Source organism: Melospiza georgiana, chromosome 2 (genome assembly GCF_028018845.1).
Source record: "Melospiza georgiana isolate bMelGeo1 chromosome 2, bMelGeo1.pri, whole genome shotgun sequence".
NCBI lineage: Eukaryota > Metazoa > Chordata > Aves > Passeriformes > Passerellidae > Melospiza > Melospiza georgiana.
In genome coordinates, this window is record NC_080431.1 from 120,553,765 (window position 1) to 120,826,459 (window position 272,695).

General features: G+C 58.2%; 17 protein-coding genes, 2 long non-coding RNA genes and 2 other non-coding genes across 31 annotated transcripts; 8 read left to right on the plus strand and 13 right to left on the minus strand.

The window, feature by feature from the left end:
* The first annotated feature begins 18,133 nt into the window (after positions 1-18,133).
* Positions 18,134-22,457, plus strand: LOC131096967 (folate receptor alpha-like). The gene is made up of 5 exons (XM_058045600.1): positions 18,134-18,277; positions 18,994-19,182; positions 19,601-19,736; positions 21,918-22,207; positions 22,311-22,457. The coding sequence occupies exons 1-5, from the start codon at positions 18,134-18,136 to the stop codon at positions 22,455-22,457; spliced, it is 906 nt and encodes a 301-aa protein (XP_057901583.1).
* A 24,179-nt stretch (positions 22,458-46,636) lies between these two features.
* Positions 46,637-47,617, minus strand: LOC131096968 (olfactory receptor 52B2-like). The gene has a single exon (XM_058045601.1). It carries the CDS (start codon positions 47,612-47,614, stop codon positions 46,637-46,639), a length of 978 nt encoding a protein of 325 aa, XP_057901584.1. The 5' UTR covers positions 47,615-47,617.
* A 10,570-nt stretch (positions 47,618-58,187) lies between these two features.
* On the minus strand, positions 58,188-60,348 carry RPS11 (ribosomal protein S11). The gene is made up of 5 exons (XM_058045317.1): positions 60,265-60,348; positions 59,382-59,513; positions 59,133-59,208; positions 58,592-58,721; positions 58,188-58,346 (listed from the first exon to the last, which is right to left on the minus strand). Exons 1-5 carry the CDS (start codon positions 60,277-60,279, stop codon positions 58,223-58,225), a joined length of 477 nt encoding a protein of 158 aa, XP_057901300.1. The 5' UTR covers positions 60,280-60,348; the 3' UTR covers positions 58,188-58,222.
* LOC131080764 (small nucleolar RNA SNORD35) lies at positions 58,433-58,522 on the minus strand. The gene has a single exon (XR_009114198.1). It is a non-coding gene; the product is annotated as a small nucleolar RNA SNORD35 (small nucleolar RNA).
* Positions 58,966-59,049, minus strand: LOC131080765 (small nucleolar RNA SNORD35). The gene has a single exon (XR_009114199.1). It is a non-coding gene; the product is annotated as a small nucleolar RNA SNORD35 (small nucleolar RNA).
* A 1,885-nt stretch (positions 60,349-62,233) lies between the features above and the next one.
* FHIP1B (FHF complex subunit HOOK interacting protein 1B) lies at positions 62,234-70,976 on the minus strand. Its single transcript, XM_058018617.1, has 14 exons — positions 70,933-70,976; positions 70,520-70,561; positions 68,492-68,753; positions 68,165-68,413; positions 67,402-67,788; positions 66,623-66,781; positions 66,458-66,544; positions 66,175-66,342; positions 65,926-66,005; positions 65,567-65,739; positions 63,981-64,925; positions 63,734-63,912; positions 63,296-63,458; positions 62,234-62,584 (listed from the first exon to the last, which is right to left on the minus strand). Exons 3-14 carry the CDS (start codon positions 68,627-68,629, stop codon positions 62,313-62,315), a joined length of 3,000 nt encoding a protein of 999 aa, XP_057874600.1. The 5' UTR covers positions 68,630-68,753; positions 70,520-70,561; positions 70,933-70,976; the 3' UTR covers positions 62,234-62,312.
* A 4,888-nt stretch (positions 70,977-75,864) lies between these two features.
* CCKBR (cholecystokinin B receptor) lies at positions 75,865-79,701 on the plus strand. Of its 2 annotated transcripts, none has more exons than XM_058018619.1 (5): positions 75,865-76,116; positions 76,900-77,208; positions 77,808-78,063; positions 78,130-78,257; positions 78,725-79,701. In XM_058018619.1, the coding sequence occupies exons 1-5, from the start codon at positions 75,960-75,962 to the stop codon at positions 79,240-79,242; spliced, it is 1,368 nt and encodes a 455-aa protein (XP_057874602.1). In that variant the 5' UTR covers positions 75,865-75,959; the 3' UTR covers positions 79,243-79,701. The 2 variants fall into 2 exon arrangements, with proteins under 2 accessions (XP_057874602.1, XP_057874603.1); XM_058018620.1 differs by having other exon boundaries at positions 76,957-77,208.
* Positions 79,702-80,207: 506 nt separating this feature from the next.
* SMPD1 (sphingomyelin phosphodiesterase 1) lies at positions 80,208-87,057 on the plus strand. Its single transcript, XM_058045602.1, has 6 exons — positions 80,208-80,483; positions 81,878-82,650; positions 84,037-84,208; positions 84,288-84,364; positions 84,854-84,999; positions 86,171-87,057. Exons 1-6 carry the CDS (start codon positions 80,208-80,210, stop codon positions 86,584-86,586), a joined length of 1,860 nt encoding a protein of 619 aa, XP_057901585.1. The 3' UTR covers positions 86,587-87,057.
* Positions 87,058-87,435: 378 nt separating this feature from the next.
* APBB1 (amyloid beta precursor protein binding family B member 1) lies at positions 87,436-94,274 on the minus strand. Its single transcript, XM_058018800.1, is given in 14 exon segments — positions 87,436-87,826; positions 87,919-88,095; positions 88,514-88,635; positions 88,751-88,834; positions 89,266-89,350; positions 89,937-90,051; positions 90,703-90,827; positions 91,399-91,536; positions 91,792-91,828; positions 92,188-92,288; positions 92,364-92,420; positions 92,839-93,017; positions 93,422-93,991; positions 93,994-94,274. Coding segments are annotated over 14 exon segments (2,223 nt in total). The 5' UTR covers positions 94,259-94,274; the 3' UTR covers positions 87,436-87,658.
* A 2,815-nt stretch (positions 94,275-97,089) lies between these two features.
* Positions 97,090-106,726, minus strand: TRIM3 (tripartite motif containing 3). 2 transcript variants are annotated; one of them, XM_058018521.1, is made up of 12 exons: positions 106,638-106,726; positions 105,542-105,683; positions 103,726-103,960; positions 103,241-103,401; positions 102,816-102,996; positions 101,687-102,410; positions 101,448-101,551; positions 100,852-101,019; positions 100,606-100,774; positions 99,850-99,920; positions 99,596-99,736; positions 97,090-97,742 (listed from the first exon to the last, which is right to left on the minus strand). In XM_058018521.1, the coding sequence occupies exons 2-12, from the start codon at positions 105,667-105,669 to the stop codon at positions 97,590-97,592; spliced, it is 2,235 nt and encodes a 744-aa protein (XP_057874504.1). In that variant the 5' UTR covers positions 105,670-105,683; positions 106,638-106,726; the 3' UTR covers positions 97,090-97,589. The 2 variants fall into 2 exon arrangements, with proteins under 2 accessions (XP_057874504.1, XP_057874505.1); XM_058018522.1 differs by lacking the exon at positions 106,638-106,726 and adding an exon at positions 106,396-106,416.
* Positions 106,727-110,236: 3,510 nt separating this feature from the next.
* Positions 110,237-115,290, minus strand: ARFIP2 (ADP ribosylation factor interacting protein 2). The gene is made up of 8 exons (XM_058018303.1): positions 115,216-115,290; positions 114,298-114,405; positions 114,116-114,224; positions 112,591-112,706; positions 112,184-112,405; positions 111,738-111,895; positions 111,489-111,663; positions 110,237-111,181 (listed from the first exon to the last, which is right to left on the minus strand). Exons 2-8 carry the CDS (start codon positions 114,394-114,396, stop codon positions 111,026-111,028), a joined length of 1,035 nt encoding a protein of 344 aa, XP_057874286.1. The 5' UTR covers positions 114,397-114,405; positions 115,216-115,290; the 3' UTR covers positions 110,237-111,025.
* Positions 115,291-115,320: 30 nt separating this feature from the next.
* On the plus strand, positions 115,321-116,049 carry TIMM10B (translocase of inner mitochondrial membrane 10B). Its single transcript, XM_058018304.1, has 3 exons — positions 115,321-115,434; positions 115,678-115,773; positions 115,843-116,049. Exons 1-3 carry the CDS (start codon positions 115,396-115,398, stop codon positions 116,047-116,049), a joined length of 342 nt encoding a protein of 113 aa, XP_057874287.1. The 5' UTR covers positions 115,321-115,395.
* A 612-nt stretch (positions 116,050-116,661) lies between these two features.
* Positions 116,662-123,408, minus strand: LOC131096970 (F-box/WD repeat-containing protein 7-like). The gene is made up of 14 exons (XM_058045604.1): positions 123,390-123,408; positions 123,135-123,337; positions 121,878-122,057; positions 121,255-121,554; positions 120,889-120,971; positions 120,430-120,568; positions 120,028-120,162; positions 119,827-119,950; positions 119,612-119,748; positions 118,901-119,014; positions 118,489-118,670; positions 118,160-118,385; positions 117,279-117,489; positions 116,662-117,096 (listed from the first exon to the last, which is right to left on the minus strand). The coding sequence occupies exons 1-14, from the start codon at positions 123,406-123,408 to the stop codon at positions 116,828-116,830; spliced, it is 2,322 nt and encodes a 773-aa protein (XP_057901587.1). The 3' UTR covers positions 116,662-116,827.
* Positions 123,409-123,424: 16 nt separating this feature from the next.
* On the minus strand, positions 123,425-125,550 carry RRP8 (ribosomal RNA processing 8). The gene is made up of 5 exons (XM_058045605.1): positions 125,135-125,550; positions 124,762-124,891; positions 124,391-124,497; positions 124,192-124,288; positions 123,425-123,553 (listed from the first exon to the last, which is right to left on the minus strand). Exons 1-5 carry the CDS (start codon positions 125,548-125,550, stop codon positions 123,443-123,445), a joined length of 861 nt encoding a protein of 286 aa, XP_057901588.1. The 3' UTR covers positions 123,425-123,442.
* Positions 125,551-125,778: 228 nt separating this feature from the next.
* On the plus strand, positions 125,779-132,361 carry ILK (integrin linked kinase). Of its 4 annotated transcripts, none has more exons than XM_058045689.1 (13): positions 125,779-125,795; positions 128,123-128,216; positions 129,206-129,371; positions 129,631-129,726; positions 129,805-129,901; positions 129,995-130,078; positions 130,183-130,268; positions 130,477-130,586; positions 130,831-130,958; positions 131,054-131,175; positions 131,257-131,356; positions 131,429-131,559; positions 131,789-132,361. In XM_058045689.1, the coding sequence occupies exons 2-13, from the start codon at positions 128,128-128,130 to the stop codon at positions 131,936-131,938; spliced, it is 1,359 nt and encodes a 452-aa protein (XP_057901672.1). In that variant the 5' UTR covers positions 125,779-125,795; positions 128,123-128,127; the 3' UTR covers positions 131,939-132,361. The 4 variants fall into 4 exon arrangements, with proteins under 4 accessions (XP_057901672.1, XP_057901670.1, XP_057901671.1 ...); XM_058045687.1 differs by lacking the exon at positions 125,779-125,795 and adding an exon at positions 126,218-126,263; XM_058045688.1 differs by lacking the exon at positions 125,779-125,795 and adding an exon at positions 126,276-126,299.
* Positions 132,362-132,816: 455 nt separating this feature from the next.
* On the minus strand, positions 132,817-134,386 carry TAF10 (TATA-box binding protein associated factor 10). Its single transcript, XM_058018988.1, has 5 exons — positions 134,206-134,386; positions 133,796-133,947; positions 133,593-133,657; positions 133,370-133,484; positions 132,817-132,969 (listed from the first exon to the last, which is right to left on the minus strand). Exons 1-5 carry the CDS (start codon positions 134,384-134,386, stop codon positions 132,880-132,882), a joined length of 603 nt encoding a protein of 200 aa, XP_057874971.1. The 3' UTR covers positions 132,817-132,879.
* A 215-nt stretch (positions 134,387-134,601) lies between these two features.
* Positions 134,602-141,116, minus strand: TPP1 (tripeptidyl peptidase 1). Of its 2 annotated transcripts, none has more exons than XM_058018987.1 (13): positions 141,075-141,116; positions 139,923-140,018; positions 139,716-139,855; positions 139,494-139,644; positions 139,145-139,266; positions 138,671-138,861; positions 138,238-138,436; positions 136,791-136,979; positions 136,633-136,705; positions 135,982-136,102; positions 135,705-135,863; positions 135,416-135,553; positions 134,602-134,845 (listed from the first exon to the last, which is right to left on the minus strand). In XM_058018987.1, the coding sequence occupies exons 1-13, from the start codon at positions 141,083-141,085 to the stop codon at positions 134,705-134,707; spliced, it is 1,731 nt and encodes a 576-aa protein (XP_057874970.1). In that variant the 5' UTR covers positions 141,086-141,116; the 3' UTR covers positions 134,602-134,704. The 2 variants fall into 2 exon arrangements, with proteins under 2 accessions (XP_057874970.1, XP_057874969.1); XM_058018986.1 differs by lacking the exon at positions 141,075-141,116 and adding an exon at positions 141,003-141,019.
* A 3,165-nt stretch (positions 141,117-144,281) lies between these two features.
* Positions 144,282-189,282, minus strand: DCHS1 (dachsous cadherin-related 1). The gene is made up of 21 exons (XM_058043320.1): positions 189,239-189,282; positions 183,434-185,244; positions 168,744-168,932; positions 168,417-168,648; positions 167,173-167,409; positions 165,880-166,899; positions 165,312-165,499; positions 159,833-159,929; positions 159,530-159,687; positions 157,191-158,025; positions 156,577-156,816; positions 156,055-156,180; positions 155,596-155,805; positions 154,213-155,076; positions 153,638-153,751; positions 152,324-152,535; positions 152,028-152,182; positions 150,755-150,885; positions 150,034-150,320; positions 149,319-149,457; positions 144,282-149,096 (listed from the first exon to the last, which is right to left on the minus strand). Exons 2-21 carry the CDS (start codon positions 185,183-185,185, stop codon positions 146,482-146,484), a joined length of 9,801 nt encoding a protein of 3,266 aa, XP_057899303.1. The 5' UTR covers positions 185,186-185,244; positions 189,239-189,282; the 3' UTR covers positions 144,282-146,481.
* A 17,859-nt stretch (positions 189,283-207,141) lies between these two features.
* On the plus strand, positions 207,142-226,305 carry LCMT2 (leucine carboxyl methyltransferase 2). 5 transcript variants are annotated; one of them, XM_058043331.1, is made up of 14 exons: positions 207,142-207,214; positions 207,537-207,661; positions 209,305-209,386; positions 209,688-209,868; positions 212,143-212,299; positions 212,715-212,904; positions 214,013-214,120; positions 216,132-216,222; positions 218,595-218,852; positions 220,391-220,621; positions 221,619-221,716; positions 223,403-223,590; positions 223,785-223,920; positions 225,776-226,305. In XM_058043331.1, the coding sequence occupies exons 1-14, from the start codon at positions 207,173-207,175 to the stop codon at positions 225,941-225,943; spliced, it is 2,055 nt and encodes a 684-aa protein (XP_057899314.1). In that variant the 5' UTR covers positions 207,142-207,172; the 3' UTR covers positions 225,944-226,305. The 5 variants fall into 5 exon arrangements, with proteins under 5 accessions (XP_057899314.1, XP_057899330.1, XP_057899323.1 ...); XM_058043347.1 differs by having other exon boundaries at positions 216,180-216,222; XM_058043340.1 differs by having other exon boundaries at positions 207,165-207,196.
* Positions 226,306-243,803: 17,498 nt separating this feature from the next.
* On the plus strand, positions 243,804-245,015 carry LOC131096594 (uncharacterized). The gene is made up of 3 exons (XR_009115993.1): positions 243,804-244,735; positions 244,812-244,853; positions 244,949-245,015. It is a non-coding gene; the product is annotated as an uncharacterized LOC131096594 (long non-coding RNA).
* Positions 245,016-260,608: 15,593 nt separating this feature from the next.
* LOC131096593 (uncharacterized) lies at positions 260,609-262,841 on the plus strand. Its single transcript, XR_009115992.1, has 3 exons — positions 260,609-260,667; positions 261,826-262,017; positions 262,755-262,841. It is a non-coding gene; the product is annotated as an uncharacterized LOC131096593 (long non-coding RNA).
* Positions 262,842-272,695: the final 9,854 nt, after the last annotated feature.

Sequence of the window (272,695 nt, forward strand, 5' to 3'; positions counted from 1 at the left end):
GTGGGACACTGAGGGGATACTGAGGGGGCACTGAGTGGGACACTGAGGGAGCACTGAGGGGACACTGAGGGGACATTGAGGGGGACACTGAGGGGAGATTGAGGGAACCACCATGGAGCTGTCCTGGCCCCGGGGCTCAGGCTGCTGGTCCATCCCGGCCCATCCCGGCCCATCAGCCGGGACCCCCGCCCTGGCCGGCCCCCGGGGCTCCCCTCTATCGGCCCGGGCAGCCCAGAGCCCCTCCCCGGGGCCAGCCCCGATAGCCCCGGGTTGCAGCCCCAGATAAGCCCGGCCCAGGCAGCTCCGGCTGTTTGGGGCCGGCAGGGTCAGCACGGGGGCTGGACAGACGGATGGACAGATTTCCATCCACACAGGATGCAGTTCTGATGTGGAATCATGCAGTGCTTGGGGCTGGAGGGACCCCAAATCCCACTCAGTGCCACCCCTGCCATGGCAGGGACACCTCCCACTGTCCCCAGTGCCCAGCCTGGCCTTGGGCACTGCCAGGGATGCAGGGGCAGCCCCAGCTGCTCTGGGCACCCTGTGCCAGGGCCTGCCCACCCTGCCAGGGAACAATTCCTCATTGCCAGGATCCCACCCAGCCCTGCCCTCTGGCACTGGCAGCCATTCCCTGGGTGCTGTCCCTGCAGGCCTTGTCCCCAGTCCCTCTGCAGCTCTGCTGGAGCCCCTGCAGGCCCTGCTGGGGGCTCTGAGCTCTCCCTGCAGCTTCTCCTCTCCTGTCCATGGGGTACATTGAGTTTTCCTATCGTGTTTCCTCTCCGGGCAGCTGAGAGCTGTTCCAGGACAGGAGTTCAGGGTCCCCTCCATCCCTGCCCGGTGCCCCAGTCAGGATTCACACGGACCAGGAGGATGGGACAGGACTCTCCTCAGGGCCCTTCCCTCTGCTCCTGCAGCCATGGGGCTGCTCTCCCCTCACAGTGCTCCTGTCCCCCTGGCCCCTGGGGGAGCCCAGGGCTCCATGGACAGCCTGAGCCGAGCCCTGCTGCAGGAAAAGCGCCTGAGCCATGCCTGGTTGTGCTGTGCTGTGCTGGCAGCAGGAGGGGCAGAGCAGGTACCCTCAGCCAGGTACCCCCAGACCCCTCAGAGTGAGGGCCTTGCTCTGCCTCAGCAGCTCCAGCACCCTTGGTGCCAGGCCAGGTGAGCTCTGAGGGGGCTCACAGTGCTCCCAGCACTGCACCTGCCACGGGCCCAGCTGGCTCTGTCCCTCACTGGTTTGCAGAAGCTTCCCTCCATCACACACCCCCACAAAAAATCCCAGCGTTGTCTGGGAACCACGAGAGCTGTCCTAGACTTCCCAATGCTGAGGAACGTGCTAACAAAAGGTTTTCTGTGTGTGAGGATGGCTCCAGGTCAGGCAAGGCCTTTTCTCCTCCTGCTCACGGCATGGCACCAGCTGGGTCAGGACATGTTTTATAGGTCTTGTTGTGCCTTTACTGCCTTAAAGCTGGCAATGGATAAAGCTGTTCCCATGTTGTAGCTGGTTTGGGGAGGGCAGACCTGCCCTGGCTCCACATCTGACCCCAACCTGACACAGGGCTCTTATTCAAGTAGCAAAAGGGGCTCTGAAAATGGGGTGGAACCAGGGCAAATCCGCCTGCAGAGGCTGAGGGGTTGTTGGGGGGCTGGAGGGAAGCTCCCCCTGCCCTAGGTGAGGCACTGGACCTGGTCCCTGGGGCAGCCCCTGGCAGAGCCTCTCCCACTGCCCCCACAGAGACCATGGGGCTCGTCCCAGCCCCTCAGGGGAGTCAGGGCTGGCCCGAGCTCCATCACACACTCACTCACTGCTCAGCTCTGCCCTGCACCAGCACTGGGCAGAACCAGGGAGCCCCAAACTGCAGCTGAGCTGGGGTGGGCACAGAGCACAGACCCCACAGACCCCACTATACCCAGCCCAGGGCGTGCTGCTCTCTGGGGCTCCTCTTCACACACCCAGGCAGAAAGGGAGCTCTGAGACCCGGGCCAGGATGGGGACCAGGGGCAGGATCTGGACCTAGGGTCAGGACCAGGACCAGGGCCAGGATGAGGACCAGGGTCAGGATCCAACCCAGGGTCAGGATCAGTGCCAGGGCCAGGATGGGGACCAGGGTTAGGATCAGTTCCAGGCCCAGGATCTGGACCAGGGTCAGGATCAGGACCAGGATCAGGACCAGGGTCAGTACTAGGACCAGCGTCAGGACCAGTGTCAGATTTGGGGTCAAGGTGAGAGGTCTCACCCCCATGCCCAGGACTGGAGCCCGTTCTCTGCAGTTTATGGGATGTTTATGGGCTCTGCCATCACAGACTGGTGGGATGAGTTTGCAGAGGGAGGCTCAGGGTGCTGAGTCACGGTGCTGGCCCCAGCCTGGCCGTGCTCGGGGGTGATAACTGGGGTGGCACAAACACGAGCCTTGTGGGCAGTGATAAGGCAGCCCCGGGCCCCTGGGCAGTGTCCCCTTTCTGCTGAGTCAGACTCTGACACAGCAGAAAACATTTCTGCTGAGCCAGAGGGGCAGCCAGGGAAAACAGACAGCTTTTTAAATGGATTCTTTATTTCGCTTAGCAGAACCAGGAGGGCAGCTCTGGACAGCAGAACCAGGAGGGCAGCACGGGCTGCTAGGGCTCAGGACCCTGCTCTGTCTGTGGGGCAGAGCCCTGGCAGGCTTAGGAGCTCTGCATTCCCAAAGGGATGGTGGGACACGTCCTGAGACCCAGCCCCTCCTCTCCATTCCCCTTCTGCTGCCCTGCTGCAAGTCTCGGGGCAGGGGGAGTGGAAGGTGCCACTTCCCTGTTTCCCTAAGAGAGGGAATTGTCCTTGTCCTCCTTCTCCTCCCCTGCTCCCCCTGTGCTGGCCACAGGCAGGGCTCCCTTGGGCAAACTGAGGCACAGAGCAGAGTGGCTGCTCTCCAGAAATGCCATGAAATGCTCATGGCAGGGGCAGATCCCCTTCAGGACACGGACATGTTTGCTGTCCCATGTCCTGCTCCTAGCCAGGGACACAGCAAGATAAAGCGTTCCTCAGAATGAAAAGAATTCCTTAAAATCTTTAGAATTCTTTAATTATAATCATGGCATCATGGCATCCCAGACTGGTTTGGGTTGGAAGGGACCTTAAAGCCCATTCATTTCTAACAGGACAGGGACACTTCCACTGTCTCAGGCTGCTCCAAGCCCTGTCCAGCCTGGACGTTCTGACGGGACAGTGATGCCCAGCCAGTCTGGGGTGGGAGCGTAGTGTCCCCCTGACCAACGCAGCCCCAGGCCAGGGAGGTGGGTGCTGAGCCTGGTGTGCTCCAGCCAAGCTCCTGCTGTGCTCCCAGCCCAGCCTCTTCCTCTGGGGCTGGGGAGCTCTTGGGTCTGCGTGGTTCAGGGTGACCTGCAGGACTGTTTTGGGAAGCATGAATTCAAAGGCACAACGTTCACCCAGCATCTCCTGTGACCCCAGGAGCATGGGTTTTTCACAAGTCCCTTCCAAACAGGCCCTGAGAGGGGGTCTGGAGGCTCCAGCACTGCCCGAGGAAGTGCCTTTTCCTTTCTGCTTGGAATGGGGCAGCCTCTGCTGGTTCATGCGCAGGGGACCACAGACCTTTGGGGGATGCAAAAGGACCCACGGACCCTCGGGATGAGGCAAAAGGACCAGCCAATTTTTTGTTACCCAAACAGCAGCAAATCCGCTTTTCCAGGCAGGGAAACTGAGGCAGGGAGGGAAGACCAGCAGGAGTGACTGGGGCAGACCCAGTTTGTTCTCTTGGGACCCCCACCTGCCCTGAGACCCTGCTGCTCCCATCAGTGCCTGGATTTCCTGCAGTGGTGCTGGGGTTTGGCTGCTCCAAGCCCATCCCTAATCATGGCTGTGGGTTTTGCACCAGGCAGGGTTTGGTGCTGAGCTCTGCTGATTTGGGGTTTCTCCACCCTCAGAGGCAAAAGCTGGGTGGGGTGCTGGTGTGGTGAGAGGCAGAGGGAGCAGAGCAGAGCTGGGGGTGAGCTGCCCCTACCCTACAGGGCTCACCTTACCCCACTCAGTTCCAGAGGTGCCCCAGGCACGAGGCTGGAGCCACGGGGCAGCTGCTTCCAGGTGTGGGAAGCACCTGCAGCCCTGTGCCCAAAACCCCTGCCCAAATCTCCTTGTTCTGCACCCTCCCAGCCCCGGTACCCCAGGGACCTCCTCCGTGCCCAGTTTGTCCATCCCTGAGGCTGCACCCGCCGGCCCCAGGGCTGGTGTGTGGCACAAAAGGGCCGAGATAAGGCCCTTCCCCAGCCCCCTGCAGCATCCAGCACGGCTGTGCAGAGCTGGGGCCAGGGAACACGGCATGGGGCACAGCACAGGTTCGGGGCACTCCGGGCTGGCCTCTGGCACCTCCTGTCTCTCGGGGTGCACACTGCACTGCTGCTGCTGCCTGAAGGTGACTTTCTCCTCCTCCTTCCATTCTGTGTGATGTGGGGATGGTTGTTGGAGAACCTTCCCCACCTTACAGCCAGCAGCTCTGTGCAGGGAAGCAGGGATGGCTGGGAGAGGAGCTGTCCCTTTGTTCTTTTTAAGCTTTTCTAAGCCTTCTGATGTTTAAATTCTTGTAACGAAATTTCCCACACACTTTATGTAAATAACTTATTGTTTTGCATTCTTTTATAGAGGAAAAGAAGTTCAATGGACTGTTGGTTTGGCCAGGGTCATTGGAGAGGTGGCACTGTCACCTTCCAATCCACTGTCACTTTTGAAAATCTATAAAGGTTGGAGTCAGAAATTAAACACCCTCTTTTTTGCCTTAGAGAGCTGCATGTCTCCATTGTTTTCTTTTAAAAATAATACAGGGACAGGGAGCAGAGCCTGCAAAGCCCCAGCTCTGGAGCTGGAGAGGGGACAGTGGGGCCCAGGGCCTGTCCCTGTCCCTGCTCAGGCTGCTGCTCTGCTCTGGGCTGCAGAGTGCCCACAGTGATGGAACCAGGCGGGCGAGGGTCGTGTCCTGCCCGGGCCATGCCTGAGGAGGAGCAGGGCCAGGTGCTGCTGGCCATGCCCACGTGGCACTGCTGCTCTGGTGGCCCTGGGGACAGGCACGGCTCTCGGGGACCACCGGGCCCAGGCAGCCCATGGTCCCCAGCCATCCAGGCTTGGCCCCGTGCGTGTGAGGGGCTGGATGGGGGTCACAGGAGGGGAGGGGTCCGGGCCTGGCGGGGCCACCCTGCACACCTGGGCTGGGGTCCCAAACAGGAGCTGACGCTGGAGCAACTCCTGGGTTTGTCAAGGGACCTTCACGGAACTGTGGCTTTTGGGCTCAGCTGCTGTTTGAGCCAGAAACCAGGTGGTTTCTCCTTAAAATTGCACCAGTTCTGTCCTCCCTGCTTTGTCTCTGCTTCACCTGGAGCGTTTTGCCTGGCTCGGTCTGCACGGCTGGAAACAGCAGCCATTCCACAATTAGCAGGCGCTAATGAGGCTGCTGGAGCTTCCAGGGGATGCTGCGGCTCTGCCTCCTCAGCTGGCCCGTTTAGAGTGGGAATCACGGAATCACAGACAGCTTTGGCTTGGAAAGGACCCTAAAGGCCATCTCATTCCACCCCCCTGCACTGCCATGCTGTGTCCCCAGGTGCCACTTCTGAGACAATCCCTGCCCAGAGATCCTGGCAGAGCAGAGCCTTGTCCACAGCTGAGATCCCCTGTCCTCCCCCTCAGGGCTGCCCTCAGACCCTGTCCCGTGGGAAGGAGCTCTGGGACACACCGTGGGTGGCAGAGGCTTCCCCAGCCTCAAAAAGGGTGAGACAAACCCACGGGAGAGCCCCTGGGTGCCCAGACAGCCTCTGGGTCTGGCACTGTGGGTTTGGCACTGCCCAAACCTTGGGGTTTGAGCCCTTGGGTCCCCAGACAGACCCTGAGTTTGGCATGGAGGAGACACTGTGGGTTTTCCTTGTGCCCAAACCCCTCCATGGGCACCTGCCCGTGGCCAGGCTGGGACAGGCAGTGCCAGCCCGAGCTCCTGGGGCAGCATCTCCAGTCTGGTGCTCAGGAGGGTAACTGGGAGCCTGGAGGGTGACTGGGGAGCCTGGAGGGTGACTGGGGAGCCCCGAGGGTAACTGGGGAGCCGGGAGGGTGACTGGGGAGCCTGGAGGGTGACTGGGGAGCCCCGAGGGTAACTGGGGAGCCTGGAGGGTGACTGGGGAGCCCCGAGGGTAACTGGGGAGCCCCGAGGGTAACTGGAGAGCCTGGAGGGTGACTGGGGAGCCCCGAGGGTAACTGGGAGCCCCCAGGGTAACTGGGGTCTCGGGAACAGCCGCGGGGCCCGAGCTGGGTGCCGTGTGCCCCCGAGAGGGAAGGAGCGGGCCGGGGTCCCCTGGGCAGCCCCCCTGCCCCGTGCCGGGCCCGGCCCCGCGGGGCGAGCGGCGGAGCGCGGCTCGATGCCTCCCTCTGCCGGGGCTGCGGGGCCAGCGGGGCGGCGGGGCCCGAGCGGCCCGGGGAGCGCGGGGTGGCGATGGGCATCGGGGATGGGGGATGCGGGATCTGAGACGTGGGATGCGGGATGTGGGATATGGGATGTGAAATGTGAGATGCAGGATATGGGATATGATGCGGGATGTGAAATGTGGAATGTGGGATGTGGGATGTGGGATGTGAAATGGGAGATGCAGGATACGGGATGCGATGTGGGATGCGGGATGTGGGATGCGGGATGTGGGATAAGGGATGTGGGATGCGGGATGTGAAATGTGGGATGTGGGATGTGGGATATGGGATGTGAAATGTGAGATGCAGGATATGGGATGCAATGCAGAATGCGGGATGCGGGATGTGAAAAGTGAGATGCAGGATATGGGATATGATGCGGGATGTGAAATGTGGAATGTGGGATGTGAAATGGGAGATGCAGGATACGGGATGCGATGTGGGATGCGGGATGTGGGATGTGGGATCCGGGAAGTGGGATAAGGGATGTGGGATGCGGGATGTGAAATGTGGAATGTGGGATGTGGAATATGGGATGTGAAATGTGAGATGCAGGATACGGGATGCGATGCAGGATGCAGGATGCGGTATGCGGGATGCCAGATGTGGTATGTGGGATGTGGATGCAGGGTGAGGGAGGCAGATGTAGAGGCAGGAGATGGGATGAGATGCAGAATCCAGGGTCAGGAGGCAGCTGCAGGATGCAAGAGGCAGGTGGGGGATGTGGAAAATGCAAATGCAGGAGGTGGGTGTGGATGCAGGAGGAGGGAGGTGGGATGTGGATGTGAATGGGGATGCAGGAGGAAGGAGGTGGGATGCAGATGTGGATGGGGATGAGGGAGGTGGGATGCAGATGTGAATGGGGATGCAGGATGAGGGAGGTGGGATGCAGATGTGGATGCAGGAGGAGGGAGGTGGGATGCAGATGGGGATGGGGATGTGAATGGGGATGCAGGATGAAGGAGGTGGGATGCAGATGCAGATGGGGATGAGGGATGTGGATGCAGGATGAGGGAGGTGGGATGCAGATGTGGATGTGGATGCAGGATGAGGGAGGTGGGATGCAGATGGGGATGTGGATGCAGGATGAGGGAGGTGGGATGCAGATGTGGATGCAGGATGAAGGAGGTGGGATGCAGATGTGGATGCAGGATGAGGGAGGTGGGATGCAGATGCAGATGGGGATGCAGGATGAGGGAGGTGGGATGCAGATGTGGATGTGGATGCAGGATGAGGGAGGTGGGATGCAGATGGGGATGGGGATGCGGGATGAGGGAGGTGGGATGCAGATGTGGATGTAGGATGAAGGAGGTGGGATGCAGATGTGGATGCGGGATGAGGGAGGTGGGATGCAGATGTGGATGTGGATGCAGGATGAGGGAGGTGGGATGCAGATGTGGATGAGGGATGCTGCAGTCCCTGCTGCCCCCATCAAGCTGTGCCCTCAGGCTGCACTGGGGGCTCCCCAGGTCCCCAAGGAGAGGAAGCATCTCCACAGAGTCACACAGGCTGCCCCATGCCAGATGCACCCAGAGGCTCTCGGTGCCATGTCAGACCTTCATGAAAAGGTTTTTTCTTCCATTCTTCTTCCTTTTGTCACATTCCTCCTTTTCCTGGAGCAGGAGGACAGCCCAGAAATCGAGTCCCCGTGAGAGGCTGCTCTCCTGCACGGCCTCTGCAGAGGAACCTCAGCAAAGCTCAGTCAGAGCCAGGACCCACTGCCTTGGGGAGGTCTGGGGGATCCCTGCCACCACCTCCCTGCCCCAGGGATCACGGAATCATTAAAGTGGCAGAGAAACCATTTACAGGAGCTGGAGGGAATGGCTGCCAGTGCCAGAGGGCAGGGCTGGGTGGGACATTGGCAATGAGGAATTGCTCCCTGGCAGGGTGGGCAGGCCCTGGCACAGGTGCCCAGAGCAGCTGGGGCTGCCCCTGCATCCCTGGCAGTGCCCGAGGCCAGGCTGGACACTGGGGACAGTGGGAGGTGTCCCTGCCATGGCAGGGGTGGAAGGAGATGATCCTTCAGGTCCCTGCCACCCAAACCAGTTCCTGATTCCATGATTCTCTGCTGGGCCTTTCCCTTTGTGCCTGGGAGCCCCAGGCAGGCCTGTGGCAAACCCCCCGGGTGGTGGGCTCACAGCTTGCCCAGCCTGTCTGGGATGGTGCATCAGGCAGGAATCCACCTCGAGGTGGGGCCTCCCTCCCTTGTCAGCTCCTCTGCAGCCCCTCAGAGCTGCTCCTTAAAGCTGCCAGTCTCTGGGAGCTTCATCTGCTTTTGTGGTTAATCTTTAACTCCCCTTTGTGCCCACAAGAATAACTGTTCTCGCTGATAACCCCTGGCTGATCCCTGTGATCCCTGTGGGCTCTGCTCCCTAATTAACTGATGGAAATTGCTGATATCCCTGGCACAATAGCGTGGATATCCAGCACTCTGCCATAGAATATTTTAGACTTTATTGAGGTATTTATTCATTCTTTTTTTAGCAAAGAAAGCAGCCTCATTTTCCATTAGACCTTTTTGTGGGAGGGAAATCAATAGAGGAAATTATGTTTGGTTCAAATATTTATGCTGTGACATCACTCAGGGTATGGGCATTTCTCCAAATTAACCACATACAGTGTGCAAAGCACAAGGCCACATCTGACCATAAAAAAGGCATACACAGAGTCATGGAATCATGGAATGGTGTGGATTGGAAGGGACCTTAAAGACCACAGAATCAGAGAATCATAGAGCAGAATCATGGAGTGCCAGCTGTGCCCACCTTGTGCCCAGCCCAGAGCACTCAGTGCCACCTCCAGGGCACACCTGCAGGGATGGGCACTGCAAAGCTCCCTGGGCAGCCCCTGCCAAGGCCTGAGCTCCCTTTCCATGGGCAAACTCCTGCTGCTGTCCCAGCTGAGCCCAGCCTGAGGCTCTATCATTGAGAGAATTCACAGCTCTCAGGTAGAACTTTATCATCCAGGTCTGTGCAGTAATTCCAGTTGGCACCAGCTTGCCCTTCAATTTTAACACAATTTCTGCTGTCTTTCTGGGCTGTGTGACCCCACTACCCCTGTGAGCCTCCAGCACAGACCCCCAGCTCCAGCCCAGCTCACATCATGACCGTGGGGTCACCTTTGGCTTCTTGCAGCTTTCTGGTGCTGCAGGACTGCCCGATTTTTGCTCTGTACACAACTGGAGTCATGGCAATGGGACCGGCGGCAGATGATGGCCATGAGAATGTCAGCACTGGGAGAAGAATTTTTCACCAATTTGTGAATCTTGGGCAGGCTGATCACTGCGATGCTGGGGATTAGCACAGCACAGGTGTGGGAGGTGCAGGTGTTCAAAGCCCTGCTCTCAGTGGTGGAGAAAGCGTGCATGGAATCATCTTGTCACGGGTAAAGCAGGGAATACATGGAAGTGTGTGTGACCGTGTTCACAGGGGTCCGAGGATGAGGGAAGCGATGAGGATCTGACTCCATGTTTCAGAAGGCTGATTTATTATTTTATTATATATATTACATTAAAACTATACTAAAAGAATAGAAGAAAAGGTTTCATCAGAAGGCTAGCTAACAACAGAGAGCAAAGAATGAAAACACAGGTTTGTGGCTCGGCTCTCTGTCTGAGCCAGCTGACTGTGATTGGCCATTAATTAGAAACAACCACATGAGACCAATCCCAGATGCACCTATTGCATTCCACAGCAGCAGATAATCAATGTTTGCATTTTGTTCCTGAGGCCTCTCAGCTTCTCAGGAGAAAAAATCCTAAGGAAAGGATTTTTCATAAAAGTTGTCTGTGACAAGTGTGCATGGAATACATCTTGTCAAGGCTAAAACACAGAATGCATGGAAGTGTGCATGGAATATATCCTGTCAAGGCTGAAGCAGGGGGATTGGCATTAAACTCCCCCGGCCTGTGCAGCACCTGCAGCCCATCGCTGCCTGCTGACTGGGACACCCAGCCCCAGTGCTGGCCAGGACTGGGCAGTGTGGGGCTGCTGGGAGGCCAGTGCTGCCCTCCTGGGACTCTGCTGCTCACAGTGACCCCGAGATGTGTCACAAAGTCTCTGTTCCCAGCCCGGCAGTCAAAGGAAGCAGGGCTCTTCAATTCTCATTCTCAAGGTTGTTTATTTATCTTATCTATAAAATTCTTTCTCCTGACCTGCCAAGGTCGCTCAGCAGGACAGTCCAGGCACTCTGCCTGCCCCCAGGGCGATGTTATCTTTTATACAAAAAACTATGTGTACAGTGTTTACAATAACTTCCCGACACCTATCACCTATGTTAGACAGTGAGCTTCCACTCTAAACCAATCTAAAACTGCCACCATCACAGCAGAAGATGGAGAACATGAAGAAGAACGAGAAAGGCTGGACATGCCCAGATTCTTCCTCCATCTTGCCCCCTGAACCTCCTTTCCAAAAACCCCAAAAATCTATTTTTCACCCTGTGATAAGTTCACTAACATTCTATTTAAACTGTCACGGCTTGCAGAGCTTCATCTAAGGTTGGTAACTTGCTCCTTGGGTCACAATCAAAACCACAGGGGCATTCTGGGCTCTGTGCCAGGGTCTCTGAGCCCCTGGCAGGGGTCTGGCAGTCCAGGACAGCCAGAGGGGTGTCCTGAATTCTGACACTGCCCAGCCTGAGAGCCTCACTCAGGCTGAGATCAGCCCTGTATGCTGGTCTGGGACAGCCAGACCCAGTGCTGGGCAGGACTGAGAGCCCCACTCAGGCTGGGATCAGCCCTGTGTGCTGGTCTGGGACAGCCAGACCCAGTGCTGGGCAGGACTGAGAGCCCCACTCAGGCGGAGATCAGCCCTGTATGCTGGTCTGGGACAGCCAGACCCAGTTCTGGACAGGGCTGGGCACTGTGGGGCAGTGAGAGCCCAGCGCTGCCCAGCCCCACTGCCCCAGAGATCAGCCCCAGCCACCTCCCTGCAAGGTCTCCTGGTGACCTCGGGCTCACTGGCACCCACCAGGACCCCAGGCCCTTCTCCAGCTCTCCCTTCTAGTGAGATCATAATAAAAGCCCCGATTATAATGAAATTTAACCCAAAGTCTGTGGCACAGGTCTGCTCAGGCCCAAAGGCAGAGCACAGTCTGTCCTCAGGCTCTGGTTTATTGCTGCTACAATTGGTTACTGATGGCAAGGAGCTGCTGTGACTCACTGGGTGTTTGCATTCTGTGGGGTTGACTTCCCAAGCACCTTCCCACCTGGAGCTCAGGAGCTGTTTCCATGGCAGGGAGGTGATCAGTGCCCAGCTGTGCCAGGCTGCAGTGCCACCCTCAGCCCCCTCTGGCAGCCCTGAGCCGCCTCAGCCTCCCACGGGAGCTGCCATCAGCACAATCCTCGGGGAACAGCCTCCCCTGACACTGAAGAGATTCCTTTCTTCTCTGGAACTTCATTGTCTTCTACTGGAAGGTGTGCCTGCCTGTGCCAGGGTAGGACTGGATGGGTTTTAAGGTCCCTCCCAGCCCAAACCCTTCTGTTGGAATACATGAAATAAAAGCCTCCCTGAGTCCTTCAGAGACAGGAAGGAATGCAGGGATGGAACTGGAACCTTTAGAGAACCAGAAATATATTAATCCTCACAGACATGAAGTAGGAGTGTAAGTTTTGGTTTAAAGTAAGTAGAAATACATCTTAAGAGACTGTGCTAGCAGTAAAAGGCCCTAAAGCCTAGTTTAAAGTTCAGTAGTGATACCTTGCACAATATTAACTGGGCTCCAGACATCATGAAAACATAGCAGAACACTGCTTGCATTTCTGGATAGAACAGATAGAGCCATTTGTGTGAGCAGACAGAACTGTGTGTGTAGGTTTTGGGTAAGGACTGACTCTGCTTTCACACATTAGAATTAAGCCAGGAGAGGTGTAGGAAGAATGTTTTAGGATCGTGTTTTTAGCTGATTATGTGATTTATTAATAAAACCCCCCTGTATTGGGGTAAAAGAGGTAGCAGTGGCTGCTGCTGCTGCTTCTAAACATTGAGACTCTGTGCCAGAAAGCTTTTAGCTTTTTTTAGCATCACTTGAATACTCTGAACTCTTCACCTTCGAGGCTGATGCATTCATGAAATAAACAACTTTACACCAACCAACAGCTCCTCCTGTCTCTTTGAAGGCCCAAGACGCACTCCTAACACCCTTCCATCTTTCCATGATTTCCATGATCCTGTGCCCAGCCTGGCTGAGAGCTGTTGTACACGTCCTGCACCCACACAGCATGGCCACTGCTGCCAACCTCATAGCTACAAAGAGCTCTGGAACACTCACTGAAGGAAATACAAACTCAGAGAGGGACAAAAGTGGTTTGGAGGGACAAAGAGAGCACAGAATGAGCATCTGATGTGGGAAAATGCAGAATATTTAGGTAAGGGGGGTGTACAGGGATACGGGCAGGACAACAGGGAGATGGTGCAGTGCTCTGCATCATCCCATGCAAAGGACAAGGTCTGGGCATTCACATGGGACAACCTGGAAAAATTTTGGAGAGATGGGGGGATCTGCACACCCATGACCACGGTGTCTGTGCAGGGAAAGCTCACAGGAAGGGTAACTCAGGGCTGAACCACAGGTAAATGGACAAACCCCATCCCTGGCAGTGTTCAGACCAGGCTGGACAGGGCTGGGAGCAGCCTGGGGCAGTGGGAGCTGTCCATGCCCATGCAGGGGCTGGAGCTGGAGGAGCTTTAATGTCTCTCCCAGCCAAACACTCCTTTGATTCTATGATTTCTGCTTTTCAACAAGAAGTGTTGTCTGGGTAAACATCAAGCCAACCGAGGGTGTGATGGCACCAAATGGCTCCAGGACCAGCTGCAAAAATCTGCAGCAGTCCCTGGTGCAGAGGCCTGGGCAGGCAGGAGTGAAAGCATTGCTGTGCCTCAGATTCCTGATGCCCACTGGAGCAGGAAAGCCGAAGCAGGATCAGAGCAGGATGTGCCCGGGAAGGGGCAGTGCCCTCCTGGGGCAGCACCGCTTTGGGGCCAGCTTCCCTGTTCTGGTGTGTGGGGGCCAAACAACACAAAGGCAGCTCCAGGGCAGCCCTGGGGGCAGGAGAGGGCATGAACAGCAGACTGAGAGCAGATCCAGCAGAGAGGGGTCCACCAGGAGACCCCCAGAGCCCCTGGAGCCGTTTGCTGAAAGGCCCAGAAGGAGTGTAAGTTTTAGTTTTAAGTAGAAATGGATCTGTGTTAGCCATGAAAGGCCCTAAAGCCTAGTTTAAAGTTCAGTAGTGATACCTTGCACAACATTAACTGGGCTCCAGACATCATGAAAACATAGCAGAACATTGCTTGCATTTCTGGATAGAACAGGCAGAACCATTTGTGTGAGCAGATAGAACTGTGTGTGTAGCTTTTGGGTAAGGACTGACACTGATTTTGCACATTAGAATTAAGCCAGGAGAGGTGTAGGAAGAATGTTTTAGGATCGTGTTTTCAGCTGATTATATGACTTATGAATAAAATCCCCCTGTATTGGGGTAAATGAGGTAGCAGTGGCTGCTGCTGCTTCTGCTATTGTTGTGACTGCATGTGCTCACACCAAGAGCAGGATGCTGGATGCCAGGTGGGGAATGTTTCCTACAAAAAGTGTCCCCAGACTGGGGCAGTGCCCCAGGACCACCTGCTTGGATCAATGCTGGAGCCAGGATGAATGCTGGTGATCTCCTTTCCTACCCAAGCTCTCTTTCACACTCTCCTGCCTCCCTCTTTCACTTCACTCTTTTATTTCTCTCACTATTACAACGTAGGTGCAAAACATGTGCTCATTTTCACACCGGGTGTGGAGCTGGCCAATAAAACCTGGTGAGCTGTGTTTTTGGGACCCTTCTGGCTGTTGCCATTCCTTTTTGACCCTTCCTTTGGGCACCTGTGACTCCTGGATGCTCCCTGCTACACAGGAGTGGGCCGTGACACCTGGCACGAGTGAGTCACCGAACAATGGAACAACAGATTCCAGAGAAAAGCAGCTGAGATGAGCACACAGTGATGCACTGGGGGGAACACGTCAGATGGAAGATGACAGGCTGGTGGCTGACAATTATCTCTCAGGAACAAGCTGTCACTGCTCTGACAATGTTACAACACAGTTCAGTGATCAGCAGTTCCAAAAACAAACCAGATATTAGAAATTCCCTGGCAAGGAGCAGGAAACGTGGCCAGGACAGTGCAGGGCATCTGAAATGCCACAGTTCTGAGCCTCCAGGGGCAAAGCTCTGCTGGTGGAGGGAGCAGGGGTGGAAAAGGGTCTGGGGTGGGTGGGGGAGATCTGCTCAGGGACATCTCAGTGTGAGGGGTTGGGCTGTTTGCTCCCTGCCAGGAGGGCACAGCCGGGGAACAGGGACAGGAGCAGAGGGAGCGGCCTCAGGCTGGGCCAGGGCAGGCTCAGCTGGGACAGCAGCAGCAATTTGCCCATGGAAAGGGAGCTCAGGCCTTGGCAGGGGCTGCCCAGGGAGCTTTGCAGTGCCCATCCCTGCAGGTTGTGAAAGATGGTCTGGAGTTCCCCAGACCGTGCCCAGGACAGACATCAGGGCCCTGATGGGAATTCCGGCCTGCTGGTGGTGGATGAACGCCAAAAACCCTGAGGGCCCTGATGGGAATTGTGGCCTGCCAAGGGATTGTTCACAGCTGTGTCCACAGCTTCTGGCAGGGCCTGCCAAGGGGTGGCACACCCTGGATGCTGGCACCTGTTTCACAACAATAGACCAGGAATTTCCCCACCTCTTGGCCTGGCTGGGCTTTTCCGGGGTAACCTGTGGTAGTCTCCCCTCACAGAAGAGCCATCATCTCTTTATGACCATCGTGATGGATGGGCTGAGATGGGAGAAGCCTCTCCCTCAAGGACTGAGACTGAAAACCCTGTGTGGGACTGGGACTGAAACCCCTGTAGGACTGAGCCATGAGAACCCTATGTGGAGAAGTTCCCCCCTCCTTCCAAGGACTGAGCATGAAGACCCTATGTGGAGAAGCCCCCTCTCCCTCAAGGACTGGGACTGAAAGCCCTGACCCAGGGGAGGGGGAGCCGACCTGACCAAAGCCAGATTTTGCCAAGCACTACCTGATGGCTGCACCAAGACAATGGCTCTCACAGCTTACTGCTGAGAACATGGACTACCTCTTACATCTGCTGTTCTTTCCCCTCACAATTTTCAATAGAGTCATCATAATAAAAACCTCTGAGTTAACCAGAGATTTTGAGATCTCCCCAATGTAACAGGCAGGTCCTCAGCCAGACTGGACCAAAGGAATTCATCTCTATGTTTGGAAGCTATATATCCCCCCTCTCTCTTTGTTTTTCTCTCTTTCTCTGTCTTTTCTCTCCCTTAATCCCTCTATCTCATTTGCTGTGGTCATTCAATAAAGGTGCATTTGGTTTGATTATCACTGCAATCCCCATTCCATGTTGGTTTTTTGCACTCTGATATCAATTAACAAACCATCACCACCCCTGTTCCTACGAGCAGATTGTGACACAGGTGTCCCCTGAGGTGGCACTCAGTGCTCTGGGCTGGGGACAAGGTGGGGAGGTCTCTTCCAGCCTCAGGGATTCTGTGATCACCAAAACAGGGTCTCCCAGAGCCCAAAGTGCTCATACATGAAATTCAGAAGGGTCTGCTCCTCAGGCAGGTGGTTCATCCCTGAAACAGCAGTGGTGTGAGTGAAGAAGAGATGTGAGTGAGGAAAAGATGTGAGTGAGGAAAAGAGCAAATCAGCCCCCAGGCTGCTCCAGGAGGAAGGATCTGTCCCCATGCTCAGGGCAGGGGCTCAGGTGAGGCTTTCAGCCCCAGTGATGTGCTCAGGGGTTCCAAGGAGCTGCACTGCTCGCCCTCAGCCCTGCATTTCTGGTTTGTGGTGGGAGTTGTATTCTCCCTCTGAGGAGCAGCCTGTGTGACATTTGCCGCCTTTTGCAGTTTTTCCATGGCCTGTTCCATCCCCAGAGTGCTGGGTCAGTCCCTCCTGGGCTCTCCTGCCCTGTGCAATGGGCAGATCCCAGCGAGGGATCCGAGGAGCAGCCTGTGTGACATCTGCTGCCTTTTGCATCTTTTCCATGACCTGTTCCATCCCCAGAGCCCTGGGTCGGTCCCTCTGGGCTCTCCTGCCCATGCAATGGGCAGATCCCTGAGAGGGGAGCACAGAGGGTTTGTGGTGAGGGCCAGGGCTGGGCACACACCTGCTCTGGGAAGGGAACTCTGGATTTCTCCAGGCTGGAGCAGCCAGCTGCCACCCAAACACTGTTCCTGTGCTGGCACCAGCTCCTCAGAGAGAGGGGGAAGTTCCTGCCCAGGGCAGCACCTGTGCCAGCAGCTCTGCTGTTAAAGCTGCCCCAGAAGCTGCTGGGCTGCCTGGGAGCGCTGGAGAGAGGGTGAGGCTTTTCAGGCTGGTAAGGCTGACTGATTTGGGGGCATAAATGCAGTTCTAATGCAAGTGAGCTACTTCCCAGCTCTCAGGTTTCTGTGTCTGTCTCCTCAGGATTGTAGCTGCTTTTTCTGGGGCGTTTTGTGCTATTTTAATGCTGTAAATGCTTTGTCTTGCTTCTGTGTTTTGCAAAATTCTTCTTAAAACGTGTCTGGTTCAGGCCCTTGTGCTGTGTCAACGAGGAATGGGAGGGAATTTTCTTGGTAAAGTCTTGATGTTGGTTGATTGGTGTGGGGTTGTTTTTTGGGTGTTTTAGAAAATGACTATAAAATTGGTGCCAGCCTCTGGCAGGCAGAGGAGGCCGAGGCACAGTGTGTGAAATGTCTTTTATTGCTCAGATCAGAGCAGGCTGGAGCACCCTGGGGTGCTGGGAGGTGACCCTGCCCACAGCAGAGGTGGAATGAGATGGGCTTTGAGATTCCTCCCGGCCTTCTGTGATTCTCTGGTGATTCAGCTCTCCACTGAAGGCTTTAGGAGAGGGTGTCCAAGTCTCAGATACAGACAGAGAAAATGCTTTCCTGTCTTAGCACAGTCCTGAAGTTAACACAGGGCTCCTGCAGCTCCTGGCCCACACAAGGTGCCGTGTTTGGTGCATTCCCTGAGCTCAGGAGAGACATCCCTGAGCATCCCTGAGCATCCCTGACATCCCTGCACTCCCCGAGCCCAGGACAGACATCCCTGCCCTCCCCTGCCTTGGAGCACAGGGTCTGGGGCTGGGAGCTGCTCTCTGGAGCCCTGGGGAGGCAGAAGGGCCCCGAAGGCAGCGGGTGTCCCCAGGCTCAGGGCTGATGGAGAGCCCGGTCCCGGCTCTCCCGGGGCTGTTTGTCCCCACGGTGCTGCTGTCCTGGTGATACCGGTGCTGACCTTGCCGCCTGCCGGGGGGGCTGCTCCGTGTCCTTGGTGCCATCAAGATGTGCGGTGCTGTCCCTGGAGGAGCTGCCAGCTCCCGGGGAGTGCCCGGCTGCACAGCACCTCCCTCGCTGCTGCCCGCGACAAACACGCTCCTGCGCTGTCCCTCTGTTCCCTCTGCCCAGCCCTGTCCCCTCTCCTGGCCCTGTCCCCTCTCTCCCAGCGCTGTCCCCTCTCCCATAGCTCTCTCCCCTCTGTCCCCTCTCTGTCCCCTCTCTCCCATCGCTGTCCCCTCTTTGTCCCCTCACTCCCCTCTGTCCCCTCTCTGTCCCTGTCCCCCAGCTCTGTCCCCTCTCTCCCAGCCCTGTCCCCTCTCTGTCCCCTCACTCCCCTCTCTGTCCCCTCTCTCCCAGCGCTGTCCCCTCTGTCGCAGCCCGTTCCCGGGATGGCAGTGGCGCTGGCGGTGGCGCTGGCGGTGGCCCTGGTGCCGCTGGCAGCCGAGGCGGGCAAGGACCCTCTGCTGAACGTGTGCATGGATGCCAAGCACCACAAGAGCCAGCCGGGCCCCGAGGGCAAGCTCTACCAGCAGGTACGAGGGGGGCTGGGCTGGGCCGGCACACCTGGCTGGGTACCCACACACCTGGATGGCACACCTGGCTGGGCACTGGCACACCTGGCTGGGTACCCACACATCTGGATGGCACACCTGGCTGGGCACTGGCACACCTGGCTGGGTACCCCAGAGCACAGCGGGGGGAGGAGGAAGGGAAGGGAAGGGAAGGGAAGGGAAGGGAAGGGAAGGGAAGGGAAGGGAAGGGAAGGGAAGGGAAGGGAAGGGAAGGGAAGGGAAGGGAAGGGAAGGGAAGGGAAGGGAAGGGAAGGGAAGGGAAGGGAAGGGAAGGGAAGGGAAGGGAAGGGAAGGGAAGGGAAGGGAAGGGAAGGGAAGGGAAGGGAAGGGAAGGGAAGGGAAGGGAAGGGAAGGGAAGGGAAGGGAAGGGAAGGGAAGGGAAGGGAAGGGAAGGGAAGGGAAGGGAAGGGAAGGGAAGGGAAGGCTCTCCTGTGCTCCCTCAGTGTGGGACACCCTCCTTGCTCTGCCCCAGCCCCTTGGCAAAGGAAAGGGGTTTGTTTCTGTTCCTGGGCTGGCACAATTCCTGCTGAGGAGCCGACCTGCTGCTCCAGCCCTGCCTCGCTGCAGTGCCCAGCTCCTGAGGCCACAGTGGCCCAGAGCTTGCTGCAGAGGACAAAGTGCCGTGGTTGCTGAGGGCTGTGCCCCTGGAGCTGCTGCCTGTCCCCTCTGTGCTGCAGTGCTCCCCCTGGAAGGACAACGCCTGCTGCACGGCCAACACCAGCCTGGAGGCGCACAAGGACCAGTCCTACCTCTACAACTTCAACTGGAACCACTGCGGGGTGATGCCCCCCCAGTGCAAGCGCCACTTCATCCAGGACACGTGCCTGTACGAGTGCTCCCCCAACCTGGGGCCCTGGATCCAGCAGGTGGGCTCAGACCCGGCAATCCTGGGACTCTGCGGCTGGGAGGGACCCCAAATCCCACCCAGTGCCACCCCTGCCATGGCAGGGACACCTCCCACTGTCCCCAGTGCCCAGCCTGGCCTCGGGCACTGCCAGGGGTGCAGGGGCAGCCCCAGCTGCTCTGGGAATTCCATCCCAGCCCTGCCCACCTGCCAGGGAAGGATTTCTCTGCCATATCTAGGCTGCCTCAGCTTCTCCCACAGGACAGAAAGCCTCCAAGGGCTTCTCTGGCCTGTGACTGATGGAGGAATTCCTTGTGTCAGGGCCCACCTGTGCTGGGCTGAGGCTCCTCTGGGCCCAGCTGTGCTCCCCCAGGAGGGGCTGGGGGGTCTGGGTGTGGCAGAGCCCCCAGGTGGCACCTGCCTGGCCCTGTGCCCTGCAGGCTGACAGCAGCTGGAGGAAGGAGAGGATCCTGCACGTGCCCCTGTGCAGGGAGGACTGCGAGGAGTGGTGGCAGGACTGCAGGGACGCCCTCACCTGCAAGGAGAACTGGCACAAGGGCTGGAACTGGGCCACAGGTTGGTGCAATTGGGAGCCTGTCCTCACCCCTGGTGGGTCACTGGCAGTGCCCCTGCTGCTCTTGTCAGAGCCCAGGACATCCCTCTGGCTGCCCTGGATGGCTCCAGACCCTGGCAGGGGGCTCAGAGACCTTGGCACGGGGTCACAGACACCTGTGCCTTTGATTTTAGCCCATGGAAACAATTCCCAGCTTTGTGTGAGGAGTTACAGGCCACAAGGGTTTGAGTAGAATGACAGTGAATTTGTCACAGGGTGAAAAAGTAGAATTTTGGGGATTTAGAATGGGGGTTCAAGAGGCAAGATGGAGGAATCTGGGCGTGTCCTGTCTTTCTCCTTCTCCTTCTCCTTCTCCTTCTCCTTCTCCTTCTCCTTCTCCTTCTCCTTCTCCTCTTCTTCTTGGCCTCCATCTTCTGCTGGGATGGTGGCACTTCTGGATTGGTTTAGAGTAGAGACAGACTGTCTAACATAGGTGATAGGTATTAGGAAGTTATTGTAAATAAAGTACAGGTAGTTCTTAGTATAAAAAGCCAACACCACCCCAAGGGCAGGGACTGTGCCACAACCCAACCTGCAGGACAGATCTCAGCAGGTTAGAGAAATAATGGAATAGATAAGAGAAAATAAATAACATTGAGAACCAGAGCCGAGGAGTCTCAGTTTCTCCAGTGGCAGGGCTGGGAGAAAAGGGACTTTCTAACACCTCAGGGATCATCACAGGCACAGGAACGAGACCCTGTCACCTCTCTGGGGTGTCAGGAGGGTGGCCGAGCCCCAGTGCTCAGGTGTGGCCATGGGCAGGTGGGCTGCTCTGCCAGGGGAAGGACAGAGAGGAGCGGCCGTGCTCCCCCTGGGGTTTGTGACAGTGCCACGCTGCTGTGCCCAGCTCAGGTGTGGCTGTGGGCTGTGGCAGGGACAGGATGGCCGTGCCCTCAGTGCCACGCTGCTGTGCCCAGCTCAGGTGTGGCTGTGGGCTGTGGCAGGGACAGGATGGCCGTGCCCTCAGTGCCACGCTGCTGTGCCCAGCTCAGGTGTGGCTGTGGGCTGTGGCAGGGACAGGATGGCCGTGCCCTCAGTGCCACGCTGCTGTGCCCAGCTCAGCTGTGGCTGTGGGCTGTGGGAGGGACAGGATGGCCGTGCCCTCAGTGCCACGCTGCTGTGCCCAGCTCAGGTGTGGCTGTGGGCTGTGGCAGGGACAGGATGGCCGTGCCCTCAGTGCCACGCTGCTGTGCCCAGCTCAGCTGTGGCTGTGGGCTGTGGCAAGGACAGGATGGCCATGCCCTCAGTGCCACGCTGCTGTGCCCAGCTCAGGTGTGGCTGTGGGCTGTGGGAGGGATAGGATGGCCGTGCCCTCAGTGCCACGCTGCTGTGCCCAGCTCAGGTGCGGCTGTGGCAAGGACAGGATGGCCATGCCCTCAGTGCCACGCTGCTGTGCCCAGCTCAGGTGTGGCTGTGGCAGGGACAGGATGGCCGTGCTCTCAGTGCCACGCTGCTGTGCCCAGCTCAGGTGCGGCTGCGGGCTGTGGCAGGGACAGGATGGCCGTGCCCTCAGTGCCACGCTGCTGTGCCCAGCTCAGGTGTGGCTGTGGCAGGGACAGGATGGCCGTGCCCTCAGTGCCACGCTGCTGTGCCCAGCTCAGGTGTGGCTGCGGGCTGTGGGAGGGACAGGATGGCCGTGCCCTCAGTGCCACGCCGCTGTGCCCAGCTCAGGTGCGGCTGTGGGAGGGACAGGATGGCCGTGCCCTCAGTGCCACGCTGCTGTGCCCAGCTCAGCTGTGGCTGTGGGCTGTGGCAAGGACAGGATGGCCGTGCCCTCAGTGCCACGCTGCTGTGCCCAGCTCAGGTGCGGCTGTGGGAGGGACAGGATGGCCGTGCTCTCAGTGCCACGCTGCTGTGCCCAGCTCAGCTGTGGCTGCGGGCTGTGGCAGGGACAGGATGGCCGTGCCCTCAGTGCCACGCTGCTGTGCCCAGCTCAGGTGTGGCTGTGGGCTGTGGCAGGGACAGGATGGCCGTGCCCTCAGTGCCACGCTGCTGTGCCCAGCTCAGCTGTGGCTGTGGGCTGTGGGAGGGACAGGGTGGCCGTGCCCTCAGTGCCACGCTGCTGTGCCCAGCTCAGGGGTGGCTGTGGGCTGTGGCAAGGACAGGATGGCCGTGCCCTCAGTGCCACGCCGCTGTGCCCGCAGGAACCAACCGCTGTCCCTGGGGCTCCGAGTGCCGGCCCTTCCACCAGGTGTTCCCGCGGCCCCAGGACCTGTGTGAGAAGATCTGGTCCGGCTCCTTCAGGCTCAGCCCCGAGCGCCGGGGCAGCGGCCGCTGCATCCAGATGTGGTTCGACCCGGCCCGGGGCAACCCCAACGCGGCCGTGGCCCGCTACTACGCCGGGATGAGGGGGTCCTCCCCCGAGCAGGAGGGCAGGAGAGCCTGGCCGGGCCGGGAGGGCACCCTGCCGCCCCAGAGCCGCGGCACGGAGCGGGCCCTGCCCTGCCCCGGGCTGCTGCTGCTGCCCCTGCTGCCCCTGCTGCTGCCCCCGGGGCCGGGGGGCTCCCCGCGATGGCGCTCCCCGTGACCCCCGGCAGGAGCTGGCACCAGCAGCTCTGTCCGTCCGCCTGTCCCCGTGCTCAGCACAGTGTGCGCTGTTGGACCGTGGTGCCGCCTCTGTGCTGAGCAGAGCAGGGATCTCCGTGCCTCTGCTGTCCTCTCTGCTCTGCCGCGGGGGCTGCTGACACCTGTCCCTCCCCAGGCTGAGCTCTGGTGTGGGTGTTCGGGCTGCTGCGACTCCCTGAAGGTGCCTTTGGTAATAAACTCTGCCTCTGTTTCAGCCCTGCTGTGCTGATGTGAAATGTTCCTGAGGAGGGCAGAGTCCTGGGGGTGCTGCTGGGTGTGGGGTCTGTAAATGGGGGAGTTGGACTGGGGGCAGGAAAGATCATAAAATCACAAATGGTTGGCATTGGAAGAGATGTCAAATCTCATTTCTTTCCACTCTCCTGCCATGGCAGGGACAACTCCCACTGTCCCAGTGTCCAGCCTGGCCTCGGGCACTGCCAGGGATGCAGGGGCAGCCCCAGCTGCTCTGGGCACCCTGTGCCAGGGCCTGCCCACCCTGCCAGGGAACAATTCCTCATGGCCAGGATCCCACCCAGCCCTGCCCTCTGGCACTGGCAGCCATTCCCTGGGTGCTGTCCCTGCAGGCCTTGTCCCCAGTCCCTCTGCAGCTCTGCTGGAGCCCCTGCAGGCCCTGCCAGGGGCTCTGAGCTCTCCCTGCAGCTTCTTCTGTCCAGGTGAGCACCCCCAGCTCTCCCAGCCTGGCTGCAGCTGCTCCTGCTGTTGGTGTCCCGGGGCTGGAGGCTCTGCAGGTGGGGCAGAGGGGCAGAGCTGTCCCTGCTGTGCCCTGGCCAGGCTGCAGCCCAGGTGAGCTGGCTCAGCCCTGCCACACCTGCCTGGGGCCCAGGGTGAAGGTTCCCAGGCTGCAGGACCTGGGCAGGACTTGCTGCTTTGCTGCTCTGGAGTTTTCCTTCCTCTGAGGCAGAAACTTCAACAGAACTTTGTGACCGTGTTCACAGGGGTCCCAGGATGAGGGAAGAGACGAGGATCTGACTCCATGTTTCAGAAGGCTGATTTATTATTTTATGATATATTTTACATTAAAACTATACTAAAAGAATGGAAGAAAGGATTTCATCAGAAGGCTAGGCTAAGAATAGAATAGAAAAGAATGATAACAAAGGCTTGTGGCTCGGCTCTCTGTCCAAGCCAGCTGACTGTGATTGGCCATTAATCAGAAACACCCACATGAGACCAATCCCAGATGCACCTGTTGCATCCCACAGCAGCAGATAACCATTGTTTGCATTTTGTTCCTCTCAGGCCTCCCAGCTTCTCAGGAGGAAAACTCCCAAGGAAAGGATTTTTCATAAAACATGCCTGTGACAATCCCTGGCAAGAGAAAAAAACAGAAGTGACGGTTTACAGAGAGAAATGGCACAAGAATGGACAGCAAAGAGGAGGATGGGAAAGGCAAGAAGAGATTTGCATTCAACAAGAGGCAGATGAAAGCACAGGCTGCTCTGTTCTCCAAACGGTGGGGAAGCACAGGCAGTGATGGATGGGGTGACCAGGTTTGGCACTTACTGTGCTCTTTGTTATAAATTGTTGCTCCTGAAGCAGTCTAACATCAGCAGCATAGTAAGAAATCAGGGAGAATAGGGGAGGAAATTAAAGGCTAATCGAACAGATGGTTTTAAATTATCAGGGCAGGGTAAGAGCAGGGTGACCATTCCTCTGGTAGCACTCACGGAGGGGTAGGGGCAGCCCAAGGGCTGCTGGCAGAGATCTTGGAGCACGAGCAGACAATAAATGGGAATGAAAACCAGCGTGGAGTGAGGCAACAGAGAGGTGGAAAAGAGCAGAGAACCCATGGGATCAACATCTGTAGGTGTGACGGGGGTCACGCACGGTAGGGACGGACGGAGACGAGATCTCTTTGAAGCCAAGTCGTGTAACTTGCAGTTTATTGCAAAGGGCGTGGGTGCAGGGCCCGGCTGCGAGCTGCAGCCCCAGCTCGGAGCAGGCCCGAGAGAAGAGAGGCCTAAAGTGTAAGAGAGTCAATGCAGAGGTTTAAGAGCGGAGAGCATGCAGAAAGGAGGGGGTGAAGGAGTGCAGAGGGAAGACAAAGAGACAAAGAAAGAAAAGGGCGCAAAGGAGCAAAGAGATAAGGGAGAAGAGAGATAAGAAAGCACCAAAAGAGAGCAAAAAGAGAGCGGAGCTCCCGTTACAACACAATAAACCATCTTCAGTGTTGAATATGCAGATTCTCATTAACCAATCTACTACAGCATGCATGTCTTGTAACATTTTTACACAACTTATAAGAATCACTACATTACCATACTATGTTTACGTGTTAAACTCTAAATCTTATTCTTTGGGCCCCATCTGCCAAGCTGCAAGGCCTGCTCTGACTCTTAGGCTTGCCTGCTTGCAGAGGGAATTGTTTCCTCCAGGGGGATTACATTCAACTGGTCACAACTAAGGTATCTCAAAGGTTGCTTTCATTTCAATCTCACTTATAGTTTCTATATTCTCAAAATCTTTGCCAGGCAGTCATATTTAAAAGGCTTTCTTGTTTCATCCTCCCCAACAAACATCCAGTTCCTGAAAAGCTGTGCAGCAGAGAAGGCCAGTCCTTAGGAGCACAGAGAGCAGTGACTGAGGAATACCAGGAAAAGATTGTGACAGAATACTGCAATTTCTGCTGCAGGGGGGCAGCACCTGGGGCTGGCAGGGCACAGACAGGGCATGGGGCTGGGACACACCTGGGACGGGACATCCATGGAACAGGGATGGGACGCACCTGGGACAGGGCTGAGACACACCCGGGACACACCTGGGACAGCACATCCATGGAACAGGGCTGGGACACACCTGGGCACACCTGGAACAGGGCTGGGACAGGGCCGGGACACAGCTGTGTGAAAAACACCAATCACTTGTTTTTAAAATTTTAAAAGTTTAATGGTAATAAAATGGTTATAAAAATAGCAATATAATTACAGTAATAGTAATTTGAACAATTTGGATTAGGACAACATGAGACAATAAAAACAAAGCATTACATACAGTCCAGGTACCTTTTCCGGGCAAAATAAGCCCAAAAAAGGACTCACATTAACAGAAGATTAACCCTTAAAAACAATAACCTGTTGCATATTCATACAGCTCATCCATGATGCATAAATTCCATTCAAACACAGGATTCTGTCTGGGCAGTGTCAGCTCCTTCCTCTGAATCCTTTTTCTCTGTAAGAGCTTTGTTATTTTCCCTTTAATTAAACTTCTTTTGTTTCCCACACCGCCTCAGAAGCCATCTGGCTGATTTTATGCCATTGAGGTGGCTGGGCTATCTTGTGTGTGATGGGTTCTCTGAGAGCTCCTAAGCCCTGGCTCGAGGAGAAACCATCAGGCTTGAGGAGAGACCATCAGGCTCGAGGAGATTTGGGGAATTTCTGGGATTTTTGGCTGCACGTGGATTTTCCCTTAAAAGCTCACCTTTCCCCTCCTGACTCCCCTGTGGCACCCCAAGGATCCCTAAAAGCATTACTGATCAAAGAGAGAGCCAAGTGTGACCAGAGGCTGTTTTTTCATCAGCACATTTTATAGAGAAAAGGTTCTTCTGTTTTCTATAAAGATTTATCTCCCAGCTCCAGCCTTTGGGCTAATGAAGGAAATTATCTCTCCTGAAAAACAAAAACACAAAAGGCAGGGTCAGGCACCTGATAAAATCCCAGTTTTCAGAAAAATGCGTCGTTAATTGTGGTTGTTTGCTGGAGGGAAAAGTGGCCCAGCATGAAAATGATTCTCTTTTCCAACATTTATCCAGAGCCGTTTTCTTGCCCTGAATCCACCGCTCCCCCAGCAAAACCCCGTCCCTCTGAAGAGTGAGGATGGAATAATTCCTGCCTGCTGCCAGGGTGAGTCACCCTGATCTGAGGGCTCTGCTGCCCTGCACAGGTCAGCCATGGATGTCACCCCAAGGCTCCAATTCCCAGAATCTGTGCTACTGGGAGGAATAATAAAAATAATATGTATAATAAAATAATAACTATAATGGATAATAAAAACAACCCCCGTAACAATGACCACTGGGCGCAGATCATCCCTCACCTGGCTGTTTTGCAGCTGAAAGGAGGAGCAGAAAGGAGCAGCAGAAGTGCCCAGAAGCAGGGTTTTATACCCAAGGAGGGCTTCAGAGACCTCCCCTGCTCTTGGCCAAGACCTTCACTAATTGTTGCAGTGTTGTGAGGGTCTCCAGGATGAGATGAGAGATGAAAATTGACTCTAAGTATTCTCAGAAGGTTGAAATATAATATAATATAATATAATATAATATAATATAATATAATATAATATAATATAATATAATATAATATAATATAATATAATATAATATAATATAATATAATATAATATAATATAATATAATATAATATATATTTCATATATATATGCATAAATTCCATTCAAACACAGGATTCTGTCTGCTCACTGTCAACTTCTTCCTCTTAATCATTACAGTGTCTTCATGGCTGAGCAAGGCAGGAAGAAGTTCATTTCTCCTGAAAATGGGGCAATAAATTCTCTTTCTCTGAAAGATTCAGGTGTCCTGTGGCTGCTATCTGGTGAGAGTACCTCTTTCCTTTCTTTAAAAAATGTCCCACATGTATAGCTCCTATTTAACTACAAAAGTAACATTTTAACTATCAAACTACATATACCATACTATTAAAAAGTGAGTACAGCACTACTAATCAACACAACAAAACACATACAGTAAATATCTGCACAGAGCCATAGAATGGGCACTTTTCACAGCTGTTGTACCATTTAACTACCAGGGCTGTGGTGCAGCCCTCACAGTAACTTCCCTTTCCTTGAAGCCACCAAAGTCTCCATCTGAAAGCTCCATGGACCAGATGCTCTCCCCTTCCCCTTGTCCTCCTGGGGAGCAGGAGGGATTTGGGAGCAGGCACAAACACGACCAAGAGTGTGAAATATTCCCATAGAGGAAGGTGTGTGTGAACCCAGGGTCTGCAGCCTGAAGGGAACACCTGGAGGGTGGAAAGGGCTCTGTGGGGTCCTGGGGGCTCCCTCAGCTCCGATTGCCTGCTCTTCCTCAGTGCAAGGACTGAGCTGCATCACATAAAATAGCAGGTGGCTGTCAGAGACATCTTTTCATGAAAAATCCTTCCCTTAGCATCTTTTCTCCTGAGAAGCCGGGAGGCCTCAGGAACAAAATGTAAACAATGATTATCTGCTGCTGTGGAATGCAACAGGTGCATCTGGGATTGGTCTCATGTGGGTGTTTGTAATTAATGGCCAATCACAGTCAGCTGGCTTGGACTCTGTCTGAGACACAAGCTTTGTTATTCATTCCTTCCTCTTCTATTCTTACCCAGCCTTCTGATGGAATCCTTTCTTCTATTCTTTTCATATAGTTTTAATATAATATATATCATAAAATAATAAATCAGCCTTCTGAACCATGGAGTCAGGTCCTCGTCTCTTCCCTCATCCAAGCACCCCTGCAAACACCGTCACAGGTGGCAAATTTAAAACCAGGTACAGGAGGCATCTTTCCCTCAGCAGGATTAATCTTTGGAACATTCTGTCAGAGCAAACGTCAAACAAAACCAAAATCTGCAGAGGCTTCGCCAAGTGGTGGGAGAAATCTGCAGGAAAAACAAATCCATCAAAGAATATCCTCACAAACAGATCTCCTGGCTCAGGAAGCACCAGGGGCTCAGGTGGATGGAGGCTGGCAGGGCAGGGATCCCCCTGTGCTCCACAGGGGCTGGGATGGAGCTCCTGGGGAATGAAACCCCAAACTGTGCTGGGATGGATCTAATGGGGAATCAAACCCCAAATTGTGCTGGGATGGATGCAGCTCCTAAGGAATCAAACCCCAAACTGTGCTGGGATGGATCTAATGGGGAATCAAACCCCAAACTGTGCTGGGATGGATGCAGCTCCTCAGGAATCAAACCCCAAACTGTGCTGGGATGGATGCAGCTCTGGGAATCAAACCCCAAACTGTGCTGGGATGGATGCAGCTCCTCAGGAATCAAACCCCAAACTGTGCTGGGATGGATCTAATGGGGAATCAAACCCCAAACTGTGCTGGGATGGATGCAGCTCCTCAGGAATCAAACCCCAAACTGTGCTGGGACGGATGCAGCTCTGGGGAATGAAACCCCAAACTGTGCTGGGACGGATGCAGCTCCTCAGGAATGAAACCCCAAACTCTGCTGGGATGGATGCAGCTCCTCAGGAATCAAACCCCAAACTGTGCTGGGACGGATGCAGCTCTGGGGAATGAAACCCCAAACTGTGCTGGGACGGATGCAGCTCCTCAGGAATGAAACCCCAAACTCTGCTGGGATGGATGCAGCTCCTCAGGAATCAAACCCCAAACTGTGCTGGGACGGATGCAGCTCTGGGGAATGAAACCCCAAACTGTGCTGGGATGGATGCAGCTCCTCAGGAATCAAACCCCAAACTGTGCTGGGATGGATGCAGCTCCTCAGGAATGAAACCCCAAACTGTGCTGAGATGGATGCAGCTCCTCAGGAATCAAACCCCAGACTGTGCTGGGATGGATGCAGCTCCTCTGGAATCAAACCCCAGACTGTGCTGGGATGGATGCAGCTCCTCAGGAATGAAACCCCAAACTGTGCTGGGATGGATGCAGCTCTGGGAATCAAACCCCAGACTGTGCTGGGATGGATGCAGCTCCTCTGGAATGAAACCCCAGACTGTGCTGGGATGGATGCAGCTCCTCAGGAATCAAACCCCAGACTGTGCTGGGATGGATGCAGCTCCTCTGGAATGAAACCCCAGACTGTGCTGGGATGGATGCAGCTCCTCTGGAATGAAACCCCAGACTGTGCTGGGATGGATGCAGCTCCTCAGGAATCAAACCCCAAACTGTGCTGGGATGGATGCAGCTCCTCAGGAATCAAACCCCAAACTGTGCTGGGATGGATGCAGCTCCTCAGGAATCAAACCCCAAACTGTGCTGGGATGGATGCAGCTCCTCAGGAATGAAACCCCAGACTGTGCTGGGATGGAAGCAGCTCTGGGGAATCAAACCCCAAACTGTGCTGGGATGGATGCAGCTCCTCAGGAATCAAACCCCAAACTGTGCTGGGATGGATGCAGCTCTGGGGGTCCTTAAGGCTGGGAATGATTTCTGCAGGTTTTGAGTCCAACTCTCGACCCAGCTGTGCCACCACAGTCACCACTGTGTGTCCCCAGGTGCCACATCCATGTGGCTTTTAGTCACTTGCAGGGATCTGACTCCAGCACTGTGCTGGGCAGCTGTGCCAGGGCTGGACAATCCTTTTCATTAAGGAATCCCAGCCTTGCAGCTGATCACAGCAGTTCTACACACACACCTCAGCTGGCCACGGCACATTAATGGGGTCTAAATGCCCTGAAACACCCAGAACAGGGACAGTGACATGGACAGGGACAGTGACAGTGACAGTGACAGTGATGGCCAGAGGTGACAGTGACAGGGCCAGGGACAGCCAGGGCTCACAGGCACAGCCCTGCCCGCCCCAGCTCAGCCCCCAGCTCGCAGCACTGGGCGCATCCCCAGCTGCAGCCGCACAGAGCAGAGCCAGCCCCCAGCACCCCGAGCACTGCCTTCACTGCCTGCCCATGCTCACGCACTCAGCCTGGGCCTCCCTCCCACAGCCCACCCCGCCCCAGCCCTGCAGACCTGGGGCGTTCCAGAACAGCAGGGCAGAGACCGTGGAGGCGCCATCTGGGGCGTTTCCAGGGCAGAGACCATGGAGATCCCATCTGGGGCATTTCCAGAACAGCAGGGCAGAGACCACAGAGATCCCATATGGGGCATTTCCAGGGCAGCAGGGCAGAAACCATGGAGGTGCCATCTGGGGCATTTCCAGAACAGCAGGGCAGAGACCACAGAGATCCCATATGGGGCATTTCCAGGGCAGCAGGGCAGAAACCATGGAGATCCCATATGGGCCTTTTTCAAAACACCAGGGCAGAGACTGTGGAGATCCCATCTGGGTCATTTTCAGAACAGCAGGACAGAGACCACACAGGTACCATCTGGGACGTTTCCAGGGCAGAAACCACAGAGATCCCATCTGGGGCATTTCCAGAAGAGCAGGGCAGAGACCATGGAGATCCCATCTGGGACATTTCCAGAGCACCAGAGAAGAGACCATGGAGGTCCCATCTGGGACATTTCCAAAACTCCAAAGAGGAAACCATGGAGATCCCATTTCCGACATTTCCAAAACTCCAGGGCAGAGACCACACAGGTCCCACCTGGGACATTTCCAGGGCAGCTCCAGGAGATCCCATGTGGGACATTTCCAAAACACCAAAGAGACCGTGGAGATCCCATGTGGGACATTTCCAGGGCAGTGCCAGGAGGTTTTGTCACTCGGGGGCACTGGCAGAGCCCGATGTCACTCCTGGGAGGTTTCGCTGATGGCACTCAAGGGCAAAGCTTGGAAAGAGTGTTTAGTCCCTGCTCTCTGCTGTAATTAGTGTGTCAATTCATGAGGGGTTTGTTCCTGGGCACAGGAGAGTTGCAGGATATCAGATCTGCAGGGGATCACTGTGATCTGTTCTGACACCCTGTGCTGCATTTCCAGGGGAATTTCATGACCCATTTGCCCCCCAAACTCTGCAATGGGCTTCGGGCAAGGCACAAGAACTTCTGTGCTCAGCTTCAGGCTCACAAAACACAAAGGATTTGCCATCTGTCTTTTCTTATTTTCAGATTTGCAGAGCAGCAGTGCCTCATTCATCCCATTTCTGTGTAACTGTGCAATGTTAGGCCTGGGGCAGGTGCTGGGGAGCCATCACAGCCACCACACAACATGGGGACAAGGTTGGGATCAATTCAGCTTTTCTTCTAACTCTCACATTGTCTGAACTAAGTCAGACCTCTCCCTGGACCTTCTTTCTCTCTGCTGATATCTTAGGTGAAATTTGCATTCTTCTTGTTACATATTCTTCTTTCATTTTTATTATATTTTCAATTTTTTCAATTTTATCTCAAGACCTTATTCACTCCTTATCTATCAGATGAACAGTTATAAGTTCTTTGGATCAGAACATTCACATTTACTGTGAAAAAACACCCCAAACATTCTCAGTACAGTCATTCTGAGTCATCTACCTGCCCAAGACAAAATCTGGATCAGAGGAACTGGGAAAGTCAAACTCACTGCTGGATGGGCACATGGGCTTTAATCATGGCTCTAAAATAGCTGTACTTTGAAAAAAGACCAACATTGCTGAGGGGAGATTCTAAATATTGAGGCAGCTGATAAATTGACAAATTCCTTGGAGTTTTTGCCTAAATTTGTCTCTCCTTCATGGATACTTCATCCCTGGGACACCAGTGAAAATGGTAAAATAATCAGTGGAGTGTTTGTTATCCACTGCTGTGGACTTGGGCGATTTATGAAATAAAATATGACGGTTATAATAAAATGTAGAGGTGTGTGTACATCTGTGCTTTGGGGGCAGCACAGGGATTTTCTGAGCAGGCTGTGGGGCAGGTCCCAGTCAGGAGTGCCACCCCACAGGGAAGGCAGGTCACTGCCAGAGGGGCTGGGGCATCCCTTGGGGCATCCCCAGCCAGAGCAGGGCTGAGGGTTTGATTTCCTCAGTGCTGGCCCCTCCATCCAGCCCTGGCCACGCTGAGGGCACTGCTGGGTTTGCACTGGTGGCCCAATGCAGCAGCGCTGGTGGCACTGGATGGCTGCAGCCCTGGGGACACCTGGGGACCCTCCAGGCCATGCCCAGCTCTCTGGGGAGGCTGCTTGGCAGGGACAGAGCAGGGGCTGAATTTCAAGGGTTCGTTGGTGGGCAAGGTGCTGCTCGCTGGATTCCCCACGGCCCCAGGAAATCCCTCCTTTCCTCTTCCCTGGAGGAATAACGCCCATCACAGGGCACACGTGCCCAGGACAAACCCAGAGCAGAGCATCAGCCGGGCCTGACACACACACAGACACACACACAGACAATCACACCCGGATTCATTGCACTGGATGGCAGGGATCACAGCTCAGTGTAAATCAAACCCAGTGGAGGGTTTACAGAATCAGAGTGGGTGGGGTTGGAGGGGCTGTACGCATCCCCTCTGACCCAGCGCTGCTCAAACACTGGAAACCAAAGCAACCCTCGGGTTTGTTCCTTTCCTCACAACTCTGCAGAATCGGTGATTCCTGGCAGAAAGAAATGCCCTGTGTTGCAGGGAAGTGGTGGAACGCTGTCAGTGTGCAGGGTTTCAGCGTTGCAGCACCACTCTCCCTCTCCCCGGCAGCTTCTCTGGCTGTGCTGGAGCCTTAGCACAGGAATCCTTCAAGGTCGAGAGCCAATTGAAGCTTGACAGGTTTTGGACCTGAGATAGCTGGGTTTGTTTTTAAATCTGGAATATGTAGCAAGACCAGGAATCCCTCTCTGCTGTCTTGCTTTGCACTCCAGCACCTTTCTCATTTTAAGGCACCGTTTTGGTCACAGTGGTCCACACATGGAGACGACTGCCCCAGCAATTCCCCTGCCTTTAACCCTTTTATTTTGGGGTGAAATGAGGCACATCATGAGCAGTGATCCCTGCACTGAGCAGAGGGGTGAACCTGCTGAGGTCTCAGGCTGCAGCTGAGGCTCTAGAAAATGAGAAAAAAAGAAAATTAGAAAAAGAAAATTAATCAATTTAGCTCCTAAAATGAGGCTTGATATACCTTAGGCAAATCACTGAACTCATTTTTGCTGCTCAGAATGAGAGTAGATACCACTCAAAATGGGAATAAATACTGCCTCTGTCCCTGTGCCTTCCCAAACCGGCAGGTCGGGGCCCTCTGCTGGGTGTCCTGGTGGGTGAATTCTGACGGGAACACTGAGCTGCTGCCACTGAACGGGTGATAAATTGATAACACATTAAACGCCCGTGTCTGCAGGGAAAACAGGGGGCTGCACCTGGGGCTGCCCCTGGCTCTGGCCCTGGCTGAGGGCCCTGAGGGCAGGCTCAGCCCTGGGCCCTCACAAGCCTGGCCACCCTTCCACCCCTGGCTTCCTCACAGAATGACAGTGCCATGGGTACCCTCCAAGCAGCCAGAAATGGAGCCAAGCTGCTGAGAGAAAATCCTCGTGTTCCATCTCAGAATGGCATTAGATTTTTTATTTTTTTTTTCTATTTTTAGAGAGCAACGTGCTCTGTCACATGGCTGAGTGCACCAGAGCTCAGCCCTGCTCTGGGGGACGTGGCTCTGCTGTCTCCAGCTGCTGCTCCAAACTGATGCCCAGGAGAATTTCAAGCTCCAGGAAAGCAGCTGCTCTGCAGCAGGAGCATTTTCAGGATTTGATAACAACAATTTCCTTCAATGCCATTCTGTGATTCCTCTGAGAATGATTTTTCACTGGCATGTTTACTGGAAGTAAGGTCAAGTGATGCAGTTAAGGAATAAGGACACCCCATGAGTGCTGAAGAGCAGCACTTGGTTTTATTTCTATACTACACCTTTCAGAGAGCTTTCAACACTATGAATTTTAATGAATTTTAATGAAGAAATTCATCTCTAGGATGAATTTCATTACACATGTGCCATTCAGAAGAACACACTCATTGCATGTCTTTCCACCTGAGTGCAGATTTATTGTCACACCACGGTGGAATTCCACGGGAACTTCCAGCTGAATATGAGGGAAATCCTTTGGCTGCGTGGGTGATGGAGCAGCTGCCCAGGAGGCTGTGGGGTCTCCTCCTCTGGAGATGGCCAAGCCCCCCTGGCTGTGATCCTGTGTACCCTGCTCTGGGTGAACCTGAGCTGAGCTGATCCCTGCAGGTCCCTTCCCACCTCAGCTCCTCTGTGAGTCTGGGATCAGCAGAGGTGACGTGCCTGGGCAGGGTCTCATTCCTGTCATCTCTCTCCTTCCATAGCCAATCTGCCATCCTGATTTTTGCCTTTTTCTTGCATTTTGCACAAACCTGGGGACAGGGATGTGAGGGTGTCTGGTGTTCTGTATATTATAATATATTATAATATAATATATATATGAAATATATAAAATATATATTATAATATATTATATTTTAAAATGTAATATATTATAATATATTTTAATATATATATCATATGTTTTATTATATATATTATATTAAAACTATAATAAAAGAATAGAAGAAAGGATTTCATCAGAAGGCTAGCTAAGAATAGAAAAGGAAAGAATGATAACAAAGGTTTGTGACTGACCGAGACAGTCCGGACAGCCGGACTGTGATTGCCCATTAATCAGAAACAACCACATGAGACCAATCATACATGCACCTGTTGCATTCCACAGCAGCAGATAACCATTGTTTACATTTTGTTCCTCTCAGGCCTCCCAGCTTCTCGGGAGGAAAAGTCCTAAGGAAAGCATTTTTCATAAATGTGTCTGTGACAGAGGACCACAACCAATGGGGTATAAGTGGGGAGGGTCGGGGGGAAGGGCTGACCAGGGAAGAGACCCCCAGGGATAACATTTGCAGGGGAAAAGGGGGAAGACCGTGAGGTGGTAGGATACAAGTCATGTGAACAGTGCAAATTACCAAAACACCCAGTGCAAACAGCTGAATAACTGTTTGGTGCAATACAACAGGCACAGGCCGGGCTGATGTGCTCCCGGTGGTTGTGCACGGTGATGGTGTGCCTGCAGAGCTGCCCACAGACCTGCCCACAGAACTGCCCACAGAACCACCACAGAACTGCCCACAGACCTGCCCACAGAACTGCCCACAGAACCACCACAGAACTGCCCACAGACCTGCCCACAGAACCACCACAGAACTGCCCACAGAACTGCCCACAGAACCACCACAGAACCACCACAGAACTGCCCACAGAACTGCCCACAGGGCTGCCCACAGAACCACCACAGCAGGACAATATGGGAACCCAGGACATCCCTCTGGCTGCCCTGGAGGGCTCCAGCCCCTGCCCAGGGGGCTCAGAGACCCTGGCACAGAGCCCAAGACCCCTGTGCCCTTGATTGAGCCCTTGGAAAAAACAATTACCAATCTTATATGAAGGATTACAAGCCATGACAGTTTAAGTAGAATGTTAGTGAATTTATCACAGGGTGAAAAATAGATATTTTGAGGTTTTAGGAATGGGGGTTCAGAGAGCTGGTGGAGGGATCTGGGCGTGTCCAACCTTTCTCCTTCTCCTTCTCCTTCTCCTTCTCCTTCTCCTTCTCCTTCTCCTTCTCCTTCTCCTTCTCCTTCTCCTTCTCCTTCTCCTTCTCCTTCTCCTTCTTGTTCTCCATTTCCTGCAGTGATGTTGGCACTTTGGGATTGGTTTGAGTAGAAGCTCTCTGTGTAACATGGGTGATAGGTATTGGGAATTAAGTGTAAATATGTTCTATGTAGTTTGTAGTACAAAAGGACAACATCACCCCAGGGGTGGTCAGAGTGCCTGTGGCTACCCTGCTGAGCAGTCTCAGCTGGGCAGAAGGAAAATTTCATAGATAAGAATTAATAAACAACCTCAAGACGAAAAAGAAGAGTCCAGACTCCTTCCTCAGTTGCACGGGCTGAAACAGAGACACCCTGCACATCTCGGGGCTGCAATTATCAACAGCAACCCAAGAATGCAGAGGCCCTTCAGCAGAGCTGCCAGCCCCATCCTGGCCACGGCAGATGGCCATGAAGCTGATGGCCATGAAGATGATGGCCATGAAGATGATGGCCATGAAGATGATGGCCATGAAGCAGATGGCCACAAAGTGGTCGAAGGCCACGGCCAGCGGGATCTTGGGCTCTGCCAGGCTGGTGAAGTGCAGGGAGAACATCGGGGTCAGGCAGGTGCTGGGGGAAATCTCCCTGGCTCGGAACCAGAGCAGAGCCAGCAGTTTAAACCTGCTGGTTTTAACTTATCCTTGGATGTGGAACCAGTCCTGGGCACTGCTGTGGTGGAGAGCGTGAGGTCGGTGTGAAAAATGTCAATCACTTGATTTTAAAATGTTAAAGATTTTAATGATAATAAAATGGTTATAAAAATATCAATATAATTAGAGTAATAATAATTTGGACAGTTTGGATTAGGAAAATATGAGACAATAAAAACAATGAGTTATGGATGCCCGGGTAACTTTTCTGGGCAAAATAAGCCCAAAAAAGGACCCACGTTAACAGAGGATTAACCCTTAAAAACAATAACCTGTTGCATATTCATACAGCTCATCCATGATGCATAAATTCCATTCAAACACAGGATTCTGTCTGGGCAGTGTCAGCTCCTTCCTCTGGATCCTGACGGTGTCTCCAGGGCTGAGTGAGGCAGGAAGAAGTTCATTTCTTCTGATAATGGAGCAATAAATTCTCTTTCTGTGAAAGATTCAGGTGTCCTGTGGCTGCTCTCTGGTGTGAGTACCTCATTCCTCTCTTTAAAAACCCAGGATGGAGCCTGAGACAGGGGTACAAACCCAGAATGGAGCCCCAAACAGGGGCACAAACCCAGCCTGGAGCCCCAAACAGGGGCACAAACCCAGCCTGGAGCCCCAAACAGGGGCACAAACCCAGAATGGAGCCCCAGGCAGAGGTACAAACCCAGCCTGGAGCCCCAAACAGGGGCACAAACCCAGAATGGAGCCCCAGACAGGGGCACAAACCCAGAATGGAGCCCAAAACAGGGGCACAAACCCATGATGGAGCCCCAGACAGTGGTACAAACCCAGATTGGAGCCCCAGACAGGGGCACAAACCCAGAATGGAGCCCCAAACATGGGCACAAACCCAGGATGGAGCCCAAAACAGGGGCACATATCCAAATTACGGCCCCAAACAGGGGTACAAAGCCAGGCTGCAAACCTCAACCTCATGTCCTCACACCCTGCTTGTGAGAGTCAGGGTCCTGATCTCCTCCCCACTTGATTCTAACACAACACTCACACATTTTTCTCCCAAGTGCTTCCACTCCAAGCAGAGTGGCTGCAGACAGAGCCAGCTCCTCTTGTATGAGTACTGGGATATTTCTGTGCTCTCTGAATCCACAGCAGGAGTGGCTGCAGACAGACCCAGCCCCTGATGCATGAATACTGGGATATTTCTGCGCTCCCCGAGTCCAGAGCAGGAGGAAGAGGTCAGGCGAGGAGAGAGGAATGCTCAAGGGTTTGCAGGGGGGAGCAAGATGTTCTCAGGCACCCGGAGTGGGGAGTTCTGGGGCCCCTGGGCTCAGATAGGATAGAGAACAAAATTAACTCCAGGTTTGGAGTTGGCTGCCCCTGTTCCTTATCTCCAAACCCCTCTTTCCCTCCCATTTTAGCTCTGAGACCCAGTCCAATTTGCCTCGCAGCATTTTTCAGAGGAAATCTAGCAGAACTAAAATTTAACCAGGCAGTTGGAAAGACCTTTGTGTCATGGGAAGGAAACCTGTGGGAGATGGAATCCTCCCTCCAGCCAGAGGAGGGGAGGTGCTGCTGCCCTGGAGAGCCCTGATGAGCCCCAGGGGCTCAATCAGACCCAGCCACACAAATTGAGGTGGGATCTGACTGTTTTCAGCAACTCGGGTGTAAAATCTCAAAGCTCAAAGCATAAGGGATTATCCATAAGGCAGGAGGAAGTGGGACAAGTGCTGAAAAACTGTCGTGTTGTTGCACACCAAAATATTGACTCTGTGTATGAAAAACCACCTGTATCTTCAACAGCAGATTGGATTCCCTGCTCACACTCAGTTTCATGTCTAAAATACCCTGAACCAAGAAAGTGTCCAGGGAAACACAGTATGACAGTGGATCAGCTTTGAAAATCAAATTAATAAAAATCATACCTGATTCAATAATAATAATAATAAGAAGAAGAAGAAGAAGAAGAATAAGAAGAAGAAGAAGAAGAAGAAGAAGAAGAAGAAGAAGAAGAAGAAGAAGAAAAAGTATTATATAACAAAACCTACTATTCTCTAATAACAACAAATTTTGTAATTTTCTAAAAAGCAGTTCAGTATAAATGCTGCATCAAACAAAACCAGATGTGAGGTGTTAACAGAATAGATATTACCAGTGCTGGGAGCTGGCAGCTGTGCTGCCATGCCAACAGCTCAGCCTCTGTGACAAAATGCAAATATTGAACTGCAAATAAACAGGGATTCAGGGGGACTCTCAGAGCACCCAGGAGCTCTGCACCAAAGGAGTCCCTCAGCTTTAGACCCCTTCTCCCAAACCTATCAGAGCCTGTTCTCCACGATGTTCTGGGTCCTTTCCCATGACCCATCCTCACTATAAAACTCTGTAATTACACTTTTCTATGCGACTCTAAGGGTGCAGGGCTCTGCCCGAGTGGCTCCTTGGATTCCTCTCCCCTAAAACCTTTCCCTTTTACATTGAACTAAAACGGGAGCTCCCTGTGCCCCGGGAAGGGCTGAGCGCTCTGGGGTCGCTGTGGGAGGGTTGGGCACCGACAGGGGCTGGAGCCCCCCGAGCCCGGCCTTGGGGAGAGGTCAGGGACGGGGGTCCCCACAGAACCCGGCGGTTCCGCTGTCATAAACGATCAGTCAAAAGCCAAGTCATCAAAAATGCAAAAATATTTATTTATCTTTTTCTGCCACCAAAATGCCGTCCCCAAAACCACCACAGCCAAGGAGACAGCGTCGAGCCCAGGATCGGTGCTGGGTGAACCTGGATCCGACCTCTATCACATCGGACCCTCCACCGTTCATGTTTTATACAGTTTATTGTGCCCGAGGCCAAGGAGCCCAAGCTTTTTTTGTGACTCTGCATGTTCACAGTTGGTTCTTTCGCTGTGCAGAGCTGGACAATCGCCGTTCCCTGGCTGACAGCGTTGATCGAATCCCAGAAGCCGTCAGAAAGATACTCACATGTATCCCTCTGACGGCTTCTGCTATCTTGACCGATGCTATCAACAGGGCCGTGATCCCTTTTAGGCATCCTCCAATCACCCGGGATAGCAGCGAGCGTCTGTGCATGAGTTAACCGAGTACTGTTCTCCTGTGGCCTCCAGGAACCTCGGAATTCAAGCAGATGTCTGTCTTGTGGTCAGAGACTCGTTTGGATTTCACAGCTTGACAAAACACATTCTCTCCATAGCATGAATTATTTCATAGCATATATTACACCGTGGGTCCTGGGGGCTCCCGCAGATCCCGCACGCCGCTCTGACACGGGATGCGTTCTGCGAGCTGCAGCACTCTCTATAAATAGCAACCCCTGATCTGAACAATTATTGTTATGCAGATCGCCCTTGGTGATTAATTGGGCGAAGGGAATTTGGAAAAGGGTTTCCCCGTGGGAATGAATGCGGGAGGAGGTCGGAGGGCTCGGCTGCTCCAGGGATGGGAGCAGGGTTCGGGCTGGGGATCCCTCATGGGGCTGAGCAGGATGGCATCCGTGCCCGTTTGGGATGGTGGAGCAGTTCAGGCTCAGAGGGGCATCCGTGCCCATGTGGGACGGTGGAACAGTTCAGGCTCAGAGGGGCATCCGTGCCCATTTGGGGTGATGAAACACCCTTTAGGGCTCCTCCCAACCCCAGCCCACCCTGTGATGCAATCCTGCCCATGCCCGGAGCCCGTGCCCACCACGGTCAGGGGTGCCCACCACCAACAGATAAGTATCGGACAGTGCTAAACAACTATCAATACAACCATCTAATAATAAACATCTAACAACAGATAAATATCTAAATAGTAAATAAACATCTAATACTGGATGAATTTCTAGTAACAGTAAATATCTAACAGTAAATGTCTAATCAGAGCCTGTTTTCCTCTTCTCCCCAGCTCAATTTGCCTCCCTCCATCCCCACACCGTTTCAAAATGTAAGCATTGACTGAAGAAATAGAAAATCCACACTTTGTTCCCACTGCAGCTGGTAATTTACAGTGTCCAGAGAGAGCTGGCATTGCAGGCAGGTGTTCCAGCTCCTGCTTTGCTCTGGTGCCAGAGAGCTCTGCAGATGCTGGTGACAACACAGAGATGTCCCTGACCCAAACAGGGCTTTGCTCTCCTTGCCTCACCAGACACAGGGGAGGGCTGGGGGCAGGAGGGAATTTAACCCCACCAATGCTGAAATAGGTCTGAGGCAAAGCTGCCCACCTCCCATCCCAGCCCGGGGCCAGGGCAGCACCCAGGGCTCCCCTGAAGGCACCTGGTGCCTCCCATCCCCTCAGCAGATGCTCCAGGAGCCTGTCCTGGGACCAAAGCCTCACTTTTCCCAAGGAAGGACTGCAGGGATCTCCCCGCGGTGTCCCCTGCAACCCCTGCAAGGGCTTTGCTCTGAGAGGGGCTGGGAGCAGCCAGGCTGGCACAGGGGACACGTCCCAGGGCACAGGGCACTGCTGGCACTGCTGGCACTGCTGGGCAGGAGCAGGAGCAGGAGCAGGAGCAGGAGCAGGAGCAGGATCTGTCCCGGGGGCAGCACAGCCCCAGCCCTGCTGGTGCCACCCACACACACACCTGTCACACCTGGGGGAGTGCTGGGGACACAGGTGAGGGACAGGACGCTGGACCTGTGCTGCCGCCGTGACACCCCCTGGCTGCAGGGACAGACAGACTGACACCCTCCCTGCTGCAGGGACAGACACACTGACACCCTGTGACCCTCCCTGCTGCAGGGACAGACACACTGACACCCTCCCTGCTGCAGGGACAGACAGACTGACACCCTGTGACCCTCCCTGGCTGAGGGACACAGAGACCTGTGACCTGTGACCATCCTGGGCCACCCAGGTGCCCCCACCAAGGCCTTCCTTCCCCCAGACCCCCGAGCTGCCCAGCCTGGGGCCAGGCCCCTCCTGCTCTCCCCCCCATTAAATTAGTAAATTAGCAAATGAGTGCCTCTGCATCAGCCAGAAACCTCATTAGCAACGATTTTAGGCTTGTGTTTGCACAACTGATCCCAATCACAGGACATCAGAGCCAGCATCAGGCCAGTCCCTGCAGGCCCTCTCCAGGAGCACACAGAAATGAGACCTGCATTGGGGAGAGCACACAGAAATGAGACCTGCATTGGGGAGAGCACACAGAAATGAGACCTGTACCGGAGAGAGGATCTGCACTTTGCAAAGCCCGCCAGCAGCTGCTTTGCCTATCATTTATTCATTTGTTTGTGCGCACAACGAGCCCTGTGTCACAATGTGTGAATATAAACGCACTCAGGGTGCACCAAGCCCCGGGGTCAGTTTTTCAGGCTGGGGTAACTTTATCACCCATTGGATGCAGCAGAAGATGAAATCCCACGTCTCCACGGAAGCTGGATGCCCAAACGAGCCCTGATTGCCGTTAATTACATTCCTGCCCTTTTACACTCTATTGATCAAGTCTCAGATTCACTTTAGCATTATTATATTTGAATCTAAAGGCAAATGAAGCTGTTTCAGATTTCTCTGATAATCCCATTTCTCTGTTCAATTTAAGCACATGAACTTACGGTTTTCCTGCCTTAAGTCAGAAACTTGTTTCTTTTTTTTCTTATTTTTTTTTTCCTTTCCCATAGCTAGGCTGAGCCAGAGGTACCTGAGGAAGGTTTGCTTGGCATCTGCACCAGGCACAGGGTGGAAGAGAAGAGCGTGGGCAGAAAGCAGAGGACACCAAGGGTTTGGGAGAGCAGGGTGCAGGGCTGGGGCTGCCCTCCCTCCCTCTCTCTCGGGTTTTTGGTTGATAATTGCAGCCCCAGATGTGCAGGGTGTCTCTGTTTCAGCTCACACAACTGAAGAACCAGTCGGGACTCTTCACTTTTGGTCTTGAGGTTGTTTATCAATTCTTATCTATAAAATTTTCTTTCTGCCCAGCTGAGATCTGCTCAGCAGGGCAGCCACAGGCACTCTGTGCTGTCCTTTTACACTACAAACTACGTATAACATATTTACACTTAATTCCCAATACCCATCACCCGAGTTAGACAGTGCACTTCTACTCTAACCCAATCCCAAAGTGCCAACATCACTGCAGAAAATGGAGAACAAGAAGGAGAAAGGCTGGACACGCCCAGATTCCTCCATCTTGTCCCCATAACCCCCACACCAAAAATCCTAAAACCTACATTTCCACCCGTGATCATTTTGTTATTACACCGTTCAAACCTGTGTGGCTTTCAGGTCCTCATACAAAGCTGGTAACTTGCTCCAGGGGTCACAATCAAATCCCCAGCCCTGGTGCCAGCAGAGCAGCTCGTTAGCACAGCAATCCGCTCCCGGGTGAAAAACAGCCAGCACTTGTACCAAGGTGAGATGGAGAAATGGAAACTGCCTCTCTCAAACTGCTGCGCCTGCAGGCACTCACGGGGTTTGAGGCCAATCAATACAGAATAACAACTTGTTATCAGCCAATAAAGGTAATTGGCAAGGAAGCTCATGAACAACTGGGGTCACACAGGAGGTGTCAAAAAATGATAAAAATACGAGTTATGTGAATAAAGAAAATGCTTTTTTTGGCAAAAAATTATATTAAACTGAGCTACATGAATAAAGAAGAGGATTTTTCCACCGTGAAGAAAATGGAGTCCATGTGATGTATTCAAATAGGACTTTATTAAACTAACACTGCACAGAGTGATGGAATCATCCTGGTTCTGCCCCTGCCACTGGAGCAGGCTGCTCTAAACGCCATCCAGCCTGGCCTGGAGCACTCCCAGGGATCCAGGGGCATCCTGGCCCAGGAGCTCCCAGTGCGCTGTCACCCATCCAGGTGGGCTCTCACCCATCCAGGTGGGCTCTCACCCATCCAGGTGGGTTCCTCACCCATCCAGGTGAGCTCTCACCCATCCAGGTGTGCTCTCACCCATCCCAGGTGAGCTCTCACCCATCCCAGGTGGGCTCTCACCCATCCAGGTGGGCTCTCACCCATCCCAATGTGCTCTCACCCATCCCAGGTGTGCTCTCACCCATCCCAGGTGTGCTCTCACCCATCCCAGGTGGGCTCTCACCCATCCAGGTGGGCTCTCACCCATCCCAGGTGGGCTCTCACCCATCCAGGTGGGCTCTCACTCATCCAGGTGTGCTCTCACCCATCCAGGTGGGCTCTCACCCATCCAGGTGAGCTCTCACCCATCCAGGTGTGCTCTCACCCATCCCAGGTGCGCTCTCACCCATCCAGGTGGGCTCTCACCCATCCAGGTGGGTTCCTCACCCATCCAGGTGAGCTCTCACCCATCCCAGGTGAGCTCTCACTCATCCAGGTGAGCTCTCACCCATCCCAGGTGGGCTCTCACTCATCCAGGTGAGCTCTCACCCATCCAGGTGGGCTCTCACCCATCCAGGTGGGCTCTCACCCATCCAGGTGGGTTCCTCACCCATCCAGGTGAGCTCTCACCCATCCAGGTGGGCTCTCACCCATCCCAGTGTGCTCTCACCCATCCAGGTGTGCTCTCACCCATCCAGGTGAGCTCTCACCCATCCAGGTGTGCTCTCACCCATCCCAGGTGAGCTCTCACCCATCCCAGGTGGGCTCTCACCCATCCAGGTGGGCTCTCACCCATCCCAATGTGCTCTCACCCATCCAGGTGTGCTCTCACCCATCCCAGGTGGGCTCTCACCCATCCAAGTGGGCTCTCACCCATCCCACCCCAGCCCAGGGCTCCGTCCCTGCTCCAGGTGCAGGCTCAGCTCCTTCTCCAGCACACAAACATCCACTGAGGGCACACGAGCGTTTCTCACTGACTTCCACTTATTGCCCAAAGATTCCTGACATTCCATTTACTTCTTCCATGTGGGAAAAGCACCCGTAGAAACGACAGAATAATGGAATTCTATGAAACGACGGAATAATGGAATTCTGTGAAATGATGGAATAATGGAATGGTGGAATGGTTCTGGTGGGGATGGACCCTAAAGCTCATCTCATTCTAACTCAGTGCCACAGGCAGGGAGCCTTCCTCCCTCCCTTCCTCCCTCCCTCCCAGGCAAAGATCCCTGCAATCCAAGCACACTCACAAAAGCCATGAACTGAGCTGAAAACACAATGGGTGTCTCCAGATTTGGAAAAAAAAATGGAAGGAGCCATGGTTTCCCAGCCGGTGTGAGTTATTAAGCTGACATTTTAACCACCTTGGAATATAAATCTCCCTGCTTGGCTGGCTAATGCCCCATTAGGCACGGGCCCCTGGCCAGGAATGGCCCAGCTGGTGATTCATTGACCTGGGGACATTTCCTGGGCAGTTTGTCCTGACCCGGCCCCACCTCCAGCCAAGGAGCAGAGCAGGGGCTCACAGTCAAATCTGCGTCCTCCAAACTCAGCTCTGCCTCCTCCAAACTCAGCTCTGCCTCCTCCAAACTCAGCTCTGCCTTCTCCAAACTCAGCTCTGCCTCCTCCAAATTCAGCTCTGCCTTCTCCAAACTCAGCTCTGCCTCCTCCAAATTCAGCTCTGCCTCCTCCAAACTCACCTCTGCCCCCTCCATGGTGTAACTCCATCCTGGGGAACCCCAGGGACAGACAGATCCATGGAGCCAGGGGGGCACGGGGCAGTTTGGGCTGGAAAGGACCCTAAATGCCATCTCATCCCATCTGTGCCATGGCAGGGACAGCTCCCCCTGTGCCAGGCTGCTCCAGCCCCATTTATTGACAAATCCAGGGGGCAGCTGGATTTGTGTGCTGCCCACAGCAACATGCTCTCCTGACAGATTTCCCTTCTCACAGCCCCATCTCCTATCAAAAATCACACGGCAGCTCTGTGCAAACGCTCTTTTTTTCCCTTTTTCTAAGAAAGCCAAGGCAAACACGAACATTCTGGGGACATTAAAAGCCCAGTGACAGCAGCAGCTTTTGTACCAGCTCCGTTATCTCTGCTGCTAGACAAACAGCCCTTAATGAACAGACTTTCATTTCCCCTGTTCCCGTCACAGGGTGCCACCTTTGATCAAATCAGAGGGAAATAAAACAAAGAGAGGAAAAAACGCGTTGCCAAAGTGAAAAACTTTTGGGGGGGTTTGCTCTGAAACCATGAACCCAGCCAGGTGTGCAGCAGAGCTTTCCTCACCTGGGCAGGTCCCACAGGGCTCCACAGCCCAGCCAGGTGTGCCAGCTGTGCCTTCCCTGCCTGGATGGGGCAGAGCTGTGCTGCCAAGACAGAAAGCATCCCTGTCACCCTGATTTTTAAAGTTTTTCTAAGCCTTCTCATGTTCATATTTTTGTAACAAACTTTCTCACACTTTATGTAAATAACTTATGGTTTTATATTCTTTTATGGAAGAAGAGAAGTTTAACAGACTTGTTTGTCCAGTGTCATTGGAGAGGTGGCACCGTCACCCTCCAATCCACTGTCACTTTCAGAAATCCATAAATGTTAAGAGTCAAAAATTAAAAGTTCTCTTTTTACCATCAAAACCTGCATGTCCGTGTCGTGTTATTTCGTGTCCTGTAGCGACACATCCCTGTGGGATGTGGTGGGTGAAGGAAACCTCTGTCCCTTTACACACACTCTGAAGGCCTGGATTGCATTTGGGAGTCATTAAGGGAAATGTTTCCCTCAAACACGGGCAACAAAGCCTTTCCCAAGCTCTCAGGGCACTTCAGCAGGGAGCACCTTCAGCAGCAGCAATGTCAGCAGTGAGGGCAGGAGGACGATCCCCTCTGTGCCATGGTGGGCTCTGTGGGGCCCGTCCAGCCGTGCTTGGTGTGCCACGCTCCATCTGGCGACCAGCACGGTGTCCGTGGTGTGTCTCTGTTGTTGGAAAGGTGGAGGAACAGGCAGGAATGAGGCTGTAGGGCAGCAAGCACACCCAGCTGCAGCAGGTGACAGCAAGTCAGCAGGCCTGAGTGCCTGGATGCTTCCCAGCTGAGCCTGCCCAGGCTGTGCCAGTGAAGGAAACCCAGGGGAGGCAGCACCAGCAGAAACCAGCAGCAGCGGAGGCACTGACGAGCCAAGCCCACGTTTCCAGAAACCCCAACACCTCCAGCTTCCCTGGGAGCCCTTGGGCAAGGCTGGCTCCTCCAGGCCCGGCCGTGCTGCTGCCTTGGTGCTGCTCTCCATCCCAGAGCCATCCCTCACCCCAGAGCCATGGCACACCCAGAGCCATCCCACACCCATCCCTGCTGCCACATCTAGCACAAGAGTTCTATTGTCATTATTGTCATTACGTTGCAAGGGCTCCATATCGCTAGAGTTTTGTACCTCCTTGGTGTTCCTTGTAGGCAGCTCCTCTAGCTCTGACTCTTCCTTGTCCTCACAGCAGCTAACTGACTCCAGCTCCCCTCAACCAACCAATCCACTCTTTTATAACATTCTTATTTGCTACAGGTGTGGCCTGTTAACATCAGGCCTGCTCCTAACCCTCAGTGATTGGCTCAGCTGCAGCCCTTTAGGGGGTAAGATCACATCCTGTACTGCCCGTATTTACTCGTGTTCCGTCCCGCTGCAGGTCCCTGCGGGTCAGCAGCCGTGCCCCCGGGCAGGGCAGGCACAGCCCGTCCCCGCGGGGCACAGCAGGCGGGCCACGCGCTCGCGGATCTGCCGCGTCCTCGCGCCGTAGACGATGGGGTTGAGCATGGGCGGCACCACCACGTAGAGGTTGGCCAGCAGGATGTGCACCTGCCCGGGCACGTGGCGGCCGAAGCGGTGCGTGAGGAAGGAGAAGAAGGCGGGCACGTAGAACATGAGGATGACGCAGAGGTGGGAGCCGCAGGTGCCGAGGGCTTTGCGGCGCGCCTCGCGGGTGGGCAGGCGGAACACGGCGCGGAGGATGAGCGCGTAGGAGGCGGCGATGAGCACCACGTCCAGGCCCGAGGAGAGCAGCGCCGTGGTGAGCCCGTACCAGACGTTGGCGCGGATGTCGGCGCAGGCCAGGCGCGCGACGCCCATGTGCTCGCAGTAGGTGTGGGGCATGACGTTGTGCCCGCAGTAGGGCAGGCGCTTCAGCAGGAAGATGGGCGGGCACATGATGCACAGCCCGCGGGCCACGGCGGCCGCCGCCACCTTGGCGATGGCCGAGGGCGTCAGCAGGGCCCCGTAGCGCAGCGGGGCGCACACGGCCACGTAGCGGTCGAAGGCCATGGCCAGCAGCACCGAGGACTCCACGATGAAGCTGAAGTGCGTGAAGAACATCTGCGCCATGCAGGCGTCGAAGGAGATCTCCCGGGCGCCGAACCAGAAGATGGCCAGCATCTTGGGCACGGTGGCGGTGGACAGCAGCAGGTCCGAGAGGGCCAGCATGGCCAGGAACAGGTACATGGGCTCGTGCAGGCTGCGGTCCGTGGCGATGAGGAAGAGGAGCAGCAGGTTGCTGAGCACGGCGGTGAGGTACATCAGGCAGAAGGGCACGGAGATCCAGATGTGGGACTCCTCCATGCCCGGGATGCCCGTCAGCACGAAGGTGATGGGGTCGAAGCTGCTCTCGTTGAGCTCGTACATGGCGCTCCCAGGCTCAGCCCCGGCCTGACCCGGCTCTCTGCAGGAAGGAGAAGGGACAAACCACCCCGTGAGCCTGGCCTTGCCCGTGGCTCCTGAGAGATGCTGCAAATGAGGAAGGACAAACCACCCTGTGAGCCTGGCCTTGCCCGTGGCACCTGAGAGGTGCTGAAAAGGAGAAGGGACAAACCACCCTGTGAGCCTGGCCTTGCCCGTGGCACCTGAGAGGTGCTGAAAAGGAGAAGGGACAAACCACCCTGTGAGCCTGGCCTTGCCTGTGACCCCGTGACACCTGAGAGGTGCTGAAAAGGAGAAGGGACAAACCACCCTGTGAGCCTGGCCTTGCCCGTGGCACCTGAGAGATGCTGAAAAGGAGAAGGGACAAACCACCCTGTGAGCCTGGCCTTGCCCGTGGCACCTGAGAGGTGCTGCAAAGCAGGACACAGGTGACAAGGCTCCTGCCTTCTGCCCCAAGGGCTGCCCTCCCTCGCTGTGCTCTCTACAAAGGACCCTGCTTGTCTTGCCATGTAGCCATGATATTTTCTGAAAAACCCTTTCCTTAGGATTTTTCCTCTTGAGAAGCTGGGAGACCTCAGGAACAAAATGTAAACAATGGTTATCTGCTGCTGTGGAATGCAACAGGTGCATCTGGGATTGGTCTCGTGTGGTTGTTTCTAATTAATGGCCAATCACAGTCAGCTGTCTTGGACTCTCTGTCCCAGCCACAAGCCTTTGTTATTCATTCTTTCCTTTTCTATTCTTGGCTAGCCTTCTGATGAAATCCTTTCTTCTACACTTTTAGTATAGTTTTAATGTAATATATATCATAAAATAATAAATCAGCCTTCTGAAACACGGAGTCAGATCCCCGTCTCCTCCCTCATCCTCAGACCCCCGTGAATGCTGTCACACTGCCAGCCCTGCCAGGTGTGGCTGGAAGGAAAACATCCCTGCTCTGCCACTGCTAAACAGGCCAGGCCTTTCCCCAGCTCTGCTTTATCCACTGCCACAAAACCCTTGTGAAAGTCACAGAAACAGCCATAAAGTCAGCCTGCCCAGCCAGCGGCTCCACCTGTGAGCACACACAGAGCTGTGCCTGTGGTGGCACTCCAGGCTCCTCCAGCGAGGTGGAATGACGCATTCCTCACCCTGCTCACACCAAAGTTCCCTGTAAAACCCAAACACAGGAATAAATCCTTGCCCAGTGCCGATGCTGGGCAGTGTCTGGGGTGTGACTGACACCCAGCTGCGCCTCTGAGGGCTGTGCCACCCATTACATTCTCCCTGGGATCCCCTTGAGGCTCTGCAAGGGGCCCCAGGGTCACCTTGGACAGCCTGAACAGCCCCAGCCCTCCCAGCCTGGCGTGGAGCAGAGGGAGCCCTTTCTTTTCCTCCTTTGGCTTCATTCCTTTTCCACTCCTTCACTAAGAGGGGCAGAGACGTGGTGGACTGCACAGGGTGACCCCCGGACAAAGGAGTTCTGGCCCGGAGCAGAAACAGCCCAGGGTGACACCCCAAACGCAGAGCTCTGCACGGACGCTGGACCTGCAGCCCCTCCAGGCTCTCAGCTCGGTTTTCCTGGCCCTGCAGCCCCTCCAGGCTCTCAGCTCGGTTTTCCCGGCCCTGCAGCCCCTCCAGGCCCTCAGCTCGGTTTTCCTGGCCCTGCAGCCCCTCCAGGCTCTCAGCTCGGTTTTCCTGGCCCTGCAGCCCCTCCAGGCTCTCAGCTCAGTTTTCCTGGCCCTGCAGCCCCTCCAGGCTCTCAGCTCGGTTTTCCCGGCTCCTGAAGCGCTGGGAGCCCCCCTGTCCCCACCTGCAAGCACTGTCCCATGACTGATGGCCTGAGGGCATCTCTGGAGATGTGAATAACGCAGACCAGCCAAGCTGCAAATCCTCCTGCCATGGGAAGGGCTGCGAGGAGAGGAGATCCCACCACAGCACCGCTGGGTCTGTGAGCTTCCCCCATCTCACCCCTGTGTAAACCCCATCGCACATCAGGAAAGCTCCAGGCCAGGGCTGGGATGGAGGAAAACCGCTTGGATTCGGACCAAAGGTAAACCTCTCCCTGCCTGCAGCCAGATTTGCTTTCCTCGCAGCAGCAGGTACCCGAGCCGGACGTGTTTGCATTTCTAAGTGCTTCCATTAAGGACTCTCAGCTCCCTGAACCAAAAGCCCGCAGAGAACACGGCTCGGGCCAGAAAGGACCTTCAGCTCACGGCAATATTTGCGCAGTGGCCTGTCCCACCCGCAGACCCGAGTCACCCGGGAGGGAGGATGGAGCAGCGCGGGGCAGAGCAGGGACTCGATCGGCCCGGGCGCGTCCCCAGGGCTGCAGAGCGGCTCAGCGAGGCTTGCCAGCAAATGGGCATCTGCTCCGCTGGCACATTCAGCATCCTCAGCAGAACCGCTGCCCCGAGCCCGGGGTGCGGCGCAGAAGCACTGACTCACCGGGGCGGGTCCGGACGGGGACAGGAGCCCCCGGCTGGGGACAGGAGCCGCGGCCCGGCCGGGGCTGGGTACCGCTCCCGGTACCGATCCTCGCCCCGCACACCTCCCTCGGCAGCAGCACCAGCCCCTGCCCGGGCAGGCTTAAATCGCCGCCGCATTAACCATTAACTGCGGTTAACGCTGCCGCCGAGGCATTTCCTGCTCTCCCGCATTTGCATTGCCAGGGATTTTCCTCTCTCCTGGGGCACCGGGCCGGGCTGTGGGAGCGGAGCGGGCGATGGGCACAGCTGGCATCCAGGGCACAACGGATGTGTGGGAGTTCACCCGCAGCAGGTGGAAATGGTCTGTCTCCACTGCTGGAACCTCCCTGAGCATCCCCTCAAGCTGCCGGGCCCCTCTGCCACCAGCCCTGCCCATGGGCACTGATGGGCCACCTGATTATAATTATCAATTATCAACTATCAATTATCAATTATCAATTATCAATTATCAATTATCAATTATCAATTATCAATTATCAATTATCAATTATCAATTTTAATTATCGGGAGGATCGTTGATCAAATCAACAATCCACAAAATCATTAACCCTAACCCTAGCCCATGGGCACTGATGGACCATCCTGATTGTAATCATCAATTATAATTATCAATGAGGATCATTGATCACATCAAGGATCCACGAAATCATCATTAATTCACTAAATCATTAACCCTAACCCTAACCCCAGCCCATGGGCACTGATGGGACAGTCCCAGCTCCAATTTCACACCCAAAATCCCCCATTTCCCATCCCAAATTCACACCCAAAATCCCCCATTTCCCATCCCAACTTCGCACCCAAAATCCCCCATTTCCCATCCCAGTTTCACACCCAAAATCCCCCAATTCCCATCCCAAATTCACACCCAAAATCCCCCAATTCCCATCCCAAATTCACACCCAAAATCCCCCAATTCCCATCCTTCCAGGAGCAGAGCTGTCTCAGCCCCAGGGCATACCCAGCTCTGAATTTCACACCCCAAAATCCCCCATTTCCCTTCCCAATTTCACACCCCAAATTCCCCATTTCCCATCCCAGTTTCACACCCAAAATCTCCCACTTCGCATCCCAATTTAACTCCCCCGAAATCCACCAATTGCCATCCCAGTTTCACACCCCAAAGTCCCCCAATTCCCATCGCAATTTCACACCCAAAATCCCCCAATTCCCATCCCAGTTTCACACCCCAAATCCCCCATTTCCCATCCCAATTTCACACCCCCAAATCCCCCACTTCCCATCCCAAATTCACACCCCAAAACCTCCAAATTTGCACCCAAAATCCCCCATTTCCCATCCCAGTTTCACACCCCAAATTTCCCCATTTCCCATCCCAGTTTCACACCCCAAATTCCCCCATTTCCCATCCCAAATTCACACCCAAAATCCCCCATTTCCCATCGCAATTTCACACCCAAAATCTCCCATTTCCCCATCCCAAATTCACACCCCAAAACCTCCAAATTTGCACCCAAAATCCCCCATTTCCCATCCCAGTTTCACACCCCAAATTTCCCGCATGTCCCATCCCAGTTTCACACCCAAAATCCCCCATTTCCCATCCCAGTTTCACACCAAAATCCCCCATTTCCCATCCCAGTTTCACACCCCAAATTCCCCCATTTCCCATCCCAAATTCACACCCAAAATCCCCCATTTCCCATCGTTCCAGGGCAGAGCTGGCTCAGCCCAGGGCATTCCCAGCCCAGGAGGAGGAGGAGGCTCAGGGCAGGTGACACAAAGGGGTACTCAGGGCTCAGACTCCACAAACCTGCAGGAATTTCCCTATTGCTGCCCTGGTTATTTCTGTGGTGGCTCCTGGCACTGCTGGGCTGACAGAGATTGGGCTGGTAAAATAATGATTTTACTGAAAAAAATAAATCATTACAATACTAACTAATTAAAGAATGAATTTCCAGAATAACTAAATTATTGAAGTCATTGGTAATTAACTAATGAATTTATGGAATAACTAAATAAACAACTAAACAAGCCAATAGCTAAATAAATAAATAACTAGACAATTAAGGGCCTCATGAAGAAGCAGCAGGCAATTAATTATCTAGCTAATTAATTGTTTCAATTAACTGCCCTCTCTGCCTGTGAAAAACACCAATCACTTCTTTATAAAACTTTAAAGAGTTTAATGATAATAAAATGGTTATAAAAATAGCAATATAATTAGGGTAATAATAATTTGGACAATTTGGATTAGGGCAATATGAGACAATAAAAACAATGAGTTATGGATGCCTGGGTACCTTTTCTGGGCAGCACAAGCCCCAAAAAGGACCCACGTTAACAGAAGATTAACCCTTAAAAACAATAACCTGTTGCATATTCATACAGCTCATCCATGATGCATAAATTCCATTCAAACACAGGATTCTGTCTGGGCAGTGTCAGATCCTTCCTCTGGATCCCGACAGTGTCTCCAGGGCTGAGTGAGGCAGGAAGAAGTTCATTTCTCCTGATTAATCCTCTGTTAACGTGGGGCCTTTTTCAGGCTTATTTTGCCCAGAAAAGGTACCCAGACTGTCCGTAACTCTTTGTTTCCATTGTCTCATATTGTCCTAATCCGAATTGTCCAAATTATTATTACCCTAATTATATTGCTACTTTTATAACCATTTTATTACTACTAAACTTTTACAATTTTATAAAACCGAGTGACTGGCGTTTTTCACCCCCTCTGGGGCACTGAGCCCAGCTGTGCCCTGGCCCTGCCAGGGCCACCAGGACCCTGTCCCAGGGTCACTCACACAAAGGGGGTGGCAGCGAGGTGAGGGGGATGTGGGGTCTCAGGCCACAGCCAGGTCAGGAATCCCCATGGGAGGGTCCCTGGCTGGGGAAAGGCTGGCTCAGCACGGCGGAGCCCACCCCAGCACACACTGTCACCAAAACGGCAAAGAATGGCCTGGAATTACACATAATTACAGATGATGGCGTGTAATTACCCTGCTGACTGGTGCTGTGTGACAGCTGTCCTGGCACAGGCTGGGCAGCCACAGGAACAGCAATCCTGTGCTGGTGCTCACAGGGTTTATGGATGAGGGAAGAGATGAGGATCTGACTCCGTGTTTCACAAGGCTGATTTATTATTTTATCATATATATTACATTAAAACTATACTAAAAGAATGGAAGAAAGGATTTCATCAGAAGGCTAGGCTAAGCTAGGAATAGAAAGGAAGGAATGATAACAAAGGTTTGTGGCTCGGCTCTCTGTCCCAGCCAGCTGACTGTGATTGGCCATTAATCAGAAACAACCCCATGAGGCCAATCCCAGATGCACCTGTTGCATCCCACAGCAGCAGATAACCATTGTTTGCATTTTGTTCCTGAGGCCTCCCGGCTTCTCAGGAGGAAAACTCCCAAGGAAAGGATTTTCATAAATGTGCCTGTGACACAATTCCAGCGGGACACCCCTGGCACAGGCCGGGCAGCAGCAGGGAGGGGGCTCCTGCCTGGCCAGGTGGGGTGAGGAGCTCAGCACTGGGCTGACAGCGGGGCCAGGTCTGCTGTGCCCATCTCAGGAACCCCGGGGGCTGGGGGCCAGGAGGGGCTCACACAGGGACAGGGACCGGCCCAGGGAGCTGACCCAGGGAGCTGACAGGGACACCGAGCTGTGCTCGGCCCGGGCAGGGCTGGCACACCCTGAGAAGCTCAATGGAGCCCTCAGGGCCCCCGTTGGTTTTACCTGTTCCCTCAGGCGAGGGAATGGTCCAAGCACACCCCCCTTTGGATGGGGGCAGCTCCTCGCCTGCCCTGCTCCCCGCAGGGGCACAGCAGCCCTGGCAGCACCCCCAGCCCTGCTGGGCACCGTGCCCACCGGGGGACACCACAGCTGCCACGCGGGGTGGCTGGCATGTCTCTGGCTAAGCCAGGATCTCCTCAGGACACTGGCACCTCCTCGGGGCACTGACCGGCTCCTCAGGACACTGACACCTCCTCAGGACACTGGCACCTCCTCAGGACACTGGCACCTCCTCAGGGCACTGGCCAGCTCCTCAGGACACTGACCACCCCTTGAGGACATTTGCCATCTCCTAGGACACCTGTCCATCTCCCAGCACATTTGGCAGCAGCTCCTCTTCACGGGTTTAGATCTGGTGTCTCGTGTCCCCGGTGCCAGCCCTGCTCTGTGCCTGTCCCTGGGGGTGCCAGGTCCCCTCCCTGCCCCGTTCAGGTCCCAAAGGCTGATGTCCTGATGTCCCTCGCAGGATCCATCACTCTGTGTCTGACCCCACACGGACCCTGCGCTGCTCCCGGCCCTCCTGGCGCTGGAACATCCCACAGGGCAGGAGAGGGAGCAGGACAAACAGCCTGGGGACATTCTGGGGACATTCTGGGGGTTTCTGGGTGTGAGGGAGCCTGGCTGGCCATGGGCCGTGGCGTGGAGTGTGACAGGGTGGGACAGCCACAGCCCAGGTGGAGACAGGGATCTGCAGCTCCAGGAGGAGCCCAGCACATTGCCATTGCCATTGCCACTGCCCCAGGCTGGGATTGAGGGCCAGGAGCTGGGCTGGGCACCGGGGCTGTCCCCATCATGTTCTCTGAAAAATCCTCTTTGCCCAGGATTGCTCTCCTGGAAAGCTGAGAGAGAACAAAGAAAACAATAATTATCTAATCTGCTTCTCCTGTGTTTTGCTGCTTTGGAATGTGGTTGGACATTGTTCATCCAACGGGTGAATTGTTTTTACTCATTGGCCAATTACAGCCAAGCTGTGTCGGACTCTGGAGAGTCATGAGGTTTTCTTTAGTATCTTTTACCCTTCTGTCTGTATCCTTTCTCTATTCTAGAGTATATTTTAGTATAATGTAATAAAAATAATATAATACCATAAAAATAAAGAATATAATATATATAATATAATATATAAAACGTAATGTAATGTAATATAATAATATGCCTTCTAAGAACATGGAGTCAGATTCATCATTTCCTTCCTGCCACAGGGTCCCTGAAAACACCACACAGGTGTCTGTGGGACCCTGCAGCTGGGGCTGCCCCTGCATCCCTGGCAGTGCCCAGGGCCAGGCTGGACACTGGGGACAGTGGGAGGTGTCCCTGCCATGGCAGGGGTGGCACTGGGTGCATTTTAAGGTCCTTCCCAGCTTGGACAAATTGGAATTGGGGAGCTCCACCTTGGAATCAGGAGCCCCTTAGATGCACAGATGTCTCTGTTTTTAGGAACTTTGGACTGAAAGCAGAGGTGCCACAGTCAGCCCAAGGGGGGCAAATTCCCACTTTGTGACAGGGAATGATCAGGTCAGGGGCCCCTTTGGCAGCTGGAGCAAAGGCAAAGACAGTAACTGGGCTGCCTGGCAGGGGAATTCATTCCCAAATTGCCAGCCTGGAGAGAGCGGGGTGGAGATGAGGCTGGCGATGTGAGCCCTCAGGGGATGGAATGGGGGCTCTGCTCCAGCCTGGCAGGGCCATGGCCGGGGCAAAGGAACAGCCAGCAGCTCCTGGGGCACGGATCAGCCAGGCTGGGGCTCTGCTGGGCCAGGCTGGAGCTCCTGGGGCCATGGATCTGCCAGGCTGGAGCTCCTTGGGGCCATGGATCAGCCAGGCTGGCTCTGCTGTGCCAGGCTGGAGCTCCTCGGGGCCATGGATCAGCCAGGCTGGAGCTCCCTGGGGCCATGGATCAGCCAGGCTGGCTCTGCTGTGCCAGGCTGTGCCAGGCTGGAGCTCCCTGGGGCCATGGATCAGCCAGGCTGGCTGTGCTGTGCCAGGCTGTGCCAGGCTGGAGCTCCTCGGGGCCATGGATCAGCCAGGCTGGAGCTCCCTGGGGCCATGGATCAGCCAGGCTGGCTCTGCTGTGCCAGGCTGTGCCAGGCTGGAGCTCCTTGGGGCCATGGATCAGCCAGGCTGGCTCTGCTGTGCCAGGCTGGAGCTCCCTGGGGCATGGATCAGCCAGGCTGGGGCTCTGCTGTGCCAGGCTGGAGCTCCCTGGGGCCATGGATCAGCCAGGCTGGCTCTGCTGTGCCAGGCTGTGCCAGGCTGGGGCTCCCTGGGGCCATGGATCAGCCAGGCTGGGGCTCTGCTGTGCCAGGCTGTGCCAGGCTGGAGCTCCCTGGGACACGGATCAGCCAGGCTGGCTCTGCTGTGCCAGAGCACCCTCCGGTCCCCACAGCCCCAAAGGCAGCAGTTCCCGCTCTGCAGCAAAGCAGGAAAGGACAAAGTGCCCCACTCCTGCCACAGGAAGGGGTTGGTCCCTTGTTTGTGAGAAATGGGGGTCCCCAAGGGACACAAACCACTCCCCTCACCACTGCTGGGAGCTGCCTCCCTGAAAAACCCAAATGCGGCAGCTCTGAGCGTGTCCTGAGGGTTTAGGAGGGATTAGGAGGGATTAAGAGGGAAAGCTTTTAGCATGAGCTGTCCCTGTGCCATTCTGGGGGGCAGCAGGGCCCCACAGCTCCCAGCAGGGCTGACACAGCCCGCCCCCAGCTCAGAGCCCCGCTGAAATCACAGTTTGGGGTTAAAACCAGCCTGCTGGGGCAATTCACAGGGGAGGCGCATCAGCCAGGCAAATCTGCTTAAGGGAGTGCAGGAGGAGGACTAATCACTCCGGGATGAAGGCTTGGGATAATCTCCCAAAGAGCAAATAATGGGGGATTGAGGTGTGGGGGATGCAGGCTCCAAGCAGCCTGTGCTGTGTCCTGGCCCTGGGGGAACTGTGGGGGCAAACAGCACAAAAACAGCACAAACAGCACAAACCCTCGGTGCTGCAGGGCTCAGAGAAAAACCCCAGTGGCTTTTGGCCCTGGGAAGGGTCAGCCCAGGGCAGCTGAGGGCACAGAGCTGCCACAGGAATCATCACAGATGAGGTTTGCACAAGGCCGGTGCTCCCAAACCCCCCAGTGCTGACAGACTGCAGCTGGACAGCGAGGGGGCCCTGCAGCAGGACCCCACCCCATTCTGGGAGCCCCCAGGAGAGCAGGCTCAGGAAACCCAGGACCCCTGGCACACCTGGGGATGAGCCCTGGGGTACCCCTGGCACACCTGGGGATGAGCCCCGGGGCACCCCTGGCACCTCCTGGCACTGGACACCAGCAGGAAACCCCCAGCCAGCTGGAAACCCTCGTTTGTCCCTGGACCAGGTCCCTGGTGCTGCACTGCTCTCTGATTTCCAGTGCACAGTCCCGTGGTTCTGGCAGGACCAGGAACACAGCCACGGATGCCACCAAGCCCCAAAAATCTGAATTTGCTGGGAATTGTGTGAACGTACCTCAAACACAGAGCTTTCCTTCAGGAGTCTGAGCAGGAAGAGTGGCTCCAGCTCCACCCTGGAGCTGCAGCTCCAGCCCACAGCCAAAGGTGTGGGGCTCACCTGGAGCAGGTGAGGCAGCCAGAGGTCCTGGAATCAGTTTGGGCTGAGGGACCTTGAAAGCTCACCCGGTTCCATCCCCCTGCAGGGACAGGATGCTTCAGGTCCTGTCCAACCTGGCCTTGGACACTTCAATGTGAAGGTGACACTGCCAGAGCTCGCCCCAGGTGCTGCCACCAGTGCTGAACCCCTCATTCCTGCTGAACCCCTCATTCCTCAGGGCCCGTCCCTGTCACCACCAGGTCACTCCACACTCTGAGTTATTACCAAACCCACACCCAGCACCTGCTGCAGCGGCACTGGGAAGGCAGACACAGCCCAGAACAAACCACACTGACCTGGGGCACAGCAGGGGACAAGAGCAGCTGCAGTGTCCCCTTGTGCTGTGACCTGTGCCCAGCAGCACACCTGAGCCCTCTGCTGTGACCTGCGCCCAGCAGCACACCTCAGCTGTGACCTTGTGCTGTGACCTGTGCCCAGCAGCACACACCTGAGCCCTCTGCTGTGACCTGTGCCCAGCAGCACACACCTGAGCTGTGACCTGTGCCCAGCAGCACACACCTGAGCTGTGACCTTGTGCTGTGACCTGTGCCCAGCAGCACACACCTGAGCCCTCTGCTGTGACCTGCGCCCAGCAGCACACCTGAGCTGTCCCCTTGCGCTGTGACCTGCGTCCAGCAGCACACAGCCGAGCCCACACGTCACCGGTCCCAGGCTGCACCACACACAAGTCATTGAGCTCACACACAGGGGGTTCCACCTTCCCAACATTTATTGCTCCCACAGGTGTCAGAACTTCTGGAACTGTTTCTTGGTGCCGGCAGCCTTGGTCACCTTGAGCACGTTGAAGCGCACGGTCTTGCTGAGGGGGCGGCACTCGCCCACCGTCACGATGTCCCCGATCTGCACGTCCCTGCAATGACACCTGGGGGTCAGGGAGCTCCTGGGGCTCACCTGGCCCCCAGAGCCTCCTCCTGGCACAGCCAGAGCCTGGAACCTGCCCCCGGTTCAGTGGATGCCAGAGGCATTGTCAGCAGCCCCTCAGCTGGGGCACTCTGCAGACCATCGTGAGTTTGAACATCATGACCTGTGGGCAGGCTCCAGGAGGACGGGCTATGTCCCTGCCAGGCGTGGGGACAGCCCAGGGCCAGCACGCACCTGAAGCAGGGAGACAGGTGCACAGACATGTTCTTGTGGCGCTTCTCGAAGCGGTTGTACTTGCGGATGTAGTGCAGGTAGTCGCGGCGGATGACGATGGTGCGCTGCATCTTCATCTTGGTCACCACACCTGCAGCAGGGGACACGCGCCCAAGGGGCTGCAAGGGCTCTGCCAGGATCCCCGTGCCCCCTGGCAGCGACGGGCACCAGCTCCAGGAGCCTCCCCTTGTTCACGGCCCTCGGTGCCAGCCCACAGCCTCCCCGTTTCTGTGACAAACCCCACCCGGGCTCTTCTCCAAACCCTTCTGACACACCTGCTAACGCTGCCCACAGCGCCACGCCACACCCCACGTGCCCCCAGCACACCTGGTCCTGTCACAGCATCAGTACAGCCTTGTGGCAGTGTCGTCATGCCCACGCGGGCTCGGCAGACCATCGTGAGATTGCCATCATTTGCGGCTCCAGGACCCTCGGGGCTGGCTCGCCTCGGCTACCTGCCCCACAGCTGCCCCGGCACTCCTCCGGGGAGGCTCCAGCTCACCTGAGAGAATGCGGCCCCGGATGGAGACGTTGCCCGTGAAGGGACACTTTTTGTCGATGTAGGTGCCCTCGATGGCCTGCAGAGACAGGTGAGTGTCAAGTGGGCACACACACACAGCCCACGTGCCACCAGAGCCCAGAGAGCACTCACACACAGGTGGGGAAAGCCAGCAGAGGCCTCGAGTCTAAGCAGCACCACCAAGGCCACCACCGAGCCATCCCAGCACAGCCCCCAGCCCAGCCCCCTCACCTCCTTGGGGGTCTTGAAGCCCAGCCCCACATTGCGGTAGTAGCGGGGCAACTTCTCCTTGCCTCCCTCACCCAGAAGCACCCGCTTCTTGTTCTGGAAGATCGTCGGCTGCTTCTGGTAGGCGCGTTCCGTCTGCGGGGAGAGGCAACGGGGGATCAGCACCGGGGGCAGCCGGGCACCGGGACCCCCGGCAAGAGGAACCCAGCACCGAGTGAGCCCGGCCCCGGGGCACCGAGACCCCACAAAACCCCAGAGCCCCCGCATCCTTCCCCCCAGCCCCGGGACACCGGATCCTCTGCCCTCCCCCAAACTCGGGGCACCGAGGCCCGTCCCGAGCTCCAGGCACGGAACGCTCTGCTCCCCTAGCCCGCACCCGTAGGGCACCGGGATTCCGCCCGCCCCTCCGCCCCCTGCCCCGAAACATGCCCCCCACCCTGGGTAAAGCCCAGGGCACGGAGGTTTCCGCTGCCCCGGAACCCCGGAGCGCGGCACCCTCTGTGCTCCCCCGCCATCCCGGAGCACCGAGAGCCGCCCCCTCCCCAAACCCCGGCCCATCGAGACATCCCCGGCCTCGCCGGCTCCGGGATTCCGGGATTCCGGCTCCCCTTCGCTCCACCGACCCCGGGGAACGGGTCTGCACACTGAGATCCCCCACGCCGCCCCCTCAGTACCTCCTCACGTCCCTAAGGCACTAAGCGCCCCTCCCGCCGCCCCTCCCCAGTCCGGGCCGCCTCCCCCGCGCCCCCCACCACCGCTGGGCCGGTATCACCCGCTGAGGGCCCCCCCGGGGCTGTCCCGGGCCTGTGCCGGGCTGTCCCGGGCCTGTGCCGGGCTATCCCGGGGCTATCCCGGGCCTGTCCCGCGGGCCCCGCGCAGCGCCCACCTGCGTGTCCGCCATCTTGGCGAGCGCGGCCGGAAAGAGGCCGCGGAGCGCGCGGGGCGCGGGTTAACCCGGGGCGGGGCCAGGGGCAGGAAGTGATGTCACGAGGCCGGGGTGCCGCGGCGGGGCCGGAAAGGCGGGAACGGCCCCGGAATTCCTGAGGGGAGCGGGCACGGAGCGGGCCCGAGAGCCCTGGCTGTGCCCTCCGTGTGCCGGCTGCAGGGCACACCTGCAGGGATGGGCACTGCAAACCCCCCCAGGCAGCCCCTGCCAAGGCCTGAGCTCCCTTTCCATGGGCAAATTGCTGCTGCTGTCCCAGCTGAGCCTGCCCTGGCCCAGCCTGAGGCCGCTCCCTCTGCTCCTGTCCCTGTTCCCTGGCAGCAGAGCCCGACCCCCCCGGCTGTGCCCTCCTGGCAGGGACTTGTGCAGAGCCACGAGGGCCCCTGAGCCTCCTTTGCTCCAGCCTCAGCCCCTTCCAGCTCCTCAGGGATTCTGCAGCCCCTTCCAGCTCCTCAGGGATTCTGCAGCCCCTTCCAGCTCCTCAGGGATTCTGCAGCCCCTTCCAGCTCCCTCAGGGATTCTGCAGCCCCTTCCAGCTCCTCAGGGATTCTGCAGCCCCTTCCAGCTCCTCAGGGATTCTGCAGCCCCTTCCCAGCTCCCTCAGGGATTCTGCAGCCCCTTCCAGCTCCTCAGGGATTCTGCAGCCCCTTCCAGCTCCCTCAGGGATTCTGCAGCCCCTTCCAGCTCCTCAGGGATTCTGCAGCCCCTTCCAGCCCCTCAGGGATTCTGCAGCCCCTTCCCAGCTCCCTCAGGAAATCTCCACCCCTGCCCTGGACAGGCTCCAGCCCCTCCCTGTCCTTCCTGAACTGATGGATCCAGCCCTCCAGGTGTGGCCTCAGCAGAGCCGGCACAGGGCGCTTCCCTGCCTTGCTGGCCGCACTGTCTGTGCTACAGACAGGACCTCACGTGGGGCAAAACCCCCAAGAGATGAGTGGGACTTGGTCACAGATGGATTGGCAGTTGTGAAAAGGCTCGGCTGCAGGGCTGGAAGTGCAGCTAACGCAGGCAGCACCTCCAGGTTCTGGCCCGGGCTGGCTCCGTGTCCCTTTGCTGGCTGGCTGACATTGCACACTGCTAGGGCAAGGCTGGATACAGCTCACCCCACTCTGCCCGGAGCACCCGTGCAGCTGGAGAAAAGCTGGAGAAACTCACAGGAATAAAGACATGAAGTACTGAAATCCAGAGATTGTGCAGTCCCTGTTCCCACAGGTCACACAGCCAGGGGGTGTTTGGGACACAGAATGGAGCCATGGCCCAGAGGGCTCAGTACCCCTAGAACCCCCCAGGAGATACCACCACTGGCTATCCCCACCAATGGGGCTCCATCCCCTTCAGCCTCATTCCATCCCACCCCCATCTTCATCCCCATCTCATCCCAAGTATCTGCATCTCCACCCTCACCCCAGGAAGAGTGGGAAACCTCTGCGTGAGGGCCATGAGGGGGTCCTGGCGGTGTCCCCAGGGGTTGGTGCTGGATGGGAACTGCGGTGGCACCCGGGGGCCAGCGCTGGCACCTGCTCCATGAGCTGCCTGCTGTCCCTGACAGCCACAGCCTCAGCCAGGGCCTGTGCTGCCCCCAGACCCCCAGAGCCGAGGGGGGAGCAGCCAGGGCTGTCCCAGGCCAGCAGCAGGACAGTCACCGCACCGTGCAGGGGGGCCCTGGCGGACCCCCAGGCCGAGCGCCGCACAGAGCCCCGGGAGGCGCTGCCCTCAATCAGACCCTTTATTGCCAAGGGTTTACACAGCACAGACACACAGCCCTCCCCATGCACAGCCCGCCCAGCCCAGCCCCGGGGCTTGCATAGAGAGCGGCCGGCCGGCGGGGCCGAGGGGGCAGAGCCAGCCCGCCCCGCGCCCCCCGCCCTGCGAGCCCCGGGGCTCCCCAGGGTCCTGCCCTGCTCCCCCGGCGGCGGCGGGGCCGGCCACGGTGCGGCCCGGCCCGGCCCCGCGCCGCCCCAATAAATTAAAAAGGTCCGGGTTAAAAAGGGGGCTCACTCCTCGGGGGGCTCGGTGAGGAACGGCGAGGTGACGGCGTGCGCCTGGGCGATGGCGGCCAGCTCCTTGAGGAACTCGCTGAAGATGACGGCGCAGTAGACGGCGTTGCGCACTCGCAGGGCCTCGCCGTGCCGCGCCGGGGGTCCCAGGGGGTGCAGCCCCCCGTCCCGCAGCCCCTGCAGCGCCAGCTGCGCCGCCTGCCGCGCCCGCGTCGGGCTGTTGGCGTGCCGCAGCAGCAGCTCCCCCAGGGACGGCTTCCGGCTGCGGGCTGGGGGCACGGGGGTCAGGGACAGGGGCTGGGGGACCGGGACACACAGCACAGCCCCCAGCCCGGGCACACAGTGCAGCCCCCAGCCCAGACCCCAGGGACAGCTGCCGGCTGGGGGCACGGGGGGTCAGGGACAGGGGCTGGGGCACAGGGACACACAGCACAGCCCCCAGCGCAGCCCCCAGCGCAGCCCCCAGCCCAGGCACCCAGGCACACGGCCCCCAGCGCAGCCCCCAGCCCAGACCCCAGCCCGGAGCCCAGGGACAGCTCGTGGCTGTGCACACACACAGAGGGGACGGCACCCAGCCCCCAGTGCAGCCCTCAGCTCCCCCACACCATCTCCAACCCTCCTTATCACACAACACACAACCCCCAGGCCCCCTCCCCAGTCCCTGCACAGACCCCTCACCCCACCCACACACCAGACTCCCAAAGCAACCCCCAGCCCACCCCACCAGCCACCAACCAGCCCCTTGCACAGTGCAGCCTGTTGTGCAGACCCCAGCCCTGCCATGCAGCCCTCACCCCCTGCACTACACACTGTGCAGACCCCAGACCCCGGGCAACACACAGGGCAGCCCCCAGCTCCTTGTTTAACACAATGTACAGCCCCCAGCCCCACATGCCTGTCCCAGCTGCCTGCAGAACTCGCAGCCCCCCAGGCAGCCCCCAGCCCCCCAGGCAGACCCCAGCCCCCAGCCATGTCCTCACCCAGAGTGTCGGTGCGCCGCAGGGCCGGGACAGCCCCGGGCCCCTCGGCCCAGTCCAGCCGCCCCCGGGCAATCAGGTACTTCTTGGCCTTGAAGAGCAGCGCTGGGAAATCCTCTTGAGTGGCAGCGAAGCTCTCGATCTTGTTCTTCACCGAGCCCAGCACCTGCAGGACCACAGCACGGGGGTCCCCACAGGAACAGGGGTCCCCATCAGACGGGGTGTTCCCTTCAGCACAGGGTACCCCAACAGGAATGGGGGGAGGGGGGGTCTCTGCAGTAACAGGGGATCCAGAGGGGGTTCCAGCCATGGGGGACGTGGGGCAGGGGTGGGCTGGGCAGCACAGGGCAAACTCAGCAATCCTGGGGTTAAAAAGGGTTAAAAGCCTTTCCACCACCCTCCCGTGACTCCACGAGGGCAGGGGCTCCCCAGGGGCCATACCTGGAGCAGGGATTTGACGCTGGGCTGGAAGACCATGTTGGTGTTGAGCAGGAAGGAGCGCAGCAGGGGCTGGGGGTAGCAGGCCAGCTGGGCCACCAGCCCGGTCAGCAGGAAGTTGACGTAGAGCGAGTTGTGGGGCATGTTCTCCAGCTTCCCGAAGAGCACCGACACGAAGGGGCCTGGGGACACGGCGGGGTCAGGCAGGGCCCGCCGGGAGCCGGGGCCCTGGCCGTGCCCCCGTGCCCACCTGTGAAGGGCTGGCTGGGGGGCGGCCCCACCGCCCGCGGCGGGCTGGCCACCACCTGCGCCAGGGGGTCCGGGGGCCGCGGCGGCGCCCGCCCGGGGCCCGCGTCCCCCTCGGGCAGCGCGGCGAAGCTGGCGAAGGCCTCCTCCTCCTCGTGGGACAGGGGCGGCTCGGGGGGCTCCGTGGGGGCGGCCGGGGCGCCCCCCGCGCCCCCGTTCTGCATCTCGGCCTCGATCTCCCGCAGCTCCTCGGTGAAGGTCTCGATGGAGACGCCGGCGCCCGGGGGCTCGGCGGGCACGCGGGCCAGCAGCTCCTCCAGCAGCGAGTCCACCGAGGGCAGGGGCTCCCAGCCGGGCGGCCGCGCCCCAGCGGCCCCGTTCGGAGCGCCCCCGCCGCCCTCCCCCTCGCCCTGCGGGCTGCGGCGCACCTTCTTGACGGCCACGTCCCCCTCGGGCCGCCCCGGCTCGGCCGCGCCGTGCGCCCCGTTCAGCAGCGTCCCCCCCTCGCGGGGCTCGGGGCCGGGCCCCCCCGCCCGCGGCTCGTCGCCCCCCAGGGCCCCCCCCGGCGCCTCCCGCGCCCCCTCCTCGGGCAGCCCCCGCTTCTTAGTCCGTGGCGTGGGGGGCCCGGGGGGCCGGCCCGGGGGGCTCTCGGGCTCGGGGGCGCGCGGCTCCTCGCCGTCGTAGGGCGCCGACCACACGCGGCAGGCCCAGGCGCAGCGGTCGATGCTGTGCCGCGCGTCCCGCAGGTACTCCAGGTAGTTCCTGTCCAGCTCGGCCACCTCGTCCCGGGGCCCGGGCCGGGCCGGGCTGCCCGCGGGGGGCCCGGGCGAGCGGGGGGCCGCGGCCTCGGCGGGCGCCGCGCCGCTGGCCTGGCGCATGAAGAACGACAGGCGCGACGGCGTCGAGGGCTTCGGGGCCGGGGGCGCGTCTGCGCCGGGGCTGCCGTGGCCTGCGGGGACACGGGGCGGCACCGCGGTCAGCACGGGGGTCAGCACCGCGAGTCAACACCAGGCTGGGGCTGGGGGAATTCCAGGTGCCACAGCGGTGGTGGCACAAGGCTCAGCTGGCAGAGGAACGAGGTCCTAGCGGCTGCAGAGGTGGCACAGGAGAGCCCAGTGCCAGGACAGGCTCGGGTATGTGGGGGGATGGCATGGCACGGCATGGCACGTCACGGGGGACTGTGGCAGGATGGGGTGGGATGGGGCTCAAGCTGCCACAGGAATGGCACCAGGGGCTCAGCGCTCAGCTGGGACAGAGTCCAAGGGGACAGCAAGGCAGAGCTCAGCAATGGGATAGGATGGGCCACGGTTTGAGGGGGCCATAGGGATGGCACAGCTGGGACTATCAACAAGTTGGAGCAGGGGCGGGTTACAAGTGGCCATGGAGACCCCAGGAGAGGGCCCCACATCAAGCCAGGAGGGGGTTGGGGTCTAAGGGCCACAGGGACAGCATGGGACAGCTCAGTGCCAAGCCAGGGTAGGAAAGGAGTCTGAGGGGCTGCAGGGACCCTGGGAGAGGGCTCAGTGCTGGTACAGGATCCAAGGGGCCACGGGGAGGCCGTGGGGGTCTCTGAGGGCCGCAGTGGCGTACCCCTGGCCCGGGCAGGGGGCTCCTCGTCCCGGTCGCGGGGCGGCGGGGGGCTCTCGGGCCGGCAGCAGCGCGGGATCAGGGACAGGAACTTGGCCGCTGTCTTCCCGTAGATGTCCAGGTCCCGCACCGCCCGCTTCTGGCTCAGCATCACGTGGCTGCAGGGCAGCAGGTACCTGCGGGCAGGTGGCACAGGGCAGCTGCAGGGGACACACCGGGACCCTGCACAGGACCCCAGCCCCTTCACAGTGGGGCAGATGATGTGGCTGCCTCACATCTGCATGCCCACCTGGGACAACACCCCAGGCCCATCCCAGAGGAGCCCCAGAGAGGGCCAGCAGCAGATGATCTCACTCCCTCACCTGAGCACCAGCTGCAGCATCACATCCTCGCAGTTGAGGCTGAGCAGCGTCCGGAAGAGGCTCAGGGACACCATGCACAGCTGGGGACAGTGCAAGGTGTCAGAGGGGCAGCAGAGCGGGCAGGGGGCAGTGCACCCACCCCCTGGCAGGACAGGGGAAGGGGATGGGAATGGCACAGGGATGGGGACACTGGGGATGGGATAAGGATGATGACAGGGTGCTGGGGGGCCGAGGGGGCACGGGGCTCACCCGGGAGTTGCTGTTGATGCGGCCCACCAGCGTGTCCAGGATGGTGGTGTTGTCGTGCCGGTGCAGCAGCACGAAGCGCAGGAAGGTTTTCAGCAGCGCCGTCTCGCTGACGCTGCGCAGGAACAGGTCCAGGTACGCCGTGCTCGCAATCATCTCCTCCACCGAGGTCTGCACGAGGGGCACGGGCAGCTGGGGACGGGCACCACGGGGCCCTGCCCACCCGCAGGGGCAGTGGCATGGGCAGGAGACCCCCATCCCACCCCTGCTGCCGGGGGCCCCTCACCTTGTGCAGCGCCGGCCCCATGACGGGCACAAGGAACCCGTTGTGGACGTAATCCACCAACTGCTTCTGCACCAGCGGGTGGGCGACCTGAGGGGCCGCAGGGGCGTCAGGCAGCCCCTGTGGGGCTGGGAGCCCCTCTCGGCCCCTCGCAGCCCTCAGCCCCACCTGGATGACGGCGTTGCAGAACTCGAGCGAGTTCATGAAGAGCACGAGGGAGGAGACGCCGATCCAGTCCTCGCGCCGCAGGAAGTGCCAGTCGTCCCCTCGCACCTCGATCTTGCGGGGCAGGGAGGAGTACAGGGCGCTCAGGCCCGTGGCCAGCACCTGGAACACATGTGCTCTGCTGCCCCGCAGCCCCTCCGGCCGCTGCACCCCGCCAGCCCTCCCCAGAGCCCAGGAGCCTGCCCCACAGACCTGCCCCACTGCAGCGCTCCAGGCAGGGCAGCTGGGCTGGGCCCTGCATCCACCGCTGCACTGGGCCCTCCACCATCCCCAAGCCTCCCATCACCACCAAGTCCCCCCATCATCTCCAAGCACCCTGCTCCCAGGCCCCTCATCCCCAAGCCCTCCATGGTCTCCAGGCTACTCCGTCACCTCCAAGCCCCCCATCACTTGCAGACCTTCCATCACCCCCAGACCCCCCACCATCTCCAAGCCCTCTATCATTTGCAAGCTCTCCGTCACTCAGCTTCCATCATTCCCAAGTCCCTCCTAATCCCCAGCCCTGCCCCCCACCATCCCCAGGCCAGGGCAGGACTTTTCCCTCTAGGCCTGTCCATGGCTCTTGCCCAACCCTGTGCCAGCAGTGCAGGATCCCAGCACAGTCCTGGGGAGGGGAACGCTGCCCCAGGAGGGGAATGCTGCCCCACAGGGAGGGGAATGCTGCCCCAGGAGGAGGGGAACGCTGCCCCAGGAGGGGAACGCTGCCCCAGGAGGATCCATACCGGGCAGAAGTAGGAGTTGTCGGTGATGGACTGGGCCACGGCGCGGTTGCTGGCCGACATGGCCATGATGAGCAGCAGCGCGTCCCGTGCCTGCTGGCCCCGCGCGCCCTCGTGGTGGATGAAGGGGATGAGGAGCGAGAAGATGATGAGGTTGGCGGGGCCCTGGTCCGTGTGGCTGTGGAAGAAGAGCTCCAGGATGGCGGGCTCGCGCGCCACGGAGACACAGAGCTGGTTGAGCAGCAGCACCAGGCTGTTCTCCAGCGGGGCCGAGGCGGGCTCGGCGCACACGCTCAGCAGGCGCAGCAGCGGCGTCAGCACCGGCTTGTGCCGCAGCAGGGGCTGCCGGGCCTGGCTGATCAGCATCTCGTACAGCTTCAGCTGCTCCACCTGCACACGGGCACAGCAAAGGTACAGAGACCACCCGGGCCTGCTGCTCATGCAGCACGACCCAGCCCGCTCAGCCTCGGCCCCAGGTGCCACATCCACATGGCTGTGAAAGCCCCCAGGGCTGGGGATACCAGCACTGCCCTGCGCCATCTGGGACAGGGCTGCAGGGAATTCCTTCCATGAGGAACTTCCTCCAGCACCACAGAGTTTTCAGGACGGCTCGGGCAGTCTCAACCCCAACCCAACCTGAACTTGCCATGGGACAGTGCCCTACCCTTGGCCTGGCTGACCCCCAACCCAGCGCCTTCACCCTTGGGATCCAGCCTGTCCCAAGGTCCCCAGAAACCCCCCAGCAGTGCAGAGCCCCCACTCAGACCTTCCTCTCCTCTGTGAAGTCGCCCTGCAGATGCCAGCACAGGAGCCGCTCCAGCAGGTTCTCAGCAGCCACAAACTCCAGGATGGGCCCGCAGGCCATGTCCCCGTCCCCCTGTGCCTTGTCCTTGTCCCCGTCCCCCCAGGGCCGGTCCTCAGCCAGCAGGTTCAGCATCTGGTAGGTGTTGTTGCGGACGGCGCTGAGGTCGTCGGGGGCCGGTTTGCTCCCGCGCCGCTCCAGGATCCGCAGCACCTGCGGGAGGGAGAGGGGCAGCAGTGGGCGCCGGGGGCCGCAGGGTCGGGGATCCTCGCCGCCCCCAGCCCCGCTCACCTGCGCCCAGTGGTTCTTGAAGACCATGAGGCAGGTCTCGGGGTCGGCGGTGACGGGGGGCTGCAGGCTGGCGCTGCGGGGGGCTCGCTGCCCGCCCGCCCGTGGGGTCAGCTTGCTCAGCCAGCTCATCCTCTCCATGGGCACGGGGTCACGCGCGGCACCGGGGCGCCCCAGCCGGGCTGCACGCGGCCTGGCACCACCGCAGGGGCACGGGGCAGCGGGCGGGGGGCCAGGGGCCTGTCTCCATGCTGCTGCCAGCGGGCTGCAGGGACAGGGCCATCAGAGAGCCCGGCCCAACACGGCCAGCCCGACCACGGCCAGCCCAACCATGGCCAGCCCAATCTCACCCAGCCCAACCTCACCCAGCCCGACCACGGCCAGCCCAACATGGCCAGCCCAACCACGGCCAGCCCAACCATGGCCAGCCCAACTTCACCCAGCCCAAGCATGGCCAGCCCGACCACGGCCAACCATGGCCAGCCCGACCTCACCTGGCCCAACCTCACCCAGCCCAACCACGGCCTGCCCAACCACGGCCAGCCCAACCTCACCCGGCCCAACCTCACCCAACCCAACCTCACCCAGCCCGACCACGGCCAGCAGCAGGGAGGGAAGCAGAAAGGGGAAGAGGAGGGAAACCAGGAAGGAAGAAAGTCAGGAGGAAAGGAAGGCAATCGAGAGGAAAGGCAGGCAGGAGGGACAGCAGTGGGAACTGGGCCGGGCAAGCGTGCCGGAGCAGCGGTGGCTGCAGGACTCTGGATCCCAGCCCTGCTCACACCCAGGACTGGACTTTAAACTAGGAACTGGCCCAGCACGGGTGTGGGGCGTGCCCAGCAGCCACGGGGACACCAGGACAGCTGGGACAGCTGCCCACCCCCATGCTCAGCAGCACCCACGGCAGCGCTGCCAGGATATTTATAGTGCCCCGTGCCCCAGCACCAGCACTGCCACCGCAGGCACCAGCACTGAGCCCCAGAGCCACAGCCCCGGTGTGCCAGGGGCACAGAGACACCACAGAGACACCAGAGGGGCCCCCCAGGTCCCCATCAGCTCGTGGGGAGGGCAGCGGCTTTGAGAGGCAGTGCCACAGCCCTTACACGGCGCTTGGGGAAGTGAAAGAGCCATTAAAGACGCCCCAAACCACAGAGGCAGGAAGGGAAAGTGGCTGAAGCTGGGGCAGTGGGACACAGCACAGGCAGGGCCTGTCTATTTATACCCCGCTCAGCCCGTCCCACCCACAGCCAGCGCTCGTGTGGCTGCTAAAGTTAGAGCCACTGAATGCCAGGGCAGTGCCAGCCCTGCCACCAGCACTGCGGCCCTGCAGGAACAGAGGCAAAGGCCACAGCGTGGTGTCCCTGCACAGGGAGCTGTGTGACACACGGCCAGAGCCGTGCTGCTGGGACAGGGGCGCCCGCTGCCACCACTCCTGTCCTGTACCAGGGCCCCTCACCCCAAGCTGGCTGTGCCTGTCACATGCCAAAGCACCCAGCCACTGGGGCACAGCACAGGGCCGTGGCTGCACCCCAGTGTCACCCCAGTGTCACCCCAGTGCCACCAGGACGGGCTGAGGTGGGAGAGCACCTGCCCAGGCAGCAAGTACCCAGAGCACTGGGGGTGATCAGGGGCCACCAGGGCAGGGACAGGGCCATGCAGGCAGGACACCGAGGGCACAGGGACACCAGGTGCCACCAGGGCAGGGACAGGGCCACCGGGGCACGGCCACCACGGGCAGAGGATGGCTCCCAGTGCCAGGAGGTTGTGGGCGATGAGCGCCGGCCTGTCCGGCGCACCCGGGAACCGAAGCACCGTGCGGGGGTCACCGAAGGGCCGCCAGGGCGGTGCGGGTGAGGCGAGGGGCTGTCACAGCCGCGGGCCGCGGTTCCCCAGCCCGCGGAAGGCGCTGCTCACTCGGGCATCCTCAGTCCCGGAGCCGCGGAGCACCGGCACCACGGCAGGAACCGGGACGCCCTCGGGCTCCGGGGTCACCCGTAGCGGGGCCCCTGCATGCCGCGGGGCCGGACCGCCTACCTGGGTCAAGGTCGCGGCGGTCCCGTCCCGTCAGCGCCGCACCTGGGGAGGGCACAGGAGGCGTCGGACGCGGGGCCGGGACCCCGGGACCCCCCGGACCCCCGGGACCCCGCGGGCCTCCGCAGGACGGGGCCCCTCGCCCCTGGGCACTGCGGCCCGCCCGGACCCGTCCCCGCCGCGGCCCCTCGCCCTCGACACCGCCCGGGCCGGGCCGGTCCCTCCGGCCCCGCGCGGCCAAGGGCGGGCGGCGGCCCGGGCACCCCGGCACCGCGGCGCAAGGGCGGCTGGACCTGCCCCGCGGCCCGCCCCGCTCCCCGCGCCCCCCCCTCCCGCCGTCCCCGCTCGCCGCGTCCCCATGGCCGGTGCTCCGGCGCCCCCCGGCCGCTCCCGGTCCGCCCGGCGCCGCCGCTCACCGCCCGCCCCCGCCACGGGCCCCGCGCTCCCGACGCCATCTTCCCGCCGCGCCCGACGCACCGCGCGCGCGGCCACGCCCACCGCGGCACGGGGACACGCCCACACCCCTCGGTGGGCGTGGTCTCAGCGGGAAAGCCCGAGCGCTCATTGGCTAGGCCGTGAGCGGGGCGGGGCCGAGGCGCGTGGGAACCGGGACCCGGGATCCGGGACGGGCGGTACCGAGACACCCCGGCACCGGGTACCCTGCACGAGCACCCCCGGAGCGGGGCATCCCCAGGAACCGGGAAGCCCTCCAAGCCGGGCAGCGGTAACCGGGTACCGAGCTGCCGGGACTCCCGGCACCGAGAGCCCCCAGCACGGGCACCACTCGGAACCGGGCACCCCGCTGCCCAGACACCCCTGTACTGGGACCCCCGTAACTGGGCACCCCGGTACCGGGCAACTCTGCACCGGATAACCGGATACCTCAGTAACCCTGCACCGGATAACCCCTGCACGCTGCACTCCCCGGAACTGAGCGCCTCGGAACCGGGCACCCCTGTACCGGGACCCTCAGAACCCCTCTGCCGGGCACCCCAAAACGGGCCCTCCCTGGCCCTGGGCACCTTGTGCCAGATAACCTTGTACCGGGCACCTCTGTGCCAGGCAGCCCGTGCCAGGTGCCGGGAGCCGCCGCCGCCTCTGCCCCGGGCGCTGCCTGGCACCGGCTGTTGTTCCCGGAGCTCACCTGGGCCCCGCACACCTGGCCACGGCTCCGTGCCCCGGCGTGCCCGGCGGAGCTGGCACGGTGGCTGCTCCGCCCAGGTGTCCCCGAGGCCAGCGGTGCCCTGGGGAGCCCTCGTTGCTGGGACACGCCCGGTGTCGCAGGAGCCGCGGGTACCCTGGAGGAGCCGCGCCCGGCACCGGGGCCGGCAGCAGCGCCCGGCAGGTGCTCAGGTGTGCAGGACCCCCGGTTACCGGGACACACGGGATCCCCGCTGAGAAGGACTCCACCGGGACCCTCGGCTCCGTCCTGTCCCGCCGCTGGGCCGGGCTCCATCCCGGCAGCACCGCTGAGCCATGGCCGCAGCCCGGGCTGGCACCGGCACCGGCACCGGACACGGCACGGGGTGAGCGGGGCGCGGCCGCCTCCTGCGAGCGTGGGGCAGGGGCGCCGCAGGGACCCCCTGAGTCCCACCGGTGCTGGGGGGCGGCTGAGCCTCGGAGCCACCGGCAGCCGGGCAGAGCGGGGACAGAGGGACCCCAAATGGGGACAGAGGGACCCCCGATCCCCCTGTGCCCCCAGCCACACTGCCACCCCCCGGAACTGGACCCCAAATGGGGACAGAGGGACCCCCGATCCCCCTGTGCCCCCAGCCACACTGCCACCCCCCGGAACTGGACCCCAAATGGGGACAGAGTGACCCCCGGTCCCTCTGTGCCCCCAGCCACACTGCCACCCCCCGGAACTGGACCCTGGACCCCAAATGGGGACAGAGTGACCCCCGGTCCCTCTGTGCCCCCAGCCACACTGCCACCCCCCGGAACTGGACCCTGGACCCCGCCGGGGACTGGCACTACCGATGGATCAGCCTCATGGTGCTGCCCATCCTTTACAACTGGGTCGTCCTCATCCTCAGGTGCCAGGCAGGGGGGTTGGGGTTGGGGTTGGGGTTGGGGTTGGGGTTGGGGTAGGGGTGGGGGTGTCCCCGCCCCGTCCCAGCGATGCCCCACTCGTGCCCCAGGTGCTGCTTCCCCGAGGTGCAGGAGGCCCACGCGGGGCTGTGGCAGGCCCTGGACGGGCTCAGCGATGTGCTGTACCTGCTGGACATCGCCGTGCACCTCCACACAGGTACGGACACGCAGACAGACACACGGACACACGGGTACACACAGACACACACACAGGTACAGGTGTGTGCACAGACACACGGGCACACACAGACACAGACACACAGGTACGTACACACTCAGACACGGGCGTGTAACCTCACAGACACACAGGTGTGTACACTCACACACAGACGCACAGGTACAGGTGTGTACACACACACACACACACACGTGTAGGTGTGTACATGTATGTACACACACGTGTGCACTCCCACCTGGTACAGCCACCAGCCAGCCCCACACAGAGGGTGTCTGGGTGGGTGGTCTCGAGTCTCACACCCACCCTCACTCCCCAGCCCCATGGCAGCCCAGGGAGCTGCCAGCGACCTCCCGAGGGTGCCCACCCAGGGTTCCTGTGCCTCCCTGTGCCCCGGGCCGGGCACTGCATGGTCCCCTCTGCCATCACGGGGAGCAGCCCCTGCAGGGCTGGGCGCCCGGGGTGCCACGGCTGCCCTGGCTGCCCCCCAGGTTTCCTGGAGGACGGGATCCTGGTGCGGGACGCCAGGCGGACGCGGCGGCGCTATCTGGGCTCCTGGAGCTTCCCCTGGGACGTGGTGGCCGTGCTGCCCACCGAGCTGCTGTGCCTGCTGCCGGGGGTGCCGAGGGTGCCGGGGGTGCCGGCGGCCCGTGCCAACCGCTGTCTGCGGGTGCCGCGGCTCTTCGAGGCCTTCGACCGGTGCGAGACGCGCACGGGCTGGCCCAACGCCTTCCGCATGGCCAAGCTGATGCTGTACCTGCTGCTGGGCATCCACTGGCACGCCTGCCTCTACTTCGCGCTGTCGGCGCGCCTGGGGCTGGGCGCCGACCCCTGGGTGTGCCCCAGCTCCCCGCGGCTGCTGCGCCGCTACCTGCACAGCTTCTACATCTCCACGCTGGTGCTGGCCATGGTGGGCGACACGCCGCCGGCGCAGCGCGAGGAGGAGCTCCTCTTCCTCACCGCCGGCTTCCTCCTGGCCGTGCTGGGCTTCGCCACCATCACCGGCAGCATCAGCACCGTCATCGTCAACCTGAGCTCGGCGGGCAGCGCGCTGTACCCCGCGGCGGGCCCGGTGCGGCGGTACCTGCGGGCGCGGGGCGCGGGCGGGCGGCTGGCGGCGCGGGTGGCGCGCTGGCACCAGCACCTGCGGGCGCAGCGCAAGCCGCCGGCCGAGTGGCGGGCGCTGCGGCACCTGCCGCGGGGGCTGCGCGCCGAGGTGGCGGCCAGCGTGCACCTGGCGGCCCTGCGGCGAGTGGGGCTGTTCCGCGGCTGGGAGCGCGGCGTGCTGCGGCAGCTGGTGCTGCGCCTGCGGCCGCAGGTCTTCGGGCCCGGCGAGTTCGTGTGCCGGCGCGGCGACGTGGGCCGAGAGATGTACTTCATCCGCGAGGGCCGCCTGGCCGTGCTGGCCGCCGACGGCGTCACGCAGCTGGCCGTGCTGGGCGCGGGGCTCTACTTCGGCGAGATCAGCCTCATCAACATCAAGGGTGAGCCCCGCGCCGCGCCCCGGCGCCCCGCCCGGTGCGCTGCCCTCGGCTCACGGCCCCCGCCCCGCAGGCAACGTGGCCGGGAACCGGCGCACGGCCAACATCCTGAGCATCGGCTACTCGGACCTCTTCTGCCTGGGCAAGGAGGACCTGGCGGAGGTGCTGGCCGAGTTCCCCAGCGCCCGCGCCGCCATGGAGGCCAAGGGCCGGGAGCTGCTGCTCCGCATGGGCCAGCTGGACACCGCGGCCGAGGCGGCGGCGCTGGCGGCCGAGGCCGAGGCGGAGCGGCGGCTGCGGGCGTTGGAGGCGGCCCTGGAGGGGCTCCAGACGCGGGCGGCGCGGCTGCTGGCACAGCTGGAGGCCAGTGCCCTGCGCACGGCCCTGCGCGTCCGGCGCCTCGAGGGACGGCTGCGGCTGCGGGACGGAGCGGGGCGGGAGAGAGCGGGGAGGGAGAGAGCGGGGCGGGAGAGAGCGGGGAGGGAGAGAGAGGGGAGGGAGAGAGCGGGGAGGGAGAGAGCCGTGCGGGATGGAGCCGTGCGGGATGGAGCCGTGCGGGCAGTCGGGACAGCAGGAACGGCCTCACCGCAGCAGCCTGCCGGCCCACAGGGTCCTGCCGGGGGACAGGCTCCCCCCAGAGTGCAGGATTCAACCGGGGCATGGGATGTCCTCAGGGCACACGGTCCCCCCAGGGCACCGGGTCCCTCCGAGGTGCAGGGTGCCCCCAGGGCACAGGAGCCAGGCTCCGCAGGAGGACAGGGTCGTACTGGGATGCAGGGCCCCTCCAAGGCACAGGGTCCCCATAGGGCACAGGGTCCCAGTGACGTGCCAGGTGCTCCCAAAGCACATGGCACCCCCACGGTGCAGGGGCCCCTCAGGGCACGGGGTCGCATTGGGGCACGAGGTCCCCGTGGCGTGTATGGCCCTGGGGGGGCACAGGCTCCCCTCAGGGCGCAGGGCACCCCCATGGCACAGGCTCCCCTCAGGGCACAGGGCACCCCCATGGCACAGGCTCCCCTCAGGGCACAGGCTCTGCGCAGGGCCCGGGGTCCCTCCGGGGCACAGAGATCCACAGGGGCACAGGAGGTCCCCGGGGCTCAGGGGGTCCCACGAGGGGCGGGGGTGCCGCGGGACTGAGGGGTGACCGGAGGGGGACACAGCAGCGACCGCTGGTGTGGGTGACACCGGCAGCTGCTCTTGCAGGACCGGGAGAGGAAGGAGCCGGGACGGGGCCGGGGCCGGGTCAGGGTCACGGAGTCTCGGGATCCCCGGCCCCGCCGCCCGTCCCGGGGCAGCAGGGGGAAGCGGTGACCGACCCGCGGGTGGCGGCCGCCGCCCGGTGCCTCAGGAGCGCTCCCTGCGAGCCGCCCGAGCCCCCCGAGCCGCCCGGGACTGGGCTGCAGCCCGGTACCCCCCGAGCCCCGCTCCCGGCGCTCTCCACGGCCCCGCCCGTCCCCCCCGCCCCGGGCTCGCCCCGATCCCGCCTCCCCCGCGCCCCCCGGCACCCCCCGGGCTCCCCCCGCCGCCGCCGCCGCCCCCCGCCCCCGGCCCGCCCCGCGCCGGGCGCCGCCCCCGCTTATCCAGCGGCGGCTCGGAGCGGATCGGAGCCTCGTCCCCGCCGGAGCCTCCCGGTGCCCGCTCCTTCCCGGTGCCTCCTGCCGGAGGAGGGGCGGGGGCAGGCGGGGGGGGCCCCGCCATGGACCCCCGGCCCCTCAACGAGTCGCTGCAGGAGATGCTCTGCCGCGCCGGGAACGGCACCGGGAACGGACCCGGCACCGGCACCGGCAACGGGACCAACGGCTCGGTCTGCGACCTCCTCCGCAGGGGCCTCCGCGGGCCCCCGGCGCCCAGAGGTGAGAGCGGGGCGGGGGGAAGGAGCGGGATGGACCCGGGAAGGGACCCCCACCCCCGTTCGTGCCCGGCCCTGCGCCCCCCGCCCGCCGGTACCATCCCGCTCCGTCCCGCCGCGCCGCCCCGGTGCTCACCGCCCTGTGCTCCGGTTCCCCCGCTGCCCCAGCGGAGCCGCCCCGTGCCCGCCGTGCCCCTCCTCAGCCGGCACCATCGTCCCGACCCCCGCGGGCTCGGCGGCCCCGGCGCTGCCCGCGGTTCCGATGCGGATCCCGGCGCTGCCGGGGGAGCGCGCCGGGCTGTGCCGGCGGCAGCGGGAGGGCGGAGGGGACTCGGACGGGGACGCCGCGGACACGGCAGCGCCCGCCCCGCGCCCCTGCCCCGCTGCCGGGCCAGGACTCCAGCGGACCCTCGGCCGGGACCACCGAGCCCACCCCTGCCCGGTGCCGCTCCGCGCTCCGGGCGGGACGTGCCCGGTCCCCGCGCCCGACACCGAGGCGGAGGGTGGGCAGGATAGGGCACCCACCTGCATGGGGGTCCCTCGCCCTCGGGGAACTGAGCCGAGGGGCGGGGGGCTCACCCCGAATCCCGGCGGCCGCCACACGCGGGGAAACGATGCTCTCATCTGATGGGTGTGCGCCGAGCCCGCGCCGGAGCCCCGGGGTCCCGGGGCCCGGGCCTGCGCTGGGGCCCCTTTGGGGTGCCCTCACAGCGTGTCTGGGCTGCCCTCGGGGTGCCATGGGGGTGTCTCGGTGGTGGCCTCGGGAGTGCTTTCACAGTGCCTCTAGGTGCCACCTGGGTGCCCTCGCGGTGCCCCGGGTGCCAGCGCAGCGCCGTGCCCGCAGATCTGGACGTGGCGGTGCGCGTGGTGCTCTACGTGCTGATCTTCGTGCTGAGCGTCGGGGGCAACGCGCTGGTGGTGGCCGTGCTGGCGCTGAACCGGCGGCTGCGCACGGTCACCAACTGCTTCCTGCTGTCCCTGGCCCTGAGCGACCTGCTGCTGGCGCTGTGCTGCATGCCCTTCACCCTGCTGCCCGGCCTCATGGGCGCCTTCATCTTCGGCGACGTCGTCTGCAAGCTCGTGGCCTACCTCATGGGTAGGGGGCGACACGGGGGGCTTGTCCCCTCCCATGGGTGGGGCACAGTGGGGGTTTGTCCCCTCCCGTGGGTAGGGTGGGACACGGGGGGCTTGTCCCCTTTCATGGGCGGGGCACAGTGGGGGTTGTTCCCCCCTGTTGTTTGGGCATACGGGGCTTGTCCCCTCTTCTGGGTGGGACGCGGGGGTTTGTCCCCTCCCATGGGTGGGGCACACGGAGGCTTGTCCCCTCTGCTGGGTGGGACACAGTGGGGCTTGTCACCTCCCATGGGTGGGACATGCAGGGTTTGTCCCCTCTCATGGGTGGGACACACCGGGGCTTGTCCCCTGTCATGGGTGGGGTGGGACACGGGGGTTTGTCCCCTCTCCTGGATGGAGCACACGGGGTTTGTCCCCTCTCCTGGGCGGGGTGGGGCACACAGGGGGGCCTCATCCCCGCCCTGCCGGTACCGGGGGCGCAGGGAGGGGGCTCGTCCCTCTCCGCGGGTCCCTGCGGGTTATGCCCAGCCCTGGGCGCACGGAGCCCAGCTCAGGGGGCTCAGGGGAGCCGGGGGCCCGCAGGGTCACGCCGCGCCCGCCGACACGCCCCGCTGCCCGCAGGGGTCTCGGTGGCCGTGTCCACCTTCAGCCTGGTGGCCATCGCCATCGAGCGCTACAGTGCCATCTGCAACCCGCTGCAGTCCCGCGCCTGGCAGACGCGGTCCCACGCGTGCCGCGTCATCGCGGGCACCTGGGCGCTGGCGGCGCTGCTGATGCTGCCCTACGCCGTGTACAGCAGCACCCGGCCCGCCGCGCCGCGCCCGCCGCCCGCGCAGTGCACGCACCACTGGCCCAGCGAGCGCGTCCGGCAGCTCTGGTGAGTCCGGGCACCGGGGGGGACGGGCCCGGGGGGACGCCCGCTGACCGGGGCCGCCCGTCCCAGGTACGTGCTGCTGCTCCTCGTGCTCTTCTTCATCCCGGGCGTGGTGATGACGGTGGCGTACGGGCTCATCTCCCGCGAGCTCTACCGGGGCATCCGCTTCGAGCTGGACGTCAAGAGGGACGTGGCAGGTGAGGGGTGGGGCGGGGGTGACGCTGCGGGTGACATTTGGCGTGGCTCCCGTGTGGGCAGAGTGCCCACGCCAGCAGCAAAGGCGGGGCTGAGCCCTCAGCCCTGCTCCCACAGCGGTGTGCTCCTCTGGGACATCCCCTTTCCCGGGCACCTCCTGGTGGCCTCGGGGTGCAGCGTGTCCCCGTGTCCCCACGGTGCCATTTCCGTGTCCCCTGCACCCATCCCCTGCTCCTGGAGGACGCTCCCACGGTGCTGGGGTGCAGCGTGTCCCCATGGTGCCACGGTGCCATTTCCGTGTCCCCTGCACCCATCCCGTGCCCTTGGAGGACGCTCCCACGGTGCTGGGGTGCAGCGTGTCCCCACGGCCATTTCCATGTCCCCTGCTCCCGGAGGACGCCCCCGCGGTGTCGGGCTGCAGCGTGTCCCTGCAGTGCCGTGGCCATGACCAAGCCTCCTCGCTCCACAGCCCAGCGCGGCTCCGGGGCGGACCCTGCGCCCAGCTGCGACGAGGGTGACGGCTGCTACCTGCAGCTGTCCCGGCCGGGCGCGGCTCTGGAGCTGCGGGCGCTGGGAGCGGCCGCGCAGCAGGACCGGGCCCGCATCAACAGCTCGGGGGCGCAGCTGGCGGCCAAGCGGCGGGTGATCCGCATGCTGGTGGTCATCGTGGCCATGTTCTTCCTCTGCTGGCTGCCCATCTTCGCCGCCAACACCTGGCGCGCCTTCTCCCCGCGGGCGGCGCAGCGGGCGCTCTCGGGCACGCCCATCGCCTTCATCCACCTGCTCTCCTACACCTCGGCCTGCGCCAACCCGCTCATCTACTGCTTCATGAACCGCCGCTTCCGAAAGGCCTTCGGGGCCACCTGCGCGGGCTGGGGCTGCCGCCGCGCCTGCCCCCGCCGCCCGCCCGAGGACGAGCCGCCCATGGCCAGCGCCTCGCTCTCCAAGTTCAGCTACACCACCGTCAGCAGCCTGGGGCCGCCCTGAGCCGCCCCCCGAGCTGGAACCCCCGAGCCCCCCAGCGCCGGTGCCTGGGCCCCTGTGAGCGGGACCCCAACGAGCCCCACGGCCAACTCCTCTCTCGCCAAGCTCAGCTACCCATCCTCAGCAGCCTGGGACCCCCGAGCTAGCCCCCTTAGGCCCCCAACGCCAGTGCCTGCCCCCCCCAGCTGGACACCCCCAGCAGGACCCCCCGAGCATGAACACTGCCCTGCCGACACCCCGTGCCCCCCGGTGCACCGCCAGCCGCCCGCCCGCCCTCCCGGGACACGCTTGCCCGGCACCCCCGGCTCCATCCCAGCGGCCCCGAGCCCCGGCGGGGTGGGAGCGAAGGGCGGCGGGAGGAGCCCCGGGGCCGGGCAGGGGGAGGCTCAGGGAGGGCACCCAGCCCAGCCCAGCCCGGGGTCTCCCCGCGCTGCTCCCCGGCTACAGCCGCAATAAACTGACCCCGAGCCCAGCTGCGCCGCTGCTCCCAGCGCTCCTGCCCGCCGGCACGGAGCCTCCGCGGGGCAGAACCGGGCGGGACGGGGGGGTCGGCACCACGCGAGGCTCGGGGGCTGCGGGCTGGGACCCTCCGCTGCGGGAACTGCTGAGCCCGGCGGCAGCGGGGGATGGGACCCCCGGGCCCGGTGCACCCAGTGTCGCCCCGGGGCGGGGGGGGGTGACCGTACACAGGGGAGGGGACCCCGGGGGAGGGGACCCCGGGAAGCGCCACCAGCCCCAGGACTCCATCTCCCACCGTGCCCCGCGCGCCTGGAGTAGCCCGGCTGCCTCATTTGCATACGGTCCCCGCCCCGAGTGGCTACGCCCCCTGGAGGCCACGCCCCCGCCATTTTCGGCCATGGCGCCGGGGGCGGGCCCTGCCCCGACCTATGCGTCCTTGCCACGCCCCCTCATGCATAAATGGCGTTGCTCGGCCCCGCCCCTCAGCCGGCCCCGCCCCTCCCTCGGCCATGGCGGCCGGGGCTCGGGCCCCGCTGGCCCCGCGGCCAAGGCTGACCCCGCGCCCGCCGTGCCCACCGGGGCCCCCGCGGCCGCAGCTGGCACCGCGCCCAGCGCTGCCACCGCTGGCCCTGGCACTGGCCCTGCTGGCGCTGCTGCCGGTGTCGGCGGGGTCGCCGCCCGGCCCCGGGGAGCAGCTGGCGGCGGCGGCGCCGCGCTGGGGCTGGCGGAACGTGTCGTGCCCGGCCTGCCGGGTGCTCTTCGGGGCGCTGGACCTGGCGCTGCAGGTGGGCACGGGGCGTCGGGGAGTGCCGGGACACGGGGGCAGCGGGGAGCACCGCGGGGACACCGGGCTAGGCACGGGATAGGCGGGCACCGGGACACCAGGACGGGAAGAGCGGGGGCGACAGGAACGGGGGCAGAGGGGACAGGACAGCGGGGACAGGGCGGGACGGGACAGGGACAGAACAGGGACAGGGACAGGGACAGGCCGGGCCAGTCCCTCGTGACGGGCCGGGGCCGGGACAGGCCAGGACAGGTCGGGGCTTGTGACAGACACGGGACCGGCTGGGAATGGGGACAGGGACGGGCGGGGACGGGCGAGTGACGGGCTGGGACGGCTGCAAGAGCAGCGGGGACGGGCGGGGTCATGCCGGCGGCTCCGCTCGGGGGAACGGGGACGGGCTGGGGCAGGAGCAGGAACCGAGACAGGAACCTGAACCGGGACAGGAACAGGAACAGGAACCGGGCCAGGAACCTGAACCGGGACAGGAACAGGCTGGGGCGGGGACGGGAACGGAGGCAGCAGGGCACCGGGCTGGGGACCAGAGGGGCTGGGGGACCCTGTGGGTCCCTTCTGGCCTCGGGATATCCAGCTGGGTGGACCGGGGTGGCCGGGGGGTGTGGGACAGTGACAGAACCAGGGGTCATCCCGCGGAGCTGCTGGGGGCTGCACGGTGATGGCAGCTGGGGTGCCGTGCCCCTCCCGGGGGTGCCGTGCCCATCCCGGCAGTGCCGTGCTCATCCCGGGGGTGCCGTGCCCCTCCCGGGGGTGCCGTGCCCATCCCGGGGGTGCCACGCCCCTCCCGACCGTGCCGTGCCCATCCCGGCACTGCCTGCCCATCCTGGATTTGCCGTGCCCCTCCCGGTGGTGCCGTGCCCATCCTATGGTGCCGTGCCCCTCCCGGTGGTGCCGTGCCCCTCCCGGTGGTGCCGTGCCCCTCCCGGGGGTGCCGTGCCCCTCCCGACGGTGCCGTGCCCATCCCGGCACTGCCTGCCCATCCTGGATTTGCCGTGCCCCTCCCGGGGGTGCCGTGCCCATCCTGGCAGTGCCGTGCCCATCCCGGGGGTGCCGTGTCCATCCTGGGGGTGCCGTGCCCCTCCCGGCAGTGCCGTGCCCATCCCATGGTACCGTGCCCATCCCGGGGGTGCCGTGCCCCTCCCGGCAGTGCCGTGTCCATGCCGCTGGTGCCGTGCCCATCCCATGGGTACCGTGCCCATTGCGGGGGTGCCGTGCCCATCCCGGCAGTGCCGTGCCCATCCCGGGGGTGCCGTGTCCATCCCGGGGGTGCCGTGCCCATCCCGGCAGTGCCGTGCCCATCCCGGCGGTGCCGTGTCCATCCCAGGGGTGCCGTGCCCATCCCAGAGGTGCCGTGCCCATCCCGGTGTCCTTTCCCCGCAGCTGGAGCCCAACGTGGCCCGTGTGGGGCGCGTGGCGTCGCGGCTGTGCCAGGAGCTGCGGCTGGCGCGGCCGCCCGTGTGCCGCCAGGCCGTGCAGCTCTTCCAGGGCGACGTGGTGGCCGCCTGGGCCCGCTCCGTGCTGCGCCCGCCCGAGGCCTGCGGGCTCCTGCTGGGCCCCCGCTGCGGCCACTGGGACATCCTGGGCGACTGGAACCTGTCGCTGCCCGCCGCGCCCAAGCCGCCGGTGCGGCCCCCTGCGCCGCCGCCGCCCGGAGCGCCCACGGCCCGCATCCTGTTCCTCACGGACCTGCACTGGGACCGGCAGTACGTGCCGGGCAGCGCCGCCGCCTGCCCCGACCCGCTGTGCTGCCGCGGGGCGCCCGCCCAGGGCCCGGGGGCCGCGGGCTTCTGGGGCACCTACGGCAAGTGCGACCTTCCCCTGCACACCATCGACGCGCTGCTGGCCCAGCTGCCCAACGGCACCGGCACCGGCGGCTTCGCGGCGGCCTACTGGACCGGGGACATCCCGGCGCACGACGTGTGGCAGCAGAGCCGCGGGGACCAGCTGCGGGCGCTGCGCACGGTGACGGCGCTGCTGCGCGCCCGCCTCGGCCCGCTGCGCGTCTTCCCCGCCGTGGGCAACCACGAGGCCACGCCGGTGAACGCCTTCCCGCCGCCCTACGTGCGCGGCAACCGCTCCGCTGCCTGGCTCTACGATGCCATGGCCGAGGCCTGGCAGCCCTGGCTGCCCCCCGCCGCCCTGCGCACCCTGCGGTGGGCACGGGGATGGGCGTGGGGGATCCCTCTGCCCGGGGATGGGGATGGGGGATCCCTCTGCCCGGGGATGGAAATGGGGATCCCTCTGCCCGGGGATGGAAATGGGGATCCCTCTGCCCGGGGATGGGGATGGGGATCCCTCTGCCCAGGGATGGAAATGGGGATCCCTCTGCCCAGGGATGGGGGATCCCTCTGCCCGGGGATGGGGATGGGGATGGGGATCCCTCTGCCCAGGGATGGAAATGGGGATCCCTCTGCCCGGGGATGGGGATGGGGATCCCTCTGCCCGGGGATGGGGATCCCTCTGCCCGGGGATGGGGATCCCTCTGCCTGGGGATGGGGATGGGGATCCCTCTGCCCGGGGATGGGGATGGGGATGGGGATCCCTCTGCCCGGGGATGGGGATGGGGATCCCTCTGCCCAGGGATGGAAATGGGGATCCCTCTGCCCGGGGATGGGGATGGGGATCCCTCTGCCCGGGGATGGGGATGGGGATCCCTCTGCCCGGGGATGGGGATGGGGATGGGGATCCCTCTGCCTGGGGATGGGGATGGGGACCCCTCTGCCCAGGGGATGGGGACCCCTCTGCCCAGGGGATGGGGATCCCTCTGCCCGGGGCTGGGGATGGGGATCCCTCTGCCCAGGGATGGGGATCCCTCTGCCCAGGGATGGGGATCCCTCTGCCCGGGGATGGAGATGGAGATCCCTCTGCCCAGGGATGGAGATGGAGATCCCTCTGCCCAGGGATGGAAATGGGGATCCCTCTGCCCAGGGATGGGGATGGGGATCCCTCTGCCCAGGGATGGGGATGGGGTTGGAGATGGGGGATCCCTCTGCCCGGGGATGGGGATGGGGGATCCCTCTGCCCAGGGATGGGGATGGGGATCCCTCTGCCTGGGGTTGGGGGGTTTGTGCCTTGGGGTGTGGGAGGGCACGGGAGGGGGTTCTGGGCTACTGGGGGCCTGGAGCTGTGGCATTTGGGCACCAGGATCAGGGGACACAGCGCAGGGAGGCTCCAGACTGGGGGCTCTGGCTGTCGGGCATTGTGGGAGCTGCAGTAGCACAGGCTGGGGGCTCAGAGCAGGGCACTCTGGGCACCTGGGGGCTCAGGACTAGCAGGACATGGCGTGGTGTGCATGCTGGGGGGCAGTGGGGTACCAGGACAGCTGGGCCTGCGTGCAGATGTCTCAGCTTTATGGGGGGAGAGGTGCAGGGAGGGGGTCGCGGCTGGCTGGGGTACAGAGAGGGCTGTGGGGTAACGGGGGCTCCAGGCTGGGGGCTGTAGGGGGGTGGGCAGTGCGGGTGGCAGAGCTGGGGGTCCGTGGGATGGCTGCAGGGTCTGTGGCTCAGGGGACTCAGCACTGACCCCCCTTTTCCACACAGGGCTGGCGGGTTCTACACGGCACAGGTCTGGCCTGGGCTGCGCGTCATCTCCCTCAACATGAACTTCTGCTCCCAGGCCAACTTCTGGCTTCTCATCAACGCCACTGACCCCGCAGGGCAGCTCCAGTGGCTCATGGGGGTCCTGGCAGATGCTGAGCGTGATGGGGAGAAGGTGTGGGGGGGTTCTGGGGAGACATGGGGGGTCTCGGTGGGCCCTGGGCACACCCCCAGCCCTGGCTCCCTGCCCACAGGTGCACATCATCGGGCACATCCCGCCAGCCCACTGTCTGCGCAGCTGGAGCTGGAACTACTACCGCATCGTCAGCAGGTCGGTGCCTGACCCTGCCCAGACCCCTGACCCTGTGCCAGACCCCTGACATGTGCCCCACGCGCCAGACCCCCATTCCATGCCCTGGCCTCCATCCCCGTGTGCTGGACCCCTCTCCATGTGCCCTTGACCCCCACACCAGACCTCCCACCCCACACGCCAGAGCCTGGCTCCACACCCTGAACTCCCATCCCGCAGTGGCCCCCCTGCCCTACACAACAGGCCCCTGCCCCACATGCTGAACCTCTGCACCACCCCACACCCGGGCTCTCTCTCCGTGTTCCATCCCATGCACCAGACTGCCCGCTCCATGTGCCAGACCCCCAGCCCTGTGTCCTGGACCCCCAGCCCGTGTATCCTGGACCCCCAGCCCATGTATCTGGGACCCCCAGCACGTGTATCTGGGACTCCCACTCCACATGCCGGTGGCCAGGGTTGGGGTTCCAGGGTGGGGGTCTGGGGATGCCCCCTGCTCACCCACCCTGGCAGGTTTGAGGGCACCATCGCGGCTCAGTTCTTTGGGCACACGCACCTGGACGAGTTTGAGCTGTTCTACGATGAGGAGACGCTGTCACGTCCTGTGTCCATCGCCTTCATCGCACCGAGTGTCACCACCTACATCAACCTCAACCCCGGTGCGCCCCCGCCATGTGTCCCCCACTGTGTGTCCCCCACTGTGTCCCCCGCTGTGTGTCCCCCACTGTGTGTCCCCCGCTGTGTGTCCCCCACTGTGTGTCCCCCACTGTGTGTCCCCTGCCGTGTGTCCCCTGCCGTGTGTCCCCTGCCGTGTGTCCCCCGCCGTGTGTCCCCCGCTGTGTGTCCCCTGCCGTGTGTCCCCCACTGTGTGTCCCCCACTGTGTGTCCCCTGCCATGTGTCCCCCGCTGTGTGTCCCCCACTGTGTGTCCCCCACTGTGTGTCCCCTGCCGTGTGTCCCCTGCCGTGTGTCCCCTGCCGTGTGTCCCCCGCCGTGTGTCCCCCGCTGTGTGTCCCCTGCCGTGTGTCCCCCACTGTGTGTCCCCCACTGTGTGTCCCCTGCCGTGTGTCCCCCACTGTGTGTCCCCCACTGTGTGTCCCCTGCCGTGTGTCCCCTGCCGTGTGTCCCCCACTGTGTGTCCCCCACTGTGTGTCCCCTGCCGTGTGTCCCCCACTGCGTCCCCTGCCGTGTGTCCCCTGCCGTGTGTCCCCTGCCGTGTGTCCCCTGCCGTGTGCCCCCGCTGTGTGTCCCCCACTGTGTCCCCCACTGTGTGTCCCCTGCCATGTGTCCCCCACTGTGTGTCCCCCGCTGTGTGTCCCCCGCTGTGTGTCCCCTGCCGTGTGTCCCCTGCCATGTGCCCCCCACTGTGTGTCCCCTGCCATGTGTCCCCCGCTGTGTGTCCCCCACTGTGTCCCCCGCTGTGTGTCCCCCGCTGTGTGTCCCCCACTGTGTCCCCCGCTGTGTGTCCCCCGCTGTGTGTCCCCCACTGTGTCCCCCGCTGTGTGTCCCCCGCTGTGTGTCCCCCACTGTGTCCCCCGCTGTGTGTCCCCTGCCGTGTGTCCCCTGCCATGTGTCCCCCACTGTGTGTCCCCTGCCATGTGTCCCCTGCCGTGTGTCCCCCACTGTGTGTCCCCCGCTGTGTGTCCCCCGCTGTGTGTCCCCCGCTGTGTGTCCCCTGCCGTGTGTCCCCCACTGTGTGTCCCCCACTGTGTGTCCCCTGCCGTGTGTCCCCCGCTGTGTGTCCCCCACTGTGTCCCCCGCTGTGTCCCCCACTGTGTGTCCCCTGCCGTGTGCCCCCGCTCCCTGGCGCTGACCGTCCCTCTCCCTGCAGGGTACCGCGTGTACGAGGTGGCCGCCTCCTACCCCGGGAGCTCCCACGCGGTGCTGGACCACGAGACCTTCATCCTCAACCTGACGGAGGCCAACGCGGCGCCCCCGGGCACGGCCCCGCGCTGGCGGCGGCTCTACGGCGCGCGCGAGGCCTACGGGCTGCCCGCCGCCTTCCCGGCCGACTGGGACCGGCTGGTGCGGCGCATGCAGGACGACGAGCCGCTCTTCCAGCTCTTCTGGTTCCACCTGCACAAGGGGCACCCGCCCCGCGAGCCCTGCGGCGCGCCCTGCAAGGCCGCCCTGCTCTGCGCCCTGCGCTCCGGCCGCGCCGCCGACCCCGCGCTCTGCCGGCCCCTGCGCCCCGCGCTGCCCTTCCCGCACATCCAGCAGCTCTGGCTGCAGCGGCGCCTCTGCTGAGCCTCGGCCGCAGGGCACGGCTGGGACACGGGGACACCCAGAGCCCCTGGGACATGGTGACACTGGGAAACCCTGGGAGATGGGGACACCGGGAGCCCCTGGGACATGGTGACCCTAGGAGCTCCTGGGAGATGGGGACACCGGGAGCCCCTGGGATGTGGCGACGCCAGGAGCTCCTGGTATGTGGTCACTCCAAGAGCCCTTGGGACATGGTCACACTGGGAGCTCCCAGCACATGGTTACACCAGGAGCTCTTGAGATGTGGTGACAGCCCGGGACACGGTGCGTGGTGACACTGGCAGCAGGGTCAGCAGTGGTCTCACTGGAGGCAGGGCTGGGACACGGTCACACAGGGAGCAGGGCTGTATCCAGCACAGGTCACAGCAGGAGCGGGATCGGTACGAGGTCACTGGGATTGGCACGTGGTCCCCATGTCCCACCAGTTACACAATAAAGGCACAATGGACACCACACCCCTCCTAATCCTCTCCACCAGGGCCAGAACTGGGATTAGGATCAGCATGTAGTCCTCGTGCTCCCATCACCCCACAGTACAGGTGTGATGGATCTTGCTGTCCTTCATCCTCCTCACTGCAGTTCTCAGCCACCACTTAGGGAGACCCAAATCAGGGATGCTGGGGCCCCACCACCCCGCCTCCTTGTGCTAATTCTCACCCACTGGGATCACAACTGGGACCAGCCCGTGATCCCTGTGGTCCGACTGCCCCCCTAACGGGGTGTGGATGGACCCCAGTGCCCCTCTGCACCTGTGACATCCCAAGAAGACCCAAACCAGACGCAACACCCTGCTCCTCCCTGTGTGAGGCCAGGGGCAGAGCCGAGCTGGGCTGGTGGAATGGGTTTATTAATTAATGATTTAGTACAACACAGACCCTCGTTACGCCACATGCATTGGGGACCCTGGGGGGGGCGTGACCCACCGTGGGGGCAGTGCTGGGGGCAGGACCCCCGACCCGACACTCGGGGTAACTCCGTGCCCCGGAGCGTCAGGTCCGCGCTCCCGCCCCCGGCGCTGCCTCGCCTGCCAATGCCCCCCCCGCCCTCGCCCCGCTCAGGGGGTCTGCGCCCCTCCCCGCCGCGGTTTGAGGGTCCCCAGGAGGGTCTGCACCCCCCGGCGCACGGAGGAGCCCACCCGCCGCGCCACCGAGTCGGCCGGGGGCGCGGGCAGGCAGGAGCTGGAGGCCTGGGGCCGCGCATCCAGGCACTTCTGGTAGCGGAGCTGCGGGCAGGGAGCGAGGGAGCGCGGTCAGCCGGGGCCGGGGGCGGCCCGGGCGCTCAGCGGGGCCGGGGGGACGCAGGGGCGGCACTCACCACGCAGGCGGCCTGCAGCGCCTCGCTGAGCCCCGCGGCGTTGGGCTCGCACCACACCATGTGGCAGCGGAAGGTGCCGGGCGCGCTGGCCATGATGAAGGCGAAGGCGCGGACGTCGCGCCCCACGCCCATGAAGGACAGGAAGCGCACGCGGCACTCGCACAGCACCGCCTCTGTCTGGGGACACGGGCACACCGCGGTGGCAGCGGGCCTGGGGACGCCCCCGGCGCGGGGACAGGGCCCGCAGGGCACGCGGGGCGTCACCCAGGGAGGGTCGGGACCCTGGGGCTGCGAGGGGACCCCGAGGCCCCGCGGGATGGGGTGGGACGGGGACACGGTGGGAGGAGCCATGGCGGTACCCAACCCATCCCCGGTACGAGGACGGGTCTCTGCAGCCCCTCTGACACATGACAGGGTCACTCAGACCCCCGAACAGGGTCACCAGTGAGGGTGGGGGTCAACACATCTCCCCACAGCGAGCGGGGTCACCACAGCCCCCCCAGGCCAGGGTGGTGGTCCGAGGTGGGGATGGATGCCCCTGGGGATGGTGATGGCGAGGTGGGGGTGCCAGGGCAGGGGTGGAGGGGGCACACACCTGGCGGTGAGCAATGGTGAGGGTGGCGGGGGCCACACTGACCACCACGGGGGTGGGCGCAGGGGGCTCCCCCGAGGCAGGGGCCAGCGCCGCCTCCAGCGCCGCGTTGATCACATCCATGCCTGGGGGCACACGGAGGCTCAGGGCAGCCCTGGGCGTGCCCTCGCCCCACAGCTGCCGGGTGTGGGCCAGAGGAGCCCCCCGAGACTCCCCCCTTCCCCCGAGTCCCCCACTCACCCACTGGCTTGGCCACGGGGACACAGCCCAGGTAACACACGGGGAAGCGCTGCACCACCTCACTCTTGGGGGCCGGGAACTCCACTGTGGGGAGGCACTGTCAGACACCCCCCGAGCCCCCAAAACACCCCAGAGCCCCAGCATCCCTGCAGAGCCCCCCCCAGGGTCAGGGCTCACCCAGCACCCCCCAAGAGCTCTCGGATGCTGGGCACTGCAGTGTGGGGATGGCACACCTCCCCAGAGCCCCAAGAGCACCCCCAGAGCACCCCCAGAACTCCCACACCCCCAATGCACTGCCCTGCTCCTGGGGGCTGGGAGCCCTGCTGTGGGGGGATCATTGCCAGACACCCCCAACCCTCCCTAAAGGCCACCCACCCTCCCTCCCTCCCACTGCCCTCCCGCAGTGAATGCACCCTCCAGACCCACGAGCCCCTCCCTGCCCTCGCCCTGTCCCCCTGCAGGATTCCCCTGCCCGGTTCCCCCCAGCTCTCTCCCAGTGCCCCCCAAACCCGTACCCTGCAGGGGGGGCTCCCCCAGCCGGGGGGGCTCTGTCCCCAGGCCGTTGCCTGCTGCCCGGGCACTTCGCCGCTCCGCCGTCAGCTGGGGACAGATGTGACACCACAGTGACCCCCAGGGACCCGCACAGCGACCCAGATGTCACACACGGGCACCCCCAGCCCTGCTGGCTGCCACACCCTGGGCACCCCTGGCCCCGGTGCCCTGTGGCAGGTCTGTGGGGACACTGGGGTGGGCAGGGGTCACCCCTGGGGGCCGGCTGGAGGGGCCTGAGGTCTCACCTGAGTGCAGATGTGCAGGCTAGGGCAAGTCCTGGCGGGGTTCTGGGGGTCTCACCTGGGCACAGATGTGGTGCAGACCAAGGAAGGGGAATCTGGGGTGGGTTACCTGGGCCTGGGGGGCTCCTGAGGGTGTCTCACCTGGGCCCAGACCTGGTGCAGGCCAGGTGGGGGTTCTCAGGGGCTTTGTGGGGGTCTCATCTAGGCAGAGACGCAGCTCAGGCCAAGGTGGCAGTTTGAGGGGAAGCCCAGCAGAGGCTTGGGGGGGTTTACCTGGACACAGAACCAGTCCCAGCCAGAGTGGGGGTCCCAGGTGAGGTTTAGGGGGGGTCTCACCTGAGCGCAGACCCGGTGCAGACCATGGGGCAGTGTGAGGGGCTCTGGGGTCTCACCTGAGCGCAGACCCGGTGCAGCCCGGCGGCGACGGCGCTGGCAGACCCCTCGCAGCGGAACACGTGGCACTTCAGCACCTGCGTCAGGGGGTCCCGGGCCACGTACGCAAAGTCCCTGGGGGAGGGGGGCACGCTCAGGACCACCCCGGTGCCCTCCCCACCCAGTCCGAGCCGGGACTGGGTGCACTGGGGGTCTGGGGGCACTGGGGGTCTGGGGACGGGTTGCAGCCATACCTCTCCCTGTGTCCCCGGCAGCACAGCGGGACAGAGCAGGGTTAGGGGGTGCTGGGGGGCACGGGGCCCCCTCAGCCCCAGGACCCACCCCACAGCCCTGAGGGGCAGATCTGATCGTGCCCCACACCCTTCTCTGCTGGGGGGCTCAGTGTTGGGACCCCACGGCCCCCCCTGCCCAACCCATGGGACCACATTGGCACGTGGGACCTCCCAGCCCGGTGCACAGGCGACCCTCACAGCCCCACACCTCAGCCCAGCCCCACGGCCCCTCCACACCCCGATGCCCCCATAGACGGCATTCCAGAGCCCCCACCCCACACTGTGTAGCACCTCCAGGCCCCGTGGGGGTCCCACACACCCAGATCCCCATCCCTGCTCCCCACGTGCACAGGATCCCCAGCCCTGGGTACCCCGCGGAGCCCAGAGCCCCCTGTGTGCCCTCCCCGAGTGCACACACACACACACAGTGTGCCCCGTGCACCCTCCCCAGCACTGCACACACACACACGGTGCCCCCCGTGCCCGGCCCCACCTGCTGCCGTGCCGCCCCACGCCCCAGACGCGGATGGTGCCCACGGGCTGCGCGTGCAGCAGTGCCCGGTCCTGCGGGTCCACCAGCTTGAGCGTGCGCTCCTCCAGCACCAGCAGCGCCCGCGCCTGGGCACAGCATGGCACCGTCAGGGGGGCACCTCCCGCGGGGGACAGGGGCAGCACAGAGGGAGCGGGACAGACACGGGGGCACAGGGGGTCTGTTCACCTCCCCCAGGGGGGCAGCACAGGGTGTGGGATGGGTACAAAGGGCACAGAGGGTCTGGGGGTGTTCACCTCCCCCAGGTGCCAGGGGGCAGCACAGGGTGTGGGATGGGTGTGGGGGCACAGGGGTCACTCACCTCCCCCAGGGGGGCAGCACAGGGTGTGGGGCAACAGGGGGTCAGTGGGGCTTCTGCTGCCCCCATTGCCGGGGGTGCAGTGGGGAAAGTGTGGGACGGGTGTGGGGGCACAGGGGTCACTCACCTCCCCCAGGTGCCAGAGGGCAGCACAGGGTGTGGGATGGGTGTGGGGGCACAGGGAGGGTCTGGGGTCACTCACCTCCCCCAGGTGCCGGGGGAGCAGCACAGAGGAGTGGGATGGGTGTGGGATGGACACAGGGGGTCACTCAGCTCCCCCAGGGGGGCAGCACAGGGTGTGGGATGGACACAGGGGTTCGGGGGGCTCTGGGCTCACTCACCTCCCCCCAGGCGCCGGGCGGGCCCTGGCGGGGCCCCGAGAGCTGCCGGATGCAGGCGCTGACGGCGCTGCTGCTGCGGCCGGGCCCCAGCTCCTCCTCCCGCAGCTGCACCCAGCCCAGGGAGCGCACCGGGAGGCCCTGGGGCAGCGGGAGCGGCGCTCAGGGGGTGTGCGGGGCAGGGATGCTGAGGGGCCGGGGGCCGGGGCACGGTGCGGGGCAGCCTCAGCTCCGCAGCAGCAACCCGGCCCCATCTGCACCGCCCCGGGGCAGGGCGGGGCGCACAGGGCGTGGCCCAGGCCCCTCCCCTGCAGGTGACACCTGGGGCACCCCCGGGGCAGCGCTGGGCCCCAGCCCCCAGCGGGCAGTGGGGAAGGGTCAGCAGAGGGGCCCTACCTTGGAGTCCAGCACATCCTCCTCGCCCAGGGCCATGCTGCAAGGGAAGGGTGGGGGCGTCACCGACTGCACCCGGACACCCTGGGGCCTCTGCGCCCCCAAGCCCTGCCCTGAGAGCCCCATCCCCTCTGGGATCCCCACATCCCATACCTGGGTCACTGCACCCTGAGTACCTCAGACCTTCCCTCCCAAACCCCTGCACTGAGATCCTGGGCAGGCATCCAATGGATGAATCCAATTCATCCTGAGACCCCATTTCCCTGCCCCACACCTGGGTCCCTGCCCCACAGCCCCCATTTCACACCCTCTCTCGCTGTCACCCAGTGTCCCACACCCCCACAGGGCCCAGGCACAGCCCTGCCCCTGTGTGCCCCCATCCCTGTGCCCCCAGCGCACCCCTCTCCTGGCGATCCTGGTGACAGCATCTCCAGGTCTGACACTCCTGGCTCCTCGTCTTCCTCTTCCTCCTCCTCGTCTTCCTCCTCAGCCGTGGGCTCCTAGGGGCAAGGGGGCTCTGTGGGGTTGGGGGGCACTGACCCCCCCACCCTTTCCCATCCACCAGCCCCTCTCACCTTCCACAAGTCTCCATTATTGAAGGTCTCAGCTGGGGCAAAGCTCGTCCAGGAGAGCTGCAGGGGGCTGGGTCAGGGTGCTGCGTAGGGCAGCCCCCCAGTGCCCCACGGTTCCCCCCAGTCACCCCACAGCACAGTGTGGGAGACCCATGGTAACCCCAAGAGCAAACCCACGCCCAGACCAGGGGCGCCCTGAGCCCCCTACAGCCGCCCCACCATCATCCCCCGGCCACCCTGTGCCCTACAGCCACCCCCATGGCCCCACAGGGGCTGCCCTACAGCCAGGCCCATGGCCCCACACGGCCTGCCACTAGAGCCACCCTGTGCCCTACAGCCAGGCCCATGGCCCCACACGGCCAGCCCTACAGCCACCCCCACGGCCCCACAAGGGCTGCCCTACAGCCACCCCCGTGGCCCCACAGGGGCTGCCCTAGAGCCACCCCCAGCCCAAGGCCAGCCCTCGGTCCCCACTCACGGTGGGCCCCTCGGTGGGGGTGCTGCCGTCGGAAGGGGTCTCGTGGGGCGCGCCGGGGGGCTCCCACTGGGTGGTCCCGGTGGGGACGTGCCAGTAGTAGGTGCCCGAGGTGTCCTGCACCCGCAGCCAGCCGGGGGGCAGGTCCCCGTGTGCCCCCGCGCCGCACGGCCACAGCGACTCTGTGGGGCAGGGGCAGAGGGCTCAGCCCGGCCCCACAGGGACATGGGGACAAAGGGGGGCATGGAACCACTGTGGGCTGGGGACACAGGACAGTGCCCAGGGCTGGGGGACCGGGTCGGCACCCGGGGGGCTGCGAGGGCAGCAGCGGGCACACACAGCCAGGGACGGCACCCGTGGGCACACAGCCAGGGATGGCACCCGGGGGGCTGCAAGGGCAGCAGCGGGCACACACAGCCAGGGCCCAGGGAGATGTGGAGCTGACAGGAGCACGGGGCATGGCAGGAAGGAGCAGGGGCAGCCAGAGAGTGTGGGCAGCCTCCATGGGGCAGCTGTGGGGCAGCGAGAGCTCACCGTGGGGCTCCGCGGGGCAGCCACAGGTCACGGGGGCTCCGGCGGTGCCCACCTGGCTCATCGGGGGAGCTGCCGGGGCTGCCCTGGCTCAGCGTGGCCCAGCTCGAGTCCTCGTCGCTGCCGGGGCCGGGCCCCCCGAAGAGGCGGCTGGCGCTGCGCCCCGGCGGCTCCCGCAGGCCCCGCTCCGTGCCCAGGGCCGGCGGGGACGCCCCGGGCCCGTCCTCCTCCTCCTCGTCCTCCTCCTCCTCGTCCTCCTCCTCCTCCTCCTCCGAGGCGCCGATCAGCAGGGCCCGCGGGTCGCGGGCGGCGTTGCGGGCATTGCGGGCGCGGAGCCCCGGCTCCAGCGCCCCGGGGGAGTCCCCGTGCGGCCCGGGGGAGCGCCCCGGCCCCGGGCCCGGCTCGAGCTCGTTGCGGTTCTGGTCCTGGCCGGCCTTGGCCCAGCCGGCGCCGGGCAGCTCCTCGGCCGGGGCGCCGCCGGGGCCGGTGCGGGGGTCGGGGCCCGCGGGCAGCCCTAGGCTCAGCCCCGGGCACCGGTTGTCGTTGGCCAGGTCGCTGCGCTTGCTCAGGGCCCCCGACATGGCGCGGGGACGCGGGGGGCGGCGGGACCCCCGGCGCGACGGGGGCCCGGCCCGGCCCGGCCGCGGCTGCCGGTGCTGGGGACGGCGGGCGGGGGGGTCCTACAGCCCCCGGGGCGCCTCCGCGTCCATCGGGCCTGTGGGGAGCGCGGGTAGCACCGGGACCCCGGCACGGACGCTCCGCGGCCCCGGCTCCTCCCAAGGACTCGGCATCCCCCCGCAGCCCCCTCCCGGCCCGGGCAGCCTTCCCCGGCACCGGCATCCACATCCCCGCATCTCCGCATCCCGGGGCGCCGGCATCCACATCGCCGCATCCCGGAACCCGGAACTCCCGGCACCGGCATCCCCTTGGCCCCGCATCCCGCCCGGCCCCGGCTCCCCCCGCCGTCCCCTCCGCGCCCGCAGCCCCCGGGGTGACCCCGCCATGCCCCGGCCCGGGGTCCCTCCGCATCCGCCCCGCGGCCCCGCCAGGGGGATCCCACCGGGACCCGCACCCGCGGCCCCCTCCGCTGCCCCGGCCCGGCCCCGGGGGTGTGCGCGGGGCCCGGCCCCCGGCCCCACCCGTGCCCAGCGAGCGGGGCCGCCCGCGCTCCCTCCCCCGTTCTGTGCCCGCTGCCGGTACCTGCGGCGGCTCCGCTGCCGGGGGTCGCGGGGGAGGGTGGGGGGCTCGGGGCCGCGTCACTTCCGCTTCCGGCCGGCGGGGGGACAGCGCCGCCTCCGGTACCGGTACCGGCACCCTCCGGGACCGCCGGCACCTCCCCGGGCCCTCCCCGGCACCGGCCGGGACCTCCGGCACCTCTCCGGGCCGGCACCGGCGCCGGCCGGGACCACCGGCATCTCCCCGGGCCCTGCCCGGCACGCACCACCGGAGACCCCCGAGTACCCGCCGGGAGCGGGCGCCCCAGGCCTTGCCGGCGGCGGGCAGCGGGACCTGGGCGGAACGGGGGACCTTTCCCCCGGTGATACTCCCAGGCCGGTGACCCCGACACTGCCCGTGCCCGCCCCGCTGTTGCGGTGCCACGGACGCGTTGAGCCCAGCTGAGCCCCCCGTTACCCCTAGCGGATCCCCCAAGGCACCGGCACCGCCGGTTTCCGCCCCGCTGCCCCCGCAGCGGCGCCGGGACGGGCCCGGGGCAGCACCGGGACTCCGTGCGCTGCTGTGCCCCCGCAGCCCCCAACCCCGGCTGCACCGGGAGGGTCCCGGCTCTTGGCAGCCCCGGAGACGCAGCACCGGGGGGTCCGGCCGGGAGCAGCGACGGTGACACGGGGTGTGGGGACCGGTCTGGTCCCGTACACGATCGCAGCCACTCCGTTTGACGAGACCTCCAAGGCTGAGTCGCACCTGTGACTGTTCCCCACCTTGTCCCCAGCCCTGAGTGCCACCCCCAGCTGTACCCTGGACATGGGATGGGCACTCCAGACCTCCCTGGGCAGCCCCTTCCAGCATGGGGAGCCCTTTCCATGGAGAAATTCCTCCTGGTGTCCGACCTGAACCTCCCCAAGCACGGCTTGTGGCCGTTTCCTCTGCTCCTGTCACTTGTTTCCTGGGAAGGGCCCCTGAGCCTCCTTTGCTCCAGCCTCAGCCCCTTCCAGCTCCCTCAGGGATTCTGCAGCCCCTTCCAGCTCCGTTCCCTGCCCTGGACACGCTCCAGCCCCTCCAGGGCTCTCCTGCAGAGCCAGAACTGGGCACAGCCCTCGAGGAATTGTCCCTGGGGGACAATCCCTGCCCTGGGGGACAATCCCTGCCCTGGGCTGTGCCCACACTGGGACTGGCACAGCCCAGGTGCCATCAGCCCCTTGCCCACTTGGGCACACCTGGGCTCACATCCACCCCCTGTGCCCAGCACCCCCAGGGCCGTTTGCAGCCCCCTGCCCCTCTGCCCAGCCTGGGGTGTCACAGGAGTTTTGGTGACCCGAGCAGAAGCCCCAGCACTTGCCCTTGTTGACCCCCACACTGCTGGCCTTGGCTCATTAGTCCAGCCTGGCCAGACCCCTCGGGGGCCCTTCCTGCCCTCGGCAGAGCCACATCCCAACCAGCCGTGTGTGGCCCATGGGCTCACTGAGCACACACTCCAGGCTCCATCCAGGTCACTGACAGCTCTGGGACAGCCCTGCCCAGCCCCGAGCCCTGGGGAGCCCAGAACCGAGCCCTGGGGTGCCCAGCACCGAGCCCTGGGGAGCCCAGCAGTGCCTGGCCCAGCCCTGGGGAGCCCAGAACCGAGCCCTGGGGAGCACAGCAGTGCCTGGCCCCAGGTGTGGCCCCATTCCCCCGCTCCCTGGGCCCGGCCCTCAGCCAGGCTCTCCCAACAAGGAGCACCTGTCCCAGCCAGGCTGCAGGTGCTCCGTGGGATGCCAGGGAGATGGAGATGGTGCCAAGGGCTTTGCTGAGCTCCAGGCAGGCACACCCACACCTGTCCCACAGGTCACCCTGTCCCAGCAGGACCTGCCTTTCCCAGCCCCGGCTGGATCTGATCCCCTGGCTGCCCTGCCCATGCTGTGGGACCCGCAGGTGATCTCTTCTAGGGCCTTCCCAGAATCAGGACCAGGCACAGGCCTGGACTTCTCTGGATCCTCCCTCCAGCCCTGCTTGGGAACAGGGTCACGGACACCTCTGGGGCCTGGGACCCCCAGGGCTGGTGGGGGACGATGAGCAGGGTCTGGTGAGCTCTGCTGCCATCCAGGATCCCCCAGGGATGGCCAGAGCTGGTGAGGACCAGGCGAAGCAGGGCTGTGACCCCTCCACAGCCCCTGTGGTATCACTGGGGGTCCACTGGCCCAGGGACCTGCGGGGTCTGAGCGGCTCAGCAGGTCACTGACCACTTTCTCCTGGGTACACGGACCAGTACGGACCAGCTCCTACCCCTAGCACAGACCAGTCTGACCCAGTACGAGTCCAGACCAGTCCAACCCAAGCCCTGCTGCCTGCACAGACCAGTCTGACCCTGTCCCCACTCCAGCCCAGTGTGTCCCTGTCCCTGCAGATGGGTCAGTGCTGGCAGAACGCCCAGGCCGGGCTCTGAGCCTGGTGCCACTGAGCTCCAGGCACGGCTCCTGTCCCTGCTGGCCACTGCAGCTGGGGGCCCACAGAGGCTGCAGGGCAGGGTGTGTGAAGGACAGCCGGGGCTAGGGGCAGCACGGGCCGGGCTACTTCCAGAATACTTTATTTTGTACATACAGTTTTGTCAGCGTGCGGCAGCTGTCCCACAGCCCCTGGAGCCCCCCAGAGCTGTGGAGCAGCAGTGCAGTGGGGCAGTAGGCACACACAGTCACCCCACAGCTGGGGAGGGGAGCTGGGAGCTGGGGGGCAGCCCTCAAGGGGCGTGGGGCTCTTCTCTGGCCACCCCCAGCCCCCCACAAGCCCTTCCAGCGGCTCCCCCTGCCCCTCACTCCCCCCACGCCTCGGGACCCTGTCAGCAGGGGCAGTGGGATGCTGGCCCTGCCGTGGGTGAGGGGCCAGACCGCGACCCCCAGGCAGCCCCCACCCCACGGGACCCATCCTCACCCCCCAGGCCCGGCTGCCCCCTGGGATAAAGTGCACATGAAGCCAGGATGGCGCTTGGGGGGCAGGCGAGGCCGCGGGGCGGCCGTGCCCCCGGTGCAGCTGCAGGCTCCTGCCGCCGTGCCCGGTGCCCGGTGCCGTGCCCGTCACTGCAGGTAGCGATAGGCCTTGAAGCAGTGGTTGCCCGAGTCAGCCACGACCACGTGGCCGTCGGAGGTGAGGGCCAGCCCCTGCGGGCCGTACAGCGGGTCGGCCGCCGTGTTGATGTAGGACAGGAACGAGCCCGCGCTGTCAAACACCTGCAGGAGTGCACAGCGCTGTGCCCCAGGGCCCGGGACAGCCAGCCCAGGGACCCCCGATGGCCCCAGGGACAGCCAGCCCCAGGGCCCGGGGACAGCCAGCCCAGGGACCCCCGATGGCCCCACGGCCCGGGGACCCCCAGCCCTGAGAGCCCCCAGCCCTGCAGGACGCACTCCCTGTGGGGGCACGGGGTCAAGATCCCCCCTGGGTCTATTCCAGTTAGCCCAAGACCCTCCCAGTTGCTCCCAGGTGCGCCCAGACCCCTTCTCAGTCCATCCCAGTTGCTCTTGGTGCAAAACTCTTCCCAGTTCCTCCCAGGTGCCCCGAGGCCCCCATGGAGCATTCCCAGCTGACCAGGGACCCTCCTCTGTTGCTCCCAGTTGCCTGACCCCTCCAAGCTGACCGCAGCCCCTGCACAGACTCTGCCCACTGACCCAAGATCCTCTCCAGCCACTCTCACTCAAACCCAGCTGTGCCTGCCTCCCTGCAGGTGCCCCTGGCACACACATGGGATGGGGAGGGGGCAGGGCTGAGCCCCTTGGGCTGCACTGGGGGATGTGTGCAGGTACGGGTGTGCAGGTGTGCAGATACAGGTGTCTATGCAGGCACAGGTGTGCAGGTACAGGTGTCAGATGCAAGTGTCAGTGCAGGTACAGGTATGCAGGTGCAGGCACAGGCATCTGTGCAGGCACAGGTGTCTGTCTGTCTGTGTGGGCATGGGTGTCTGTGCAGGTACAGGTGTGCAAGCACAGGTGTCTGTGCAGGCATAGGTGTCGGTGTGTCCTACAGGCACAGGTGTGTGCGTGTCTGTGCCAGCACAGGTGTTGGTGTGTCCGTGCGGGCACAGCTGTCCGTGCAGGCACAGGTGTCGGTGTGTACGTGCAGGCACAGGTGTCAGTGTGTCCGTGCCGGCACAGGTGTCAGTGTGTCCTTGCCGGCACAGGTGTCCGTGTGTCCGTGCAGGCACAGGTGTCGGTGTGTCCGTGCGGGCACAGGTGTCGGTGTGTCCTACAGGCACAGGTGTCAGTGTGTCCGTGCCGGCACAGGTGTCGGTGTGTCCGTACAGGCACAGGTGTCAGTGTGTCCGTGCAGGCACAGGTGTCGGTGTGTCCGTGCAGGCACAGGTGTCTGTGTGTCCGTGCCGGCACAGGTGTCGGTGTGTCCGTGCAGGCACAGGTGTCAGTGTGTCCGTGCAGGCACAGGTGTCGGTGTGTCCGTGCAGGCACAGGTGTCGGTGTGTCCGTGCGGGCACAGGTGTCAGTGTGTCCGTGCGGGCACAGGTGTCGGTGTGTCCGTGTAGGCACAGGTGTCAGTGTGTCCGTGCGGGCACAGGTGTCTGTGTGTCCGAGCCAGCACAGCTGTCCGTGTGTCCGTGCGGGCACAGGTGTTGGTGTGTCTGTGCCGGCACAGGTGTCCGTGTGTCCGTGCAGGCACGGGTGTCCGTGTGTCCGTGTAGGCACAGCTGTCCGTGTGTCCATACAGGCACAGGTGTCAGTGTGTCCGTGCAGGCACAGGTGTCAGTGTGTCCGTGCGGGCACAGCTGTCGGTGTGTCCGTGCCGGCACAGCTGGCCGTGTGTCCGTGCGGGCACAGGTGTCAGTGTGTCCGTGCGGGCACAGGTGTCCGTGTGTCCGTGCGGGCACAGCTGTCCGTGCAGGCACAGCTGTCGGTGTGTCTGCGCGGGCACAGCTGTCCGTGTGTCCGTGCGGGCACAGCTGTCGGTATGTCTGCGCGGGCACAGCTGTCCGTGTGTCCGTGCGGGCACAGGTGTCGGTGTGTCCGTGCCGGCACAGCTGGCCGTGTGTCCGTGCGGGCACAGCTGTCCGTGTGTCCGTGCGGGCGCAGGGCGGTACCTGGATGCGGCTGTTGCCCCAGTCAGCCACGATGATGTTGCCGTTGCTGTCCACGGCCACCCCCGTGGGCGCGTTGAACTGCCCGTTGCCCTCGCCGTGCGAGCCGAACTTGAACAGGAACTCACCCTCGGCGTTGTACACCTGGGGGGCACGGGGGGTCACTGCAGCCCCCAGAGCACAGGGGGGTCACTGCAGCCCCCAGCCCACCCTCAGAGCACCAGGGGCTCTCAGCACCTGCCTGTGCCTGTGCTCACCTTCACAGAGTGGTTGTGGAAGTCGGTCACCACGATCTCATTCTTGTTGTTGACAGCCACAAAATGGGGTCCTGAGGAGACAAAGGGGACTCAGCCCGAGAGGGGCACGGGAATCATCCCCAGGACTGGGGGACTCAGCCCTGAGGGGAATGGCGGGGTTCAGCCCTGGCCCATGGCAGGACCAGGATGGAGCCAGAGCCCTGAGGTACGGACAGAGCCCAGAACTCAGAGCCCCCAGGATGAAGCCACTGCCAGAACCTGAGGCCAGGGCCCTGGCCCAGAATTGAACCCAGAACCCAGACCCACAATCTGTATCCAGAACCAAACCCAGTCCCCCAGTCTAGGACACACAGCTCAGAACCCAGACCCAAACCCAGAACCTGGAACCTCATCCCAGCCTGGGAACCAGAACCAAACCCTGAACTCAGAGCCTAGTATCTCAGTCCTGAACCAGAACGCAGAGATAGAACCTAGAACTGGATCAGAGCCCTGAACATGTTGCTGGACCTAGAACCAGATTCTGGCTCCCTGTCCAGCCCCAGAACTCAAACCAGAGCTCAGAACAAGTCCTGAGCCCAGAACCTGAACCCACAGCCCAGAGCTGGATCCAGAAAGCCAGCCTAGAACTGCAGCCTGGAGCTGTGCCCCAGCCTCAGGCCGTTCTTGGGCTCCCAGTGCCACCAGCTGTCCCAGCAAGGCGGGGCACACGCGGTGCTGCCTGCCCTGGGCTCCCAGCTGGGCTGCCAGGGCAGGTACCTGCGAACTGGCGCTCGGCGGTGCCGCGGGAGCCGAACCGTGCCACCAGCTTGCCATTGGGCTGGAAGATGAAGACGCAGCAAGCCTTGTTGTCCACCACGATGATGTGCCCGTTTTTGTCCACAGCGACGCCCTTGGGGCCCATCAGCCGCCCCGCGCCCAGCTTCGTCTGGGGGGGACAGGCAGTGAGGCTGGGACTGCCACGGACCCCCGCCCACGGCTCCCCCCAGAGCCCTGCAGGCTCACCTTGAACTTGCCCTCAGGTGAGAACACACTGACCCAGCGGTTGTCGTAGTCGGCCACGATGATGTCACCGTTGGTGTCCACTGAGACCCCCGTGGGGCGCTGGAGCTGCCCCGGGGAACGGCCCCGCACCCCGAAACGCAGCCGGAACTGCCCCTCGTTACTGAACACCTGCGAGGGCAGCACGGTCAGGGAGCCAGGGGAGCACCCCGCACCCCGAAACGCAGCTGGAACTGCCCCTCACTGAACACACTGAACATCTGCAACGGCAGCAGGCTCAGGGAGCCAGGGGAACGGACCCCAACCCCGAAACGCAGCTGGAACCGCCCCCCATTGGAGAACCACTGTGGGGGCCAGGGGAGAGCAGGGGGAGTCAGTGGGGGTCCTGGGACACTTCGGGGATCCTGGAGGGGACTGTACCTGCACGCATTGGTTACTGCTGATGGGGTCAGTGGGGATCCAGGGTTACCCGGGGGGGTCAGTGGGGGTCCCAGGGGTCCATACCTGCATGCACTGGTTGCTGCTGTCGGGGTCAGTGGGGGTCAACAAGAGTCAGTGGGGGTCCTGGGGGGGTTTGGAGGTCCCAAGGGTGTCCGTACCTGCACGCACTGGTTGTTGCTGTCGGCCACGACGATGCGGCCAGCGCTGGACGTGGAGATCCCCTGCAGGTTGGTGAACTCGCCCTTCTCCCGGCCACGGCTGCCTGCAGGCACCAGTCAGGGGGCACACGGGGCCCCAGGACACCACTCACCACCCCAGGGAGCCACGAGGAGCCCAGGGAGACCCCACCGTCCTGGGGAGCCCCCCATCATGCCCAGACACCCCCTGCCCCGCTCACCGACGCGAAAGATGAGCTCGTCCTCGATGGGGTTCTCCTTGCGCTTGGCGCTGCCGTACATGCTGGCGGGGCGGCGCAGGGCCTTCTGCCGCACGTGCCCCCCGCCCGGGGACTTGACGCGGCGCTTGGCCTCCTCGGGGGACGGGGGCACGTCGCTGGGGCGCAGGGCGCGCGCGCGGAACGGGGAGCCGCGCACGGGCTGCCCGTACAGCAGGATGGACAGCACGAAGTCGCCCTCGCTGCGCGGCGTGTACACCAGCTCGTAGGTGCCGTTGCGGTTGTCCTGCACCTCGGCCTCGGCCGCGGCGCCGTCGGGGCCCGTCACGGCGAAGCGCAGGCGGGCGCCGCCGCTGCGCACCAGCGCGCCGTCCTTGTCCTTGGTGGTGACGCTGAGCGAGCAGGGCTGCCCCACCACGGCCTGGCGCAGCCCCTCGCCCGTGGCCACCGTGGTGTGCGCCGTGGCGCTGGTGGTCAGCAGCGCGCCCAGGTTCTGGATGGAGCGGCGCAGCCCCTCGGGCTCGGCGTGGAACTCGAGCTGCGCGTTCTCGTGCGGGTGCTCGGGGAAGGGCCGCGCCGCCAGCTCCCGCAGCCGCTCGCCCATCTGCTTCTGCACCAGCAGCACCTCCGTGGCCGAGCCGTGGTGCAGCGCCTGCTCCGTGAACGCGCAGCTGCTCAGGATGCTCTCCTGGCCCTGCCGCAGCACCTCCAGCTGCGCCTCCAGCACCTGCGCGACCAGGACACCACCTGTGGCACCAGTGGGACCCCAGGGCAGCACCCACACCTGAACCACAGGACATCATCACCTGTGGCACCAGTGGGACCCCAGTGCTAACACCCACACTTGAGCCACATCCTGGCCCTGCTGCAGCACCTCCAGTTGCCCCTCCGTGCATCCTGTGAGGATGGCATGTCTCTGTGATCCGTGTGGGACCCCCACACCCAACAGCCCTAACCAATGCTCTGCCAGCTCCCCCACCTGCACCCCAGCCATGGCCACAAGCCCAGTGCCGGTGCTGCACTGGGACCCCAGCTGTTGCACCAGCTGGGCCACGGGCAGAGGGGCACAGCTGGGGTACCCACACACCCCCAGGAAGGGCTGGTGAAGGGCACAGAGCCCCAGGTGTGTTACCTGCTGCTTGGCAGCACAGGTGGCCTCCAGGTCGCGCAGCAGCACCTCCCGCCGCTGCCGCAGCGCTGCCTCCAGCTCCTCGAAGCTGCTCCCGATCTCGGCCTCGGCCTCAGCCCGACGCTGCCCCAGCTGCCGGCTGATCTCGGCCACCAGCCCCACAGCTGCCGCCAGCTGCGGGAGCCTGCGGAGACACGGGCACCCCCTCAAGTGCCAAACCCCCACCCGCCCCGCCTGAACCCTGCAGCCCCCCACAGCACCCTCACCCAGCTGTGGCATTCTGCAGAGGGTGGACACGGGCACTCCCTGAACCCTCAAACCCCACAGCACCCACGACGCCCTCAGCCACCGTGTGTGGGTGGCATCGAGCTGGCACTGATGGCAGTGGGAGTGGGGCCCTGGGGACCCCCAGGCCCCCTTGCCCGTACCTGGCGCGCACAGCGTCGAGCTGGTGCTGCAGGGCTGCCTTGTGCTGCTCCAGCACGTCGCGCAGCGGCACGGTGCGGTGATCCCGGTGCTCCCGCCGCTCGCCCTCCGTGCACTCCCGGCACATGGCCGTCTCGCAGGGCTCGCAGTAGAACTCCATCACCTGCCACACCTGCGCTCAGCCCAAGGAGCCTGCAGCCCGCCCCAAACCCCCCTCTGAGCCCACACAGCCTCTCCCAGACTCGCGGGACCACCGCAGCCTCCCCAGACCCTCTGTGGACCCTTTCTCCAAGGCCTGCAGCGCCCCCAGCCCCCCTGACCCTCACAGCCCTCCTAAAGCCTCTCCAGCTCCTGCAGGTCCCCAGTGCCCCTGAGTCACATCAGCCCTCGGGACCCCCCAGGCCCCCAGGTCCCTGCAGCCCCCCATGAACACCCTGAGCCCCCAGCGCAGCCCCCAGAGCAGCCCCCGGGCAGCCCCCGGCCCCACCTTTCCCTCGTGGTTGGGGCAGCAGAGCGGCTGCCCGGTGGCGGCGCCCAGGGGCGGCAGGGGCGCAGGGGGGGCCCCGCGGGGGTCGGGGTCCCGCTGCAGCACCTCCATCAGGTTGGTGATGAAGAAGTTGTTGGGCAGCGCCGGGACCCCCCGCTCGGGCAGGATGGAGGTCTGGCGGCACACGGGGCACGACAGGGACAGGCTCTGGGCCGGAATGTAGTTCTGCAGACACCTGGGGTCACAGGGGTCAGGGGTCATGGGGGCACTGGGGTCAGGGGTCACACGGGGCATGGCAGGGACAGGCTGGGCAGGGACAGCAGTGGGGGCACAGGGGGCTCGTGGGTCCAGATACAGGGACAACAGGGGGACCGGTGAGGGGATGGATGGGGGGCAGGGCCCGCTGGGCTGGGGGATGGCTCTGGGGGCAGAACAGGGGGGTGAGGGGACAGACGGATGCACAGGGACGCAGGGGAACAGACGGGCGGGTTGATGCGGGACAGAAGGGTGAACGTGCCACCTAGGGCTGGGGACAGGTACAGAGTGGGATGGACAGATGAACACAGGGGTCAGGGTGCAGGACAAGGGCACGTGGATAGGCCTGGGGACAGAGGGATGGACAGGGGGGCTGCACACACTGACAGTGGGACAGGAGCAGCAGGATGGACAGACGGGGCAATGAGGAACACAGGGAGAGGGGGCAGCAGACAGACCGAAGGGCTGGGGCGCAGGCAGAGAGCAGGGGGAGAGATGGACACACGGACATGGGGGCTGCGTGGTGGAACACCAGGGGGTGAGAACAGGGTGGGAGGGACAGACAAACCAGGGGACAGATGGACAAGATGGCAGGGCTGCAGTGTCACACTGGGGTGCAGGAGGAGGGCAGACGGACAGTCACATGGGGGGGCTGCACAGTGTCACACGAGGATGGGAGACACAGATGGACAGACAGACAGGAGGGCTGTGCGGTGTCACACCAGGTGGGGGAGAGGCAGGGGAGCGGGCAGTCGGACAGATGGACAGGATGGACAAGGGGTAGCAGTGCCAGTGCCCCTGGGGAGATGGATGGATGGATGGATGGATGGATGGATGGATGGATGGATGGATGGATGGATGGATGGAGCAGGACCAGAGGGCTCTGGGAGCACAGAGAGAGGGGGCCATCAGCAACAAGGCCCCCCCACTTGGGGAGCCAGCCATTGTTCCCCCAGCTCCCACAGTTGGGGGGCTCAGGGGCTCTGCAGCCCTCCCAGAGAAGTGGGGTGTGGAGGGCAGGGGGTCCCAGCCCCAACGTGAGCCACGGGATGCAGGGGGGCCCAGCCCAGCCCCCACCTCTGGGGACACAGGAGGCCTGACCCTGAGGGTTTAGGGGCTGCAGTGGGGCACACCGGGGCTGCAGTGGGGCACACCGGGGGTGCAGCAAGGCAGAGGGGGCTGGGTGCACTGGGGGCAGAGGGGTGGTTGCTGGAGGGGCAGAGCAGCTGGGGGTGCAGCGGGGCAGTAAGGACATGGGGTGCATTTGGAGGGTGGCAGTGCCGGGCTGCAGTCAGGGCTCTGGGGGTGCAGGGGGCCCAGGGCACAGTGGGGATGTGCTGGGGATGGATGCTGGCAGGGTGCAGAGGGCACGGGAGGGCTGCAGGGGGCTCAGAGACACGGTGGGGATGGAGAGTGGGGGTGCAGTGGGGTGCAGGGAGGAAGTGTAATGAGGGGTCCCCCCTCTCGCAGAAGGTTTGCAGGCAGGGATTGGGTTCAGGGGCTGCAGGGGGGGCTCAGGAGGGGTTCAGGGGCTGCAGGGGGGGCTCGGGTGGGGTCGCACCTCTCGCAGAAGGTGTGCAGGCAGGGCAGCACCTTGGGGTTGCAGTAGCGGTCGAGGCAGATGCTGCAGATCAGGAACTGCTGGTCAATCTGCCGCACCACCGGGCTGGCGGGCTCGTGGCGGGCCATGGCGGCTCCTCAGCCTGGCAGGCACAGCACGGTGAGGGGCACGCACCCCGCAGCGCCCGCGGCCGCTGCCAGCCCCAGCCCAGGGCATCACGCAGCCCCCACGGGCTCGCGGTGGGTCACGGCAGACCCTCCGCCTGACGACGGGGGAATTTAAATGCTGGGGAGGCCCTGCGTGGCGCCCTGCAGCCCAGCACTGAACCACAGTGCCCCACAGCCCCCTGCCCACCCCACAGCCCCACAGAGGGCCATCAGGGACACTCAGCCCACGGCATGAGGGCTCGGCTCCCCGGGGCACCCACAGCCGCCGCCCCAAGGCATCCCGCAGTCCCCGGCCCCACGGAGACCGTGTGGGGCACACACGGGACCCCTCCGGCCCCACCGCACCCACGGCACCCACAGCCTCACCCAGCACCGCGTCCCAGCACTGCCCTGCCCCTCCTGCCCCTCGGAACGCACTGACCCACAGCCCCTCTCCTTGGCCCCGTGGCACCGTCCATGGTGAGGAATGGCCGCAGGGCACCCACAGCACCCACAGCAGCCGCCCTCCCGCCCCACGGGCACACCCCACCGCCGCCGCCGCCGCCGCCTCCTGCGCCCCCGGCACCGAGCCCAGCCCCGGCCCCGTGGGACACCCCTCAGCCCCCGTGTCCCGGCGCCGCACTGACCCCACAGCCCCGCGCCCCCCGCCCCGGCCCCGGCCCCGGCCCCGGCCCCGGCCCCGCTCACGGCGCTGCGGCGGCTCCGCGCTCCAGGCCGCGGCCCCGCCCCGGCCGCCATTGTGCGGCACCGCCCCCCCCGCGGCACCGGGGCACGGCGGGCCCGGGGGTCGCACAGCCCGGGGGGCCCGGGGGGCGCTGCCCGCGGCCATCAGCCCCCCGCCGCTCACAGCGCTGCCCGCGGTGCGCCCCCTCACCCGGTGCCGGTGCCGGTGCCCGGTGCCGGTGCCGCCCCGCTCACCCCGCACTCACCCCCCCCGCAGCCCCCTCCTCGCTCCCGCGCGCGCCGCGGGACCCCACGGCGCATCCTCGGCCCCGGCCCGGGATGCGACAGGGAGGCGGCCGGGCCGGGCCGCACCAACCGCGCTCCGCAGGGGGAGGCGGAACGCGCCACCGCCTCCCCGTGCCTCGGAGCCCGCCCCCGAGGACGCCCCGCTCGCGGTGCCGGGGCGCCGCCGCAGGACGCGCTGCCGCCCCCGGCCGGGGGGCTCGTGGGGAGGGGGCGGTGGGAAAGTGTGCGCAGTGACTCCTCCGCCCCCCCTCCGGCAGCAGTGGTCTCGCCTGGGCTGTGGCTCTGCAGCTGGGGGGGGGCTCCGCGCATCCAGGGGTACCCGGCTGTTGCCACGGCAACCACATCCCGACCCCGAGTCTGGGGGGGCTGACCCCAAAGTGGAGCGGGAGCCGGGCCGGGGAACGGTGGGGGCACACACCAGCGGGTGGGGGCGCGGCGCGGCGGGGCACCGAGCGCGGGGCGGCGGGCGGATAAACCGGGCAGGAGGAAGAATATAAAAGGGGAATAAAGGGAAGGTCAAGGCGAACAGGTGGGTACAAAGGGCGGCGAGGGGGATGCACGGGTAAAAACGGGGGTAACACAGGGATTATAGAGGGGTGGTATAAAGGACGTACAGGCCGGGTACAAAGGGGTTTTTAAAGGGGGGGTATAGGACTAAAATCAGAGCCCAGCAGGCCCGCCCCAGCCCCTCAGTTTTTATGGAGCCCACGCTTCTTCCCACCTGCCAGCTGGCACAGCTCCTCCTCCACGTGGGACCCCCTCATCGCCGTCCCCCCCTCAGCTGGTGCCCCCCCACCCGTTCAGGACGTGGCATCGAGCCCACGTGCTGCAGCTTCCCGGGAATTCCAGCAGACCCCGGCCGCCTCCTTTGGGTGAGGCAGATGGGGCCTCCTGGACAGGGCATCCTGGCAGAGCTGGAGCCCCAGGGGTGCAGAGGAGGTGCCCCCATCCCCGGGCACGTCACTGCTGGAGGGGGCCATGGGGGGATGATGACCACAGGGACAGGAAGGTGCTGACCCGGCCCAGCACATTTGAGGACCCATCAGGGAGACCCACCAGCTCCAGGATGGAGCCAGAGCTCTGCCATGAATCAGCCCCCCAATAAATCTGTCCCAATCCACATGGGGACCCCAACATGATGTCCTGACCCTCCACCTTGTCCTCAGTGTCTGGAAGGTTCTGCAGCCAGGCCAGACGTGGTTGTGCAGCCATCACAGTGCCCCAGGAGCAGGGACGATGATGATGATGATGAGGGTGATGGGGGTGACCTGCCTTGGAACACGGGACCCACCCCCAGGACCCCCCATCCCCAGCAGGCACCCCCAGAAGCAGCAGGGCGGGCTAAGGCTCTGCGTGTCCCTGAGCACCAGCAGGACGGCGGGCATCAGCCGCTGGGACACCTGCAGGACCCTGGGATCAGTGCTGGGACACCTGCAGCACTGTGGGGATCAGTACTGGGACACCTGCAGCACTGTGGGATCAGTGCTGGGACACCTGCAGCATCCTGGGATCAGTGCTGGGACACCTGCAGCACTGGGGGATCAGTGCTGGGACACCTGCAGCACTCGGGGATCCGTGCTGGGACACCTGCAGCACTGTGGGATCAGTGCTGGGACACCTGCAGCACCATTGGGATCAGTGCTGGGACACCTGCAGCACCATTGGGATCAGTACTGGGACACCTGCAGCACCGTGGGATCCGTGCTGGGACACCTGCAGCACTGTGGGATCAGTGCTGGGACACCTGCAGCACCCGGGGATCAGTGCTGGGACACCTGCAGCACGTGGGATCAGTGCTGGGACACCTGCAGCACCGTGGGATCCGTGCTGGGACACCTGCAGCACGTGGGATCAGTGCTGGCACACCTGCAGCACCCTGGGATCAGTGCTGGGACACCTGCAGCACCCTGGGATCAGTGCTGGGACACCTGCAGCACTGTGGGGATCCGTGCTGGGACACCTGCAGCACTGTGGGGATCAGTGCTGGGACACCTGCAGCACTGGGGGATCAGTGCTGGGACACCTGCAGCACTGTGGGATCAGTGCTGGGACACCTGCAGCACCGGGGGATCAGTGCTGGGACACCTGCAGCACCTGGGATCAGTGCTGGCACACCTGCAGCACCCGGGGATCAGTGCTGGGACACCTGCAGCACCCGGGGATCAGTGCTGGGACACCTGCAGCACTGTGGGGATCAGTGCTGGGACACCTGCAGCACTGTGGGGATCAGTGCTGGGACACCTGCAGCACTGTGGGGATCAGTGCTGGGACACCTGCAGCACTGTGGGGATCAGTGCTGGGACACCTGCAGCACAGTGGGGATCAGTGCTGGGACACCTGCAGCACTGTGGGGATCAGTGCTGGGACACCTGCAGCACAGTGGGGACCAGTGCTGGCACACCTGCAGCACCCGGGGATCAGTGCTGGGACACCTGCAGCACCCTGGGATCAGCACGGGCTCCCCTCCACCAAGGACCTCCACCTGCACCTCCAGCGGCTCCTGCTCCCCACAGAGACCCCCGCTCCTTCCCCAGCACCCCCAGGGCCCAGTGGGTGGGCCTGGGGGCACAGAGCCCTCATCCCTCGGGGACAGACACCCACCTGAGCCCAGTGTGGCCAGGGATGCCCACATCCATGTCTGGGGAGCGGCAGCACCCCGTGGCAGGGTTTCAGTGTTCCAGGGGGCTGGGAATCTTCTGAAGGCAGTGTCCCAGGGGCCAGTGAGTGTCCTGGGGGTGTCCAGGAGCCCCAGGGGAGCAGCAATTGGACAAATACAATGCCGAGAGTAGGAACAGATTGAAGGGTGATGGAGGAGGGCACCGATGGCACAGGCCCCAGTGCCTGGCCGGGGGGAGTCCATCCTGTGGGACTCCCGAGCTCTCAGTGACACCAGTGGGACAGTGGCAATGGTGCCAGGGACCCCAGGCCGATCCCACCCAGCCTGCCCCTGTGCTGCCCCCCATCCATTGACTCCCACCTGGTCTGGTTCATGCTGGTGCCATGGGGCTGGAGTGAGGGGTGGAGCAGGGTCCCCCCACACCCTTGCTCGCCCCCAGAGCCTCTCTCCCTCTCTCCCGGGCTCCAGCTCAGTCCCCCTCCGAGCCTGGGCCCCCACAAGCAGCAGCCAGCCCCCTTGCCCTAGGGCTCCATCAGGGTCCGCACCCTCGGGGGGCTCGTGTCCCATCTCCCACCGTCCCTGGCAGCCCCAGCCCCTCCCTGCCCCGCTGTGGCTTGGCACACACTGATCTGTACCATTTATTGGGGTTTTACACAAGTCAGGGCCTTGGGGGTCAGACCGTCACCAGGGCGGGGCAGGGGGAAGTCGGATCCCGACATTAAATTATGAGTTAAATTAATGAGCAAGAAAAACCAACAGTTTTGTCTCAGGAGAAAGTGCCCAAGTGCGGGGGTAGGCGGGGGGCCCCTCGTGGGGTGGGGGCGGGCCCTGGCCGGGACCCCAGCCCCCCGTGTGCAGCACAGGCACCCCAGTCCGGGACACGCGTGTGCCCGCACACGGACACGCACGGACACGCGTGTGCCCGCACACGGACACGCACGGACACGCGTGTGCCCGCACCCCGTGCCTCCACTGACCTTTGGTCCCTGCCTGGAGCCCCCCGTGCTCTCCCGGGGTGCCAGGGGACCCGTGCCTGGCCAGCAGCTCCCCCTGCCATGAGCAGCAGGGCACAGGGCCCCCTCACCGGCCCAGCCCAGGCACCGCAGCCCCGGGTGGGGAAGCAGGGGGCTCTTTGGGGGTGCAGCCCCCTGTGAATCAGGAGTGCATGAGCAGCCAGGCTGGAAACGCCTGGGAACGGCCTGGAGGGGGCCAGGGTGTCCCTGGCACTGGCGGGCAGAGCAGGAGCCCCCTGGGTGCCAGGGGCAGCCCCACAGCCCCTCCCCAGCACAGGGGGGCCTGGCTGTGCCAGTGCTGCCCCCACCCAGCTCCGCTGTGCACAGGGCAGGGGGCTGCCTGGGGGGAGCTGGCAGTGGGCCTGGGAGGGGCGCACCCTCACCCTGCCCCGGGGAGGCAGCACAGGGGGACAGTGGAAGGTCCTGGCTCACCCCGGGGTGAGCGGGGTGCCTGGGGGCAGCAGCCCAGCCAGCCCCCTTGGGAGTGTCAGGGGCAGGGGGGCTCCAGCTGTCTGCTGCGTGGGGTCTGTGCCGAGGAGCTGCTGCACCCTGCCCTGAGGAGGGGCTGTGGGATGAGGGGGGACCCAGCCCTCTGGCAGCTCCCCACACCCGGGGTCCCCCCCATCCAAGAGCAGGCCTGGGCTGTGGCCCCCACGAGCCCCCTGCCACAACTGAGGTCCATGTGTGCTCCTCCATCCCATCCGGGGGGCACGGGGGCTCACTGCTCCTCCAGCCAGGAGGGCTTCTCGGCGCCGGGGGTCTTGAGCTTGATGTTGAACTGCTTGAGGGTCTGCTCAAGCTGCTGCTGGTTCCCAGCAAAGTACGCAGAGATGGCGTTGTGGAACAGCAGCAGTTGCTTGTGCATCACCTTGATCTGGGGGGGAGGGATCATGACTGGGGGGCCTGAGCCCACCCCAGCAGCACAGAGAAGGGGTTGGAAAGTCCTCTGAGACCCCCAGAGTGCCACTGCTCCCCCCCTGCACTGCCCGTTCCACCCAGTTCGTGTCCTTGAGTGACAAATCCAGTGTGGCTGTCAAATCCCTGCAGGGACCCCATCCCTGCGCTTCCCTCCCATCCTCCTGTGTCCCAAACCCCCCCTCCTCATGCGCCCCATTCCTGCCCCATCCCACCTCTGTCTTGCATCTCCCACTCCTGCCCCCCCATCCCCACCCTGCACCCACCTTGTTCTCCTCCAAGAACTTGAGCTTGATGGCCACGTCCGCCCGCAGCTTCTCGTACTTGTCCTTGTGGCTCTGGAACTGGCTCTGGGCGGCGTCCAGGCGGCTGACGGCGCCGGCGTCGCGCGGGCCCATGCTCAGCTCCTCCAGGTCCGTGCGGTAGGCGTCATACTCCAGCCTGCACGGCACCCCAGCATCACTGAGCCGCCCCCAGGCCTGCCAGGAGCCCCCAGCCCCCGAGCCCCGGCCCACCTGGCCGTCTCGTACTGCTTCACTGTCATGAGCGTGTCCTCCATGGTCTTGTTGACCAGCGTGTTGATGCTGGACACAAAGAAGTTGACGGCGCCCAGCAGCGTCTCCCCGTTCTTGCACAGCAGCTTCTGCGTCTCTGCGTTGTACCCAAACTCCTCCTGGGGACACAGGGATGGGGGCACGGTGAGGGGCCACGGATCCCATCCACACTCCCCTCCATCGAGGGTGCTGGGGGAAAAGCCCCCTGAGACCACCAGGGCCAACCATGATGCAGTACCACCCTGCCCAGCACCAGCACAACGTCCACTCTTGTGCAGGTTGTGTTCCTGCCCTGGTGTCCAAGTGTGAGCCCCCAAGCCCTGACCCCCACAAGCCCAGGGTGAAGCCCCAGCCCAGGTACAGCCAGTCCCTGCCCTCACTGCAGTGTCCCCCCAGCCCTGGCACACCTGGAGCTCGGGGGATTTCTGGCTGAGGTCGGCAAAGGCGTCGCCCAGGGCGTGCTGGGTCTGCACGAGGCTGTAGAGGTGGGCCGTGAGCGCCCGTGCCAGGTGCAGCACGCTCTCGTACTTGCGCTTGGTCTCCCGCAACAGCTCGATCTGGGTCTCCAGCTCCAGGTCCACCGTGCGGGACCCCCGGCCAAAGCGCTCCGACAGCAGCTGCTTGGTGCACTGCAGCAGGGGGACAGGGCCCCAAGGCAAGTATGAGTCCCTAAACCCCTCTGAGAGCAGCTGCTGGTGAACTGCAGCAGGGGGAGATGGAGCCCCAAGGTATGTGTGAGACCCCCAAACCCCTCTGAGAGCAGCTGCTTGTGGGAGGGGGCAGGAAGGCCCGCCGGTGTCCCCTCACCCCTCACCTTGTAGGTGTTGATGCCCCACTTCTTGACAATGTCAAACTTCTCCACGGCAATGCCACGCACGACCTCCTCTCCACCGGCTGGGGGTCCGGGGGGCGGTGGGTGCAGCCCGGGGCCTGGCACAGCGACAGGGATGGGAACCTGGCACCAGCTCCAGGAGTGCAGCAGCCACGGGCACTGGGCAGCCCCAGCCTCCAGAGCCCTGTCCTGGAGCTGCTGTTTCCACAGCACCATGCCCAGCTCTGGGCACACGCCCAGCACTGGCTCACAGACATCGTGGTGAGAACCCTGCTCCTGCCAGCCCCCCTGAGGGTCCCACACGGGGGCACAGAGCCCAGCCCAGCCATTTCGGCTTGCACCAGGCCCTGCCCCATCCTCACCAGGCTGGACACAGGGGGAACAGTGCCCAGCAGCAGTGGCAGTGCCTCAGGTGGGCTCGGGGCAGAGGAGCCAGCTCTGAGCCCCGGCCCGTCAGTGCTGTTCCCTGTCCCAGCACAGGGATGGATCAGCACCGGGCTCTGGCCACGGCACAGCCGCCACGGGCTCTCAGCAGCGCCCCCGGGGAGGCCGGGGCGGGGCGGGGCGGGGCCGTACCTGCGGGAGCCGCGGCCGGGCGGGCCATCCTGCGGGCAGCGGGCGCGCTGGGGGGCACCGGCGCTCCTCGGGGGGGGTGAGGGTGGACAAGAGAGCCTGGAAACGGGGGGGCTGCGGGGCCGAGCGGGGGGCATAGGGCACGGGACGGGGGCAGCCGGGGCAGAGCGGAGGGGGGCACGGACAGGGACGAGAGCGCGGGCGGGCGGCAGCGGGAGAGCGACGGCAGCACGTGAGCCTCGGAACCCAGAGCCACGGCCACAGCCACGCAGACGGAACCCCCAGCCCAGGAACCCCCCTCCGGCCCGGGGCAGGAACCCCCGACCCCAAGGGCTGGGCAGGCCTGGCGCCACAGGGACAGCAGTGGCGGTGCTCCAGGGAAGCACACGCACGTGCACTTGCCCTCTCTGCCCACGCAGACCCTCCTCAAGCCCTGGGGGACCCTCAGGCAGAGGTCTGCGTGGAACAAGGACAGTGGTGCCAGGTCTCCCGGGGTGCAGAGCCCAGCTGGCCCCACTGGCACAGCAAGAAGGGTCACTGAGGTGTGGGCTCGGGGCCCCCTGCCTGCTCCCTCATCCCCAGCACATGGATGGACATGGCTGGGCATGGCTGCACAGGGACCAGGACAGACCTAGGATCCTCCAGCACAGCAGGGACTCAGAATCCCACGGGGATGTCCTGGCCAAGGGGATGGAAATTCCCAGCAGTGACCCCACCCTGTGATAGGGGGAGCACCCAGCCCGGGAAGAGCAGAGCTGGGGCAGCAGCCCCTGCTTTGCCTCAGTACAGAGCCCCCCACGCTGCCCCTGCACAGAACCCGAGCCCCCCAGGAGACACCCCGGCTAGGCCTTGTGTCACGAGTCAGGGGCACTGAGGGGAGCTGAGCCCCTCTGTCCCACGACGGCCCCGCTCCCTGCCAGGGCAGCCCCAGTACCTTTGATGGTGCCCGTGGGGATGATGCCCTCGGCTGTGCCCCCGTAGCCGCCGGACACGATGCTGGTCTCGTTCAGGTTGGGTCCCGACACCATCACCTGCTGCAGGTCCTGGGGGCACAGGAGCACGGGGGGTGAGACCTGGTACAGCCCCACACACCCCTGGGCTTCCCGAGCCCCAGACCTGCTCCAGGCCATCGTCCTCGGGCAGGCTGCTGGTGTCCCCGTTGCTGCTGATGGGGATCTCCATGGTGGCTGCCTTGCTCAGGATCCCGTCCGACATCCTCAGGGCCTGCAGGGACACGGACGAGGCGCTGGGGCCAGGACCCCCGCCGGGCCGGGGCGCCGGCAGCACCCGCGGGGCCGTGCAGGGCCAGCGGGAGGCCGCAGCGCAGGGAAGGGCCCGCACCGGCAGCCGAGCAGCCGCTGCCCCCGGGCAGGGCCTCCTGCAGCCGCTGCCCGGCCCGGCCGGCCCCCTCGGGACAGCCCTGCTCCCGGAACGGACCCGCAGGGCGGCACATCCCACAGGCACCGACCCCATCGCGCCCAGGCCTGCCGGGCTCCCGCCCCTCGGGCTCCCGCTCACAAACCCCGCCGGGATCCCCGCAGACCCTGCCCCGGACGGCGGCGCTGGCGGCGCCCAGCACGGCCCCGGCCAGGAGGGCGCCCGGAGCCACGTCCGCAGGAGCGCGGGGGGGCCGCAGCGCCCGGACCGGTCCGGGCACATTCCAGAGCAGGCGGGGCCCGGGGCGGGCTCCGAGAGCCCGTTACCCGCGCCCTGTCCCCTCCCCGGCGGGCACGGCGCCCGGCCCGGCTCCAGGGTCCGGCCCCGCGGGCACAGCCCGCCGCCGCCCAGGGCCATCCTCGCCGGTGAACGGCCCCGCAGGCCCGCAGCCTCCGGGGGCAGCCTCGGAACGGAGCCGCCCGCAGCCATGCACGGCAGGGCCCGGCACGGGACCGACCTCAGAGGGAACCCCCGGGGGCCGCTGCAGCCGGAACCGGCCCGAGCGGGCGGCGGCGGCCGGCCTCGCTGCCGGGGCTGTCCCGCCCGGCCCCCCCGGCCCCGCGGGCGCTGACCCCGCCCGGCCCGGCCCGGCCCCACCTGCGCCCCGGCCCCGCCGGGCCCCCCCGCGCCGCTCCCGCTCCGCTTCGGCCCGGACGCGCCGAAAGTGGCGTCAAGGGCCCGGAAGTGGCGTCATCGCTGAGCCGGGCGGAAGTGACGTGCCGGAGTTGGGCGTGTGGTGCCGCGGGCGCGGAGGGACCGGGCCTGGCCGGGCCCGGGATGGACCCGGCGGCCGAGCACCGGCAGCAGCTCCGCAGCGTGAGCCTCGGGCCGGGGGCGGGGGGCGGGGGGCGGCGTGGCCTGCCAGGCCTTCATGGGAGGTCCCGGGTGCGGTGGCGTGTCCGGCCGTGGGATCTCGAGGTGTCGGGCGCGCCGGAGAACCGGCGGGGTCCTGGAAGGGACCCGGGCGTCTCGGGCTGGCCGGGGGGCACTGCGGGACTCGCGGTGGGTGTCGGGGGTCCCGGCCCGGTCCGCCCGGTGTGACCCGCGCCTGCTCCCCAGCTGCGGGACTTCCTGCTGGTCTACAACCGCATGACCGAGCTCTGCTTCCGCCACTGCGTCTGCAACCTCAACTACCGGCTGCTCACGGGCCGCGAGGTGAGCGGGGCACGGCGCCCGGGGCCGCAGGCCGGGTGTCCGCCGCCCCTGACGCCCTGTCCCCCGCAGGAGTCGTGCCTGGACAGCTGCGCCGCCAGGCTGGTCCGCGCCAACCACCGCCTGATGGGCGCCTACGTGGGGCTGGTGCCCGCGCTGCTGCAGCGCCGCGCCGCCGAGCACGCGGCTGCCGCGGGCCCGGCCGCACCGCCGGCCGTCAATGAGCCGGCACCGGGCCCCGCGGAGCCCGCGGAAGGCGCTCCCGCTGCCGGCACGTAGCAGCAGCTGGCCGCAGCTCCCCGCGGCCGTCGGACGCCACTGGCGGCAGCCCGGCCCGCACCGGCCGGAGCGGCTGCATCCCTGCTGCACGGAGCCCCAGGCCGGAGCAGCACCTGCGCTGGGCCCCGGGAGCCCCGAGCAGTGGCTGGGCTGTGCCGGGCACCAGGGAGGGGGGCACAGGAACAGGGGAAGGCCCCCCTAGCCCTCCCGGTTGTGGATTTCTGGGCAGTGGACTGTGAGTACCAATAAAACACCTTCACAGTAATGGCTTAGTGTGACACCTGGGGAGGGCACCAGAACCTGACCTCTGTTCCCTGTTCGGGGGAGCCCATGGCACAACTGGGAATCCCAGGAATTGCACCTAAACGTGAGACAAACGTCTCCCTGCAGGAGCCCCAGGACACTGTGGGCCCTGAACATCCTCACTGCAGAGCGGGCACTCAGGGCAGTGCGGGGTAGGTGTCAGGAGCTGCCAGGCCCGTGCCCACCAGCTCAGGGCACGTGTGTGCCTGGCCCCTGGGGGAGCCTGGCCTCTCCCCGCCGCAGCCCCTGGCAGCGGGTGGCAGCTGCAGGCCCAGGACAGGGCTTGGGGCAGGTAAGCAGTAGCCCCAGTACAGAAATAAAGTGATATATTCGTGTACAAAACATGCTCCTGCGGCCCGGCCGGCACTCCCGCGCATATAAATAAGGGCCGGGCCGGGCTCCCTCTGTCCTGCCCGCGGGGGCCAGCGCCTGCGCCGGGGCCACCCCTCCCGCGGGACCCCCGGGCTGGCCGGGGTCACTTGAGGTCCACGTCAAAGTCCAGCACCAGCAGCTTGGTCTCCTCGGTGCCGTTGCGGCTGCCTACGGCGCACACCAGCTTGGTGTTGGAGGCGCGGATGCGCCACACCACGCCCCCGGAGCCGCCGCTCTCCAGCGCCACCAGGTTCCGCACGAACTCCCCCGTCTTCAGGTCCCACAGCTTCACCGTGCCGTCGTCCGAGCTGGTCACCACGAACTTGGAGCTGAACTGCAGGCAGGTGACGGCACTCTGGTGCTTGCTGGGACCTAGGGGGAGGCACCCGTGAGCGTCACAGCCGCTGCTGGGTGACAGGGCACCTCAGAGCCAGCCAGCCCTGGCTCCCCAGGGACACACAGCTGGCAGCTTAGAGCCAGGCCAGCCCCAAGGGAGAGAGAGAGCTGCCCCAGCCCAGCCGCGCGGCCCCCGAGGGTGAGGAGTGCCCTCTCACCCTGCAGCGTCTGCAGGCACTGCCCCGTCTTGATGTCCCAGATCTTGACGGTGGAGTCGGCGTTGCCGGACACGAGGATGTTGTCGCGCAGCTCCATGCCGCTGGTGAGGGACTGGTGCCCCATGAGCGTGTGCAGGCAGTTCCCACTCTCCACATCCCACACGCGGATTGAAGTGTCCAGGGACCCGCTCACGATGTGTGTCCCATCAAACTGCCAGAGGGAAGGGGTCCAGCTCAGGACCAAGGACAGGAGTGTCCCTGCTTTGGGGTGCAGCCCACAGCTCTGGATCCCCTGGTTTGGGATAGAGCACCCCCCCAGTATCAGCAGAGACCCTAGTTCAGCAGATGAGACAGGCTCACACACCTCTCGGCTTTTTGGACTGTGGAAATGCTCCAGGGAAGGGGCACGGAGGAGTGTTTGTGTCCACAGCCTGTGTGTGTGGGGAGTGGGGTCAGGGGGGCAGAGACTGTCCCCACAGCACACAAACAGGGCACACATATCCCTGCAAATCTCATGGGGCCTTGCATGACACAGGTACAGCCTGTTGGTCCCTACAGCACACGTGGGACCTCTGGCACAGCTTGTGCCCATGACTGGAAGGCAGGGGAGCGATAGGGCAAGGCAGCAGGAAGGCAGGTTGTACCTGAGGGAGCAGGGAGGGCAGGATGTACCTCTACAGCTGGAGGGATGTACCTGAGGGAGCAGGGAGGGCAGGGCAGCTGGAGGGGATGCACACAGGGCTGTACCTGCAGGGTTGTACCTGAGGGAGCAGGGCAGGTTGTACCTGCGAGGTTGTACCTGCAGGGTTGTACCTGAGGGAGCAGGGAGGGCAGGGCAGCTGGAGGGGGAGCAGCAGGAGGGGATGCACACGGGGCCGTACCTGCAGCGAGTAGACACGGTTGGTGTGCCCCTGCAGCGTGTGGGTGCAGCTCTCGCTCTCGGGGTCCCACACCTTGACCGTGTAGTCGTAGGCACCGCTGACCACCTTGTTGCCGTCGTACTGGACGCAGCGCACGGCCGCCACGTGGCCCATCAGCACGTGCAGGCACTGCCCCGTCTCGATGTCCCAGAGCCGCAGCGTGGCGTCCCGGGAGCCGCTCACCACCCTGCAGGCGAGGGCACGCGTGGGCCCAGCTGCCGGGGCAGCGTGGGTGAGCGCCCCAGCCCCGGGGCCGTGCCCTGGCAGAGCACCCACGGCCCCTGCCGTACCTGTTGCCGTGCAGGTGCATGCAGCGCACGGTGGAGGTGTGCCCGTACAGGGTGTGCACGCACTCGCCGCTGTCCGCGTTCCACACCTTCAGCGTGCGGTCCGTGGAGCCGCTGATGACAATGCTGTCCCTCATCTGGGAGGACCAAACCCCCCCAGTGTGGCCCACCAGCGTCTGCACGCACTGTGGGGAACAGGACACGAGGGACAGGTGAGCCTCTCACAGCTCCCCGCCCCTGAAACAGCACAGAGGAGCAGCACAACCCCGTGTCCTTGTCACAAAGGGCCCAAAGTGACCCCAGGAGCCAGGGTGTAACCCCACCTGTGCCCAGCACAGGCAGAGGGTCCCTGCCCCAAAGCCCCGTGGCACTGTGACAATGCCACACTCACTGCCCTGGTGACAGTGACACTCACCTCCCCTGTGACAGCTGACCACACTTTGAGCGTGTTGTCATCAGAGCCGCTCACTATGCGATTCCCACAGAACTGCAGGCAGGTGATCACATGGTCATCGTGGCCCTTCAGCACCTGTGCGAGTACACGAGTGTGTGGGGGGCAGCGTGGCCCCTCCAGCCAGCAGGACCCCCCAGCACAGTGAGCAGTGCAAGGCAGCAGAGCTGGGGCGTGTGGTGTGTCTGGCAGCTGCTCAGGGGCAGGGGTTACAGGAGAACAAGGAGTGGGGGCTCAAGAACCCAGCAGCAAGAGAAGGGGTGGCAGGGACTCTGCCCAGAGGCGGGAGGGACCTACCAGCGTCCTGGGAGCCTGCACAGAACACAGTTAAACCCTGTGACACCGCACCTTCCCTGGGTGCTGGGGCTGGCTGCAGCCCTGCATGGGCCTTGGAGAGGGGCAAAGGAAGGGACCCACTTCTCCAGGCCCAGGGGACCTCATTTCTGCTGCCCTCACTGCTCTGAGCAAGCCAGATCTGATCCCCATGGCAGATCCTGTACCAGCTTCCCCATACCAGTGACCTATGCTCTGTCCCCAAAGGGAACCCACCAGCCCCTCAATTCTCCATGGCTCACCTTGGGGACCACAGCTCCCCACAGCCTGTCCCCAGGGACACCCGGACCCAGCTGGGACACGCAGCTCCCCGGAGCTGTCCCCAGGGACAGCCAGACCCACCTTGGGGGGCCGCAGCTCCCCGCTGCGCCAGTTCATGTCGATGCGGTGCTGGCGCAGGAAGGCGAATTTCCAGGGGCTGTACATGAAGCCGGGGCTGAGCAGGCGCCGCTTCCGCAGGTGCAGGGGCTCCTCGATCCCTGCAGGGACGACACGGCGCTGCCTCACCTGGGTCAGGCCCGGGGCGGCCCCCAGCCCCCAGGCGGGAGGACCCTCACCCTCCTCACGGCACTTCTCCCTCCAGAGCAGGTTGTCCTCGGCCAGCACCCTCCAGTAGCGGCACGTCTGGGCGGCACGGAGCAGGTCCCGCGGCTCCAGGAAAGACAGGACGTACAGGGCCAGCTGTGGGGGGATGAGGGTCACAGAGGGGGCACCAGGGGGGATGTCAGGCCAGGCCCTGGTCCCCAGGCTTCACTCACCTCCTTGGGCAGCAGGGAGATGAAGTCCCGCTGGAACTGGGGCTCGATGACCTGCATCATGTACTTGATCTGCGCCGGCTCGCAGCGGTCGATGAGCTCATCCAGGGCCAGCAGCTTCTCAGGGCCGCTCCAGCGCTGCAGGGGGACCCCCAGTGACCCCGGCTCTGTGTCCCCAGCTAGCCCAGCCACAGCCCTGGCAGCCAGGCCTCCTGTCCCAGGCCAGAGCCTGAGGCAGCTGGCACTTTGGTGGGTCACAGGTGCTGTGTGACAGGCGACACCACACCTGGCCACGGCTGAAACCTCCTCTGTGCTTCCTCACACAAACAAAACCACCCAAAATCCACTGTAGGCCCAAGCCCTGCCCATCGTACCCAGGCTGCTGGAGCAAGCAGGTGACCGTACCTGGAAGGTGCGGAGCCAGTCCTGTAGCTCAGGTGGGGGGGCCACCGGGGGGATGTGCCGGCGCCGGGCGTGCCCCACCTTGGCATTGCGCAGGTCCCCAAAGGTGGTGGTGGGGCTGGGTGTGCAGGGACCCAGCGTCCTGGGAGAAACACAGGCACAGCTGAGGCCAGAGCACTGCTCTGGGCCACAGTGCTCCAGAGGCTCTTGAACTGGCTCCTGCCAGTGGCAGCTCCACCCCACTGACCCCTTCTCCTTGCTCCCACCCTGCTGACCCCTTGCCCAGACATTCAGCCCAGCCTGTTCAGCAGACAGGCAACTGGTCAGGGCTGCATCTCCCTGGGCCAACCCCTGCTCAACCCAAGTGGCTCCACCATCCTCCTGGGGAGGGCAGCAGGAGCCATGTGCTGCCCCAGCACACAGGACCCCTTCAGCTGCACTCAGAGCCCCCCTACCCCTCACCTGCCATAGTCAGAGCCCTTGCACAGCTTCTTCCCGGGGGACAGGGCCCGGCCATCCGGCCCATTCTCTGACTTCCGCTTCATCTGTGGGACACAGCAGGTTGGAGTGGCTGGAGAAACCCAGGCAGACCCCCACAGACCCCCTGCCCACAGCTGATCCTTGCAGACCCCTACAGGCCACCCACCAGAACCGACCCCTGCAGGCCCCTTGCTCAGAGCTATGGGGCAGACCCCCACCTGCTCCTGCTTTCTCCCTCCAGGGTCCCTACAGCAACTAAGGACCCCCGTGCAGGGCAGGGTCTGCACGGGGCCAGGGGCAGCATCTCCCTCACCAGCCCCAGCAGCCAGGCCCCAGGGAGCCCCGCACCTTGGGGCGCAGGTGCCGCAGCAGCCCCCCGTCCCCCGTGCGCTGCAGGTAGTCGATCCAGCGCTCTCCCAGCGTGTAGTACAGGTAGACGTTGCTGCTGTCTTCCCCCTCCTCGCTGCAGCAGCTCCCTTCCTCCTCCTCCTCCTCTTCTTCCTCCTCCTCCTCCCGGGTGGACCTGGGGGGCTCCTGTGGTCCCCGCCCCCCAGACCCATCAGGGTCTGCTCCAGACCTGGGGGTACCCTTCCAGGGGTGCTCCAGCTCCCAAGGCCCTGGCGCCTCCTCCTCCTCCTCAGCCACCACCTGAGCAGGGAAAAGGCAGGGAGCAGGGCTGAGCTGCAGCAGCCTTGGAGGGACCCCCAGTCTCCTGCTGGAGACCAGAAGCAGGACAAGGGCTGGGAGTGCTGCAGGATGGCTGCCAGAGGGAGCCACAGCCCTGCAGCACAGGGGCTCCACCCAACAGCACTGTGGGGGCTGCAGGGCACCCACACCCACGAGCTCCTCCACAATCCTCCAGGTGCAGCTCTCTCTGTCGGCTCGCCACGAGCTTCTTCCCCTGAGCCCCCCCGGAGCCAGACCTCCTCCCTCATCCCCACAGCCGGCAGCAGGAACCCCTCTGCACCCACCTGTGCCGCAGCTGCCCTGCGCTCCTCGCTGTCCCCCAGGGGAGCGGCGCTGGCCCGCGGGGGCCCCTCGGGGCCGGGGCAGCGCCGGCACGTCATGCGCTGGCTGTTGAGCTCTAGGATGCGTGTGGTGATGCCCTTGACGTGCAGCAGGTCATCCAAGCAAGTGAAGCCCTTCAGCTCCTGCGCGGAGGGAAGTCAGCCCTACCCAGAACAGAATCCCTCCTGCTCCCAGAGCCCCCTGCCCCAGCGGCCCCGCGGGGAAGAGTCACAGTGCTGTGGAAGGCGGGCAGCAGCCCAAAGCTGCCGGCCGGGGCAGGAGCACTGCGCGCCCAGATGAGCAGCATGGGCAGCGAGGCTGCAGCTCCAGGCCAGGGGAACAGCTGCACACGTGAAGATGCACACACGTGAGGCACCCACGGTGCCGCGGGACCCCGGGCACTGCCCGGCCTCGACCGGCGATCAGCAGCCTCCGTCACCCGGCACGGCTCTCGGAGCGCCCGCCAGGGGCGGAACCGGCGGGCCGGGCCGTCCTGGGGCAGGGCTCGACAGACAAGCAGCGCCGCCCGGGAAGGGCCCGCCGGGCCCCGCTGACCAGGCACGGCTCTTGCGACGGTGCTGCTGCTGCTCCGCACAAAGGGCTGCAGTAACAGCACCGCCCGGACAGGCCCTGCCGGGACCACCCTCCCGTTGTGTCACGGTTCCTGCCCTCCCGCCTCCCGGCGTTCCCGAGCGTACGTGCCCACAGCACTCGGACATCCACCCCTCCACCTCCCCTCCGAGCCCCAGACACGCCAAGCGGTGCCAGCTCTGCCTCGCCCGGCCGCGGCGCTGCCCATCCCAGTGGCACCAGGGCACGGCTGCCCCGCCGCCGCCGCGCCCGCCGGGCTGGGCCCGCGGTGCCGCTCCCTCTGCCCCGGCCGGGGCACCGCTGCCCGCAGGGTCGCGCCCCGCCATCGCGGCTGACGGCGCTCGGAAGCCGTCGGGGCGCGGGGCCGGTCCCGTTCCCCCGGTTCCCCGCTCGGCTCGGGGCGCTGTCGGGACCCGGCAGCACCGGGGGCGGCTGCGCTCGCCCGGCCCCCCGGGCGATCCCGGCCCCCCACCCGGCCCGGCTACCAGCACGGAAACAGCGCTGTCGCCCCCGCACTCCTCCTGCGGCCCCCGCCCCGGGACCGACACCGCCACGGCCACCCCCGCCTCGGCGTCCCGGCCCGGGTAGCTCAGCGCGGGGCGCCGTCCCCGCCGCTCCCCCCCGCGCACCTCTCTCTTGCGGACGATACCGCGGGCACGGCGGCGGCCGATGCCGCTGAGGGCACCCTCCAGCTCGGCCACGCCGGCGCGGTTGATGTCGAGCTTGGCCCCGGCGGGGCCCGGCCCCGACATCCCGGTACCGGGCGCTGCCGCCGCGCAGGCCCGACCGCACCGCGCAGGCGTGGCCCCGCCCCCCACACGCGCAGGCGTAGCTGTGAGGAAGCAGCGGCTTTATTGGTGATTGCGCGCGGGGGCGGGGCCAGCCGCCGTGGCCCCGCCCCATCCCGGCGCGGCCCCGCCCCCCGGTGGCGCTCCCGTCACCGGCGCTTGTACAGACACGGCCGCAGGCGCAGCCCGGGAGCGGGGCCGGGCCGCGCCGGGCCCGTCTTGGTGAACTCCAACACGTAGAAATAGGAACTGGAGAGGTCCTGGGGGCGCGGGGACACCCGGCTGTTACCGGCAGCCCGGAGCCCCCATCATCACCACAGCCCCGGAACCCCCAGCCCTCCGGCACCACTCAACGCCGCCTCAGAGAACCCCGGGTCCCCCCTGCCTCCTTCCAGACCCCCACGGTGCCCAGAGCCTGGCTCCAAAGCCCTTGTCCGGCCTGAGTGCCCCAGCCCCTGGCATACTCCTCTTGACGCCCAACACACCCATCACCAACCCCACGCCACAATTCCTCCAGGCCCCGGGACCCCAAGCCCCTCCTGGGCTACACGCCCACCTCTAGGCCCTGCACTGCAGTCCCAGTGTGCTCCAGGCCCCCCTCATCCCCTCCCCAGCCCTGGGACCCCATCCAATCTGCATCCCAATCTGCCACAGTGTGTCCCCACAGTTCCCAGGACCTCAAAGCCTTCCCCCAGGACTCCACCCCTGTGCGCACACATCCCCCCGTTCTCCCACCTGCGGTCCCCCATGCACCAATCCCTCCCACCTCCATCTTCCTTTCACAACCCCTGGTATGCTCCACACCAGGCCGGCCTCAGTACCCCCCCCCCCCTCCAGGGACCCCTTCCCCGGGCCCCCTGGCTCCTGGTGCTCCCAGTGCCCAGCCCATGGCACACACCTTGGAGACGGTCTTGAAGCCCAGCTGTGTCATGGCCCTCAGGAAGGCACGGGTGTCCTCGAAGCGGCTGGCCACCTCGGCCACCAGCAGGGTCCCCCTGCGGTCACCGGAGCTCTGAGCAGGTGTCTAGGCATCGCCAGGACGCTGCTCAGCAGCCCTGCCCCAATCCCCCACTGCCCCAGCAGCTCTCTCTGCCTACCCGGGCTTGAGCACACGGTTGGCCTCTGCCAGGATCTCCTGCAGGTTGGTGCCCATCAGCGCCAGGCAGAACACGGCCACGTCCACCGCCTCAGCCGCCAGCGGCACCTGCCCACGCCGGGACAGCCCCGGAGGAGGAGGAGGATGACTGGGCCTGGAAGCCGCCCTGCACACCCCCGGGAGCAGGAGGAGGAGGATGGCGGCGTTGGTGGGGCAGGGACGCGGCCCGGACTGCCCAGGCTCGCGGATTCAGCCGTGCCCCAGGCACAGGCCCAGCTTTTGAGCAGGCACACCGGCGCTTCCCCTGCCCCACGGGACCCTCGGGGTCGCGGTCCCCGTGCCCGCCCTCCCCGCCGCGGGGCTGCCCCGTACCTTGGCCATGTCACAGACGGTGACCCGCGGGCTCAGCGGCACCAGGTCGAAGCAGTGCACCTGGTTCTTGACGCTGGCGGCCAGCGTGCAGTCCCCGCAGCCGAAATCCGCCACCACCAGCGATGCGGGGCTGGGACGGGGACGGCGGGCTCAGAGCGGCCGGGACGGCGCCTTGGCCCCGCTGCTCCCGGTCCCCACCGCTCCTGGTTCCCACCGCTCCCGGTCCCCACCGCTCCTGGTTCCCACCGCTCCTGGTCCCCCGATCGCTCCCGGTCCCCCGATCGCTCCCGGGCTCCACCGCCCCCCGGCTCTCCGTTCAGCCCCCGGCCCCGCTCCCGGTCCCCGGTCCACGTTGCCGCCAGGCCCCGCTCACCGGCGGCGCAGGTAGCGCACGATGCGCTGCACCGGGCGCTCGGGCCAGCGCCGCACCTGCCGCTCGAAGCCGCGGTGGTAGAGGTGGAAAGCGGCGGGGTCGTCGCGGAAGAGCCGCGCCGCGTCCCGGCTGCTGCCGGTGTAGAGCTGCTGGTTCAGGTAGCGGAACCGGGCGCCGAGCAGCCGCTCCTCCATCCGCGCACGGAGCGCGGCCGCGCGGCCCGAGCGCGGCTCCGGCGGAGCCTCGGCGGGACCCGGCGGCTCCGGGGGGCCCGGCCCGGAGCCCCGCTCCCCGTCCGGTGCCGCCGACGGCTCCTGCTGCCGCAGCCGCTTCTGCCGGTTCCGCCGCTGCCGGCGGCTCAGTCCCGCCGGCTCCCCGCGCTCCTCCGCCGGCTCAGCCGCGCCGTCTGCGGGCATCGAGAGGGGCCCCGGGCGCGGAGGCGGCTCCCCGCTGCCGCCGGGCCCCGGGGCCGTCCCGGTACCTGTGTCCGGCCGCTGCCCAGCCTGCCGGGGCTCGTCGGGACCGGCCGGGAGCTCCCCCGCCGCGGCCCGCGACCCGCCGGCCTTCTTCCGCTTCCGGGGCCGCTTCCGCGCCGCCTCGCCGTCCCGAGCGGCCCCGGGCAGCCGCCTCTTCCCGGGGGTCCTGCGCACAGCGGGGCCCGGTAACGTCCCCGCGCCCGGGACCAGCCCGGCCCGCCGCCCCAGCTCCGCCCCCTTACCGGCCGGCCCGGGCCCTCCGGGGCAGCGGCTCCGCTGCATCGTCCCAGCCCTGCTCCGCGAACATGGAGCGGGGAGCCTCGCTCGGTACCGGCACGCACGTGCTCCCGCGGCGGGCACAGCCCCTCCTCGCGGCCCGGAGGACCGGGCGGGGCCGGGGGCTGCACGGGCGGTGCCACGGGCGGCCCGCCCCGCCCCGGCCGGGAGCCGCGCCCCCGGCCACTCGGCACGCCCCGCGCCCAGACCGCAGCCCGCCCGCCCGCGCTGCCCGCCCCGCCCCGCCCGTGCCGTGTGGCGGAGCAGCCGCCGGGGCGGGTTCCGGCCGGCAGAGGGCGCGCTCTCGGGCGGAGCCCCCGCCCGCCCCCGCGCCCGCCGCAGCCGCCGCCCTGCGGAGCCGCCGGGACACGCAGCCGGTAACGGCGGGACGGCGCCCGCGCCCGGCGGGACAGGTTCGGGAGGCCGCGAGGGCGGCTGCGGGCCACCCCAGCGGGGGCAGGGCCGGACGGAGCCCGGACGGAGCCGGAGCCAGGGCCGGGCCGGGGCGGGAGCTGCTGGGGAGCGGTGGGGGGCGCAGGGAAGGGATCCGGGTACCGGGGAGGGGTGAGTGGCGCAGGGAAGCGTTGGGGTGCACGGGAGAGTTGAGGGTACAGGGAAGGGATCGGGGTACAGGACTGGGGGCACAGGGGAGGGTTGGGGGTACACCGGAGGGTTGGGGGTACACGGGAGAGTTGGGGGTGCAGGGAAGGATTGGGGTACAGGGGAGAGTTGGGGGTACAGGGGAGAGGTGCGGGTACAGGGGAGAGGTGGGGGTACACGGGAGAGTTGGGGGCTGAAGGGGAGGCATTGGGGTACAGGGGAGAGTAGGGGGTGCAGGGGAGAGGTGGGGGTACACAGGAGGGTTGGGGTACACGGGAGGGTTGGGGTACACAAGAGGGTTGGGGGTACAGGGGAGGGTTGGGGTACACGGGAGGGTTGGGGGTACACAGGAGGGTTGGGGTACACGGGAGGGTTGGGGTACACAGGAGGGACCGATGTGGCCGCAGGGCAGAGCGGGGCCCCAGCAGCTGGTTCGGGGTGACCCCGGGCACTGTGTGTCCCCATGCCGTGCCCTGCCCCGGGCGCTGGGCAGGCCGAGGCAGGCATTGGCCATCCGGGCAGGGCTGCGGGACTGGGCAGGGGCCGGTGGGTGACAGTGGGCACAGTCCCGGCCGAGCTGGGGACAGGGTGGGGCCAGCACGGGGTATCATCGCTGCGGGGTGAGGTCCCACAGGGCCGGGACTAGTGTGGCATGTCCTGGGGACCCCTTTTCATGGGGTGCCCCCAAATGGGCGGGGATAAATCTCATCCGGGAGTGTGGGTGTTCTGGTGCCGGGACAGGGACAGGGCCAGTGCTGCTGTGGCTGTGCTGGGGCCATGCTGGGGTGTACGAGACCCTGGCAAAAATCCGGGTTCTGCGTCCCCCTCTCGGAGCTGCCTGGGGCAAGGGGTGCAGGCAGGGTCCTGGGGGACAGCTGGCGGTGCTGGCAGCTGGTGGGGGCCCTGTGTGTCTGGGTGGGCAGCAGGTCCAGGGCATCCTCCAGCAGCAGGTTTGAGCCCCAGTGGGTGCGTGTCGGGATGCCATATTCAATCTGACCGTCCCCACGCTGTGAGACACTGAGCGTCCCTGCTCAGCATCACAGATCACTGGACAGCGGGTGCCACGCGCGCAGCCGGGGGCTCGGGGACACGGGCAGCAGGAGGGAGCTCAGTGCCTGGCTCTGAGCTGGGGTGTCCAAGGATGTTCCATGTCCATGGGCTCCTCCATGCATGAGGCTTTGGGGTCTCTCTTTCTGAGCATGGCCTGTGCCAGGCCCAGCCAAGTGGGTCAGGAGGGTCACGGGGCTGCAGGATCCCATGCCAGGGACGCTGAGTTACCCCAGTCCCGTTCCCCCACAGATCTGCGGGGTCCCATCTTGAGGGTGCTGAGCTCCCCAGCCTCACTGCCCCCGAGCTGTGGGCACCGGGGCTGGCTGTGCCTGCTGATAAGCCCGGGGGTGCCAGCCTGGCTTCCTGTGGGTGGCCACGGCCCCGCTGGAGGCACCCGGGATGTTCCCCTTGGGCTGCGGGTCTGGCTCCAGCCCTGACCTCAGCCTGCTGCGGCTTCCTGGAGAGCTGCAGGGACAGGGACAGGGACAGGGACGGGCAGGAGGCTCCTGTACCTGCTGTTCCAGGGCCCTTCCTGCCGAGGGCCATCGGGGTCTGTCCCCTTGTCCTCACCCACGTCCCCCCGCAGCTGCCATGGACGACATCTTCACGCAGTGCCGGGAGGGCAACGCGGTGGCCGTGCGGCTGTGGCTGGACAACACCGAGAACGACCTCAACCAGGGGTGAGTGGGGCTGGGGGCTCTGCTGGGCGCTGGTTTCCCCATGGAAAGGCAGGGGCAGATGGCAGGACGCAGCTCCTCCCCGCTGCAGGAAGTTACCGCATCGCTGAGGCACGAGGCCAAACATCCTCTGGCCACTTCCTCAGGGCCCGGCCGGGATCAGCTGCGCTGGGGCTGCCTCCCCCGTCCCTGTGGCGGCGGCTGTGTCCCCTGACCTTGTCCTCATGTCCCCGTGCCCTCTCTGGGGAGCACTGTGGCACACGTGTGGGCACACAGCTGGGCTGGGAGTTGTGGGGGCCGCTCTGCGTGCCCGGGGCTCTGCTCCCCACGGCGCGTTTGAGGGGTCTCACAGCACTGTGGGGTCCAGTGTGTGCTCACAGCCATTCAGGAGCACGTTTGGGCCAGGCTTGGGGCTCGGAGCATCTGCCTGCAGTGTGTGAGCTGGCGCAGGGTGACCCTGCACCCTGACCGCAGCCAGGCCACGGCCCTGGCATTCCAGACACACTCCAGACAAATGGCCTCCCTTGGTCAGGCCTCGCTGCCCCTCCTGGGGGTCCCAGGCACGTGGAGCTCTCCCAGACCCACAGAAGTGCCCAAGGAACTGTTCTGTGCTGGGCAGCCCCTGCCTGCAGGGCCATGGTGGGGACAAATGGGGTCTGCTGTGCCAGGGGGCTGGGACTGGGGGGAGCTGGGCTGGAGGGGAGCCGGGGCTGCAGCAGCCCCTCTGCCAGTTCCTGATCTCCATTTAAGGCCTGGCTGCCACCTCCTCCCTTACTTGGTCATGGAGTGGGGGGATGGGGACAGGATCCAGCTGTGATTCAGCCTTGGAGGAGACAGGATTTGGCCTGGGCTGGTGGGGCCCTGGTGGGGGTGGGAGCGGGATGGATGCTCGGCCCGGTCCCTTGGCCCTGCCGCTGGTGTTGTGAGAATGATGCCAGGGATGCCCGGGGCTACAGGGGGCCTCAGCTGAGCAGAGCCCCCGCGCCCTGCAGGGACGACCATGGGTTCAGCCCCCTGCACTGGGCGTGCCGCGAGGGCCGCTCCAACGTGGTGGACATGCTCATCATGCGCGGGGCCCGCATCAACGTCATGAACCGCGGCGACGACACGCCGCTGCACCTGGCCGCCAGCCACGGCCACCGCGACATCGTGCAGAAGGTACCGGCCCCCGCGCCAGCACCTGCCCCGACCCAGCCCCGAGCAGCCCCCCACGCCAGCCTCGTGGGCCTCGCTGCCCTGGTCACTGCCAGGAGCACCCCTGAGCTCCCCGCTCCTCGCAAATCCTGCAAATCCCTCCGAGCCCCGCGTCAGCTCAGCCCCCTCCCTGCAGTGCCCAGTGTGCTGCCCCTGCATCCCCCAGGGCAAGGCACAGGGACGGGGCTGTCCTGGGCTCACAGGGGCTGTCCCGTGTCCCCAGCTGATGCAGTTCAAGGCAGACATCAATGCAGTGAACGAGCACGGGAACACGCCGCTGCACTATGCCTGCTTCTGGGGACACGAGCAGGTGGCTGAGGTGAGTGGGAGCCCGGGCAGGAGGAAGGGGCACTGAGGGGCCATCACAAACCACAGTCCTTGCTGCCTGCTCCCACAGGACCTGGTGGGCAGCGGGGCCCTGGTCAGCATTGCTAACAAATATGGTGAGACGCCCACAGACAAGGCCAAGACACCACTGCGTGAGATCCTGAAAGGTACGAGGGTCTCAGGACCCCACAGCTGACACAGCCTCCAGCCAGCCACAGCAGGCTCGGGGTGCCACCCTCCTCCTCCTGCTCCCTCTGCAGAGCGTGCTGAGAAGCTGGGCCAGAGCCTCACCAAGATCCCCTACAAGGACACGTTCTGGAAGGGCACAACCCGCACCCGGCCCAGTAAGGACTGGGGGTCCCTTTGGGGGTGCCAGGGGTCCCCTGTGCCCTGCTGGCACTGCCTCCTGGATCCAGCAGCCAGAGGCATCATCCCCCTTCCACTGCAGGGAATGGGACCCTGAACAAACTCGCTGGGATTGACTTCAAACAGCTGAGCCTGAGCCACAAACTGAACGAGAACCAGTCGGGAGAGGTGGGTCCCTCTCAGCCCCGGCGTGTCCTGGCCCTGCTGGGCACAGCCGTTCTGCAGTGCCACGGCCAGCTGCAGGGAGGGAGCTCGTCCCCAGCTCAAGGGGCTCCTTTCTCATTGTGCACCCTTGGTCCCGTGGGCTCCACATGGGGGCCTGGGCATGCTGGGGCCTCTGCAGCCCTTTCAGTGCCCGTGTCTGCTCCTCCCCCAGCTGTGGAAGGGGCGCTGGCAGGGCAATGACATCGTAATCAAGATGCTGAGGATCCGGGACTGGACGACGCGGAAGAGCCGGGACTTCAACGAGGAGTACCCAAAACTGCGGTGAGCGCTGCTCGTGCCTGGAGCCAGCCCGGAATGTGCTGGGATCCCCACCAGCCCCTGGCCAGGGCACCTTCTCGGGGCCAGCAGCAGCTGCCAGAGTATGGGGCAGGCATACCCAGCTCTGTGGGGCCAGGAACGCTCCAGGGTGGTGGCCAAGGGCTGGGAGGCTCTGGGGGAAGGCAGAGGGCAATGAGGGGATGCAGGGAGCCCCTTCCTGTTCTTAGGGCTGCCACTTCTCTTGCAGGATCTTTTCCCACCCCAACGTGCTGCCGGTGCTGGGTGCCTGCCAGGCCCCTCCAGCTCCCCACCCCATTGTCATCAGCCACTGGATGCCCTACGGCTCCCTGTACAACGTCCTGCACGAGGGAACCAGTAAGTGCTGGGGGATGGCGTGTTTGGGGGCAGCCTCTCCAGCCACAGCCCTGGCTGGACTTGGGGTGGGTTGACCCCGTCCCCTCTGTTCCCAGATTTTGTGGTGGACCAGATGCAGGCGGTGAAGTTCGCCTTCGACATCGCGCGGGGCATGGCCTTCCTGCACACGCTGGAGCCCCTCATCCCGCGGCACCACCTCAACAGCCGCAGCGTCATGGTGAGCGAGCGCAGCCCCTCGCCCAGCCGGGGGCTCTGGGGGCATGGGGGGCTCCTGCTGACCCCCTGCTGCTGTCCCCAGATCGACGAGGACATGACGGCACGCATCAGCATGGCCGACGTCAAGTTCTCCTTCCAGTGCCCGGGGCGGATGTACGCCCCGGCCTGGGTGGCTCCCGAAGGTGAGTGCCCCGTTCCCAGCCCCCCCGCGCCCCCCGAGCCCCCAGCCCCACTCAGCCCCCAGCCATCCCCAGCCCTGCAGAAGAAGCCAGAGGAGATCAACCGGCGCTCGGCTGACATGTGGAGCTTTGCTGTGCTGCTGTGGGAGCTGGTGACACGTGAGGTGCCCTTCGCTGACCTGTCCAACATGGAGATCGGCATGAAGGTGAGGGCGTGCGGGGACAGCAGCAGAGGAACTCATTTGGGTCAGTTAGGGGAGCAGTTCTGGCCACTGAGGGTGGTGAGGCCCTGGCACAGAGAACTCGGGCTGCTCCATCCCTGTGAGTGTTTAGGCCAGGTTGGAGGGGGTGTGAAGCACCTGGGCAGGTAGAAGGTGTCCCTGCCTGTGGGGACAGGGTCCCAGCCCCGACTCTGGCTCCTCCTCTGGCCTGCAGGTAGCACTGGAGGGGCTGCGTCCCACCATCCCCCCCGGCATCTCCCCCCACATCTGCAAACTGATGAAGATCTGCATGAACGAGGACCCGGCCAAGCGCCCCAAGTTCGACATGATCGTGCCCATCCTGGAGAAGATGCAGGAGAAGTAGGGAGGAGGCGCCTGCTCCCTCCAGTGCTGCCTTGCGCCCCCCGCCACCCCAAGTGCCTTTAGCCCCAGAGTCAGGGGGAGCAGAGGACACCCCTCACCCTGAGCCAGCCACGGACACACGGTACAGATGGCACTGCCTGCGCTGGAGCTCTGCAGGCCCCGGCCCCCCACCCGGGGCAGCCCCCCCAGCCCGGGGCACGCGCGTGGCCTGGCCCTGCTGCGGGGGGACGGGGCTGTGGGGCCCCCTGTCCCCCTCGCTGGGCAAAGCCTGACCCAGGACTCAGCCCCCCAAGGCTGGGGGGCAAGGGCAGCCCAGGAGAGGCCACCTGTGGTGCCCAGCACTGCCCCCGCTTCGCGCTTCACTGGCCACTTCCCTCTGGCCCCAGAATGGCCTCTGGCAAGCCAATAAACCTTTGGTATGGAACCAGCTGCTGGGGTACAGGGCAGGGAATGGGGAGAGCTGGGGGCGAAGGGCTGGAGTGACTGGGGGGCTGGGACTCACAGGGGGTGTCCAGGACTGAGGGTGGGGTTGGATTGATGTGGCGCTGCCTTGCACCAATCACCACCCACAGCAACGTGTGGTGCCCAGCACAGGAAGGGTGGATGGGCACAGGGCCCCTCGGGAGCTGCCTGCTGCAGGAGGGGTGGGCTCAGGTCCTGTCCCTGGCTCCATTTGCAGTGCAGCCCCCAGGGCATTCCCTTGGGAGGCAAGGGGCAGTTCAGGGAAGGAGGAGGAGTGCTGGCCAGCTCCTGTCCCCTCAGCCCACTCTGCTCCAGCACTGCCAGGAGCTCGGAGCCCCCTGAGACGGGCTGAGGGGGGTGAGCACGTAGAGGAGCAGGGCCAGCACTGGTGGGCGCAGGCACAGGAGCAAGGCTGCCTTCCCTCCAAACCCTGCGAGGTGTTTAATGGCACCGACACGACCCCTGCACCCTCCCCGAGCTCTACGTGAAGTAGTGTGGCTTCTTCACGTTGATGCCGTACTCGGCCAGCGCCGGCGTCAGGTCCTCCATGGTCAGCGTGTACTTCTTGTCCTGGGGACACGGGGCAGGGGTCACAGCAGGGACAGCCGGGGCTGTGGCACCCCCAGGGCACGTGGACAGGCATGTCCCCCTCCCAGAGGAGCTGCTGGGCAGCACTGAGGCGTTCCCAGCTCCCCGTGTCCTGTTATCCTGTGCCCTCAGGCGTCCCCAGACACCCAGCACCCAATCCCATTGGCCTTGCAGAGCCCCTGCACCCCAGACATGGCACTGGGAGGGTCCCGGGACCCCTCGCTCCAGCTCCTCCCCAAACCCAGAGCTGCAGCCACTGCTGGGGTGGGGGGCACCAACGTGTGCCCACAAGCTCCGTGTGCCCCCCTCGTGTCCCCACCCTGGGGGGCTGCAGGCTCAGCCCCGTGCCAGGAGGGCTCCCTGCCTGCCTCGGTGCCCTCACCTTGCTCTTGCTGCGGGAGCTGCCCGAGGCCGTGCCCTTCATCTTGCAGTGCTGCAGCGCGTCGTTGGCGATGTCCGAGATGAACTTCTGTGCGGCCAGCGAGATCAGGCGGATTCTGCGGGACAGGGCCGGTGTCGGCGGGGCGGCCGGGACCCGCGGGCCCCTCTGCCGGAGGGTGAACCCCCGCGGGGCTCCGGGACCCCCCCGCCCGGCGGCCACTCACATGCGGGGGTCCGAGGCCTCAAACCCCGCCCGGTTCAGGTAATACCCCGTGACGGCGTCCGGGATCTGCGGAGGGAAGAGTTGGAACAGCTCCAGGGCGCCGCGGGAGCGCTTCCACATCCTGTATCCCGCGGCACGGGAGCCGCCCCGTGTCCCGGCACCAGCCCCGTGTCCCGTCCCCCAGGAGCCGCCCTGTGTCGGTACCGTGGGCGTGTAGTCCTCCAGTTGCATGAGGAAGTCCACGAGCGGCGTGGTGGACACCACGGGCTTCACGTCGCCGTTGGCCGCGGGCGGCACGTACACGCCGTTGGACATGGCCCCGTCCGGGGGGGCGGCCACGGCCGCGGACACCGGCACTGCGGGACAGCACGGTCAGCGCCGGGAGCCCCGCTGGCACCGGCACTGCGGGACAGCACGGTCAGCAGCGGGAGTACCGCCGGCACCGGCACTGCGGGACAGCACGGTCAGCGCCGGGAGCACCACCGGCACAGCACGCTCAGCGCCACCCGGACACCCGCGCCACCGGACGCCGCTCCCCGGCCAGAGCGGCTCGGGGCGGCCCGCGGGGCTCCCGCGCCCGGGGCCCATCCCCCGCCGGCCCCACCGCGACTCACCGGGCCCCCTCGCGCCGGCCGCACAGCCCTCGGAGGCCCGCGCCGCGCCGCCCCCCGCAGCCGGCGCCGCCCCGGGCCCGGCGCTGCCCACGGCGGCCGGGCTGGGCTTGCTGCCCTCGGCGGGGCCTGGCGGGGCCGCCGGGGCGGCGGGCGCGGGGTCGGGATCGGCGCTGCCGCTCATGGTCCCGGCACCAGCCTCCGCTCCGCGCCTGCGCGCGCCCACCCGCTCGATTGGCCCCGCGGCTCCTCCGCCCCGCCCTTCCCACCAGCCCATTGGCTCTGCCGGGTCCCGCCCCGCCCCCATTGGTCCCGCCCTCCGACGCTCACGCCCCCACACGCCCCCTGGCGGCGGCGCGGACACAAACAGAGGCGGTGGGCGGGGCTTGCGTGTTTATTGCCCCGCCCCGCCCCCGGTTCCGCGGCCTTCGCCGTCCGGTGGGGGTCGGTTCCGCTGTCCGGTTCCGCTGTCCGGTGCCGCTGTCCGGCCACCGCGCCCTGCTCAGCGCGGCCCCAGCGCCCGCAGCAGGCGCGGGAAGTTGGGGGTGCCCCAGCCGGTGACCGGGTCCCAGGCGGGGGTGGCGCAGAAGCCCTGGCCCTGCACGGTGCCGTCCAGGCAGGACAGGTGGCAGCCCTGGATCACCTGCGGGGACAGCCTCAGTGCGGGGGCTCCGAGTCTCGGGACAGAGACCTCCGGAGCACAGGAGCCCCACACAGCCCTGGGACAGCTGTACCATGGGCACAGGGACCCTGCCTGCAGTACTCGGGAACCAGGGACAGCTGGCCCTGCCATCCCTGAGACGGGAATCCCAGGGACAGGGGCCCCAGACATCTGACACGGGGACCCGCACAACATCCCCCATGGCACAGGGTCCCCTCGGGACACGGGCAATGTGGAACAGCACGCTCAGCTGCACCCTGGCACCTCTGCAGCCCCTGCCACACGAGGGGACCTGACCCACAAAGCTCACGGGAGCCCATGGACACCCCTCCCATGGGAAGGACAAGGGGAACACCAGGACACCCCTCCCATGGGAAGGCCATGGGGACTCTGTCCTGCCCCAGGCACAGCTCTGGGAGCAGGAGCCCCAGGACAGCCCCTGGAGCAAACATGGCCTTCCCAGCCCCACGGACAGGCCTGCCCCAGGCCTCAGCCCCACACGTCAGGACACCCAAGTCAGCCCCCAGCAGAGCCCCTCCCTGCCCCACTCACATCGTAGAAGGCATCACCGAGCCCTTGTTTCTGCAGCTGGTAGAGCGCCGGGTTGAGGAAGCCGAGGGGCGGCAGCCCCCGCTGCAGGCGCCGGTCGTTGATCAGTGCCACCATGCCTGCCACCACCGGCGTGGACGCCTGCGTGGGCACAACCCCCCTCAGCCCAGGCCTGCCACGCCGAGGGCAGCGGGGACGGGCTCCTTACCGAGGTGCCCGAGACCCAGGGCAGCGGGCATGAGCTCCTTACCGAGGTGCCCCAGACCCCGTGCAGCGGGCATGAGCTCCTTACCGAGGTGCCCGAGACCCAGGGCAGCGGGATGCGGTTTGTCACCACCCAGTAGTTGTCGGAGAGCGCGGCCAGGTCGGGGTAGGCACGGCCGCTGCTGTTGTAGTAGGAGCTGGGGGGCAGCTTGGAGGCTGAGCGCAGGAAACGCCCGACAGCAGCGGCCTGGGGACGGCACGGCCTGTGGGCACCTCCACTGCCCACTGTGCCCACTGTGCCCACTGCGCCCTGTCCCCCCAGCCCTACCCCTGCGGCCCCGGGCTGGCAGCACAGGGGTCCCTACCTGGTACTCAGGCATGGGGAAGACGTTGCTGAAGCCGCCCCCGCTGATGTAATCCGTCACCTCCTCTGTCACCAGGAAGGGGTTCTTGAAGGACGTGCCACCCACCGTGGTGACGTAGGGGCTGGGGAGACGGGGACACTGCAGGTGGGCACACGGCTGCCTGGGCCTCGGCAGCCACCAAGAGCCCCCTCTGGTACCAAAACCTCGCCCCACAAACCCAACCAGCCCCTGGAGCTGCACAGGCTGCACCTCTGGGGTCTGTAAGAAGTTGGTGAGGACCCCAGGTGATCTTGGAGGGCTCAGACCCCATGGGGCTGGGGCTGGCTGTGCCCCCGTGGGGCTGGAGCTGGCTGTGCCCCGTGGGGCTGGGGCTGGCTGTGCCCCGTGGGGCTGGAGCTGGCTGTACCCCGTGGGGCTGGGGCTAGCCATGTCCCTGTGGGGCTGGGGCTGGCTGTGCCCCCGTGGGGCTGGGGCTCGCTGTGCCCCGTGGGGCTGGGGCCGGCTGTGCTCCTGTGGGGCTGGGGCTGGCCATGTCCCTGTGGGTCCGGGCCTGGCTGTGCCCCCGTGGGGCTGGGGCCGGCTGTCTCCTGTGGGGCTGGGGCTGGCCATGTCCCTGTGGGTCCGGGGCCTGCACTGACCCCTGGCACCCACCTGGAGGCCGGGAAGCTGGGCCGGAACGTGTGGTTCCCGCTGTGCTCCCGCCGGCAGCCAGCACCGTCGTCACCTGCCGGCACAGAACAGGTGACAGGGGACCCCCTGGCACCGGGCAGCCCCACCCCAGCCCCGCCCCAGCCCCGCCCCAGCCCCACCTGAGGCGAAGAGGATGGTGAGGCCGCGCGCCGCCGCCTTCATGAGCTCGGTGTTGACGCGCTCCATGTAGGCGTAGGACAGGCTGTCCTCGTCGTCCCCGTAGCTCACCGAGTGCACCCAGGGCACCGAGGACATGTTGCTGAGCAGCACCAGCCAGGCCAAGAAGGGCTCCTGGCTCTCGTGGCGCCCTGCAAGGACATGGGGCAAGGGACACGAGGATGGCTCCCCTGACATCAGGGACGGGGGACAGAGAGGAGCCCTGTCTCAGCAGCACCAGCACCTTCCTACAGGGCAGGGCAGCCCCAAGTGCTCCTTCCTGTGGGCCACAGAGCCGCAGCACACCCTGGAGCTCCGTGAGCTCATCCTGGGGCTCCTGACATTGGCACTGAGCTCCAGCTCAGCCCATGGGCTTGGCAAGAGGGCCATCGTTAGCCCAGGACAGGGGGCTGCACTCACGCCCCTCTCCAAGACTCTGCCCAGGGCTGCAGCCACGGGGCACCTGTGGACCCAGCAGGGCCTCGGCTCCTCCTGTGGCAAAGGTCCCAGCAGAGTGGTGCATGTGCCACCTGCACACATTGCACCCGCCCGGTGCCTCCCTGCCCTCCAGCCTCGCCCCTGGGAGGGGGGCAGAGCCCCAGCCACCCCCGCTGACTCTCAGTCACCCACACCAGGGCACCTGCACCTTCCCACGCCTGCAACTGTGTCAGGGTGGAGGGAAGGGCAGCACCCTGTTGCCACTGTCACCATCAGGGCCACTGTCCTGTGGCACTCACCGGCCCAGCCAGCTCCCAATCTGGGACACTGCCCCTAGCACCATGCCGTGTTTGTGTTTGTGCAAGCTGTTTGGCAATTTGTTTTCCCCGATTCCCTCACTCTCCCTCATCTGCTGCCCTGGGAGACTCGTGGGTGGGAGCTGAGCTGCAGCAGAGCTGGAAATCCCCAGGGGAGGAGGGCTGTGCCCTCCTTCATGGGATCTGAGCAGGGCAGCTGCTCCGTGTGGTGCCAGCAATGAAATCCCTGCTCCAGGATACCCTGGGCGTTGAAGGTTCACACAGTTCACAGTCACTGCACACAGCAGGAGTGACATCCCCAGGAGCTGGGAGTGCGGGGCCAGCTCTGACTTGGGGAGCACACAGGGAGCACTCAGAGCAGCTTGGGGAGCACCTGGGGCTGTCCTGCAGCCAGCTGCTGCACAGCCCTGCAGCTCTGCCCTCACCTGGGGCTGTCCTGCAGCCAGCTGCTGCACAGCCCTGCAGCTCTGCCCTCACCTGGGGCTGTCCTGCAGCCAGCTGCTGCACAGCCCTGCAGCTCTGCCCTCACCCCTCTGAGCACTCCCCTCTCCCGTTCCAGCCCCCTCCCTTACACCTCCAAGTGTTCCCTCCTGTGCTGCGGGCACTCCCCTCCTCCCTCTGGGTGCCCCCTGCCCCTCGGGCTGTTCCCCAGTACCTGGATTGCTGAAGACCCAGGTGGAGACGTTGGCCCCCGTGCTCATGATGTACTCCACATCCAGGCTGGCCTCCAGCCCGGCTTTGCCACGGCCCTGGCGCCCCACCACCCGGTCCACCTGCGTGCGGTGGGCAAAGCCGCTGCCAAAGAGCTGCATGAACTCGGCCAGGTCAGCCTGGTGGAAGTACTGCTCGAGGAACTGCGGGACACAGAGGGACAGGCTGCCTCCTCTCGAAAAAACAAGGTAACACCGTGATCCTGGCACAGGAAATCGCCCAGCACGGCTCTGTACAGCAGCCACCAAGGGACGCCCAGCTGTGCCACGACCCCTGGACCAGCAGCCACCCCTGGGACGCCCAGCTGTGCCACAACCCCCGGAGGACCAGCACCAATCCCTGGGACAGCCTTGGCACACAGAGCGGGCAGGGGTTACCTGTGCACAGGCCTGGCTGTTGTTGGGCAGGAGCCCCACGTCCCCTCCTGTCATGTTGTATCGCTGGCGCAGGACGGCCGGTGTCACGCCCAGGTGGAACGACGCTCGTGCCAGCTGTGGTGCCAGCTGTGGCTCCTTCCTGGCCCTGCTGACCGCCTTGCGCTCCGTGGGGAACCGGTGCAGCCCACCCACTGCAGCAGAGCACAGCAGGACAGGAGAGGCTGTCAGGGCACAGAGCCCCGGCAAGGCAGGACACAGCCCTGGGCTCTCCATCACCGCCCCATTACTGCATGGGCAGGCCAGCAGCAGGGCTTGCATTGCCCAGCCCTGCAGCCCTGGCCCAGGGAAGAGCCTCTGCAGCCTTCCACGGCTGAGCCAGCCCCAGCCTGGCATGCCCTGCACCTTTCACTGGATGCCACAGAGCAGGGCTCTGCAGGAGGCTCCGCAGCCTCACCTCCCCCAGGGGGGACCTACCAAAGTCCAGGTGCTCAGCGAGCTCTGCAGGGACCGTGTAGGGCAGCGGGGACCGCACCAGGCTCTGCTGGCCCTGCACGTAGCGGTGGAACTCGGCCCCGGGGAGCAGGCGCTCGGCCGTGCTGCAACACAGGGACAGCGCTGGGAGAGAGGGACAGCCACCACGGAGTGGAACTGCACTGGGACACAGGAACAGCCACCACGGGACAGGGCCGGGAGAGAGGGACAGCCACCAGGGACTGGGGCTGCACTGGGACACAGGAACAGCCAGCACAGGATGGGACAGTAGTGAGACACAGGGACAGGCACCACAGGGCCAGCAGAGCAGGTTCCAGCCCTTGGAGCTCACCTTGCAGGCAGGTAACACTCCAGAAAGTCAAGGGTGGTGACACTCCAGCAATCCTCTACACCATGGCCCTGCAGCCACTTCAGAACTGTCATCAGCGTGGCTGGGGAAGGCTGGACCAAGTCCCTGAGCTGCTCCAGGGACAGGTACTGCCCTGGGGGGCACACAGGGGTCAGATCCCCTCACGGGCCCCGGGTTCCAGGGCCTCAGGGACGGGGCCGTTACCGTATCGCGGGGACCGGGGGTCGGACACGGCCTGGACCAGGCGGGCGAGGCGGGCGGTGCCGCGCTGCCGCAGGGCGAAGGTCAGCTGCACCGGCTGCCCGGGATCCACGCGGCCGGCGTGGGCCCAGCCGGGGGGCACGCTGCGGAGGCATGGTCAGCGGGGCAGCACCGGCACCGGCACCCGGCCCGGCCCGGCCCCGCACCTACCGGAACGGCTGATCCCGCTCCAGCTCCAGCGCCAGCCCCGGCGCGCAGCTCCAGGCGGCCGCACACAGCGCCAGCACGGCGGGGACCCCCCAACACCTGCAACGGGCTCGGGGGAGCACGGGACCGGCACAGCCCGGGGGAACCGGGACCCACCGCGGACCGGGCCCGGAGCCCCTCTGGCCGTGCCTTAGCCTGGGCCTGGGGAGCGCCGCCGGAGCTCCCGGGTCCCAGCACCGGGGAGGGAGCCTGTCTGACCCTGTGACCGGGAACCCCGCCTGACCCCGGGCCCTCACACCGGGGAACCCCGCCCGACTGCCGGGCCCATTCCCACCGGGAACCCCGCCCGACCCACGAGCCCTCACACCGGGGAACCCCGCCCGACCCCGGGCCCTCAAACCGGGGAACCCGCCTGACCGCCGGGCCCTCACACCGGGGAACCCCGCCCGACCCACGAGCCCTCACACCGGGGAACCCCGCCTGACCGGCGAGCCCCAGCACCGGGGAACCCCGCCCGACCCCCGGGCCCATTCCCACCGGGAACCCCGCCCGACCCCGGGCCCTCACACCGGGGAACCCCGCCCGACCCACGAGCCCTCACACCGGGGAACCCCGCCCGACCCCGGGCCCTCAAACCGGGGAACCCCGCCCGACCCCCGGGTCCTCATACCGGGGAACCCCGCCCGACCCACGAGCCCTCACACCGGGGAACCCCGCCCGACCCCGGGCCCATCCCCACCGAGGAACCCCGCCCGACCCACGAGCCCTCACACCGGGGAACCCCGCCTGACCCCCGGGCCCTCACACCGGGGAACCCCGCCTGACCCCCGGGCCCTCACACCGGGGAACCCCGCCTGACCCCCGGGCCCTCACACCGGGGAACCCCGCCTGACCGCCGGGCCCGTCCCCACCGCCACCCGGGAGCCCCATGGACACCCTGAGCCTCCGTCACCCGGGAGCCCCGCCGGACCCCTGCGGTGCCCATCGCCGGGGCCGCAAGGCGCCCTCGCCCCGGTAGCGCCCATGCCACCGAGGGGTGTCCCGGTGTTCCCGTGCCGGGGTGCCCCGCTCGGTGCCCGTTACCCCCGCGCCATGCCGCCCTGCCGGGGTGTCCCCCCGCTCGGTGCCCCCCGTCCCGTGCCCCGTGCCCGTTACCCCCGCGCCATGCCGCCCTGCCGCCGGTCACGTGCGTGTGCGGGCGCGTGACTCCCGCCACGTGGGGACACCAAAACAGCGCCACGTGACCGCCCTCACGTGACGGGCGGAGCGGCGCGCCGGCACCGGCGGGGAGGGACTGGGCACGGAACTGGCACCGGCACCGGCGGGACTGGGCACGGCACCGGCACCGGGGGGGAGGGACTGGGCACGGCACCGGCACCGGCACCGGCGGGACTGTGCACGGCACCGGGCGGGGGGGGAGTGGGCACGGCACCAGCACCGGGGCGGGACCGGGCACGGCACCGGCACCGGCGGGACTGGGCACGGCACCGGCACCGGCGGGGCCTCGGGGCGGCGGGGCGGGCCCGGCTCCGGGGGGCGCTCGCTGCTGGCCGGCCGCCCCGAGAGGCGGCTCACACACGGCCCCGGCCGGCCCCTGTTCCCGCCCGTCTCCCGGCGGGATGCGGAGCGGACATTTCCTGGAGGGATGGCTCGGACCGGGGGCTCGGCGAGGGCCCGTGTCGGGCTCCCGGGCTGCCACCGGGGCAGGACTCCCTGCGGGGCTGATGGTCCCGGGCTCTGCGGCGGCAGGAGAGCCCCGTGTGAGGCCGGGGGTCCCGCTCGGGGCGGGGGTCCCGTGCAGGAGCGGCTGCTCGCAGCAGCGCAGGAGATACACAAACGATAATAACCATTAACGAACATCAACTCCAGACACCACCCTCGAACAGGAAACCAAACGCTAAGAACTTCGAAACTTGGGACCAATGAACCAATGGATTTCTGTGTGTTTTAACTGTACGAAATATGTGGAAAATTTAGTAAAATTCATGTGTCATGGAATGATTTTCTCTGCACAACCCAGGACATATGTGGATGAAACGATTTCTGTTGCACATCCTGGCCAGAACAAAATCCTGGCCAGGATACAGTAATGCCTTGATTCTCTAACAGTAAAAACGTTGTTGGGAGTTTTTTGGTTTTCCTGCAGTTTCGGTGACAAGCCCAGTCACACGGCACATCCCACGGCTCCAGCCGTTCCCAGCTGCTTTCCTGCGTCTGCAGAGCGGGGTCCGGGCCAGGAAGAGACAGGCGATGGGAAAACCACCTGCCCGGCCGTGGCTGCCAATCCCCCGCGCTGGAGCAGTGCCGGAGGCGTCTGCTCCTGCTCGCCTGTGCTGCCCTGCCCTGACAGCCCCGGTGTCCCCCTGCCCACAGACAGAGGGGTCCCAGCTGCCCACGACTGCGTGCCCCATGTGCAGTTTGGGGATGGGCTCTAAGTGGGATGGGATTTGCAGGGGATGCTGTCTGGCTCTGTCTGGACAGCCGGGATTAAGGTGGCCGGGCAGAGCTAATCGTGTTAGGGAGCATCTGCTGCTGCTGGCCCGGTGCTGGAGGTCAGGGGGCCTCGGAGACCCCTGGCTGCAGCCTCGCTCCCCAGACCCCTGTGCTGATGGGGTCGGGTGGGGATGGAGGAGCAGAGGGAGCCCCAGGGACACCGTCAGGGACAGGGTGGCCCTTTGCCCCCGGCCCCGGCTGTGCTGGCCTGTGCTCATCCCTGTCAGAGAGGGGGACAGGAGGGCTCCCCTGGGCCCAGAGCTGCCAGCAGGGCTGGGGGGCTGCAGAACAGGCTGGGGCTGTGCAGGACAGGCTGGGGATGTGCAGGACAGGCTCGGGATGTGCAGAACAGGCTGGGGATGTGCAGAACAGGCTGGGGCTGCAGGACAGGCTGGGGATGTACAGAACAGGAACAGGCTGGGGCTGTGCAGAACAGGCTGGGGATGTAGAGAACAGGCTGGGGCTGTACAGAACAGGAACAGGCTGGGGATGTGCAGAACAGGCTGGGGATGTGCAGAACAGGCTCAGGCTCTGCAGAACAGGACAGGCTGGGGATGTGCAGAACAGGCTGGGGATGTGCAGGACAGGAACAGGCTGGGGCTGTGCAGAACAGGAACAGGCTGGGGCTGTGCAGAACAGGAACAGGCTGGGGATGTGCAGGACAGGAACAGGCTGGGGCTGTGCAGAACAGGAACAGGCTGGGGCTGTGCAGAACAGGCTGGGGATGTGCAGGACAGGAACAGGCTGGGGCTGTGCAGAACAGGAACAGGCTGGGGATGTGCAGAACAGGCTGGGGATGTGCAGAACAGGTTGGGGCTCTGCAGAACAGGACAGGCTGGGGATGTGCAGAACAGGCTGGGGCTGTGCAGAACAGGAACAGGCTGGGGATGTGCAGAACAGGCTGGGGATGTGCAGGACAGGAACAGGCTGGGGCTGTGCAGAACAGGAACAGGCTGGAGATGTACAGAACAGGCTGGGGCTGTGCAGAACAGGCTGGAGCTCTGCAGGATTCACTGTGGGGTGCTGGAATCAGAGCTGAGGACAGGGAGCACACAGGTTGGTTTGGGGAACAACAGCAACAAAAGGAAAGCAGGGAAGGCAGGATGGAAGTGGCTGATCACATGTAGGTGGTTGATGGTCACTGCTGGGTCTGGCCACATCCGACACCTGACGGCTGCACAGCCACTCCTGGGTGTCCAGCTCTGTTTCCCAGGGTTGGGGACACTGTTTGGTGAGAGGGGCCCGTGTGGCATCAGGAGATCAGCACAGAGCCCTGTGCGTGCCTGTGTCACCCAACAGGGACAAGCAGAGCCAAAGCTGCTGGGCAGACTGCTGGGAGCACTGGGATCCCCAGGGCAGTCTGCGTGTGCTGGCTGTGATGGGGCCGTGCCTTGGGGAATTTGTGTGCCCAGGTGTCCTCAGTGGGGATCCAGGAACGTGAGGTACCTGCTGGGCAGATGACATGTCCAGGTGTGGCTGCTGCAGCCCTGGGGGCCTGCGTGCCCTGCCCACAGCCCCCACCAGAGCCAGGGTACGGGATGGGATAGGGATGCCCGTGGCACGAGGTACCAGCCGTGTGCACGTGTGTAGCCATGCCTTCCACGTGTGCCTGCATGGGAACACACCCAGCCTGGCTGCTGGACAGCCCCGGGGCCATGGTCCTGCTGCAGCTCCACTCACCCGTCAGGAAATGGACTCAGCAGGATGCAGCCGTGGACGTGGGACCAGAGCCTGGCCAGCCCCCCGTGAGCCCTGCGTGGGGCAGATCCAGCATCCCCCCACCATCAGCCCCATGGATCACGTTGCCAGCCTGGCAGGAGCCTGGCAGCAGGGATGGGGCGGTGTCTGTACAAACGTGTGGTTTATTAAGGCATTTTTGAGACGTTGGCACTTGGGTTCAGGCTGCGCCGAGCGGCCCCTGCGCGGCCGCGGGCAGCGCTGGCACATGCAGCTCCACGAGACACAATACAAAAGGTACAAACGAGTAAAAACAGCAATTGTAGTACAATGTGTAAAAATAAATAACTGGGGCTCAGTGACCCCAGCCCAAAGCAGGGTGCGAGTGTCTGGCCCTTCCTGTGGCGTGCAGGGTGACCCATCTGTGTCCCCACCCCAGATGTGCAGTGCAGCTGGGCTGCGTGGGCAGCACAGGGCCAGGGGGCACCCAGCATGGGACTGGGGGGCACCGGGTAGCCCTAGAGTGCCCCCACAGTCCTGAGGGACACGGGACACCCCCAGAGTGTCCCTACAGGGCTGGGGAGAACAATGTGTCCCCACAGCGCTTGTGAGCAGGACACAGAGGGGATGGGGTGCCCACCCCAAGAGCCTCTGTGGGCTGTCCCTGTGCCAAGGCAGAACCGTCTCCCCCTCCCAGGGCACCCCGGGCCCCTGTGGGTCCCCAGCAGAGTGGGCATGGCCCTTGGTGGGGCTCCCTTGGTGCCCACTATTGCAGGTGCCTGTCCCCTGTCACCGCCCCGTGCCCAGGACAGCCCCTGGGACCAGCAGCACATGCCAGGTCCCCATGGCACAGCGGGGATGGATGAGAGGCTGACTGTGACACACAGAGCTGCAGACACAGATGGTTCTTCCTGGGACAGGGGGGACGGGCAGAAGTGATGCATTTGGCTGCGGTGACAACACCTTTGGGGCTGAGTCTGGGGAATGTGGGATGGGAAGGAGCTTCCCCCAGCTCTGCTCAGGCACGGGGTGTCCCCCCGACCCCCAGACACAGGCCTGAGCAGACTGGGCATTCAGGGCTCTGTGGGGCACCCATGGCCGTGCAGGGATCACAGAGCCCAGGGCGGCACTCCCAGGGAGGGCTGTGACGAGGGAGCAGCTCCGGGGAGCAGCGGGCTCAGGGAGAGCGGGTGGGTGGGTGTGCTGCGGGTGTGACACTGCCCGTGTGTGCGAGTGGCCGTGCTGGGAGGAGATGGGCCCCGTGCCGGGCTCACAGCATGCATGACGGGGGTGCAGGGCAGCCCCATGCAGGGGCTGGGCCAGCAGCAGGGCGTTCTGGCACCCTGACCGTGCTCTGCACGTGGCCAGACTGTCCGGGAGGCAGTCATGCGACAGGGCCCAGGGAAGGCCAGATGCCCAGCGTCCCACTGTGGCTGTCAGAGAACACGCTGGGTGATGTGGCTTTTTGGGGTCACCTCCCACCTGTGCCCCCGCAGCTGCCGGCTGCCTGCCGGGCCGAGGGTCACAGCAGCCATCCCCACTGCTGCTGAGGCTGGGCTGGCCCTGTCAGCTGCACACAGCTCTGCCGGCCCCACTGTGCTGCCTGTGCCCGGGCACTGCCCCTGCCTGGGACCCTTGCCCAGAGAGGCACCTGCTCCCAGGAATGGGATTCCCATGCTGAGCATGGCAGGTGCCTCCCTGCCAGACCACAGGAACCATCCTGAAGTTCTGGCAGGAGATTCCCTGGATGTGTCACCTGCAGTGGGTAGCCAAAGGGCTCTCCTGTCCCTGCCCAGCCACAGACAGGCAGCAAGGTGTGGGCACTGCTGCCTCCTGCTGCAGCCAGCCCGGTGAGTGTCCCCTCCCGGGCAGGGGCCGGGCTCATTCCCACAGGCAGCATCCGTGCCCCAGGGCATCGCCCCTGCCCGGAACATCACCCCCGGCCACGGGGCATCGCCCCTGCCCTGGGAGCTCCGAGGGCCGCAAGGGAAGGCTCAGGGTCCTCCTGCACCCAGGCTGCTGCCTGGCCCTGGGCAGGGCAGGGTCTGGGCCTCCATCCCCTCAGCTCCCGGAGCAGCAAGTACCGTGAAGCACCATCGTGCCCAGCACCCATCTGAGCCACATGGACCATCACCCCGGGCCAAGCAGCACACGGACCATCACCCCGGGGTGCCAGCACTGGGGTCAGCAGTCCATAGGGCACCAGCCAGCACAGGCTCTGCCAAGCTGTGGGGAGGGACGGGGCCACGGCCCCCAAGGGCATCGGCAGTCCCAGGGCCCAGGCCAGGCCCAGCACTGGGAGCGGGATGGGCGCCCATTTTAGCAGCCCTGGGCTGGGCCCCACTCTGGCCCCATGGCTGCGGGCTGGGGCAGAGGAGTCCAGGGCCCAGCTCTAAATCCTGAGCTCGGCCTCCTCAGGGGGCTCCAGCGAGTGCTCAGCACTGATGGTGGAGGTGGACGGCCCCTGCGAGATGCCGAAGGGCGAGACCACCGGGGAGCGGGCGGCCAGCGGGGACAGCGACGGGGAGAAGCTCGGCGACATGGCGGAGGACGAGATGGAGCCCTCGTGGCTGATGGGCGAGCGGCGCAGCGAGGACGGGTGCGGGAAGGTCCTGCCTGGCGGCGGTTTGGGGGGCACAGACTTGGCACCCGGATGGGCCACTGAGGTGATGAGGGGCGGGGGGTCGATGCGGGGCTTGGGCTCTGCCTTGGGCTTGGCTGGGAAGGGCTTGCGCAGGGAGCTCTCATCCTTGAGGCGGGCGATCTCCGTGAAGACGCTGGCCAGCGGCTGGAACTGGGGACACCAGTTGAGCAGGTAATCCCAGTTGTAGCTGCCGCGGAGCTCCTCGTCGCTGGCCACGATGGCGGTGAGCGAGCCCTCCACGGAGGGCTTGCCGTCCTCGGGGAAGGCGTAGTCCTGGGGCTGCGAGGAGACGCTGAGGCCGCAGCGGACGCCCAGGAAGGCGCTGCCCCCCCCGTCCTCGCGGTACAGCTGCAGCGGCGGCCCCGGCAGCAGCAGCCCAGAGCCCTTCTTGCTCTTGAACCACTGGGCGCTCTCCAACGCAGCTGGCTCACACGAGATGTCGGAGAGCTGGTCAGCATCCTGCTGGATGCCAGAGTCAGGGCCGCGGGCAGCGATGTGCTCCTGCATGGAGGCTGTGATGCTGGCCACGCGTGGGTACTCGTTGATCATCCGTATCTCGTCATCCTCAGCGGCTTCGGCAGAGCCACGGCCGCTGGAATGCGAGGGGTCCAGGGAGCCGCCCCGCGTGTAGGGCCCCGCCGGCTCAGTCCCGTACCCTGGCAGCGCCTGGTGGTAGATGTGCTCGGCCCCGGGCAGCGCCGGCTCCTCACGGCCCAGCTTCTGCAAGGACCCGCTCTGCGCACGGGCCAGCGCCCCCTCTGCCTCTGCCTTCTTGTGGCCCCGGCGCTGCCGGGAGCGCACCAGGGCCAGCACGATGGCCACGGCGGCCAGCACCACCACAACGCCCAGCGAGGCGGCCACAGCCACCAGCAGGAGGTTGAGGTCAGGTGCCAGGCCAAAGGAGGTGTGTGTGACGTCGATGGTGACCTGCGCAGAGGCCACACGGGAAGCAGGCAGCGGGCTGCGGGCCTGCACCTCCAGGCTCATCTCCCGTGGCTCCCTCTTGGTGCGCCCAGCCCCGGCTTGGGGCTGGCTGTCCACACGCAGGTAGATGGAGCCCGTGGTCTGGTTGATGGCAAAGTACGGTGAGGGCTTTGCCAGGGTGTACAGCACAACACCGTCAACCCCCTCGTCCTCATCCGTGGCCAGCACCCGCCCGATGCTCTGCCCTTTGCGCGCACCCTCAGGCACCTCAAAGTTGAAGGAGGGGCTCAGGAAGATGGGATCATACTCATCTTCCCCCGTCACCAGCACCCGCACAGTCACAGTGGCCGAGGCATTGCCGGCGTCGGTGGCCCGAACCAGGAGCTGGAAGGCTTTGGCTCGCTCGTAGTCAAAGGTGAGGCGGGAGCGCAGCTCCCCGGAGCTGCCATTGACAGCAAAGGCGTCCCGGCCGTCCCCCGTGCTGGGGTCCCCCAGCACCTGCTCCAGCACCACGTACCGCAGCTCCCCAAAGGCGCCGCTGTCGGCGTCCACGGCGCGCAGCGTGGTCACCAGCGTGCCGGGCGGCAGGTTCTCCCGGATGCTGGCACTCAGCACCTCCACCGGGAAGTACGGCTTGTTGTCGTTGATGTCCTTCACCTCAATGGCCACGGGCACCAGCGCAAAGTGCCCGCCCGGCGTGTCCGTGGCCCGCACCACCAGCGTGTGCAGCGCCTGGGCCTCCCGATCCAGCGGGCGCGCCAGGCTCAGGGCGCCCGTGCTCTCGTGCAGCTGGAACAGCCTGTGCTGGTCCCCCGAGCTGATGGTGTAGCGCACGCGGCCGCGCGGCCCCGAGTCGGCGTCGTGGGCGGCCACGCGCAGCAGCTCGGTGCCGGGCAGCGCGGCCTCGCTCACCGCCGCGCGGTACTCGGCCCGGCCGAACACGGGCGGGTTGTCATTGACGTCCTGCACCGTGATCAGCACGGGCACGGTGGCGCTGCGCTGCGGCACGCCCCGGTCCGAGGCCGCCACCGTCAAGTTGTACACCGGGATGGCCTCGAAGTCCAGGGGCTCCACCAGCACCAGGGCTCCCTGTGTGCGGAGCTGCCCCCCGGCCCGCGCCACCCGGCTCTCCACCTGGAAGGCGTTGCCGCCGTTGCCGCTGACGATGGTGTAATCAAAGCCGGCGTTCTCCCGGGACAGGTCGGCGTCGCCCGCCTCCAGCATCAGCACGGTGGTGCCTGGGCGCAGGTCCTCGGGAACGCTGGCGTTGTAGCACAGCTCCTGGAAGCGGGGGCTGTGGTCGTTCACATCCAGAACCTGGAGCTGCACCGTGGCCCAGGATGAGAGGCTGGGAGAGCCGTGGTCGCGGGCCTCCACCACCAGGTCCAGGGTGGGCTGGCTGGCGTTGAACTCCACCTGCCGCGTGGTGAAGAGGGTCCCTGCGGAGCACAAGGCCAGGGTCAGCATGGGAACCAGTGGGAGCTGGGAAGGGTATCAGCTGGAGGAGCATTTGATGGTCACCCTGCTGTGTCTGCTTCACCAGCCACACCAGAAAGTGACCTTGTGAGGGTTTGAACGGAGGCAGGACGGGGGCACTCTCCTCCACAGGCAACCTTAGATGGACCCATGAGAGAGGCACACAGAGCACCAAGCCCACGCACCGTTGCTGGGGTCGATGGCAACATCAGGGCTGGGCACAGCCAGGTGGAAGGTGATGTCCCCATTGCTCCCTGAGTCGGGGTCGGTTGCACTCACAGTGAGGATGACACTGCCAGCAGGTGTGTGCTCTGGCAACAGCACCTGGAAGAGGAGGAAACCCCAGTCAGCATCTGGTTCCCCCCCGCTCAGAGCCCCCAGCATCCCTGGGATGGGGATCTGGGGCTGGCCACGCAGCCAAAGCCAAGGGCACCCAGCCTCTCACTGGCCAGGGAAACCACACACAAGGAGTTTGTGCTCCCAGACCCTTCAAGCATTCCTGGGGCTCCCCAGCCCCTTGGCTGGGCTTCAGTGCTGCAGCACACACTGCCCAAGCCAGCCTTCAACAGGGACCTGCCCAGGTCTCGCCACAAACACTTGTCTGGGCTGGGACCCATTTCCCACCCCCTCTGGCTTCCCCACTGTGCTCATCCCTTTCTGCTGGACCCTCTGCATCCAGCTGTGCCCCTTGCAGGGGCTGGTGCCAGGGTCACCCGCCTTCAGCTGGTTTCAGCTCCTTCTATGCCACAGTGAGAGCATGAAGGATGCCAGGATGCAGATGTGGGTCAGAAAGTGGGACCAGAAGGGGCTCAGAGCCATGCTCTGCTTTGTAAGGGCAGAGAGGCCAGGCAGGAGCTGCAGAGGCTTGTGTGGGCTGGCTGGCACACCCGGCACCTGTACCTGATAGAAAGCCTGGGTGAAGGTGGGTACGTTGTCGTTCACATCCTCCACGAGGACGGTGAGGTTGGCCTCGGTCTCGTGGCGCGTGTCGGAGGCGCGCAGGGTCAGCGTGTAGCGGCTGCGCTGCTCGCGGTCCAGCGGCCCCGTCAGGGACACGTGGCCCCCGTAGCGCAGCACCCCGAAGGTGTCTGCCACGTCCCCCTCCAGCAGCAGCGTGTAGGACAGGGCCGGGCCCGAGTCCACGTCGTTCCCGGTCAGCTGGGCTATCTGGGTGCCCAGCAGCGTGTCTGTGGGAGCAGACACGTGAGTGAGCACACCCAGCCCTGCCCAGCATACCTGGCTCACCTGGTGGGAAACCGGCTCAGTCCAGAGCCTGAGCACCAGGAAGAGGGGAAGATGCCATGGGAGAGGGGGATGAGGGCGGAAGACGAAGGTCTCAGGAGCTTGGCAGGACAGGTGGAGGTATGGCATGGGCACAGGGCATACTGGCTGGGGACGGTGAGCAGGCAGGGCAGTGTCTGCAGCCAGAGTCCCAGACATGGGGCAGGGGTCAGGCTGCTCCCTCAGGACACAGCAGCAGCACAAGGGTTGTGCTTGAGAGCTCCGGGGGCTTCAGCAGGTCAGTGTGACCCAGCTCCTGACAGGGACTGGCCTGGCCTCCCTGGGGCTCCTCCCCACCCCATGGCACCCCAGCTCTGGCCCCCAGTGCTCCGGCACTCACTCTCGGGGACGCGGATCTCCCAGGGCACCGGGATGGTGGGGCTGTTGTCGTTGATGTCCATCACCACCACGGTCAGCGTGGCCGAGCCCATCAGCGAGGGTGTTCCTCGGTCCATCGCTGTCACCACCAGGCTGTGGGCAGGCATGAGGTCAGATGTGTGTCCACACATGCGAGGGAGCACCTCACCCGTGTACTGGGATATGCACTGCACACCTGCATCACACCTGGGATGTGAACTGCAGGTGTGCACAGGGCTGGAGAGTGTGTGTGTGTGGAGGGAAATGCACAGCGGCTCAGACCCTGGGGTGATGGATCTGTGCAGGGCATCCTCTGGAGGTGTTTAGGGAAAGACTGCATGCAGCACTCAGTGCTCCAGTCTAGCTGAGAAGGTGCTGACCAGTCACAGGCTGGACTCAGCAATCTCAGATGTCTTTTCCAACCTCAGTGGTTCCGTGACTTGGAGAACACACGTGGGGCAGTGGGTTTGGTACATGGAGAGCACGGTGGGGCACAGCAGCAAGTTTTTGCATGTGTTGAAGTCTGGAAGGTGTGTGGGCGCAGGCAGAGCACCTTGTGGGGTGCAGGCAGGGGTCTGGGGCTCTCTGGCTGCTGGGGAACACCTGGAGCCTCTCTGGCATGGTGAGGGACGTGTGGATGGAGGAATACCCCAGACTCCCCCCACAGGGAAGAGGGCAGAGGGACCCCCAGCCATGGGGGCACCTGTGGAGGGGGAGAACACAAACTGGGGGTCCTCATTGGAGCAAGGTGTGTGGGGAAGGGCAGGAGAAGCCTCAGATTCATGGCAGGGTGTTTGCCAGCATGTCACATACGTGTGGATGGACATGTCCAGAGCGTGCACATATGGCGAGGGGCCCAGAGGACCTGTCTGGATGCAAGGGGACATCTGGGGGGGATAGTGCAGGGGTCTGGAGCCATGTGGCAGGATACAAGGGTCCCGTACTTGGAAGTGGAAGAAATTGAGCAGATGCAGTGCGGATTAAGGAGGCAGGAAGGGGAATGGATGAACCTAGGGCCCTCTCACAATCTCCTCAGCTCTGTAGAGACCTGACTGAGCTGTGTGTGGGCTCATCTTGGCCATCTGGCTCCTGTGTCCTTCACTCCCACTGACCCTCAGCTGTGCTGCCTGACAGAGCCATTTCACAGCCAGGCTGGGACAGCTTTGGGGGCACCAAGAACAGTGTTCCCCATGCCCCAGGGCTGTGCTCCTCAGCTCTGTCCCTGTCCTGGCCTCCTCCAGCTTGGCTGCACTCACCGCGTCTGGGACCAGATCTCTCTGTCCAGGATGGCAGCAGTGGTAATGGTGCCAGTCTGAGGGTCAATGTGGTACAAGCCCGGCATTGGCAGGGACTGGTTGATGGCATAAGTCACCTGCCCGTTCGCTCCCTGGTCCAGGTCATCCGCCAGCACCTGCAAAGCCACATGAGATGCAGCTGTGGAGCCCCTGAGGCAGGACTTGTGTGCTGGTGCCAGCCCCAGGCCCATGCAGCCCCCATCCCATATCCTCAGCCAGGCCAGGGCACAGGTGTCCCTGTTTGTGCCCTGCCATACCTGGATGACAGGTGAGTCGTAGCCCTGTGACTCCCAGATGAATGCCACGTAGTTCTGCAGCTGGAAGCGGGGCAGGTTGTCGTTCACATCCTGGAGGTTGAGGTTGATGGCCATAAAGCCAAAGGAAGCTGCAGTCTCTGCCTGGATCACCAGGCGCAGCCGGGGGCTGGCCTCGAAGTCCAGGCTGCTGGAGTCCTGCACTGAGATGGCACCTGCAGGGGAACAGAGGGAAGGGGGAGTGAGGTACCAGCACCATCCATCATCCATCCATCCATCCATCCATCCATCCATCCATCCATCCATCCATCCATCATCCATCCATCCATCATCCATCCATCATCCATCCATCATCCATCCATCCATCATCTATCCATCATCCATCATCCATCCATCCATCATCCATCCATCATCCATCCATCCATCCATCCATCCATCCATCCATCCATCCATCCATCATCCATCCATCCATCATCCACCCATCATCCATCCATCATCCATCCATCCATCCATCCATCATCCATCCATCCATCATCCATCCATCCATCCATCCATCCATCCATCCATCCATCCATCCATCATCCATCCCTCCATCCATCATCCATCCATCCACCCGTCATCCATCCATCCATCCATCCATCCCCATCCATCCATCATCCATCCATCCATCCATCCATCCATCCATCCATCCATCCATCATCCATCCATCCATCCATCCATCCATCCATCCATCCATCCATCCATCATCCATCCATCATCCATCCACCCATCATCCATCATCCATCCATCATCCATCCATCCATCCATCCATCATCCATCCATCCATCCATCCATCCATCCATCCATCCATCCATCCCTAATCCATCCATCCATCATCCATCCATCCATCCATCCATCATCCATCCATCCATCCATCCATCCATCCATCCATCCATCCATCCATCATCCATCCATCCATCCATCCATCCATCCATCCATCCATCCATCCATCCATCCATCCCCAGGGATGAGGCAGCCACAGCTTCTCTGGGTAACCTGTGCCAGAGCCTCACCACCCTCACAGGGAAGAATGTCTTCCCGAAATCCCATCTAACCCTGCTCTCTGAGGTTTTGGGAAAAGGTCTCATTATGGGGGACCACAACTGCACTGGGAGCAGAGCTAACAGCCTCTGGTCAGTGACAGGGCAGTGTCCACACTCCAGTACTGACACCTCTCACCGAACTGGTACAGACTGTGGACAGTGCTCCTGTGCCCTGGGGGCCCCGAGCACCTGAGCAGGCATGAGCAGAGCTCCCCAGGTGTTCCTGGAGCCGTACCTGAGCTGGGCTGGATCAGGAAGGTGTTCCTCTCGTTGCCACTGACAATGCTGTAGGTGATGTGCCCTGAGGAGCCCCCCGTGTGCACGGCCTGGACACTCGCCACCTCAGTGCCTGGGAGAGCAAAAGGGCATGAAGAGACAGAGCCTGGGAGCACGTGGCAAAGGGTCAGGGTGACGCAGGGCAGCACGTGCTGTACCACTGCTCTGCCTGAGGACACTGGGACAGGGGATGAAGAGCTGAGGTTAATGCTGGGCTGGGAGCCTGGTGTCATGGTGCATATCCACAGCTCCTCAGTGGTCTCACTGTGACCCTGGGGACCTTCTGGGAGCACTTGGGCACCTGTGGCTGCCGACAGTGATCTGAACACACTCAGGCCAGCCCACAGGGACACCACTCTGAACAGCCTGGGCACCACTCAGACCCTGCAGCTCCTTGGGTCTGCCCAAAGCACAACAGGACTTCCCCAGACCCCACAGCGCTCTGTGATGGCAGTTGCCCACAGCGCTGCTCCCACCTCCCCTTTGCCCAATCCCATTCCATCCCAGCCCTTTCTGGTCGCTGCCCGTGGGTACCTGGGGCGGCATTTTCAGCCAGGGCCACGTCTCTGGTGCTGCGAGGGAAGCGCAGCCCGCGGTAGGGCTCCTCCTGCACGTGGATCACCACCACCCCCGTGGAGGAGAGCGCCGGCTGCCCCAGGTCCATGGCCAGCACGAAGAGCGTGCGCTGGCGCTGGCTGAGGGCGCCCAGGGGCTGCAGCAGCTGGATGTCCCCCGTGTAGGAGTTGATGGCGAAGGCGGAGCTGGGGCTGGCAAAGCGGTACAGGATGGAGGCGTTGGCGCCCGCGTCCCGGTCCTCAGCCCTCATGGTGGCCACCACCTGCTTGAGGGGCGTGTGGCGGGACAGGTTGACGGTGAGCGGGCTGTGCAGGACGGTCGGCACGTGGTCGTTGACGTCCCGCACCACGACGGTGACGCGCACGGCGGCGCTGCGGGGCTCCCAGGGCGCCGCGTCCACCGCCGTGGCCAGGAAGCTGTAGCTGGGCTGGCGCTCCCGGTCCAGGGCCTGCGCGCTGCGGAGCCGCCCGCTCTGCGGCTCCACCTGGAACATGCCCAGCGACTCGTTGCCCAGGTAGTAGGAGACCTGCCCATTGGTGCCCTCATCTGGGTCCTCGGCCGCCAGCTGCAGCACCAGGGCGCCGACCGGCAAGTCCTCTGGCACCTCCACCGTGTAGCTGGCCTGAGCAAAGCTGGGGGCATTGTCATTGAGGTCCAACACCTGCACGGTCACCGACATGGTGGCACTGCGTGGCGGGGAGCCGTGGTCCTGCACCACTACAGTGAGGCTGTAGGAAGCAATTTGCTCTCGGTCGAGGGCGTGTGCGGTGGAGAGGACACCAGAGACGGGGTCTAGGCTGAAATCCTGCCCAGGGTCTCCACCTAAAAGAGAAAGGGGGGAGCAACAATGCAGCATGCCTGTAAGTGTAATGAGAAAGGCCCCGGAGAGCATGGAGCCCAGCACCACGGGATCTGGCAGGGTGGGTAAAGTGAGCCCCAGTGGGAGCAGACTCCTTGGGCTAGCTCCATATGAAGAACTGACTCTAACCACTCACAGGCTACTGCTGCTGCCAAGGGGAGTTGCCAGGCAGCCTGTGGCAGGATACAGCAAAAATCTGACTTGGTAACCTGTGAATTAACAGGTCAGAGCAGCCAGGAGAGGTGTGGAACTGTTCTAAGCCTGGGGAATTATCCACAAGCCTGGGGAATGAGCAGTGCAGCCTGTCCAGATCTCAGGATGCTTTTCACTGGGGACAGAGAGCTGAGAGATGACAGCAATGCCGTGCAGTTTGCAGCAGGAGAGAGCTGCCATGGAATGGGACTGCTGCAGTTGATGTCCCCAGACCCAGGGGAGCCCAGGGAGATGTCCCTGCCCAGTCCCACGCTCCCAGTGCATCTCACCTGCCACCCGGTACTCCAGGCGTCCGTTCTCCCCACCATCAGGATCAGTGGCCCGCAGGGTGTAGAGTGCCACACGACTCTGGTTCTCAGGAACCTCCACGGAGCAGGACTCCCTCTCCAGGAGGGGTGCATGGTCATTCTCATCCCCCACGGTGACCCACACCGTGGCCTTGGTGAGGCTGGGCGGCAGGCCGGCGTCCCGCGCATAGACTGCAGGACAGCGAGAGCACCAGAGGCTGACTGGGAGCTGCAGCCATAGAGCCCGTGTGCCAACACCCAGGCACCCACAGGGGCAGCCAGGCATGTGAGCATCAGCGTTCCTGCAGCCCCAAACCGCCCCACAGCCCCTCCTCCCTCCCTCCCTCCCCATGGCCTGCCCTCTGCAACACTCCCCATGCCAGCAGCAGCAGAGTCCCTGTGTGCCCCCCCGACCCCTGCCCGCTGCCTCCCCTTGCCTACCTGTCAGCACGTGCTGCTCCTGCTCCTCCCGGTCCAGGGGACGCGTGGTGACAATGAGCCCCGTCTGTGGGTGGATGGAGAAGGGCCCCCCCGAGAGACCCCCATAGGACACCTGCCCGTTGGCACCTGCGGGCACAAGGGTGCTCTGAAGGCAGCCCAGCAGCAGCCCCAGCGCCTCGTTGGGCTCCTGCACCTCCCGGATCTCATCTGGGGAGGGTGGGCTGGCTCCCTGGTGGCACAGGTGTGCGTGGGGTCCCAGCCTAACCCAGCTGCTGGCAGGCCAAGGAGAGCCCACAGAACAAAGGCCACGGGCCAGGGGACCAGAGGGAACCACAGGTTCCACTCCCACCCTCTCCCAGGATTCAGCCCACCTCCCAGCTCCAGGCCAGGTGCTGGTCCTTCCCTCTGGTCAGCCAGGCTCTCCAGACTGGCAGAAGGGAGCAGGGCATGCCCGGGCCTGGGGCTGCATTTCCAGACAGGCCCTGTCCGAACTGGGCAGCTGACCCTGGCCTGCGTCCTCACCCAGATCGCGGTCTGTGGCCAGCACCTGCAGCACTGGGCTGCCGGCCGGCAGGTTCTCCATGATGTGGGCCTGGTACTCGGGTTTCTCAAAGACAGGAGCCTCGTCGTTGACGTCCAGCACCAGCACGGACAGCAGCTGTGTGGCCGAGAGCCGTGGGAAGCCGTGGTCCGTGGCCACCACCGTCAGGTTGTGTTGGGCCACTTCCTCCCGGTTCAGGGCCCGCACGATGGAGAGGGCACCTGAGGGCACAGGAGAGGGCAAGCTGGCACCAGGGGCACCGGGCCCTATGCCTCGGGACTACTGTGGGCTGCAGGACAGATGGCTTTCAGGAGACAGCAGCACTGTGCCAACCAGATGCTGTGCTTGGCACTCCCTGCACCCCCAGTCTCCCTCCGGGGGCTCCCCAGCCCGCACCCTCCATGTTCCCACACACCATGCAATGTCCTCATGTATCCCTGCACCCTCCTCAGCCTCTGGTTCCCAGGATCCCTGCACCACCTCTGCACCCTCCATGTTCCCACACACCGTGCAATGTCCTCGTGTACCCCTGCACCCTCCTCAGCCTCTGGTTCCCAGGATCCCTGCCATCACTCTGCACGCTCCCAGCCCTCACCAGTGCTGGGGTTCAGGTGGAAGCGGCCATCAGCGTTGCCTGCTCGCAGGGAGTAGCTCACGCGGCCGTTCTCTCCCAGGTCGCTGTCCTGGGCCACCACGTGCAGCGCCACGAAGCCTGTGGGCTGGTCCTCCATGACGCTGACGGCGGCCGGCGAGAGGAAGACGGGCGCGTTGTCGTTCTCGTCGGTGACGAACACGCGGGCGGTGACGGCGGCCGAGCGGCGCTGGCTGACGTTGCGGGCCTGGTCCGTGGCCTCCACCACCAGCAGGAAGGCGGCGGTGGCCTCGCGGTCGAGGCCCTGGCGCAGGCTGAGCTGCCCCGAGCGGCCGTCCAGCTGGAAGGGGGCTCCGGGCGGCTCCAGGTGCAGCAGGGCATAGCGCACCTGGCTGTTGGGGCCCACCCCATCCCCGTCCAGCGCCTGGAAGGTGAAGATGGAGGAGCCAGCCTGGGCGTTCTCAGGCACCACAATGGTAATGGGGTCTTCGGGGAAGGTGGGGGCCTGGTCATTGCAGTCCTGCACGTGGATGTGGACCAGCACCAACCTGCTGGAGGGATAGCCGTGCTGCGTGTCCTCAGCACTCACCTGGAGCACGTGCCGTGCCCCGGCCTCATAGTCCAGCTCACGGGCAGCGTAAATCTCCCCTGTCACACTGTCAACCACAAAGGTGCCGTCCCCACCGCCTCCTACCACCGTGTAGGTCAGCTGTCCTCGGGCAGGGGCGTCCGGGGGGGCCACTGAACCAATCACAGACCCTGGCTTGACCCCCTCGAGGGGATGCAGGGTCAGCACGGTGGCATCAGGCCGGGGCAGCACGCGGGAGGATGGCAACACCTGTGAGGAGAGAAGGAGTGAGGGGCGCGCAGGGGGGCTGTGTGCCAGGGCACACAGCTAGAACACAGGAGGGTCCCTCTGCTCCTCTGAACACACTCTACATGTGAGGGTGCCTGAGCCCTGGCACTGACTGCCCACAGGGGGTGGAGTCTCCAGCCTTGGAGACAGCCAGAAACCACCAGGCAGCCCCATGTGAGCAGGGGGCTGGAGAAGGTGACCCTCACAGGTGCCTTCCCTCAGCCCCTCTCGGGCTCTGTGCCTGGGTCCGATCCTGCAAAGTCAGTGGACAGCAGCAGAAACAATTCTGCAAACATAAGCAAGAGTGAATGAGAGGTCACGCTTATCCTGATGGGAGGCACAGAAAGAGAACCCAGTATGACCCCAAGATAAATAAACACCATCACTAGTTTTATTAAAGGGACTGGAGTTAATTTGGGCACGAGGTGCACTTGCAGATGGGAGAGAGGATGCTGCAAAGGCCACCACAGCGTGACCTGAAGGGAAAACCCACCGAAGAAGAACATTCCTGTCAAGGAGCTGAGGAAAACGGCAGTAACAACAAACCTGTCAGCCCAGAGGGGACCAAACCCAGTGACTGTCCAGCAAATATCTATTACAGGGATGCCAACCAGCATGGTGGGGATGGCCAGCCTAGCCTCAGTGCTCTGGAGGCTGCAAAACAGCTCTGATGGCAAGAACAGTTACAGACATAGTGTAATGAGGAAATGGTACAAAACATGCTGCTGGTGGCTGAAGGCAGCTGTGGCAGGCTAACATCAGGCTCTACTCAAGGGAACGTGGTGTATCAGACCCACCTGGGCTAGAACTCAGCTCTGGAGCTCCCACACTAGCGAGGGACAGGCACAGAGTGGGGATGCTGTGTGACAAAGGAGTGAGAGACCAGCTGGCTCAAGGGAGCAATGGGCAATGGCTGGAGGTGGCACAGCAAGGACACTCAAATGGCCTTGGCAATTGCAAGGACACGGAGGAGAAGATGTGAAACAATGTTCAGTGGGACTGCTTTGGTGGGGAGAACCAGAGCCTCTGCTGTAAAAGGAAGCTCATTACTAACTGTAAAGAAAGGATGTAGCTGTGCGGGCAGCAGCAGGCAGGGAGTACCAAAGTGACACAGACATGAGGGGCACCCTGCAGGTCAGAATAAACACCCTGCAGGTCAGAACACTGGTTTCAGCAGACCGTGGGAAGAGTGGAAGTCTCTGTGCAGGGAACCTCTGTGCAGGGTATCTAGGACAGGGTCAGCTGTCTAAAGCCTGGAGAAGGCAGAACTGCAATTGTCAGTTCTTTGGACATGAGAACAGGTGCAGGGTCATCCCTTCCCATGCAGGTTCTCCCTGTGGATTTTAGGGCTGGATCGGCAGCTGAGCAGGAGCAGAGGGGGCTCAGGGGGGCTGCCAGGCATGGATGGTGTGCTGCAAGAGCCGAGTGCTGTGCAGGTGGCACGGGGACAAGCGGAGGGGGCGTGCGGGGCCAGGAGGGGCTGTACCTGCACACGGACGATGGCTGTCGTGCTGCGGGGCGCTGTGCCGCGGTCGCTGGCCGTCACGGTGAACAGGTACTCGGCGCGTTCCGCCCGCCGCAGCACCGCCGCCGTGCGCAGCTCGCCCGTGGCCACGTGCAGGCTGAACCGCTCTGCCCAGGCCCCTGCGGACACAGGGCAGCGTGGCACGGGCAGCACGGGCAGGGTGCCAGGCAGGGAGCGTGCTGGGGGATGCCGGCAGCGGGCACCATCGCCCGGGGGACGGCTGCCGGGCAGGGCAGGGTGGGTTTGCTGCTCTGCAGCTCGTACCTATCAGCGAGTAGGTGATGGTCCCGTTCTCCCCCTCGTCAGGGTCCTTGGCCTGCAGGGAGGCGACCAGGAGTCCCGATGGCTTCTCCTCCAGCACCTGCAGCACGGCACAGGGAGCAGCTGAGTGGCACAGGGAACCGCTCAGACCACCCCACTGCCCCCAAGCATTGGCATGACTCAATGAGCTCTGCACCAGCCCTACACCCTCCCCACAACACAGACCCCCCACAGCACCCACAGTCTGTGCTGAGGCTGGGAACACAGAGGAGCCCACGGCAATCGGCCAGGGAGGTCCTGCCTGACCAGCCCTCCTCCCCTTGTGCCCCGTTTAACAACCCACTGGGCAGGCTGGGGGCACACGGAGGAGGGCACTGCTTCGCCCTGCTACACCCAGAGCCTCTGCAGGCAGGGCTCCACAGCAGCCCCGCTCCTCCCTGCCCCACAGACACCTTCAGCTGGAAATGCCCATGGTGAGCCCTGACAGCCCAGTGCCCGCCTCCCTGCCCACAGCCAGGGATCTCCTCAGCTCCCACAGTTAGCCAGGGAGGTTTCCCACCTCTGGAAGGGCAGCTGGCAGATCTTCTGGGGCTCAGGTACCCCAGCCTGGGCCTTTCCCCTTCTCTCCCTTGTTCCTGGGTAGCACTGCCTGTGTGTTGGTACTTCAGACCCCTAATTTATGCCAGTGCAGCACAAGACCATTGAGACATCAATCACACGTGCTCAGATAACCTTGTGTCCTCAGGGGAGCTACCTCCATTGCCACTGAGACCACACATTGCAGCACTGCACCCCTTTTCTGGATAGCTGTGGAGCTGGATGCACCCCATCAGTGTCCCCCAGCCCCTGTCAGGTTTGGGACCCTCCTCAGCAAACACGCCTGCGCTGTGCCTGGGACACAGCCCTGTCCCCCCTCCAGCACACACGCTGGTGGAACAGGATTCCCACTGGGCACAGGCTCTGCTGCTCCTTCCAGCCCAGCAGAGGCCAAATTCCCACCTCGAGGGGACAGACCTCACATTCCCAGCCCACCAGCACATCTTGTGGCAGAGACCACCCTCCCAGACCCAGCTGTGCAGGGCGATCTGCGCCACTTAATGCCTTTAGGAAAGGGACAAGTGGAATCCAAGCACGGCTCTGGAGAAGAGGGCGCAGGTTTCTGGGCAGAGGGTGAGGGCCAGAGCTATTGCCCAAGCTGCTGGCACTGAGCTGAAGCCCTGGGAGGGGAGACCAGAGGAGCTGGACTCGCTCAGCCAGGCCAGGCAGTGCTGGGACTGTGCTCTGTAAACACTGCGAGAGGGAGGGAAATTCCAGCGAGAGAGGACAGCTTTTTAAGCAAAAACACAATATTGGCACAAGAACAAATGAGTATAAAATGGTCAGAAATTAGTTTAGGCTGGAAATGAAGAGATGTTTTCTAGTACCAGATCAAGGAATCTGGAACAGCCTTTCGCAGCAGTGATGGAGGCACAGACCTAAATATAGCCTGGCCCTTGATGAAAGGAAGGTCTGCATGGACACCTCGACGTGAGGCCACCCTTCAGAGGCCCCTTCCAACTCTCCCTGCCACAGTGGGGCAGCATCCGCCCCACTGCCCCCAAGCCAGACTTGAGAGGCCCCTGCTCCTCCTCTCCCTTCCAGGAGGAGCCAGAGCCCTTTGGGAGAAGCCCTTGAGCACAGCACCCTGCTCGGACACGCCAGAGGAGCCACAGAGCAGCACCCACGTGTACCAGTGCCAGCCCAGTCACACAGACAGGAGCACGCAGCATGGCAGTGGCCTTGCCCATGCACGCTGGCAAGACAGAGGCCCTGTGGGCATAGCTGGGTCTGCCCACCCTCCCCAAAGGCTGGTCCAGCTTGCAGAGCCCCTCTGGGCACCAGCACAGCTCCGGCAGGGCTGGCAGAGGATGCAGAAATGCGAGGAGCATGGCACGTATGGAACAATCCTCCTGTGAGCTTCCCCGCTCCCAGCCCGCCGTGGCTCAGACACTTCCTGAGCCACAGATCATCCTATTTGTGCTCATCAGCCTTTGATGGATTTTTTTCCTTTCCATGAATTCATCTAGTTTTGAACCCATGCAACTCTGGACAATGATTTCACAATTTAATTACATTCTGCATGAAGAAATGCTGCCTGTGTTTATTTTAAACCTGCTGCCTGGTCAGTTCTTATGGAGCTGCCCAGCCTTCTGTTATGGAAAAAGCAACTTCTCATTTCCTCATGACTCTCTGCACACCTTTGTGATATTCCTGCAGCTTTGTCCATGCCCAAGAATGTTTTATTCCTGCTTGGAGCCATTATCTGCCAGAGATCCCGTTAACATCCTTTTCTAAACAGTTTCTATCACTTCTGCTCACTTAGGGAATGGAACCGGACAGAGAGTGTGGGCAGAATCTGAGCTGTGGGTGATGATATTTTCTTTCATTCTCTGTTTCTTGTCTAATTAAACTCGACGTTTGATTTGCTTTTTTGCCTGCCCCGAGCCTGGAGTGGCACACTCACAAAGCTCCAGGCTGAAGCAGCCAGCTCAGAGCCCACCCCACGTGCCATCTGTGCTGCTTTCCAGCAGTTTGCTCAGCAGCAGTGACCTCATGTGCCATCCTCCTCCCTGACCCAGCAGTGGAACCTGATCCTCCCACAGCTCTTCACAGGGAGCCCCCACCCTGAATGCTGTGAACAGACCAGTGACAGCAACGCATCTTTGGGGGGATACAGCAAAACCCCAGCACCAGGGGCATGCCCTCTGTGAAAACAGGCCCTGTGCTCTCTCCTGTCTCCTAGCAATCATTCCCTGGAGCATCCATCGCTGCAGACCCTTTGCAAGCACCCCCTGTAGTGCCAGCACATCACCAGAGCTTCACCTCAGCACGCCACAGCTGTGCTCCAGGGTGGACACAGAACCCTGCTCTGCTCTGCCTGAAGAACCCTGACAGGAGCGTGCCCTGAGCACGTCTGCAAGAAATCATGGGGTTTGTGTTATCATCCAGTTCCACTTCTTCCTCCCAGCTTCTTCTACATCCAAAACATGGCTAACAGTGGGCTGTTATGGCACTCCACCCTTCTCTGCCTCTGCTTCCACTACCTGCAAACCAAAGTGCCCAAACAGGTGTTTTCCCACAGCTGCTGCAGCATTTACCCGCCCTCAGAACCCTGAACCCATCTCAGCCTTGTCCTATCCCCTGAAGGAGGCATCTGCTTTCATGGTCTCTTTGCAGGAGCAGGGCCCTTTCAGCATTGTGTGCCCCCAGACAGTGCAGATCCTGCTGTGTGGGGTGTCACACCTGTCCCCACGAGGGCTCCTGGCAGATGCCAGTGGGGCAATGATCGCAGAGCCCACCCAGGGCTCCCTCAGCCAGGCTGTGCTGGCTACTCCCGGGCCTGCTCTGCTCCCAGAGCCTTGCTCAGAGACAGGGCAAACCCACGGAGCCCCCTTTGCCTCCTCCAGGTCTGGGAGAGGTGCTCACCCCGGCCAAGCCCTGCCAGCAGCTCTGCCTCAGAGCAGGGCCTGCCAGGAGATGGCTGGGCAAGGAATGGTGCACCCCAGGATGGCAAGGGAAGGAATGGCTGCACCCTATGGCAAGGGAAGGAATGATTGCACCCCAGGATGGCAAGGGAAGGAATGGTGCACCCCAGGATGGGCTGGCAAGGAATGGTGCACCCCAGGATGGGAAGGAATGGCTGCACCCTATGGCAAGGGAAGGAATGATTGCACCCCAGGATGGCAAGGGAAGGAATGGTGCACCCCAGGATGGGCTGGCAAGGAATGGTGCACCCCAGGATGGCAAGGGAAGGAATGGCTGCACCCCAGGATGGGAAGGGAAGGAATGGTGCACCCCAGGATGGCAAGGGAAGGAATGGCTGCACCCCAGGATGGCAAGGGAAGGAATGGTGCACCCCAGGATGGGCTGGCAAGGAATGGTGCACCCCAGGATGGCAAGGGAAGGAATGGCTGCACCCCAGGATGGGAAGGGAAGGAATGGTGCACCCCAGGATGGCAAGGGAAGGAATGGCTGCACCCCAGGATGGCAAGGGAAGGAATGGTGCACCCCAGGATGGGCTGGCAAGGAATGGTGCACCCCAGGATGGCAAGGGAAGGAATGGCTGCACCCCAGGATGGGAAGGGAAGGAATGGTGCACCCCAGGATGGCAAGGGAAGGAATGGCTGCACCCCAGGATGGCAAGGGAAGGAATGGTGCACCCCAGGATGGGCTGGCAAGGAATGGTGCACCCCAGGATGGCAAGGGAAGGAATGGTGCACCCCAGGATGGCAAGGGAAGGAATGGTGCACCCCAGGATGGGCTGGCAAGGAATGGTGCACCCCAGGATGGCAAGGGAAGGAATGGTGCACCCCAGGATGGCAAGGGAAGGAATGGCTGCACCCCAGGATGGGCTGGCAAGGAATGACTGCACCCCAGGATGGCAAGGGAAGGAATGGCTGCACCCCAGGATGGCAAGGAAAGGAATGATTGCACCCCAGGATGGGAAGGGAAGGAATGGTGCACCCCAGGATGGCTGGGCAAGGAATGGCTGCACCCCAGGATGACAAGGGAAGGAATGGTGCACCCCAGGATGGCAAGGGAAGGAATGGTGCACCCTAGGAAGCCAAGGGAAGCAGAAATGAACGGGGAAGGCCCGGCTGGAGCAGCAGTGTCCCCAGATCTCGTGTCACCCAGGTGCCTACCAGCACAGTCCTCTCTGCTCTGACCTGTCTGGGGTGCCCAGCTCGGGCAGGACGTGTGGCAGAGCGTGGCTGTCACCATCGTGGTGCTTCTGGACCCCCCAGAGCCAGGGGCTTTGAGCACACGGCCTGGCATGCAGCAATGGATGTGCAGAGAGGGCCTGGCTGCCCAGCCGTGGGCTGCCCCTGCTCTGTGCCAGGCCCTGCTGCCCATCCTGCTGCTCTGCTGCTGCCAGTGCCCCTCAGGTGGTGCCACGAGCCCTCGCCGGGGCAGCTCCCCTGCCAGCCCTCCTGAGCAGTCCCCATGCAGCTGGGTCTGCAGCACATGCAGTGCCCAGGGACTGCTGCCACCAGGGTGTGCAGGGAAAGCTTGGCTGGCAGGCACAGCAGATCCACGGAAAACTCTTGTGCGTGCCAAGCCAGCTGGACAACACCCTGCTCACCACTGTTCACCCTGGCTCTTCTCTGAACCTGCCTCAGGTTCAGGCTCCCTTTGCTGTCCCTCCCTACAGGCACGTGTGAGCCAAGAGCTCCTGCCCGCTGGCCAGTCCCGATTGTGCCAGAGCCCTCCACAGCCCTGCCTGCTCTGCGCACCAGGATTTCTGCCCTGCCCAAGGACATGCCCCTCCTGACACATCTCAGATTTATCCAACTGTCCTGGCTGCTGCATGGATCCAGCTGGTGCCTGCTCATCTCCTACCCTGAAGCTCTCCTGGGTCCCCCTGCCCACCGCCTTTTCCCCAGCAGTGCCCCCACAGCCAGAGGCCACCAGGCCCCCTGGGTGCTCCAGCCTGCAGCCCCACCTGCACAGAGAGCTCCTGGCCGCTGCCCACGTGCAGGAAAGCAGGAGCGTTGTCATTCTCGTCCAGCACGGTGACATAGATGGTGCCGGTGGCACTGCGAGGCGGCGCTCCCCCGTCCTGCACAATCACCAGCAGCTGGAAGTTGGACTGCTGCTCCCGGTCCAAGCTGTGCTTGGTGCTGACCTCTCCTGTGAGGGAGAATCCCAGAAGGGTTTGGGTTGGAAGGAACCTTCGAGCCCACCTTGTTCCACCCTGCTGCCACGGGCAGGGACACCTTCCACTATCCCGGGTTGCTCCCAGCCCTATCCAACAGGGCCTTGAATGCTTCCAGGAACGGGGCAGGCACAACAAGTGAGAACACTGACGAGCAGGGACCCAGCTCAGCCCACGAGCTGCATTAGAGCCGAGCCTGTGCTCAGCTGTGTATTCAGCTGTGCTGCTGGAGCCCAGCAGTGCGGGGCAGTAAGGTGAACATTCTGCTGCTGCACTGGCCCGGCTGCCATCACTGCTGCCCTGCCCTGGGCGCTCTCAGCAGACAGCCCCACCTGGGAGGCCGGGAGTGCCTCACCTGTCTGTGCGTGGATCAGAAAGTTGGGGTCGTGCTGGAGCAGGCGGTAGGTGAGCCGGCTGTTCTGCCCGGCGTCGCGGTCGCTGGCCATCACCCTTCCCACGGCGCTGCCGGGAGCCTGGTTCTCAGACACGGTGAAGAAGTAGCGCTCCTCGCTCAGCCGCGGGGGGTTGTCGTTCTCGTCGGTGACGCTGACGCGCACGGTGCTGGTGCCAGTTTTCCGCGCGTCCGCCGCGGCCCCGGCGCCGCCCACGGAGGCCAGCACGGTCAGCACGTACAGGTCCCGCGTCTCCCGGTCCAGGGCGCTCTTGACGTACAGCCAGCCGCTCTCGGGCACGATGCCGAAGCTGGCGGCGTCCCCGTCCGCACGCAGGTGGTAGGTGAGGGCCGCGGGCTCCACATCGTGGGCCAGGGCCCTGACCTGCAGGAAGCGGGTGGAGACGGGGACGCCCTCCTGCACCTCCACGCGGTAGGTGAGAGTGTCGAAGATGGGTCCGTTGTCGTCCTCGGCCTGCACGTGCACCAGCAGTGTGAAGGTGGAGCTGAGCTGGGGAACGCCGCTGTCCCGGGCCGCGATGGCCAGGCTGTAGGCTGAGACGGCCTCGTACTGCAGGGCCCCGAGGAGCCGCACGGCCCCCGAGGCACGCTCCACGACAAAGGTGCCCTCGCCCCCCGAGAGCAGCTCGAAGGCCACCTGCCCGTTGGCGCCGCTGTCGCGGTCCTCAGCCTGCAGGGTGTACACCGTAGCGCCGGGCTCCGTGGCCTCCGGCAGCAGGATGGAGTCAGAGGGAGCTGGGAACGCCGGCGCGTTGTCGTTCACATCTGACACGGAGATCTTCACCCGTGTGTTGCTGTAGGCAGGGGGGGAACCGCTCCGGGCCTGCACGTCCAGCACCAGAACTGCCTGGGACTCGTGATCCAGAGGCAGGCTGGTGCGCAGCTGCCCCGAGGCCGAGTCGATGGAGAAATAGCCATGAGGGTCCCCCGAGGAGATGGAGTAGAAGATGTCATCAGCATGACCTGTGGGCAAGAGGACAGAGACAGAAGGAATGAGGTGCCACCCAGCTTACTGCCTCAGCCCCGGGGTCACAAAACTGTGCTCCAAGGGGCGCAGCAGCATAGTGCCCATGTGCACAGCCCCCAGGTGTGCTTACACACTTGTGTGAGCACAGGTGTGAGTGTGTGGAGCTCTCAGAGCAGGGCCGCTCCATGAAGAAGTGTGGTGGATGCTGGACCCCAAGGACGGTGTGGGGACAGGGAAAGTGGCAACATGCAAAAGGGACAAGGCCATACCTGGTGGGTTCTGGGCCTGGACAGCCCCCACAGTGGCGCCCTGTGGCATGTCCTCGGGCACGCTGAAGAAGTACTGAGCTTGCTCAAAGACAGGGGGTGAGACTGTGCCCTCCACGATGCTGATGTTTACCCGGGCATTGGGCTGTGCCTGCAGGCCCCCCCCGTCCTGAGCAGAGATCACCAGCTGCACCAGGGTGTTGGCTTTGCCACTCAGAGACCATGACAGAGAAATGACACCTGAGGAAGAAAGTCATTGATGTGGCATTGTGCTGCAACCTGGCTCCAGGGGACAGACCAAACCACAAGGTGGAAAAGACAGACCAGAAGGGGCAGGAAACAACGTGCATCACAGTGGGAGCCCACCACGGAGGAGCTGGAGTGAATGAGTGGAGCTCTCCCAGGAAAGCCTCCCCAAATCCTCCGCACTTTGTCTTACAGCCAGCTCTGAGTTTAGTGGTGGTACAGGCTGTGGGGCACGAGCCAGAAGGCAGGTCTTGGGAGAGGGAAAGGCAGGGAGAAGGCTTCCAATCTGGGGCACAGGGTGAGTGTCATAAACAGCAAGCAGGCCTGGGCTGGCAGACAGGGTCTGGGAGGGGATATACAAGTGAAGGACCATAGTTGATAGGCCTTACAAAGGAGGTGGCCCTGCATTAGGGGGTCTGGTAGGCCTTGTCACCCTCCCAGTCACCTGCTGGGAATTGAGGAGCAGTGTTCAGATTCCCCAATGCACCTTTCTGTCCTGCTGAGAGTCCCTGGCATCACATACCCATGCACCCACTTCCCCAGCAGAAACTGCTCTGGCTTTCACCAGATGCAGCCAATGAGAACAGTGGGATCAAGAGTGACGGAGTTATAGAGGAGAGTTAACTGAGCTGGAGAAGAGGGGACTGGCGGGGACAAGAAAGGAAGCAGGATACAGCTTGATCATACAGCTGTGTCATCAGCACAGAAGAGGAAGGGCACAGTGAGTCGGAGATGGGGAATGGGGAGAAGAAGGTAGACAGGACAAATGAGGAACACAACAGGGAGCAGTAGCAAAAAGTCAGGGACTGAGTCTGGGAAGGGGTTACCAGAGGCTAAGGAAGTTTAGCAGGGAAGGATGAGGCAGGGAGAGGAAGAGACGTACTCTGGAGACAGGCTGCACTGCTGAGGTGGCCAAGCAGGGACACTCAGGCTGGTTTTCAGGACACCTCCCACATCGCAGCGCACCAACGGCTGCCTGCCCCGGCTGCCCGAGGGCTCACCTGTGTCCTTGTTGAGGGAGAAGAGCGGGGGCGAGTTTCCCCGGACGATGCGGTACGTCACCCTGCCGTTGAGGCCCTCGTCCTTGTCGTGGGCAGCGACGCGCAGCACAGCCGTGCCCGGCATGCTCTGCGTGCTGATGCTGGCGGCGTACTCCAGCGGGTAGAACACCGGCCGGTTGTCGTTGGTGTCCTCCAGGAACACCTTCACGTACACCATGGAGTTCAGGCCGCCCTGCGGAGGCACGGGGTCAGGGACAGCCGAGGACAGCAGCACCCGGCACAGGGCTGGCTCAGCAGCACTGCGCGCGCGGCCTCGGCAGCACTCACCCCGTCCACCGCAGTGATGGTGAAGTCGTAGGCAGCCGTGCCCTCATCGCGGTCCAGGGGCTGCACCGTGCACAGCTGCCCCGAGTGCTTGTCAATGCTGAACTGCGTGGGGGTGACGCTGCCGATGCCAGAGCCGATGGAGTAGGAAAGGGAGCCGAACGCACCGCTGTCTGCGTCTGTGGCTGTCACCTGTGCGAGGGAAGGCACCACCTGAACAGAACAGCACCAGCCAGAGCCAGCCCAGCCCCGCCACCACGCCCCAGTGCCACCTTGTGCTCCATGGCACAGCCACCATGCCACCCTCAGAGCTGGCCATCACAACGCAGCGCAACAGCAACTCTGGCTCTTGTCCCAGACCGGCCACTGCTTTTCTGCAGGACATGCAGCACTGCAGCAGCAGCAGCCCCAGCACCTCTATTCCTTCTTTTCTGCAAAGACACTCAGGATGGGACAGGAAGAAAGTCACCCCCCTGTCACCACGGCCCTGGCTCTGTCCTGCTCTCCGGACTCTGTGTCTAGCAGCCCCAGACAGGGCATGAGGATGGAGGGTGGCACTGCCCTGTGACAGTCCAGTCTCACGCTGCCTGCAGCACAAGAAGTGCACCCACTATGACAGACGTGGCAGGAGGAGGAATGCTGCTCCCTGCCTGCCCTCCCCAGCTCCTCCTTCGGGCTCCCACAGAGCTCAGGCCAGCAGAAACCAACTCCTGACTCCACATCCCTGCCCACAGCTCCTCCACCAGCTGGGAACTCCACGGAGAGCAAAGCTGGGGGACAGAGCTGGGGAAGGCAGCTGGGCCAGGCCCGGGTGAAGCGGAGTTCAGGCCTCGTCAGCCACAGCTCCTCCCCGCAGCAGCCATGGGGCCTCGCTCATGGAGGAGCCAAGCCGAGGGCCCGGCTGGGGGCTGCGAGCTGCGCACCAGGATGCAGCAACCCGGGCAGGACACAGGACCTGCAGGGAACAGTCACTGGGAATGGGCCACCCCGTCCCGAGCAGCAACGGGAGGCAGCACCTGCGACACCCCAGCAGCCCTGCTGCCGTGGGGCTGCCTGCAGGGAGAATCTGAGACCACATCTCCAGCGAGCACTAAGCTCCGGTGCAGAGGATCTGCTCCCCAACCCTGCAGCAGCTGCCAGAGGAAGCACCATGGAACAGGATCCCCCCTCCCCACTCCAGCTGCAGAGCGCTTGGAAACACAGGTGCTGTGACAGAACTGGGTCAGGAGGCACTTTGGGAAACTGGACCCACCTAGAGCTCACCATCCCCCTGCCTTACTGACCCAGCCCATCTTCCTGGGGAGCTGCTCAGCAGAAACCACAAATCTGACCCTGCTGATATCACTGGAGGTCGTCTGCAGGTTACCAGTACAGTGGCTCCATGCAGCCTGTCATTACTGGGGTACAGCCCTGTACCCACACCCTGTGTGCCTGTGCTGGGATACAGCCCTGTACCCACACCCTGTGTGCCCTGCCTGGGGTACAGCCCTGTACCCACACCCTGTGTGCCTGTATGGGATACAGCCCTGTACCCACACCCTGTGTGCCCTGCCTGGGGTACAGCCCTGTACCCACACCCTGTGTGCCTGTACGGGATACAGCCCTGTACCCACACCCTGTGTGCCTGTGCCATTCCTTGGGTCAGCTGCCAGATGGAAATGCATAACCAGCTGGAATAAGTACTATATGGTAAATGAAGTTTTTTCTTTCCTTCAGAATGAAGTATTTCTCACTCTGAAGGTTATCCAAAATGCACATCAGCTGCTTTAATCACTGTACATCCACAGTCTTTGCTGCAGAGTGAGATAGCAGCGGCAGGCTCCTTAGCCCCAGGGCTCTGATGCTTCCAGAAGAGTCTCCCTTCCCCACCATAACCATCTTCTGATGGCTGCCCCCCTTAGGAATACCCAAAGGGGGAATACCCAGCTTCCTGCCACAAGACCTGGGCCAGGTTTCAGGAACAGGCAAGCAACAGATGAGCTCTCACTACTGTGCAGTGCAGCACCACCTCCCTGGTGGCTTCCCGGTACCCAGAGCCATGTTCCAGCAAGATAACTGGTGGAGCCAGCAGTCTGGTATCAGAACCAGCCCTGGCTGTGCAGCCAGGACAAGGTATCCCATGTATCTACTGCTTCACTGCCCCATCCTGTGGTGGGACCATCTGTGAACTGCTGGTCCAACACGAAACTCTGCCCAATATGAGCCTACACAGCATCTAAGAGAGGTGACATCACTGGTGCCACCACACCTACAGCCCTGCACCTGGTTCTTGTCTCCCTTGGATGGGAGATGCTAAACTGGTGCCTAGAGAGAAGCCACAGGAACAGGAAACACCTGCTAGACCAGGTCATGGTGTTGGCTGAGTTTGGGGCCACTGGACACTTTGCTCTGTGCTCTGCCACTGCTCCCCAGGCCCAGCTCCCTGCCTGCAGACTGCTGGTGTCCCATGTGTGAATCCCATGGGATGGGGCTGGCTGACTGCCCGCGGGCAGCCCACGCTCAGCAGGGCCTGGCACGAGAGCCAGGGACAGCAGGATCCCCAGGGCAGCTGGGTGATGGCTCCTGGGGACTCCTGAGAGACACCACAGGGACCACCAGGTATGGCAACCACCTCGTTCCAGCTGCACGCACTGCTGCAGACTCAGAGCACACACAGCTTGAGACAGGGACACATTTTTAGCTGCAAGGGCAATTAGCCACCAAAAGGGCTCATTAAGGCCTGCGGTGAGTTCACCACTTCTGGAAATTTTTAAACCAAGCATGGACATTTTTCCAGGAACTTTGCTAGAAGCTAATGCAGGGCAGCCCCAGGCTCTGTATTTAGCATCTGCCCCAAGTCTTGGATCCACAGCTGGTTTCACTGCAGCTCACTCATGAGACTCTTGATGTTTGCCTGAAAAATAGAGGGAAACGGGGTCAAGCTGCCTGTGGAACTGCCCAGGAAACTCTGCACTGGGGCTGTGCCAGTCCTGCTGTTCCCTAGAATGTGTGGGAGCAGGAGCCAGGTCTCTGAGCCTGAACGGCAGCCCTGCTGCCCTCTCTCCTCTGACTTCTGAACGGAGCCCACACAGCCACAAGGGCTGCAAGCACCAGGACACCAGTGCCCTGCCAGGAGGTTCCTGACCTGAAGCTGCCAAGGAAGCAGCAGCACCTGAGGAAGCCAGGATCACAGAGCCCCGGTCTCACAGAGATTCCAGAGCCCCTGCCAAGCTGGGGTGGCGCGCAGCTGGATCTGCTGTTCCTAGAAGGGACTGCTGACTGGGGATGTGGCAGCTGGCAGCAGCTGTGACTGCAGTGGCCATGCAGCAGCAGATTCAGGGTCCTAAAGGGAGCGAGGAAGAAGAGAAGCAGAGTACAGACCCTAGATTGCAAGGCAGAGTTCAGCTTTTACAGGGAACTGGTCGATGGAAGGGATCTCGTGGGAGGCAGCACTGAGGGCCAAGGCAGCTGAGGAAAGCTGGCAGGCCTTCAGGACAGCACACTCAGAGCAGCCCATCCCAGTGCTCAGGAAAACACAGAGACCTCAGCAGATGGCCTGGGCTAAGCAGGGGCCTCCGGGCTGAGCTGCCATGCAGAAGGTGGTGCGTGCTGAGAGAACTGGACTGTGCAGCCTGGAGAGGGGGAGGCTCTGGAGTGACCTCACTGGGACATTTCAGCACCTGAAGGGAGCCAACGAGATGGAGAGAGAGGCTATTCAAAAGGGCCTCAAAAGACAGGACAAGGGAGAGCTGCTCCACACTGACAGCAAGCAGGTTTAGGTTGGATATTGGGAAGAAATTCTTCCCTGTGAGAGTGATGAGGGCCTGGCACAGGGTGTCCAGAGAAGCTGTGGCTGCCCCTGCATCCCTGGGAGTGTCCAAGGCCAGGTTGGACAGGGCTTGGAACAACCTGGTTGAGTGGAAGGTGTCCCTGCTCATGGCAGGGGTTGGAAGGGGATGATATTTAAGGTCTCTTCCAACCCAAACCATTCCACAATCCTTTGAGATGGGCACGGAGGCAAGACACAGAGTAGGAATCTATAGACACTGCCAGGCATGTCAGGCTGTGCCAGCAAAGTCAAAGTTCAAGCCTGAGCGTGCCAAGAAGAGCCTCTGCACTGTGTTGGCAGTGAAGGCCTGAAGAGGAGCCCATTTCTGAGTGTGGATTCAGCAGCAGCAGGCACAGCTAAGACTGGGACACTCGGTGCCTCCTCCACCTCAGTCCCCACCAGCCTCCCAGGCCCCCATGCTGCTCAAAAGGCTTTAGAGAGCCTCCAGAGAGGGGTGAGGAGAGAGCCAGTATTTCTTTGGAAAGATTGATCCACGTGAATCCATGGGACTCAACAGGCTGCACCAATGGAGGCTGGCAGAAATGGATTTGTGGGGCTGCTCTTTACATGTGGGAGCAAAGCAGGGGAGATCCCCGACACCTGGAGGAATGCAAGTCTCACATCCCACCCTCAACAAAGGCCAAAAGGATCATTTGAGGGTCTACGCTCTCGTCAGCCACACTTTGGGCCCTGGGAGAATCATGGCATGAGTCTTCTAGCATGTTTTAGGCCACATGAAAGATCCTGGAAGGGAAGAGCCATCATTGATTGACCAACCTGTGTGCTCTCTGTGGTGATGGGATCTGGGCTCAAAGGGCTGACAGTGTGGGTGACAATTGCCTTGACTTTGGGAAGGATTTTGACACCTTCTCCCACTGTCCTCATATCCAAGGCAGGATGTTGCAGTTTGGAGGGCTGGGCAATCGGTGGGTGAAAGACAGGTTGGGAGGCAGGCTCTGGGGATAGGTTCATGAGCAGTGAGGGAAAGGCTCTGCACGAAAGTGACAGAAGAAATACTCCATTTCTGTCAAAAATGGATGCAGATGAAAAGGCACATGCCCTTGAGACCAGAGGATGTGTTAAGGAACCCAGGCATGACCCCCATGTTTTGAAGACTTGGTGGATAGGTGTAGAAGAGGCTGCTACCGTGGCAGGGTTTGGGGATCACATCTGGGCTACCTTCAGCCGAAATCACTCACTGATCAGTGCAATTACATGGGAACGCTGCTGTTGGCATCCAGTTCCCAGCTGGGTTTGAATCTGGCAAGGGATGTCCAAGTCAGCAAGAAGGGCTTCTGTAAGGACATTGGTGACAAAAGGAAGGCTGGGTAAAATGCAGGCCCACAGCTGAAGGAGATGAGGGACCTGGTGACACAGGACATGGAAAAGACTGGGTACTTAGTTCCCTCTTTCCCTTAATCTCCACTAGTGAGATGGGTCTTCAGGAGCCTCAGGTCTCAGAGAACAGGGTGAAGCACATCACCATCACCGCCAGGCCCTTCACAATAATCATCACGTTTGGGAGGTGCCTCAAGACTGTGGGAAGGTAAATATCTCCCATCTTCAAGAGCAAGGCAGGAGGACCCAGGTAACTACAAAACAATCAGCATCACCTTGATCCCTGGGAAACCGATGGAGCAGCTACTCCTGGAAACCATTTTTATGCATGGGAAGGACAAGAAAATCATCAGGAGTGGTGAGCACAGTGTCCTTTAAGGACAAATCATGCTTGATCCACTTGATAAATGACTGGCCTGGTGGATGACAGAAAAGGAGTGGATATTGTCAACCTGAAGTGCACTAAATTCTTTGACACTCTCCCCCATGAGATCCCCATTCAGGCGAAAACCAGCTGAAAACCAGCTGAATGCCTCCTGTGCAGAGAGTGGTGGTCAGGGGCACAATTCCTACCTGGAGGCCAGCAGCCAGCAGTGTACCCCAGGGTTGGTCCTGCCTGCAGCCCTGTTTGGCATCACCATTAATGACCTGTCTGATGGTGCAGTGTGCACCCTGAGCAGGTTGCTGATGGCCCCAAACTGGGAGGAGTGGCTGATTTGCCAGAGGGTCGTGCTGCATCTGGAGCAACCTTGAGAGGCTGCAGGGAGGGACGAGAGGCCTCCTGAAGTTCCTAAGGGACAGTTCTGGCAAAGCTCTGGCCCGGGGAGGAAGCACTGCCCTGCAGCAGCAGAGGCTGGGGCTGCACCCCGGAGAGCAGCTCAGCAGAGAGGGCCCGTGGGTGCCAAGGTGAGACAGCAATGTGCCCTTGCTGCAAGGAAGGAGAATGGTGTCCTGGCAGCATCAGGAGAGTGTGGCCAGCAGGTCAGGGAGCGGATCCTGCCCCTCTCTCAGCAGTGGTGAGGCCACAGCTGGAGCTGTGTACAGCACAGTTCTCCTCAGTGCTCCTGCAGTGCAGCAGTGGCTCCCCAGTGCAGGAGAGAGATGGCCACACTGGAGAGAGTCCAGCGAGAGCCACAAAGATGATGAAGGCACTGGAGCACCCTTCCTGGGACGAAAGACTGAGGGAGCTGGGGTGGTTCAGCCTCGAGAAGGGGTATCACTCCTACAGGAATGAGGGCAACAAGAGGATCCAGGCTCTCCCCAGCTGTGCCCAGTGTCAGGATCAGAGGGCATGGGCACACACCAGAACACAGGAGAGTCCCTCTGAAGATCAGGAAGCACTTTTCCTTCATGAGGCTTCCCAGGAAAGTGGGGATGCCCAGGGCAACCAACTCTGGATGGTGCTGCTTGTGCATGGGGGGATTGTACTAGACTATCTCAAGAGGTCCTTTCCAAACTCAGCCATTCTGTGATCTCCAGCCAAGACCCTCCTGAACACCCCAGTTCCCCACTGAGCTCAGACTGTTCCAAGAGAGCTGATGTGCCCCCCGTCCCTGCAGAGCAGCCCTGACCACCCCGGGCAGCAGCATCTGCTGCCTGCCCCGCCCTGCCCGCAGGTGTGGTGGGAAGGCTTTGCTGCAGTGCCTTGCAGCTGGGCAGAAGAGCATGCAGGGGGAGGGCTGTGGCCACCACGGAGCAAAGAGCACAACAAAGGAGAACAGCAAGATGACTCAGGGTCAGGCAGCACGAAACCAGAGCACCAGACTTGGAAGGGGAAGCGGGGTCCTGGCCTCTCCCCGCTGCATGGAGAGCTGGGAGGGCAGTGATGGGTATGGAGGCCTTGCAATTTCACACCCTCCTCCCAGCACCCCAGCAAGACAGGAGGAACAGCCAGGGCACAACAGACTTCCTACATCTCCCAGAGATGGGGATGGATGAAGTACAGCCCCACACCGAGGTCCCTCACCCTGTGGGAGTCAAAGCTGCCCCTTCCCATAGAGCCATCACCAGAGCCCCTCGTACACAGCTCCTGCTGCCCCGTGCCCCAGCCCACAGCGCTGAGAAGCGATGGAGCACAGCTCAGGCTCCATTCCTCAGCCCCGCTCCCCACTGCAGCCAGCGCAGTCAGCAGGCAGGGAGCTCATCTGGAGCCTGGCCACGGCTGGGGCTCTGCTGCGCACATGTTGTGCTGTGGCTTTGGCAAACATCTGGCTCTGGGGCTCCCGCCCCTCTGAGTGACGGCTCTTGGTGGGAGAGGAGGGGAGGCTGGCGCCAGTGTGGTCAGCGATCCCACGCACGGCTCCCCGCGCCGGAGCGCGCGCCAGCCTCTGCCCTCCCAGCCCTGGCACGGCCACCGGCCAGCCCAGAGCGGCCAGGCAGCAGCCACACAGCTATTTCAGGAGCCGCTCCTGTCTCCAGGCTTTGGCCCAGCCCCCGGCACGGCCGGGTCCCAGGGGAGGCAGCAGGGTCAGGGCTTGGCCCAGCAGCAGCGCAGCACACGTGGCCAAGGCGAGGGTCAGCCCCCATGGCTCCCCATGGAGACCCCTGTGCAGGGAGCCCCAGTGCAGCTGCCAGCACTGCTGGCTCACATCCCTGGGTCACACTGCAGGCTCACACCGCTGGGTCACACTGCTGGGTCACACTGCACAGTCACACTGCAGGCTCACAGCCCTTGGTCACACTGCAGGCTCACACCCCTGGGTCACACCGCTGGCTCACACTGCAGGGTCACACTGCACAGTCACACTGCACAGTCACACTGCAGGCTCACAGCCCTTGGTCACACTGCAGGGTCACACCCCTGGGTCACACTGCAGGTTCACACCGTTGGGTCACACCCCTGGGTCACACCGCTAGCTCACACTGCAGGGTCACACCACTGGCTCACACCGCTGGGTCACACTGCTGGCTCACACTGCAGGGTCACACTGCAGGCTCACACCCCTGGGTCACACTGCAGGCTCACACCCCTGGGTCACACTGCTGGGTCACACTGCTGGGTCACACTGCAGGGTCACACTGCAGGGTCACACCCCTGGCTCACACTGCAGGCTCACACCCCGGGTCACACTGCAGGGTCACACTGCAGGGTCACACTGCAGGCTCACACTGCCGGGTCTCACTGCTGGGTCACACTGCCCGGTCACACTACAGGCTCACACTGCTGGGTCACACCGCTGGCTCACACTGCACAGTCACACCGCTGGGTCACACTGCTGGCTCACACTGCAGGTTCACACTGCCCGGTCACACTGCAGGCTCACACTGCTGGGTCACACCGCTGGCTCACACTGCACAGTCACACCGCTGGGTCACACTGCTGGCTCACACTGCAGGTTCACACTGCCCGGTCACACTGCAGGCTCACACCCCTGGCTCACACTGCAGGCTCACACTGCTGGCTCACACTGCCGGCTCCCCAGGGCCCCAGGCACGGGCTGGGGGTCCCACAGCCATGGCCTCCACACTGCCCAGGGCAGCTGAGGCTGCCCCAGCCCTGGCACCCAAGGCCAGGCTGGATGGGGCTTGGAGCAGCCTGGTCTACTGGAAGGTGTCCCTGCCATGGCAGGGTGTGGAAGGAGATGGGCTTTAAGGTCCCTTCTCACCCTCCTGTGATGCTAGGACAGGCACAGGACTGCCAGAAACACGTGTAGCTGGGCATGGGGAGCAGGGGCTGCCCTGAGATGGGGCAGGAAGTTAACCACAGACACTGGCAGGGAGGCAGGGTGTGAATGGTGAGGCTGGGCAAGAGGGGAGGGAGCCTGAGAGTGCCCAGCACCCTTCTGGGAGCCCAGGGGCCTCCAAGCACAGGGCACAGATGGACAAGGAGCGAGATTCTGCACCTGAGTGTCTGCTAGTGAAATGGCATCTGCAGCCAGGAGCTGTAGGGCATAGGGAGCCCCACAGAAGGTGCAGGAGATGAACAGGACCTGGAAGCTGGGGAGCAGAAAGGGGCAGGGAATCCTGGAGCAGAGCAGGGCTGGGAAGCTGGGAAGAGTGCTCAGGGTGGGGGGCTTGAATGGGGCAGCCACAGCACAGGGCAGAAATGGCAGGACCCTGGGGGGCACTGAAGCCAGAATGACCCAAGCCAGGGTGTGGGGCTGGGTTTCAGCCATGTGGAGCTCAGGCAGAGAGAGAAAGTCTGTACAAAAAGGTGGGACACACATCCATAAGATGTGCAGGAGAGACTGGGGTCAGCACAGGATTGAGCATGCCAGGCAGGGTGAGCCTAGGGAGCAAGGCCAGCATGGGGCCCCCAACATCGGCAGGACATGGAGCTGCTCTGGAGACAGGCTGGGCGAGATGGGGGTGCTCAACCTCAAAAAGGCTCCAGGGAAACCCTAGAGTCCCTTACAGTGCCTAAAGGGGCTCCAAGAGAGCTGGAGAGGGACTTTGGACAAGGGCCTGGACTGACAGGGCAAGGGGCAACGGCTTCACACGGCCAGAGGACCAGGTTAGATGGCATCTTGTGAAGAAGTTCATCCTTGTGAGGCTGGGCTGTGGCTGCTCCATCCCTGGAAGTGTCCAAGGCCAGGACTGGTCTAGTGGAGGGTGCCCTTGCCCATGGCAGGGGGCTGTAACTGGACGATCTTTAAGGTCCCTTCCTACCTAACATCATTCTGGGATCCAGAGGGAGAGGCTGGCATGCCCCAAGGGCTGTGCAGGTGGAGGAGAGCTGCCCCAGGTCACAGTGACGATGGGGGACACGACAACTGCAGCTGGCACTGACCAGGGGTGCGGGAGAACAAGGGGAGCAGGAAGGGGAGCAGGAAGGGGGGAGCAGAAAGGGGAGCAGAAAGGGGGAGCAGAAAGGGGGAGCAGAAAGGGGGAGCAGAAAGGGGAGCAGAAAGGGGAGCAGAAAGGGGGAGCAGAAAGGGGAGCAGAAAGGGGGAGCAGAAAGGGGAGCAGAAAGGGGGAGCACACGGGGGCACAGGAGGGGCAGAAGGACTGGCCCTGCCCAGCTGCAGTGTGGTGGGTGTGGGTGGACACAGATGAGCGAGCTGCGCGGGCAGGGGCAGCGGGGAAAGAGCAGTTCTGCGGGGCCTTGGGCTGAGGCAGAGGTACGGGAGAAGGGGCAGCTGTGAGGGGGCTGGGGATCGCACGGAGGAAGGAGGGAGCTGTTCCAGGGGGCTGGGAGGAGGAGCAGAGCATGGGGGAGAGGAGCGCGAGGGGCTGGGGCCTCTCAGCTGCAGTGGAAAAGCTGCTGCAGCTCCAGGGGAAATGCTACTTGAATTAATCATGGCGCTGGCTGCTGTGCCAAGCCCAGGAGGAGGCTGCTGGCAGCGCAAGGAAATAACTTTCACAGGAATTTGGAACAAATGCAGCTCTTCTGGCGGTAACAACAGCACTCACCTCCCCCCACAGCCTCCCGTGTACCAGCATCTCCCCCTTGCCCACACTGCTGTGTACCCCCGATCCCCCCACACGGCAGCCTGCTCCTCAGCACCCTGACACTCTCCCCCCCTTGTTCCTGCCCCCAGCACGCCCCCAGGCATCTCCCCATCTCGCTCTGGAAAGCTGGCCTTCTTGTTTCCAAGGAGGGGAGGCCTGCTCTGTGCTGTGCAAAGGTCTGGAAATAGGTTGATACCGAATCCCTTGCCCTAGGAACACAAATGCAGGCAGGCAGCAGTGCCCCCTCCCTCCTGCACTCTCCTTGCCCGCAGTGGGTGAGCATTAGTCCTCGTGCTGCCCCAGGCCCATGCCTGGCCACGCTCCGTGTCCCTGCCAGGAACAGCCCTCCAGACCCTCCTGGTAACACAGTGAATGTGCCCTGGTGTAGCCTACAGCTCTTCATCCACATCCTCCTCCCTGGGGCATGGCCCACGGGGCTATGCATGTAGCACTGCCCATGAACGCCCCATGGAGTCACAAACCAGAACCAAACACTCATCAGACTTGTCCTCAGAACTGCAGAGACTCTACATTAGGTGCATTGCTGGTCAGCTTTTAATTTCTGGCGTTCCCCAACGTTTGTGTACGGGTGCAAAGGCAGAGTGTAAACCCTGATTCCAAAATCATCAATTCTGAATATACGCAAGAATCAATAATCCACCGCTCCATGTCATTCAGGTTGCTGTCCAACCAGCCCATGCTCACCACATGGGGCTCACAGCTCTCTCTGCCAGAACACAGACAATACTTGATTTAGCATGAAAAGTCAGAAAGCCCCAGAAAAACACTATCTGACCATGCATGCAGTGTGCTGGTACACAGTCAAATGTTTAAAGCAAATTCAAACCAGCAGGGTGAATTTATACCAGAGCAGATTTATATGGAGCACAGCACTGGAGCAGGGTCCAGTGCCCTAAAGCCTCTGCAGCATCAGCCCATGGCGGCAGAGAGGAGCAGGGCAGCCAGCTGGGGACCAACTCCTGCTCCATTTTCTGCTGGTCTCACGTTCACTGCTACCCTGGGCTCTGTCTCCACCAGTGTTTCTTTCTCATCTCACATCTGAACAGCGAGTTTGCCATTTCCTTTGCTTCATGCTCAGTCTGCTACTGTGGGACCTGGCCCATAGTAAACACGAGTAATAAACAGAGAAGACGTTATGAGTTCCTTTTTCTCTCTCAGAAGCTCAGGCCAGCAACCTGCTCTGCTCATCCCTGTTCACACTCAGACACAAAGACTGTCCTGGCAGACAGAACGGAGTCTGCAAGGCAGCAGATCATCTGTACTGATAGTTCAGGTCTCTCCTGCTCACTCTTGGGGACTCCTTCCTTCCCCACCCCTCTGGCCTGTCCACGGAGAGTAGACATCACTGTCTAAAAACAGGCCTGGTCCTCCCAGCCTTTTCTGCTTAAAAATGGGGCAGGCTGACAAAGAAGCAAACTCACTGAGCTCTGTGCTGACCCGGGTGACTGTCGTGTGTCCTGTGCCTCATCTGGCAGGGCCTGCCCATGCCACCTGAGCACTCATCACCACTGTGTGGGTCTGGACAGAACCCAGGCTTTGACAGAGATACTCACTGGGTGAGCCCCAGTGCCTGGAAGCCATAGAGAGATGGAGCCAAGCAGGGGCAACAGCACAAAAGGGCTGTGGGGGCAGCACACCTGACACGGGCAGCTTCGTGGGGAACAGTGCTGGGCACTGGGCACGACAGCCCTGGCAGCACCTCTGCAGCCTTCCTGTTTGAGGCACAGGAGTGGCCATGCCAGGCAGCCGCGCTCCAAGCCAGGGCTCCCTGTCCCGGCTCTGCCCAGCTCCCAGACTCGGCTGGCTGCTGCTGCATCCTCGATCAAGCCTGGCCAGCCTCCTTTCCCATCCTCTCACATTTCCTGGCTCAGAGGAAGCAGCAGCAGATGTGTGAGCTGTTTGCTTTGTGCCGGGGCCGCGCGGGAGTTACCTGTGCTCCGCGCTGTTCCAAACGAAACAGAAACACCCGCGCTCGGCCAAGGCATCAAACGTGCCAAGCCTGGGTCACTGCCGGCTGCCAGGCCAGCCGTGCCCCTGCACAGGGCAGAGCCGGGGGCCGTGTGCTGGGCACTGCTGGGTGTGCTCCCAGCCCCTGTGCTGGGCACTGCTGGGTGTGCCCCCAGCTCCCGTGCTGGGCACTCTTTGGGGCGCCCCCAGCCCCTGTGCAGGGCACTCTTTAGGGTGCCCCCAGCCCAGCTCTGTTCAGGGCGCTCTTTGGGGTGCCCCCAGCCCCGGGCACTCTTTGGGGTGCCCCCAGCCCCTGTGCTGGGTGTGCCCCCTGCCCCTGTGCTGGGCACTCTTTGGGGTGCCCCCAGCCCCTGTGCCGGGCACTCTTTGGGGTGCCCCCAGCCCCAGCTCTGTGCAGGGCCCTCTCCTCCAGCCCGGCCCCACGGCCGCCTCAGGAGCCCCGCCGCCATCTCCGATTGCATTTCCAGAACCCTTCCCACACGGCGAGCGAGCGCGCTGAGCAGGAAGGCACGGACAGGGAAAGAGGGGGGCCTCCCTTCGGGGGCTCTGCACAGGCTCGGGGCTGCCCTGCACCTCCGCCCTGTCCCGGCCCTGTCCCGGCCCTGTCCCAGCCCTGTCCCAGCCCTGTCCCCGGCCCTGTCCCGGCCCTGTCCCGGCCCTGTCCCAGCCCTGTCCCCGGCCCTGTCCCAGCCCTGTCCCCGGCCCTGACCCGGCCCTGTCCCGGCCCTGTCCCCGGCCCTGTCCTGGCTCTGTCCCTGTCCCGGCCCTGTCCCGGCCCTGTCCATCCCCACACTCCCCACACCGGGACAGGCTGTAGTGCTGCCCTGCATACACCAACCCCAAATCTCCCCTGACCTACATCTTTCTCCTCATCTCCCACTCACTCCTTCTGCCCATTCTTCCCCCTAATCCTACCCTGACCTGTCCCCAAGCCCCCTGATCTCTGCCATCCTACACTTGCCCCAGCTCCACATGCCTTCTCTATTCCACACCTGGCCCTTGCTCCCACCCAATTCCTCCTTCCTGACACTCTCCTACCCCACCTGCTGCACTCACTGCCCAACAAGCCCCTCTCCAGCACTCCCGCCCCACACCATCAGTCACCTGCACGCACACACACACCCCACAGCCCATCCACACACACCCCATGCCCCTGCAGTGTACCCACAGGGCACTCACAGACCATCCTTTCTTGCCACCTCCAGCGTGACACAGGGACCCCTTCCTGGCCAAGTCACAGGACCTCCTCAAGCCTTGTCTTATGGACCCCAGAATTTCTGTTCTTCCCGTCCCCTTGGGCCCCTCTCACCAACCTGGCACCAGAGCTTCTCGTGATCCCAGCCAGACATCCCCGTGCCCCACACCTCCAGCAGGGACGTGCCCCCGGTGCCACTGGTGCTTGTCCCCATGCACAGCCTGGCTGCTGCCACGGCTGGCAGGGCACCCCCACACCTGCCCTCAGCCCAGCTCAGGCAGGTGGATCATCTGTCCCAGGAACCAGGGCTCCAGGGCCTGAGCTGCAGCAGAAACACTGAACACAGGGAGCACAGAACACACGGAATCCCAATGGCATCAGTAGCTCATCACAGAGCTTTTGGAGGCCCAGCAGCTCTCCAGCCCCAGCCGTGACCTCTTGCCACACAAAGGCTGGTGCAGCAGCACGTGCCTCAGCTCATTAGCTCATTAGCATAATTAATGCTCACAAGCAGCCTTACCAACACTGATGATCTTGGGCTAACGACCTCACAGGGGGGAGGGAAGTCCAAAGCCTGGCTAGAGGCAGTTTCCAGAGGCAGTATCACATTCCTTAGCTCCATTTTGAGTGTCCTGGCTGCTCCACACTGATGCAAGCAAGGCCTGGCACAGCATGAGCCACCTCAAGAGAGGCCCACACCATGCTCTGGGCAATGGACAGTCTTGTGGTGTGCCCGGTGGCAGTGGCATTGCCCACTGCTTGCACACAGAAACTATGTACATGACTTGGCCCCATTCTGGACTCACACCAAGGGCGGGGATCTCGGCCCCAGCATTCCTGCTGCAAACACTGCCCGCCAAAGCCATGACACCTGCCCCAAACACCCTGCAGCACGGACAGCTCTCCCAACCCAGGCTGCCCACAGCCCTGGCTGCGCCCCTGCCGAGCTCCGGCCTCAACACCTGCACCTACCTGCAAGAAGCAGGTCCCAACAGGGGTGCTCTCCTTCAGGGACACATTGTAGAAGTTAGTCCTGAACACGGGCTCATTGTCATTGACATCCTGCAAGGCCACGTGCACCACAGCTGAGGAAGAGAGCGCAGGGGTTCCCCGGTCTGTGGCCAGCACAGTGAGCTGAGGCTGAGGGTCCTTTTCATAATCCAGAGGGGCAGCAGTGGTGATGATGCCGGTGGCAGGGTCAATGGTGAACCAGCTGGAGTGGGTGTCGCGGCCATGCAGGATGCTGTACCGCACCTCCCCATTGGGACCCTGGTCCTTGTCACGAGCTGTCACCTGCAGGACAAAGCTGCCTGGGTACACCACCTCGGGGATGCTCTGCTTGTACTCCTGCTGGTCAAAGAGTGGGGGGTTGTCATTAACATCCATCACCTGCAGCACAAAGGCTGATTCTGCCCGCAGCGGGGGCGTTCCCGAGTCAGTAGCTGTCACCCGCAGATCATAGGAGTCTCTTTCTTCCCGATCCAGAAGTTGGTCCACGCAGATCAGATAGATTATGTTGTCCTTGGTAGTGAGGGCAAACTTGCCATCTCCTCCCTCCAGTGTGACATTGACATTGGAATACTCTCCATAGTCGGGATCGGAAACAGAAATGCGTGCCACGTACTGTCCGGGCTGGGCTCCCTCAGAGATCTGTGGGGAGCCATCCTCACTCAGAAAGATGATAGTCATGGTGGGCTGGTTGTCATTGTAGTCACGCACGTGGATAGTGACAAAGGCTGTGGTGACCTCAGGATGGACAGCCTTATCCCTTGCCTGCACCACCAGCTCGTGCACCTTCCTCACCTCATAGTCCAGACCCTTGTTGAGCTTGATGACTCCGGTCCGGGCATCGATGGTGAAGTACTGCTCGGGATCGCTCTGCCGTCGGTTGATCTCGTAAATCACATCCCCGTTGTCACCTTCATCTGCGTCAGAGGCAAAGACCTGCAGGATGCTGCTGCCAGGTTTCAGATTCTCCGAAATGAGCGTGTGATAGCGGCTCTGGTTGAAGCTGGGGGCGTTGTCGTTGATGTCCTGAATGGACACGTCCAGTGTCATCTGGGTGCTCCGGGGCGGAGAGCCCCCATCGTAGGCTTCCAGCAGCAGGGAGTACGAGGAACGGTTCTCCCGATCCAGAACGTTGCTGACCACCAGGTCCAAATACAGGACCCCGTTGGGTCCTCGGCGCGTTTCCAGGCGGAAGGCCTGCCCCACATTCCCTCCCTTAATCGTGTAGCCTTGTGTGTTCAGGAGGCCACTGTCAGCATCAAAGGCCGGGTCCAAGGGAAACCTGCTGCCAAGGGGGGTGTGCTCCGGGATCTGAAAGGTGCTGCGCTGCTTGGGAAACGCTGGGGCATGGTCATTGATGTCATTCACCTGGATGTTCACCTCTACTGTGATGCCCTCTGGGGTGACAGCAATGAAGCTGTAGTGGTCCCGAGTCTCCCGGTCCAGGACACGAGCTGTTTTGATGATCCCTGTATTCTCATCTATCCCCAAGTCAGTGGAGACACCACTGCCCTCCTGTGCTGAGATGAAATACATGTAGGCACTAGTTTCAGGGGGCAGGCCAGCACTGATGTCCCCAATGATGGTGCCAGCCGGCTGCTCCTCATCTATTTGTAGGTCCAGGGTGCCCAGGACAGCAGAGCCCATCGCTGCTCTCAGGCCCCCAAGAACAAGCAGCTCCAGCAGAAGCATTGTTGACCTCTTCATTTGCTCCATGGCTGGCAGCAAGCAGAGCAGAGGGTGGCTTGATCTCCTTTGCAGAGTTCGCTTTAATCCTGCCTGGAATGCAGACCAGAGGATACTGGTTAAGAGAGAGCAAAGGAGGGACAGAAGGACAGAAAACAGCCTGGAGAGGGAAGGCCTGCCAGGTATCTGCTGCCCGACCACCATGTAACGCCCGTCCCTCCCAAGAAGCGAACGTGACAATATGTGTCAGAGCCTGCCCAAACAAAAGCCTGGCACAGCACCTGGAGGGAGCTCACACCTGGCAGTGCCCGGAGGTGAGCAGCTAGGACCCTGTCACAGAGGCGCTTCCTACAGGCCCAGGTGCTCTTTCCAGCCCCTGCCTGCCTGGCAGCGCTGGCATCAGCTGCCCCCGGGCAGCAGCCCCCGTGTCTTTAACAGCCGAACGCTTCCTGAGAGGCTCAGAGCCTGTCTGCAAGAGGACAGAGGGTTTTGGGCAAACAGCAGCCTTGCATCTCTCGTCCCTGTAAAAAGCTGGTCTCAAATTACGAGATAGCTCAGCGAGTCACTGCTTGAGACCCTGGCCCCCACCCCCTCTCTCCGCAGCAGCGTGCCTTTCAGGACCTCGGGGACTTAGGTGCCAAAAACCCGTGAAGTGCAAATCTGCTGTCCCTGGGAAGGGGCACAGAACTGGAGCGGGCTTCCATCCAGCGAACAATAACTCAAAAAGGATGCATTGCAAAGGATGTGCCCACAGCTGGGAATGCCCGGGATAAAATCGGGCCGTGCTCATTGTTTGGGCTGGCACGGAGATCGGCGGGTGCCCCACGCCGGTGCCATGGAGGGCGGCGGCAGTGCCGTAGGAACGCGGCGACTCCCTCGGAGCTGCCAGCTGCTCCGTCCCACACCCTCCGCCGCTCTCTCCCCTCCTTTGTCTCCTTCTCGCTGCTCCTTGCTGGCTCCGGCTCCTTCCCTCCCTTCCCCGTAACTGCGTTTCGTTGCAGCAGTGGGGGAGGGCGGCAGAGGCAGCCGCAGCTCCTGCAGCGCTGCAGCCGGACCGGCAGAGCCCGGAGAGCCGCCCGAGCCCGGGTGCCAGCGCTGCCTGCCCGGCCCGGCCCGGCCCTGCCCCGCCGGGAGCACCGGGTAACGGCGCGGCCGCGGAGCTGCGCCCGAACGGCGGCCCCGGCCCCGCTCCGCGCCGCGAACGCGGCCCCGTGGTCTGCGGGGATGGCGGCAGCATGAGCTCACTCTTGGACTCTCTTGAAAGCGTTTGCTGCTGGGCCCATAACCACACTCAGGAGCCGCTCATGTCGCATGCAGGAGCAAGAACCTCCCTGTCTTGGGGGATGGAGGTGGCTGGCAATGCCTGCTTTGGGGACTAAGAATATCAGCCCTTGACCAAAGAACTCCGCGGCGGTGTTAACCCTTTCCAGGGCACATATGATGGTATTCTTGGGTCCCCTTTCCCACCTCGGATCAGCTGTCTAGATGTTTGTTTTTTTTTCTGTGTAAATCCTGGGTTAGTGACAGAAACAAAATAATTTAAAAGTATTTTCTACTCATAAAGAAATGTTTACTTCAGTGGGCATCCATTCTGAGGCCTATCCACACAGTCTGAGGTAAATCCACATGCTCTTCTTGCACCCAGCAGGTGAGAACCCTCACAATGTCCTAGGACCTGAAGTCAAAAGAAAATACTTTTGTGTGCTGCGATTTGGGAATCTGCATGAACTCAGAGGTCCTAGACAGGTCTGCCTCTCTGTTGGAGCTAGTTTAATTCCCCAGATGGAGGGGTAACTGCCTACCCCCAGAACATGCTGGAGGAATGGGGTCTGAGGTAGCTTCTGTGACGAGACTGCATCATTGCAATGGTGTTGCATTGCAGATGCTCAGGTCATGGGAAGGGCCAGGGCAGAGAGTTTAAAGCCTTGGTAGGAGCTTAGACTCTTGGACAGCTTGGACTCTTGGACTCTGGAAGAAATCAGGGCACAGACATGGGGAAAAGCCCACCTGGTTCCATTAGTTACCTTGAGAAGCCAGTGAGGCTTTATGGACTGCTGGAGGGGAGAAGAGAGACTTGAAAAGCAAATCTGGGGAGTGTGAAAGCAGCTGAGAGCACTAGCACAACCAGGGAACAAAAATTAGGGTCCCTGGGCTGGAAAACTGGTGATGAAAGCCTGTATAAGCTTCTTCAGTTCTATCCTCCCTGGATGCAAGTGAGTAGTTTCACAGCAAGCCTATCTTTCAGCTAAAGGTGGAACTGAATATTACTGGAGTGCACCAGCGGGAGGTACCAGCCATCCTTGGTGCCAGCAGAGCCCTGTTACAACGAGGTGTGCAGGTTTGGGTCAGAGGGAAGCAGCAGTGACCTCAGTGGATGCAGAGTCACAAAATCGGAACAGCTGCTTTCAGTTAGCAGAGAGCTCAGTGCGGGGCTGCTTGGCCGCTCTGTAACGTGAGCCACGCTGCCCCGCTCCCTCTGTGTCCCTCCCACCACCGGGCACCCTTGTGAAGAACGGCACCAGCAGCCTCTGAAGGAAACTGCCAGAATCTCTTCACACAGGTCTTTGAGGTCCAGAGCCATGATGAGGAGGTTGACAGGAAGGGCAGCTAAAATGGAGCGAGCTGCAACATCCATCTAAGCCTAGAGCTGACAGGCTGGAGCACCAGGAGAGCCCAGCCTACACGGAGCAGATGTGTGATATTTTGAAATAAAAAAGACATGGAATTACATTGGGACCACTGTGTGCACCCTTGCCAGCAGTGCAGCAGCTTGTGCCTGCTGTCAGCCATGAGAAAGGGGAAGTGGGCTGCCAGCAGCCCCAGCAGAGGAGCTGGAGAGACGGCTCCCCCTGTGCACGCCACAAACAGATGTCAGAGGGCTTGCTGTGCAAAGGCTCCATGAAAGCTGCAGATGCTGCTGATGCCGTAGCCCAGGTCTGACATGAGAGGCCATGACTCGTGTAATGATGTTTTTGAGACTCCAGTCCAGAAGAGGAAGCCTGTTTAATCTTTGCTGAGCACTGGTCACTGACCTGGAATACGCTTTCCTCCTGTACATTCACAGAGATTCTCTCTCTCTCGTTTCAGATGTCTGCCTTCCACACCATGCCCAGCCCCGACTTGCCTGCAGCGCAGCCTTGGGCTAACAACTCACGTCCAGCCTCTACTCTACCTAGCACTACCCGCAGCCACCTCCGTGCCTCCCGGCTCTCCCACCATCTCCCAGCTGGGCCTGCAGGACCGGCACCCTTCTGCTGGCTGCAGCCCGGCCCCACAGGCTCATGACCCTCCGCTACGGCCCGAGCACTCAGAGCGGGGTGGCGCTCCTTTGCTGCGGATGCAGTCCAGTCCCTGCTGCATCCCTGTGAATCCCATTTTTGTGCCACACTGGGGCTCCCCGCGGGCTCTCCCGTCTCTCAGAACGCATCCCCCACAAAGGAAAGTCTAATGAAACATTTCCGCGCCGGAGCCAATTCCCACAGTCCCTGTCTCGGGACATCCCCGCTCTGCATCGGCCCCTGCCGGATTGTGCCCATCGCCAGGGCGCCGCGGGGCCTCGCCTGCTCCCCGTACACCGGAGCTGTTGGGGCTCGCTCTGCCCCGAGCTCCGGCCTCCCGGGGCTGCCCGGCCGCCTGGCCCAGCGTCCGCTGCCGCTCCCCGTGCCGGTCCCTGGCGCTCCGGACGTCCCGCACCGTGCGGCCCCGGTGCCGGCGCTCTGCCAGCCCCGCTCCCCGCTCCGCCCGGGCTCCCAGCCCCCGCCCGGCGCTTCCACGGTTCCGCTGAGCGCCCTCGCCTCGGCGGCTCTGCCCTGCAGCGGCACCGGGAGCGCCCGGTGCCGTGCCGTGCCGTGCCGTGCCGCGCCGCCCGGCAGCCGCCAGCGAGCCCGGTCCGGCGGCGGCTCCGCGGTGTTGCGCCGCCTCGGGCGCGTCCCCCGTTCTCCCCCGCCCCCCCGCCCCCAGCTCCATTGTCTCCGCGGCGGAGGCAGAACAAAGCGCCCGGTCCCGGTCCCGGTCCGGTCCCACCGTGCGACGATGCCACCGTGCGGGGCTCCGGCAGGGGCCGAGCCCGGCGCCGGGACTTACACTGCGCGTCCCGTGCCGGCGCCGGTCACATCCCGCGGGGTCCGGCCCCGCCGCGACGTCCCGCAGCCTCCCCGCGGCTCCGGCGCCGAGGTCCCTCCGGCCCGCCGGCCGCTCCGGTGCCCCGCGCGCTCCGGCGCTGCCCCGGTGCCGCGGCCGCCCCGGTGCGGCGCTGGCCCCGCGGAGCGCTCGGCGGCGGGTCGGCGCTGGCTCGGCGCTGGCTCGGCGCGAAGGCTCCTGCTGAAACCCGAGCCAGCGCCGCCCTCAGCCCCCCGCTCCCTCCGCCGCCCCCTCCCCGCCCCGCACCGGAGCGCGCCGGCGGAGCGCGGCCCCGGGGCGGCCCCGGACGGGCGCGCGGGGCTGCGGGCGGTGCGGCGGGGCGGCCGGGCTCCAGGGCCGGGGAGCAGGACCGGCACGGGCAGGGAGAAAGGGCTGGAGCCGGGCACAGAAGGATGGAAGGAAGCGGCGGGTGCCGGGAGCCCGAGAAACTGGGAAGGGGCTGGCAGGAGCCGGAGCAGGACCGGGACGGGATCGGGCAGGGAGAGGGCTGGGCAGGGCATGAAATGGGGCTGTGGGCGACGCTGGGGCATGTGGGGACATGATCACAGGCCATTCTTTCCTCTCTACCGCAGTTGCTTCTTCGGCTCAGAACCCAAAGCTCAAGCGCCTGTGACTCCCAACACCTTGACTCACATCAGGGCTCCGAAGGTCCAGCCTGGTCCAGGCTCACTCAGTGCGCCTGTGCTACAAGGGACTGGGGCTCCACCCGCCTATGCCAGGGTAAAAACAAGACTGATGACTGTCCAGCCATCTCCACCAGCAGCTGGCTCAGCCCAGCTTGGCCACTCAGGCAGCTTTTCCCTGCTCCAGACAGGTCTCAGCAGTCTGTGTGTCTGTTGGAGCCATGCAGCCTCTAGGACCAGTAACCGCTGCTGGACCTTCTTTGATTTCTTAGTGGAGAAACTGCTGTGGACTAGGCTCTGTTGCTAAGATCATCTGCCATGGCTCAGTGTGCTCTGAGATGGTCAGATGGTCCTTACAATCTTGTGCCTGTTCCAGTTCCAACAACTTCAGCCTTGACTTAGCTACCACGTCTCTTCTTTCTCAGACAGACCTTTAATGGCATTTTGTGTAGAGTACAATGGTTCTCAATCCCCATGTGTAAGAAATCAGGCGAGGAGGGTGAGAGACTGGCACGGCTGAGTCAGGACCCGCTGGTCAAACTAAAGAGCAAGATGGAGACACACAGCCAGTGGAAATGGGAACAGGTATCCCAAGAGGAGTACAGGGACCTTGCCCAGCTGTGTGGGGAAATGATGAGGAATGCTAAGGCACAACTGGAGCTGACCTTGGTGAGAAATACAAAGAATTATAACAAGACTTTCTACAGGAATGTCAGCCAGCAAAGAAACATCAAAGACAGTGTACCCTGCTGATGAACATGACTGGCAAACTGGTGACAAGGGACAAGGAGAAGGCTGATGGGTTCAGCCACGCTGCACAGGGTTGTTGATCTGGTGGAGCGCAGGAAGGCTCTGCAGAGGAGTCTGGGCAGCCTGGGTTGATGGGCTGATAGCTGATGTTCAACAACGTCAAGTGCTGGATTTGAATCACCACAACCTCAGGCAGCACTCCAGGCTGGGAACAGAGTGCCTGGGAAGCTGGAAAAGGACCTGGGTGTGCTGGCTGGCAGTGGCCAAACATGAGACAGGATGTGCCCAGGTGGGCAAGAAGGATAAACGTGGGAGAGTATGAGCCCAGGTGGGCAAGAAGGACAAACATGAGACAGGACGAGCCCAGGTGGGCACCTGGCTTCTGTCAGCAATAGTGTAGGCAGCAGGACCAGGGCAATAATTCCTCCCCTCTGCTCCACTCGGGAAAGACGTGTTTGACAGATTGATCCAGAGAAGAGCCCCAAAATTGATCAGAGATCTGGACCACCTCTCCTGTGAGAATATGTTGAAAGAGTTTGGGTTCTTCAGCCTGGAGAGAGTGGGCTCTGAGGAGATCTTAGAGCCCCTTGCAGAATTTAAAGGGACGTTATGACAAAAATGGGGACAGACATTTTAGCAGGGCCTCTAATGACAGGACGTGCTGTTTTATAAAAAAACCCAGCAGATTCAGACTAGGTATAAGGAAGAAATGTTCATGGTGAGGGTGGGGAAACACTCAAGCTCAGGTTGAAGGGGGCTCTGAGTCACCTGATGAAATAGAAGATGTCCCTGCTCATTGCAGGGGGGTTGGAGTAGGTGACCCTTAAAAGTTCCTCCAACCCATCCCACCCTATGATTCTATTATTCAAACCTTACACTCACCTTTAAGAAAGAGAATAAGGAAATCAGAGAAGCACCAGTTTGTGGAGGTCATCAGCACACCTGGAAAACTCAGAGACTGCAGCGTCTCAGAATCCACTTCTGACCATATGGAGAACAAAGAGGCAATCAGGAATAGTCAGTGCAGATTTAGCAAGCACAGATCATGCTGAGCTGCCCAATTAGCTTCTCTGAAAAAACGATTGGCTGTATGGATAAAGGGAAAGCAGTGGCTTGGCAGCATTGACAGCTGCTCCCGCTGAGTTTTAGTTCACAACCTGAGGACATGATCTGAGTGAATGGAGCATTGGGCTGGAGGCTGGTGGCACCTCTGGGCTGTGAGGGTAGCGATCAGTGACTCAATGCAGCCAACAAAATACACCAAGCACTCATTTAGGAGACAGTTCAGTCTTTGTTGATACTCTGTGATGACAATGGAGTACAAACTCCAGGAGATGACACTATGATGGGTCACTGATATGTGGCTTTTTAGCCCAAAGAGGTGTCTAGAACCTCACAGAAAGAAATTAGCAGAAGTTAGATCTGAGTCAGAATAACCCCACAATTGCTACAGGTTGGGAACCATCTGGCTGTCGTAGTCCTGCTGAAAGGAAGATGAGAGTAGGGATGAGCATGGAATGAAGAGTCAGCCGGATGCCCTCACTGCAAATCAGGCAGACAACTTCTCCACTGCATTAGGAGAATGGTCAGCGGCAGATCGAGGGAAACGATCATCCCCCTTGAGCTGGGACACTGTGAAGCCACAACTGGAATCCTCTGTACAGTTTTGTCTCTCCCTGTTCATGAGGGATACTGAAAAGCTGTAGGAGGTAGGTAGTGCTCTGGGGCATCTGATCAATTTATAACAAGACACTGAAGAAGGTGGGCTCTCTGGTGATGCTGAGGCAGTGGGGCTGTTTAACAGCATCCTGCTGCTGCTGCCTCAAGGACAGGTTACAAAATGATGGAACCAAATGCAGACAGTAGCACAATAACAATGACTGCACTTACGCCTTGAGAGATTCAGAATGAAGATTAGACACTGGTTTTTTTCACTGGGAGAGTAGTGTGGCACTGGAAAAAGCTGCTCATAGAGTAGTGAATCTCATCCACTTGCAAGTTTCCAAGGCTAATCTGATCCATTATTGCTGATTGTCTTCACATAAGAGGTTGGATTATGCAATTCTGGACACCCCTGTTAACCACAGGACTGTCTACCATGAATTGGTGAATTTCATTCCATTTCTGTTATGCTGCTCCTTAATAACAGCTTTTTGCTTTTATGATGTCCCAGTCACCCTCTATACTCACAATGCCTCTCGATGCTGTGTCACTAAGCTAACTTATCCATGTACTTTTTTTTTTTTCCTGAGATCTTTACTGAAAAAAATTGAAATAGAGGAGCTCTAAAACTGACCTTGAAAAGACACTGAATTTCCTCAAGCATAAAACTCCTAATTTACTATTACTTTTTTTGCCAGTCTTCCATATTTTAGTGGAAGTTTTCATATTAATATCTGTCTTCTTCAATTAAGTAAATAATTTCTCATGTGTTACTATAGCACTGCAGTTCACATAGTCTGCTCAACTGAAAGGTTGATCCTGGCCCCAAAAAAGCCACTTCTCAAGGTGTCTAATGTGCTATTCTGGCATAATTTGGCAAAATTACAGAATCATAGAGCATGCTGAGTTGGAAAGCATCCACAAGGACCATCAAGACCAACTGCTGGGCTTGCAGAGCACCATGCCCAGGAGTCTGTGTGTACACCCAGGATGCCTCGTCCCAGGGGCAGACCCTGGCCCTTTGCCTTGTTGAACTTCATCTGGTTGATGATTATCCTGTCCTCTGATTTGTCCAGGTCTCTTTGCTAGGCCTCCCTGCCTTCCAGGGAGACAACAGCTCCTCCCAGTTTTATATCAACAGCCAGCTTGCTCAGTGTCCCTTCCATTCCTGCATCCAAGGAATTCATGAAGATGCTCAAGAGCACAGGGCCTATCACATTACCAACGTGTTTTCAAATTATCATTTTCAAATCTGCTTTGAATCCTTTATACTGCTGCAAGCACTCTGCATGTTCCTTGGTCATTCCCTTCAGTCCTTCCTTATTAGTCCTCAGCCCCATGGCATTACCCCAGACCATCAAACAACCCTCCTCTCAGACTTGCAATGGGTTCTCAAGTGCTCTCTCTACTCAAAGATATAAATTAGTGGATTCCTTTTGGTCTTCTAGTAAATTCTAGTTTACTAGATATTCTGGGAGCCCCTTTGCAGGAGAGGGGAGAGCACAGTCATATTATTGTCTCTCCCACAGGCATTCTGAGGTGCATATGGGGGCTGGTAGGAAGAGGTTAAGCCAAACTGTGCTTTGTGAAGGCAACTATGTCACAGAGGCAAGAGCAAAAATACATTATTCACCTCCTCAGGGCAGACCATTACTGCCTGTCATATTCATTCAGTGCTTTGGTGAACTCCTGAAACTGAAATAATGTAGGAGGTGATAAAATATAGCAAACTGAGCCCAAGCTCAGGTGAGATGAGCACAGGGAGCACTCTGTGCGTGCTGCAGGAGTGCAGGCTCCACGGTGGGATGCCATGGTACCAGCCCTCAGAAAGCTGCTCTGCCACACCGACCCCGAGCCCTGAGTCAGGAACAGCCTCCCCAGGCTGGGCCTGCTCGTTCCTGCCCTCATCCCCAGCACAGGGAGGTGCCCGGGCACCTTGGCCCTCCCTGCTGGACGGCAGCTTGTCCCAAAGCCGGCGGTGTCCCCTGGCAGGGCAGCCTGTTGGGCCCAGAGGCCCTGCCCGTGCAGGCCGCAGCCTGGCTCCCAGCCCCAAACAGGACATCCTTCTAGGATGTGCTCCGGCTCCGAGTCACGGATGTTTGCAGCAAGCAAAGGCTTCCTCCATGCAGAATGCAGGTTAAAAATAAAACAAGGCACCTGCTGGGAACATGCGTGGCTGGGGCTGCAGGGAAAGTGAGGGCACAGCTCTCCCTGAGACAGGGAAAGTCTTCACGTGGGATCCCAAGTTTGCCTCTGCCATTTTGAATTCCCTTAAAAACCGTGAAAGAGAATCCATTAAATCCACGGACAGAGAAGGCACTGCAGGGTCATTTCACCCTCAAGTGGAGCTGGTACCTCAGCTGTTCAGCTCTGTATTCACAAGAGGAAATGCTCCTGTGGGCTGCCTCTGGATCCAACCCAACCGGAGAGCTTTGAACTCGCAGTGGAAGGGTTCTCCTGCATTCCCTGCTTGTGCAGATGGACACGGAGCTCTGTCACATGCAGCTCTCCCAGCAGGCACACATTCCTGGGCCACAGGGGCTGTTCTTGAAGCCCTGGGTGCAAGGTCCACTCCCTGGGCTGCATGAGATGGATGCTTTTAAGGTACAGCAGGTAGAATTCAATTTGTGGATGAGAATGTTTACACTCTTGGAAATTTGGTGAAGCTCTGGCAGGTATTTTTTAAATAGCATAGTAGAGGCAGGTTTCAAACAGAAGAAGAAAGATCTAGGGCTGTCAGATCATTCATTCCCTCACCTCAAGGAGGTTCAGTTGAATCCAGGGTACCGGCCATACCTCACAGATGTGCACCTGGCTAGTTCTAAAAGTCCACCCATAATGAAGATTTCAGAAACCTGCCAGTCAATGTATCCAGTGCTAAATTTTCTTTACTATTATTTAACATTATTTCTTGTACTACCTGTCATGAACACTGGAAGTAGATTGTTCTCTTTGCAATGTCCTTTACAAATCAAGGTGGTGATCATATCTTTTCATTCTTCTCTAACCTAAATTGCCCAGAGGATTTGATCTTTTCATATTGCATTTTCTGAACCTCTCATTGTTCCCTCTGGACATTCACAAATGTTTCTACATTCTCTGGGGTGCACTGGCACACAGTACTGGCCACAGTCTGGCTGTGGGTCTGATCACAGCAAAGCAGAGCCAGAAATGTCAGTTCCTGCATCCTGCAAGTCACATTCCTGTTTGTACCATCTCATACCATGTTATTTTGTTTTTACAATATGCCCTCAGCTGATTAATATTCAACCTACAGGTGCCTATAAACCAGACCATACAGACAGTCCTTCTCAGTCTATCTTTACAGTTTATTGTTCCTATTAAGCACATAAACTTCCTAACAAGGAATAATTATACTACTAACATTAATTTTTAAATTTCTGTCAATGTTTTTAGCATCTCCACTAATGATCTTCAAGGAAATATAAACTGACTAAACAGAAGGTCACAGAACAACAGGAAAATTCTGTTACTGTAGCTTTAGTGATGCAAACTTAATGTTTGATATTTATAAAGACTGCAGAAAACTCAAAATGGCCAGAGAAGACTCATTAGAATGAGTCAGGATCCAAGGAACAAGGTTCCATGTGAAGACCTTCAGTAAGATTTTAAAAAGTAATGTTTTCTAAGGATCTCTAAGAATGAAAATTTTTAATTGCTTCAATAATAATCATGTTTCAATCCAGCAAGTAAAGGTGTAACAGGAGACATGCTGTGGAGCTGAAGTAATACAAACGGAAAGGAAAGAGGAGTAGTTCAGTGGAAGGAGGAATGAATCACTGTAACCATGAAATCACCATAACCATGAAAAAGACATAACAGATTCCTAGCAGTCAGAGTTGTACATCTTGGCTGATGAGGGTGCTGGGCCAGCTCGCACGGACCATGTTTTGCCCAGAAAACCTGCACACACGGCCCCGAGACCGCTTCCAGCCCGGTGTTCTGCAGCCCTGCGAGCCTGTGCCTTTCCCACAGAGGAGGCAGAGCCGTCCCAGGCTCTGCGATGGCTGCGATGCCCAAGGGAGCGGGCAGTGCCGCCCAGCCCCGGTGTCCGAGCTGCCCCGTGGAGCCCTGCCCAGAGCCAGGGCTGGGCCGTGCAACCCAGGAACCGGCGCCTGGGAAAGGGAATGAGATAATGACCAGAGGAAACCGTCTCATGCGCGTTCATCTGCGCGCCAAGGCAGAGCTGCAATCACCATTTCCAGAGGGTGCGCGGGCTGGGCCGAGCCCTGCGCTGCTGCCGGCGGCGCTTCCTGCCCTGGCTCTGGCTCTCGGCTGCTCCGAGCTCTCCCCGTCCGCCTTTGCAGCGGGGTGACCTCACTTGGCAGCGGCCGGAGCGCTCCGCTCTCACCGGAGCCCCGAGCGCCGCTCGCCGAGGCTGCGCTTCCTCCTTGCAGCAAACAAGTCTCCTTCTGTTCCCCCGAAATCAGCTGGGAGGAAGCGGGCTGGGGGGGCGGCTTCCGAAACGCGGGATTGCGATCGCAGACACAGCCTCGGGCTGGGGCAGGGGCTGCGGGGGGACCCAGGGGCTCCTCAGGAGGGGCAGCGCCTTTGGTGGGCACACACAGGTACAGGGCAGGGCAGGAGACAGTGCCTTTGGTGGGCACACACAGGTACAGGGCAGGGCAGGGGACAGTGCCTTTGGTGGGCACACACAGGTACAGGTAAAGGAGGGGACAGTGCCTTTGGTGGGCACACACAGGTACAGGTACAGGGCAGGGGGACAGTGCCTTTGGTGGGCACACACAGGTACAGGGCAGGGCAGGGGACAGTGCCTTTGGTGGGCACACACGGGTACAGGGCAGGGCAGGAGACAGTGCCTTTGGTGGGCACACACAGGTACAGGACAGGGGGACAGAGCCTTTGGTGGGCACACACAGGTACAGGACAGGGGGACAGAGCCTTTGGTGGGCACACACAGGTACAGGGCAGGGCAGGGGGACAGAGCCTTTGGTGGGCACACACAGGTACAGGACAGGGAGACAGAGCCTTTGGTGGGCACACACAGGTACAGGGCAGGGCAGGGGGACAGAGCCTTTGGTGGGCACACACAGGTACAGGGCAGGGGGACAGAGCCTTTGGTGGGCACACACAGGTACAGGACAGGGAGACAGAGCCTTTGGTGGGCACACGCAGGTACAGGGCAGGGCAGGGGGACAGAGCCTTTGGTGGGCACACACAGGTACAGGGCAGGGGGACAGTGCCTTTGGTGGGCACACACAGGTACAGGGCAGGGCAGGGGACAGTGCCTTTTGTGGGCACACACAGGTACAGGTACAGGTACAGGAGGGGACAGTGCCTTTGGTGGGCACACACAGGTACAGGGCAGGGGGACAGTGCCTTTGGTGGGCACACACAGGTACAGGGCAGGGGGACAGTGCCTTTGGTGGGCACACACAGGTACAGGAGGGGACAGAGCCTTTGGTGGGCACACACAGGTACAGGTACAGAGCAGGGGGACAGAGCCTTTGGTGGGCACAGACAGGTACAGGGCAGGGCAGGGGACAGTGCCTTTGGTGGGCACACACAGGTACAGGTAAAGGAGGGGACAGAGCCTTTGGTGGGCACACACAGGTACAAGCCCCATGGCAAAGGACCCGCTTATTCCAGGGAAAGGAACAAAACAATTTGTGAATTACCCCTTCCGAAGGAACATGGCTTTTGCTTTGGAGGAGTTTTCTATATATAGTGAGGTGATTATTTCAGAATGGAAAATGTTTGTTCAGGAAGGAAAGGCTCTGAGATCAGCAGAGTCAAATCTCACCCACATGCTGCCAAGTCCATGGGAGTCCTCTGCCCAGCAGCAGGACAAGGAGAATTCTGCAGGGATGAGGGTGCCATCCAGGAATTGCCCACTCGCACCAAATTTATCTGTGCTTAACCTTTGGTTCAAGCTGGGGTCTGCCATGAGTGGCAGGTCTGAAGTAAGATCTGATGATTTCTCCAGGGGAAAAAATGCAGATGGCTTGACCTTCTTTTTCCCCGAGACAAACCATGTTTATCATCCACAACTGTTGCACTGGGATGCAATGACATCCCACAAATACTCTGGACTGCAGATGCCAGCAGCAAAAGGAGCAGTGCCACAGCGAGCAGAGTCTGTGCAGAACGTGCTCCATGCACACAGCAGATACCACAAATAGGGTGGGCAGCTGTCTGCGGAGAGGATCACCAACACACACACACAGACTCAGAGACACACACGGACAGACAGACACACAGACACACACAGACAGACAGATACACAGAGACAGACAGACACACACAGAGACACAGAGACACAGAGACACACGAAGACAGACACACAGAGACACACAGAGACACACAGAGACACAGACACACAGGGACACACGCAGAGAGACACAGACAGACAGACACACAGACACATGCACACACGCAGACAGACACACACAGATAGACACACAGACACACAGACACAGACACACAGACACACACACAGACACACACACAACACAGACAGACTCACAGACACACACAGACATGCACAACACATACAAACACGCACACAGACACATACAGACACACACGCAGCCACACAAGGACTGCCCAGGGGAACGCAGAATGGACTGGTATGGTGCAGCTCCATCTTGTGGGAGTTTCTCAATGCTGATCTCAGGAATTTTATTTATCTGTGGTGTGGTGTTGCTTGTGAGTCCCACACTGACCAGTGCCTGCTAAACATACCATGTTTGAGCTATTTTAAAAAAACACAATAAAAGATTGTTACCTTGCAGTTTACCATGGTGCACATAATCTGACAAACATGTGACCATTGGCTAACATCACCTGATCTAATCCAAGTCACAATCCCAAAACATCCCTAGATGAAAAGTGCACATATGAGCCTCCCATTCACTTTAAAAGGTACTCAGTCCTCCAGGTTAAATCCCAGCCCTGTTGCTCCTCCCCAGACAGAATCAGGCTACAAACCATTACTTTGCTGATCCTGTTTTACACAACCTTAGGGGCCATAACTGATCCAGAAGAAGGAAGAAAATTTGGCTTATGAGTCAATGATTTAATTATCCAGAAATAACTTGGGCCACTGAGAGGTGCTGTGAGAGAAGGGACAGGTGATTCAGGGGGAATACAGATGTGTTATCCAAGCAAGAAAAGGGGTAGGGAAAAACCAAGCCCACGTGGAGTCAAATATGGCAAGAGATGTGAAGTGCAGTGAGAGAGGCTTCTGCAAAGATGTCTGCAGCAACAGGAAAACTGAGGAAAACATGGAGCCACGACCAAACAGGGCAAGCAGCCCAGGGCTGAAGGATGAGGAAAAGCAGCCTGCAGGGATTGCAGGGCTGAAGGAGGTGGAACAGCAGGGATTGCAGGGCTGAAGGATGTGGAGCAGCAGGGATTGCAGGGCTGAAGGATGTGGAACAGCAGCCCAGGGCTGAAGGATGTGGAGCAGCAGGGATTGCAGGGCTGAAGGATGTGGAGCAGCAGCCTGCAGGGATTGCAGGGCTCTGGGACCAAAGGGGAGCTCCAGAGCAAGGAACAAACCCGCAGTGCAGCAGAGTGGCACGGGGAGCACTGCCAACAGAGACCCAAAGGATGCCCCCACGGGTAGTGAGGGAGCTGGGCAGCACCACTGTGAGGCCACTCGTGACTCCCTTTGAGAGGGCCTGGTGCTGAAGGGACAACTGGAAGAAAGTGAATATCACTCCCATCTTCCAGAAGAGCAAAAGGGAAGATCCAGGGAACCACAGGCCAGCCAGCCTCACCTCTGCCCCTAGAGAGGTGGCAGAGCAAACCTTCCTGGAAAGCATCTCCGAACACAAGAAGGCCCTCAGGTGATTGGGAATAATTAGCAAAGATTTTAGCTCAGCTGGTGAGAGCATGGTGCTAATAATGCCGAGGTTGTGGGTTCAACCCCTGTACGGACTTGGTGATCCTTGTGGGTCCTTCCCAGCTAAGAATGTTCTGTGATTTATAAAGAGAAAATCATGCTCAATAACCCAATAGCTTCCTACAAGGAGATGATTTAGGGTAGGAAAGATCAGCAGATGTTGGTGGCTCAGCTTCAGTAAGGCTCTAGTCAGGAAGGATAACCACAATTCCACAGTGATTTGGATTGACAGGAACTGAAAAATCACCTATCTCCAGCCCCCTGCCACGGACAGGGACACTCCTCACTGGACCAGGTTGCTCCAAGCCCCATCCAAACTGGCCTTGAGCTCTTCCAGTAACCAGATGGGTTAAACCCTCCTCACCTCACCTTTATGAACACCTGCGTGGGATGATTTTTCCTCCTTTCATTAAATTGAATGACACCTTAGGTAACTGCAGAGAATGTCAGTCCCACAGCTGGTGCACAGTCACTGATTTTAAAGCCAGGGTGTTAGTTATCCTTTAAAATATTCATTTTCACAAGCTGCAGTGTAGTTTTATATTTGACATTTCAAAGGTTGTGATACTCTTCTCCTCTCTGATGTTCTCTTTGATGGCTAAGAACAGGCTCCTGTCTATTACTGAGGATGGAAGTCTTTGGCTGCCACTAATTTGCCATGGGGTCACAGGTTCACAAAGCAGACAAGGTACAATTTCCAGTTTATAGCATTTATATTTGCCTGCCTTACAAAATCTGAACACTTTCCAGAAGCTCATCAGGCAATGCTACAAACCCTCTCTGATGGGCTCTACTGGAGGTGTCTGTGAGGTGAGGGACGCAGTAAGAAAGCTGTGAAAGCTGGGGCATGTCTGTAAATCAAATTATGTAATGCCAAGTATCTTCAAATAAGCAGATCTGCTCCCAAACAATAATTTCTCCTCACCTGGTCTCTCTAAAAGAATCAGGCTGGAGAGCATTGAACCCTGATAACTGACCAAACAAACCAGAAATTTATTTTGTCAACTGATGGCCCAGTATAGAGCAGGGAGACAGAAAATCTGGCTGGATAACAGAACAGCCTAAGTAATTAACAATATGAGCAACTTAACTAAAAATGTTGTAAATTTCTGGTGGCTGGTAACTTCTCAGTGAAAACATGTTTGTGAGGGGCTTTGCTTTGGGTTTATTTTTGTTTTGTTTTAATTTTTTGTTTGTGTTTTGGTTGTGGGTTAGGGGTTTTTTTTTCCTAACATATGTTATTAAATCAAGGAAAAGATAATTCAGTGAAGTTCTATGGTGTGTTTTACAAGATGACAGTCCAACTCACAGTACTCTTTCTGTTGGTTTGGGGTTTATGACTGCTAGCAATTTCATTGCTGGATCATTTAAACCCTACAGTTCTGAAGATTATACCCACAGTTATATGTGTGTTTAGACTGTAGATCTTATAATCACTAGATATAATTAAACAAAAGGGTCAAGAAGATTCAAGGATTGGAGTTTTTCAAGGATAAGAATATTCAGTGTTACATTATCATGGATTGCAAACTAAAAAACCCCAGCCTTAATTATGTGAGCACGTCTCTGTTATGTCAAAATCTCCCCTCTTTCAGTTTAAAACCATGATTCCGTGTCCTGTACTGAAAGCAAACTATGATCTCAGGCAAGTGAACATTCTCCATTCATCCTGGATCTGACAAACCTGAAAAAGCGTTCAAAGTGAAATCCCGTGAGCAGGGAGCACCACAGTAGAGGAACCAGGAAAATCTGTGTTGTGTTTTAACCCGAGCAGGCAGGTTCAGATGGCATTGGGAAGCATTTCTTTAGCAGGAAGGCTGGTCCAGCACTGCAACAGACTTTCCAGAGAGATGGTCAGTGCCCCAGGCCTGTCAGTGTTTGAGAGGTATTTGGGCACTGCCCAAATACCATCCTCTGAAATGCTGCACTTGAAATCCTCAGAGTGTGTTACTTGAGATTGCAATAACACAAAAGGTAAGAAATTTCTGTGTTAGTGATGGGGAGTAGAAAGAGAAGAATGAAACAAGGCAAAAAGAAAGAAAAGGTTATTTGCTGTTCCTTTCCTGGGGGAGGAAGCAGAGAGCTCTCACAAAGAAACAACCGAGCCCAGGAGGAGGAAAGAGTCTGAGGAATGAGCTAAAACAGGTCAAATCCACCTGAAATGAAGGAGGAAATAAGCCAAACTTCGAACCTTCCCCTTTTAAATTAGGAAGACAGCAGAGTGAAAGTGGGAGGGAGCAGTGCAGGAGGTGAAGGAGATCCTAGAAGTCTTTAAAGGCCGAGGATTTTCAGGGATTTGATTGTAATGGAAGAGAAGGAGAAAGCTGATCAAGGGCAGAGAACATCAGAGCATGAAGAGAATTAGCCAGAGGAGAAGTGTGAGCCGTGGCCGAGCAGAAACAGAGAAAGAGCAGGAACCGAGCAGAGGGAGGCAGGCAGGGTGAGAGCAATGCCCGAAGCTGAGCACAGCTCTGCTCTCAAGGGAAGGTGGAAGGAAGCAGGGTAGAGGGAAAGGCAGCAATGGAAAAGCAGCAGGGCAGCGCTCCCCCAGCTCCCAACTCGGTTCAAACAACATGAGTTATCAATTCAGACCTGAGAAATGTCAAATAAAGGCACTGAAGCTGCTAAAGACTCGGGACATGCCCAGGGAGACCATGAAGGTGCCAGAGACAGATCCATTTCTTACAAAGTGCATTTCAGAAACAGCAGGAAAAAGCAAGGTGATATCAAAATCAGCAACATGACCAGTTGAATAAGCAGAAAAGAGGAAGGAAACATTAATCAAATTAAGGGGGACAGAAGGAAGCAGCAGCTCTTGCAAATGGATGCAGAATTTAAATTTATACTTACCATGGGAAAACAAAAACAAGGCAGAGAAAGGAACTAGCAAGGGCAATGGGAACCACTAATAGATAAGGGTAACAAGATGGAAAAACAGCATCAGCAAGATGGGAGGAATAAAAAAGTAAGAATGGCATATAAACAAGAACCCTCCCTCAAAAGAAAAGCATTTGAAAGATACCAAGCAGACAATTTTCATAGTAGGACCTCAGGGTGCACGACTGTACCAGAGGAAAAGAGCCTGATTGCAGGGGAAGGCATAAAAATTACAACTAAACAGAATTTCAAGAATGTATTCGTGAGGGTTTGTTAAACTATGGGAGAGGGCAGAAAAAGTACTAGAAATTATAACTATGTATTAACAGTCCACAAAGCTGCAAATTTAAGAAAAATGTATAAAAAGCAAAGCTCTTTGGGCATCACTCCAGCAAGGAGCCTTTCCCAGAGGATAAGAACGTGCTGCGCTGCTGCAGTCCCTCCCTGCGACAGACTGGGTCAGGACTGCACTGTTCATCAACACTGCAGCTGCCAGCAAACTGTCTGCTCTGCACTGGGGGCAGAAAATTAAAACCTTCCTTGGTGCTGCTTTCTCCTCTCAGAGCAGAAAGTGCCTTCCTCCCCGTTATGAAACCCATCCCCAGCCCAGAACAAAGGCTGGAAGTTTCTGGCAGCTGCAGATCTCACCACAAGAAAGCAGGGCCAGCACGATTCATCCCGTTTCCTCCCTTGCCATCCACGTGTGGGGCCCCAAGGTGATGACACTGTGGCTTAGATGCTGCAAGGCCAAGCTCATGGAGCTCCCTGGGGACTGAGGAGGTGCCTGTGTCAGGCTGGGGCATCCTGGAAGCAGAAATGGCAGCAGGATGAAATGGTGACAAGGAGATGCTGCAGAACCGGGAGCCAGAACATGAAGGACGTGCCCTGTGCTAGTCCTGTCCATCTAAACCTCCAGGAATAAATGGGGGTGTGTGATTCTGGGTTAGACATCATGGGGATGGGGAATTCTAACCTGGGGAAAGCAGCACTACATTGCTGACCAACACTGCAATACTGGTGATCCTGGAAACATCAGGAAATTGGTAAGAAAAAATGTCAGCTGCCAGCAGACAGAGTAGATGCACCATGGAGCTGGGAGCTTGACAAAAGCTGCTCACAGTCCAAATACAGATTGGATTTCATTTTCTAAAAGTCTTGTTGTAGATCCATACTAGTCAGTTTTACAACTGAAGAGACTCTGTGCCCTCAGCCTCTGAATACAGAGGAGAATTTAAGGAATTAGTGATTGCATTAGGTGACCATTGTGAATCACAACTCCTTTCAACTCCTAGCCAAGAGGGGTTTGAAATGCTGATCCCAGAACACTGACATTATGCCACTAATCATTTTTACTGAAATAAATGTAAATAATGCCAATCCTTCTTGCAGCTGAACTAGATGATTATCGGTCTCTTTCAACTGTTCTATTTTTCATATATGCTTCAAAACACCTTTTGGCCTAGCTGTCTCATTAAAGTGGAACCTCTGCTTTGTTGGTCACCCAATGCAATCACTAATGCCTTTAATTCCTGCTTTCCAGGACACAGGCACCAATCTGCACTCATGAAGTGCTGTGTGGCACTCTCCTGGAAACAGCCCTACTGCTGGCAATCACCTATTGGGAAAGCACAACAGAGTTTAAGTCAGAAGTTGATTAATCACTGATCAGTGTTCAATCAGCTCTTCATGTGCTACTGACAAAGGTCTCACAGACATCACCTACTTCTCTTTGATGTGTCAAAAAATCCTTTTTTTTCCCTTCATGCTTTTCCCCTTGCAGGTATGAAATTTGGTCTTATCCTCATTTTTACAGACAGGGAATTGAGACAGAGGTGAGGAGGAAACAATGGAAGAGCCAGATTTTTGAAAGCTTTCAAGTCACCAAAGAAACTGTGAAACAGTCAGTGTGTAACTTGTGCATTTGGAGAGAGAACAAGGCAGGGTCTTTATCTCTTAAATACAAAAGGAGCTCTGAGAGGCTGAGTCTGCTGAGCACAGCAGCTGCAGGAACAGCAGCCCAAACACCAGGTCCCTAAATACAGGCATAAAGGTGACTTTTGGAACTTCAGCTTCCCTCTGTGGAAGTTAAAGGCTTCTGTCTTGCCCAGTAACTCTTTGAGAAAAGTCCACACCGTGCAATAACTCAAACTGCAGTTTGGCCTGTACAGACGATGCCTAGAGAGGCAGACCTGGGACAGAGGCTGGACAGAGTTACAGGAATAAAGCAGGGATTTGTTAAAAGGCCTTTAAAGGATGCACCTTGGGCAGCACAAGGGCCTGGCTGTGGCTCCACCCAATGATGGATGATGGGTCACAAGCTTTCACACTTTTGTAAGTTTTGGTCCATTTCTATATTGGGGTTAATTACATTTGCAGCTCCAGGTGATGCAGTCCCACCCTCCCAGACTGCTCTCCTCCATTCCCTGCTGTTTGCACTTTTTGGGCTGAAGCTGCAGCGGTGTCCTTGGTTCTGGGCTGGAAAAGGATTGTTCTGTGGGACTGAGCTGTGAGGAGAACTGCTGACACTTTATGTGGAGTTCAGAGTTACACACTAAGGCAGTACAGAATCTGGAAAATATGAAAGCTCAAACTTAAGGCACCACAGAGAGCAAAAGTAAATCCATCCAGTGTTTCGAGGTCTCTGAACAGCACAGACACCTGCAACACAGCAGCACGTGCAGTGCCAGTTCATCAGGAGTACCATGCCATGAGTGCCATCCATGTTCATTCACAAAATGCAGAGAATCACTGAATGCAAATGCAACAGACGCATTTGGTAATGTGCCCTTAAAAGAGGGAAAGCAGCAGGTGGCACAGGAGCTCTGTGGTGGGTGAGCAGGTGAAGAGAGCTCACACTGAGCAGAGGAAGGCAGGTGGAGCTCAGCACACCTTGATGTGGAGCTTGAGACTGTCCTCCTGCAAGAAGACATAATTTTCAGAACTCTAGTAATTTTTCCAAAATTGCTGATTCCAGCAGTGCCTAAAGTCTCTAGTCTTTCAACGTGAATTGGATAACACAACTTTAAGAAGTTCTGAATTACTAGCAAGTAGATTTTAAAAGACCACAATATTGAGTAAAAATAAAACACAGGGAAGCAAAATATCCTGGGACAGCAACGTACCTCTGCTGGTGGTATTCCAAATCAATTGGAATCAATTTCATTTCTTGGAAATATACATTGGCTGTGCAGTTAATGGCAGTCACCATTACTTCTGACAATGTGTGGCCAACCCTTCCACTGCTCTGTCCAGGGCTGATACTGTAGTATCAAACAATTTCACAGGACATGTCATTTTCATCCTATAAATGTCAGCACTCTGGTACTTCCCCCAGATCCTCTGTCCAAGTTCTCTGCAAAACAAGAACAACAGAAAAACAAAACCCCCATCTTCAGCATTCTCGTTTGCCCCAACCAAGTCTTGATTCACAAACCCATCTCACTGTAATACCAGTGCAAAACCTATCCAGACTAGCATTTCAGCACATCCATGTCTCACTTCCTCTCCTCTACTGCAGTCTCCACAAGCAATGGAACAAAGTGCTCTTGAAAGCCCTCACAACGGTTTCCTGCACTTTCCTTGTCACTTCTGTGACAAGACGGGATGATCGTTTCTTCTCTTCACCGATGACATCACTGCCATTATGTCTAAGGATATCTTCTAAAATTCCTTTCTATCACTCTTTTTGATGGAGACAAGATTCCAGTGAACATCAAAGACCGAGAAAATCACGGTATTTTCCTGGACAGTGATGGGGTTTTCTGGAGATGTTTACACTATAAACAATGACCAGGAAGCATGTCTCGTGTGACCAGGTTCCTGTGGTTGCCGTCAGCGATCGGGGCCGGTGGATGTGTCCGGTGCCGGCTGTCCCTGCCCGTGTCACCGGGACGGACGGACCCGATGGGTCCCGCCCCGCGGGCGGCACCGCAGTCCCCCGCCGGGCCCGCAGGGGGCGCGCTCCGCGGGCGGCACCGGCACTGCCAGGCCGGGCCCGCAGGGGGCGCGCTCTGCGCTCTCTGCTTCCGGCGCTGCGCCGGCGCTTCCGGTCGGTGTCTGTGCGGCGTGCGCAGGATGGGCCGCGGGCGTCCCGGCGCTGTGAGTGACCCCCGGGCGGTGAGTGACCCCCGCTCCGAGTGCCACCCCCGCGCCGTGAGTGACCCCGGGCCCGAGTGACCCCCGCTCCGAGCCACCCCCGGGCCCTGAGCCACCCCCGGGGGCCGGCTGCTGCGGGGAACAGCCCGGGGAGCCTCGGCCCGGCTGCTTCGGAGGGCGAGGGGAAGCGGAGGCTGGGTCGGAGGGGGATCCGACGGCGGTGGGCGCTGCTGTCCGCTCCCCTCGGGGTCCTCCCGGGCTGCCCGGCCCCGCCGTGCCGCGCGTTTCTGGGGTCGCGGTGCCGGCCGAGAGCGGCAGCAGCGCCGTGTCACTGTCCCGGCAGGTGCAGGGCACCGGCGGCAGCAGCGCCGTCAGCAAGTGCTCGGCGGCGGCGCGGGGCTACATCCAGGACCGGTTCCTGCGGCTCCTGGCGGAGCGGCGGCGGCGGCGGGCGCCCCTGATCCACCGGTGAGGAGCGAGGGCTCGGCAGCACCTGCGGCTGCTCCGGTGCCCGCGGGGCGCGGGAGGGATCTCGGCGCCTCGGACTGCGGAGAGCCGGAGCGACAGCGCGGAATGGGGGGAGCGGCTTTGAGCTGAACGAGAGTCGGTCTGGGCTACACATCGGTAGGGAGATCTTCCCTGAGAGGGTGGCGGGGCCCTGGCTCTCCGGTGCCCAGAGCGGCTGTGGCTGCTGACGGTGCCCGTGGCCAGGTTGGGCACCTGGAGCCGCCTGGGACAGTGGCAGGTGTCCCTGCCATGGCAGGGGTGGAACGAGAGCAGCTTCAGATCCCTTCCACCGCAACCCTCGTGCTTGGAGCTGTCAGCTGGGCAAGGCACAGCCTCTCAAACACAGTTCAGGCAAAGTGCAGAGTGGCAGAGTGGCAACGTGCAGTGCCCTGTCTCGCAGCAGTGTAACCTTGTTAGACTGTTAATATAACGTTAATGGCTTCTGGACCAAAACTGAATGGTTTGTCCTGAGAATGATATGCCGCCAGACTGGTTCCTAACTCCAGTGTTCAGTGCTGCTGAAAACTTTGTAATATTTGAAGATGTACCAATAGTGTTATAACATCAATAGCTTTCTCATTAACTCCCCAGAATGTTACAATTTCTGTAAGGTATCTGGTGGCACTGGGAAGCAAGATCTTTTGAGTCAGTGGTGTCTGACCAGGAGAACTTCTCCAGAGCTTTGTAACATACAAGAATGTCTTAATGTGTCTTTGCAGAGGGTGACATTGTGGAATTTACGTAATTTGAGGAGAATAGTTTAATGCAATCCAAAAGTCTGTGAATTGCTAAAGGAGTTTCATTCAGGGGAAAATCAAACAGAAGCTTGCATGCCTATGAAGATGTGTGTGGCTCATCAGGAAACCTGCACTGACTTGTCACACAACATTGGCATGCCAAGCTGAATTCACAGGAAGAGTTCTGTATTGCATTTATCAGCAATTTTGGGGACATCTTAGACTGTGAGGTCCCTGTGAGGTGTGAAGGCGATAACATGCTTCTTAAAGGGGTGAAAGAAGCTGGAATATAGCCAGGTGGATCTGGGATGAAACTAACTAAAAGAGAATGCCAAGAGGCATCAGTCCATGCCAGGCAGGGAAATGGTAAATGCTTTCCAGGAGTTACTCTGACTTAGGTGCATTTATTCAAAAGCCAGAGAACAGGATTCCTCTCCTGACTGCTTTTCCTCCCTTTTTTGTTCCCTTCTCACTACATGAGCACACGCATTCATTTTGTTGTGGCATGTGGTTTGCGGCAGGAACTCAGGTATCAGCTATCTGCATTGCCAGGGAGCATCATGACTGTCAGGATTCAGCAGATATTTACTGATGCAAAACAGAACAGGTCCACCTGGGGTATCTGCACATTTTCTCTGCATTATCTGTTGTCCTGATGGCTAATATGCACACTGATTGCAGGAGATCTGTATTTATTAGCAAGCTCTAGAGATGACAAAATCATCTCCCAGTGCAGGTATGTAAACAGGGAATTATTGGGTAGAAGCTTAGAGAAAAAAAAAAATCTTTATTTTTTTAAAATTGAAGTTGCCAGTGCTGGAGAAATCAGGTCCTGGAGAGTGATTGTAACTGAATTTGCTCCTGCAGGGGTTATTACATCCGTGCCCGTGCTGTGGATCACTGTGTTCAGGACTTCCTGCTGAAGACACAGAGCCTGCCCAGGACACAGGTGCATTTTCTCTGGGACCTCTGGCATCTCACAGTAAATGTGTATAAAGCCTTTCTGGCATGTGGGCAGTGACTCATCAGTGCATCTGTTGGGATCCTTTCCCAGCAGGGCACAGAATCTGGCTGGCAGCACTCTGGCTGTCCGTGGGAGAGGGGGCAATATCCACACAGAATTCCTCTGCCTCTTGAGGGAGGTTGACTGATTTTGTCACTCTACAGATGATATTTAATATTTTTCACGCCTAGATGCTCAAGATGCTGCTAGAGTTGAGTATAACTTTTTTCTGCTGCTTTCTCTGCAGATCCTGTCTTTAGGTGCTGGCTTTGATTCCTTGTACTTCCGTTTGAAGGATATGGGTCTTCTGCAGCACACTGTGGTGTATGAGGTAGATTTCCCAGATGTGGCATGCCAAAAAGCTGCTCTGATCAAAGGAGTGAAGGAGTTGTCAGCACTGGTGGGAGACGCTGGAGGGGAAGGATTAGGTATGGCATTCATGGAAGATTTTTTTGTACAAAGTGTTTAGAAAGAATAAACACAGCTTCAGCCTTCAAAAAGCAGGAGATTATAGCAGGGGAATTATGAAATTGTAGATGAAAAGGATATTCATTTTATGACAAACATTGAAACAAATAATTTGTAAGCATTGGGAGATAACAAGAAGCCAGGATGGATTTGTCAGGAGCTGATTATATCAAACCAATCAAACCAAGGTCAGGTTTTGCTGTTGCAATTTCTGAAAGGCTGTGTCCAGCTTGGAGCATACTGGTCCCAAACCAGTGGCAAACTGTAGCGTGTCCAGTGGGTGGTTATGAGGATGATGAAGTGATGGAGCAGGTGATGTAGGAGGGGAGGCTGAGAGCTGGTTTTGTTTCAGCCGTCTGGGGAGGAGTTTGGGAGGGAGGTGAGTCTTACAGCACTCGTCAGCTTGCCTGTTGGGAGAGGCTAGAAAGGACAGAGACACACTTTTCTTGAGGACATAAAGCAAGTAGTCAAGGGACTGTTGAAAGTGGCAAAAAAGAGGAAATTCCAGTGATGTATAAAGAAAATGTTGGGGGCAGATTGTGCCACATGAGTACTTAAAAATGGGAACAGATTGCCTGGAAAGGTAGTGGAATCTCCAGCCTTGGAGACCAAAACCACTACAGAGATAGAGCCTGACTGGACAAAGCTTTGAGCTACATGACACAGATAATTGCCATGAGGAAGTATTTGGACGGGATGACTTTTAACTCTCCCTTCCACCCTAAATTATACAATGATTTATGGGCTTGATGGGTAAGAGAGAAGGTTTGACTCTCAAGTGTCTTGACTGTAATAAAACATTAGTTGTTATGTCTCCTGACTTTTCTTTTGCCCTCCAAGGCAGGAGAAAATGAGCCTTGTGAAACTACTGCAGAATTTTGTTCCAGCTGAGTGCTGAGGGGCAAAAGGAGGAATGCAAAGCGTGTGGGTCGTTAGAGGTTTCTCCTGCATCTGTTTTCCTCCAGCATTTCCAGTAATGCTCTAGATGATGTGCTGTAGAATATGAAATGTCATAAACCTGCAGGAAACATGGGGATTTGCAATAAGATGTGTGAGTGTAGGAGTTTGGGAAAGTACACGAATGGTCTGGCAGACATGGAATGAAATGCAGTAGGGACGTATGTTAGCCTCTGCATTTAGATGGCATTGATTAATTTAAACACAGATGGAAGACTACAGAGTGTGAGTTCCTGACTCACAGGTCTCAGTGAGTAGCTCTTCCATGGGCTTGTTCCTTTCCTTCCTGAACCCATGCACATTTTTAATATTTGTGGAGTCCTGTGGCAGGGAACTCTGTGCGTACCAAGTGCCTTCAGGTGCTTAAAGGAAGGTCTCAGATAGCTGGAAATACCCTATTGTCTTTGTCCAGAGGTCAGCAAAGGATGGATGGACAAGTTAGAAGAAATTAGAACACTGTGATGGATTTCTGAAAAAGACCATTTTACCTCCAGAAGTGTCTGCATTTGACAACAGTGTAGGTTAAGTGTCCTCAGAACAGGTACAGTTGTTGGGCTGCAGGGACAGAGTAGGTGATTTCTAAAGGTACTTTACAGTTTGCTTTGTTAATGATATGGTTTTGACTGAAAAGGTCAAAACCAGGCCATAACTTATCCTATTCTGATGGGTTACAGAGGTATGGTAATGCTTGCAGGTCATAAACTGGAACTTATTTCTGAGGAGGGTGATCTGTGAGTCAGGTCCTGGTGCTTGCTGAGAGCTAGCGTGTGCAGTTTCAGGACGCTGTGCCATTATACAGAAATGAAATCTGTTTAGCAAACAAACCAACCAAGCCTAGGAAACCTGACAATGGTGTTCTAATTGTGAGGGGAGCCATTGAAATTCTATCAAAGCAATGATGCTTTCTTAAAGTGAAAGGTGTATAAATGAGAGCCCTTTAGGTTTGATTTTGAATTACAGTGGTTCAAAAAAATTCTCTTAAAGTAAATATAATAAAGTTTTGTTGTTATAGTAAGTGTAATAATTCAGTGAGAAGTCTGTAGGTGAAATTTGCATTAGGAATACAGGAGTTTTAGACCTGCATTAATGGATCACATGGCACTATCCCTTCATGGGTCATGTATTGATGGGGATTTTCTTGTACATGTTACAGAGAAATATAGTTTTTGGACATAGCCTTGTGAGTGATTGCCTGTGGTTTGATTTTCATGTTTGTCTCTTTTGGTCTCAGTATTGCAGCAGCACCATAGTGAGGTTGCATCATTTTTATTTCCCAGGAGCCATTACCATTTCTGGAGATGATTATAAATTACTGGGAGTGGATTTATCAGAGCTCCCTGAGCTGGAGAGGACCCTGGAGGAAGCAGGACTGAACAATGAAATCCCCACCCTCTTCATCGCAGAGGTGGTTCTCACCTACATGGAGACGGCCAGGTCAGCTTGGTTCTCCTCTCTTGCCCAGGGCTAAAGGGCAAACAGCAAGCTTCTTTCTGAGTGCATCACCTTGGGCTCGGAGACCTGGTTTCTTGGAACTGAAACCTTGGGAATTCTGTGGTGTCCCAAATAGCTCCCTACATCGTAATTATGATGATGTGATTGATGTCCACATGATATCCTAAAAGGAAGGAAAGAAAGAAGAAAAATCTCAAATGAAGAATTTTGAGGTTTTTGTTCTTCTCATCCCCTGAGTTGTCTGTGCAGGTGGGGAGGAGATGTTCAGCCCAGCACTCTCGTTAGTGTGTTGCCACTTGTCAGGATGCCTCAATAGCAGCTTTGTGGTGTTGCAGAAGGATGCATTGCATCTGTCGTAGGGCCCTCAGTTTAATTTCTTACCACACTCTCCCAACAGGTCCGATGCCCTGATTCAGTGGGCAGCAGAGCGTTTCCCTCGGGCTTGCTTCCTGCTGTACGAGCAGGTGCAGCCTCAGGACCCCTTTGGGCACATCATGCAGCAGCACTTCAGGCAGCTGAGCACGGCGCTGCGCTCGCTGGAGCTGTACCCCGACTGCCCGGCCCAGCACCGGCGCTTCCTGGCCCAGGTGAGCACTGCAGCTCCATCCAGGGCTCACTGGGGCTGTACCCTGACTGCCCGGCCCAGGTGAGCACTGCAGCTCCATGGTGGGCTCACTGGGGCTGTACCCTGACTGCCCGGCCCAGCACGGGTGCCTCCTGGCCCAGGTGAGCACTGCAGCTCCATCCAGGGCTCACTGGGGCTGTACCCCGACTGCCCTGTCCAGCATGGGTGCTTCCTGGCCCAGGTGAGCACTGCAGCTCCATGGTGGGCTCACTGGGGCTGTATCCTGACTGCCTGGCCAAGGTGAGCACTGCAGCTCCATCCAGGGCTAGCTGGCACTGTACCCTGACTGCCCGGCCCAGCACGGGTGCCTCCTGGCCCAGGTGAGCACTGCAGCTCCATGGTGGCTCGCTGGAGCTGTACCCCAACTGCCTGGCCCAGCACAGGTGCCTCCTGGCCACTGCAGCTCCATCCAGGGCTCACTGGGGCTGTACCCTGACTGCCCAGCCAAGGTGAGCACTGCAGCTCCATGGTGGGCTCACTGGGGCTGTATCCCGACTGCCCGGCCCAGCACAGGTGCTTCCTGGCCCAGGTGAGCACTGCAGCTCCATCCAGGGCTCACTGGGGCTGTACCCTGACTGCCCGGCCAAGGTGAGCACTGCAGCTCCATGGTGGGCTCACTGGGGCTGTACCCTGACTGCCCGGCCCAGCACAGGTGCTTCCTGGCCCAGGTGAGCACTGCAGCTCCAGGGCAGGCACCAGGCAGGATTTACCTGAGGATGGGGGGAACACCGAGTGCTTGCTCAGTTACGGGCTGAAGCAGACAGTCCTGAGGCTGAGCTGCTGCCTTCTCTGCTAACATGAATTGTCGTCAGGAGGTGCTTCCAACTGGCTCACAGCCTTCTGCCTCCTATGGGATTAATGGGTTCCTCTGAGACTTTTGATGTAATAAGTTAAGTTTTTTAGAACTTTACAGATGAGAGATCTATTTTCGCCAGTTTTTAGGAAGCTTTTGCTTTAGCTAAACAGTCTTAGTGGCTCATGCAGGTGTTTAATTTAGAGTCTTTGTTTTCCTGTGGGAAGTGAGTTTCTGTCCTTCCAGGGGTGATAACTTCGAGGGATTTGTCTTTTAGGGCTGGACTGAGTGCAGTGTCATGGATATGAATGAGTTTTTCACCTGTTGTATTCCAGAAGATGAGCAGCAAAGAGTGCAGACTCTGGAGCCTTTTGATGAGTATGAGGTAACCCTCCATTATTCTGAAGATCAGGGACCTGGCTTTGATATCAGAAGGTATTTGCAATTTCTTATGGTTGCAATTCTGTACAGAGCTGCTGGGCACAGGTGTTCCTGGAGGCAGAAAGGACCTTGGAACAGCTTAGTTAAGCCATGGGGAGCTCCTGGTGAAGCAGCATGGGAAGAAGGCTTTCCTTGTTCTTAGAGAAGCTGCATGTTCCTTCCTCCCTTCCTTGAGCAGTCTCTCAAGGACACAGGCTTGTCATAGCAAACCACCTGGTAGTATAAAAAAAGTTATACATGCTAAAAGTTGGCATGGATTCAAGGGACAATTACTTTAATGAAAGAGAAATCCGTTAAGGATTAATGAATACATAAATATGCACCTAATGTGATGGTCCTGACTACAGTTGGTTGAAAGCATTCCTGGGGAAAGCAGATGCACTTTTCCTGCTCCCTTCCATTTCCATAGACGACTTTATTGTTTGTCATTGTTGGATACAGGTTACTAATTTCAGATTTTTTTGGTCTGACTTTGTACAGCCATACATTAATGATTGAAATTCAACTATGACTGTTCTTTGCCATTTTTATATTAACTGCTAACAAAGTTTCTGAGTATTTGAAGTATAGAAGTGAAGATAAGTGCAAGATAGTGAGTTACTTGAGCTAAATATCCTGTGGAATACTTACTAGAAGTTTCCCTTTTGATTTTATGGTTTTCTATTTATAATTCTAGAAATTGAATAACTGTAGTGTGAAAACAATTGAATGTGCTTGAATTTATTTTGCCAACATGCTAGGATCTGCTCTGCCATATTAATGCAAAAGTGGTGACTGAAAGTGGTGGCAGATTTGCTAAGTGGTTCAGAAATGTCTACTGGAACTATAGGTCAAGGTCATTGCTCATACAGTGGGAAGGTAAAGCCTTGGTATTGTTTTCCTTACAAAGGAGGTTAATGTGCATTAATCCGAGCTGGAAACATGCACAGGAGTAAACGATGTGACAACAGAGAGCTCTACAGTTAGCCTTTGAGAGAAAGATTAAGATCCAAGGAATTACTGTAAACAAGCTTGGTCAAATTAGGTAAAAAATGTAAAATAGACACCCAGTGTGGAGGGAGACGATTTTTAGAACAATTTTCTTAGGGACTAATAGTGTTCCATTTTCAATATTTACATTAATTTCTGGATTAATGTACTTTTCAAAAGATGCTTTTTACTCCTAATATGGGTTGGGGCAGTGAAGCTGATACAAAGAGTTCTTGTGCCTTTTAAATTCATGTTTATGCTTGCTAGTCACAACTTGCTAGTTGGCTGAATGTATCCCACCCCAGGGGAATGAACACACTCAATTCCCTAATGTCCATAAACGCCACAGTGAACTCTCATTGCTGCTGGCTTCCTGTGCCTGCCTTTTGCTTGTGCTTCTGCCTCAGAATGTTTCTAAGGCCAGACTGAAAATGATGTATTATTGTCCGGCACAGAGCCTGTTGCACCTTTTAACATTTGTGATTTCCTTGGAATCACTTCAATTGCTCTGGTATAAAGACCTCACTCTTTTTTATTATCAGAACTCAGAGCATAAGGGGAAGCTGATTCCAAAAAGAACTTTCCCATGCAACACATAGTTAAGCTATGGGATGTATGTTGGGCATGTTAAAGTTTATGTGAGTTCAAAGAGCAGCTGGGTAAGTTCATGCATGAAAAATCCATCAAGGATAATTCAATACAGCTTCTTGTTTAGAAGATCTCTGGGCTTTGTTAACTGTTGGAAGTAAATTTTTGAAAGTTGGAGTGAGAGAGGTATTTACCCACCAGTTCTTTCTCCAATTCAGCTTTACCCCTCTGATTTTGACCATTGATGAGAACAGTGCTAGGCTGTTGGTATTTGTTTTGGTCACCTTGGCTATTCTGAGGTCCTTACTACTATTTGCCCTAAGATTTTGAAGGGGATTGTTTTTTGTTTGGTTCTTCCTTTATTGGTTTGTTTGTTTGTTACTTTGGGCTTGCTACAGGAATGGCATCTGAAGTGTTCTCATTACTTTATGTTGGCTGCATCGAAGGGGATGGAACCTTCCTGGACTCCGTTGTCACCCAGTGGGACAGGTACACACCAAGCACTTTTCACATTACTCTTTTATCTCATGTAGGTGTCTCTGAGAGGTTTTAGGAGGCACTGAAAGCCTGGAAGGGGCTGATGGGATGCTGCTGTCTGGTAGCTTTCTCCACTCCTCCACCATAGTTCTGCTGTCCAAACCAAGGCCAGGGCTGTGGCCCAGTGCTGCTGGTTCTGGTCACTGCTGTTCTTTCAGTTCATTGACCCTCTCAGTCTGATCAGCTTGTCATTTGTTCACACATGAGCCCCTCCAGTGCATGGCTGCAATCCATGCCAGCCTGCCCTGCTCCTAGTCCTGTTTCCGAGATCCCTTTTGAATTTATTCCTGGCTGCCTCCACGTGCCATTCTCTCCTTCCAGCTCCCAGAAGGTTGTTCTGTTTTCTTTACTGCCCTGCCCAGACCACTCAGGAGCCTGACATGAAGCTGTGCTTTGCTTCCTTATCCCATGTGGATGCAGTTGTACCTACCATATTTCTGTTTCTGAAATGCTTTTTAAATCTGCATGTCACCTTTTTTAGATGGGAGAAAAGTGGTACAGCTGGGGAAAAGCCCAGATCAAGATTGTCTTTCCAAGATAAAAAGGATTTGGTGGCCGTAGCAGTCCAAGAAATTCCTGGTTTTGACTGATTGCTTCCTTTTTCAGGATAGAAAGCAGAAGGTTATTTTTAGCCTGTTTTATATCACTAGTGTTCACAGTATAGCACCACAGGTAGTTGTAGCTTCAAGAGAGAGTTGAAATCTGTGTTCTAGGGAGCGAGAAAAGCAGCTGAAAAAGGATAGGGCAGGATGACATTCCTGAGGCCAGCAAGGCCACTGAATCCATGTGTTGTGCCTCAATTAGATTTGGAGATGTTGGGAAATTGAAGCCGAAGAGATTTACTGTGTGATTGTCACTGGTCCTTAAGTTAAATCCTGGAGGCTCCTAAACACATAGTATCTATCCTTAAATTAAGAAAAAAAATCTGACATTTTCTTAACGGACTTTACTACAGTGAAGACATTTGATTAATTAGAGACAGGATTAGAGTATTCCTGCTGCTATCTCTGTTGTATTCAAAACTGATAGCAAAAGCCTTAAAAATCCAGTACATTGTCCATGCTTAGATATATTTTACTGGGAATGCAAAAGATATGTCTGTAATATCAATAAATGCCCCCAGTTATCCTCTCAGATAGACTTGGGTCCCAATTCAAGAGAGTGCAAGTACTACATCTTCCAAAGAGATCATGGTAAGTATATGTTGTGACATGAAAAACTCATTCATCTTTAAAAAATGAGTATGTAAAAAGATATTTAAGCCCAAGGAGATGAAATTTATTACTTCATCAAATTATTAAGTAGGGTCTTGTGCAAAGCAACGATCAGTACAGGCAATTTTTCTGACTATGGCATACAAAAACTGGACTGTGAGCTGCTCCTCCTCTTCATCATCTCTTACAACACAAAAATAAAGACCTTGATTAAAACAAAGAGGACACAGATTCCAAACTGATTAAAGAAAACAATGTGTAGGTGAGCCAGAGTCCTGTGCTGAGAGTTTGCTTCATGCTAAGGGATATAATATTTAGAACAGAAGATACTTAGGTAACTGGAAATACTGTCCTATAGTAGGACCACTGGAGTTAATGGATTACTTGTCATGCTGCAGAATGTTATTTCAGTGCTTCTGTGGAGGTGGGATCAAAATCTGACAGTAAACTTTGAAATCAGCTTCCAGGTGTTTGTCCTTTTTCTGCTGTTCTTTGCTGTTCATGTGGCCAAATATTGCCTTAATCAGACGCCTCCTCCTTTTGAAGGTACTGTAGTGGTTCATGTCCTGCTGCAGCAGTTTAGGGCACTGCTGTCCTAAATCAGACACCTCCTCCTTTTGAAGGTACTCTAGTGGTTCATGTCCTGCTGCAGCAGTTTAGGACATTGCTGTCCTAAATCAGACACCTCCTCCTTTTGAAGGTACTCTAGTGGTTCATGTCTTGCTGCAGCAGTTTAGGACATTGCTGTCCTAAATCAGACACCTCCTCCTTTTGAAGGTACTCTAGTGGTTTGTGTCTTGCTGCAGCAGTTTAGGACACTGCACTTGCCTGGCCAGTCCTGTGTCCATCCCATGAAAGCAGTCTCAGAACTGCAGGAGCTGAGTGAGCAGAGTAGAAGTTACAGTTAGTACAGTGGTAGTTTTAACCATTATTACATCCTGTTTTCTAGAGCATGTCAGATTATCTGTGTGCACTGTCAACTTGCTTCTCAATTATTTTTCTTGAGAAGAGGAGTGTTCATTTTGAAAAGGTGACGTGCTTAATCTCTTGGTTACGATGTAGTCGTTGGTTGTGTTTGTGCCCAAGCTCTTTGTTTGTCTTTGTCTGCAGTTCCCCGTCGCGCCGGTCCTGTCGGGGTGGCAGGCAGTGTCCCTGCAGCGGTGTGTGCAGGGCTCTCAGGGGCTCCTGGCCTGAGGCGTTACGGTCACCGCTCTGTTCTTGTAAAGCCCAACGTGATTGTCACCACGGGAGGCTTTGGGGAGGAGCGTGGGCAGCACTGCCGTGTGAGGAATGTCCACCTGCTGAGCAGGCATGCAGGCCGCTGGGAGGCTGTCTGTGTGACACAGAATGCTCCTGATCAAAGATGGGGTGAGTTCCCATACCCATGGCTTTGTGCTAAAAGCCAGAGAAAGTCTAGTGAAAAAGAGTGCTGTCATGGCACAGTGATGCTGGCAGTCACAGACACCTGACAGGTCTGCTTGCTGAATGTCCCATCCTGCCCTTTGGTCACCACAGCCCCATGCAGTGCCCCAGGCTGAGGGCAGGGTGACTGGAAAGCTGGAAAAGGACCTGGGGGTTCTGTTTGACAGTGGTTGAACATGGGCCCAGGTGGGCAAGAAAGCAAATGGCACCTGGCTGGTACCAGCCTGGTGTGGGCACAGCCCCAGAGCAGTGATTGTCTCTCTCTGCTGGGCACTGCAGAGACCCTTGGGAGTGCCAAGTTCTGTTTGAGTCTCTAACAGAAAGAGAGACACTGAGGGGCTGGAGTCATAGAATCACAGAAGGGTTGGGGTGGAAGGGACTTCAGAGATCATCTAGCTCCAACCCTCTGCCAGGGGAAGGGACACATTCCAGTAGGCCAGGTTAGCCAGAGCCCCATCCAGCATGGTGTGGAACACTTCTAGACAAATGGCAGCCACTTCTCTGGGCAACCTGTGCCAGAGCCTCCGCACTTTCACAAAGAAGAATTTGTTCCCAATACCCCATCTAACCCTGTGCTCTGGCAGTCAGAAGCTGTTCCCACTTGTCCTGTCACTGCAGGCCCTTTTCCAAAGTCCCTCTCCAGCTCTCTTGGAGTCCGTTTAAGCACTGGAAGGCGTGCTAAGGTCTGCCTGGAGCCTTCACTTCTCTGGGCTGAACAGCCCACACTCTCTCAGCTGGCTTTAGAACACAGGGGCTTCAACCCTTTGATCAAGCTAGTGGACTGAATTTTTCCAACAGCTCCATGTCTTAATTGTGCTGGGGGCACCAAACCTGGATGCAGAACTCCAGGTGGAGTCTCAGAAAAGCAGCTTAGAGGGTGAGAATCATCTCCCACTGAGTGCTCCATCTGTCAAACCCATGTCTGCAGTTGAGACACTGGGTGCTGGGCAGGACAGTGCCAAATGCTTTGTGTGAGTCCAGGTGGATGGCAGCTGCTGCTCTTCCTCCTGCACCACTGCTGTAAGCTCACTGTAGTAGTGCCCAAGGGAACTGGGCAGGGCGGGCAGCTCAGCCTGAAGAGAAGGAGGCTCAGGGGAAGCTTCTCACTCTTCACCACTACCTGAAAGGAGGGTGTAACCAGGTGGAGGTCAGCCTCTTCTCCCAGGAGACAAGGGACAGGACAGGAGGAAATGGCTTCAAGCTGTGCTGGGGAGGTTTAGGTTGCATGCTGAGAAAAATGTCTCTAAGAAAAGGGTTGTCCATGCCTGGCACAGGCTACCCAGGGTAGTGGTGAAGTCCACATCCCTGGAAGGATTTAAAAGCCGTGTAAAAGTGGCTCTTGGGGACATGATTTAGTTTTGCCTTTGAGAATGCTGGAGGAATGGTTGGACTTGATGATCTTTAAGGGTCCTTTCCAACTTAAATTATTATAAATTTCATAGAAAAACCACTTGTGTGAAGCATGATGTTTTGTATCTGCACAGGTGAGAGGTTGTACCATACTGTGTCTCGTCTCTCGGACACTCTGGCTCTGGTGGTAGGAGGACGGACATCCCCATCGAGCACAGGCTTGGGAATGTTGTGGCTGAAGTTCCCCAGAACCTGTGGTGCTTCAGGCCCAGGTGACGTTGCAGTGGAGCTTGCAAGTCTGCAGCCTGATGCTGAAGCAGCAGCTTTGCGTTGGAGACACAGCACAACTGAAATTACATTCAAAGGTAAAAAGCCTGGAAGGAGTGGAGATGGCTACAGGGATGCAGGATCTTGCACTTGACCTTGTTGAATTTCATGAAGTTCATATTGATCATTCCTCAAGCCTGACAGTAGTAAGAAATTAGGAGGCTTTGAGATCTCTTCTTGACACTTCAAATATGGTAACTTTTTATTTTGTTATCTGCATAATCCCCAGTGGCAAGTAGGATTGAAACCTACTGTAATCCATTCTGGAAGACCAATTCTTTGAGATCATCTATGGCTGAAGTTACTCTTGCTTGATCATGGCAGAAATAAGTTTTGCTCTCTCTGAAGGATATTTTTTGGGGAACAGGATCCCAAGCTCTTTATCCCAAAGTCCTTCAGAAGAAATGTTACTTTTCTAGTAGCAATTGACAAACACTCAGTAGTTGTGAACAGCTCTAGAATCAGGTCCTGCAATAGCAAGCTAAAGGTTGGTCTATTAAAAGATCCAGATTGTAAGGAGCAAAAACTTAAGCAGTGGCATTTGGGAGCTGAAAGCTGTCCTTTCCTAAGGTGTCCCATTCCTGCAGCTGCCAGGGAACTCTCCAAGGGGAGCAGGAGGGAATTGTTAAGCAGTTGTTAGTCTAGGCTGGAGCACACTTTCCATTTGTGGAACAATGCTTAATTAACACTGTGGCATTAAGCCTTCCAGTCAGAATTTTATATCCAAAAAGCAAATGCTAAAAAATTTTATTAATTTTACACTGGGTTTTGTCTTTGTGAGACTGTACTGTTTCATTTACTTTTGCCTTGATATTGCTTTGTAGCTGCAGAAAGTGACCAACACTGGTGTTACCTGCACAGTCCATTCTGAATCAATGAAAGGACAGGGCACAGTGCAGTAAATGCACGTCCTTGGCACCTGCCCAAAGTGTTACTGCACCCTTTTGGCAGCTTCCCCTCTCTGCAAACAGCAGTTTTTGCTGCTGTGGCACAGCAGGCTGTGAGTTGTGTTGCCTCCTGGCTGTGTTTCCCCAGGTGAGCAGTACCTGTTTGTGTACGGTGGCCGCTCCGCCCTGCAGCCTGTGCTCGGGGATTGGCATTTCCTGCACGCTCCAGAGCTCTCCTGCACTGCGGTAAGAATGCACTCTGTGGGCGCTGGAGTTAGAGCTGACTGCTGAGCACCCAGCTTTTCAGTGAAATGCAGTCCCTGCAGAACTGTGGGGCTGGGAAGGGACATCCAGAGGTCGTCCAGTCCAGCACTCTTGCTTAAAACTGGTCTATCTAGAGCAGGTTGCTCAGTATATTGTCCTGGTAGGATTATCTCCATAGATGGAGACCCCACAATCTCTTTGGGCAACCTACTCCAGTGCTTGACCACCCTGATGGAACAATATGAGGGGGTTTTATGTGTAAGTGTATTTTTTTCTATGTCAATTTGTGCCCATTTCCTCTTGCCCTTTTGCTGGATGCTGCTGAGAACATACTGTCTGTCTTCTTTCACCTCTCCCATCATTATCTAGCTGTGAGCTGGACATTTTTGTGGAAGGATACTCTCAGAGACAGTGTTAAAAGCTTTGCTACAATCAAAACCACCTCCCCATCTGCCGATTTGCCTCAGTCAACTAGACTGCTGAATGTGTCATAAAAGGAAATTGAGTGGAAGAGGACTTACTCCCTCGTTTATGTACTGGCCACCAGCCTGTGTAACTCTGTTTACTATAACTCTTTGAGCCCAACCTTGTAGGTAGCACACTTGTAGGGTGGGAGATGCATAATTGCAAGAGGTCACAAGCTAAGCATGAGTAAGCAAATTCCCACTGTTGTGGGAGGCCTACGCTGTGTCTTCATTTATGTAACCAGGAATGTTACCTGCTAGACACATGAATTGCTACTTTTATTTTCTACATGTTCTTAATCTCAGCCGAACTCCTGTAAAATACCCAAAACTGACAGCTGAAAAGGAGGTGGACAGGGTGTAAAACAGTTTTATAGAGGTATGCAGCAAAAATGACCAGGCCACATACCTCACAGGGGGAGGTTTTGAAGTCTTCTAGCTATTGAATCTGAGGAAGATTCAAGACAGAAATAATATCTAATATCTAAAATACTGCTGCAGAGAAGAAAAAAATTGTTCTCCATTTTAACTTTGAGTAGTACAGAGGATCAGATGGACACTAAGGAAAGCTATTGATGGTGAAGCTAGCTGAGTCTGCCTAAAGAGGTGGGAAATTCTTGTCACTGCAGACTTTTGGAAACTGTTACATAAACATCCATCCATCCAGATGATAACATATCGTTTCATTTGTTGTAGGGAAAAGGTATGGACCAAGTGGCCTCCAAATTTTTCTACATCACTTATTTGCTGTGATATTCCTTTAATGCTTGACTGCATTTTTTCCTTTAGTGCTTGCACTAAAGGTTTTTTTCTCTGGATTTTAGTCCTGCAGTTGAGCCTTTTAACCCGCTCTGTGGTTTGAGTAACTGAACACTGGCTTTGCTGGTCACTGCATTAGTCCATGTGTTTCTAAGCAAATTTGGAGTTCCCAGGTGTATATCTTGAGCAGAAAGCAGCCTGCAAGAATGCAGATAAAGTTACCTCTAATAAATGCATGAAAATAAAGCCTCTAAAGGCTGATTATATTAAATGTACTGAGGGCCAGAGACAGTGTAAATGGAAGCATGGAGCAGTCCCTAGAGGAACATATGGGGAAGGTTGGGTGTCACAAAACTCAGCCACACAGGAAAAGGCATTTAAAAGCCTGGACATTAAGCAGCCACTTAGCTTGGCAAACTTCAGCCTTGGCCTTGTGTTTTTCCAGATTCCTGTTGACGGTCCAGTCCCAGAAAGCCGCCACTCTCACAGTGCCTGCAGCTGGGAAGGAGGTGTGCTGATTGCAGGAGGTCTGGGAGCAGCTGAGCAGCCCTTGGGGTCAGTTTTCCTTCTGAGGGAGCTTGAACATGGCTTTCAGTGGCAGACAATAGAGACACACCCTCCTCTTGTCCCACGGTAAGCAGAAGGCATTCAGAGCATCATAAAATAGTGTGGTTTGAGAGGGACCTCTTAAAGGCCAAGTAGGGCAACCTCCCTGCAGTGGGCATCTTCAACTAGACAGGTTGCTCAGAGCATGCAGCAGAGAATCTTCAGCCTGTCTCTGCCCACATCCCCTGCTAATGGAGTCCAACCTCGTTTTGAACTGCCAGGTATTCACATACTGCACATGTGCATGAAGGAAAGCTTCTGCTCGTTGGTGGAGTGTGGTTCCACGCATCCTCTGTGCCCGGTGTCACTGTCATCGACCTCATGACCGGGCTCTGCTTCAACTATGTGATTAATGTGGTGAGTACTGACATTTTCCTGTCAGGGTGAGCAGTGTCCTGTGAAGGAACATGGTCACTTTATGGAGAGGTAGGATCTAATTCCAAAGTGCTGTTACCCAGCACAGAGAGCGTACAGGGTTAAGAGAGGGACAGAGGGAATGTGCAGAGGACTGGAACATGGAGCTGCTCTGTTTCAGGCGGGGCAGCAAAACTGATATTGTCACTTTGGGATGTCTGTGGAGGAAGGGAACAGATAAACCAGAGGCTAAGTTAGTGCTTTTGAAGGTCTGTAGTATAATTTCATTGAGAACTTCTGGGTGGAAACTGGTGTTCTCTAGCTGCTGCCTGAAACATGAGAAAAAAACCAGCACAGAAATGCTGGAAACTCCACTGGAACATAAAAGCTTCCTGTAAGGATGATTGGACCCTGAACAGGTTGCTCAGAGAGGATGTCATATTTCCATTATTGGAGATATTTGAAACCTGACTGGGCAAGCTACTGAAAAGCCTGCTTGAGTTGAGCCTGCTTTGAGCAGGGTGGTTGGAGTGGATGATGCTTGGAGGACCCTTCCAACTTTGACTGCTTGGTGACTTTCCTGTATGAATCACTGAAGAGCACTCACACGGGTGGTGTCACACAACAGGATTTTGGGATACCCTGGCCAAAACTTGGTCTATGCCTCTGAGTAGCCCTCACCTCAGATAATACTGCCCTGAGTAAAAGAAAGACATAAATCTGTTGGATGAAATCCATAGAAGGGCCACAAAGATCAGCAGAGAGCTGGAGCTGATCTCCTGTGAGAATGTGCTGAGAGAGTTGGGGTTGTTGAGCACTAAGAGAGAGGGAGGGCTCTGGAGAGACCTTAGAGCCCCTTCCAGTACTTAAAGGGGGGCTTGCAGGAAGGATGGGGACAGACATTTCACCTGTAGTGGTAGGACAGGGGGTGGTGAGGCACCGACAAAGGCTGCCCAGAAAAGCTTTGGCTTCCCCATCCCTGGAAGAGTCAGAGGCCAGGTTAGATTGGGCTTGGAGCAGCCTGCTCTAGTGGAAGCTGTCCCTGCCCAGTGCACAGGTTGCAGCAAGGTGGCATTGTTTAAAGTCCCATCCAAAACCATTCTGTGATTCTATAAGAACATTTCTTTGGCCTGACAAGTTTTTATTTATCTTTTATGTAAAGAAACAACTTTCTTTTGGTAACTGCACATATGGAACCTGTTGTTGGTGAAACTGGAATTTGTGATGAGTCAGTTTTTTATAGTGAACAGTGTGTGTGCATCCAGTTGATGTTGCAGCATTTTGCTGAGGGTATAAATGCATTAAACGTGCTTAATTGTAGCTTAGTTTTCAATTATTATCTGTAGCAGAAGGTGTAAGTGCCTCATATCCTTTAGATAAAATAGACTGCCCTTGTTGGACAGCAATGAGGATAGGTACAGTGATAGTAAAGTTGTATCTAAAAGAATGTAACTTTTTTGTTTAGACTGAATAAGCGGATGCAAATGGATTGGTGTCTTCCTTTGCTTAGGGGCTGTTTGCTTTGACTAAGGTGAAACTCTCTAGGCTTTTGAACCTGCCAGTTCCATAGATAAGCTCTCGATCTCCTTCCCACAGGCCATGAATGCCAAAGATTTACATTGAATCCAAAACTGACTGGCTACCTTCTTGGGAGGAAAAGCATTAGGATTCAGGATGTACAAAGGCATTTTTTCTCATTAAAAAATCACTGAACTGCAAGTTGGTGGGTGGTAGTTGCAGAGGAGTACACAACAAGAGGTTGCTTGTTCCTGTATTCTCTAGCTATCTGCTCTTGCCCACATTCAGGGGTGGTACTGCATGATGTCCTGTACGTTCAAAATCTCCTTTCCTTTTTCAGGAGCACCTGGAGTGGCCATTAATGCTACATAATCACAGCAGTGTCTTTCTGCCAGATGAGAAGGAGCTGTTGGTCATTGGCGGTGGTGGAAACTGCTTCTCCTTTGGGACACACCTGAACCCAGAGCCTGTCCTGCTGAGCCTCAGCAGCATCCTGGCCAGCCACTGAGTGGGACCAAGCAGGGCTGAGCCCTGCTGCTGCACGGTGGGGAGACACCTGTTCACTCTAGGTCCAGAAACAGCGCAGTATTTCCACAAAGGCTTTGTATCCGGAGTGCATTTGTGAAGGCGGGATCAGGAGGGACAGTTACAGTGAGGGATTCACACCCCACTGGCTGCTGCGTTTTTACGGCTCTTTGTGTTGCTGTAAATACAGTACCTCAAAAGCAGCTGGCAGCAGTAGTGCTTAGAGGTGAAGAACAGCGTGGTTTGGCTTGGAAGGCACTGTAAAGACCATCCTGTTTTACCCCCCTGCCATGGGTAGGGAAACCTTCCCCTAGACCACGTTACTCCAAGCCCCATCCAGCCTGGCCTTGATGGATGGGGCAGCAACAGCTTCTTGGGGCAGTGTGTGCCAGGGCCTCACCAGCCTCACAGGGAAAAATTTCTTCCCAACATCCAATCTAAACCTACTCAGTTAGAAGCCGTTCTCCCTTGTCCAGTCTCTCCAGGCCCCTGTAAATAGTCTCTCTCTATCCTTCTTCTTGGCCCCCTTCAAGTACTGCGAGGCCACAATTGGGTCACTTCAAAGCTTCTCTTCTCCAGGCTGAACAATGCCAATTCTCTCAGCCTTTCCTCACAGCACAGAGGTGCTCCATCCTTCTGATCATCTTGGGGTCTCCTCTGGATTCTCTCCAGCAGCTCCACGTCCTTGCTGTGCTGGGACCCCTGAGCTGCAGGCAGCACTGAGGTGAGATCTTACCAGAGCAGGGCAGAAGTGAGGAATCCCCCCTTCCCTGCTGCTCACACTGTGGGATCAGCCCGGGACACAGGGACACAGGGCCAGGGCATGTCTAGCCTTTCATTCACCAGCACCCCCAAGTTCTTGGCCAGGGCTGTTCTTGATCTCTTCATCCCCCAGCCTGGTTTGGTACTGGGGGTTGTCCTGATCCACATGCAGCACCACCACTTGGTCTTGTTAAACCTCATGGGCTCCCACAGCCCTTCTTGAGCTTATCCAGCTCCCTCTGGATGGCGTTTGGTCCTTCAGGATGTGGAGCTGCTAGAATGAGTCCAGAGGAGGCCACAGAGATGCTCGAAGGCTGGAGCCTGTGTTCTGGAGACAGACTCAGAGAGCTGGAGGTGTTCAGCCTGGGGAGGAGAAGGTTCAGGGAGACCTTGGAGCCCCTGACTTCAAGAGAGCTGGAAACAGACTTTGGACAAGGGCCTGGAGTGCCAGGACAAGGGGGAATTGTTTCCCTTTGCCAGAGGGCAGGAATAGATGGGATATTGGGAAGGAATTGTTCCCTGTGAGGGTAGTGAGGCTCTGCACAGGTTTCCTGGAGAAGCTGTGGCTGCCCTTTGTTTGGAAGTGTCCAAGGCCAGGTTGGATGGGGCTTGGAGCAGCCTGGTCCAATGGAAGGTGTCCCTGCCCATGGGTACCACCCTGCCCATGGTGGCACTTGATCTTTAAGGTCCTTCTAACCCAAACCAATCTGTGATTCCATGATGAGTGTCTGACTGACTGCACAGCAGTTGCTGGGTGCAGAGAAATTGTTAATATTAACTTAATTTGGTTTTCTTTTCTCTCATCCAATATTTTTGGAATTTGTTTCTATTTATAAAATGATCTCACTTTATGAGTTTCTTTCTCACTCTTTTTCTTTACTGAATTTCCAGCTGGGGTTAAAGAAAAAGACCCTTCCCCAGCTTCATTGCCCTTCTCTGGATACACTCCAGCAACCTCAATGTCTTTATTGTTGTGCAGGGCCCAAAACTGAACACAGGATTTGAAGTTCAACCTCACCCAGCACAGGGGCATGGTCACTGCCCTTGTGTCATGGAGGCTCATGAAACTGAGACAAATCATCTATTCAGAAGAGATCTATTTTATGAAGCAGTTGGCCTCCTCCTGCTCCCAGCAATTACAGATCCAACAACAACTGAAAACAGATTCATGATGTCAAATGAAATTGCTACCACCTGACTGACTTAAGGAACCCTGGAGATTTCAACAGGGCCGTGTGGAATGCATGGCAGCAAGGGCTCTCCATTGGCCACCTGTGGGCTCCTGGGCATCCAGAAGGGGGTTCTGACTGCTCGGGATGGCACACAGGGGACTCTGGTGCTCTGGATGGCACACAGGGATTTCTGACTGTCCCACACTGTCACACAGGGATTTCTGACTGCCCCACACTGTCACACAGGGGACTCTGACTGCCCCACACTGTCACACAGGGGACTCTGACTGCCCCACACTGTCACACAGAGGGCTCTGGCTGCCCCACACTGTCACACAGAGGGCTCTGGCTGCCCCACACTGTCACACAGGGGACTCTGGCTGCCCCACACTGTCACACAGAGGACTCTGGCCACCCCACACTGTCACAAAGAGGGCTCTGACTGCCCCACACTGTCACACAGGGATTTCTGACTGCCCCACACTGTCACACAGGGGACTCTGGCCACCCCACACTGTCACACAGGGATTTCTGGCTGCCCCACACTGTCACACAGAGGACTCTGGCCACCCCACACTGTCACACAGGGATTTCTGGCTGCCCCACACTGTCACACAGGGGACTCTGACTGCCCCACACTGTCACACAGGGATTTCTGACTGCCCCACACTGTCACACAGAGGGCTCTGGCTGCCCCACACTGTCACACAGAGGGCTCTGGCTGCCCCACACTGTCACAAAGAGGGCTCTGGCTGCCCCATGATGTCACACAGGGACTCTGCCAGGCTATAAAAGGGCCCCAGAGGAGCAGACAGTGCTGGGCACCACAGTCCTGGCAGACAGCAGCCTCAGCCTCTGTCACCCCAGCAGGGTTGGATTGCCCTCACTGGGATCCTGCAGGTCTCTGGGGAGCCTCTCCACCAGCCTGTGCTGGTGACCTGCATTGCCAAAGAAGGTGCCATGGGGCTCCTCAGCGTCTTCACCACGGGGGAGCTGGTGGCAATCACCATGGTGCTGCTGCAGCTCATCCTGGTCATTGTCATGCTACGGGACAAGTGTCTATGGGTACGTGGCCTCTGATCTGTGTGGGCTGGGCTGGGCTGGGCTGGGCCGGGCTGGGATGGGATGGGCCGGGCCGGGCTGGGCCGGGCTGGGCTGGGCTGGAAGGGCTGGGCTGGGCTGGGCCGGGCTGGGCTGGGCCGGGCTGGGATGGGATGGGCCGGGCCGGGCTGGGCCGGGCCGTGTGGGTTTGGGGAGCCATGGCGGTGTGCCATGGGGTGTCCATGGCAGGACAGTGTGGAGCGTTCTGGGGAGCCGCTCCTGTCTCACCCACGCGTGGCTCTTGCAGAGGATCCGTCGGAGCTCAGAGCATCCGAGCGCAGCCAGAGGCCGGCTGGAGGGGCAGAGCGGCGCGGGCAGGGCACGGAGATCGGCGCAGACGGGGCCGCCCCACGGCAGCTCCCCGCGCGGCTCCGTGAGCGGCAGGAGGCGCTTCCCGAGGTTCATCCGGAGCTGCCAGGACTCGCTGGCGCTCTTCGAGGAGCACCGCAAGGAGCTGGAGGCGCAGCTGTCCCAGTGGCAATGGGGCCGGGGCAGCCGAGGCGGCGGCATGGTGGTCCACGCTGATCCGCATGTTGCACCAAAGCTGCTGGGGGCCAGAGAGCGTCCCCAGAGCCTTGCAGTGGAGTTGGCAAGGCCAGACATGCACAAGGTGACAGAAGAGGGCAAACCTAAGGCCATAAGCCGATGCAGTAGCAGCAGCTCCCTGCTGCTGCAGCGCAAAAGTAGCAGCAACTCCCTGCCGGTGCAACGCAGAAGTAGCAGCAGCTCCCTGATGCTGCAGCGCAGAAGATCTGCGGCAATCAACAGGTTGCTCCCCAGACTCGTGGTGATCATGAATCCCATTGTGCTGGAGAGCAGTTTCAGCAGCAGCAGCTCGGTGGAGCCGGCATCCAGCACGGGCACTGCTGCTGGCAGGCTCCTGGAGCAGCTCCAGGCGCACCTGCAGCGATACCGGGAGGCCTGGCAGACACGGCACGGCCAGCGCCGCCGCTCGAGGCCCCGCTGGTGGCGGCGGTGCTGGCCCCAGCTGAGAAAAAGGGTGTAGTGAGAATGAGCGGCCAGGGAGGGGCAGGGGAGAAGGGGCTTTCAGCAACCGGCAGGGGCAGTGCAATCCCGGGGCCTCTACAGATTCCTCTACAGACCCTTCCTGTCCTCTGGCAGATTTACAAATTGGCTGAGGGTCCCCTCCTCCAGGTCGTGGGTAGAAACAGGACTGGTCTCAGTGCTGCCCAGGGGAGCCCCGCTGGGGACTGCATAGCAGCTGAATTCAACTGTCCCCTACCACTCTCTGGGTCTGGCCATCCCGACCCCTTCTTACAGTGAATGGTGGACGTGTCCAAGCCATGCGCAGCCAGTTTCTCCACAAAAATGCTTCGGGGAATGGTGTCAGAGGCTTAATGAAAGCCCAGGTAAACACCATCCCCAGCATTTTTCTCTCCCACCAAGCAAGTCACTTTGTCATAGAAGGAAAGCTGCGGACAGTCCAGGAAACTTCATTGCACCCCTGGGAACTACCAATCTGCCTACCAGCCTTCCCCGTGTCTGAGAAGATTCCCACTCTGGTGTCTGCTCTTCCCCTGATTCTTACCCATCAACCCTCGACCCTTTCATCACCACTGTCAATTTCTAGAGTCAAACATGCCCTCATATACAGGGCTACCCCACTGCTTCTCCTTCCTGGCTGAGCCCTTCTGAAGAGTTTATCTCCTCCCAGCTCCTTGGGCAACAGCAGCCCATTTGCTGGCAGGATGCCGTGAGGAGCCCCAAAGGCCTTGATGCTCAGCACTGATTGAAACGTCAACAGTCTCTTCAGCACAAATCCAAACCACAGACCCACTGGAAGAAACTGATCTCCTCCTGCCCAACTCAGCATGTTCTCCAGCCTTTGTTAATCCATGCTGTGTATGTCCTGCTCAGGTCCCACACCCTCACAACACATCCTCACCACTCCTTTGCCCATGAAATGTCTGGGAAATGTCCATCAATCTCCAGAGCTGGGCAGCAGTTGTCCTGTGGAAGCACTGAGGAGGAGGGTGATGGATGTGGAGGATCTTGTAGAGCCAGATAGGAGAAGCTGCTCCATGGGGCTGTGCAGCACTGTCACCATTGCTCTGGGCAGAAGTGGTTCCCCAGGTCTTCTGCTTTCCCCTTTCTAAAAATAGGGGTTGTATTTATCTTTTTACAGTCATCAGGGACTTTACCTAACTGCCACAATTTTTCAAAAAATTATGGCTAATGGCTTAGCAACTTCTGCTAGTTTCCTCTGGGCCTGGGGATGTATCTCCTCAGGTCCCATGGTCACTTGAGCACTTGGATGGTCTCAAATCTGGTTCCTTGGATGGTCTCAAATCTGATCCTCTCAGTGGGCTCAGGATCTTCATTCTCCCAGTCCCTGCATTTGCCTTTCTCAGTTTGGCACTTGCCATTGCAGACGGAGGCACAGAGGTCCTTGTGAACATCATTCTTCTCTTTGTGCTGGGTCTGTTTCCTTCTGGAGGGGGCCCACATGACCCCAACTCCCTTGCTTGCAATGTATCTGCAGAAGCCCTTCCTGCTGTCTTTAATGTCCCTGCCTTCCCCTTAACCTTCACCCCAAGCTCTCTGCTGGCTGCTCGTGCTGCCCCAGGCAGAGTTCCATGTCTCTGGAGGGCTGCATCCCCTCCTCATCCTCCTAGCTCGTCTTTCCTCAGAAGCCTAAGCCCTTCCATTCCAGTGCTCTAGTCATAGGAGCCATCCCACCATGTCTCCAAGATATTCTGCTTTCCTTTTCACTTGTTGGCCATTGCCAGTGATTGCTTTTATTCAAATGAGAAAATTGCCAAGCAGTTTGGTTAAAAATGGCTTTCCCAGGTATGGGAGGAGATGAAAGAACCCGAAACTGCTTTTTCTGATAAGTCCATAAGGGTGGGATGCTGTATGAAGGTCACTACTGTAACTAACCAGCAACTTTCACTGATATTTTAACTATTAAAAAATGTGACTTTTATCATGAGTGTGTGTGTAAAATACAAAAACTGTTGGGCCTTCTCCATTCTATGAAGCTTTGTTTGTGCATCTACATCCTGGGGAGCCCTTGGGCCCCAGTCCTGGGTTTGTGGTGCCACCCCTCACACAGCTCCCCCACCCAGGTGTCTCCACCTGCTGTTGTGCAGCAGCCTCAGGTGTGGCGGTGAGGATGAGGAGGGGCAGATGCTGCTGGGGCGGGGGGGGGGGGGGGGGGTGTGTGACACCTGGCGAGAGCTGCACGGGGGGAGTCCAGGGAGTCTCACATGGGGGGGTGGTGAGAGCATCTCACAGGGCTGGGGAGGAGCTGCGGCACTGCCCAGGTGTGCAGGGACAGGCCCTGAGCAGGAGAGGCAGGGGAGGAGGGGAACACACCCACCCCAACCCTCCTGAGCAGGTGAGGAGGGGAACACACCCACCCCAACCCACCTGAGCAGGAGAGGAGGGGAACACACCCACCCTAACCCACCTGAGCAGGTGAGGCAGGTGAGGAGGGGAACACACCCACCTTAACCCTCCTGAGCAGGTGAGGCAGGTGAGGAGGGGAACACACCCACCCTAACCCACCTGAGCAGGAGAGGAGGGGAACACACCCACCCTAACACTCCTGAGCAGAGGAGGAGGGGAACCACCCACCCTAACCCACCTGGGCAGGAGGGGAGAGGAGGGATCCCACTGCAATAAGCGGATCACTTCCAGAATGACACCTGAAGTGCCCCCCTCTTCCAGCCACCCCCCATTCTTTTTAGCAAAAAGCCCTCCCAGGACCCTGAGCTGCATCAGCACTCCTTCAGGAAACAAACTCAGCAATCAGAAGGTTCATGCACTAATAAAAATACTGTATGGTGAGTGGGCCAAGGGGTTTGGAGATGGATTTCCTCAGCCCTTTCCCTTTTTTTTCTGGGGGTAGCAGCGCTCCCTGTCCCCTCCAGCCTGGCCCTTTAAGTAACTTGAGCCTCCAGGCTGCAAATCCCAGTCTCCAGCTAAAAGGATGGAAAAGCTCCTTCCCCCTTCTGGGGCTTTTCTTTTGAAAGCAACTGTTTTCTATCCTGTGGTGGGAAGAGAGAGATCTCAAAAAGACAGAGCAGCTTTCTGAGTGTTTTGCGGAGAAAAGAAGAAACTTCAGAACTTTATAAAAGTTGTAAAGCTTGGTATGTTTATTTACGGTGTGCGCCGGACGCAAGTCTTTCAACAAGGCATGCGTGCTTCTGAAGACTTCGGGTCTTCTTTTATTTTCTTTCTAAATGCATATGCATACAGTTTTACAATAAGTTCATACATATTTATTCTGCGTGACATTTAGCACTAATTCTTCTTTATCAAAGGAATTTCTAAGTCGGGGGCAAATCGACTTTGTGGTCTTTTCTGTTTTTCTTTCTCTGTCTCTTTGCTGTCTTGGCATGCAAGTTTTTCTTTTAGCTTTGGCTTTACAGATTTTTCACTTTTCTTAGACACTTTACTTAATTCAGAATGGATCTTTACTTTGTCTCATTCCCCCCTTTCCTAGGAAATAAGTAAAATTTTTTACTTAATGAAAACTTTCATGACAGTAAGTGTCTTTTAGTGCTTCACTATGTACATTTGACAAAGATGTTAGTACAGCTATTCGTTGTAGCATTCTACAGTTCTAAATTAACAATATAATAGATAATCTTAAGTTTATTTTAACTAATATTAGTAAAACTACAATGGGGTGGCACAAGTTATTAAAGATTCTATTTGCAGTTGGTGACTACTTAAAGATTACATCTTACTAGTAATGATCTATATTTTGTTTTATTTTTTGTAGAATTGGTTATCTCTTTTGTATCATGTTGGACAGTAATTAAGGGGTTTTTTTTGCTTCTTTGGATTCTTTTTAAGCTTTCTAATAGGTCTTGGTGCTTAATTAATTGTTTTACTAATGTAAGGTTCATTTTACTAGCGGTAGGTGGTAGTCTGTGATACATTGTGTAATTGGCTTAAATTAGTTGGTGGGATGTTATTGGTACTAAATACTAAAAATCACACTCAATAATCTTAACAAAATTACAAATATAGAGATTAGAATGGTTTTTACTAGACAGAATAATATCATTGCTATCAATTTGTACAGCAGCACAAGCACTTTTCAAGCATACACTTTTTTCTAGTATATATGAGCACAGTTTTCTGGTCAGTGACTGGATGAATTTCAAAGTGACAAATACTCTGTTTAGTGTCTAAACACACATTTTGAGCATTAATAGTATTGCTTTTACAAATGAATCTCATTTGTTCTCTAGTAATGTAGGATTCTAAGTTTACTGTCTGCTTCTTCCCATTCCTCTTTCGTGCTCACACTCTATGTTCTGAAGGATAGAGTATTGTTTTTTTATGGTTTAATCTTAGGGCAATGATGGGATGGACAACATAAACAGTGGCATTATGTATGGTAAGCACAAAGGCAGTTGCTACATTAGAAACAGGATCATAGGTGAAATTTACTATAGTCTGCCAGGATTGAAAGTTTTTTTTTAAATCAATTGCATTATCTAACACAATTTTTTGAATTTCAGCTGGAAAATTACTTTCACTCTTTTCTCATATGATCAGAGCTGCTGTTGCTTGTATCTATAACTGTGCTTGTATACAACTGAAAGCTAAAGACACATTATCTTGAACTATACTAAGTGCTTCTACTATCAACTTGTGGTCTTGGTCTTCGGTCTTTTCACACTTCTTTACTTTGGCAGTACTTTTGAAATTTGTTACTGGCTAGTTTTTAATGCTAATAGAGATTACTATAAAGGCTGCTTCAATTTTGTTAGGCTACTTGCTGCAGTGGCTAGTTTATTCACTAGTATTTCTGAATCAATTCTATTTAAAACGCTTAATCTTGTCTCTAATATGCTAGTTAGATGTTTGTTACGGGGAACAGGAACTGCTTTTTGTTTATGACTATCCCTCTCTGCTAGAGGGATGTGCTGGACTTACACTGCAAATTTAGACACACTTCACAAGTGTATTTGACAGAGGTTTATTGATTAAATGCTAGGGACTAAGGCTATTTAGCATTACTTTGAACAGAGGTACTCTCAAGTTTTGAAACTTTAGTTATGATTACACACAATACAATTTTACAAACTAAAATATGAGCTACTCTCGACTGCAATGTACTCATTTTGCTCGAGTAAGTTTTAATCTCAGTTCATTGTCTCCTGGCGTCATTCTTTAAGGGGTTTCTGGGCTTTTTTCACTCGAGAGTGATGGATCTAGGCATTCTGCTCTTTGATTTTGATTGCAGCGAAGGTGGTGAGAAGTACTCGCAGTGGTCTCTCCCACTGTGGTTCTGAAGTCTTCTCTGTAAGAGACTTAACATATACATCATCTCTAGGCTATCTAACTCCCTGCTCCGAGTTTCAGCCACATGTTTCTCAATTACTCTGAGCTGTTTGCTTAATGCCAACATGTAGGTGGACATTCTGGACATTCTCTTTGTATTTTATATGGTCTTTTTTCATTCTAAAAGGACTCAGCATTCTTTTAGCTTAAGGTTTAGTTTGAATTTGCAATATTGCTAGTGGAAGAGCTTGGGCTAGGGTAGATTAACTTCTTGCCCCAGTCTTATTCATTCTCTCTACTTGGCTGCTTGATTGGGGGTGGTATGGGGTGTGAAGTTCTTAATCTGTGCCTAGATAGCTACTAATCTGTTGCACTATTTTGGAAATGAAATGTGATTCTTTATCTGAGGATATCGTGGCTGGAACTCTGAAACGTGGTATTATTTCTTGTAAAAATAATTTGGTCACTTCTTGAGCTTTGACAGTTTTGGTGGGGAATGTTTTTGGCTACTTTGAAAATGTATCTATTAATACTAGTAAATACTGATACTCTTCTCTTTCTTTGGGAGTTCTGAAAAGTTAATTTGCCACTGCTGTACAGGCCCATGGCCTCTCCCAGTCTGACCGAGTTTCGGCCGGGGGGTATTTTGGGGTTAGTCTGGAGGCAAGGATCACATTGTCAGCTTACCTGAGTGATAGTGGCATATAAATTCCTAACAACAATACAACGATTCTTTCAATCAGATGTGTGTTCTAGAAAGCCTGTGGAAATTACTGCTTCAAAGTCAACACTTCATTTCAATGCACTCTGTATCACTCGCAGCTTTGGTCATTTTGAGAAAGGAACTACACTCTATAAAAGGCTTTTAAGTACTTAGGCCCTAGTGTGTTTTCTAGTGCCCTTCCTTCACTAGTAACAACGAAAATGGGAAGGGATTACTAGCTCTTTTTCAATGGTAGCTCACCTCTTGCAGTTGTATGTTTCTTTTGGTTAGTGTTATTGTATTATGGCTTATCTTCGAGGAAAATTTGTACTTCACTCTTTGCTGCTTTCTTTGCTTCTCTATCTGCTAGCTCATTGCTTTCTTCTAATTTTAAGCTCACTCTCTAGTGTGCTTTAATATGCTTTTTCAGGTAGCTGAACTGCTTCTAGCAGCTGGATTGTCTCTTCTTTCTTTGTGAGGTCAGCAGTCTCTTCTTTTTCTAGATGGCTCTATGTGCATGTATGACTCTAAATGCATTCCTTGGGTCTGTGCAGATGGTTATTCTCTTCTCTTTTGCCTTTTTTAGGGCATGGGTCAGGGCAATTATCGCAGCTTTCTGCGCAGAGGTACCTGTTGGTAAGGGTCTAGACTCGATTACTTCTTTGCAGGTAGTCACTGTGAACTTTGCAATGTCGTTTTCTTGTTAGTGAACCAGGTCTCTGCATCATCTGGAGGAGTGTCTCAAGTCTGGGCAGCTGGAGTAGGTAGCTTCGGTGGTTTCTAGGCAACTATGGTGTACTGCTTCTCTTTGATTCTACTGAGAAAAGAAGCTGGGTTGACAATATTAGTTACTACTATTTTTACATCGTCTTGCTCTACTATGATGGCTTGGCATTTCAGAAACTTCTGTGGTGAGGGTTAGTGGCTACTCTTTACTTTTAGTGCTGCGGACGCTGTGTGGGACACTAGCACAGTCATTTTTGTCTCAGGGTAAACTTGCATGCTTCTTGAAAACAAAACTTGCAGATTTATTTAAGAATTGTTGTTGCTTGTTCTTTGTTGTGCTTCTGTGCTTAGAAAACCTCCCTTTAAAATCAGTTCAGTTCATCAGTTGAACCTTCGTTTGCAGACCCTCACTCAGCAGAATTCATTGCAGACTCAGTGCACGCTGTGCTGGCCTCTCGGGAGTGTGAGGAGCTCATGTGTGCTACTTTTTGCTTTAGGACGCTCTGAGGTATTTATTCCTTTTGGGATGAGAATTCCCAAGAGAGTTAGTTGTAAGGTATGACATCGGGAAAAAGCCTGTGTTGTTGGAATGTTGTTGTTGTCAAAAGTTAATTTTTCCTTCTTTCTTAGCCAGTAGTTAGCTTCTTGCTTTATTTTTGTGGTATCCTTATTTTATTGTTTAAAAAATTGCTTCAAAATAACTTCAGTGGCTGGCCATCAGTACCTTGTTCAGATTTGCCTATTTGCTTGTAGCTAAAATGTTCACATCTTGTTTATCATTCTCTTTAAGAAACTGCTGCCCAGCCAATTAATAACTGAATATCCATCTGTCTGGGACACGGGGAGAGGATTTAGGTAATGTCTTTGTTTCCAGAAAACAGTTCCAGTGTAGTTTCTAAATAGAGGAGAAGGGGGTGAAGACTCGGGGCTCTGATGCCATTGGGGCGCCCCAAGGTCCCCAGGAGAAGGAGCCCCACTGGGGTGCAGGAGCAGGTGTGTTCTCATGTAATATAGAATAAATTATAAACATAAATATGAAAATCATAAATATAAAAATATTTTAAATACTTAAATAAAGCAGGTTTTTTAATTTGTCAATAGGCAGTGTTTTGATTATAAAAATTATAAATACAAATAATATAAAGGTAGAAATCTAAGTATAGGAATATATCATAAATAAATAGATATATATATATATAAAGTTTAAAAACATAAGAAAAATAGTTGTAGCAGTAGATATGATACATAATATAAATACATTTATAGAATTTAATATATATTATATAAAATTATTAATACACTGCATCAAAAGAAACTATAAATATAAATGTGCATATAATTATACTAAGTATAAAAATATTTCAATATCGTTTGAAAGAAGGTTTTTTTTGTATTTATTTCGTTAGAGATGGGGGTTTTATTTTGAATAAAAGAAGTATTATAGAAATAAAAATTTAAATATAGAAATATACAATCTATAGAGAAAGATATTTGTAAAAACACGAGCGAACGACGCCGCCTTCGGCTGAATGGAACGAGCTCAGCCGAACCAAGGCGAGACCGGCCGAACCTGACGGCCTCGAGCGAACCGAGGCCAGGCTTGCGAGGCTGCCTGAACGGAGCCGAGCTCAGCCGAACCGAGCCCGCTGCTCTCGTGCGCGCTAATTAGCGCGAGTGCGGTCACAGCCCAATGAGCTCCTGTGCCACGCCGCGCTCCCGATCGTGTCCGTGCGATGGCCGGGCCGCCCGCGGGACGCGGCAGCAGGAGAGCCCCGAGCCGGGCGAGTTTAACGTGAGGCGCCGCCGCTTGCCCGCCCTCAGGGAGCCGAGCGGAGCCGAGGCGCGCCGAACGCGCGGAGAGCGGCTCCGAGTTCGGCCGAACCGAGCCGAGCACACAGAGCGGCTCCGAGTTCGGCCGAACCGAGCCGAGGCTCGCCGAGCGCACTGAGCGGCTCCGAGTTCGGCCGAAGCGAGGCGAGCCGAGCCGCGCCGAGCGCACTGAGCGGCTCCGAGTTCGGCCGAAGCAAGCCGAGCCGCGCCGAAGAGGCGAGTACAGCCGACAATAGCCGAGTTTAGCCGTTTACAGCCGAGTTTAGCCGAGCAGCTGTGAGCCTTGAGGTGAGCGTGCATCATTGCCGGCTTGGGATTGAGTGAAATGCGCTAAGGAAACCAGCTCTGGGGAGGGAGGCAGGGAAATCCTCTCTTAACGTTTACCAGTTCTTCCGTCAAACTCATCACGGCAGGATAGCGTGAAGACTGAAAGTGTAAGAAGATGTGGAGGGAAACAGAATCTGACAGGAGCATCAAACGCACAAGTGTACGAATTTTGCTTTTTGCTTGGATGTAAACTCAGAAGTTGTAAGGAATTTGGGAATGAGAAAGGACATTTCAGAAGTAGAAGTTGTTGTTGTTACAGTCCTGGCAAAAGCTTTTGTTCTAGCTAATAAAAGAAGTTAGCTTAAATTAAAAAAAAAAAGAAAAAAAAGAAAAAAAAAAGTGTTTTTTTTTTTCTTCACTATTATATTCATTGGTGGTATATGGTGTGTTGTTTTATTTCTTGGTATTGTTAACTCTGTGTAAATTGTTTTTTGAGTGAAGCTAACTTTGGATGGGTTGTTTTGTATTTGAGGTAGGATTAATTTCAATAGGTTTCTTTCATAGATTTCTGATCAGTATTACTGGGATTTTGGTTTTGTTTACTGTATGTATAAACATACAGATTTGGTAGGGCCAGCTGGGCTGCTGGAGTTTTGAGTGTGAATTTATTAGATGGCTTTTGTTAAATACAGAATAATTATGTAAGGTAACAGCAAATTACCCAATTTATCCAGTAATGTAACCTTACCACAAAGTTTTATATCTTACCAGTTTTCTGTTCTTCTGCTCCAAGTAGTTGTTGCAAAAAAGAAAATACTGCTATTTTTCTGAAGAACTTTCTTCTATGACAAGCCCTTTACTGCCCTTGAATGTGAGTCAGAGGAGCCAAACAGCTGCAGCTGCTCTGAGGGCTTGGTGGGATTCGCCCCCTCCCTTTTCCTGGGTGCCATGGGAACGAGAGGCGGGGCACAATCAGGGGTATATTAACCCCAGCCGTGGCTGAGGGGCTTCATTCCCTTTCTGGGATGTGCTGGGGTAAGAGCTCTCCTCTCATTTCAGTGAAGAGGCTTTTTCAGCCCATCTCAGCTTCTTGTCAGCAGGTGTTTCTGGCCATCTAAAGCATAGAGGCTGGGAAGATTCTGTGAAGTAAACAGCATGGAATACAGGGAGTATTTAGGTTTGTGATTTTGGGTTTTGTGTTTAGGAGTGGTAACGTGCTTTTGTAATTTTTAGTGTTGCTCTGGTTTTTTTTTTGGTTGGATTGCTTTTGGTGGAATTTTTGGGTTTTTTTGTTTTCTTTTTGGGGTTTTTGGTTGATTTTTGTTGGTTTTTTGGATTTTTTGATGGTTTCTGTGGTTTTTTTGTTTCTGTGGGGAGTTAGGTGTTTTGGGTTTTATTGATTTTGTGGGTTTTTGTTTGTTTCTTTTTTTTTTTTTTCCTTGTTTGTTTTTGGGATTGTTTTTGGTATTTTGTTGTTTTTTTTTTTTTTTTTAATTGAGGAGTACAACTCCCTGAAATTCCAAGCTGTATCAAGCACAATATTTCTCTCAGAAGATTTATCATATCACAAGAGAGATCTGCCCAGTGTCAAGGATGATGTTTGAGATTGAGGCTTCAGGTGAGTTGAGGATTGTGACTGGGAGAGGGAGGGTGATCAGGTATCCAGTTAGGAGTTATTGTGGAAGGGGGGAGGTTTGCAGGCAGCAGGGTGAGAAAGGGTGTTTATTTGTTTATTTGAGGGCCCCCCCACAAGGCTGTTCAGAAGCCTAGCAGAGGCATTCCCATGTCTTACAGCACACAAGGTCAGCCACTGCACTCACAGGAATGCCATTTAACTTTGCCTTTCTCTTACCCAGGTGCCACCCCTAATGAAGGCCACAGCCTTGGAATCAGGATGAAGCTGGAGCCTGAGGGAGCCAGGCACACTCAGGAAAGGGCAAGTAGCTGCCTTGGTGGGATTTGGCCCACATAACTCAGGACTCATACTTTGGTTTTGGTTTTCTTTATTGCAGCTGACCAGAGACAAACAGGCCATCACAGAGCCCTCGGAGGCAGACTCATTTCAGGTGCAGCGTGGATTCCCATCACTGATCATCCAAAAGATAAGTTTGGGGCTACGGCCTGGAGATGGGGGAGTAGCAGGTTGGGAATCCCTGCGACAGATTTAAAAATTGGCAGCGGGAAAAGCAATCTTCTCCAAGGGCCTCTTAGGACAGCTAAAGGGAGAGGCTCTACTTTTGATGGCAGCTTTCAGGCAGGCAGTGCAGAACAGCTCCGGTGTGTGTCGTGGTGTCGTGTGTGCCGTGTTCTCTAGTGTGTCTTTGGGGTCCCTTTTGCCTTCTCCCCTCACCACAAGCATGATGTGTCGTGTTTCTTATCCCCCTGTTTGTCACGTTCTGTGTAACGGGTGTGTGCACACGTTTGTGCCGGAGCTGTTCTGCCTTGCCGCACGGCCTGCTGCAGTAGGACAAACCATGGGGAGTTGGAATTTGTGATGTGGGCTGTGCTTGGGCTCTAGATGCTCTTCCTAGATTGACATAAGGTGTTTGCAGCCTGTGAGTTACCCTGATGGTGTTTGACATATGTTCTAACTTTCTTTCAGGTGCAGATGCATTCCATGTGTGGCAGAGGGTCAGGGTTAGGGGGTGCCGGGCCTTCTTAGGAGCGCGGTGAGTAGCAGAGTGGTGGGGTTTTGGGTGATGCGGTGCCAAGGTCAGGCACTGATGTTTGGTTCTCTTTAATGTAGCTGTCTGAGAGATACCAGCCCGGTGCCAGCAGGACCTTCCCAGGTGACGAGGTGGCCTTTGTTTGCACCTGACAGGGACCGGCATCCCCTGATGTCTGAGAGATAAGTAGAGGGCTGTGACCCACAGACCTGTCTGAGCTCCCCAGTCAAAAGCTCTCTCTTTGGAAGCATCCAGTCAGGTGTCTTTTCAGGTCTTGTTCTGAGCTGTACGGACAGCTATGCCCCCCAATGATCTGTTATGGTGGATTAGGACTTGCAATAATATGAGGTTAGGTACAGCATTCTGACAGTAGGATTCCTGGGCATCCATCGTTGCTGTCCTTGGAATAAATAATTCAGTTAGCATCTTCTTCCTCCAGGGTTCTCTGAGCCTCATCAGCTCATCATCGGTCTCAGCTCGGTCATCTCCTTTTGCATTCTCTCAATCCTTGCAGCCATTTTCCTTGCCAAGAGTTTTCTGTTCCTGTTGTGTCCCCGTTGTCTGTCCTGTCCTGTCCTGTCTGTCCTGTGTCACGGGTGTCTGCACACATTTGTGATGGAGCTGCTCTGCCCTGCCGCACAGCCTGGTGCGATAGGAGAAGTCCTGTGGACTTGGAATGTGTAATGTGGGGTGTAGTTGGACTCTAGGTGGGATTTGTAGATGGGCACAGGATATCTGGAGCTCCTCAGTTATCCTGCAACAGTTTGACTCTTGTCCTAACTTTTTTTTCAGATTGAGATGGATTAAATCTGTACCAGAGGGCCCCGTCCCGGGTGAGGGGATTGCCCCGAGCAGGTGAGGCCCCATTTGTCTCTGCAGCAGAAGTGTGTATGGTGACTGTGTTACAGCTCTGTTTTTGTCTTTGTTTTTAGGAAATCAAACTGGATACCAGCAGCCAAGGTGAGCAGCGGAGAGAAGTGGTTGTTATGGCTCAGCTCTCAAGCACAACAATTTTTCAGCAGATTCATCATGACACAAGAGAGATCTGCCCAGTGTCACGGATGATGTTTGAGATTGAGGCTTCAGGTGAGTTGAGGGTTGTGGCTGGGGGAGGGAGGGTGAGTAGGTATCCAGTTAGGAGTTCTTGGGAGGGGGTTTGCAGGCAGCAGGGTGAGAAAGGGTGTTTATTTGTTTATTTGAGGCCCCCCCACAAGGCTGTTCAGCAGCCTAGCAGAGGCATTGCCGTGCCTTACAGCACACAAGGTCCTCCACTGCACTCACAGGAATGCCATTTAACTTTGCCTTTCTCTAACCCAGGTACCACCCCTAATGAAGGCCACAGCCTTGGAATCAGGATGAAGCTGGAGCCTGAGGGAGCCAGGCACGCTCAGGAGAGGGCAAGTAGCTGCCTGTGTGGGATTTGGCCCACATAACTCTGGACTCACACTTTGGTTTTGGTTTTCTTTATTGGAGCTGACTGAGAGGCTCACAGGCCATCACGAGGCCCTCCAAGGCAAACTCATTTCAGGTGCAGCGTGGATTCCCATCACCGATCATCCAAAAGATAAGTTGGGGGCCACGGCCTGGAGATGGGAGAGTATCAGGTTGGGAATCCCTGGGACAGATTCAAAAATGAGCAGAGGGAAAAGCAATCTTCTGCAAGGGCCTCTTAGGACAGCTAAAGGGAGAGGCTCTACTTTTGATGGCAGCTTTCAGGCGGGCAGTGCAGAACAGCTCCGGTGTGTGCCGTGTTCCCTGGTGTGTCTTTGGGATCCCTTTTGCCTTCCCCCCTCAAACCCCTCACCACAAGCATGATGTGTCATGTTTCACGTCCCCCTGTTTGTCACGTTCTGTTTCACGGGTGTGTGCTCACATTTGTGCCGGAGGTGTTTTGCCCTGCCGCATGGTGTGCTGCAGTAGGACAAACCATAGGGAGTTGGAATTTGTGATGTGGGCTGTACTTGGGCTCTAGATGCTCTTCCTAGATTGACATAAGGTGTTTGCAGCTTGTGAGTTACCCTGGTGGTGTTTGACATATGTTGTAACTTTCTTTCAGGTGCAGATGCATTCCATGTGTGGCAGAGGGTCAGGGTTAGGAGGTGCCGGGCCTTCTTAGGAGTGCGCTGAGTAGCAGAGTGGTGGGGTTTTGGGTGATGCGGTGCCAAGATCAGGCCCTGATGTTTGGTTCTCTTTAATGTAGCTGTCTGAGAGACACCAGCCTGGTGCCAGCAGGACCTTCCCAGGTGACGAGGTGGCCTTTCTTTGCACCTGACAGGGACCAGCATCCCCAGATGTCTGAGAGATAAGTAGAGGGCTGTGACCCACAGAGGGGATGAACGTGGGGTGCTGGGTCAGGACTCCCTGAGGTGGGGGTCTGAGTTGACTCTGGCAATGAGGGTAGCCAAGATGTTGCCCCTTAGGCCCCATAAAAGCAAAGTCTCCCTTTTGATCACAGTGCTGAGGTGCGCAGCAGGGCAGAGCAGTCCCGGTGTGTCTCGTGTCACTTGTCTTTTGTGTATTGTGTGTTGCCTGGATATCTCATGTCTCTTATCTTAGCCCTGTGAGGGGCCTCTCAGAACCCTTTCCTAGCATCTGTGATCTCAGCGTTCCTCGCCCTGGCACCCATGCCATAGAACTTTTGACTGGGGAGCTCACACAGGCATCAGAAATGCATCTCTCTTTAGAAGCATCCAGTCAGATGTCTTGTCAGGTCTTGTTCTGAGCTGTACGGACAGCCATGCTGCGCAATGATCCATTATAGCAGAGTAGGACTTGTAAGGATGTGAGGTTAGGGAGAGGATTCTGACTGTAGGATTCTCGGGCATCCATCTTTGCAGTTTTTGGAATAAATCATTCAGTTTGCATCTTCTTCCTGCAGGGTTCTCTGAGCCTCATCAGCTCGCCATCAGCTTCAACTCTTCTTCTTTTGCCTTCTCTCAGTCCTTGCAGCCATTTTCCTTGCTAAGAGATTTCCGTTCCTGTTGTGTCCCCAGTGTTTGTCACGTCTTGTCTGTCCTGTGTCACGGGTGTCTGCACACATTTGTGCTGGAGCTGCTGTTCTGCCCTGCTGCATAGCCTGGTGCAATAGGAGAAGTCTCAGGGACTTGGAATTTGTAATGTGTAGTTGGATTCTAGATGGGATTTGTAGATGGACACAGGATACGTGGAGCCCATAAGTTATCCTGCAGCCCTTTGACTTTCATCCTAACTTTCTTTTAGTTGCAGAAGGATAAATCCAGGGCAGAGCCCCCCATTCTGGGTGAGGGGATTCCCCTGTGAAGGTCAGTCACTGTTTGTCTCTGCAGAGGAAGCATAAATTGTGGCTGCTGCAGCTCTGCTCTTTGTCTTTATTTTTAGGAAGTCAAGGCAGAGAGCAGCTGTCAAGGCTGAGTGGGCAAGGTGAGCATTGAGTAGGGTACCGAAACAGTTGTTATTGCTGAGGTCTCAGTTTCTGGTGCAGCTCTAGGTATGTATTATTCCTCTTTTTATTTTAGATGGACTGCTTGCCATCTATCCTTGCCCAGCATGCCCATGCCAGGTGGGTTCAAGCTTAAGGTATCAGTATGGCATACTTGTCAGGGTTGGGAGGTTGTGTTTTCACAGTATCTCAGCATGCTTTTCTGCTTTGTTTCTTTGCAGGTGCTGTCGCTGCCCTAGTCATGCCGGGGAAGAGAGGAGGGCAGGTGACTCGGGGTTTAGGCAGGCTGATTCCTAGGTGAGCGTTATGCAGCAGCGTGCTAAGTGTGTACATTTTCTTTTTGCAGGTATCTTCCGGGCGGCCTCGGAGTCAAATCAAGACTTGAGGTGAGCTGGGGCAGGGGTGCGAAGGAGTCCCGGGGATTACTGTTTTTGAGGGCAATAGTCACCTTTTCTGTTTTGCCTTAGGTACCCTGGGCAGGCTTGTAGCCACAGCTTGGAAGCGGCAGCACCGAAGCGCACACATTGAGAACGTCTCAACGTCCACATCCGACCGAGGATGGATTTTGTCCGCTTGTCTTCCAAAAGCTAAGTGTCGGGGCCAGTGGTTGGGAGAAGGGGAAAAGCCTTTACTATCACAGGAGGCAATCTGATGTCAGCTTAGCGGAGAGGTCTGTAGTGGGACAGGCTCCCTGGAAGTAAAGGGAGAGGGTTTCTCCTCAGCCTCACCAGAGCCTTTGCCGGGCAGGGCAGTTCCTACCCATCTCCACATTCTCGTGAACTTTGCGTCATCAGCCTTCTTCGACTTGACGTCGTCACGGCTCTTTCCCCCGTGGAGCTCGCCTTCAGGTCCGGAGCTGTAGCCGCAGTTACCTGGCAGTCCGCTTCCTTCTCTAGGCTTGCTGAGCCTCTCGAGCATCCTCTTAACTGCTTTGGCCCTAACTTCCTTTAATGAGTTGCATTTCATCACGTGCTGTTGTCATAGGGCTTCCTTTCCCTTGGCCTCATAGGCCTCTGGCTCGTCTTGTGCTAGGACTCTCGGGTCCCTAAAGGGAAAGTGCCAAGCAGTTGCAACTTGTCTCTGTGTTATGTCATCTGTGTCTATGTTATGGTGTGTGTGTCCATTGTCTTCCACGGCATAGGCCTTTGTTACATCTCAATGCTTTATCGGCTCTCTTCTGTGCCATGTTCTACTCACATTCCTTGCCGGATATCCCTTATTCCAGCATCTTTACATTTTTACTCTTTGAGACAGGAATGTCTCACAGGGACAAGATGTTCTCATCCATCTTCCTTCTCACTATCAGCTTTGGTAGTGCTTTTTTTTCCATTTTCTTGGACTTCTAGAGGGAGCATCTTACACCCTCCTCACGTGACTGCAGTAGTTCTATAGGTTCCATCTTCTCAAAGGGTACAGGGCTCAATAAGTAATCTTCCAGAGAGTTTTCTTAAGTCGTGGTTTATATTGTATGTTCCTATGTTGCCTTATATTGTCTGTACTTACACTGCATGTAAGCATGTCGCCTTATATTGTGTGTACTACACTCTATGTACACTTGCACTGTATGCGTCAGCTTATATTGTGTGTAGACTGTACCACTTATGATCGGAGCTGCCCTGCCCTGGCACATAGTCACAGTTAGGTAGAACAGTTACAACAACTTTACTGTTCATCTGTCTTTCGTGGGATTTTGGGTAGAAAATTCATCAGTCCAGAGTGGAGACAAGTCCTAGCTGTCAGATAGCCACTTGTTGACCCTTCCTGTTGTCTCACAGGTCGCCGAGGCTGCTGATTTCCCCAGGATCTGCCATTTACCTCAAGGAGTGGTAGCCAGAAGATGTGTCAACGCACCTTCTTCAGCATCTCAGGGAAGGGCCACAGTGAGCGTGTAAGTGGAAGGAGTGTGTGTGGGAGCACGTGGCTGTGTCTGTCTGCTCGTCTCTGCGTGTGTGAGCGCATGCTGACTGGATTTAACCTTGTGTATGACTTTTGCTTTTCAGGTTTTGCAACTCATTGTTAAACTGAGAATAAAAAATCCCCAGCTGCCTTCCACCCTGGCTGTTTTTTTTTTTTGGTCCCGGCCAAGTAAAAACCCAGAAAAATACTCCAAGATAGGCTAGAAAAGGCCCAAAAAACCCAGTAAAAAAACCCAAGATGGGCAAGAAAAACCCAGAAAAAAGCAGAAAAAACCCCAAAATGGGCAACAAAGAAACCCCACAAAAATCCAGGAAAAAAACTGCAAGATGGGGAAGAAAAAAATCAAGAAAAAACCCAGAACAATCCCAGGGAAAAAATCTCAAGAGGGGCAAGAGCAAACCCGCGAAAAAAAGCTAAAACCCCCAAGATGGGCAAGAAAAAGCCAGGAAAAAAAACCAAGATGGGCAAGAAGAGCCCAGAAAAAACCCAGGAAAAAAAAAAAAAAACAGGAAAAAGAAACCGGAAGAACCCCCAAGGTGGGCAAGGAAAACCCAGAAAAAACCAAGGAAAAAAAGCAAACATGGGCGAGAATACCCAGAAAAAAACCCCAAGATGGGCAAGAAAAAACGCAGAAAACACCCACAGAAAACCAGGAAAAAAACCTCTAGATGGGCAAGAAGAATCCCAAAAAAACCCCACAAGATGGATCAGAAAAAACGCACGAAAAACCAGGAAAAATAAACCAGGAAAAAAAAAACGGAAAAAAAATCCGAAGATGGGCAAGGAAAAACCCAGAAAAACCCAAGAACAAAAACCCCAGCCTGGCAGGAAAAAAACGCGAAAAAAAAAACCAAGATGGGCAAGGAGAAGATCCTCAAAAAACCCAGAAAAATCACAGAAAATCCACCCAAGATGGGCAAGAAAAAAAGCAAGATGGACCAGAAAAAAACCTGAAAAAACCAAGAAAAAAAAAAAAAAGGAAAAAAAAAAGGGAAAAAAACCACCAAGATGGGCAAGAAAAAAAGCAAGATGGACCAGAAAAAAACCTGAAAAAACCAAGAAAAAAAAAAAAAAAGGAAAAAAAAAAGGGAAAAAAACCACCAAGATGGGCAAGAAAAAACCCAGAAAAAAACCCAGAAAAAAACGCAGAAAAAAAATTCAAGATGGGCAAGAATAAACCTGGAAAAAACCCCCCAAGACTGGCAAAAAAAACCCAGGAAAAACTCCAAACTGGGCAAGAAAAAAACTGTCGTAAAAGGTGCCGTAAAGCGCGACTGTCGTAAAAGGTGCCGTAAAGCGCGACTGTCGTAAAATGTGCCGTAAAGCGCGACTGTCGTAAAGACTGCCGTAAAGCGCGACTGTCGTAAAAGGTGCAGTAAACGGCGACTGTCGTAAAAGGTGCCGTAAAGCGCGACTGTCGTAAAAGGTGCCGTAAAGCGCGACTGTCGTAAAGACTGCCGTAAAGCGCGACTGTCGTAAAAGGTGCCGTAAAGCGCGACTGTCGTAAAAGGTGCCGTAAAGCGCGACTGTCGTAAAGACTGCCGTAAAGCGCGACTGTCGTAAAAGGTGTCGTAAAGCGCGACTGTCGTAAAAGGTGTCGTAAAGCGCGACTGTCGTAAAGCTGCCGTAAAGCGCGACTGTCGTAAAAGGTGCCGTAAAGCGCGACTGTCGTAAAGACTGCCGTAAAGCGCGACTGTCGTAAAAGGTGCCGTAAAGCGCGACTGTCGTAAAGACTGCCGTAAAGCGCGACTGTCGTAAAAGGTGCCGTAAAGCGCGACTGTCGTAAAAGGTGCCGTAAAGCGCGACTGTCGTAAAGACTGCCGTAAAGCGCGACTGTCGTAAAAGGTGCCGTAAAGCGCGACTGTCGTAGAAGGTGTCGTAAAGCGCGACTGTCGTAAAGCTGCCGTAAAGCGCGACTGTCGTAAAAGGTGCCGTAAAGCGCGACTGTCGTAAAGACTGCCGTAAAGCGCGACTGTCGTAAAAGGTGCCGTAAAGCGCGACTGTCGTAAAAGGTGTCGTAAAGCGCGACTGTCGTAAAGACTGCCGTAAAGCGCGACTGTCGCAAAAGGTGCCGTAAAGCGCGACTGTCGTAAAAGGTGCCGTAAAGCGCGACTGTCGTAAAGACTGACGTAAAGCGCGACTGTCGTAAAAGCTGCCGTAAAGCGCGACTGTCGTAAAAGGTGCCGTAAAGCGCGACTGTCGTAAAAAGGTGCCGTAAGCGCGACTGTCGTAAAAGGTGCCGTAAAGCGCGACTGTCGTAAAAGGTGCCGTAAAGCGCGACTGTCGTAAAGACTGCCGTAAAGCGCGACTGTCGTAAAAGGTATCGTAAAGCGCGACTGTCGTAAAAGGTGCCGTAAAGCGCGACTGTCGTAAAGACTGTCGTAAAGACTGCCGTAAAGCGCGACTGTCGTAAAAGGTGCCGTAAAGCGCGACTGTCGTGAAGGGTGCCGTAAAGCGCGACTGTCGTAAAAGGTGCCGTAAAGCGCGACTGTCGTAAAAAGGTGCCGTAAGCGCGACTGTCGTAAAAGGTGCCGTAAAGCGCGACTGTCGTAAAGACTGCCGTAAAGCGCGACTGTCGTAAAAGGTATCGTAAAGCGCGACTGTCGTAAAAGCTGCCGTAAAGCGCGACTGTCGTAAAAGGTGCCGTAAAGCGCGACTGTCGTAAAAAGGTGCCGTAAGCGCGACTGTCGTAAAAGGTGCCGTAAAGCGCGACTGTCGTAAAGACTGCCGTAAAGCGCGACTGTCGTAAAAGGTATCGTAAAGCGCGACTGTCGTAAAAGGTATCGTAAAGCGCGACTGTCGTAAAAGGTGCCGTAAACGCGACTGTCGTAAAGACTGTCGTAAAGACTGCCGTAAAGCGCGACTGTCGTAAAAGGTGCCGTAAAGCGCGACTGTCGTAAAAGGTGCCGTAAAGCGCGACTGTCGTAAAGACTGCAGTAAAGCGCGGCTGTCGTAAAAGGTGCCGTAAAGCGCGACTGTCGTAAAGACTGTCGTAAAGCGCGACTGTCGTAAAGACTGCCGTAAAGCGCGACTGTCGTAAAAGGTGTCGTAAAGCGCGACGGTCGTAAAAGGTGCCGTAAAGCGAGACTGTCGTAAAAGGTGCCGTAAAGCGCGACTCTGCGAATTGTTCCGAAGACCCGAGTGTGGCTGAAAACAGCCGATTTTCACCGAAGAGCCGAGTGTGCCCGGAAATAGCCGAGTTTACACCAAGAGCCGATGATAGCCGACTGGAACCGATAGCCGAGTGTAGCTGACTTGAGCCGCATTTAGACAATGAGCCGAATATGACCAAGTTTAGCCAACCGTGCCAAGTTCGGCCAAAGAGCCAAACTTAAACGAGTTTAGACCAAGAGCCGAACCAAGCCGAATTCAGCCGAGTTTCATTAAACAGAACCAAATGACGCCGCAGCGCTGTGCCTGCAGTGCACCGGTGCAGACGGCAGGGAGCGCTGTATAAAGTAAGTATAAAATATCAACTATCTATAAGAAGAAATAAAAGCTCTATATCACGTGCAGCAGTAGAAAATTTCAGGCTCCCAGGGAATAAACAGTTTTCTTTAAATCATTTTCGTTTTGGAGTTTTTTTAATCCCAGGTAGCCTGAAAGTTACTATTGCTGCTTTTTTCTTCTAAAGCTAGAAAGGAAAACTAAGATTAGAAATACAGGGAAAGAAAGAAAGAAGGGAGGAAGGAAGGGAGGAAGGAAGGGAGGAAAGAAGGAAGGAAAAGGAAGGAAGGAAAAGGAAGGAAGGAAAAGAAAGAAAGAAAGAAAGAAAGAAACAAACAAACAAACAAACAAACAAACAAAAACCAGGAGGGCAAGGAGAAACCTAGGGGGAAAAAAAAGAAGAGAAAAAAAACCCAACAAAAAACAAACCCACAGAAAAAAACCTCGAGATGGGCAAGAAAACCGCCCCCCCGCAAAAAAAACCCCAAGATGGGCAAGAAAAATCCCTGAAAACAGACCAGGGAAAAAACCCAAGATGGGCAAGAAATAAAATCAGAACAAAAAACCAAGATGGCAAAGAAAAACCCAGAAAGAAAAGAAAAAAAAAAAAAACCCAGAAAAAAAACCCCCAAGGGGTGCAAGGAAAAACCAGAAAAAACACCAAAATGGGCAAGAAGAAACAAAGAAAAAAACCCCAAAAATGCCAGAAAAAAAATCAAGGAAAAAGGGAGTAAAGCCCCCAAGAAACAAGGCAAGAAAGAGAGGCAATAAAGGCCACAAAAACTCAAGACAAAAAAAACCAAAAACAAGACATGCCAGAAAAAGGTACGAAAATGGTTCTGCCAGGTGCGATCAAGGTGAGCGGGTTCAGATTCAGGCCCAGGAGATGAACAAGTGTCAGATTAGCTTGGGGCACTGCTGTGCAATGCAGCCGTGACAGGATTTATGTTTAAATATAGTTTAAATAAATTGGGGATTGTTTGGCTTTTATTGGGGTATGGGCTGGAGATTTCATAAAAAATATAAAACTAGAAATCCAAATATATCATATATATGTCGATATCAATAAATATTTAATACATATAAATATAAGTAAAAGAAATCTATTGTGTCAAAAGAATATATCTATTATTATATAAAAAGGTATTCTCTCCAATATATATAATATCTATAAATATAACAAATGAATATTACAAATATAGATGTGAATAGAATTATGACAAACAAAATTATTTTTAAACTTTTAAATGTGTTTTAAAGAAAGGGGTGTCTTTGCTTTTTATTTCGTTAGAGGCAGGGGTTTTATTTTAAATAATATAAGTACTTTAGAAATGTAAATTGACAGACAGAAATATATAATAAATATATAGAGATATAAAGATATAATACCAAACTATGAATAGAAATAGAAATCTATGCAAGTAACATGAAGAGATGCAATATATAATATAATTTTTATTATAGAGTAATATAAATTCTAAATATAAATGCGAATATAAATATGAAAAATATATGATGGGGGCTCGGAGCAGCCCAGGTGTGAGTGTGAGGATGATGTGGGCTCGGAGCAGCCCAGGTGTGAGCTGTGACGGTGATGGGGGCTCGGAGCAGCCCAGGTGTGAGTGTGAGGATGATGGGGGCTCAGAGCAGCCCAGGTGTGAGTGTGACGATGATGGGGGCTCAGAGCAGCCCAGGTGTGAGTGTGAGGATGGTGGAGGCTCGGAGCAGCCCAGGTGTGAGTGTGAGGATGATGAGGGGCCGGCTCCTGCCGGGGCGAGGCTGTTTTAGGGGGAGGCTTTGCCTCAGCTCCCTTTTGCATGGAGCTGCTGAGTGGAGGGGTTTATGGGGCGCTCCCGGCGCTGTCTCATGGAAGGACTGCGGGAACTTCTCACAGGGTCAGGGGCAACGCCTGGATCTGCGCTTGGGTACGTGGAGCATCGCTTAAAGGAGGCGCCGAGGGACGAATCCTTGTGCCCGGGAGCAGCGGCCGAACAGGTGAGCCCGTGTGGGTTCGGAGCGGGGAATTTTCTCCTTCCCCTTTGCAATTTCATCTTGCCAGTCCCTCCCCAGTTCCCCGGGAACAAAAATGGAGCTTGTGAGGACAAAAGGGATTAAGGAGAAGGAAGAAGCTCCTCTTCTCTTATTGTCTGTGTTTGAACTGAGGGGATCCCTCTTGAATTGTGGTTTTAAGGGTGTTGATTGCAGGAAAAGCTGCCTTTTCCAGGCTGTTAGGGGTATCCCGGGGGTGACAGGTAATCCCTGCATTCTATTCTAAGGGGAATGGGAAAAGTATTCTTGTGGTATTCTGGGTTTGATTTGAAGGCAGCCACCCCATTTGCACCACCCTCGGGTTTAAATGGAGGGGGCAGCCCTGGTGTCCCTCATTTTCAAGGGTTTGAATGCAGGTCAAAATCGCCCTTTCCCATCAGTCGAAGGCTTTCATTTGGGGAGCGCCCCTTCTTTTCTGCTGTCGTAGGGGGTGAAATTTTAGGGGAGAACACATTTCTTTGCCCTGGTTGAAGTGAGGTGCGCCCCGTCTGCGGTTTCGGGGTTGGCTTGCGGGAAGCCGCCGCTCCGGCAGCGTTTGCAGGGCTGCAATGGGGCTGTGCCGCTGCATTGGAGGGCGCTGCCCGTGCCCGCGGCCCGGCCCGGAACGTTCCCGCTCGGGAGCGCTGCTGGCACGGCCCGGGCAGCTGCCAGGGCACACGGGGGATTCGGCGCGGCCGGGCCGGCCGAGGGCGGCAGTGGCGGAGCCGCGCCGGTGCGAGCCGTGCGGAGCCGAGCGGAGCCGGGCCGGGCCGGCCAAGGGCGGCAGAGGCGGCGCGGGCGCTGCTGCGCCGGCCCGGGCGGTGCCGGCCGCTCCGTCCGCTCCGGGCGCGGGGCTCGGGCGCCGCCGGTAGCCCCGGGCCCGGTGCCGGCCCCGCCGGGCAGGGGCAGCGGGCGGGGCTCCCCGGGACGGCGCCGGCCCCGCGTGCCGGAGCGGCCGCCGCAGGAGCCGCTTTCCTGCCGGGAGCCGCGCTCCGTCCGGGGCCGGCAGCGAGCGCAGGGTTCGGCCGCTCCAAGTTCGGCGGTGCCGTGGCTCGGCGGCGCTTTGGAGGCGTTGATGGCATCGCTGGGTTCGGTTTGCAGCGGCTGTCCGCTAAGGGTTACGGTGTTCTTCCTGAGCGGCACGGTTCTCGGTGCCGGTAGGGATGATAAAGGTTCGTTTCGGATTGGGTTTTGTAGTCGGATATATATTTTTTTGGCGGGGTATTATGTTTAGAAGGGCGCGCAATGGTTTTTACGGGTCATAGCGCGAAGCAGCGGTTCGCATTTTAATTCTGTTGCGGTGGCTTTTATTAGCGTGAGTGTGTAGTGTTTGTTTTGGGGGGCTTGGGGAAGCGTCCTGTCGTTCATAGCAGCGGGTTTTTAATCTCGATAATTGCATGTGTGTTTATCGTCTTCCAGGGCTTTTATTTGTTTGGTTTGTTTGATTGTAGTGTATGTTTTATGGTTACGGGTAATTTGGGGGACATTGTTTATGGTTACGTTTGTCTTTAGTCTTTGTGTTTGTTTCTAGGTGGTATTTTTATTTTGATAGCTTGAGGCACTATGGGTTTATTCAGTTGGGAATAATTTTTTTGTTGCAGATTTCAGTTTATCTGGTTTTTTTTATGATATTATTCTTGTTGTTGGTTTCTTTATTTTTTTTTCTTTCTTTTTTTTTTTTTGTTGCTGTTGTCTTTTAATGTATTTGAGTATTGTTTATCAGGGTTTATTTTGGGAATGTGGGTATTTATATGGTGGGTTTCTAAAGTATTTATTTATTTGGGTAGTTAATTTCTTAGTTTTTAGTGGTTGAGATGTTTTTCCATTTTGTTAATTAGTTCAGGTTTTAAAGTTATTTTTACAGAGGATTGTTTATTCTTTGAGTTAGTGTAGAGGTAGAATTTTCTTGTTTTTTATTTTTTTTTAGTAACGTTCAGGGTGAGTGGCACTGTCTTGAGTTGAGTAGATTGGTTTGACTTTTTTTTAGTACTTTTTGTAATTTGCTGTGTGTGTTTCTATAGGATTTTCTTTTATTTTGGTTCCATTTTTCTGTCGTGATGAGAATTGTTATTGAAAAGAGTGTTCTTTGTTTTTTCGCTGACACTTGTTTGGCTGTTGGAGGTATCTTGATGTTTTTGGAAGATATTGGTGGGAATTTGATGCTGTTTGTTCTGTCATTTCATTTAGGAATTGGATTTTAAAAATACAATTATGCCTCTAACTATATTGAAACAAAAGAAATAGATGTGTAGCAATGGGAATGAGCCAATTTTATTTTTATATATTCGGTCAATTTTTAAAATTTAACACGTAACATGAGTCATTATATGTTACAATAAGTTATTCTAATTTTAATAGAGTATTGTGTATGTTTTTAGATATATGAATAGAGAATATAAATGTAAATACAACCCAAACAAAAATACAAATATATAAATGTATTGCAACTATATGCAGATATATAAAAAATTAATAATAAATTGTAAATATAAAATAACATAAATTGATACAATATATAATACAAGTGATACTGCATATATTTTATGAAAAATATTATAGGAAATGGATATAAAATAGATATAAATACGGATGTGATATATCTATCTATCTATCTATATCTATCATTTGTTGTATATTATGATAATTACAAATATAAAAAAACATGTAGGTAGTTTAAAATAATGGATGGTTTTGTTTTTTCTTTGCCAAAGCAGGGGTTTTCGTGTAAAAATTACAAATACAAATAATATAAAGGTAGAAATATGAGTATAGAAATATATCATAAACACGTTAAAGATTTATATAAAAATTAGAAATATAAGGAAAAATAAGTTGTAGCAGTAGATATGGTAAATAATTTAAAAACTATTTCCCGTATATTTTTTGAATAAGGTGCATATTATATATAGTTATTAATATAATACATCAATATAAACGATAAATATATATAAAATATCAACTATCTATAAGAAGGAATAAAAGCTCTATGTCACGTGCAGCAGTAGAAAATTTCAGGCTCCCAGGGAATAAATAGTTTTCTTTAAATAATTTTCGTTTTGGAGGTTTTTTTTTTTACTCTCGGGTAGCCTGAAAGTTTCTACTGCTGCTTTTTTATTCTGCAGGTGGAAAGGAAAACCAAGATTAGAAATGCAGGGAAAGAAAGAAAAAGAAAAAAAGAAAGTAAGAAAAAGAAAAAAAGAAAATAAGGAAAGGAAATGCAAGGAAGAAAGAAGGAAGGACAGGAAGGAAGGGAGGAAAGAAGGAAGACAGACAAAAAAAAAAAACCCAAAAAACAGGAGGGCAAGGAGAAACCTAGGGAAAAAAAATAAAAAGAAAAGAAAAAAGAAACCAACAAAAAACAAAGCCACAGAAAATACCTCGGGATCGGCGAGAAACACCCCCCCTCCCTGAAAAATCCAAGATGGGCAAGAAAACTCCCAGAAATACCACAGAAAAAAAAAACAGGGAAAAAAAAAAAAACCTGAAAAAAAAAAAACCAAAGGGGGCAAGGAAAAACCAGAAAAAACACCAAGATGGGCAAGAAGAAACGAAGGAAAAAACCCAAGAAGTGCCAGAAAAAAAAAAATCAAGAAACAAGGCAAGAAAGAGAGGAAATAAAGGCCACAAAAAATTCAAGAAAAAACCCAAGAAATGCCAGAAAAAGGTACGAAAATGGTTCTGCCAGGTGCGATCAAGGTGAGCGGGTTCAGATTCAGGTGCAGGAGATGAACAAGTGTCAGATTAGCTTGGGGCACTGCTGTGCAATGCAGCCGTGATAGGATTTATGTTTAAATATAGTTTAAATAAATTGGGGATTGTTTGGCTTTTATTGGGGTATGGGCTGGAGATTTCATAAAAAATATAAAACTAGAAATGCAAGTATATCATATATATGTCGATATCAATAAATATTTAATACATATAAATATAAGTAAAAGAAATCTATTGTGTCAAAAGAATATATCTATTATTATATAAAAAGGTATTCTCTCCAATATATATAATATCTATAAATATAACAAATGAATATTACAAATATAGATGTGAATAGAATTATGACAAACAAAATTATTTTTAAACTTTTAAATGTGTTTTAAAGAAAGGGGGGTCTTTGCTTTTTATTTCGTTAGAGGCAGGGGTTTTACTTTAAATAATATAAGTACTATAGAAATGTAAATCGACATACAGAAATATATAATAAATATACAGAGATATAAAGATATAATACCAAACTATGAATAGAAATAGAAATCTATGCAAGTAACATGAAGAGGTACAATATATAATATAATTTTTATTATAGAGTAATATAAATTCTAAATATAAATGCGAATATAAATATGAAAAATATATGATGGGGGCTCAGAGCAGCCCAGGTGTGAGTGTGACGATGATGGGGGCTCGGAGCAGCCCAGGTGTGAGTGTGAGGATGGTGGGGGCTCGGAGCAGCCCAGGTGTGAGTGTGAGGATGATGAGGGGCCGGCTCCTGCTGGGGCGAGGCTGTTTTAGGGGGAGGCTTTGCCTCAGCTCCCTTTTGCGTGGAGCTGCTGAGTGGAGGGGTTTATGGGCCGCTCCCGGCGCTGTCTCATGGAAGGACTGGAGAGCTTCCCACAGGGTCGGGGGCAACGCCTGGATCCGCGCTTAGGTACGTGGAGCATCGCTTAAAGGAGGCGCTGAGGGACGAATCTTTGTGCCGGGGAGCAGCAGCCGAACAGGTGAGCCCGTGTGGGTTTGGAGCGGGGACTTTTCTCCTTCCCCTTTGCAATTTCATCTTGCCAGTCCCTCCCCGGTTCCCCAGGAACAAAAATGGAGCTTATGAAGACAAAAGGAATTAAGGAGAAGGAAGCAGCTCCTCTTCTTTTATTGTCTGCGTTTGACCTGAGGCGATCCCTCTTGACTTGTGGTTTTAAGGGTGTTGATTGCAGGAAAAGCTGCCTTTTCCAGGCTGTTAGGGGTATCCCGGAGGTGACAGGGAATCCCTGCGTTCTATTCTAAGGAGAATGGGAAAAGTATTCTTGTGGTATTATGGGTTTGATTTGAAGGCAGCCACCCCATTTGCACCACCCTCGGGTTTAAATGGAGGGGGCAGCCCTTGTGTCCCTCCTTTTCAAGGGTTTGAATGGAGAAATCGCCCTTCGAAATCGCCCTTTCCCATCAGTCGAAGGCTTTCATTTGGGGAGCGCCCCTTCTTTTCTGCTCTCCTAGGGGGTGAAATTGGAGGGGAGAACGCATTTCTTTGCCCTTGTTGAAGTGAGGTGCGCCCCGTCTGTGGTTTCGGGGTTGGCTTGCGGGAAGCCGCAGCTCCGGCAGCGTTTGCAGGGCTGCAATGGGGCTGTGCCGCTGCATTGGAGGGCGCTGCCCGTGCCCGCGGCCCGGCGCGGAACGTTCCCGCTCGGGAGCGCTGCTGGCACGGCCCGGGCAGCTGCCGGGGCGCACGGGGGATTCGGCGCGGCCGGGCCGGCCGAGGGCGGCAGTGGCGGAGCCGCGCCGGTGCGAGCCGTGCGGAGCCGAACGGAGCCGGGCCGGGCCGGCCAAGGGCGGCAGAGGCGGCGCGGGCGCTGCTGCGCCGGCCCGGGCGGTGCCGGCCGCTCCGTCCGCTCTGGGCGCGGGGCTCGGGCGCCGCCGGTAGCCCCGGGCCCGGTGCCGGCCCCGCCGGGCAGGGGCAGCGGGCGGGGCTCCCCGGGACGGCGCCGGCCCCGCGTGCCGGAGCGGCCGCCGCAGGAGCCGCTTTCCTGCCGGGAGCCGCGCTCCGTCCGGGGCCGGCAGCGAGCGCGGGGTTCGGCCGCTCCAAGTTCGGCGGTGCCGTGGCTCGGCGGCGCTTTGGAGGCGTCGATGGCATCGCTGGGTTCGGTTTGCAGCGGGTGTCCGCTAAGGGGTACGGTGTTCTTCCTGAGCGGCACGGTTCTCGGTGCCGGTAGGGATGATAAAGGTTTGTTTCGGATTGGGTTTTGTAGTCGGATATATATTTTTTTGGCGGGGTATTATGTTTAGAAGGGCGCGCAATGGTTTTTACGGGTCATAGCGCGAAGCAGCGGTTCGCATTTTAATTCTGTTGCGGTGGCTTTTATTAGCGTGAGTGTGTAGTGTTTGTTTTGGGGGGCTTGGGGTAGCGTCCTGTCGTTCATAGCAGCGGGTTTTTAATCTTTATAATTGCATGTGTGTTTATCGTCTTCCAGGGCTTTTATTTGTTTGGTTTGTTTGATTGTAGTGTATGTTTTATGGTTACGGGTAATTTGGGGGACATTGTTTATGGTTACGTTTGTCTTTAGTCTTTGTGTTTGTTTCTAGGTGGTATTTTTATTTTGATAGCTTGAGGCACTATGGGTTTATTCAGTTGGGAATAATTTTTTTGTTGCAGATTTCAGTTTATTTGGTTTTTGGTATTATTCTTGTTGTTGCTTTCTTTATTTTCTTTTTTTGGTTGTTGTTGTCTTTTAATGTATTTGAGTATTGTTTATCAGGGTTTATTTTGGGAACGTGGGTATTTATATGGTGGGTTTTTAAAGTATTTATTTATTTGGGTAGTTAATTTCTTAGTTTTTAGTGGTTGAGATGTTTTTCCATTTTGTTAATTAGTTCAGGTTTTAAAGTTATTTTTACAGAGGATTGTTTATTCATTGAGTTAGTGTAGAGGTAGAATTGTGTTGGTTTTTTCTTTTTTAGTAACGTTCAGGGTGAGTGGCACTGTCTTGAGTTGAGTAGATTGGTTTGACTTTTTTTTAGTACTTTTTGTAATTTGCTGTGTGTGTTTCTATAGGATTTTCTTTTATTTTGGTTCCATTTTTCTGTCGTGATGAGAATTGTTATTGAAAAGAGTGTTCTTTGTTTTTTCGCTGACACTTGTTTGGCTGTTGGAGGTATCTTGATGTTTTTGGAAGATATTGGTGGGAATTTGATGCTGTTTGTTCTGTCATTTCATTTAGGAATTGGATTTTAAAAATACAATTATGCCTCTAACTATATTGAAACAAAAGAAATAGATGTGTAGCAATGGGAATGAGCCAATTTTATTTTTATATATTCGGTCAATTTTTAAAATTTAACATGTAACATGAGTCATTATATGTTACAATAAGTTATTCTAATTTTAATAGAGTATTGTGTATGTTTATAGGTATATGAATAAAGAATATAAATGTAAATACAACCCAAACAAAAACACAAATATATAAATGTATTGCAACTATATGCAAATATATAAAAAATTAATAATAAATTGTAAATATAAAATAACATAAATTGATGCAATATATAGTACAAGTAATACTGTGTATATTTTTTAAAATAATATAGGAAATGGATATAAAATAGATATAAATATGGCTGTGATCAATCTATCTATATATATCTATCATTTCTTGTATATTATGATAAATATTAATATAAAAAAAAATTTAGGTAATTTAAAATAATGGATGGTTTTGTTTTTTCTTTGCCAAAGCAGGGGTTTTAGTGTAAAAATTACAAATAGAAATAATATAAAGGTAGAAATATAAGTATAGAAATATATCATAAACACATTAAAGATTTATATAAAAATTAGAAATATAAGGAAAAATAAGTGGTAGCAGTAGATATGGTAAATAATAAAAAAAAAATTCCCGTATATTTTTGAATAAGGTGCATATTAAATATAGTTATTAATATAATGCATCAATATAAACTATAAATATATGTAAAATATCAACAATCTATAAGAAGGAATAAAAGCTCTGTGTCACGTGCAGCAGTAGAAAATTTCAGGCTCCCAGGGAATAAATAGTTTTCTTTAAATCATTTTCGTTTTGGATTTTTTTTTTTTACTCCCGGGTAGCCTGAAAGTTCCTACTGCTGCTTTTTTATTCTAAAGGTGGAAAGGAAAACCAAGATCAGAAATACAAGAAAGGGGAAGGGAAGGGAAGGGAAGGAAGGGAAGCAGGAGAGCAAGAGGGAAGGGAAGTGGTGAAAAACAGAGTGAAAAAAGTAAAAAGAGTTGGAGGGAAAAAGTGAGGGCATTGGGGAGGAGCGGTGCTGCCTCAGGTCCTTCCCCGCCCGGGGGCGAAGGACCCGTTTCATGCCCTGGAGGGACTGCAGCTGCCGGTGGCTCCCGGGGGACGGAGCGGTGGCTGTCAGCCCGAGACTCCAACTCCCGGCAGGCCCTGCTGCTGGCGCGGCGTGTGACGCAACGGGCGACGCGGCCCGGCATTTTTCTCTAAATCGGCAGTAAATACAGCTGAGTAAAATTAGCTTGGTTTTCTTCCTTCTTTTGTAACTGAACTGTTTTTATTAAAAATCCTATTTGAATATGTAAAAAAAGTGGGGATGTCTTGTAATATATCGTAGCTTTTCTTGTTTACAGGGTACTGAGAAAATACGTCTCCCTTAGAGTCCCACGGAAAGGTTCTCAGTGCGCTCTCTATCAAGGTATGTATTTACAAATAAGTGATCCCTTTAGATATTTGCCTGTGTACCTTTTCCTGTAATTCAGAGCTTGCGTTCTGTGGGTTGTATGATAAACCTGTAAAACAAGTAAAAATGGTTTTGCAAGTCTTAAACCTTGAAGGCAGCAATAAGTGGATTTAGAGCCTGTTCTTGACCAGACAAAGGGAAAAAGTGTGACTCTGATGCTGAACTTGTCATTTTTCATTTGACCTGTCTTGAATGATTTAGGAATAGAGAGAACTAGAAAAAGAGAGAAATAGAATTGATTATTGAGCACTCCTCAAATGCTCACCATGATTCAGTGTAGAGCCGAAGGGAAGGGTGATGGAACAGAGCTCTGAGCTTTGGAAGGGAATAAATTTAAACCTGACCTCCTCACAGAGTCTCACTAACTTCTGTTGCATGAAAGGTAGCAAGAGCAAAGACATAGAATATTTCTCCGTGTTTGTAGATATACTTTTCATTCAAAATTATGCTGATGGGGATATGCTTTTATGTATTTAATGACCTTTAGAGATTTCTTCCCCGAGTTTTTTGAGTTCATAGAATCATGGAATAATTCAGGTTGGAAGGGGCTCTAGAGATCACCTCGTTCCAAGCCTGCTGCCGTGGGCAGGGACATGGTTCCATGGACCAGGTTGCTCTGAGCCTGATCCCAGAGCACCAATGGGCCTCGAACACTTCCAGGGATGGGGCAGCCCCAGCATCTGTGAGCAACCTGTGCCAGCCAGGTGCCAGAGGAGGAAGAAAGCCCTTCCCACCCGGAGCAGAGGTTGCTGCAGCTTCGCGCAGCCTCGTGTCACCGAGTGTGTGAGACAGAAAGGCCCTTCCCGTGGAGGGAGAACAGCACTGAAAGGTCTTTTTTGGGAGAAGCGGAGCAGAGCTGGCCTGGTGCCTGGCAGCTCTGCAGGCAGTGGGGATGGAGAAGCTGCAGTTATCTGTCTTCTTGGCCGAGTCTTTAAAAATGAGGCACTTCTCTGTAGTTCCTTTTCAAGCATTACGTGGCAGTTCCCCCTAGAAGTGCAAAGGCAGCTGTTTTCTTAGCAGGAGGAAGTCAGGAAGAGGCAAAGCAGGCAAAGACATCAGATAAGTCTGGATAAAAATCTTGGCTAACCTGTTTTTTCCCCTTCCTCCAAACAGCCAATTCTGAAGCGCTGAGCAGAGATCTGCCTGGGAGGAGAGCAGAGGCGATCTCTGAGAGCTGACACGGGAGCTCTGGTGAGGACAGCTGCTCCCCTGCCTCGGTGTGGGACCTGCTGAGCTGCCGTTCCTGTGGTGGGAGTGTTTCTCCTCTCATCCAGGCAAGCCAGAGACCTCCTAGGGAAGGGGCAGGTAAGGTTTCAGTGCCGAGATCTCCCCGGTAAGAGGTGACGTGACAAAAGGAAATGGCCTCAAGTTGCAGCAGGGAAGGCTTAGATTGGCTTTGAGGACCAATTTGTTCACTGAAAGGGTGGCCAGGCGTAGGAGCGGGCTGCCCAGGGCAGTCCCCATTGCTGGAGACATTTAAAGCATGGCAAGATGTGGTGTTCAGGGACCTGATTTGGGTGGGGGCTTGGCAGTGCTGGGGCAGCAGCTGGGCTCGATGGCCTTAGAAGGCTTTTGCAAGCTAAAGGATGCTATGGTTCTGGAAAGCCTCGACCCCTCTGGCTCTGACAGAGCCCCTGGATGCTGACGGAAGGGGGCTGGTCACAGACCCTGGAGGTGCCTGTCCCCCAGGGAGGGAGAGGACGAGGCAGTGTGGCCTGCAGGGAGGGTGTCGTCCCCAGAGAGCAGCCGGCGACTCCATGCCTGCCCGGGGCTGCGGGTGCCCCCTCGGGGTGGACGCCTGCCCTCAGGTTTCCCTCTGGGCACCCGGGGAGGGAACCAGGTCCATCCGTGTGGCAGCTGCAGGGCCTGCAGGCTCTGGGCCCTGGAGCCGAGTGAGCCTGAGCTGCTGCACGCTTGCTGTGAGCTTTGGGGTGAGCGTGCATCACTGCAGGCCTGGGATGGATTGAAATGCGCTGAGGAAAGCACAGGGAGGGAGGGAGGGAGGGAAATGCTCTGTTAACATGTGCCAATTCTTCTGTCAGACTCATCACGGCGGGACAGCGTGAGGACTGAAAGTGTAAGAAGATGTGGAGGGAAACAGAGAATCTGACAGGAGCAGCGAACGCACGAGTGCAGGAATTTTGCTTTTTTGCTTGGATATAAACTCAGGAGTTGAAAGGAATTTGGGAGTGAGAAGGGACATTTCAGAAGGAGAAGAAGAAAAAGAAGTAGTTGTTGTTGTTACAGTCCTGGCAAAAGCTTTTGTTCTAGCTAATAAAAGAAGTTAGTTTAAAAAACAAAAAGGAAAAAATGTAGTGTTTTTTTTTTTCCTTCACTATGATATTCATTGGTGGTATATGGTGTGTTGTTTCATTTCTTGGTATTATTAACTCTGTGTAAATTGTTTTTTGAGTGAAGCTGACTTTCTGGATGGGTTGGTTTGTATTTGAGGCAGGATTAATTTCAGTAGGATTCTTTCATAGATTTCTGATGGGTATTACTGGGATTTTGGTTTTGTTTGCTGTATGTATAAACCTAGAGCTTTGGTAGGGCCAGCTGGGCTGCTGGAGTTTTGGGTGTGAATTTATTAGATGGCTTTTGTTAAATGCAGTTTTTAATTTTTGAAATGTTTTTCAGTGTAGTGGTCTTAAGGTGGTTTTTAAGAATTCATTGTATTGTTTTCTGTTGTTTGTAGTTGGTGTATGATGAGGGATGTGGTGTGACTTCTTGAATGCTATGGTTTTGGTGTTCCTAAGTTCTGATTTCTTTCTGGTTTGACAGTGATTTTATTTTTATTTTTTGGGACAGGGGCATTTATATGGTGGGTTTTTATAGGCAATACGTTTTTTAATTTAGGTAGTGATGTTTTTTAGTATTTTAATGGTTTAGGTTTTTTATTTTCATGTTTTTGTTTTTTTTAATTTTTTCAAAGAACTTTTATAGATTATAGGTTATTATTTGTGCATTAACATAAAGGTAGAGCTTTGGGGACTTTTTTTAGTAATGTTTAGGGTCAGTTGTGCAGTTTTGAGTCTAGTGAGTTGGTTTGATTTAATTTTTATTGGGTGTTTTTTTTTATTAGCAGTTGTGTCATTTTCAAGGTGTATTTGAGTTTTTTGGGGTTTTTGAGATACTGGTTTAGGAGGAAGTTTATGATGAGCATGTGCGGAGGTTTTGGGCTACTTTATAGTGGGATTTAAAATTTATTTACAGTTAGGTTTATTTGAGTTTTTATTAGGGTTCAATGACGTTGTGGGATGTTTGTTCCGTTAGTAACAGAAATAGGTTTTGTTTTGCTGTGCTGCGATGGGATGGGCGTGTGCTGCGTGCCGGTGCTGACAAAGGTACAGTATTGTTGTGGCTCTGGTGTGTCGGGTTAATGAACTGACATGGGTTAATATAGAGATGAAAACAGAAATAAATATACATTTAAAAATAAATATAACATTAGAGTGGTAAACATAAATATAGATAACAGATACATACATAAAACTAAAATACATAGTATATAATTGTAACATATTATCATATAGGTAAATGATAGTCTATTTTATATATATATATACACAAAGATATATAAATATAGATTGTAAATATAAAAATATTTAAATAGAGTTAAAGTAAATTGGGGGTGTTATTAGGTTATAGGCTGGGGTTTTTAAATGATAGAAATAAAATATAAATTCAGATATACAAATATATATAGAAATACAAATATCTATACATATTTAATTTAAACAAATATAAGTAAGAAAATATGTATAATACAGAAAATATATTTCTATGATTATATTAGAAGGTATTCCCTCTAATATAGATAAAATCTATACATAAAATAAATAAAAATATCCATATAAATATCATTATAATTTTGAAAAATAAATTTACTTTGTAAATTATAAATCTGGTTCAAATAAAGGGGTGTCCTTGGTTTTTATTTGGTTAGAGGCAGGAGTTTTATTTTAAATAATATAAGCAATATATAAATGTGGATCTTAAGATAGAAATATATAATAAATATATAAAGAGAAATTGCTAAACTATGAATATAAATTTAAATATAAATATATGTAAGTAATATGAAGAGTTGTGGCATGGAATATAAATAACATTATATGGCAATATAAATTATAAATGGGAATATAAATATAAAAATATGTAAATATCGTTTAAAAGAAATGGAATGTTTTGGCTTTTATTTAAGTAGAGGCAGGGTTAGTATTTTGAATATTATAAGTGTTCCAGAAGTAAAAATCTTGATGCAGAAATATTTAATCAACATAAAAAATATGAATAAAAAAATATAAAAAATATAAATACCTACTCGCATCGGATGTAATATAGAATATAAATTTATTTATAAATTGACATTGGTAAAGATAAATGTATAAGTAAGCAATATACATTAATATACATTATAAATACAAATATGAATATAAAAATTGAACATGAGGATAAAATCTATTTAAATATTTTTTAAAACAAAAGGTTGGGGGTTTTTTTATTGTTGTGTTAGAGGCAGGGTTTTTATTTTAAATAGTATGAATGTAGATATTGTTATATATTTCTAAATATTGAGATATACAATCAAGATATAAATATATATATAAACACAAAATATAAATAAATACAAATAATAGGAAGTGATGTAATGAAGAATACAAATAACAGTATACATAAGTATACATTTTAAATGTAAATGTGAATATGAACCTGAAAAATAGAATTTAAAAAAATATTTAAGTACAGTTTTGAAGACAGGGGTTCTTTCTGGCTTTAATGTGGATGGAGGCAAAGGTTTTATTTTAAATAATCCAAGTGTTACAGAAGTAAAAATCGTAACAGAAATATATACTTACTATGTAAAAATATTTATAAAAATATACAAATAAATTTAAGTTGTAGGGATATATGCAATATGGAATAGAAATGTATTTATAAAAGGAAATATATAAATGGACAGTGTACATCAATATACATTGTAAATAGAAATGTGAATATTAATATGAAAAAATATTTAAAAAATATTTAAATATTTTTTAAAATAATTTTTTTTTGTGTTGTGTTTGGTTTTGTTTTGTCTTTATCCTATTAGATTAGAGGCAGAACTTTTTTTTCCCTCTTCCCGGTTTTGGGGCATTTATTTCAGAGCAGTTTTCGGCGGGGATCGCCCCTGTTCTTTTTTGCCGCCTTCGCTGCCGCAGCCCCGAGGCGCGCTGCGCCCCCGGCTGGGGCGGGCGGCAGTGCTGCCGCCTTGTGGGCAGAGCGCGGTACTGCAGGCGTGCAGCGAGAGGCCGCCACCTTGGGAGTGGCGCGTGGGCGATGTCGCGGAGTTTTGGTTGACCTTCTCAGCATGGCGGCGAAAATGGCGGGGAAGTGGAGGACCGGGTGGGTGTTTAACTGCACTGCCTGCATGGAATACCGACGTCATGGCGGCTCCGACGGATTTTTCTGTGGCGTTTCATGTGTACCCGAGACATGCTGTGGGCTCAGCGGCGCCGCGGGCGGGCGTATTTTGGCGGGTTTGTGAGAGGCATCTGGGTAAACGCCTCGCTGTGCCGGGGTCCTCTCACGTCGGCTTTCCCGCCCTGAGGGAGCCGAGCCGGACCGAAGAGTTCCGAAGAGCCGAAGAGCCGAGTGTGGCCGGAAAGAGCCGAGTTTCCCCGAAGAGCCGAGTGTGGCCGGAAAGAGCCGACTTGAACCGAAGAGCCCAGTGCGGCCGAAAACAGCCGAGTTTACACCAAGAGCCGATGGTAGCCGACTGCAACCGATAGCCGAGTGTAGCCGACTAGAGCCGCATTTAGACAATGTGCCGAATACGACCGAGTTTAGCCGAAGAGCCGAACTGAAACGAGTTTAGACCAAGAGCCGAACCAAGCCGAATTCAGCCGAGTTTCATTAAACAGAACCGAACGACGCCGCAGCGCTCTGCAAGCAGTGCGCCTGTGCGGACGGCAGGGGGCGCTGTGCCTGCAGTGCGCCGGTGCACACGGCAGGGGGCGCTGTATAAAGTATAAAATATCAACTATCTATAAGAAGGAATAAAAACTCTCTGTCAAGTGCAGCTGTAGAAAATTTCAGGCTCCCAGGGAATAAATAGTTTTCTTTAAATCATTTTCGTTTGGAGTATTTTTTACTCCCAGGTTGCCTGAAAGTTACTACTGCTGCTTTTTTATTCTAAAGCTAAAAAGGAAAACCAAGATTAGAAATGCAGGGAAAGAAAGAAAGAAAAAGAAAAAAAAATAAGGAAAGGAAATGAAAGGAAAAAAGAAGGAAGGACAGGAAGGAAGGGAGGAACGAAGGAAGGAAGACAGACAAAAAAACCCAAAAACCAGGAGGGCAAGGAGAAACCTAGGGGGAAAAAAAAAAAAAGAAAAAGAAAAAAAAAACAACAACAAATAAAAAAAAAAAAAAAAAAAAAAAAAAAAAAACGAAGATGGGCAAGAAAAATCCCTGAAAACAGACCAGAGAAAAACTCCAAGATGGGCAAGAAAAAAAATCGCAACAAAAAACCAAGATGGGGAAGAAAAAATCCAGAAAAGAAAAACCCAGGAAAAAAAAAAAAAAAAAAAAAAACCTGAAAAAAAAACCCAAGGGGGGCAAGGAAAAACCAGGAAAAACACCAAGATGGGCAAGAAGAAACGAAGAAAAAACCCCAAGAAGTGCCAGAAAAAAATCAAGGAAAAAGGGAGTAAAAGACCCAAGAAACAAGGCAAGAAAGAGAGGCAATAAAGGCCACCAAAAATTCAAGAAAAAACCCAAGACATGCCAGAAAAAGGTACGAAAATGGTTCTGCCAGGTGCGATCAAGGTGAGCGGGTTCAGTTTCAGGTCCAGGAGATGAACAAGTGTCAGATTAGTTTGGAGCACTGCTGTGCAATGCAGCTGTGACAGGATTTATGTTTAAATATAGTTTAAATAAATTGGGGATTGTTTGGCTTTTATTGGGGTATGGGCTGGAGATTTCATAAAAAATATAAAACTAGAAATCCAAATATATCATATATATGTCGATATCAATAAATATTTAATACATATAAATATAAGTAAAAGAAATCTATTGTGTCAAAAGAATATATCTATTATTATATAAAAAGGTATTCTCTGCAATATATATAATATCTATAAATATAACAAATGAAAATTACAAATATAGATGTGAATAGAATTATGACAAACAAAATTATTTTTAAACTTTTAAATGTGTTTTAAAGAAAGGGGTGTCTTTGCTTTTTATTTCGTTAGAGGCAGGGGTTTTATTTTAAATAATATAAGTACTTTAGAAATGTAAATTGACAGACAGAAATATATAATAAATATACAGAGATATAAAGATATAATACCAAACTATGAATAGAAATCTATGTAAGTAACATGAAGAGATGCAATATATAATACAATTTTTATTATACAGTAATTTAAATTCTAAATATAAATGCGAATATAATTGTGAAAAATATATGATGGGGGCTCGGAGCAGCCCAGGTGTGAGTGTGAGGATGGTGGGGGCTCAGAGCAGCCCAGGTGTGAGTGTGAGGATGATGAGGGGCCGGCTCCTGCCGGGGCGAGGCTGTTTTAGGGGGAGGCTTTGCCTCAGCTCCCTTTTGCATGGAGCTGCTGAGTGGAGGGGTTTATGGGCCGCTCCCGGCGCTGTCTCATGGAAGGACTGCGAGAGCTTCCCACAGGGTCGGGGGGAACGCCTGGATCCGCGCTTGGGTACGTGGAGCATCGCTTAAAGGAGGTGCCGAGGGACGAATCTTTGTGCCGGGGAGCAGCGGCCGAACAGGTGAGCCCGTGTGGGTTTGGAGCGGGGAATTTTCTCCTTCCCCTTTGCAATTTCATCTTGCCAGTCCCTCCCCGGTTCCCCAGGAACAAAAATGGAGCTTGTGAGGACAAAAGGGATTAAGGAGAAGGAAGCAGCTCCTCTTCTTTTATTGTCTGCGTTTGACCTGAGGGGATCCCTCTTGACTTGTGGTTTTCAGGGTGTTGATTGCAGGAAAAGCTGCCTTTTCCAGGCTGTTAGGGGTATCCCGGGGGTGACAGGGAATCCCTGCGTTCTATTCTAAGGGGAATGGGAAAAGTATTCTTGTGGTATTCTGGGTTTGATTTGAAGGCAGCCACCCCATTTGCACCACCCTCGGGTTTAAATGGAGGGGGCAGGCCTGGTGTCCCTCCTTTTCAAGGGTTTGCATGGAGGTCGAAATCGCCCTTTCCCATCAGTCGAAGGCTTTCATTTGGGGAGCGCCCCTTCTTTTCTGCTCTCCTAGGGGGTGAAATTGGAGGGGAGAACACATTTCTTTGCCCTTGTTGAAGTGAGGTGCGCCACGTCTGCGGTTTCGGGGTTGGCTTGCGGGAAGCCGCAGCTCCGGCAGCGTTTGCAGGGCTGCAATGGGGCTGTGCCGCTGCATTGGAGGGCGCTGCCCGTGCCCGCGGCCCGGCGCGGAACGTTCCCGCTCGGGAGCGCTGCTGGCACGGCCCGGGCAGCTGCCGGGGCGCACGGGGGATTCGGCGCGGCCGGGCCGGCCGAGGGCGGCAGTGGCGGAGCCGCGCCGGTGCGAGCCGTGCGGAGCCGAGCGGAGCCGGGCCGGGCCGGCCAAGGGCGGCAGAGGCGGCGCGGGCGCTGCTGCGCCGACCCGGGCGGTGCCGGCCGCTCCGTCCGCTCCGGGCGCGGGGCTCGGGCGCCGCCGGTAGCCCCGGGCCCGGTGCCGGCCCCGCCGGGCAGGGGCAGCGGGCGGGGCTCCCCGGGACGGCGCCGGCCCCGCGTGCCGGAGCGGCCGCCGCAGGAGCCGCTTTCCTGCCGGGAGCCGCGATCCGTCCGGGGCCGGCAGCGAGCGCGGGGTTCGGCCGCTCCAAGTTCGGCGGTGCCGTGGCTCGGAGGCGCTTTGGAGGCGTTGATGGCATCGCTGCGTTCGGTTTGCAGCGGGTGTCCGCTAAGGGGTACGGTGTTCTTCCTGAGCGGCACGGTTCTCGGTGCCGGTAGGGATGATAAAGGTTCGTTTCGGATTGGGTTTTGTAGTCGGATATATATTTTTTTGCCGGGGTATTATGTTTAGAAGGGCGCGCAATGTTTTTTACGGGTCGTAGCGCGAAGCAGCGGTTCGCATTTTAATTCTGTTGCGGTGGCTTTTATTAGCGTGAGTGTGTAGTGTTTGTTTTGGGCGGCTTGGGGAAGCGTCCTGTCGTTCATAGCAGCGGGTTTTTAATCTCGATAATTGCATGTGTGTTTATCGTCTTCCAGGGCTTTTATTTCTTTGGTTTGTTTGATTGTAGTGTATGTTTTATGGTTACGGGTAATTTGGGGGACATTGTTTATGGTTACGTTTGTCTTTAGTCTTTGTGTTTGTTTCTAGTTGGTATTTTTATTTTGATAGCTTGAGGCACTATGGGTTTATTCAGTTGGGAATAATTTTTTTGTTGCAGATTTCAGTTTATCTGGTTTTTGGTATTATTCTTGTTGTTGCGTTCTTTATTTTCTTTTTTTGGTTGTTGTTGTTGTTGTCTTTTAATGTATTTGAGTATTGTTTATCAGGGTTTATTTTGGGAACGTGGGTATTTATATGGTGGGTTTTTAAAGTATTTATTTATTTGGGTAGGTAATTTCTTAGTTTTTAGTGGTTGAGATGTTTTTCCATTTTGTTAATTAGTTCAGGTTTAAAGTTATTTTTACAGAGGATTGTTTATTCTTTGAGTTAGTGTAGAGGTAGAATTTTGTTGTTTTTTATTTTTTTTTAGTAACGTCGTTCAGGGTGAGTGGCACTGTCTTGAGTTGAGTAGATTGGTTTGACTTTTTTTTAGTACTTTTTGTAATTTGCTGTGTGTGTTTCTAGAGGATTTTCTTTTATTTTGGTTCCATTTTTCTGTCGTGATGAGAATTGTTATTGAAAAGAGTGTTCTTTGTTTTTTCGCTGACACTTGTTTGGCTGTTGGAGGTATCTTGATGTTTTTGGAAGATATTGGTGGCAATTTGATGCTGTTTGTTCTGTCATTTCATTTAGGAATTGGATTTTAAATGTACAATTATGACTAATTATATTGAAACAAAACAAATAGATGTGTAGCAATGGGAATGAGCCAATTGTATTTTTATATATTCGGTCAATTTTTAAAATTTAACACTTAACATAAGTCATTATGTGTTACAACAAGGCATTCTAATTTTAATAGAGTATTGGTATGTTTATAGATATATGAATAGAGAATATAAATGTAAATACAACCCAAAAAAAATACAAATATATAAATGTATTGCAACTATATGCAGCTATATAAAAAATTATTAATTAATTGTAAATGTAAAATAACATAAATTGATACAATATATAAGTAATACTGTATATATTTTATTAAAAATATTATAGGAAATGGATATAAAATAGATATAAATATGGATGTGATATATCTATCTATCTATACATATCTATCATTTGTTGTATATTATGATAAATATAAATATAAAAAATTTAGGTAGTTTAAAATAATGGATGGTTTTGTTTTTTGTTTGCCAAAGCAGGGGTTTTAGTGTAAAAATTACAAATACAAATAATATAAAGGTAGAAATATAAGTATAGAAATATATCATAAACACATTAAAGATTTATATAAAAATTAGAAATATAAGGAAAAATAAATTGTAGCAGTAGATATGGTAAATAATAAAAAAAAATTCCCGTATATTTTTGAATAAGGTGCATATTAAATACAGTTATTAATATAATGCATCAATATAAACTATAAATATATGTAAAATATAACTATCTATAGGAAGGAATAAAAGCTCTGTGTCACGTGCAGCAGTAGAAACTTTCAGGCTCCCAGGGAATAAATAGTTTTCTTTAAATCATTTTCGTTTTGCAGATTTTTTTTTACTCTCGGGTAGCCTGAAAGTTTCTACTGCTGCTTTTTTATTCTAAAGGTGGAAAGGTAAACCAAGATTAGAAATACAAGAAAGGGGAAGGGAAAGGAAAGGAAAGGGAAAGGGAAAAGGAAAAGGGAAGTGGTGAAAAACAGAGTGAAAAAAGTAAAAAGAGTTGGAGGGAAAAAGAGAGGGCATTGGGGAGGAGCGGTGCTGCCTCAGGTCCTTCCCCGCCCTGAGGCGAAGGACCCGTTTCATGCCCTGGAGGGACTGCAACTCCCGGTGGCGGGGGACGGAGCCGTGGCTGTCAGCCCGAGACTACAACTCCCGGCAGGCCGTGCTGCCGGCGCGGCGTGTGACGCAACGGCTATCGCGGCACATGAGTGGCTGCCAGCCCGAGACTCCAACTCCCGGCAGGCCCTGCTGCTGGCGCGGTGTGTGACGCAACGGGCGACGCGGCCCGACATTTTTCTCTAAATCGGCAGTAAATACAGCTGAGTAAAATTAGCTTGGTTTTCTTCCTTCTTTTGTAACGGAACTGTTTTTATTAAAAATCCTATTTGAATATGTGGAAAAAGTGGGGATGTCCTGTAATATATCGTCGCTTTTCTTGTTTACAGGGTGCTCAGAAAGCATGCGTCCCTTAGAGTCCCACGGAAAGGTTCTCAATGCGCTCTCTATCAAGGTATGTATTTAAAATTAAGTGATCCCTTTAGATATTTGCCTGTGTACCTTTTCCTGTAATTCAGAGCTTGCGTTCTGTGGGTTGTATGATAAACCTGTAAAACATGTAAGAATGGTTTTGCAAGTCTGAATCGTTGAAGGCAGCAATAAGTGGATTTAGAGCCTGTTCTTGACCAGACAAAGGGAAAAAGTGTGACTCTGATGCTGAACTTGTCATTTTTCATTTGACTTGTCTTGAATGATTTAGGAATAGAGAGAACTAGAAAAAGGGAGAAATTGAATTGGTTATTGAGCACTCCTCAAATGCTCACCATGATCCAGTGTAGAGCCGAAGGGAAGGGTGATGGAACAGAGCTCTGAGCTTTGGAAGGGAATAAATTTAAAGCTGACCTTCGCACAGAGTCTCACTAACTTCTGTTGCCTGAAAGGCAGCAAGAGCAAATACATA

Excerpts from the sequence above, each read along its gene's own strand:
- RRP8 (XM_058045605.1), bottom strand. The coding sequence starts at position 125,550 with ATGCCCGCAGACGGCGCGGCTGAGCCGGCGGAGGAGCGCGGGGAGCCG. Across the intron at positions 124,892-125,134 it reads GTGCGCTACCTGCGCCGCCG|CCCCGCATCGCTGGTGGTGG; the intron begins GTGAGCGGGGCC and ends TCCCCGTCCCAG. Across the intron at positions 123,554-124,191 it reads GCTTCAAGACCGTCTCCAAG|GACCTCTCCAGTTCCTATTT; the intron begins GTGTGTGCCATG and ends CCGCGCCCCCAG.
- ILK (XM_058045689.1), top strand. The coding sequence starts at position 128,128 with ATGGACGACATCTTCACGCAGTGCCGGGAGGGCAACGCGGTGGCCGTG. Across the intron at positions 128,217-129,205 it reads GAGAACGACCTCAACCAGGG|GGACGACCATGGGTTCAGCC; the intron begins GTGAGTGGGGCT and ends CGCGCCCTGCAG. Across the intron at positions 131,176-131,256 it reads TCAACAGCCGCAGCGTCATG|ATCGACGAGGACATGACGGC; the intron begins GTGAGCGAGCGC and ends TGCTGTCCCCAG.
- TIMM10B (XM_058018304.1), top strand. The coding sequence starts at position 115,396 with ATGGACCCGGCGGCCGAGCACCGGCAGCAGCTCCGCAGC. Across the intron at positions 115,435-115,677 it reads ACCGGCAGCAGCTCCGCAGC|CTGCGGGACTTCCTGCTGGT; the intron begins GTGAGCCTCGGG and ends CCTGCTCCCCAG. Across the intron at positions 115,774-115,842 it reads GGCTGCTCACGGGCCGCGAG|GAGTCGTGCCTGGACAGCTG; the intron begins GTGAGCGGGGCA and ends TGTCCCCCGCAG.
- LOC131096970 (XM_058045604.1), bottom strand. Across the intron at positions 121,555-121,877 it reads GCAGGGCAGCTGCGGCACAG|GTGGTGGCTGAGGAGGAGGA; the intron begins GTGGGTGCAGAG and ends TTCCCTGCTCAG. Across the intron at positions 117,490-118,159 it reads ACCGTGTCTACTCGCTGCAG|TTTGATGGGACACACATCGT; the intron begins GTACGGCCCCGT and ends TCCCTCTGGCAG.
- LCMT2 (XM_058043331.1), top strand. The coding sequence starts at position 207,173 with ATGGGCCGCGGGCGTCCCGGCGCTGTGAGTGACCCCCGGGCG. Across the intron at positions 214,121-216,131 it reads AGCCTTTTGATGAGTATGAG|GAATGGCATCTGAAGTGTTC; the intron begins GTAACCCTCCAT and ends GGCTTGCTACAG. Across the intron at positions 223,591-223,784 it reads CACCCTCCTCTTGTCCCACG|GTATTCACATACTGCACATG; the intron begins GTAAGCAGAAGG and ends TTGAACTGCCAG.
- TAF10 (XM_058018988.1), bottom strand. The coding sequence starts at position 134,386 with ATGAGCGGCAGCGCCGATCCCGACCCCGCGCCCGCCGCCCCGGCGGCC. Across the intron at positions 133,658-133,795 it reads TGGAGGACTACACGCCCACG|ATCCCGGACGCCGTCACGGG; the intron begins GTACCGACACAG and ends TTCCCTCCGCAG. Across the intron at positions 132,970-133,369 it reads GCTCCCGCAGCAAGAGCAAG|GACAAGAAGTACACGCTGAC; the intron begins GTGAGGGCACCG and ends CCGTGTCCCCAG.
- LOC131096968 (XM_058045601.1), bottom strand. The coding sequence starts at position 47,614 with ATGTACGAGCTCAACGAGAGCAGCTTCGACCCCATCACCTTCGTGCTG.
- TPP1 (XM_058018987.1), bottom strand. Across the intron at positions 139,267-139,493 it reads GAGTGTTACCTGCCTGCAAG|CACGGCCGAGCGCCTGCTCC; the intron begins GTGAGCTCCAAG and ends CCTGTGTTGCAG. Across the intron at positions 135,554-135,704 it reads CCTGGGTCTCGGGCACCTCG|GCGTCCACGCCGGTGGTGGC; the intron begins GTAAGGAGCTCA and ends GTGCCCACGCAG.
- FHIP1B (XM_058018617.1), bottom strand. The coding sequence starts at position 68,629 with ATGGAGAGGATGAGCTGGCTGAGCAAGCTGACCCCACGGGCGGGCGGG. Across the intron at positions 66,782-67,401 it reads ACAACTCCTACTTCTGCCCG|GTGCTGGCCACGGGCCTGAG; the intron begins GTATGGATCCTC and ends CATGTGTTCCAG. Across the intron at positions 62,585-63,295 it reads GCGGCGCACCGACACTCTGG|CCCGCAGCCGGAAGCCGTCC; the intron begins GTGAGGACATGG and ends CCGTGCCCCCAG.
- LOC131096967 (XM_058045600.1), top strand. The coding sequence starts at position 18,134 with ATGGCAGTGGCGCTGGCGGTGGCGCTGGCGGTGGCCCTGGTGCCGCTG. Across the intron at positions 19,737-21,917 it reads GGGCTGGAACTGGGCCACAG|GAACCAACCGCTGTCCCTGG; the intron begins GTTGGTGCAATT and ends CTGTGCCCGCAG. Across the intron at positions 22,208-22,310 it reads AGAGCCGCGGCACGGAGCGG|GAGCTGGCACCAGCAGCTCT; the intron begins GCCCTGCCCTGC and ends GACCCCCGGCAG.
- CCKBR (XM_058018619.1), top strand. The coding sequence starts at position 75,960 with ATGGACCCCCGGCCCCTCAACGAGTCGCTGCAGGAGATGCTCTGCCGC. Across the intron at positions 77,209-77,807 it reads GCTCGTGGCCTACCTCATGG|GGGTCTCGGTGGCCGTGTCC; the intron begins GTAGGGGGCGAC and ends CGCTGCCCGCAG. Across the intron at positions 78,258-78,724 it reads CGTCAAGAGGGACGTGGCAG|CCCAGCGCGGCTCCGGGGCG; the intron begins GTGAGGGGTGGG and ends CTCGCTCCACAG.
- ARFIP2 (XM_058018303.1), bottom strand. The coding sequence starts at position 114,396 with ATGTCGGACGGGATCCTGAGCAAGGCAGCCACCATGGAGATCCCCATC. Across the intron at positions 112,406-112,590 it reads GGGGCATCAACACCTACAAG|TGCACCAAGCAGCTGCTGTC; the intron begins GTGAGGGGTGAG and ends CCCCTGCTGCAG. Across the intron at positions 111,664-111,737 it reads AAGCAGTACGAGACGGCCAG|GCTGGAGTATGACGCCTACC; the intron begins GTGGGCCGGGGC and ends GGTGCCGTGCAG.
- DCHS1 (XM_058043320.1), bottom strand. The coding sequence starts at position 185,185 with ATGGAGCAAATGAAGAGGTCAACAATGCTTCTGCTGGAGCTGCTTGTT. Across the intron at positions 159,688-159,832 it reads CATCACCTACTCGCTGATAG|GGGCCTGGGCAGAGCGGTTC; the intron begins GTACGAGCTGCA and ends CTGTGTCCGCAG. Across the intron at positions 158,026-159,529 it reads CAGCCATCGTCCGTGTGCAG|GTGTTGCCATCCTCCCGCGT; the intron begins GTACAGCCCCTC and ends CTCTCCTCACAG.
- SMPD1 (XM_058045602.1), top strand. The coding sequence starts at position 80,208 with ATGGCGGCCGGGGCTCGGGCCCCGCTGGCCCCGCGGCCAAGGCTGACC. Across the intron at positions 80,484-81,877 it reads CGCTGGACCTGGCGCTGCAG|CTGGAGCCCAACGTGGCCCG; the intron begins GTGGGCACGGGG and ends CTTTCCCCGCAG. Across the intron at positions 85,000-86,170 it reads CTACATCAACCTCAACCCCG|GGTACCGCGTGTACGAGGTG; the intron begins GTGCGCCCCCGC and ends CTCTCCCTGCAG.
- TRIM3 (XM_058018521.1), bottom strand. The coding sequence starts at position 105,669 with ATGGCCCGCCACGAGCCCGCCAGCCCGGTGGTGCGGCAGATTGACCAG. Across the intron at positions 102,997-103,240 it reads CTCGACGCTGTGCGCGCCAG|GCTCCCGCAGCTGGCGGCAG; the intron begins GTACGGGCAAGG and ends GTGTCTCCGCAG. Across the intron at positions 101,020-101,447 it reads GCAACAACCAGTGCGTGCAG|GTGTTCAGTAACGAGGGGCA; the intron begins GTACGGACACCC and ends CTGCCCTCGCAG.
- RPS11 (XM_058045317.1), bottom strand. Across the intron at positions 58,722-59,132 it reads CCGGGGCCGCATTCTCTCAG|GTGTGGTGACCAAGATGAAG; the intron begins GTGAGCTGGAGC and ends CCCCTGCTGCAG. Across the intron at positions 58,347-58,591 it reads CACCTGTCTCCCTGCTTCAG|GGACGTGCAGATCGGGGACA; the intron begins GTGCGTGCTGGC and ends GTGTCATTGCAG.